The 288,358-nt window shown below is 42.9% G+C and overlaps 3 protein-coding genes and 1 non-coding gene across 4 annotated transcripts; 2 read left to right on the top strand and 2 right to left on the bottom strand.

Moving 5' to 3' along the window:
- Positions 1-131,645: 131,645 nt before the first annotated feature.
- Positions 131,646-208,959, bottom strand: Sh2d4b (SH2 domain containing 4B). The gene is made up of 9 exons (XM_051206854.1): positions 208,633-208,959; positions 199,931-199,933; positions 191,275-191,434; positions 189,728-189,875; positions 169,263-169,410; positions 157,311-157,527; positions 156,293-156,420; positions 136,452-136,672; positions 131,646-132,005 (listed from the first exon to the last, which is right to left on the bottom strand). Exons 1-9 carry the CDS (start codon positions 208,814-208,816, stop codon positions 131,913-131,915), a joined length of 1,302 nt encoding a protein of 433 aa, XP_051062811.1. The 5' UTR covers positions 208,817-208,959; the 3' UTR covers positions 131,646-131,912.
- LOC127238336 (U6 spliceosomal RNA) lies at positions 175,826-175,937 on the top strand. The gene has a single exon (XR_007835921.1). It is a non-coding gene; the product is annotated as a U6 spliceosomal RNA (small nuclear RNA).
- A 12,973-nt stretch (positions 208,960-221,932) lies between the features above and the next one.
- Tspan14 (tetraspanin 14) lies at positions 221,933-280,145 on the bottom strand. Its single transcript, XM_051206894.1, has 9 exons — positions 280,065-280,145; positions 249,594-249,691; positions 233,340-233,390; positions 231,458-231,604; positions 229,987-230,157; positions 228,103-228,228; positions 227,022-227,066; positions 224,813-224,932; positions 221,933-223,513 (listed from the first exon to the last, which is right to left on the bottom strand). Exons 2-9 carry the CDS (start codon positions 249,672-249,674, stop codon positions 223,442-223,444), a joined length of 813 nt encoding a protein of 270 aa, XP_051062851.1. The 5' UTR covers positions 249,675-249,691; positions 280,065-280,145; the 3' UTR covers positions 221,933-223,441.
- LOC127238293 (basic salivary proline-rich protein 4-like) lies at positions 279,608-280,375 on the top strand. Its single transcript, XM_051206840.1, has 2 exons — positions 279,608-279,753; positions 279,826-280,375. The coding sequence occupies exons 1-2, from the start codon at positions 279,608-279,610 to the stop codon at positions 280,373-280,375; spliced, it is 696 nt and encodes a 231-aa protein (XP_051062797.1).
- The last annotated feature ends 7,983 nt before the right edge of the window (positions 280,376-288,358 follow it).

Raw genomic sequence — 288,358 nt, 5'->3', positions numbered from 1 at the left:
AATCTGGATCATGCTCAGCTTTTGATAGGAGAGATGACTACTCTACAAATGAAATAGGCTGCTCACCCTTTGAATTATCCCTTAGCTTAGTTTTCAGAAATGGAATTATTGACCCAAAAGCAAGCACATTTTAAGGCTTTTGATTCAGACTTTCACGATAGATATGAAATCACTTAAAATAGTAATTTTATGCCAATTTTTTAAAATAGCTGTTACTATTATATCACTTTTGATGTGGAAATTTTTCAAGCAGTGCTTGGTTTCATATTGAGATAATAGTTTGATTTTTCATTTCTCTGGGGATATGATCAGTTATGAAGGAAGTACACCTACACTAGCTTTTAATTTGTTATTATTCATCTTTAAATGCAAAAATAAAACAATGTATTACTAAACTTTCTTTAATACAAAACATTGTGGCTGAGTTCTCTTGAGTCACCACTCCCTACCCAGGCTTACACAGCCTGAAACAATAGAACTACATTCTGTTTTTTTCTGACTTCCTTTTCTAGTGCACGTCAGGTAACAGTTATCTACATCCTTCCTTTCAGCCATAAAAAAGGCCTTCAAATTCTGGACATTTGTAGTTTACCAAGATTTTACCAAATGTCTGACTCTAAGAAGCCAAGAAGGATTTAGCTAGATTATTCCCCATATCATCTAGCTATCTCACCTCCAGATACACTCAATCAACAAAAGAAGCTCTCCAGACTAGCCTGGAGTGGTTTTCTGTGGCAATGCTTTTTCTCAAAAGGGCAGTCACAAGGGTGCCACTGTCACTCAGCTTGTTGGCTATAAGAGTAATAGCAAAATTTCATTAGAATTTCTGGCTCATGGTGGCTCCCTCTACAGTACTCCGGGGGCAGTGCAGGCTTTTCTACACTAGGAGAGAAGCTCCTTTAAAGGCTAACAATAAGTTTGTAATGCATGATATCATCTATAAAAGAAGCTTGTATTCTAACAGTAGAAACTATAGACTGCTGTCCACTTACTGAGGACTTGGCCAGCAGCAAAATATTGTATTCTTCTGTTCCACTCAGCCCTGTTTCTGTCCACTCCGCCATATGTTTCATCCCATTGTGCTTTAAATTCTCTGCAGTGTCTTTAGGATATCTTCAGGTATCCTCTGTGTGGGTATCATATGAATTAGTGCCCCCAATGGGCAAACAAGGAAGAGATAGGCACAAATGTTTGCTTAGGTGTACATTATAATCCAAAAGAGAATACATTCTGAGACAGAGATCATGAAAGGAAGTCCACGCCCAAGTCCAACGACAATCCAAAATCACAAACAAGTCCATGAGGCAGAATTCACAGGTAAACAGAAAGTGATGAGAATGGAGGTAGACTGAGCCAGAGATTCTGTTTACAGTAAATGCTGGAAGACCTGAGCTGTCTTAACAATGAACAGTAAGGAAGGACCCAAAATTTAACTGCATCTACTGTTTAGCAAACTCCAAAGATAATTCTGTAAATTTTAGTGAGGAATAAAGTTCATCACTGTCCTTTTTTACCTAGATACTGTAGCAAAATGTTGTAAACTATATCTAGTGAAGTCAACAGAAATTTGTCTCTTAGAATTCTAGGAGATGAAAGTGTAAGATGACTTGACATTACCAACAGATTCAGCATGGACCTCAGAGATGACTTCCCCCCCCCACCACACTGACAAAGCAGCTATGTGGAGTCCCTTTTATAACAACACCTATCAACTCCAAGATGTCCTACCATCAGCACCTTCCAAGTTAAGATTTCTATGTATGAATTTGGGAGAAACACAGGTGTACAGTCAATAGTGACCATTCAAAAACAAAACTCAAAACTTTGTTGCAAGGCTTTTTAAAATAAAAATCCCTTTACCTTTTCTGGGCCCTCATGCAAACTCCAGGTTTTCTTGTCCCTATGTATTTTTAAAAGGTTAGAAAGATAAGTGTCACCTTTTAATTTGCTCAACAAGTTAAGTATGTACATCAGAGTCAGTTATTAGTTGTGACAGGCATATAATTGTCCTGTGTAACAATGTGAAGCACAGGTACTCCTAAGACTTGAGTTTCTTTTAGAACTAAATATAATCATCAATATCCCACAGGCTCAGTGAAGGCCTGTGATGAGACAGTGCCCATTCTAACTGGATGTTTGTCTTAAAGGCTGTTCCACAAGAGGTGATAAAAGGAAAGAGACAGTAAGCAGTCCACCATGTGTTTCAGACTTGCCTTGCTGGGTGAGGGCATTGTGTGGCTCCCCACCATCCTGCTGACCTTGCCCTGGGTCAGACTTGATCCTCACCATGATAGATGATGGAGGTGATCTCTGAAACTCCCTCTTACTAAGGAGCTGCTCAGGAAGGAAGAATCACTCATTCCTGAGAGTATGACCAGGGACATCCATTCTCCAGTGTATACCCATGCCAGTGTATACCCATGCCAGTGTATACCCATGCCAGTGTATACCCATGCCAGTGAACATATGGACAGCGCTAATTTAGTGGGTTATCAAAAAAAATAAAAGATACAGGCATAAAGTTGGAAGGGAGACATGTTGGAAAGTAACAAAGAGTATGGGAAGGATGATGGGGTAGATATGATCATCTTTCCTTATATACATGTACAAAATTCTCAAAAATAAAGAAAAATTATTTTTTAAGAAATTCAAAACAGGTGAAACTGTGATGTGTCAAAGCCATCATAAATGATCCATATTCTCTCTCTCTCTCCCTCTCCCCTCTCTCACAAAATATTATGAAATGACATAAACTTTGATAATAGTTTTTTTTTTTTTTAGACTAAGGTGGCATCCGTGCCATGGGCTCTTCTGTAAACAAAGCAAACCCCACCTTGATGACAAAGCTGAGTCTTTGTCAGAAACTGCAAGCTAATCATTTCAATAAAACTTTGCCCACTTCAACCAATCAATTTTTTTCTTCCTTGCTTCTCAGTGTATCTTGATGGGAGATGCCATTCTGTAAATGTTTCTCATACTGGTTAATGAATAAAGCACTGTTGGCCAATAGGAAAGCAAGATAGGAGGGACTAGGAGACAAGGAGGAAGAGGAAGTAGTAAGGAGGGGTCAAGATAGAGAGTCTGGAGAAAGCAGAATGCCGGCCAGCTCCCCAGTAAGAGAAGACCACGTGAAAATACATAGATCAACAGAAATGGGTTAATACTTAAGACAGAGCTAGCTGATAAGAAACTAGTACCAGGCCAATAGCATTATATCAAATACAGAGTCTCAGTGTGTTAATTGGGGCTGGCGCGGCAGCGGGACAAGACTGGCGGCGGGAGGAAAAACCTACTCCTTACAGTATCATTTTGATTTATTTGTTTGTTTATTTTTTGTTTTGATTTTGTTTTTAGAGACAGGATTTATCTGTGGCTTTGGAAGGTGCCTTAGAACTAGCTCTTGCCTTTGCCTACTGAGTTCTGGAATTAAAGGCATGTGCTACCACTGCCCAGCTCATTTTCTTTATTAATTTTCATTTTACATTCCAACCAATTCTCCTTCCCACCCCTCTCCCTCCTTGTTCCCCCCCAGCCCTCCCCAATCTACTCCTTCTCATGGGCAAGGGCTCCCATGAGAAGTCAACAAAGTCTGACACTATAGGTCAGGGTAGGGCTAAGCCCCACTCCCATGCATTAAAGCTGAGCATGGTATTCCACCATAGCAAATGGGCTAAAACAAGCTAGTCTACCATTTTTGTATCATGGTCCTACTTCCAAGACACCCCTCAGTCCAAGCTTCACAACTGTCTCCCACATATGGAGGGCCTAGTTCAGTATCCACCATAGCTCTGGAGACTCCAAAGCTGTCAGTCTAGAGTTCATGAGTTTCCCCAAGCTTGGTTCAGTTATCTCTCATGATCTTGGCCTCCCTTGCTCATACATCCCCTCTCCCCTCTCTTCGACTGGATTCCTGGAGTTCAATCTGGTTCTTGGTTGTGGATATCTGTGTCTGGTTCCATCAATTCCTGGATAAAGGCTCTATGATCATAGTTGGGGTATTCACAAGTCTGATTACAGGGGTAGACCAGCTCAGATAGCCTCTCCACTATTGCTAGGAGTCTTAGCTGTGGTCATCCTTGTGGTAATTCTTAGGAATTACCCTAGCACAAGGTTTCTCCCTAAAATGGCTCACTATGTTAAAGGACAAGATTTCCTGAGTAAATTGGGGGCATGGGGGAAGGGGGATGGAGGTGGGAGGAAGAGGAGGATAGAAAGGGAGGTGGGGAGAATATGAGGGATCATGAAGGTTGAATTGGGGGAAGAACAGAGGAGAGCAAGGAAAGAGATAACTTAATAAAAGGAGCCCTTATGGGATTAACAAGAAATCTGGCAATAGGGAAATCTCCAGGGACACGCAAGGATGACCCCAGCTAAGAATATAGGCAATAGTGGAGAGGCTACATTAAATGCCCTTCCCTAATAATGAGACTGATGACTACCTTAAATACCATCCTAGAGCCTTCACCCAGTAACTGATGGAAGCAGAAGCAGAGATTTGCAGTTAAGCACTGAGCCTAACTCCTAGAATCCACTTGTAGAAAGGGAGGAGTAGTGAGCAAAGGGATCAAGACCATGCTGGGAAAACCCACAGAAATGGCTGACCTAAGAAAGTGGGAGCTCACAGACCCCAGTCTGACAGGATAAGACTGAAACAGATTCCCCAAACATGGGTGTCAGTTGGGGAGGCCTGGGTAGTCTCTGGGATTTCTGGCAGTGAAACAAGTATTTGTCCCTAGTGCATGAATAGGCTTTGGGAGCCCATTCTCTATGAAGGGATACTCTCTCAGCCTAGATACATATGGGAGGGCCTTGGTCCTGCTGCAAATGATATCAGACTTTGATGTTCTCCCATGGAAGGCCTCACCCTCCCTGAAGAGTGAATGTAGGGTAGGATTGAGGGGTTGGTGGGGAGAATGGGAGATGAGAGGAAGAGGAAGCTGAGATTGGTATGTAAAATAACATTGTTTTTAATTTAAATAAAAATTCATTTTAAAAAACGATATCTCTTTCATTGCTCTTCCTCAGTGTATCTTCTAAAAGTTTTTAGAGAGAATGAGAGGTCATTGAGAGCTTGCAGTGTAACTCATGAATTAACATGCATGTTGCATGCATATGTGAAATTTCACAATGGAACCCATTATTCTGTATATTAATGTGCACTAATAAAAATGAGTTTTTAATAAAACACATGTTATAAACATGACAATAATAGACTGAAAGAAGAGCATACACAAACTGTAAATTTGTTCAAGTAATTGTGCAATCTAGTATTCTAATTTTATGATGAGGACCCTGATTTCTTTATTTGACTCCACATAACTGCTGGTCTCAAACCTAAGATTCTGTTAGTGAGAGATATTTACTTCCATCTGGTCCTCAATGTCATTTCCAGGTCAAGCTTCAAAGTTATATATTACACGCCATGTTCTGAAAAGCAGGAAGTTAAGTTGTTTTAGCACATACCTAGCAAGAATTCTTGGTCCAGGAGTCAATCTAAGAATAGGGCTTGGTTTCTTAAAAAAATAAATAAATAAAAATAAATAAATAATAATAATAATAATAATAATAATAATAATTAGGTAGAAAAGATAAAAGATTGTTCTATTTGTGAAACTTTCTCTGCAACAGATTAGTGGGGAGTTATTAGAAGAAAGAAATTGGTCCTACTGGGTGTATTGTCTCAAACTTAAACCCTTTCATCTCATGAGCTAAGACTTCTGTTGTAGAAGGAAAGAAGGTCAGAGTATGTCTTAACTAGGAGTTTTTATTGCTGTGAAAGACACCATAACCACCACAACTTCGATGAAGTAAAACATTTTATTGGGATGGCTTGCTTACAGTTTCAGAAGTTCAATCCATCATCAACTTGGCAGGGAGCATGTTAGCATGCAGGTGTATGTGGTGCTGGAATAGAAGCTGATAGTCCTACATACTGAAGGCCAACAGTAAGTCCACTGATACACTGGGCAGTATCCTGAGCATAGGAAACTTAAAGCCCACCCCCACAGTGACACCCTTCCTCCTATAAGCCCATACATGCTCCAACAAAGCCGTACATCCTAATAGTGACACTCCCTATGAGATTATGGAGGCCAATTACATTCAACTGCCACAGGGTACTAGAAAAGACAAAATGAGGGAAAGATTTGCACAGAGAACATTCTGAAGCTATATCCCACATGCACTGTGAAGAATCGAGAAGAAACATCCTGACCAAATGACACAATTAGATACAGGGCATTTCTCTAATCTGAATTTCCAGAAATATACCAGGTATTGCTTAAACCAGGGACACAACTTATAAAATCCCTCTAAGACACCTTTCCCTTAATGCAGGAGTTAATTATTATTGTGAATGATATAAGACAATGGTAAAAAGTCAATCTTTCTGCACAGAAATGCCTAACTCTCTCAAAACAGTTAGGCTCAAAGACTATTCAATCTTGCAAGAATGGCCTTGATTCCTTTTTCACAAAAAATTAAAATGTAATATTTTTATTTCTGATCCCATGTTTCAGTTATATAGATTTACACATGTGAATTTCACTAACACACTTTTATTATAATTTTATAAGATTTCATATATTCTACACCTTTTACATTTCTATACAATTCTTCAGTCATGTTTGTCAGTCTTCTCTCAGAATAATTGTAAGAAGGACAAAAGAAATAAAGGAGAAGGAAGAAGCAGGAGGAGGGGTAAGGAAAGAAGAAGGAAGGAATTAAGAGGAAGAACAAGAGGAGAATAAAGATGTGAATGGAGGAAAAGAGGAAATACAGGAGAAGAAGCAATAAAGTGGAGAAGGTGGAGAAGGGAAAGAAAGAAAAAGGAAAGGGGAGAGAAGGAGGAGGAGAAAGGGGAAAAGGAGGGTGAAGGAAAGGGGACAAAAGGGAAGAGGAGAAGGATGAAGAAGAGAAGGAAAGGGGGGAGAAAGATCCAGGAGAGAAGAGAAAGGGGGAGGAGATTGTGGTGGTGGTGGTGGTGATGGTGGTAGTCACAGTGTTGAGGATCTTGATAAGTTAGGTATTGTATCCATTGTTCAATTTGGGAATAATAGTCATATATCATGACTATACCTCCATGTGTCTCCATTTGTGTATATCTTCAGTTGTCCTCAGGCATATATTAAGATTCGTGTGTATATGTACTCTACTTCTTTTGATAAACATGTTTCTAAATATTTCAGTAAATTTTGTGTTGTGGTGAATGGAATTGTACTCCTCATTTCATTTTCAGACAGCAACAAAGCATCTTATAGAAGATCTTTCGGGGGGATAGTGGAATAAGAAGATAAAGTTCTTACCCCATTCAAGATAAAGATAAAGCTACTGAATGTGCTAAACTGTCAAAAAAATATTGTGAGTTTAAATATATGTTAAAATTCAGAGTAACCTTAAAGATATTTACAATAAAGTACATAATTTCCAAATTATCATCATCAACAAAAAAAGACAGTGACAAAGACCTGTTAAGAAAATATAGGGCAAAGAAAAACGAAATAAGAAAAAAAACAAAAAACAAAACAAACAAACAAAAAAAAAAAAAACCCAGGAGTAGATGTTTTGTTTTCCCTTAAGATTCCCTTAAGGTCTGGAATATCACAAGGATTTACACTCTTACAACTCATACTCAACATTCAGATGGCAGTTCTGGCCGGAAAAAGAAATCAAAGGTATACATACTGACTGGAGCAAAAGAAATGAAAAGATCAAAATCAAGTCATTTGCAGGAAAAATGATGGAAGTGAAGATCATTGTGTTATGTGAAATAAGGTGGACTCGGGGTGGGGGGAAGAGAAACAGAAATTTTCTCTCATAGTAAAATCTAAATTTAAATGTGGTGTGTAGGAGAAAGAGAGGGGGTAGGAGAGGAAAACATGTGCGACTATGAAGAGAGAGAGAGGGCGAGAGAGAGAGAACATAAAGGAGGGAGCCAATATTGGTTTGAAGAGAAAACTAAACATAAAGAAAGGTCTAGAGACCTACAAGACTGCTGCCAACTAACAATTTGAGCATCCGTGGAAAGGCTACTATAAATGCCCTTCCCGGATAGTGAGATCAACAACTAACGTATCCATGGAGCCCTCATCTAATACCTGTTGGAAACAGAAGCAAACACCCATAACTAAACACTGAGTCGAACTAGAATCCAGATGCAGATGGACAGGACAAGACCAGGTTGCAGAAACACATAGAGACAGCTGACCTGAATGAGGAGGAGCTAACGGGCCCCCAGACTTATACCTGGGAATCCAGCATGTGACTGACTCAGACCTCCCTGAATATGGGTCTCAGCCAGAAGGACTGAGCAGTCTAAGGGACTTCAGACAGTGGAGCCAGGATGTATCCCTGGGATACAAAAGGACCTTGCAAATTCATCCCCCATGGAGGTATACTGCCTTAACCTAGAGACAGGAGAGAAGTTCTAGTCCCTACTTCAAATGACCTGGCAGATCTACATGACCCCACATGGATGGCATTGCCCTACATGTGGAATGGGGGTGGGGGAATGGGAGGGGAGGGTGGTCAGAGGGCATATGAGGGGGCAGAGAGGGTAAAAGGGAGGGAGGGAAGAAGGGAGGGAGGGGGAACTGGGATCGACATGTAAAATAATAAATTAAATAAAAAAATAAAATAAATGTGGTGTGTGTGTGTGTGTTTGTGTGTGTGTGTGTGTGTGTGTGTGTGTGTGTGTAACTAGAAAAGGTCCTAGGAAAGTTGAAAAGGTGATTTTAATAAAAGGGTAAGTATAACAAAAGAAAGGGTGACAGAATGCTGGTGACATGTAAACAAAAGGGGGAACTATTGGGAGTAGGGAACTAACCAAACCAAGAGAGGAACAAGATAAAGTATGATGATTTATGTGTATGACATACCAGAATGAAACCTATTGTTTCACATAATGAAACTTTAAAAAGTATTTTTAATTCTTTTTGAAAGAACGAAGTATAATAAAATTGACGTCAGAAAAATACAATGTGAAAGCAAAGAATCAAATGGAAAAGTAATGACTCAAGGCTAGTGAGAAGGCTCAGCAGTTAGAACCTCAGACTGCTTTTGTAGATGACCTGAATGCAAACACCCAAATCAGGACTTGCTGTGAGGGACCTATTGTCCTCTTCTGGTCTCTGTAATGTACTCACGCTCTCATACCTTCATACAGACATGTACACATATAATTAAAAATAAAGATGAATCAATTACTTCTCAAAAGAAAAGTAGCAATCCATATAGTAAAGGTTTAAAGTGGAAAAAAGAAGGTATGGTTATATTTTCCTTCAAAGTACAGCTCTAATATAAACAAATCAAAATTTGTTAGGAAAACAAGGAAGAAGAAAAGTCCATTAGAAAAATGACTAGATTTTTAATTGAAAAGACTAGTAAAAATTGGGATGAATTCATTGATCTTTATCAAAAAATAATGATTTCTTTAGAACAATAAAGACAAGATTTTTCTTTTAAGATACTACAAGTTCTAAGAGTTTTAAGGGCAAACTCCAAGTTACAAACATCTGAGTCATTCAATGTCACTTGGCTCTTCCAGAACACAGGAACACACCAGGGGGGAATAAAACACTCTTTAACTCACCCTCTGAGGACAGAGTAACTCAATGTTCCTGAATTAAAATTGAAACAGGACAAAGAGAAGAAGGAGAGATGTTCAAACATGGAAAGTATGACTGTTCAAAGTGAAATGCCAGCAAATACAAGTTGGGAGCACATGAAGATGGTTAATTCCAGATAAGGAACTAAAGGAGTGACTATAAATATATGTAAAGAATTTTTAAATCCTCCTGAACACAGTGGCTAAATGAAATGAAGAAGCCAATGCAAGATGTAAATGAAGATTTCCATAAAGAGAAATCCAGAAGGAAAATTAAGTGAGGGACTGAGGGATGACTCAGCTGGTAAGAGGAACAAAGTTTGGTTCCAGTACCAGAAAACTCACAACCACTTGTAATTCCAACTCTAAGAGATTTGACATCCTCTCCTGGCCTCCATAGCTATCTAAATATAAATCACATACATGTGCACACAGAGATACTCACCCACACATAATTCAAAATGAAAATAAATCTTCACCAGTAGTTCCTCAGTTAGGGATAGGACTTTATGTCCATCTGCACATACATGCTAAGATTTTCTCTGACTTGGTCTTCTCCATGTCTTTTGCATGCTGATATAGCCATTGTGTGTTCTTTTGTTTTCTTTTTTGTTTTGTTTTGTTGGTTTTTAGATATAGGGTTTCTCTCTATTGTTTTGGAGCCTGTCCTGAAACTCACTCTGTAGACCAGGATAGACTCGAACTCCTGCCTCTGCCTCCCAAGTGCTGGGATTAAAGGTGTGCACCACCAACGCCTGGATTCCATTATGTGTTCTTATATGTAACCACCCTCTTGTCCAGAACCACTGATTGGTTGTAGCCTTGAAAAGGGGATTTGGTGTTCTTTAATGGTGTGGCCCCAGGTAAGGTGACCATACCCCATTGATGGCTATTAGACTGGGTGGGTATATAATAGAGAATGAAGTCACAAATTTTATTAAGTGTAACATCGGAGGTGAATCTTGGAGGAGTTGGGATAATTATGATAAACATAAAATATATGAACAGCCAGTGTGTGAATTATATGTCAATAAAGAATATTTTTAAGTGCAGCAACCCAACATCAGGAAACACACTCTTAAGGCTGCCCCAAATATTCCTATAAGGGATAATAAGCACACTGACCAGCAGTCTCAGTGTAGCATGAAAACAGAAGCTCTTCACATAGTCCACAGACTTGTAAAGCTCAGCTTTGAGATTTGAATAGATTTCCATGTCTCATCCCTCCTGAGGTATCTTCAAGGATCACCAGCTTTTGGCTGGGTTTGCAATGACAAGAGGCAGTTTCTCACTGACAGCACCACCCAGACATCAGACTCTCCTTCTGTGTATCTATCATATGGGTTTTTGCTCTGATGAGTTCTACAGTTTGTTATGCAGATGAAATGAGATCATGAAAATGGCTTGGAAAGATGAAATACTAAAAAGTGAGGCAGTCCCTTATCATTCTTCCCTCAAAAAGATTTAGCAAGCAGCGACCCACCCAGGATCTCTTCCTACTAAATGGAAAGAACAAACCCCTAATATTTTCAGCCTAATACCAACTGTGCTTTGCCATAATTGAACTTTGAAGGTGATAAACCAGTACATTATTGAATATTTCTGTCAACCCTTCAAAGTATAAATAAATAAATAAATAAATAAATAAATAAATAAATAAGCCAAAGCCTTTACCAAATGACTGAATGTTTTCCAAGTAACATATCTCACAGATACAGGACAGGAAGTAATTTGAAATACCAAATTCTATCTTCCAAAAAGCTATATTACTAATGCAAAGAAACAGAACTTTTCAAGTTTAAAAAAAATAATCTTGGTGACACTGTGAGCTTACTTAGCATTTCTTTTCAAGGGAAAAGTATTTTTTTCTGCTGGCAATGGATTTTACGTGGCAATGCCTTAAGCAGAGAAGCTAAGTCCAAAACAAAAGGGGAAAATACCAAGATAATCATGCTTGATCAGTTGCAATTGCTTTAAGAAGGGAGTTTAAAAGGAGGGCTTGCGATCTCACCTTCAGGGTCACTCCTCACATCCCGAAGGATCTGGCTATCTATACTACTCTATAAGTTCCTAATACAAGAGGGAACCAAGCTCTCCAATGATGAATGGAATATTAAAATCCGTTACTAAGATTCTCCAAGTGATTTTACTACTTCCAGTCCTCATATAAGAGATGCACTTTAGTTTTTCCACTCATAAATTACAGAGTGGAAGGTAGTACTCAGCATCCTCTGTATTGATTTCTGCCCTACAAGCATCTTGAGTTCTGAGTCCTACCCACCTATCAAGAGAAAACCAGTACTAACTTGGCTTTTACCATACTAAGCCCCATTTCCTGTCCCTCTAGCCTTCCTTTGACATCCTATCTGAAGAAGGTGGTAGCTGTGCAAAGAATATGTCACTTGTTCTAACCAACAGCAGACCACTGCCCTGCCTTTCCCTCTTTCTTAGAACCCTTACACTTGCCAATCTCTACTGTTCCCTTGAGAGACAGTCATAAACACCTCCTGTTATTTAAGTACATCTCTCTCAAGCCCTGAGAGACATTGCTGGACATGCAATCAGAAAAGATGAGGCCTCTGCCTTGTAGTTTCCAAGAAAAGACAGAATCACGAATAGTTGCTAACTAACAGACACAGCAGTTTAATAAATTTCCCCAACTCTGCTAAATCCCCACTCACTCACCTTTCTTCATTATTCTGCCTTCAAAATGCCCACCCATTTCCACACATTAGAATCAGCTCCTTCCCTGTTGCTCATTGTTAAGAGAATAAGAACAATTTGTTCCACTTTTAACTAATGCCAGGCTTCATTTATCATTGCCAACACACACACACACACACACACACACACACAAGTAGTCGAATCCAGTCAGCTTTCCTTTTTGTTTTTCAGATTTTACCCATCACTACCTCTTCCCTTCCTCACTTTTCCCCCACTCCAAGCTGATTTTAAAGCTTTTCACGAGTTGTATGAACTTATTTCACATTTCTCTCTGCTTTAAAATTGTCTCCTAAGTGATCTACTCTGGGCCTCCTTCCCAGACACAGATTTCATCATATCTATCCTTTCTTCAGAAACATCTGTAGTGCTGACAAGCTAATTATCATTCAGCACTTTGCACAGGCTAGTCTAAACCCAATGACATTTATATCTGTGAGCTAACATGCCACAGAATGCAGAGTCAGGAAGATTCTAGCCTTCAACACATTGTTCCATGTTTTCTCAGAATGATAACTTGCACTGATCAAAAAGAGAACACACTGTGGCTAGTCACAGAGAAGTCCATCTCTGCCACAGCCACTGACTGAAACTGTACCCAGATATAGGAGCCATTGTCCCCCAGATCCATACACAAACTCAATAGCTCTCACTTCTCATAGGCTATAATGCCCACAGTTCTTTCTAGGCTGTAAGATCAAGTAATGATTCTGACAATGAGCATGGGTCAAGAGTCTTCTCTGGATCAAGCTTCTTGCTAGGTGTTAATGTGCACCTTCTCATTGAATCCTTAAAGCACATCCATGAGGGAATGAGAAGAGCTAAGATTTAGGAATAATTATAATAAACAAGAAGTTTTGCAGCCAGCTGCTTTCTGGGCACTGTTTGGGACATGTTACTATCATTATGGAAGAACCAGACAGAGCTATTCTTTTCTGATAACACCCACTATCAAGTGGTGGAGGTGACAGGGCACTTTGATGTAGACAACAGGTGCTACCCATCCAGACAAGCTTGGGACCTCCTTGGGATTAAGCAATAAAAAAATATCTTTCCTTAAAGAGAAAATAATTCTTTAGTAAGCTAAAGAAGACTAACCCAATCCAAAAGACGAGAATAAATGGCCCACCTGACAACATGCAAGGGAACTGGAGAAATAATTGTTGCCTTAATAACCTGTGTGTTTGTAAAGCCCTAATTACCTAGAGTAATTGTTACTGACTCATTTTTTTGTCTCAATGAATGTAACTTTCCAACTCACTACTGTTTCCAGTTTTCTCTTCTCTGCCCAATTAAAAGCCTGCCCGCCTACTCCCCTAAGATACCTACCTCTTTCATCAGTTGTCTTCAAATTTTACCAAAATCAACTTTAAATTTTTTCATCAACATAAACAAGGACCAGAATTGGAGTCAGAGTCCCTCTAGCAGCAGTAAGTACTATTGTTCCCATTTAACAACAGGAAACACTAAGGCTTAGCATGTACCTACCTACATCTTTCCTAAGAAATATTCCCCACAAGGGGTGAAACTTGGACATGAACCTGGGCCCCAGGCTTGAGTGCTCAACTACACATGACATGTTGACAAGCATCCAAAAATTGCTTTGTTTTTTTAATTAATTTATTTTATTTATGTGCATATTGGCCTGAATGTATGTATGCATACCACGCATGTTTTTGGCACCAAATGTAGGTCTAAAAAAATGTCTGAGTTCCCCCAGGAACTGGAGTTATGGATGGTTGTGGATAAATATGTGAATGCTGGAAACCAAAGCCAGGTCCTCTGCAAAAGCAACAAGTGCTTTTAATCTAAGAGGGATCTGCCCAACCCAGAATCATTTGTTTTTGAGGCATGATCTCATTATATAGCCCAGACTAGCCTCACACTAGTAATCTCATCAATGACCTCAAAAAAGAAAAGAAAGAAATTGAGAAATTCTGAAGACAAGCTTCCTATTTTAAAAAGAAAGGATGGAAGACAGCGTACAGAGTACATGGTACAAGTACTCCATCCTTCCTGTTATCTGTGGTCACATCTAGACCTATGATAACCTTGTGGGGGTAGGGGTGGCATAGCTGTCCCTACTTCTTTCTGAGCAGATCATGAGATTAGCCAGGACAGAGGCTAGTGATTCAAGATCCAGTGGCATGTTGATTCTATGACCTATACCCAGTGACATGTTCATTTACTACATTATATTGCCCCAGAACTTATCTCACCTAAAGGAGTCCAGCACCCTCCATAGATAATCCATATCTATTATACAGCTTTACCATACCCTGCCCCTTGAAGAAGTGACCTACCCAGAATCATCACCATCCACCCAGAGGCAAAAGTTCATCCCACATTTTGATTTGTGTCTATTAGTCAGCAACTTAGATTTCCACTATTAAAGCATAATTAATGAGTCAATTATGAAGTAATTTAGTACTATTAGACTTCAGCCTACTTAAATAATCCAGAAAATGGTGCCTGTGCTTGCATATCATTATATTCTGAAGCTTAAGGTAATTTACAAAATGAAGACATGAGCACCTGTGATTTGACGTTCTTAAAACAATCATAATGCTTATATCTTTGGGCTAACCAGTTCTAATTTCAAAGTAGCTGGACCTATTGTATTATGATTTCTTCAAGGATTGTCTGACAGAGTATGTTACTACAGGGCTAAAGTATTGACTTAGGAGGTATATTCCACAGGACCAGAAAAGGAAATGCCAATAGCCCTCCTTCAATAACCCCTACTCCTTGTTCTTTTTGTCAAAACCTCCATGGGAAGAACAAACTGTCCTGTATTAATCATTATCTGTCCTTTTAAAATATTTAGTTTTGCTAGCTAAGAACTTTATAAAATTCTTCTTTCTACATATAGACCTATATACTGTAAAGCCCAGAACTATAACTGACCCAACCTCCAAAACCTTTGATTGATGAGCTTGGTATACTTAACATCTTTTTAAGTAAGACTTAAAGAATTAATGCAATACAGCAATATTTGAGGCCAGGATCTCTAGCTTTGAATTCTGGGTAAGGTACTGACAAGCTAATCATGGTAACTGTCCTCAACCCTTAGAATCAGCCTGGCCTGCCTCCCCAAAGCATAACAATCACATCTAGGGCAAAAGGTTTATGTGGGCTTCTGTTTGGAGAAGAGTGACCACTTGACATTTATGATTTTAGGGAAATATCTATTGATTTGGGTTGGCATGTATATATAATGAGTGCTCTAACAATCCAATCAAGTAAGCACCATTTTTAGAAGATGGACTTGGCAGAGGTATTCTTTAGACAATGGGCATGTCACAAAATCTCAGCTTGGAGGCCAAGTAAAATTCAAAGAAATATGGGCAGTGACCTCCTTAAAGGGTATGGTGACCTATAGTTTTGGTAATAGGTCTCTCCCAACTAGGAGAAGAGGGGCAGTCTGGCATGACTAAAAAAGAATGGGTTGGGTCCCACTTCATTGTCCCAAGTCCAGTGTCTAGCAGGTTGTCCAGGAAAAGAGTGCAGTCTGTCCAGTTGCCTTTTGAATGACCATCCATCAAGACATCACTGGTCTGAGTGGCTCTGCCAGGACCAAATTAACTGTTCCTGTATCTTCAACCTACCTTTAATGTAATCCTTGGCTCCTGGGGACTCAGTGAAACAGAGTCCTGACCTTGTATGTTGTCACCCAGATGAAGAATGAAGCACGCTTCTTTCCCCTTCCAATTTGTGCATTCATTTCTATAACGTCCTTGGTGTTTGTAATAAGTACACAGGTCCTTTTTTAGCCTCTGTTTTTCTGGAAGTTCTGGATTTTCCTCTGAGATCTCTTTTATCAGTGTATATATATGCATTGCCACTGCAGCTCTGGTCAAACTTTTATTCAGCTTTCCTTTCATGGAGCCAGTCATACTTTTTATCAACCTTTTAAGCAATCTCCAATAACTGAGATGTATTCATACCCTCAAACCCTCCTAACTTCTGAAATGTCTAATATCTGGAGCAGACTACATAACTAAAGTAATGTTGGTTGCTCATTGGTTTTCTGGTGTGTTTGTCTTTATGGAAGCACCCAGTGAGTATCATAGAGGTGCTGCAGGAGGACAGCAGGCAATTCTTAGGGCTCTTGTATTACCACACGTGCCTTGGATGAATTGGTAGGTGTTTTAGCAACTGCCTCCAATCTTCCTCAGAGGGCCTGAGGAAGAGGGGCTCCAGTGAGCGGGCACAGGTCTTAAGCCACAGGAATGGGTCTTAAACCAGAGAAAGCTGTCAGTCAATATAGGAAATTAGTTGGGATGGCCAGAGTCTCCTGGGTTTACCACATTCCAGAAGGCCTGGACCATCTGGGGGTTCAAATAGCCATCGCTGGGACACCCGGCTTAAAGAGAGAGCCAGTCTATTTCACATACTACCCAGAGTTTCCAGGAGCGAAATGGACAACATATCCATTCTCCTGTACAAAACCATACTTGAAGTATTTTATCACACACTTCAGTGCTATCTTTGGACTTCTCACTCACCCTCCCATTTTAAATCAGTTTTCCCAACCAACAGAAGTGGCAGAAACACAGAGAGAGACGCCCAGAGAGAAAAACAGTAAAGTTCTTTTGATTTCTCATATGGATCCTAGACTTAGAGCCACACCCAGCCTTTCCTAACTGTCCTATTCAGAAAATGCCATAAACAGACTCACCTCTGGAGAGAACAAATCCAGGAGACTTTCTATAATTTCCATTTAAGCTAGAGGTGGTAGGGTCTTCTGGGGTGGCGGGAGCAGAAGTGGGAGAAGGTCCTGGGACCCTAGAATGTCTTAAGGTGCAAATCACCTAAGAACTGTTCCTTTTCCATTGGGTCACCCCAAAGGGGATCCGAGTTGTCTGGTGCCCTGGCATGTGTCTGGATCTCACTGGAGCCTCCAGAAATGTTGTGAGATAAACCTATCAGAGAATACCACATGAACATGCTTAAAGCCAAAAAGAAAATCTCTATTTCTAGCAGGTCGCTGCACAGCGAACTCATCCAAGTCATAAAGCCCAGATCCTTTCTCTCACATGCAGAAAATCATCTCCTGGTTGTCAGACTTCAATTAGCAATAAGCAGAACCACAGAAGCCCAAAGGTTAGTGTACAGTTGGTACACTAGGGACTTTTTACTCAAAGACTCTCCAGGAACCATTGACTTAGACTTTGTTCTGATTTTGACTGTAGCCTAGATCTTCCCTTCTGTTTTGGCAGGAGTTATTGCCTACATGCTAGGTTCCAAGTCATGAATGGGGCCTCTAACATGGTGTCGGTTATGCTATGCTTAGTACAGGCCCTCTTACCACCTTAACTTACAAACATTAAATAATGGTTTATTTTGTGATACCAAATAAATATTCAGATATACCTGAATATTGGTATGAAGTGGATGAGTGAGTCTCATCCAATGATCTGTGGGTCTTGAAATAAAACTGACGTCTTAGAAGAAGAAGGATTCCTACAAAAAGATTTACCTTGAGACAGGAAATTCAGTAGCAACTTCTTCCTAAGTCTCCTATCTGTGAGTTATAGTCTTTCACTTCATAATTAAATTATCTGAACCAACCCACACTCATATCTGAGCAGTCATGATATTCATAATCCCATGATTGGGGTTCCTTCCTTTGAAAATTCTCTTTTCAAGACCCCTTGAGGTTTCTTTTCTTCTCAGTACAGCATCAAAGATACCCATCCTCATTCTGTAATTCCTGTCAGCCCAGGACAAGGTCCTATTTTATAGATTCCACTCCATCCCCAGGGAACTTCATCTACAAACACACTTACTACCACCCACATATTGTCGACTCCAACTCAGACTTCTCTGAGGTCCAGATTCATGTAGCCAGGTGCTCTTCAGAAAGCTCTACCTATATACTCAGATACTGTGGTCTTGCCATGTCAGGGAAGAGACCTTGTCCTATAGGCACAAGGGGGGGGGAGGCATTTACAAAAGGATGCTCAAGGCTGGTGCTTAGTTAATTTTCTTTTTTATTCAATCGGGGACTCATCTATCACATCCCTCCCCACAATGCTCAGGAATCACTGGTAAAGAAGGGACAGAAAAGTTGTAAGAAGCAGAGGTTGTGAATATCTACAGTAAACTAAAATTTGCTGGACATAACAGGTATGTTATACACCTAAATATTTAATATGCCCATACTACCAAACAAGATCTACAGATTTGGTATAATTTATATCAAAATTCCAATAACATTATTGACAGGGACACAGGGATAAAAATGTGAAATTCTTTTTTTTTTATTTCAGGTTTTGGTGTTTTATTATATGCTTTATACATATGTTAATGGCAGTTAATAGCATAACCTCTTATTTTCCTTTGATAATTGTTTTACTTAAATTTGAAACAAGCTTGTTTTACTTGTCAATCCCAGTTCCTTCACCCTCCCTTCTACACCTGCACCCCCCATAAGCCTATCCCATCCCATTTCTGCTCCCCAAGGAGGGTGATGCCCTCCGTGGGGAGTCTTCAAAATCTGTCATATCATCTGGGCAGGGCTTAGGCCCTACAATATGTGTCTAGGCTGAGGGAGTATCCCTCTGTATGGGATGGGCTCCCAAAGTCCATTTGTATACTAGAGATAAATACTGATCCACTACCAGAGGCCACATAGACTGCCTTGTCCTCCTAACTAACACCCACATTCAAAGGGTTTGGTCAGTCCTATGCTGGTTTCCCAGTTATCAGACTGGAGTCCACGAGCTCCCCTTGTTCAGGTCAGCTGTTTTCTGTGGGTTTCTTTAACCTGGTCTTGAGCACTTTGCTCATCAGGAGTTCAGCACAGTGTTTAGCAGTGGGTTTCTTCTTCTGCTTCCATCAGCTATTAGATGAAGGATCTAGGAAGGCATAAAATTTAGTCATTGATTTCAATATCAGGGGAGGGCATTTAATGTCGCTTCTCCACTATTGCTAGGATTGTTAGTTGGAATCATCCTTGTACACCTTTGGACATTTCCTAGTGCCATATTTCTCTTAAAACCTATAATGGCTCCCTCTATTATGGTATCTTTTCTTGCTCTCCTCTATTCTTTCCCTGACTCAGTCATCCTATTCCCTCGTGCCCACCTCTCCTCTCCTCTTTCTCCTAACTCTCTTTCCTCTTCCCCCATGCTCCAAATTTGCTTGGGAGATCTTGTCCCTTTCCCCTTCTGTGAGGGACCATGTATAATTCTCTTAGGGTTGTCCTTGTTTCCTAGATTTTCTGGTGGTGCGGATTGCAGGGTGGTAATCCATTGTTCTATGTCTAAAATGCATATATGAGTGAGTACATACCATGATTGTCTTTTTATGACTGGATTACCTCACTCAAGCGGATTTCTTCTAGTTCCATCCATTTGCCTGCAAATTTCAAGATTCCATTGTTGTTGCACCCCCCCAATCCCTGCTGAGTAGTACTTCATTGTGTAAATGTACCACATTTTCTACATCCATTCTTCAGTGAGGGTCATTTAGGTTGCTTCCAGGTTCTGGCTAGTACAAATAATGCTGCTATGAACATAGTTGAACGTATGTCCTTGTATGAATGTGCATCTTCTGGTTATATGCCTAAGAATGGAATTACTGGATCTTGATGAATACTGATTCCCATTTTCCTAAGTTACTGCCATACTGATTTCCAAAGAGGCTGTATGAGTTTGCACTCCCACCAGCAGTGGAGGAGTGTTCCCCTCTCTCTACATCCTCTCCAGCATAAACTCTTTCATGATTTTGATTTTAGTCATTCTGACAGGAGTAATATGGTATCTCAGAGTTGTTTTGATTTGCATTTCCCTGATGGCTAAAGATGTTGAGCCCATTCTTAAGTGTCTTTCAACCAATTTGGATTCTTCTATTAAGAATTCTCTATTTAGCTCTGTACCCCACTTTTAAATAGGATTATTTGGTGACTAGTTTCTCGAGTTCTTTGTATATTTTGGAAATCAGCTCTGTCAGATGTGGAGTTGATGAATATCTTTTCCCATTTTGTGGGCTGTCATTTTGTCTTATTGACTGTGTTCTTTGCCTTACAGAAGCTTTTTAATTTCAGGAGGTCCCATTATTAATTGTTGATCTCAGTGTCTGTGTTACTGGTGTTTTATTCAGAAAGTGGTCTCCTGTTTACCTTTATCTGTTACTTGACCCTTTTCCTTTGCTGCTCTTAATATCCTTTCTTTATTCTGTATGTTTGGTGTTTTGATTATTATGTGGCAATGGGGACTTTTTTTGTGGTCCACTCTATTTGGCATTCTGTAAGCTTCTTTCCACTGGCATGGCTTTCTTCATGTTGGAAAAGTTTTCTTCTATGATTATTTTTAATATGTTTTCTGTACCTTTGAGTTGGGATTCTTCACCTTCTTCTATACCTATTATTCTTAGGTTTGCCCTTTTTACTGTGTCCCATATTTCCTGGATATTTTTTTTCCGTGATTTGCTAGATTAGGTTCATGAATCATTCCGCCTAGTGTATCTTCAATGCCTGAAATTCTCTCTTCCACCTCTTGTATTCTGTTGGTTATGCTTGCATCTCTAGTTCCTGGTCGTTTGCCCAGTTTTTCTATTTCCAGCATTCCCTCAGACATTTTTTTAATTATCTCTATCTCTATTTCAGCTTTCAAGCCTTGTACTGTTTGAATTGTTTCCTTGCAATTTTTGGTTTGTCTTTTCCTCCATTTCTTGAATTTTTTGTTCGTTTGTTGTTGTTGTTTTGTTTTGTTTTGTTTTGTTTGGGGGGTTCCATTTCCTTAAGAGGCTTTCTCATTACCTCTTTGAGGGTCTCTATCATCATCATAAAGTTGTTTTTAGGGTCATTCTCTTCTGCTTCATCTGTGTTGGGATATTCAGGTCTTGCTGGTATGGAGTCCCTAGACTCTGGTGGTGCCATACTTTCCATTGTTGACTGTGTTCTAATACTGTAGTCTACCCATCCCTTCTTCCAGTATGTACTGGTGGGGTCTCCCCTCTCCTGTTAGGTGTAGGACCAAGGTTCTCTTCTGGTGGGTACAAGCAGGTCCAACACTCCAATGGCTTTTGTCTTGCAGTAGGCGGTGGCAGGACTCCTCCTACTGGCGGAGGTGGGACCAAGATGCTGCCAGACTCCTCTGGATGGGCAGGTCTTCCAAGGTGGACTCCCCCTCACTCAGTCCCCAATCCTCAGGAGGCTCCAAGCAGGGCACTGGAAGCCAGGCCAAAATCTGAAATTCTTATGCAAGCATAAAATACTCAAAACAAAGGAATTCTGAGAACAATGGTATTCTAGGGATTGCTAAAAATAACTTTAAATTATACTGCCTAGACCCAGTAAAAGCAGACATGCAGACAAATGCAGTAGAATACAATAGAAAACCAAAAATAAATCCAAGTAACTACAGTCATATAATTTTTAATGTGTGTGTGTGTGTGTGTGTGTGTGTGTGTGTGAAAAACATAACATTGGAGAAAACCAAGTTCTTTTTCAGGTGATTCTGGAACACTGAATAACATAAGGTTGTGTGTGTGTGTGTGTGTGTATGTAATTATCTCTCACTATATACAACAATCAGTTCAAAAGTTAATTGGTCCTTAAGGTCACATCTCAATCTATAAAACCACTAGAGGAAAACATACAAGAAATGTTGATGATGTAGGCATAAGCAATGACTTTTTCAATAGCTGCCACAGATATTCTGTCCAGCAAAGGAAGCAATAGAATGGGAGAATTTCTTTGCTAACTACTTATCTGGTAAAGCATTAATGTTCAGAATACATAAGAAACTCAAAATATTAAACAGAAAAACAAGTATTCAAAATATCAAATGGGCAATATAGATTCAGTTAAATTGTGCAAATAGCTGATATTACATGACAGATGTTTAACATCTTTTGCAAATTAAAACCACATTGAGTTTCCATCCCACCTGACAGAATGGCTATTCTCAAAAAACACATAATAAACATTGATGAGAATTTTGGAATTAAGGAAATCTTATACACTGCTGTTAGGGAATCATAAGTGTTATAGAATTAAGTATGGACAATCTTCAAAAATATAAAGGGAAATACAAATAACCCAGTGACACTTCTCCTGGATATGTGGTTAAAAGAATCTGAAGATACCATAGAGATAATTGCACACTCATGTTTATTGCTGCACTAGAAACAATAACCAAGACATGGTACCTGCCTAGATATCCATCAATACAAGAATGGATAAAGAAAAAGTATCATGACCACACAATGACATTTTATTCACTCATGAAGAAGAATGAAATCACCTCATCAGCAGGGAAATGGAATTAGATAAGACATCAACATCCAAGCAGGAGGATTTCTATGAGTTCAAGGTCAGCCTGGTCTATAGAGCAAGTTCCAGGACAGACAGGAGTACACAGAGAAACCCTGCCTCTGAGAAAAAAAACAAAAGCATATAAGTTAGACTCACAACAACAAAACTGTGTGTTCTCTCATCTGTGGAATCTGGAGTGAAGTTATAAGAAATAGAATGGAAACTGTTAGAGAAGAGTATGGAAACTGTGGTTAAGTTGGTAGGAAATAAGGAAATGGATATTAGTGAGGCCTGCTATCTATGTGCAATATGAAAATGTCACAATGACATTTAATAAACATATTTTCTAAGTATTTTGAGTGGTTCATACCCATACTAAATTTGAAAACCCATTGATTTAAAACATTGGCCATCTTTCCAAGCTTGTACAGTTTATGTTTACCATGATATATTACTCAAATAATAAGAAGAACAGAGAAGTACTACCCAAATAAATAGTATTGATATCCACCAATGAATTAAATACTAAGAATATTTAGATTCAGGGAAATGTATAGTACCATTATTAGCCAAATACAAGATACAATGAAGGTAGTAGTCATTAATTCACTTATTAGTAAATGTTTGTTAACCTCACATCAATGCCAGGTACTACTATAACCTTTTCTCTCACAAGCATGGGAATGGTAATCAGATAAGGGCCAGAGGATCTCCAGACCAGCTAGAGGCCAGGTACTCCATTGCAGAACTCTCTTGTGTGCTCAGACATGCTCAAGATACTGAACAGAGCCCAGAAAGGGGACTTTAGACCTAGCCCAGATTGTAGATTCATCATCTTCTCAGATCGGTGAATACCATTTATATTTAACTCTGTTACAGTGGTTCAGAAACAACCAAGTATCAATAATATAAACTGACAGGCAATTCTGGGCAAATAAAATGTTTATTATCCCTCAACATTTTCTCTACTCTTATGATACATAAAGTGACAAAAATCTATAAGGCACAGACACAGTCTGGGTTAATGGAGATTTTTCACAGAGGGCAGCTTTATCAAGCCTCTAAGCAATAAGAGAGTAAGACAACCTGAGTGGAGCCCATACTTACAGATGACTTTCAGAGGAAAAGAAACAATGAATTCTTAGAAAGGAGATTTTTTTTCTGAGATAGGGGTGTTCTCCCTTGTATCATAGTCAGAGGGAGAGAGAGAGAGAAAGAGCTCAAAAAAAAGCATGGTCCAGAAGACATTAGTACAAATACAGGAAGAAGAAGGGCAAACAAAGGGCACAGGACAGATAACTGTGACAAGGTTAGAGGGGAGAAGGTAGCAGAGTTCTAGCTAGACACATCACAGTGACACCTGAACTTACTACCCTACTCCAGCCCCTTCACTCTTCTAGAAGGGGCAGTTAATCCTACAAGGTTTTCCATAGCACTGTGGAGTTGAAAGGTCTCTTAGCCACACTGAAAATATTCACCATCTACTTTGCAAACAATTTCCATTCATAAAATCATGTCAAGGAGTGCCCGTGGCCAGGGAAAAATAAGATCACTTTGCTCATAACGGTTAGGAAAATATAATCAGAAGTAATATTGTTTCATAAATTGACCAGCTGATTTGGATTATATGGACTCGAATGAGCCAAAAGAATCTTGAAAAAGAAAAAGTCAAAGCATTCACACTTCTTAGCTTCAAAACTGCCTACAATTCTTCACTGATAAAGACTGTCTCTGAGGGAAAGGATGGGGAGGGGAGGGAGAAGGAAGGGAAAGAGGAGAGGAGAGGGGAAGAAAGTAAGATTTGCAATAATCCCCCACATTTAATGGCAAATGACTTTTTATGGGGATGGGGACATGACAATTCAGCATTGAAATAGTACATGACACTTTTTTTAAATGTACAGCACCTGATTATTCACATGCAAATGAGTTAAATGAGCCCCTACCTCATACAATAAACTCAAAATGGGTTATAACCCAGTCATAGTAGCTGAAACTATAAAAATTTTAGAAAACAGGAAATCTTTGCAATCTTGCATTAGGCAGCAGTTCCTCAGCTACTATGCAAAATAATAATAATAATAATAATAATAAAGAAATCAATAAAGCTAAATAAGATACCATTATTTTTTTCTGCAGAGTAGTATTCCATTTTGTAGATGTGCTACATCTTCTCTATCCATTCTTCAGTTGAGGGGCATGTCTTTGTTGCGTGGATGTGAATCCTTTGGGTATATGCCTAAGAGGGGGATTGCCGGGTCCTGTGGTAGACTGATTCCCATTTTCCTGAGGAACCACCATACTGATCTCCAAAATGGCTTGTATGAGTTTGCACTCCCACCAGCAGATGTGGCACATCTACACAATGGAATACTATTAAGCAGAAAAAAATAATGATATCTTGAAATTCACAGGCAAGTGGATGGCACTTGAAGAAACCATCCTGAATGAGGTAACAAGTCCCCGAGAGCACAGGGGAAGTGAGGGGAGCAGCGAATGGAGAGAGACGTAGGAGAAAAACGAGGGGGAGGAAAGGAAAACACGTGAGACCGGAAAGATTGAGCCCAGTTAGGAATAGAAGACAGGAGAGAGAGAGAGAGAGAGAGAGAGAGAGAGAGAGAGAGAGAGAGAGAGAGAGAGAATATTAAAGAGGGAGCCAATATTGGTTTGAAGATAAAATTGAACACAAAGAAAGGTCTAGAGAACTACAAGACTGCTGCCAACTAACAATTTGAGCTTCCGTGGAAAGGCTACCATAAATGCCCTTCCTGGAGAGTGAGATCAACAATTAACTTCTCCATGGAGCCCTCAACTAATGCCTGTTGGAAACAGGAGCAAACACCCATACATAAACACTGAGTCGAAGTAGAACCCAGATGCAGATGGAGAGGACAAGACCAGGTGGCAGAAACACATAGAGACAGCTGACCTGAACAAGGAGGAGCTAACGGGCCCCCAGACTGATACCTGGGAAGCCAGCATGGGACTGACTCAGGCTCCCCTGAATATGGGTCTTGGCCAGAAGGACTGAGCAGTCTAAGAGACCTCAGACAGTGGAGCCAGGATGTATCCCTGGTGCACAAAAGGACTTTGCAAACACATCCCCCATGGAGGGATAACTGCCTTAACCTAGAGACAGGAGAGAAGCCCTAGTCCCTACTTCACATGACCTGTCATATCTACATGACCCCAACTGGATGGCACTCCCCTACATATGGAATTGGGGTGGGGGAATGGGAGGGGAGGGTGGTTAGGGTGCATGTGAGAGGGCAGAGAAGTTAAAAGGGACAGAGGAAGGGAGGGGAGAAGAGAGGGAGGGAATGAAGGAGGGAGGGAGGAAGAGGGAACTGGGATCGACATGTAAAATAATAAATTAAATTTAAAAAATGCTTTGACTCCAAAATTTAAGTTCAAGGAAAAGTTACTGGGGAAAAGGTTTTCTATTTTTTGTTTCCACAGAAAAGGAAAAGCCATGGATTCCTTCCAGACTAATGTAGTTTGATCAAGCCAGACAGCCTGAAACAGAGTACCAGGTGATTCTACATTCAAAACAGCTGGACAAAGCAGCCTTACAGACTACAGCCAGGATATCTGCATCTTCTTAGAATCCCCCATTAGAGCCCCTTCCCAGCAGGAAGTAGTTGGAAAGAACAATGCCCAAATTCCCAAATATTGTCTATAAATGTTTGTTTTCATTTAAATGGATTTGGTTATATAAAATAAATAAATAAATAATAAAGCTAAATAAGAAAAATCAGACCAAGGCTATATCAAAATTAAAGTATGAATAATATAGATCTCTAACCTCCCTGGTAACTGCTTGGAGCATCCTACAGCACAGCCCTAGAAAAGGAGGCCATGTTGAAAATATGGACTCCAAACCCACATGATGCTCATGCTGACAGACCACTGTAAGTGGGACCTCCAGTCTAGTCATTTTAACAGGCCCAGGAGCCAGAATGATTAGAAAATACATAAATATTTTCATATGACAAAATGAGGAGGCATTTCCTATATATATAAAGGAAAATATATTTTAATACATTTGTTAAAACCAAATATTTATTGGTAACATAATGTATTTTGGCTCCATGAAATGTTTAATCTTCTACAGATAAAAAGTCATTATGCCCAATCTTTAAAATGTTTTTAAAAACTAAAAGCAACTGTTTGCAATGTTTGTGAAAGAACGATGTCTTTAGATATTTTAATGCCATTTACAATTCACCAAATAGTAAAGCATAAATGAGAAATTGACATAAATGATCCACAAAAGAAAATAAATTCACAAATTTAAAATGTCAATACTGGAATGGAACTATAGTGATAAAATTCCATGTGTGCCTACCAGGTTGGTGAACATACACAATGAATACCATACTGGCAAGGGGCCATTGGAAGAGAACTTTCTGGTTCTATCTGTGGCAGTTGAAGTCACTACATGGCGGTGTATCCCAGAATTCAGGAGACTGAAACAGGATAATTGTGAGTGAGTTCAAGAATAGCCTGTGATTCGTTGCACTAGTGTGTGTTTGTGTGTGTGTGTGTGTGTGTGTGTGTGTGTATGCATCTTCTAATGCACAGACACACACACACAATACCCTAGTATGAGTCTCATTTTTGTTAGTTCTTATTGGACTATGTTGTTATAACATAAGCTAAATATGATAAGCAAATTTTAATGATATACTTATTTATCACCCACAGTATGTTGTGGCCATGGAGTGGCTGAGGCATTGATTCATACCTTTTAATTCTGGGTGGGTACATATTACTAACAGGGCTATGCTGCTGTGTGACAGTGGAAAAATGCTAGAAACAGCAATGACTCTTAGTGGTTCTTCCCACACACTCCTCTTCATATGGCATTGGCCTACAAAGTCATGGGGCCAACAAAGATTGGTGAGACATACTTAGCCTGGTCCCTATGCCAACTAGGGATCGAAGCCTGAGTACTGTCATGTAGCATCCATTTAGTCCCATTCCCCAACCCAAAGAATCAGTGGCCCTGTCATATAGTATACACCCCACTCTGCTACCTCTGCTGTATATTGTGGGTCACATATTAGCCACTGTGATAGCAAACCCTTTCTTTTGCCCTGAGTAGCTGAAGTTTCTTACTTGAGACCTCACACACATAGCACTATTACTAAACCTCGGATCTGAAGGATGATACCATCAGTGCCTCTCCCTCCCTCCCTCCCTCTCCCTCTCCCTTTCTCTCTCTCTTTCTCTTTCTCTCTCTCTTTCTCTCTCTCCCTCTTTCTCCCTCTCTCTCTCTTTCAGACTTCCTCTCCCTCACCAAAATCTAACAGCAGGCAACCCAAAGCAAGACCAAGCCACCTGATCTCTGTAAGAGAACCATTAGAATTGATTGAATCCCATGACTTCTGACACTAAGATTTTAGTACTTTCTGGTTCTGCTAACAGCATCCACAGAAAGTCAGTGAGAACAATGAAATGAAAGAAGATAATAAAAATAACCACCAGTGTCTCTTAGTTTTGAAAGCAAAGTACATGTGGGAAATGACCTAATTATAACCTAATTTGCCTGTCATTATCTTATAGAATGGATGAGACAGGCTTCTGTCTCCCTCTAACAAATTCAATAAATATGTTTTGTACATCTATCTTTAAGTCAGTACTGTAATTCAGAAAAACAAATGCCATTATTGTTTCCCATGGTCACTATTGCTAACAATTGAATATATTGTCCTTACTTAAAAGATCTTACCATGACTGATCTGCACTGCGAAGAGAAGATTTCAAGCTATATTGTCTGTATTGTCTTATTAGGTGCCCACCATCACTTGCTTTATTTCCTAAATTGACTTCTTTGAATCATGAAGTATCCATGAGCCCCAATCATACTGTGATCAATATAACTGCATTTCTACCTATAAATGCATTGGTGGAGCTACCAATATGAGAAAGACTGCTGGAGTGAAACATTTTGCAAAGCAGGATTATTCACTGATTTATTCCATTTTATTTTCGCTATGTCTGAGCTTGGACAGAATCTTTACTGAGTGACAACACACTGATCTATTTTTGTTCTTCCTTCTGCTGTGTTATTGAGACAGAGGAAGTAAACATGAGCAGTCCAAATAGGAAACTTTATTTCATTTGTTCTCACCCTGTCTTCAATAGTCCTTTTTCAAAAAAGACGAGGCTTCCTTTTTTTAATAAAATAGTTAATTCATTCCAAATCTCAAACAAACACTAATTTAGGATTCAATTTTTGTGAGTATCCATCCAAATACCTGTCGCCGTGGACCTTCCAACAAACACAGCTGTCTGATGGAACAATGAAGGTCACACCAGCTGGAAGAGCAACAGGGGACAGAGGTGGAGGATATTGAAGCCAGATGGGTTTTCTAGAAAAGAATTTGATAGAAGGGTTGCAAGCTCGTGCCCTGATCTCAAGTTCCACACAAAATGTGAGCATCTGGCTCTGATGAGCTAGGACCAGCTGGTCCAGCTTGAGAAAGATGGTAAGCCTTCATCGATCCAATGAGAATGGCTGTGTACAAAAAGGCTGAAGGTAGTAATCACTGGGGAAGATGTGAGGGAAAGGGAAGACTTGTACAATGATTGTAGGAATGTAAATTAATACAACCACACGAAAAATAGCATAGTGTTTCTTCAAAAGATACAGAATAGAGCTACCATGAGTTGTGCTACCTGTATGCCTTGGAAGGAAATGAGGTCAGCACACCAAAGAAATGGCAGCACTATTAACAGTAGCCAGGAAATGCAAACAAGCCAAGTGTCCAACAACTAAAGAATATATAATAAACTATGATATGATACATAGACACCATGGGATATTACTCAGCCATAAAACAGAATGAAATACTATCATGGGGAATAATACAGGTGAAAGTAGAGATGACTGTGTTAAATAAAATAAGCCACACACAAAAATAAGTGCTTTGTGATCTCACCCTGCAATGGAACTTTTAAGAATTGCTCTTGAGAAGAAGTTGAGAGTAAAAAGGGTATTTATCAGAAGCAAAGGATACACAGAGAAGAAAGGATGGGTGTCCCATTAGGTTTTCTATCGATGCAGTCAAACAACATGACTAATGCAATTTGGGAAGGAAAAGGTTTGTTTGGCCTGGCTTCTACTTCTATATCACAGTTTACTCTCAAAGAAAGACAGGACCAAAACTCAAGCACAACAGGAACTGTGATGCAGGAGATAATGCAGAGACCATGGGGGGGGGGGGCATTGCTTACTGGCTTGCTCCTTATGGCTTACTCAGCCTGCTTTCTTGTAGAACCTAGGACCACTAACCCAGATGTGGTACCACCCACAATGGACTGAGCCCTCCCCAACTAATCACTACTTATGAAAATGACTTACAGTCTTACCTACAGTCCGATCTTATGGAGACATTTTCTTAACCTATGCTCCCTCCTCTCAGAAGACTTTAGCTTATGCCATCTTGTCATAAAGCTATCCAGCACAGTGGGAAACAGTTGATCAGTGGGTACTATAATATAATTGGTCAGACTGACTATGGCTGGTGTGCACAGTAGGGTGATTTTAGACCACCATGGTATCTTGCACCATTGCAAAATCTAAAATTAAAAAAAAAAACTCTGAAAATATTTGTCATATTAAATTAAGCTGAGAAGTACTCATAACCTATGAGTCAGAGGTAGTAATGTCCTTAGTTCAAGGCCAGTGTAGGCTACCCAGTGAGTTCTTCACTATAATGTAAAATATAGTCTCAGAAAACCAAAAACCAAGCAAACAAATGCAAGGGCTGATTAAAGAAAAAGAAATAAATATAAATGTCTGAGAAATAAGTGTATCTGACCTATTTAAAATATTACACATATCTATATGCAAAAAGGCACTGCACATTACCCCCATTAATACAAACAATGTTGATTTTATACCAGTGAAAAAAGTTTAATTTTAAGAGCTTTCAGAACTCATATAAACCAGTTATCAAACTGTAGTTTGATGTTAGCCATGGTGGGAGTATTTATCCTGCACATTGGTAGCCAAGGCATTTGTTTTCAGAGTCATTTGCTAATGCTAACCAACACCACTGTGCTGGGGTGGGGGGGGTTGCTACTCTTGAGTTGAAAACCTGGGGAAGTGAGAGGTCCATATCTCTCCCCAAGATATCCACACTAAAGATATCCACATCAAAGACCCACAATAAACAGGAGAAAATATCATCCTGTCACCAGACATTCATCATTTCATCCGTTTGGGCCTTCTCACCATATGATCAATGCTCAAAGCCGCCAATAGAGAGTCAGAACCAAGACACCATCAGAGGCCAAAGCCTCACCTATTTCTACTGTGCCCACTGTTCACAGTGAGAAGGAGAGTTGGAAAAGACCCTGAGGAATGCAGGACTATAAGAAAATGCTGAAGATTTCCTCATGGTATTGCAGGACATGACAGGAAAGGAAGATGTTTAAATAAATAAATAAATAAATAAATAAATAAATAAATAAGTCCTCCAAGCAGTGTTTCCACTCTTTTTGAAATGACATAATACATGAAGAAACATACTTATACACACAAATACACACTTGCAAACCCATATATACATACACATATAAACATATACACACATACATATATACATGCACACATATACACATATATGCATACACACACACACACACACACACACACACACACACACACACACACACTCAAGGAAATAAGACCAAGTCTGTCTCTACCTGCCACTACTCAGAGTCAACTTCACAAACAGATACCCATTATCTGAGGCTGCATACCCAAGCCCTAGCAAGAAAAGTTCTGGGAAGGAGGAGAAGCTGCTTATGTATGACCAGCTCCTCTGTATATTATCATACCAGCACCAAGATGAGATGGAACTCTTGAATATAGATTTCATTTGGCCAGATGGAGGTAGCATAGACACAAACCAGACTTATGGGGAAAGATAAGTGCATAAATGGGAGGGGATTCCCGACTCAATAAGATCCCAGAGGGAAAGAAAACTTCAAAGTACATAAGAATCGCAACTTATGGTGTGAGCTTGATTGAATCTGGAACTAAGACACACCTGGGTGGGTCTGTGAGGGTACTTTCAAAATGGATTAGCTGAAAGAGAAGACGTTCCCTAAAGTAGATGGAACTTTGTGCTGGTGGCTGAGATACAGAGTTTCTGGGGGACAGCAATGCTACTGGCTTGTCCACCTTTGCTTCTGGCTGGTAAGTGCTACCCCTTCCATGCTACCAAACCCATCTTCTTCAGCCTTCCAGCATGGAGAGGGAACCAGCAGCTTTCCAGAAACTGCCCCTGCCCAGGCTTCCAGCACCAGACTGGGACTGCTATGGCATGCAGATTCCTAAATTAAGGAGTCACTGATTCCTCATCCTCTCCAGTGTGGAAGCAGCCATTGTTGCACTACCCAGCTTGTGCTGCATTAACCAATCCTATCTATTCCCTTTGGTAATAAAACTTGTCTATTTCATCAATTCTATTCTCCTGGAGACCCCTAATACAACTTTGAAGAGTAACCTGGAAAAAGCAACAGTAAAAAACAGATATGGTGGAGCATGCCTGTAATCTCAGCACTGAAAAGGCTAAAGCAAGAGGATAAACAGTTCAAGGCCAGCCTGAACTGCACATAAAGAACCCTTCAAAAAATAAAAAACAAGCAAAAAAATCATCAATATGTAACTGTTGTAATTCTAGGCCATTGATACCCTATCATAGAAGGATGGGACTCCCCCTCTTGCTGAGGATTTATACCAAAGTAAAAGGTGGATGAAGAAAGAAGACATTTTCTTTATGGCGTAGCCCATGTCTCTGTAAACAATCTACTGAGTCACACAAAATGAAAGAGGTGTGAGATTAGAAGGAGGGCTAATTGAGATAAGCAAGTGTATTCATGGAGTAGGAAAAGGCAAGAGAAGGTAATTGGGGATGGGGTAAATATGACCAAAATATATTGTCCGCATGCCTGAAAGTGTCATGATAAAATTCATTATTGTGTATAATCAATATATGCTAACAAAAACATTTTTAAATCAACAATACAAATCTTGTAATGAAAGAGTTATGATAACAAGGGAATCCTTTTTTTTTTTTTCAAAAAAACAGTAAGATCATGAAACAAAGTGGAACAGGTACCAGAGATGACCAGTAACAGAGCCCATGCAAAGGACCATCTACTCTTGGCTTGAAGCTTCCCAGAAGGCTCAGTGTCTCCACAGGCCACAGTGTGATAGAACTGACTCCTGAAAGTACTAGGTTTCCCAATGTGTATCCTTGTGTTACTCGGTATTATGAAGAACAGGTCTGAATCCATCAATGTATGTCCTTCCAAAACTCCAGTGAAGTTCTGTCTGGTTTCTCATAGGCATTGGAACTTGGAAATCCCCAGTCTTCTCCCTACAACACAGATGTTCCAAACAGGAACAGAAATTGTTATGGTAGTTCCCCACCCCTGAGAAAAGACCAGAGACTCCATCCAATTATAATTCAAAGATTTATTGATTACTGCTAGAAGGACAACAGACTCTGAGCCAAACATGAGATTGGCATGAAAAGTGGGGAAAGGGAAGGATTTTTTTTTAAAGATGAAAAATCACAAGATATTTCTTTGAGCACAAGGAAACCAAGAGCTGTTTTTCTCTGCCAAGATAAGGTAGTCAAGGTGACCTGAAGGTCTGTATAAGCACATTACAAAAGACAAAAAGCAGTTAGTCCTAACATAGCAAGAAGATAGTCACAGGTCTGTATTTCTAGGTGGGGGATCACTGCATCAAGATTACTGGTAACTTATCTTACAGGGTCTTGAGTCAAAGACAAATAGCTCGTGAATACCAAGATGGATGCCTAGAATAAAATTGAGCTGTGTGTGTGTGTGTGTGTGTGTGTGTGTGTGTGTGTGTGTGTGTGTGTGTGTTTTGTTTTTCTCAGACATCACAAAATGAGCATGACTTAGTCTGTGCTTAGGATTTGTGATATGACAAGTCTCCTAAAGCCAATCTTGACAATGTGATCATAAGTAAGTTTTGTGCTAAGGGTGTAACCTAGAAAATAATAAGCTACAAACCAAGGTCACAACTTGTATTTGATGTTTGGCAGAGCCCCATGTCTCCATCTTGAGGCATTATTAGGAGTATTGGATCTTTAGGAGATGGGCATAGGGGAAGAAGTTATATCATTGATGGTACATTCTTGAAATCTCAACATCAGATCCTATTCTTCCTCCTTTTTGCCTCCAGGCTGCCATGAGGCAAGAAGTTTCCTCCTATGTGGGCTCTTGTCATGATGTCCTACCATATCACAGACCTTAAAGAAAAGAGACCCATCAACCATGGATGAAAACCTTGGAAACCACGAGCTAATAGAAACTTATTAACCTGAGTTCCTCGGGTATTTTTGCTGTAGCAATGGAGATCTAATGAGAATAGCTGAGATTATCTGTAAGGCAATTTCAGGCAGTCTCTGCCTCAATGTGATTCCATAGAAACTGTACCTCAAAGACCTTCCTTCCCCAAGGCAAGGAAACTGGGTAGTCATGCTCCAGGCATATATTAGCATCAATTTCAGATATTTTTCACTCTGTGTGTCTAAAGGAGGGTAGCCACCATAACCCAAAGGCAGGACTGAAAAATATATTTTAAAAAAGCCACATTGAAGCAAAAAGCACCCAGGAGCCTACAGACAGAAGCACAGAAGGGGCAGAGTCATCTCAAGACACATAAGCACTCAGATGACACCTGCCATATTTAATCCTGCTGTCAGTAGCTTTAAAAGTGTGTGGTAAATGATCCTAAGTTTCCAAAAGGTGAAATGGATTGAAAATATCATTTGGGATCTATCTATTTCTTTCACAAGTGTAACATGTAAAGAATATGCCAAAAGGCTTGAGAATAAATGAGAATTGCAGTTGGCAATAAATTGCCCAGATCTAAGTGAGACTCAGAACTTAAACTTGGTTCACATTTTCACCAAAAAAAAGTGATCCCCACAAGTCATATCACTCAATTTATGAAGTATTTGAAAATATGAAATATTCATTACAGAAGTTATTGGCAATTCTTAATGTCATAAGGATGTATAATACATATTAACTTTGCAAAAAGATATCCAGCACTGTTCTTGCAATTAGAAAGTCTGACAGAATAACTCCAGCACATGTGTTTCTTCCTCTGAATAAATTATTAATGATGGTTCAATTTAGTGGCAAATGAACCAAGGATATAAAAAAAATAATGATGTCAACAATAACAGAAACAACAGAAAGCTTACAAATTCATGGAAACTGAAAAACTCACTACTAAAATAAAAATAGGTCAAGATAGAAATTAAAGTCTTTCCAGACTTAAATGAAAATAAATACACAGCATAGCCAGTCTTATGGAGCACAATAAAGGCAGTACCAAGAGGCAAGTTCATAGTACTAAGAACTTACATTAAGAAAAACTGAGAGATTTCAAACTAGAAACTTAAAAGCACAGATGAAATGTCTGGAACAAAAAGAAGAAATCATTCCAAAAGGAGGAGATGACAAGAAATAATTATTTTACAGCTAATATCCACTTTGAGTTAGTACATACCATGTTTATATTTCTCAATCTAGGTTACCTCACTGAGAATTTTTTTTCTTCTAGTTCTACCTATTTGCCTGAAAATTTCCTGCTGTCAATGTTAACAGCTGAGTAGTACCCCATTGTGTAAATGTACATTTTCTTTATCCATTCCTCAGTTGAGGAACATCTAGGTTGTTCCCAGATTCTGGCTATTACAAATAAAGCTGCTATAATGAACATAGTTGAGCAACTGTCCTTGTGAGATGATTGAATATCCTTTGAGTATATGCCCAAGAGTGGTACAGCTGTAGATTGATTCCCAGTTTTCTGAGAAAATGGCACACTTCCAAAGTGACTGTAAAAGTTTGCGCTCCCACTATCGATTGAGGAGTGCTCCCCTTACTCCACATCCTTTGCAAGCATGAGCTGTTGCTTGTGTTTTTTATCTTAGTCATTCTGACAGGTGTGAGATGGAATCTCAGAGTCATTTTGAATTGCATTTCCCTGATGGCTAAGGATGTTGAAAAATTCCAACTTATTGAGATTCTTCTGTTGAGAACCTCTGTTTAGATCTGTACCTGAGTTTTAATTGGATTATTTGGTCTTTTGGTGTTTAGTTTCTTGAGTTCTTTATATAGTTGGGAAATCAGCCCTCTGTAGGCTGCCTCTTTGTCCTATTGAGTGTGTCTTTTGCCTTACAAAAGCTTTTCTGTTTCATAAGGTCATATTTAATATCTGTTGATCTTCCTGCCTATGCTATAGGGGTTCTGTTCAGGAAGTTGTCTCCTGTTCAAGATTATTTCCCATTTTCTCTTCTATCAAATGCAGTGTATCTGGATTTATGTTGAGGTCAAGGTTTTATGGGGGGGGGGGAATGCCAAATCTCTGTAAGAAGAAAATATAGAAGAGATTTCATGAGTGGACTGGGAATGGGAACAAGTGATCAGTTGAGGGCCGTGTTTAAGGGGAGAGTACTGAAAGAGACTACTAGAAAGAAAGGGCATTTGGGGGGTCAGGCAAAAAACCTGGAGGAAGAGAATTGCCCAGGAATCTACAAAGATGACCCCAATTAAGACTAGCAATAGTGGATAATTAGACTGAACTGAACATCTCCTATGACCAGATTGGTACCTAGCCCAATTGTCATTAGAGAAGCATCATCCAACACTTGCCACAGCCAAACATTAGGTACAGTTCAGGAAATACTGCAGAAGAAGAGAAAGGATTGTAGAAGCCAGAGGTGTCAAGAGCAAACACCAGAAGAAAACTCACAGAATCAAATAACCTGGGCTCATAGGGGCTCAAAGAGACTGAACCTGTTGGGCCTAAAGAGGCCTTGGTGAAAGGCCCAGTGAAACCTCCTGAGTCTGGCTAGTGACTATGACTCAGCAAGGCCTGATGTAAGACTGCCCCCTGCCTAGCTAACAACTAGCTTGGTGGAATATTATTGGCCCTTCCTCCCCACCTAAGAGTCCCACCCTTTACCCCAACCCTATATAAGTCCCTGCTTGATACAATGAAAGGAGATCCTGCTTCCACAGTCTCCCAGCTCAGTGTGTTTCTCCCAGTTAACTAGAAGGAGGGAAGTCAGAGTCATCGACACCTACCATCCTGCTCAGCCCCAGGAGGAGACTAGCTGGACTGGCCCTTCCCCAGCCCTACCTGCTGGAGGATCCACATGAACAACAGAACAGCCATTGTTCTGAAAGTGTTTATCAGCTGTAGGAATTTCCTAGTGGATTTTACAGGGTCATACTATCATATCATCTGCAAATAAAGACATTCTGATTTCTTTCTTTCTATTTTGTATCCCCTTGATCTCTTTCAGCTGCTTTATTGTTCTAGCTAAGACTTCAGGTACTATATTGAGTAGATATGGAGAGAGTAAACTACCTTATCTTATTTCTGATTTTAGCAGAATTGCTTTGATTGTCTTTCCACTTAATTTGATGTTGGCTATATCTTGCTATAAACTGCTGGACCTTGCCAAGTCAGGGTAAGACAGCCATTCTACCTCCCTGCTGTTGTTGTGGCCTGTCAAGTTCTCTTGGCCTTAGCCAAAACTGGGTGTACCAACGTTGCTGTGAGACCTTGGGTGACTGTCCAGGTGGCTTGCTGTTTCTGTCCTTGCTGCACCTTTTGGAAGTTGTTCATCCGCACTTCCTGTCTACTCTAGTATCGTTAATTTCCTTCTCAGGTCTTGATGAGGTTGAAGATTAAACTATCACAACTATTATTCTCTCTTCCTAGTTAGATATATTAGGTACTAGACTTACGTTTTCCAGCTTAGGACAACTCTATTGTAAACTCCATTATGCCTTCACCCTAGGACTAGATATGTAGGTCATTTTGTTCTCGATTTTCCTTTTCTTAGAGCACACTTGTTATTCACTGTTTTGTATATAGTTTTGTATTAAGCCTAAATCTTTTCTTTAGACTAAAAGGGGAATTGTAGTGAGATAGTCCTTCTGTGGCACTGACCACGCCCATTGGGGGTGGAGCCATTGGCAGAAGTGAACTGGCAAAGGAGGTCGGAGAGGGCTGGGAAAGACTCTCTCTTGCTGGCGTGACTCGGACAGGAGAGCATCAGGTTGAATTTCCTGGTGTTCATCTGTCTAGGTTGTAAGTTATTTCTCCCTGAATAAACATCTATTCAGCCTATTTGTTTATCCTGATCCTTATTTAACTGTGATAGGAACCCATACTCAACACTGCTTGGATGACCAAGAGCCTGAGACTAGATAGCCAAGGGACCGAGAGGAAAACCAAAGATGACTTTTCTCAAGGAAAAAAAAAAGTAGCAATAAAGTATCTTCTAATGACTTTCTGCTATACTCACAGATCATTGCCTTGCTCAGCCATCATCAGAGAAGCTTCCTCCTGCCGGAGATGGAAACAAATAGAGGGACCCACAGACTGACATTATGAAGGTAGAGAAATCTTGCAACATACAAAAGTAAATGGAATGCCTCCATCAAATTCCTCCCCTCAGATCTCAGGAGACCCTGTAGAACAGGAAACAGAAAGAATGTAAGAGCCAGAAGAGATGGAAGACACCCAATAAGCAAGGTCCTCTAAGTCAACATGACTATAATACCAGCAAACCAGAGGCTGAGAAAGGACTGCAATTTTGTGATCAGCCTGAACTTATTTCTTTTTCTAAGAAACCCCTTTTGTAGTGTATGGTATTAATCTGCACCAGAGTCCATATGCTGTCTTCCTATTTCTCTTTGTAGTTATTACCAGCCATTTGTGAGAATTGTCTTGTTCCATTCTAATAGAAACTGAAAAAAATGATCAAAATCTACCATGCTTTGCTATCAGTTAAAATGTTCCAGCACAGAGAGGCTTTTCCTATCAACCCATTGTACAAAGTACAAAATCCTATAAAAAAAAAACATGAGAAATGGTTCTAATTTCCCTTCCTTTTCTGGATTTGACCTCTCTGAGTGGACTGTGACTCAGGATATAAAAGACAAATAAACACCCCCCTAAGCATGCCAAAAAAAGCATCATAATAAGATTGCTCCCTAACATCCTCCAGGAGTCATTTTGCCATTACCCACATTATTATTGATTTGAACTTCTGTGGTATGGTGCCACACCTTTCCTCTGAAAGGGATGGTGCCATTTGGTGGGGGGTGGAGGGTGAGACCGACTACTCCCCTTTCTACTGTATACCAAGACAGACCTATTCCAACCAGGAAACAAAGCCTTTGCTGAGGAGCTTAGTTATCTCTTATTGTCTCCTAACCCATTTCATGTAGAGTCCCACATGACTACATACAATCGTAAGGAGAAACTGGTCACTGTATGCTGATTTTGAGCATGACTGAGAGAGGGTGTGTAAGACAAATGGAGCTAAATTAAAGCTCTGTCAGCCTGATTTGAATTTTCAGGGACACCTGCATTCCCAGACTTCCATCTCTGCCAATCGGCAAAGTCAATGACAGTAGCCAGCTATGCAAATCCCTCCTGTCCATGCTGTGATCTCCTTTATCGCTTCCCACTTTGTGGGCCTTTGTGAAGAACTAGCTGATTCTATCTCTGGTGAACAAAAATTCAAAATGAGCATAAAATAGTTTGTTATATTAGATAGCAAAGAAATGACTAAGTATCACTAGAGATACATCCATGGGCTTCAGAGACATCTTGGGTAAACTCCCACTAACCAAAGAAGTTACCCATAAGACAGTCATTGAAATGGATCAGAGAACATCAAATAGGGCCGGCGTCTGCTAATGCCTTCTCTCTTTCATGGATAATGCCATCCACCTGTTTCCTCACATGGCAGAAGGATACAAGAAAGCTCACTAGAGCCTCTATGCTGGGGGGGCACTAATCCTATTCATAATGGCAGGGCCTAGTGATGTTTTTTTTTTCCAAAGGCTTTACCTCTTTGTTATTGTGATGTATCCTGGGATCCAACATATGATCTTGCTATGAACATCATCATTCAGACCATAGAAAAACCACGCACAACCCTGAACGCTTTCATATAAGTTCTCTGAACAGCAAGCTTTCATTTGGCTCAATCACAGCTGTGACTCCTTACCAAAGACAGCAAAGCCCAGTTAACATTCCCCACTAACCGGTCTACACAGAGGATGCTAGATACCATGACGGGCATGATTCTCGGTAAAAGCATTAGTGGGCCTTAACTTTCTCTTTGGCCCTGGATTAGACTCTGCCCAACATATATTGTATGTTAACTATGCTTGAACTGGCCACCACCTGCTCAGCTAACACTGGGCATCTGCCAAAAGAATCCTAAGTACTTGGAGAATGCACAACTTCATTGCCTTGGATGCAGGTTTCAAGGCCCAGGTTCCTCTGGCCAGTGGGCATGCTTAATCCAGCCCAGACATCCAAGTTTCTCCGACTTACAGATCACACACCAACCCAACCATCTGACTCATATCCACCTTAATTCCTCAGCAGAAACTTCTAATAACTTTAACTTCTTTTTAATCAGGTCAAATAAAAATGTTTTTAATTAACTGTCTTAGCTTTTCTTTCTCATACCCAGCTGATTTTTGCAATCTGGCAGCTCCAATCTGTCAGCTATAAGTAGACTGCTTCTGTATTCATTGCTCTTTTCCCAAATCCCAGACACCCATGAGGTTGTCCTCAATGCTACAGAAACAAAACACAAAGAGAAGTATTGGTCCAGGCATGTAGACGATACATCCTCAGAGTGTTTCCATAGAGTCTGATAAGACTGATTTCCCAGTAATGCACCCAGAGAGAGATGAAGACCATACCATAGGGACCCAGGAAAGATTCCATTGAGAAGAGGGCTTTGTGTATTAAAGGGGGAATTGACCAAATGGCGGAGGAATTTTGCAAAAGATAGAAATGACAAAGAGCCACAGAAGTCTTCCAAATGTTTACAAAAGCAAGAACATCTATGTCTTTGGGATTAATAGAACAAATGAAGATTAACAGATTTTCTTAGAAGTCTGGAAATCTCTCTACCAGCCTGAGTAATATGCAAGTTAATAAACTGTCACTGATTTCCCAAATCTAATCATCATGGAGGTAAGACAGTCTCTACTAAGGGAAGCTTTAGAGGCAGAGGAGTGACAGATCTGTGTCTTCATGGATGTCTTGCTGAGAAGGAACTCCTCAGAGTAACCAAGAGATAAGGCAGAGGGGTAAACAGGTATGCTGAAGATAACCCAACTCTAATGCCCCTGAGGTGATAAAGGTGATTGGACATAAAACAGGAGTTCTCCAGGCAAGACATAGGCTAAGTATCTTCCACAGACTCCCTAGAAAACTGTGGAAACCACTGAATCCATCCTCAAGGCTACCTATCTAAACCAAAGTGGTGATGCTTCTCTAGAACCCAGATGACTGGGGAGAACCTCAGGCTAATTTAGATGTGGAGGAGAAAGGGGGTAGAGAAAATAAGGGGCCATAGGAGGAAAATACAGCCTTTATTCATGCCTGACTTGTTCTTTTCAATGGTCTGGCTGGACTCAGCTTCTCTCAGACTCACATATCATTTTATAAACATTCACCCCTATGCATGGAAAGGTTTCCTCTGAATATGCACCAAAAGTGTCATAAATGCAAGGACAGCTTCTGCTGCTCTACAGACCCCATAGATCCTAAAGTATGGCACCCAGTACCCAGCATGCAGAATGCAGCCCACAGCACACAGCACACACTACACAGCACACAGCACACAGCGCACAGCACACAACACATAGACACAGCACACAGCTCAGTGGGAATCTGGTGAGTGCCTGCTATTTAAAATATAGACCCATTAATTATAATTAGAATAGAATAGAATAGAATAGAATAGAATAGAATAGAATAGAATAGAATAGAATAGAATAGAAATTTTCAGAAATGTGACCTGTGTGAAGATAGCTCTCTTAGGAGACTGCTGTGGTCACTTCTCGTGCTGACATCTGCAGGGGAAAGAATGTCCCACACAGTTCATTGATTAATGTAATTGAGTCCCTGATAAAGTGAGTGAGTCATTGAAAAAAATACACATTCTGCTTCCAAAATCTCTTGGAAAAAAGTGGCTGATCACAGATGTAGATTCTCCTTCCCACACCATCGCTGCCCTGGAGCAGACAGCCTGTGATTGGGACTAAAGATCCCTAGCTATTTAATTAAATTGACAGAGTCAGTTACTTTTTCTTAATCAATGTTGTGATTATGTCAGTTACAAAAGCCTGCAATCCCTCTTCCAACATGGCAGGGTAAGGGAAAACACAGCGTGGCCAATGCATATGAAAGGACTTCTGTGACATATGTCCCCAGGTGGGACAGGAGATGAAAATTCCAATCTCCTTCTGCCGTGAACTTCATCTGGGGTCTGGAGTAAATCTTCACTAAAGTGCACATATTGATTAAGCGCTTGCAGGGAGTGAAGCACTCTGCTTGCCACGAGCAGAAGATGATAACAGTAAAAGTGTCTGACATATCTTATGCTTATCAGGTTAGAAAATACTTTCTCTTCCTTACTCGTTCTATCCTCATCACTTTTCAAAAAAAACAGACATGCCTACTGCACTGCCAAAAAAACACAGAGATTTTAATGGGCTAGTGACAGGTCATTGTTACCTAAAACTATGGAATTTTAGGGGGATATTGTGACTCCAAATTCATTACACTTTGCAAAACATGATGTTCCCTCAACTTTCCAATCTTACTTACGCAGGACACCATACATGAAAGCCAGAACTTTTTTTTCTGGTTAAACAACATCTTGGCAGCAGCACAGAGCTGAAGCTCACAGAAAGCCATGAGCTCATAAGGGAAACAACCCAGAGCTTCAGTACAGCATATTTCTAAGATAAGTTGTTTGGTGGACAAGGCATATGAAATGCACATTTAATGTACAGTGTTTTCAGTTGTGAAGTTTTCAAATGATAGTAGACATACTAGGATGGGTGTGGAAAGGAACTGCTATATATTACTGCCATTATAATGTGGTTGGCGAAGGGAGAAAAGAGTGTTTGGGCCAGAAAACCTGGTTAGGTTTCTGGGAAATTGACTGGCTTCCAAATGTAGACCCACCATGGAGCACATTTAAGATCCAGAGTTGAACAGCAGGGCCCCAATGTGGACATAGAAAACATCCCCTGCCCTGAAGATAAGCCTAAAGTCCTCCAGGCTTGAGAACATCTTACAATCAAGCAAAGGGATGCTGTGCTGTGATTATCCTTGCCTTGTAGAGGAAACCCCAAGGCAAGATCATAATACAGAGCATCAATAGCTGCCCAGGTACAGCCACATGGACTCCAGTTATGCATCTATCCCCTGAACTTTAAGCTACATGTTGCAGTTTCCTTCCAAAGGGGGCCTCAGGGAGTCAGTGATGCATCTATTTAAGGGCATGCACTCCATCTCCCTGCTGACCCTTAGGACTCTGTGGCTCTTTCTTCTTCCCAACACTGTGTAATAGGGAAAGCAATTGCTCCAGAGTAAGGGCACTTGGATGCAACTCCTCTGTGGGCATACATTATTTGACACTCATCTGACTGACAGTTGGGGTCTACTTGTCTTCTCTTATTGAATGAAGTGAGGGAGGATGGGTGGATGGGGTGTAGATATGGAAGTGGGGGAGAGGTTAGGAGGAGAGGAGGGGTGGGAAACTGTGGGTAGGATGTAAAACAAATAAAGAAATTGGAAAGCAGGAATGAAGTGAGACTGATTCAATCAGCAAAGTGGAAAGGAGGAGGTGTTACAGACGTTAAACTCCTGACCCAACTATACCCACCGGGAGAGGAGGGTAGAGAGAGACAGACTCCACCTGCAACCACTGGAAGAAGCAATGGGAAAAAGGCAATTCAAGAAAACACCCAACAATGGAAAGACCAGTATGACACCATCAGAATCTAAGAACTCTACACAAAATAGACCTGAACACACTAAAGCAGATGAAGCAGAAGAGAATGACTTAAAAAAAAAAACTTCATAATAATGATAGACACCTTCAAAGATAATATGAGAAAATCCCTTAAACATGTTATAAAGTTTACTTCCAATATGGCAAGACTAGCTCTTGCTGCTCTTGTCTGGACTGTTTGACTTTATGCTGTATAAACTGGACATGCAGGACCCACAGAAAAGCGACTGCTGATTCAAGATGGACATTGCTACAGAGTTCTTGCTTCATGGAAGAATCTGCCAGACAGTCTGCAGGACACAGAGAAAAGTGACTGACAAACTTCCAATACAAGAAGACAGTTTAAAGTTTCCTGCTTTGCTGAAGTCTTCCAGACATACTATGGCCTATGGGTTGAAGATGGAAGATTATAGAAGAACTTCGGGTGACTAGGCAGTGAGTTGTCTCTGTCATTTCTAGAGTTTATATACTATCCTTCTGTGGTCTTTGATGGAATTGAAGACAGATAGTTATGGTTATAGTTTTCCTTAGTTGGGATTAAAGATAAGTTACATAGACTTTAGACACACAAAGATAGGATAGATGGTGGAATTTTTTTTTTTTTTTTTTTGTATATGTGGATCTAGCCAGGGCCTGGCATTCTCGAGCTGAGGCCTCTAGTTGAGCCTGGTATCATTTTTTTTATTATTATTTTGTTTAATTTTATATAACAAAGTCCAATTAAATGAAAACAAACATTTATAAACAATATTTGGGAATTTGGACATCGTTCATTCCAAACTACTTCCTGCTGGTAAGGGGCGCTGTCAAGGGGGATTCGAAGAATATTCAGATATCCTGGCTGTAGTCTGTAGGGCTGTTTTGTCCAGCTGTTTTGAATGTAGGATCAGCTTGTACTCTGTTTCAGGCGGTCTGGCTTGATCAAACCACATTAGTCTGGAAGGAATCCACATCTTTTCATTTTCTGTGGAAACAAAAATAGAAATCCTTTTCCCCAGTAACTTGTCCTTGAACTTAAATTTCGGAGTCAAAGCATTTTTTTTATTATTTAATTTATTATTTTACATGTCGATCCCAGTTCTGTCTCCTTTCTTTCCTTCTTCCCTCCCTCCCTCCCATTTACTCTCTCTGCCCTTTCACATGCACCCTAACCACCCTCCCATCTCATCCCCGCAACCCAATTCAATGTGTAGGGGAATGCCATCCAGTTGGGGTCATGTAGATCTGACAGGTCATGTGAAGTAGGGACTAGGGCTTCTCTCCTGTCTCTAGATTAAGGCAGTTATCCCTCCATGGGGGATATGTTCGCAAAGTCCTTTTGTGCACCAGGGATACATCCTGGCTCCACTGTCTGAGGTCTCTTAGACTGCTCAGTCCTTCTCGCTGAGACCCATATTCAGGGGGCCTGAGTCAGTCCCATGCTGGCTTCCCAGCTATCAGTCTAGTGGCCATTAGCTCCTCCTTGTTCAGGGGTTAGACTTCAAACCAAAATCAATCAAAAGAGATAAAGAAGGCCATTTCATATTCATCACAGGAGAAATCCATCAGCACAAAGTCTCAATTCTGAACAGCTATGCCCCAAATACAAAGGCACCCATATTTGTAAAAGAAATGCTACTAAAACTCAAAGCTCACATAAAACCTCACACACTCATAGTGGAAGGCTTCAACACCCCACTCTCATCATAAGACAGGACCACCAGGCAAAAACTTAACAAAGAAACAAAAGAACTAACAGAAGTTATGTCCCAATTGGGTTTAACAGACATCTATAGAACATTTCATCCAAACACAAAAGAAAAATATACCTTCTCAGCTCCACATGGAACCTACACACCTAGGAACACCTAATTTTTGACAAAACAGCTAAAATTAAACAATAGAAGGAGGAAAGCATCTTCAACAAATGGTGCTGGCACAATTGGATGAGGGTGTATAGACAACTGCAGATAGAACCATGTCTATCACCATGCAGAAAACTTAAGTTCAAATGGATCAAAGACCTCAACATAAATCCAGACACACTGAACCTCTTAGAAGAGAAAGTGGGAGGTACCCTCAAACAAATTGGTACAGGAGACCAGACCGCTTCCTGAACATAACGCCAGTAGCACAGCCACTGAGATCAACAATTAATAAATGGGAGTTCCTGAAACTGACAAGCTTCTGTAAGGCAAAGGACACAGTCAACAAGACAAAATGACAGCCTACTGACTGGGAAAAGATCTTCACCAACCCCACATTTGACAGTGGGCTGATCTCCAAAATATACAAAGAACTCAAGAAACTAGTCAACAAAACACCAGATAACCCTATTTAAAAATGGGGTACAGAATAGAAGAGTGAATTCTCAGTAGAGGAATCCAAAATAGCTGAAAGACACTTAAGAGACTGCTCAACATCCTTAGCCATCAGGGAAATGCAAATCAAAACAACTTTGAGATACCATCTTACTCCTGTCAGAACAGCTAAAATTAGAAACACCAATGACAGCTTATGCTGGAGAGGATGTGGGGGAAGGGGAACACATCTCTACTGCTTGTGGAGTGTAAACTTGTACAGCCATTTTGGAGAGCAGTATGGTGGCTCCCCTGAAAAATGGGAATCAAGTCTACCAGATGACCCAGCAATTCCACTCTTAGGCATATACTCAAATGATCCACATCCATACAACAAAGACATGTTCAACTATGTTTGTTGCAGCATTATTTGTAATATCAAGAACCTGGAAGCAACCTAGATGCCCCTCAACTGAAGAATGGATAAAGAAAATGTGGTACATTTACACAATGTAATACTACTAAGTGGAAAAAAAATGGAATCTTGAAGATCGCAGACAAATGAATGGAACTTGAAGAAACATCCTGAGTGAGGTAACCCAGTCACAAAAAGAAGAATATGATATGTACTCACTCATATATGGATTTTAGACATAGAGCAAAGGATCACTAGCCTAAAATTCACATTGCCAGAGAATACAAGGAGGAACCTAAGAGATTCATACAAGGTGCCTCACAGAAGGGGAAAGGAATAAGAGCTCCTGAGCATATTGGGAGTTGGGTAGGAGGCAGTGAATGGAGAAGGGGTTAGGAAAAAGAGAAGGGGAGGAGAGGTACATATGTGGGACCAATAAGACTGAGTCAGGGGACAAATAGATGAGAACAAAAAAAGAGATACCATAATAGAAGGAGCCAATACAGGTTTGAAGAGAAAACTGACTCTACAGAAATGTCCAGAGACCTATAAGGATGACCCAACTAACAATCTGGTAGAGAGGCTACCTTAAATGCCCTTCCCTGATAATGAGATTGATAACTAACTTATATGCCATCATAGAGCACTCAGCTCATAGCTGATGGAAACAGAAGCAGACACCCACAGCTACACACTGAGCCAAACTCCTGGAATCCAGCTGCAAAGAGAGAGGAGTGATAAGAAAAGGTGTCAAGACCAGAAAGCCAAAAACCTACACAGACAGAAGACCTGAACAAGGGGGAGTATCACGGTTAAATAAGGATCAGGATAAACAAATAGGCTGAATAGATGTTTATTCAGGGGGAAATAACTTACAACCTAGACAGATGAACACCAGGAAATTCCACACGATGCTCTCCTGTCCAAGTCCCAACAGCAAGAGAGCTTTTTACGGCTCTCTCTCTGACCTCCTTCCCATTTCCTCCTTGTCTCCTAGTCCCTCCTATCTTCCTTTCCTATTGGCCAACAGTGCTTTATTCATTAACCAGTATGAGAAACATATACAGAATGACATCTCCCATCATTTCCTCTTTTCTGTCTAAATAAAAAGAAGGGTTTTAACCTTAACATAGCAAAATATATAACATAACAGTTATCAAATAAGAATCACAGTTAACAATATTTAGTCCATTAACATTTAGCAAGATTAAAAAACTATTCTATCATCTATCCTATATTTGTGAGTCTAAAGTCCTATATGTAACTTATCTTTAAGCCTAACTAAGGAAAACTATAACCATAACTATCTGTCTTCAACTCCATCAAAGACCACAGAAGAATAGTATATAAACTCTAGAAATGACAGAGACATCTTGTCTTTGTCAGTCACCTGAAGTTCTTCTGTAATCTTCTATCTTCAGCCCATAGGTCATAGTTTGTCTAGCAGACTCTTCAGCAAAGCAGGAAACTTTAAACTGTCTTCTTGTATTGGAAGTTTGTCAGTCACTTTTCTCTGTGTCCTGCAGACTGTCTGGCAGATTCTTCCATGAAGCAAGAACTCTGTAGCAATGTCCATCTTGAATCACCAGTCGCTTTTCTGTGGGTCCTGCATGTCCAGTTTATACAGCATAAAGTCAAACAGTCCAGACAAGAGCAGTATCTTGTCCAAATGGCTAGTCTTGCTATATTGAAAGCAAACTTCATAACTCCTTTCTTCGATGTCCATCTTCCATCTTCCTTTCTGGTGCAGGTGGTATTGCCAAGAGCAATTATGTCTCACTGTAACAAAAACCCTAAGCCATTTTAAATGCCATATTCTGTAGGTCTTTGAAAGGTTTGAAGAATTCCTATTCATCTCAAATACATCTCTGTATATCTAGAAAACCTAACTAACTTAACTATAAGTTTTGACTATTATAGGTAACTATCTATAATCTGTACTAAATTATACATTACATTTCTAAATGAGCTATAAAAACACAATACCTAAATAAGAGGAGAAATATACATATCATAAAATTGACCTTAAATTGTATCAGTAAATGAAAATCCATTCCAAAACAAAGTATCCATTTCTATACCATAATGCCCTTTTTAACCTTTAAAAAGAATTGGCTGTGATCACTAACCATTTATAACCAACCCCATTTAAATGGAAACAGACATTTATAAACAATATTTGGAAATTTGGGCGTCGTTCTTTCCAAACTACTTCCTGCTGGTAAAGGGCGCTGTCATGGGGGAATCCTAAGAAGACACAGAAATCCTGCAAGGCTGCTTTGTCCAAGCTGTTTTGAATGTTTGATCACCAGCGACTCTGTTTCAGGGGGCCTGGCTTGATCAAACCACATTAGTCTGGAAGTAATCCACAGCTTTTTATTTTCTGTGGAAACAAAAATAGAAATCCTTTTTCCCCAGTAACTTGTCCTTAGACTTAAATTTTGGAGTCAAAGCATTTTTAAAATATATAAATTGAATTAATCCAGCAGCATTTGTTTTAACAGTTGTTGTTATTTCTTCAGCAGTCAAAAGATACAAAGACAATATATCACCATACAGTAACCAGATTCTCTCTGAGCTTTTCATCTTTATGTGGCTTTATTATTACTCTCTTTCTTCTATGTTTTCATTTTTTGAGACAGGGTTTCACTGTGTAACTTTTATCTGTCCTGGAATTCACTGTGCATACCAGGTTTACTTTGAAATCACAAGAGATTTGCTTGCCTCTGTCTCCTGAGTACTGGGATTAAAGTTGAGTGCCACCCCACCCAGCTCCTCACTGTATTTTTAAAACCATTTTATTTTTTTTTTCCATGTCTACGTATATTTTAAAACACAATGTAAACCTTTAGAGGTTTTTCTTAACATGAGTCTGTCTTTACTTTAAATGTTTATATTTTTTCTGGCCATGAGTCTTTTATCTGGTAAACAACAACATTGCTGAAATGAAAGTCATATTTGTTCCTGCTGTGGTTTACCAAAGATGGCGGCAGGTACATTTACCACCAGCACTGAAAGCTGTGGTCACTGCCCTGGTCAATGCTGCCATCCAGCAGGCATGCTGCTGGCTTGGAGAGATGGTCACTGCCATCGCCATCTCTCATACACACCAATAAATTGTTAGCAGTGCTTTTTTAAAGCCATGCGGTTCTTTGCCACTTATGCTGAGTCAGGAATCTTCCCTTAAAGGAGCCACGGAAATTTTTGCTTGTCTCACACAAAACAGAGTACAACCCAGAAAAATGCTGTTACCAAGAAACCTTGCTCATCTCTGTTCTTTTGTTTCTAACACCCTTTTTTAAGCTTTTGTTAATTTTTAAGTGAAAGTTCTTATTAGCCACGTGGGCGCCATTTGTAAGGAGTACGGTTTTTCCGCCCGCCGCCTGGTCTTGTCTTTTAGACTAAAGAAAAGATTTAGGCTTAATACAAAACTATATACAAAACAGTGAATAACAAGTGTGCTCTAAGAAAAGGAAAACTGAGAACAAAATGACCTACATGTCTAGTCCTAGGGTGAAGGCATAATGGAGTTTACAATAGAGTTGTCCTAAGCTGGAAAACGTAAGTCTAGTACCTAATATATCTAACTAGGAAGAGAGAATAATAGTTGTGATAGTTTAATCTTCAACCTCATCAAGACCTGAGAAGGAAAATAACGATACTAGAGTAGACAGGAAGTGCGGATGGACAACTTCCAAAAGGTGCAGCAAGGACAGAAACAGCAAGCCACCTGAACAGTCACCCTAGGTCTCACAGCAACGTTGGTACACCCAGTTTTGGCTAAGGCCAAGAGAACTTGACAGGCCACAACAACAGCAGGGAGGTAGAATGGCTGTCTTACCCTGACTTGGCAAGGTCCAGCAGTCTTCTATATTTAGTCTTGTCCAGCTGCGCTAGTCCCAATTAACACGCCAAGACTCTGTATTTGATATAATTCTGTTGGCCAGGTACTAGTTTCTTATCGGCTAGCTCTGTCTTAAGTATTAACCCATTTCTATGTATTTCCATGTGGTCTTACCAAGAGCGGAGGAATGGCGGATCTGTTCTCTCCAGACTCTCCATCTTGCTCCTTCCTCCTTGTCTCCTAGTCCCTCCTATCTTCCTTTCCTATTGGCCAACAGTGCTTTATTCATTAACCAGTATGAGAAACATATACAGAATGGCATCTCCCATCAGGGGAGCTCATGGCCCTCCCAGACTGATAGCTGGGAATCCAGCATTGAACTAACTCAGAACCCCTGAACATGGGTCTCAGTTAGAAGGCCTGGGCAGTCTAAGGAACCTCTGACAGTGTGACCAGGATGTATCCCTGGTGCACGAAAGGACTTTGGGAGTACATCCCCCATGGAAGTATACTCCCTTAGCCTAGAGGCATGAAAGAAGGCCTAGACCCTACTCCAAATGACTTGACACATCTTGATGATTCCTCCTGGAAGGCATCACCCTCCCTATGGAATAGGAAGGGTGGGATGGGAGAGGTGTCAGAGGGCATGGGAGGAAGGGAGGGAGAGGGAACTGGGATCGATTGTAAAACAGAAAAAAAATGTGTGTGTGTGTGTGTGTGTGTGTGTGTGTGTGTGTGTGTGTGTGTGTGTGTTTAAAGGTCTTATCCTCCATCTTGTAGAAGCTTATCTGGCACATATGCCTGGGACTCAGACCACAAAGGTTATTCCCTGAGACCACTCCCTCTCAGCCTTGTTGCAGGTAATAACCTGGTGGAATCAGAGGCAGCAATGGAAAAGTCGATTTCTTTTTCTTGTCTGAATTCCCTCTTCACTACTCAGAGCCTAATCTTGTAGGAAGAGACCACAAGTATTGGTCTTTTCTGAAGTTTGCCTACCTTCTAGAGTGACTCAGCAGTGGTCTGATGCCATATCCATTTTAATCATCCAATAGGAGTGCTTTAGGTTCTTCTTAAGTATCCCCTTTCAACACTAAATTGTGCATGAATCTCATAATCTAAGTTCAAATATGACAGGACTCTATGTACCCAGAATAGCATTGGAAAGGGGAAATAATTGTGTGAGTCTCCTTCTTTACCAGGGGACAGTTCATTCAAGGAGATCCCAAGGATCTCCTAACTGATGAGTAGTTCCTGTGCCCTCAGGTCTGGACCTGCAAGAGAAGAGGAAACAAGCCGTTCTCACTGTGTGTATTCATTATTTCCCTTGATACCATGACCAAATACCTAGCAAGAGGCTACCTATGGTGAATGTGATGGTTAACCTTCACTGCCAACATGACTAGATTTAGAATCACCATGGAAACACATTTATGAGTGTATCTAAGAGCATGCTTACAGAAAGGTTTAACTGAGGAAGGAAAATCAATCCTAAATATGGGTATCATTCTCTAACAGACTTGAGTCTAGGGCTGAATAAAAACAATGAAGTCAGAGAAGAAATAGCAGCATTCACCAATCTCTGCTTCCAGACTCCTTATTCAGTATGACCCACTGTCTAATAATCCTATCACCATGACTTCTCTACCATGATGCACAGTACTCTCAAAATGTGAGCCCAAGTTTACCCTTCTTTTCATCAGGTATTCATCACAGAAAAAAGAAAATAACATAGTGAGAAAGTTTACTTATGCTCATCTCTCAGGGGATGGGATCTCTCATGGAGAAGAAAGGGTGGCAGGAGAAGGCTTGCTGCTGTGTCAGCAGGAAGCTGTTCACATCTGGAAAGGTCAAGAACCAGAGAGAATGGTGCCAGCACTCATGTGGTTTTCTCCTTCTTCTTATCTGTTCGTCTGTGACCCAGCCTACAGGATGGGGCTGCCCATATTTCTAGTGTGTCTTCTTGAACATGGACTTTGGTGAAATATTAGGCAATGATAAAAAGGCTTCTGAGCATGAGACAACAAAAAACTAATTCAAAACCAAATGTGGAATAAATCCAAAATATTTGCCAGTATTTACCTTTGTTTCACAAGGTGACTTCACTGCAATGTTGGTTCTGAACACACGTGTGCACTTTGCACACAATGCAGTGCCAAAGAAGACTTGAATTTCATTTAAAAATGTAAAATTAATTTTGATATGGTATTTCTAAAGTCTCTGAAATGGCATTAGACATACTTCTACTAGTTTGTACTAAGTATTTATGTGAAACAGGATTTTCAGCATTGGAGTGTGTGTGTGTGTGTGTGTGTGTGTGTGTGTGTGTGTGTGTGTTTAACAATAGATTGGTATATTTTTGGGTGTGGTTGCTCAGTTGTAAGCATTAGAACAACAACACTCAAAGGGATTGATGAAGTCCTTCCTCTGAGGGGCTGATGGTCTAATATGTATCAATAATGAAAATTATTTTGGATATTCAGTGTTCTACCAACCACATAAAGCTGCTAGTTCTTTGAATATGAGATGTGTGACAAGATCTAAAGGACAAGATAGTATATTAGCCAGTATTCCATTATATGGACAAAACATATGATATCAACAACTTAAAAAGAGGTCAGACTTATTTTGGCTCAAGATTTCAGAGAGTTCCGATTTGAATCATTGGCTGCATTGCTGTGGGCCTGACACAGAGTTAAAACTCATTGTGGGGTGTCTGTGGCAGAACAGAGATGTCCGTATTATGAAAGCTTTGAAGAAGAGAGGGGTGAGAAAAGATATAGTCCTCAAAGACAGGCCTTATGTGTCATAGTTCTTCACCTAGACCCACCTCCAAAAGCTTTTGATGCCTCCAAATAATATCAGCACACAATAAATCTGTTGTTGGGTTGCTCTGTTGGGTAGGTAAGAGCCCTCATGATCTAAATACCTGTCAAGGATTAGAGCTCCCAACTGGGGTCCAAGTTCTCAACACTACCATGGAACATTCCAAATTCAAACTGTAGGAGAGAGACAGAAGCATGTGAAAAACTCTCCAGACAGAGGAAACTGTAAATCCCATGGGGCTGAGACAGGATGGTGCTCATGAGCAAGGGGAGCATGGGTTGAGCTAAGCATGAAGGTAAACTGCAACAGATACTGTAATTCATCACACTTTAGTAAGGCCTGTGGGCTTTATCCATGAGGATGATGAAAAGTTGTCAAAAATCTTAAGAAACCTAATCTCATTTTCAGAACAGCAGCTACAGTACAGAACAGAAAATAGAGAGATACAAGGTTAGGCAGAAACAGGAGCATTTGTTCAGGAGGCTGGATGCTGGTTCCAGGAAGTGGCTTAGATGAGAGTGGTATCCATGGAAATGGAGACACAAATGTAGCCTGTGGAATACAGAGTATCGTAAGCACACCCAAGAAAAAGTTAAAACTGGTGTACCTAATCTCTAATGAGAAGGAAACAGAAGCTTCTTTTTAGCATCTCCAGTAGAGGCTGTCCCGGGTCAGCAGGAGGTTATCTTCCTCCTGAGGCAGTGCTTCCAGGGGCCACCACTGATGTCACAAAAGCCTAGAGATAGCACAGGGCCAAAAACAAGGAACAAGGCAGTTCTCACCTTAGTGAAGAGATACAAGAACAGGGAAAAATATCCAGGAAAGACCAGGGGGAGGTAGGCATGCTCCATGATCAGAACCCCTAGCCCAGTCTTATATAGCTACTGTGGACATGGGGACTTTCAGCTTACTTGGCCATATGATGAGTTCCACTTGAAAATAGTTCCAGGCTTCCCAATAAAATGTCAAAGATGGCTTCCACACAGTGATCACCTGGAAAAGAGATGAGCAGCAGAAAGTGGCAAAAGGAAGCTCAGAGCCAAGAGTGATTCAGAGTCCCAGTTTCTGCACATTGCCATGGAAGAGGATTGACACTAGGTGACGAGGACTTGGGAACCAGCCACAAGAGCATGGTGATCACATCAGGAGAGTTCTCTATATGCACCCTATGAATAACTTGAAGCAACTACAAAGGAGAGACTCATCAATGGATTGAATTAATGAAATGACATCCTTTTCAGAGCTGTCTTAGTCCATTTGTCACCCAGCATGACCACTGTCAGCTACAGCTGTGTAGCATCTATAGCAACACATACCCAAAGTGGAGGGATTTTAGTGTAATATTAATTGTGTGTGCATTTTCCCAAAGGGACTGAAAGAAATGACTAATACACATAGGCAAGTATCTTAAAAACTAGTGAGGCAGATCAGTGGATTAGGGCACCTGACACCAAGTCTGATGGCTCTAGGACTCACATAACAAAAGGAGACAACCAACAACCACAAACTGTCCTCTAACCTCTACTTGCAGGTCCACACACATATGCATATATAATCAATCAATTAAATCAATAAAATTTAAAAGTTTTACAAAGAAGCACTATTCACAATAGGCTAAAGATAAGGTTGATAACCAATGATAGATTTATAAAATGAAATTATTTATATATATATATATATATATATATATCAAAAGGCTGGAGAGATGAAACTCTATGCTCTTGCAGAGAACCCAGTTTTTATTCCTAGCATTTAGCCATTTACAACTAACTATAACTCCAGTTCCAGGACCTCTAACACCCTCATCTTTATGAAAACCAGACATGTTCATGGTGAACATACACATATTCAAGCAAGTACTCATACACATAAAATAAAACAAATATTTTTTAATGGACTGCTATATTCATCAAGATATACTGAAATTCAAAATGCTAGGCTGGGAAGATGGCTTAGTTGGTAAAGCACATGGTCTTGAATTGACTCCCAAGAATAAACATACAAAATAAAAATAAAATAAGTGAAACTTCAATCATCCTTCAAGGTAGCCAGGGCCAAAGACTTACATGAAACATTGACTGGCTGATTGGTTAATGGATTTAAAGGAAGGACTTTAGTTGTAGCCCAACCTGGTTCTTAACTCACTATATATCCCAAATTAGCTTCAAATTGGTGATCTGTATTCCTTAGCCTTCCATGAAGTGGGATGGTAGACATGCTTGCTAACATCTTGTTTTACCACTTCTTCCTTCCTCTTCTGGCCAGTCCCTTTTCTAGACTGCAGCTCCTTGACAGGGGATCTTATTATCCTCTGTGGCTTCCAGAGCAATGTCCAAGAGATAACAAAGATAAAAGCTTGATAAGTGTTTGTTAACTGGAAGTCAACTCTAGTAATGAACCTACTAGATGCACATAAACCTGGAGGCCTCTTCCAGGCAGTCCTTGGTGGCTTCAGGCAAGCTCAACTTCTTTAAAATCGTAGAGAGAAACAGCAGAAAAAAAATTAATCTACTTCAGGGAACTGTGTCAACAATTGTGTTAGTCGGAGTTATCTAGAGGGACAGAACTGACAAGGATAGATGATATATAGAAGGTGAATGGATAGAGAGATGGTAGATAGATAGATAGATAGATAGATAGATAAAGACAGGAAAGGAGGAAGGGAGGAGAGGAAGAAAGGAAAGGAAGGAAGGAAGGAAGGAAGGAAGGAAGGAAGGAAGGAAGGAAGGAAGGAAGGAAGGAAGATTTATTACAATGGCTTTACTCTGTAGTCCAGCAACTCCAACAGTGGCTGCCTACTAATATGGAAAAGCTGTGCAGTTCACAAGACTAGAGGCTTCAGTTGGTATTCAGTATACACTGGAATCCCTAAGAAGTAGGCTCCAATACCAGTGAAGGAATGGATTGCCAGTGAGAGTAAGAGCAAGCAGGCAAAGACAGCAAGCTTCCTTCTGTCATGTCCTTGATATAGGCTGCCAGCAGAAGTGTCCAAGATTAAAGGTGTATCTTCTCACCCCAAATATCAGATTCAAAGTGTATCTTCCAAGTCATGTGAGTTAATTAAGAAAAACCCTTACAGATGTACTCAGTGTTTGGAATTTAGTTAATTATAGATGTATTCAAATTGACAACCAAGAATAGCCACCACAGCAGCAGAACCCAACTTTGAACTTGCTGCCATGCAGGATGGAGAATATAGCAAGCACGCTTATTCTGGTCAGAGACCCACCCGTTGCCAGCCACATGGCTCAGCTGCATGGTTTCATGACAGGATGCTTCAGTGACTCTACCTCTCAAACCAGTAAGCATCCTTCCAGAAAAGAGATTCACTGGAGAAGCTAGAGTATACGGTTCCTAGTACTAATAAGAAGATAAGAAAGTACAGGATTTGCTCCTAGCTATGTAGAAAGCATTTGAGCTCTCTGAGACACCATCTTCTTCATAAAGGAGGGGTCCTTTCCCTGTGTTTCTACAAACCTTTATATATGGAAGGCATACTATTTGCAGTTGATGCCTTATATATATATTTTTTAAGTTGTTTTTACAGGCATAATTACCTACCCATTCAGTACTTCTAAAATGCAGCCATATTTTTTTAAACTTCTGATAGATGCACTTGTGAACACAGTATAATTAGAGCAGAGACAAGGTGATTTCCCCACTATTTTGACAATTGTTGGGAATGATGAAGTACTTCCTATAACATTGAAAAGCAGAGTCTTACACCTCAAAATGAAGTGTTTTAATGGACTAAAATGGTAGTTGCCCCTTAGAGGCTGCTACACATAAAATTATTACTATTCCAATGATCGCACCATGATTCTAATGCATTCCACTTAACACTGCAGATTGTATTTGCTAAGTAGTTCTAGGTAAATTATTGCTTATCCATTTGGTGGTTCATATCCAGCACCCGAGCAAAAGTTAAGGACAAAATAAAAGCCCTTAGTCTAAATAGACTTCATTTCAAATACTCAAATCTAGTCTTTGGTCTGCCTGAACAGAATCCTCATGGTTTCATTCCTTTTGTCAAAAACCCCCTTGGATAATAATTCCTTAATTGCTTCTTGGATGAAAATATTCATCATGGGGTCTGCCTGAATATGACCAAAATTATAGTGTTTCTTGTCCCAGAAGGTTAATGACAAGGCCCTTCTCTTCTTTTCTTCTATTTCCTGACACATAGTTTAGCTGGGGCCATTCAGCTTTTCTTTTGAATTATGTTTAAGCTAATTGTCATTTCTCCTCAGAATATCTCAGTTCCTTAAGGAAGGAAATCATGTCTAATTTATCTCTGGATTTTCTATGTGCCCTATGTACAATGTTATGCTTGACCTGGCTTCAAACTATACAACTGATTTAAAGAAACCCAGACAATCCCCTCCTATCAATGGCATCACTGCTCCTGCCTAGAAAGTGTAGTGATTTGTCATGTGGTAGGTTGGTTCAATAGACTAGTTTGAAGATGAACACAGGGCTTAAAAGTTAACTGATCCTTAATGAATGGTGATTAAACTTCAGCCTTGTGATTGGTTTTGTGCTCTGCACTGGCAATTCAAAATAAAAAAAAGTGTAACTCACAGTTTGAGCTATAAAATTAAAAATTAACAAAACAAACTATTTGGGAGTATGACAGAAACAGGAACAGTATGCTTGTCCTCCTTTGGCCCTCTTAGTTTGACAAATACATAATAAAAATTAAAAAAGAAAAAGAAAAAAAAAACTCTTATGACCCTATCCAAATTGTAGGTGCTTAGGGCTTTCTTTTTGAGATGAAGAGGATCAATTTCCATAATTGAGAAGTCATGAACTTGTGAATGTGAGAGACAGAATTTCAGACAAAAATGCTTGTGAAGATCAAAGGTATACAGATCAAGTCTTAAGTTTATGTTGGAGAAACAAGAGAAAAAAAAATAGTTTTTCACACTATATACTGTAACTTCATTGAAACAAAGAGACACAGCTTGAAAAACTTCATTTAAAGAATTATCTAAATGGATGATAACAGGCTACAAGGCAGTTATAAAGCCATGCCTTCATGAGAGCCCTGAGGTAAGACAAGGCAGGAGAATAAGCACCTACTTTCATAACAGTTAAGAAAACAAAAGGTAACCAAAAGAGTTCTCTGTGTGTATGTGGGTCCATCCGTCTGTCTGCATGTGTATGCATGAAAATGTTTTTGGGAGTTAGAACTTAAAATTCAGCAAATATAGAAAGAACTCATTGAAAATTTAAATTGGTTATAAATTTGGGAAAATATTAACTTTGATTTCCTCCTTAACTCATATATTGAATAAATTTCTAAATGAATTACAGAGCTACATATTAAGATATTAAATTCCAATTATGTAAAAACAAGACTATAAAATTGGAATATCAAGTATGTAAATTTAGAGGTAATAGAAGAAATCACAAAGAATAGATCATCAGATTTAATTACATACAATTAAAGTTTTTTGCATAGCTAGAGAAACCAAAATAAAAAGGCAGATGAGACACGAAATGCTTCTGTAAATATATTTGTAGAAAAAACAAAGAAGTAATGATCTTATTCTGTGATTAACAATGGAGCATCAATTTGAGAAGGGAAACCAAATAGTAGATGAATAAGTAACATATTCTTAAAAGAATAAAAGGTATTATTACTATTATTCTATCATTCTACTTATTATTATTAAATAATATCAAACAATGATTACCACCTGGAATTATGGGAAGTGTTGAATACACTGTCTCTCTTGTAGACACTAGTTGGTAATGGACTTGGCTACAGGAGACAGACTTCCCTCTGGCATCCCAGGCTGCTGGGCCTCTAAGTAAACATAGAGACACAATTTTAAAAGGTAGTTTCTGGTTTTTCCTCACTGTGACAGGCAACAGGGGCAGAATTGGAGTTTAACTCTGGAAATTGTCTCTGACACACTAACAAACTTCTGCTAGCCTATCCACCCCTTCTCCGATCTGCAGGTGAGAAGGAGGAAGAATGTAGGATTGACTCTCTGAACACTAGCTCTCATGGAAGCATAGCTGCCTGGAGGAAACAGAAAATGAAGGGGTTTGGGTCTTCTGAGGCCCATGTAGGCTGTTTCCCCTCACAACCTGGTTATCTATGAGCTGCAGACAGCTGCCCACACACAACACTGTCCCTAAAGACCCAACAGCTACATGTTTTCACTTCTGTTGGTTCCCCAGTGTAGTTTGTGTATTGGTTAGACACAGCTTGTGAGACAGAATCAGAATATCCCTTACCTTTGTCTTAATGCCTCTTTACTTCTACTAATATAGTCATGACATTAGTATAATTTATCAATAGCATAAATAATGATATTATATTGGTAAATATAATAATGGCATAAATAAACAAAATACATATTGAACTATTGCCTCTTTATTGTCCTACCCTTTCTTCCTTTCTCTCCCTCCCTTCCTCCTTCCTTCCCTTCTATAGACTTTCTTCCCTGTCCCGCAAGTTCCTTCCAGGTCTTACCACTTAGACTCAACAAACACACATTCCTTGGCAAGGATTTCATTGATACATTGACAATGTGTTAACATGACAATTATGTGTACATAAATTACAGCCTGTTAGTTCAGCACTGTGTCATGTCTTAACACAATTACCTTCTATAGACATCATGGCAGACACCACACAGATGAGGAACTGAATCCAAACGATGGTGGATAGCTGACCAGAGAGCATAGTTCCAGAGACCAGTAGTAGTAGGAATAGCAGTAGAATTTCCTCTAGGCCTGAGCCCCAATCAGAACCACATTACCGAAAATTATTATTGTTTTTCCCTAGCTGAAATTGCCTAATGCCCTTTAAATTTGCTCAGTAGGATGAAGGTTTCTTTTTTTTTTTTTCCCCATCTATTCCAGGATAAATTCCTAGGACTTTCCTGATCATTTCTGGTTATTATAAAATCCTAAAGTCATTTGAAATCACAAAGCTAGGTCTTGATTTGGAAGTCAGAAGACTTCGAGCTGTATGCAGTCATCAGTATTTCCATCTTAATTTAAAAATAAGGTACCCAGCCTCTCTCTGCTTGGGCTTCTTGTTGGCACAGAGCATCCTTTTTTTGCACTCTATTTTCCTGCTTTCTGGCTCTAATTTTTATGTCAATTCCTTGTTTTTTTAATATGGAAGTTTCTGGGCATATACAAACAAAAAGACACTGATACCTTGACACTGACCACCTGCTCTGTTTCTCATCCTGCACATCTCTCTCATCCTGCTCATCATAGTGGCACCAATCCTGCCTGTACTTTGTGGTGTCTTGGGTGTGTTCTGCCCCCACCTGTTCCATGTGGCTGTGGGTGGGGGAATCTCAGGTGTCCTCTTCCTGGCCAGGTGTCTTCCACCTGCCTGGGCCCAGCAGTACCAGGCAGGCCTGTACAGACAGGCTATTTATACAGACTAATAAGCCCTACTGACATAGAAGCAGTCATTAAAAGTCTCTCAACCAAAAAAAAGCCCAGGAACATAAAGTTTTAGTGCAAAACTTTACCAGTCAAAGAAAAGCTCATACCAATACTCCTCAAATTAGTCCACAAAATAGAAACAGAAGGAATATTTCCCAATTCACCCTATGAGGGCACAATTAGCCTAATAGCAAAACCACATAAGGACCTAACAAAGAAAGATAATTACTGATAAATTTCCATTGTGAACATAGTTGTAAAAATTATCAATAAGGTGGGCATTGGTGGCACATGTCTTTAATCCCAGCATTTGGGAGACAGAGGCAGTCAGATCTCTATGAGTTCAAGGCCAGCCTGGTCTGCAGAGTGAGTTCAAGGACAGGCTCCAAAGTAATACAGAGGAACCCTGTCTCAAAAAACAAACAAAATATTCTTCAATAAAATTCTTGCAAACTAAATCCAAGTATACATTAAAAATATTATGCACCATGGGCAAGAAGGCTTCAACCCAGAGACATAGGGATAGTAAATCGATAAATATAATCCATTATATAAACAAACCAAAAGACAAAAACAACCAAGTTATCATCTCATTAAATGTTTTGGCAAAATCCAACATCCCTTCATGATAAAAATCCTGGAGAGATTAGAATATGGGACATGGCTCAACAAAATAAAGGCAGGTTACAACAAGATCATAACCAACATCAAATTAAATAGAAAGAAAATCAAAGCATTTCCACTAAAATCAGAAACATGACAAGGCTTTCCACTCTCTCAATACCTATTCAGTATAGTACCTGAAGTCTTAGCTAAAATAATAAGGCAACTGAAGGAGATCAAGGAAATAAAAAAGTGAAAGGAAGAAGTCAAAGTATCTTCACTTGCGGACGATATGATAGTATACATAAGTAACTGTAGTGAGATATCTACCCTGCCGGCACCTGTTATATTGACCCCACCTATTGGGGCATGGGTACATATGTGGATGTAACCTGTGGGAGGCTAGGTCTGCGGTCCGGAACTCCAGTTTTCTTCCTGGTTGGGTTGGCGAGGCATCTGTGCCATGCCTCCTCCCACCCTTCCCAACTAATTGTTGCTCACAGGCACTGATGTGCCTGTACACCGGTTTCCTGCATGGCACAGATGCCTCGCCCACTGTGTGAAACCTAATTCCCCAGGTTCTGTGAAAATCCCACTTCTGACACCAGAAATAACCCTAAAAATTCCACCAGGGAAATCCAACAGCTAATCAATGCTATGAGGAAATTAGCTAGGTACAAAGTTAACTCAAAAAATCATTAGCCCTCCTATATATAAATGATACACAAACTGAGAAAGAAATCAAGGAAACAACACCTTTCACTATAGCTTCAAAATAATATAAAATATCTTGGGGGTAACTCTAACCAAGCAAGTGAAAGACCTTCAAAAACGTGAAGTCACTGAAGAAAGAAATTGGTGAAGATATCAGAAGATGGAAATACTTCCCATGCACATGGATCAGTAGGATTAACATAGTAAAAATCACCATCCTATCAATGCAAACTACAGATTCAAAGCAATCCCCTTTAAAATGGCAATGCAATTCTTTTTATACCTTGAAAGGACAATTCTCAACTTCATATGGAAACACACACACACACACACACACACACACACACACACACACACACACACACAGGATAGCTAAAAACAATCCTAAACAATAGAAGAACTGCTGGAGGTCCCACTATCCTGACCTCAAGTTATACTACAAGGCTATAGTAATAAAAGCAGCATGATATTGGCATAAAATCGGAAATGTAATTTTACTGAAGAACCAGACATAAACCCACACACATATTGACACCCATTTTTAGTAAAGAAACCAGAATTACACATGGGAAAGTAAAACAGCATCTTCAACAAATGGTGCTGACCAAACAGGATGTCTTCATGTAAAAGAATGCAAATAGATCTATACCTATCACCCTGCACAAAACTCAACTTCAAATGGATGAGAGACCTCAACATAAAACCAGGTACACTTGAACCTTATAGCACAAATGGGAAATAGCCTTGAACATATTGGCACAGGAGAAGACTTTCTGAATATAACACCAATAGTACATCATGAAGATCAATAATTAATAGATGAGACCTCATGATACTGAAAAGCTTCTGTAAAGCAAAGGATACTATCTTTCATACAAAATAGCAGCCTATGAAACAAGAAAATATTTTCACCAACTCCACATACAATAGAGGACAAATATCCAAAATATATAAGAAGTCAAGAAAATTGATATACAAAAACAAATATCCAGATTAAATTATGGAATGCAAATCTAAACAGAATCTCAATATAGGAAACTCAAATGGCTGAAAGACCTGTTCAACATCCTTAACCATCAGGGAAATACAAATCAAAGCTATTTTGAGATTCCATCTTACAATAGTCAGAACAGCTAAGATCAGTAATACAAGTGACATCTCATGCTGGCAAGGATAAGGAGCAAGAGGAATACTCCTCCATTGCTGGTGGGAGTGAAAACTTGTATAAAAACTTTGGGTATCCACATGTCAATTTCTCAGTAAGATGGGAATCAATCTTCCTTAAGACCCAGCTATACCACTCCTGCATATACTCAAAAAAAACACTTCATCATACCATAGGGACAGTTGCTCAACGATGTTCATTGCTGCTCTATTCATAAAAGCAATAAATTGGAAACAACATAGATGTCTCCCAACAGAAAATCAGATAAAGAAAATGTACATTTTCACAATGGAGTATTACTCAGTTCTTTTTTTAAAATGACATCATGAAATCTGTAAGCAAATGGACGGGAAAAAAAATCATCCTGAATGAGGGAACTTGGACTTAGATAGATAAATATGGTATATATTGCTTATATCTATATATTACTATTGAATAAATGATAACCAAGCTACAGTTCATAAACCCAGAGAGGACAGGCATAGAAGAAGGGACTGGGGGATAGTAGGAGCACATGGTTCTCCCTGGAAGGGAAAATAGATTTTTATGGGTAGACTGGAGTAAGTGTGAGGGTCAGAAGTGACAAGAACCAAAGGATAAGGTGAGAAGATGGGGTTGAGGGACAAAATGAGGTGGAGGCAGCTAGAATAGAAGAGCATTTGGAAGAATTTTAGTGGCAGTATGGAATGCTAGTGCAGTAGAAACTTCCTATAATATATGAAGGTGATCCAAAAGAAGTCTCCAAAGTACCAGGACTAGGTTTCATCCAATTGAGTTTTAGATGAAGGGGTCCCATGAAATCCCTAGATAAGCCAGGCTGTTGTCAAGACAATGTGTTGCTCTCCACAAACTGTCAGCAAGATCCCATGGCTGAAGACAACACCACACAATTCATTGAACATGGAGAAGTCAAGCTGGAGCCTACAAAAAAATCTTCACCCCCCCATGTATTAGTGTCTATGACATGGGAAAGTACTCCACAGGCTACCAAAAGATAAAAGTAAACACCAACATCAATGCAACCACAAAACCTTTGACCTATAGTCTGTCCTGCTTGAAAGATATGCTAGGGAAATAGCAGTCCAAACATTATAGAAGTAACCAACCAATGTCCGATTTGACTTAAGATCCACTCCATGAGATGGGACACATACTTGACACTGCTTGGGTAATCAAGAACTAGAGGCTAGATAGCCCAGAGACCTAGGGCAAAACCAAATACTAGTGGTTCTAATAAACAAATAAACAAAATTTTAAAAGTAACAATAAAATGATTCCTCATTCAATTCTGCTATACTGATAGATTGGTGCCTTATTCATTCATCATCAAATACAGAGACCCACAGCAAGACATTATACAGAGAGAGACCTTGGGACACATAGCTCTAAATGGGATGTTTACATTGAATCCATCCCCTCAGACCTCAGGGAACCCCACAGATGAGGAGGCAAAAGGAGAGGGGAAGACAACAGGGATAAAACTAGGCAAAGCTCATATGAACTCACAAAAAGTGAAGCAGCACACACAGGTCTGCACAGGTCTATGTATATACCACAGCTTTCAGATTAGTAATTCTGTGGCACTCCTAAATATATAAATCATAGGTCTCTTATTCTTTTGCCTTTGGAGGGCTCTTTATTTTTCAGTTAACTTATCTTGCCCAACTTTGATATGATGATTTTCAATTTATCTCATTATTTTTCTTGTGTTGTGTTTTGTTGTTATCTCCTAGAAGCATGTTCTCTTCTAATGAGAGAAAGAAACAGAGTAAATCCATACGAGAGGATGTGGGGAGCTACTGGGAAGAGAAGATGAAGAGAAAACTGTATTCAGATAAAACAGAAAATAAAAAAATTAAAGAATCATATCTATATAAGGTACCAAGATATGTTGATACATATAACCATTGATTGCTACAATCATGCTCATTAACAGGACTTTATTTCCCACAGTTAATGTTTCAAAACAGAATCCAGTGCACACTGTACAGCCAGGAGACTCATTGGTGCAGTCAAAAACTACCCATGAGAGCACACAGTGCCTCCATATTCCGCCCTTGTATTTGAAGCCAATAGTGTAGCAAATAAGAGGGATTCATGAGAAATGACTTCTGGGTAATAACAAGCCTCTTCAAAGTTGACGTTTCCATCTGATGCAGAGTATCAGATGTACGAACTTGTCACTGGTCAGCAGCTAGCACAGGACAGGGCATGAGCAGCAGGCAGCTGCTACAGCCATTCAGCCCTGAATACAATCTGTCCAAAACATTCCTCTCTGACCTGGGCCTGAAGCAAGTAACCACCGAGGGAGCTGGGGCTATAGAACCAAGGTTCTTGAGGCCTCGCTAATGGGAGTTCCAAGAGCAGCCAGAATAGAAATCTAGTCAGCTCTAGCTCCCAGCCGATCACAATGCCAGTCTGGAGACAAATCTTGAACCCCCTCCAATGTTGTTCCACAAGCTTGTCTCATCTGCCCACAGTGCCATCTATCTCCCCATGAAAGCTGAGACCTTTGGAAACAGAACCATGAAGGTGTGCTGACAGGATCTGCATTGCATTCTCCAGCCCACTTAGAGATCATTGTCCAAGCATTGTCCTGGACGAAAGATGGAGAGAGGAGAATCCAGTTACTCTGATTTAGCTACTTTTCTGTTACTATGAAAGAACACCACCACCTAGAGCAAATTATGGAAGAAAAAATTTATTTTGGCTTACACTTCCATGATGGCAAGGAAGCATGGCAATAATCCACAGGCATAGACAAAGGCCCAGGAAGCTGAGAGCTCCACCTTCAAATGCAAGGACAAAGCAAGAGTGTCAGGAACTGGGCGACACTGCAAATATTCAAAGCTGGTCTCAGTAGCATACTTGCTCCAGCAAGGCTCTGCCTCCCCATGATTCCACAGCCTCCCCAAATAGTGCCATGAACTGTGAATCACTTGTTCAAATATCTAAGTCAGGACAGAGTTGGGTTTTTGGTTTTTTGTTTTTGTTTTTGTGTTTGTTTGTTTTGGGGGATTGTTTTTGTTTTTGTTTTTTTTCTTTAAACCACCACATTCTGCAACAGACCTTTAGACCCACAGAAGATTCTGCATATGAGCCTGGGAATTGCCTGTTCATGCCCAACATGGGTCAGACAAGTGATACAGAGTTCCCATATCTACAAATGTATCATCAGGCCTGGAACTAGACTGCTGCAGAAGCAACACACGCCTAATATGAACCTAATGTTCCAAAGATCCCTGAGACATAGGAAAGATAATTAACTTGCCCAGGGTCACACATCTTGAAAAACAGTATTTATAACTCCAATTTAGCACTCTTGAATATAGGGGTTCTGCATCCTCACCAACAGATAGAATACTCTGGAATGAGGTAATAATGCAGAGGTAAGTCTTGACTGTCCAGCCCTGTACACTTTCCCACTCCTCTGATCCTCCAGGCCATACAAGCCAGAAATGGAGAAAAGAAACCAGCCAGACACACAGTGACAAAAGCCACTAACTGCCCTAAGTCCTTTCCCCTTGCCTTCCTGTCCATCTCCTTGCCTAAGGTGTTCCACCAAGTCCCCTTCATGGTCCAGCATTAAGCCATAGCTACATCCTCCCTCCCCTGTGCGACCTACCTGAGGTCCCAAGTAGCCTCTGCTTCTTCTGACAGTCCTACACCTGGCCTGATGACCTTCCGAGTTAGATGCAGGGTAACAAAGATCAGAGGTCCTGGTGGCCTCTCAATACCCAATTATCCTTCCATTCTTGCCCTAGCTAGGTGGGCCTGGCTCTTTCTCACCTTGACCTATCTCTTCAAGTGCTCCAGTCCAGGGTAACTGGCATGGTTTCCTGCCTTACTTCCCTCAGAGCTGGCTTTTCTACCCTTCATTGTTGCCTAGCAGGTGCCTTCATATGGGAAGTTGTGGATATCCCTATGGCCTTGGCTGGTGCCTCCATCCAACAGCATGGGCCATCCACTCCCCCATAACCTTCTAGAAGTTCTTCTTTCCTCATTTAAATCTTATTCATCATTACTGGGACACACTGCACACAAGGCATTAGAGTTACATGGCCTAGTTGAGAAAATTACCTTGGGCTGAACTGATGGCAATAACAGGTTAGAGGTAATAACCATGCATCAGACGCTATCCCTAAGTGTTTTGTATATATTAACGTCACCCTCGTGGTAAATTCCATAAAATAAGAACTGTTAATATCCCCGCTTTAAAGACTACACTGAGGCACAGACAGTTTAGGGATCCTCCTGCCTGACTCAGACTGGCACACAAAGGGGTTAGTGTTAGAACAAGAAGAGCCTAACTCGTCCCAGCCACTTACTCAAATCAATTCAAGTCCTAGTGATAATTTTTAGTACACTATCTATAACTGTATCTCCTCTCCTGGGAATGGGAAGCCTTGGAGAGAAATGGCCCTTTATTAATTACTGTGGCTCCTTTCACCTTGTTCTGTCTAGTTCTGGAATCTCCCTTGCTCACTGGCCACTGATCAACACATCCAGGGCCTGAAGCTTACTTCATGTGCCTAGGCAAGACTTCCCAGGGAATGGCAAATAAAGATTTTCCTTCTCATTCTCCAGGAAAGACAAGGCCACATCAGGCTTATTCCCTCTGTGTGGTGTCAGGTGCCTAGGACCCACCCTGTGGGAAAGGCTGGCTCTCCAGATAACCAGCTGGATGGCGCCACCTGCTGGACGAACTGCAGGCTCCTCTCCGGCTGCTGCACCAGAGACAGGGCTCCTGGATCCTCCCTGCCTCTGCCCAAATAATAGAAAAGGCTAGGTCATCCTGTCTTGGATCACTCACTCGATAGATCAATAACAAAACTTCTGTGTGGTTTGCTTTTCTGAGTCTCAGGGTCACCAACCGTCCTCCCAGCTACCGTCCCAGTCACCCCTCCTTAGGGACACCTAATAGATGTTTTCTCATCTATGAGGACTCTGACAGGATGTATCCAATGCGGAAAAAGCATCTGGTTGGGGCAGCGAATGGTGAGTGTACACCTGCCTAAATAAGCCAGGTGCTTCGTCGGCGTCACACAGACGTCTTTCAAGTGGGAGCCATATGTCTACAAATTGTCTCGGTTCTCGAGTATTATCAGAACAAAACAGTTCCTCTGTGAACTGTGTACAGAAGGGCAGAACCTTTGGTGAGTGTTCTAGACAGTTCCTTTACTTTCCATCCTGCAGACTGGAGGCACTGATTCAATAGCAACATGAGTGCCCCGCAGAATGAGCACTGGACCTTGACTCTCAGAACACTAGTCCCCTCCATTCCATCTAAACACCGGACTCCTTCCCTTTTTCTTTTTGATCCATAGGCCCTCTTTTCCTCTTCACCTTTTCTTTCCTTTTCTTTTTTTTACTGAAAATAGATTCTTATCTCATACAATACACCCCAAGCACAGTTTCCCTTCTTTCCACTCCTCCTAGCTCTCCCTACCTCATGCTTTCCCCTCCCCCAAATCCACTGCCCCTCCCCCAAATCCACTGCCCCTCCCCAAATCCACTGCCCCTCCCCCAAATCCACTGCCCCTCCATTTCATCTTCAGAAAAGAGCACACCTCCCAGAGACAACAACCAAACAGGACAAAACCAGATACAAAACAAGGCAAAATGTCTTACATGGAGGCTGGGCAAGGCAACTCAATAAGAGGAATAGAGTCCTGAGAACAGAAAAAAGAGTCAGAGATACACCTGCTCACACTGTTGGTAGTGCCACAAAATTACCAAACTAACAGCCATTATCATATAGGCAGAAGGCCTGGTGCAGACCCATGAAGAATCCATGTTTGCCTCTCGCTTTTACAAGCCCATATGAGCCCTGCTTAGCGATTCAGTGGGTGGTGCTCTCCTGCTGTCTGCTAACCCCTCTGACTCCTACAATGTTTCCTTCCTTTCTTCTGCCAGATTCTCCCATCACTGTGGGGAGGGAACTGATGGAAACCTCCAATTAAAACTCTCTCCACATAACGTCTGGCTGTGGGAATCTGCACCTGTTCCCATCTGCTGCCGCAGGAAGCCTCTGTGATGGCAACTGGACAAGGCACTGATCTATGAATATAGCAGAATATCACTAATATCATTAGTAATCATTTCATTGATTTTTTTTATTTTTTTTTCCAGTTATGTTTGTTTCCACCCAAGGTCCATGAACTATCCAATCTCCGGTTCCTGATCATCCAGGCAGTGCAGAGCATGGACTCCCTCTCACAGTGTGGGCCTCAAGTTAAGTTTTTCATCTTTTCTATATTGAATTTTGTCCCTTCCAAACACATAATTAAATGCCTGAAGTCTGGATAGAACAGTATCTGAAGACAAGGCTTTTAAATGGGAATTTAAGTTAATATGACATTATTAGGGAGGACCTAATCAAATCTGATTAGTGTCAGAGAGAAAATTGGATAGATTTTAAAAGACACCAGAGAGGCCAGCAAGAGGGCTCAGTGGGTAATCAAGCTTGCTGCCAAGCCTGATGACCTGAGTTCAGTCCCTGGGATCCACATAGTAGAAGGAGAGAAATGATTGCTGCAAAGTGTCCTCTGACCTCCACAAGCATGCATACCTGCACACATGCATGCATACACACACACACACCAAGACACACACATACATACACAGAGACACACACAGAGACACACACAGAGAGACACACACAGACACACACACACATGCACACACACATTCGTACATACAAACACACACACACATGCACACACACATTCATACATACAAACACACACACACACACGGCCATGACCTCCACCACCACTTCTACCCTACAAAATAAATAAACAAATGAACAAATACTTTTTTATTATTATTATTTTAAGAGATACGGAAAGAAAGACCACAGACTTAGAAATCATCCCTTGGTCTTGGATGTATCAGCCTCCAAACTACAGCAACAATAAACTTTGGCTTTGGGCTGACCTTGTCTGTGCAACTTTGTTAGGCAATGTGTCCTCTTAATTCAATAGCCCCTTGGAGCTTGATGGTTCACCTTCAGGGCAGAGAAGATTTTCCCAAGTACAAACTCAACCACAAAGGTCAGGGCCAGCCTCAGCTAACACATGTGCTCTCTTGCCCTGTCTGGGGCACAGTGGAAGGAAACCCACACTGCACAGCCTAGCAGGGCCTGCCTGGAACTCTACATGACCTCTGCTTTTCCCCCACCCTCCTGGGAATGCCACCAATTCCCCCTATGGAGGAAAGGATTCATAAAACATAGGGTCCAGCTGCAGGGATCACCTCTCCCTGTGGCTCTCAGGAGAGGCTGCACTTTATGGCTGGGTGAGATGTTTACAACAGAGACCTTTGTTTCTCAAACTGCTCTGAGGCTGCTGGAGAGAATTTCCTCTAAAGCTGAGAAGTGCCCATCCATCTGTTTGATAGCAACTTCCCTGAAGGCTTGGAAAGCAGAGGCCTGGGAAACAGATGGGGTTCAGGGTTAAGAAAGAAAGCCACAGGAGGGGTGGGTGTTGGAACTGTCCCTGTATGTATAAATGACCATATATCTAAAATAAAATTTAGGGACAGTCCTAAATATGAAATACAAACACTCCAAAATCTGAGACTTTGGACATGAACAGCATATAAACAGAGCATGCTGCTCTGTGGTATGGTTACGAGGAAGGTTTTTACTTTGATTGTGAGAGAGAGTACAGCCAGGGGCATCTGGAACAGTCCAGAGCAGAGACAGGAAGCAGTAGACTGAACATGGCCAGCAGCCTGGGCTTGGCCATGAGAAGAGCAGGAGCAGAACAGAGAGAGGAGGAGGAGATAAAGAGAAGACCAAGAGAGTATATAGCCAAAATAGCGGTTATGAGGAGGAACGAGCTCCTGGGGAGCTAGAAGTGCAGGAGTTGCAGAAGTTTAGGGACAGGAGTATGGGAAGAAGTGAAAGGAGGAAGGTATTTGTGATGCTGAGGGAGCCCAGAGGTCAGCATGTACTTTGTTACACTAATATAGGCTCCACTGATAGCCTTTTGGCCCTTCTGCTAGTGATAAGGGAAACAGCTCCTTTGGTAGAGACAGCCAGGCATCATACTTTCCAGAGGAATGCTGGCTTTTGCCATCCACTGGAATTTGAGAAAACGGAGTTTCTTTTGGACCTGACAAATGGAATATCACACGTGGAAATGTTGACCTTTGACCTCACCTGACCTGTGTGATCAGCATTCTGGCACACTAAGAACAAAGGTGCAATGTATGGACAGAGTGTATATAAAACGAAGACAAATTTCATGTTTAAAATTGGGTCTCATCTCCAAGATGCCTCAGTAGTAGAATTCAAAACTTAAATCTGAAATGCACGGGTATCTATAAGAAGCTATAGTGAATCTGAATAGAAAAGTGAGGAGGCAAAGAAAAGGAGGGGAGACAGAGATATGGAAGCAAGACAGAAGGGAGAGAAGGGAGACAGAGGGGGTAGAGTAGGAGTGAAAAGAAACCAAGATGGGGGAAGTGGGCAGGGAAGAAGAAGAACTAATTGGTCCCAATATGCCAATTTTATTTGTGTAAAATTTTTTACACATACTTACAAAATGAATCACATTGATCACAGATCCAAAATCATTCTAATATTAAAACTAGTGCCATTTCAAAACTTACTCCGTTTAAATAAAGAGTGCAGCTGGGCTATGCGTTCTGAAAAGCCCTGGGGAACAGAAAGCCAAGGCTCATACTCAGAGAGTTTGGAATCAACGAGGCAGGACAGGTTTAATGCAAGAGCAGAGACTGTGGCCCAGGAGCAGGACTGGGAGCCAAGATCACACAGGCAGGTATGTACGAACTCAGGCCAGTCTATAAAACTGTAAATTCTCAAAGGGAACACAACTGCAACCCAACAATAGAGTCTCACTCAACAGCACTGAATCACCAGGTGCAGGCAACATCCCTTTGGCTCCCAAGGAGGAAGGTTGGCCTCAAAGCATTCATGGATTTGCATTCTAGAGCTCAAACCAAGACATCGCCAGCCAGGTGCCAGCCCACATAAAGACAGCCAATGTCAAAACTATCTGAGAATGAGAGCGGTGAGAAGAGAGATGTCAGGGACGGAGGTAGCAGTAGAGAGGGCAGAGCCAGCTAATTGCTTTGGGAATGCTAATAAAGGACTAGGCACCAAGGGAAAGGCCCTAGGCACATGTTGCCCTCATGGGCAGCCTCTTCAACTGCTCTTTGGTGGACTTGGGTAACATTGGCATGACTAGAAATGCAGAGAGAGAACCTTGTTCCTGACTATATAATGTGAATATCTCTATGATTCAGAGTAATAAGGGACCAGCCAGTGTTCGAATGCGCTGTAACACACAGGGAAGCATTCAGACTATCTTGCCATCATGCACTGCTCTGCTGGATAGCATCCTACGGCCTTCAGAGCATTTCATGTGCTGTCTGGCAGAAGTCTATACACACAAATACCACCAGCTTAGGAAATGCTGGTACTTGGGGAAAGCCAGAGTGAAGAGAGAAATGGGAGGGCAAACAGAGGCAGCCACACAACAGAAAATGCCCATAAGTAGAGTGACTTATGACCCATATAGGGATGCCCTAGTTCGTCTGGGCAGCCTCACAGAAAGGAGCAAAACCCAGGCCCTGCATGGTGATGAACATGCCTCTCATATATGTCATCCTATTTGTATCCCAGCCAGAATGCTGAGAACTAAGCTCCCCAGGAATTGAGCTGGTGCAAGCAACACAGATGAAAATTTAGCTCCCCACTTGGGAAGACCCACCTGTCAAGCTCTTGACAGGTCTGATGAGAGAAATTGACGGCAGGTACAGCACAAGCCATGCAAATGAACAGGCAGTGTGCACATTTTAATCCGGAGAAAATGAAAAGATGTTCAAGGAAGAAAATGTAATCATAGAACCTACTTGACCTGCAGTGAACAATATTTTTAATTAAATTGAAAGGACCTGGGTGGTTGAGGAGACTAACAGAAAGACACAGAAGAACTGAGTCTACCCCCCCCCCAACAAGAAGTCCACAGATAATTGCATCCAACTGAGAAGCTGAGAAACTGCTCTTGAATTCAGAGTGTAGGGATATAGCTGACAAACTAAGGGAAATGGATGTTAGGGGGTCACAGTGGGTGGGGTGGAAGGAGGGGACCACAGAGCCTGCCTTCAGCCTCTCAGTGACATACAGGAAGCCTGTAAACCTCCTACTGTAAGACTCAGTTTTCCTTTGTGAGTCATTGTGGGTTCAACCGAGTAACATCTTCTAACTGGCCCATTTTCAGCTGTCCTACCTACAAAGAAGCCTGAATTTCACCTGTTCCCTTAACGGGCCTAGACACAAGAAGGCACCTGGGAATTGGTATCATTGCTGCCTGAGCTACTGAACATGCTAAGCAAGCATCTCTTCACTGCAGAGACTGACAACCATCCCGATAGGCACTCACTGTTTCTTCTTGCTGCTGCTTGCAGGGCCTGCCACACCGTTTTCCCAATTCCACCCAATCATTTGCTAGAGCTAATTGGGTGGGCAGGGCCAAATGCACTGGGCTACTGACTTCCACAGCCAGCCTCTTTCCCACGGCATGGTCTTATTACCTAGCCCAGACTGAATTTGAATTCACAATCCACCCGCCTCTGTCTCTTGATTACTGGGATTAAAAGTGTGCATGCACCACTGCGTGCAGCCTTCCAAATGCATTTTAAAGGCATGGTCCTTGTAAATAATTGGTATTTATATTGCTGGGCTTTTTATATTTGGTTCTGGTTTGAAGGTATAGAATTAGCAGAATATTATATAGCACTTCTCTGGTTCACTCATTGATACACCCCACTAAAAAGACTGCTGTTCGAGTTCTTCTTTGTTACAATGGCAAGGTTTTTTTCTTCTGTTGTTTCCAAAATGCAAGCAACGCTTGACTCTCCTTCCACCTTCACCTACTGTAAAATGACAGCATACATTACAAATCTCACAGGCCACTGGATCGGCACAGGGGATGAGGTCCAGAAGCTGGGATATGGGATGGATGGTGACATAAGAAACTGTTCTGTCCAGAGAGCTCCCTGCGTTCCTGCAGCTCATCCAGCAGCACTCCTTCCTGTCGCCTCACGGGTTCATTAACATCCTCAGTACAGTGACTATCTGTTCTCTAAACGGCCAAAGGATTTTCTGATTCTTCTAGAAACTGGAGCCATAAAGATTCCAACCCCAGCCATGTTTATCCCATTCAGATACTGCAGAGCTCAGCCAACTAACTGATCTCACACATGCTCCTGAACTGAACTCCCCTGGAACAGATCCAGGGCCTGCCAAAGACTGAGCATGTGGACACTTCTCAGAGTCCTATCTTTTCAGTTCAGCTCAGCCCCGACCCCTGGCTCACCAGGTCAAGATCATACACTTGACACTTCCAACACCACATAGAGTATGGCATGCATGCTGGCCTAGACCCCAAGCCAATCTCTGGACTTACATCAGATGATCCAGTGCACTCTTTGGAAGTATTAGAACTCAAAATAGAAAATTCTAGAGGAAAATGTGATCTTCTGGGCTTCTAGCTTTGTCCATCTCTGATTTGATCAAGGGTATGATTGTCCCTGATAGTGACTAGGTAATGGAGGATTGTCTTACTAGCTGGGCCAAGGAAACCAATCCCAGGCATTCTCCCAGTCTAGACCATTCCATTCTGCCTCATTGCTCTCCTTGCAGGATCCTGGTATGTCTCAGCAGAACAACTGTTCTGTAGAAACTAATGGACTTCACCCATGATTTTACTCTCACAGTTAAAAGCCACAAAGTGCTCTTGAAACATTGGGCCCAGTCCACCTGTGCCTACTGGCCACCTCTCCACCATACCTCGGGTACAGGCAGGAGATAGAGTTAATAAAAGGCTACTCCAGAGGCAGAAGCATCTGTTGATATTTTTACGCTGAACTGACTTTGATAGAATGAGTTCTGGCATTTTCTAGACTTCGCCAGGGGAAGCAGGGCTTCACTAAACATCCTTGGCTCCTGAACATCCCATCCCCACACTCTCCCTGTTAAGAATGTAAAATTTTTATGAATATATTTTTGCCCTTGCTATGAGCCCTTGTTAAAATCAGAGGTTACTTGGGTGCCTCCTTAGTCCTTGTCCCTTGCATAATACATAAAGAAAAAACAAAAACAAACACCATGGCTCGATGACACAAGAGTAGAGCCCAAGGCCACAGTAGCAGCTAACAACAGAACTGGAGCCAGGATCTGCAAGACAGACTTCTTCTTCTGTCCTAACTCCATACTTAAATAAATAGCCATACTGCAAAACAATGATCAGCATCCTGATGGCCCCATGAAGAACTGCATATGATATAGAAGCAGAGAATATTAGGTGGCAGGCTTGAGTAATCAACATTACCTGTGATAAGGTCAAGGTTTTAGCTAAGTAAAGAGCACTGTGATAAAACCAATACAAAGTCAACATTCCCCAATGTGGAATCAAGACTCTGACTGTGTGCCCCAGAGTTTATATATTGGAAACACACATCACTGAAACAGTCTTAATGAATGCACCCTGAAGGGGGAATTGAGAAGACCCCTCACAAGTAGGTTAGCATCACTATTGTCAAAATGAGGTCCTTATTACAAGGAGTTTTCTCCTTCCTTCGTTTGCTCTGACTAGCAATGTGACATGTTCTACTATATACACATGTAAGAAGAAGGCCTTTTCCAACTGATAACATATTGAACTCCCTGGCCAGGAGAGCTGTGAACCAAATAAACTGTAATTATTAATTATCTAGTGTATAGATTTCTGTTACAACAGTCTAAAATGGACTAAGATGGGAGTCACTGACTAATTAATCTGATATCTATTGCACATGTGCAAAGATGCACACATTAAGCTTATCAAACTTTTTGCACCAAAGCAGGAGAGCTGAATTCACTTTACAATGAAAATTGACAAGCCAGAGCATAGGCAAAGAAAAGCAAAGCATAGCAGCAAACTCAAAATAAAATGAGAAATTGTGTTTAGAAGCCCAAGAGGAAATGTGCTTATAGAAAAGTAGACTAAACATATGTTACAGCTGAACGTGGCTAGCCAAAAATAGAACATGGGAAAAGGAACATAGTTCATTGTGAAGAGTAGAGCTGCCTTCAATAACAAGCGCGAAATGCGCATTTTAAACACCCAAACTCATTAAATTGGAAGGCTGCCTTGTTAAGCCACAAGCTCATCATTTGCCAGTCTCAAGGTGGAGGTAGGAGACAGCCACAGTCTTGTTGAGTGGAGTATAGATAGGATTGAACAAGATCAAGTATCTTCTACAATCTGGGTGACTCTAAACTCCCTTTGTTAATGTTCAGAGTGAAGGGAGAAGAGCAAAAGTAGGGAATGGCACGTGAACCAAGCTACCCTCTAGGGAGCCAGGGTCAGAGGAGGTGACAGTGTGCTGGCCAGACTGTGAGTCTGGAACCACCTTTGTGTGACCCTATGTTAATTATGAGTCCTCAGTGGCATGTTCCTGACTGGTTAATTTCAAGCATAACATACAAATATAGAAGGTGGGTTGTTTAGTTTTTCATGAGAACACGGGGCCACATGTAGCGGAGCACACCTATGATCCTTGCACACAGGATACTGAGGCAGGAGTATTGAGAGTTCTTGGCCAACCTGGACTACATAGTGAGACCTAACCTCCAAAGAAAACTAGAAGATTGGCATCCTGGTTCACCTTCTGGATTCTTTATAAAAGTATTCTTTTGGCTCATGACTGCAAACAGAGACAGGGAAGTTCATGCACATTGCCCAGATATCTTGATTTCTGGTGAAGACTTTGTACTATCACACACATGACAAAGGGGTAGAAAGAGTGTATCAAGGACAGACTCCCAACATAACAATCCATTCTCAGGATCATGAACTCATCCAGAATTCATTCTATTCATTCTATTACAGACTAACCCACCCCAGAGATTAGTATAGTGATACACTTGTGTAACCTTGGAAGTAGAGGCAGGAAGATCAAGAATTCAAGGCCAGCCTTGGCCATATTAAGAATTCTAGTTTATCCGAGCCTGCCTCAATGAGCCAAAAGCAAGCAAAAAGAGGAAGAAGCAACCCACTCCCACAATAATGGCATCGATATTAATTCATTCACATTGACACATAGATCCCCTTGACACAGCCAACTCTTATTGACCCCAGCCCTTCTCAGAACCATTACATTGGCAATGAAATTTAGCAGGAGTTTTTGGAGAGTACTAATCATATCCAAAGCCTAGAGAGCTGAATCTATCTCCCTTCCTTGCAGCTCTGCCTCTCCCTGAACATCCAATTTCACTCTTTCTCTGCTCTAGAGATGACTTCATTGAATTCTCCATGCTCTCAAGCTTATGATCCTGGCATTTATTCTGAAAGTCTGCTGTTTCTCTAATTTGCTTAAGTTCCAAAACTACCTAGAGTGCCTGTTAAAGATGGAGATTGCTGCAGCCTCCCCTAGATACAATGGTTTGGAATTTGGAATGCCAGAGATTTTTTTATTAGTGGTCTGTTTGAAAAGCTTTGCAGAGATGACTCCAGGTAACTAAAAGTTTTTGAGCAGGGAATGTCATAAACTCAGTCATGCTTCTGGGAGGTTATTTGCTGCCTCTGAGGAAGCCAGACCACCAGCAGCTAGACCTAAAGACTCCGTAGTGAGAGCCCAATGTGAGGCCCAAGGATGCATCTCTGATACTTGAGTGGAGAGATAAGAAGCAAAGGCACTTAGAGCAATGTCCCTCATGTCACCACATGACCAGAGTTGAGAGGCACAGCATAAATATCTGACATGGGGAATCATTGGGTTAGCCTCTCTATGGATTCAGAATTGGTGTTAAATGACTCTCAGCTTCAGATTCTGCTCAGCCAGTATTCAGATCAAAGCTCATCCTGCTTTGATGCCTTTGGCCAGGTGCTGTCACCTTGCAACATGCTGCCTGTGCTAACTATCTGTCCTGACCCTGTTCATTTCTTCCCAATCTCTCTTGGGCATGTTTGTGTCCACATACTCAAACATTAAGCTTTAGACTCTGTAACAAGTTGAGACTTTGCTTCATTTTTCCCTGATTTGTTCCAACCCACCTTGGATGCGCCTCAACGTGGACATCAGAAAAGTAAGTCTTGGAGCTATGGAGACAGCTCAGTAGAGAAAGTATTTGCTGTACGTTCAGGGTGATCTGAGTTCCATTTCCAGCACCCAAATAGAAAACTGAGCAGGGTGGTGCCCTCTTGTAATCCCAGTGCTGAGGAGGGAGGGCAAGAGAATCCCGGGAACTCGATAGTCAGACAGGCTAGCCTAATTGGCAAGTCCTAGGTCTGACTGACGCACAGAAGGTCCTCTCCTGCCCGAACTGGTGTGAACTGCTCTTTCCATCTGTCCACTGGATTTCCCGACAGTAGGGATGTTTCCAGTCTGCCCACGAGTCAGCCATACTTTTCCTGGAAGGAATCCACAAATGACCAGCACAAGCAGAAGGCACAGCTCCATGGCTTTCACTGACTCAGCTGTCTCTCCTCCCTGCTGCTGTATCCTGGGCCTTCTTGTACTGCCAAATGCATTCTTCCTTAACACCACATGTGTGCGGTGTGCTGCTCTTATGTACCACAAGGGTAGTGGATGAGCAATGGCTTGTTTCAAGCAGCACCTTATTAAATAAATAAATAAATAAATAAATAAATAAATAAATAAATAAATAAAAATCAAGGCAAATCTGAGACACAAGAAGAAAGGTTTTGGAAAGACAGTGTCCTCTTTAAAACTGAGTCCCATCCCCACCCCCACACACTCATGGATGCTCTGTATTGGTTTGAGGCTTCATCGCTCGAACCTTTGCCCACTCCAGAAACAGAGTCAGCCCGAAATCCTACATCCAATCAGCAACCAAGTGCTGCCAATTTTGTCTCATCTCAGACACGCCCCTTCCTGTGTCCTGAGCTTGTGGCAGCTGATTCCTGCTCTTGTCTTCTCTCACATGGTGATTGCAGTTGCTTCCTAACCAGTCTGCCTGGCTATGATTTCCTTTAACAGTCCACTCCTCCTTCCCTTTAGGAAACACAAAGTCTACTAACCCCTGACAACACAGAACTTCCTAGTTCCTGCCTGCTGCCTTCAGTCTATCCTAACCAGTACTACACACACTCAGACTGTGGGCATTATCTCTGGTTGACTGACACAGAGCTTCAGCATGGCACATGGATAGGCCATGCAAAGATAATGTCCATATTCCTCATAGAATCCATTCTCTTTCTATGTCTATCGGGTCCCTTCAATCATGCACTTCCAATCATGTACTCAGAAACACTCTACTCCAGTTGAACTCTTCCTAGAAAGCATGGGGTTTGAACACTTGCCCTGTGGCCCTTTCTCTTAATGATGCCACATTTTTTTTTCAGACTTACTCAACAGCTGGCCTCTCACAAAGCTGCTCAAGACAGAGGCTCTGCCTCCTTTCTAGAAGTGTAGTCCACTCTGTGAAGTGAGCAAAATTCAACTACACTTACTGATTACGGGAAACTTTTAAGAAAATTAACTTCATTAATTTCCCTTTTAGTTTTTAAAAATATTTTATGTTATTGTATAACATCCTACAGGTCTAGCAAGTTTTATATTTGCATTTAGAAATAATATATACATAAATATAACAATTAAAGAAAATGTCATAAATTTGAAAGCATAAATCTGAAAAATGGGAGGTTATATAGGACGGTTTGAAGGGAGGAAATGAGGGGAGGGGTAGGCTCAGCTACAACTAACAGTGACACAAAATGACAATGGCTCAAGCCAGGTAGGGGCCTATATTTGCCTTGTTTCAAGCTCTGGTCAGCAGGCTGAGCTAGCATCTACAAAACTGTGTCCCATCACTATCGCTAGAACAATCTCCAGCCCATCTCTGTTATAGCAATGAGGAAGTAGAGTTCTAAAAGAGGCAAGCATCCCTGAAGATACTATGCATCAAAACCACTTGATCCTGTCACCTGGAGTATAGTCACACTATGTATTAGTTACCTTCTTATTAATGTAATAAAACACTATGACCAAGGCAACTTACAAAAGAGTCTATTTGGATTCACGGCTTCAGGGAGTTAGAGACCAAGATGGCAGCTGTAACAGGAGGCTCAGAGTATACATCTCCAACTGCAAAAAGAAAAAAAAAAAGAAAGAGAAAACTCAAAATATATATGAGATTTTTAAACTCTTAAAGCCCACTCTAAGGGCATACTTACTCCAGCAAGATCATAGCTTCAAATCCCAAACAGTGCCACCAACAAGGGACCAAGCATGCAAATGTCTGAGACTCTGGGGAATATTCTCATTCAAACCACTTCCTATGGCTTACCCAACTGCAAAGTAAAACAGCAAATGGAGTGTTCATTCCAGGTAGCAAGGTCTGAGCAAATGATCTGCCTCTGACTTAATTGCTTAACATTAAGCACATTGCCAGTATTATAACAATGTTATTTCAAAGTTATGATATAATTAGTACACTCTTCCTATAAAACAAACTGTGGGGCTGGAGGGATGGTTCAACAATTAAGAGCACTCTCTGGACTCCAGTTCAGATCTGAGCACCCACATCAGGTGTCTCACAATCACCTGTAACTCTAGCTCCAGAGGATGCAGCACCCTCTTCTGTCCTAAACATGTTCCAGAATGGTCATGCACACACAGACAGACACACATGTCAATAAAATAAGTATAAAGGAGAAGGAGAAGAAGAAGAAAATGCATGCATGCATATTCGGGTGGTGTGCTCATTCAAAGGGACTCCAGCTGTACTACACAGCCTAGAAAGTATGAAAGGAAATGCCTACCAAACTCCTCATGCACTGGGGTCCAGTGTGGAGGAAACAAGTGAATTCCACACATGGCTGTGATAGTGGAAATCATGTACAGTGTATAGCACATATCCTAAGTGATGTAGAAGCACATTAAGTATGTATTCTCAATACAGCCAAACACAAGTATGCACACTATCACTACCCTTTCTTCACACTCCAGAAATAAAAGACAATGCTGTCAGACAGGAGAAGGAAACCACAAGATCACAACAGAACATAAGGGGGAAATGGTAAAAAGTAGAAAGAAATACAACAACTGGAAATCACTAAATACAGTGACAGAAATAAGTAAGTTCTAATTTAATGGCAATAAAAAAGAACCCAATCTACAATCTGCAATCTACAACCCCAAAGAAGCTAAAACTCTCTTCCAGAAACAGACAGAAGCAGATACAGAAATTCACAACTAACCATTGGGCCAAGCTCTTGGAATACAATTGAAGTGAGGAAGAAGCCATAATATGAACAAAGGAGTCAAGACCATGATGGGAAAACCCACAGAATCAGCTGACCCAAACTAGTGAGAGACCACCTACTCAGGTCTGACAAATGGAGAATTTGTATAAGACTGAACTAGATTTCCTTAATATAGGTGGCAATGGTACGGGCTAGGGCAATATATGAGGCCGCTGGCAGTGGCTCCAAAATCTAATTCTATTAATTCACAAACTGAATTAGTGATGCCCATTCTATATGGAGAGATACCTTGCCTAGACATGGGAGGAGAGGGGAGATTGGGGGGTTGCCTTGGTCTTGCCTCAAAAAGATGATGGTCCAGACTTAGTAGACTTCCTAGTGAAGACCTTATCCTCTCCAAGGACCAGATTGGGGGGGCAGCAGTGAGGGAAGTGGGGGAAGCAGGAGGAAGGGAGGGGGGCTGGAATATAAAAAATAAATTAATACTTTTTTAAAAGAAGCCAAATATGTTAAACTTACACTTAAGAATAAAATTCCCACATTATAGTAAACAAATGAATATCCAATAGGAGTTATCTGATACGTGAAAACTTGAAAACCAAAGAACAGAAAGAAAAATCTATTTAAAATATATCCAGGTGAATAAAAAGCAAAGAAAATCTAGAAGAACAATATTTGACAAAATGAAATCCAAAACACAAAGAGAAAGATAACATATTGATCAAAACAAATAGCACAGTATGAAAACATAATCATGAATATTTATGATATTACATCTTAATTTCAAAGTGTATAAAGCAATGACTGACTTCAGGAAAAATATTGAATTAACTATTGTACTTGAGTCCTGAATACTCTCTCATGTACTAAACAATAAATCATAGGATATCTAAGTGACTGAATTATTGAATAAGAAAGATTACATCAAGCAATTATATAATATATATTTTAGTTAAGTATTAAACATAAATCAAAAGATAGGCCACCCTCAAATTATCAATAAATTCTAAGCACTTGTGATCATACATGATATTAGAATTTAATAGCAAAAATTTAATTTTGAAATAAAATGAAGTGTGAAACAAGATTATACATTTTAATAACATTTGATTAACAAAACCAGAAATGAAATTTGTACTTAAAACTCAGTAAGAGTTAAAATACTTCATTTCAAATTTTCATGGAAGCAGTTAAAAACAGTTCAACTATCTGTAAACACATTAAAATGTAGTATTACACACAAGCATTCAATTCAGTTCAAGAAGCTGTAACAATACTTTCATCACAGAACCTAGTTGAAATCAAGAAATCAAGTTGAACTGACCTGTAAGCTTCTTCCCTACTGCTTAGCTTTTTGAATGGCATCCTACTACAAGATTCCACACAGTCCAGTGGAAACTTAAAATTCATTAATAGTATTCACCAGGGGTTGACCTTGCATACTACAATATCAACCTGCTAGGGAAAATGTGCTCACTGATACAATAGTGGCATGACAGTTGAGGAGACCACCAACCATTTTATTGTATGTTTGTATCTGAAGACCTCTCCACAATAGGGAATTTAAGCCTATACTATAAACTTGATCAAAATTCCATGGCTCAGGAGATCATGGACCCCAAGAATAATCTACTAGTGCTGTCTTGCTAAATGGACGTGCTGTCAATCTATCTTTAAATATTTGTGTTTGTACTCATAAATCAGTGTTTCTCTCAACTTTTTAAATTTAAATTTGAAACAAGCTTGTTTTACATGTCAATCCCAGTTCTCTCACCCTTCCCTCCATCCCATCCTCTTTCTGCTCCCCAAGGAGGGTGAGGCCTTCAATGGAGGATCTTCAAAGTCTGTCATATCATGTCTATGGCTATACCACCCTGAACACACCTGATCTTGTCTCTTAACTTTTCTTAAGGTGGCTTCTTTTTTATAGTGGGCAGTGGTTAATGTAGAGATTCATAACTGTCAAAGTGCTGAGTGATCAGCCCTAAATGAGGTATCTATTAAACTATATGTCTCCCAAGGCCCAAAAAACATCTCAGAAGTGGTGGCAGAGAAAATGTAAGAGCAAGAGGATTAGGAAGAGTAGTGTAAAATGCTGACTTCAGAACATGGTATGGCTGATTCATCTATAAACTCCCAGCAGCTGTGGTTACTTGCACAAGACACAGTCCATAATTTCAGTATGGAGTGGGAAGGTGCTCATAAGGACTCACCCCTAGCTGGGGAGGTACTGACAGTTGATGGTTGCTGGTGTCAGGAAGTCAGTTTTCCTTGAAGATAGGGCTACTGATAGGTTGCTGAGACTATAATAAATAGCCCTATACTCATTTACATATGGACAGCATGAGTTGGATTCAGTAAGTTTTGGTATATTTTTAAAGAAGAGAACATGAAGATGGTAGAGGGATACACTTGAAGAGTTCAAGGGGGATAGGGGGATCGCTTGGAGTAGTTATGATCAAGATATATTGCATACATGTGTGAAATTGTAAGACCATGAATTGGAAAATATTATAAACAAAAAAAGTTGTGAGAATTATAATAGCCAAAGAAAGAAAAAAATATTGTCAATAACAAAAATAAATGAAACCAAAAGAAGACAGAATGTAGTGTGGACATCAGCTACCACATAGATACTAAGTCATCAATCGTGTTAACTATATATCCATATATTAAGATGGGATAATAGGTGAAACCACTATGAACACTTCCTACCTGCAAAACACTTCTAACAGCAAGTTTAAGAACAGTTGTTGTCTGGAGTTCATTATTTTTTTGATGTATTAATTAATTAGTTTATTGATCGATCGATTGATATAGGTGAGAGATTTTGTTGTAGTTTTTCTCTTATCATCCAATTCTGCAATTCTCTGTATATGAACTTATTATACTACAATTCAATTCCAAACTTAGCACAAATTATTCAGATTGAGACAGTGGTTCAGCCCCACAAGACCATCCTAGCTTCTGATACTGTTCAAAAGCCTAGGCCACATAATCTGACAGGTGAGCAATAAAGTTCAGGGAGGGGATCCAGGAAGTGTATGCCTTTAATCCCAGCACTTGGGAGGCAGAGGCAGGTAAATCTCTATGAGTTTGAAGCCATCCTAGTCTACAAAGTGAGTTCCAGGACAGCCAAGGTTGTTACACAGAGAAACCCTGTCTAGGAAAAAAAAAAAAAAAAAAAAAAAAAAAAAAAAACAAGTTCGGGGAGGGGTGCCCAGTACCTCTTCCTTAGGCTCCATAACTTCTTGTAAAAATCAGAATAACCATGTATTCGATAATACCAGTTGTTTTAAAGGATACATCTTATTGGCATGAGAAAATGGATCTGTGAGTAAAGCACTTGTCATACAGATCTCTAGAATCCTATAAAGCCAAATATGTCAGATCAAATATGTAACCTCAGCATTCCTGTAGCCAGGTGAGAAGTGAAGACAGGAAAATCTCTGGAAACTCATGGACTAGCTAACCTAGCATAAGCTCTTGTGCCAGATAACTTAGAATGTGTAGGGAAAAGCAGCATGAGACTGTCTCACAGCTGGGGAGTCTGCATGGGACCAAAATAGGACTTCTGCATGTGGCTTACAGTTGAGTGGCTTGCTCTGTTTGTGGAGCCCCTGGCAGTGAACCAGGATCTGACCCTAGTTCATGAGCTGGCTAATGGTGGGATGCTTTGTTCAGACTTGATGTGCAGCTAGGAGGGGCTTGGTCCTGCCTCAACTTGTTGTACCAAGCTTGTTGACTCCTCATGGAAGGGCTTAGCCTTTCTGAGGAGTGGATGGGGGTGAAGAAGGCAGAGAGGCAAGATGGATTGGAGGAGGCAAGGAAGGGGGAACTGTGGTTGGTATGTAAAATGAGTAAAATTTTTAAATATTAAGTAAACAAATAGACTGTCTCAAATGAAATAGAAAGAAAGATCGAGACTTGAGTTTGCTCTGATCGCCACATGTGTGTTCTGGCATGTTTGTGCCTCTAGGCACACACACATATACACATATCACACACCTGCATATGTACACGCACATACACATACACAGAGACATTTTTTTAAAGAACACAACTGAGGAGCAACTGAATAGAAGAAATACATCGGTAAAAGAGAAGGGATGCAGAGCTCACACGCTTTCTCCAGATGCTTCCTCTACTCTCCCAGTTTCTCAATGTGTTTGCCAACCCGGAATCTCTCCCAACGCCACTGTCTAGGAGTTTGAGGAAACACTTAGCATGTCAGGCAAACCTGAATAAATCACTGGTCATTGTTTGTCACTGTATTAGCATCAAGAATATTTGAATGGGACTTATATTACATATTTCTTTCACCCAAATTATTTCTAGAATGCCAAGGCTTCTAAAAGCCTGTACCAGGATCCCAGATCAAAGATCAAATATGTATTTCCTGTTGTATTAATATCACAAAGTTAGGGCCAAGAAGAGGGCTCAATGGTTATAGGTGCCTGTCTTAAAAACCTTACCCGTTCGGGGACTGCTCCGAGCAACTCTGAACAAAGGAGACCTGCCTATTCACGCAGGACCACCTGTAATTTCCTCTTCCTCAAGCCATTTGGCTAGAGGTGAGTCTGGGCCCATTGGGGCGGTCTCTTCCCTACAACCACCCCCGCCCCCCGAACTCCCTGGGTTGGCCCCTGATCCCACTGCTCCTGTGTCCTGTCCCCATCGAGAGAGCACCATTGGAGCTCTGATACACCCCCACCCATCCCCACCGTGAGCCTGTGCCCCCATCCTGTGCCCTACCCTGCCCACTGTCCCACTGCTCTGGTTGAGCACTGGGACAGAGGGTGGAGCCAACAGTCCACACTACTTCGGGGACCTGTAATTTCCACCTGCTTGGTCTCTGACCCCCACCTCCAGTCGTCTGCTGGAGTCCCGGGTCCCTCCAAAATCTGCCTATCTCTGCGGGTCCACTCTGAGTTCCCACCAGCAAGATCCTTGACACCCAAAGCAGGGCCTCTGCTAAAGAAAGAGGCCTCAGGCAGAGAGTGCCAGTTCCCAGTGAGATCTGACTATCTGTGCAGAAACATCCCGAGTATCAGCCCAGCCATTGTCCTCTTCTGCCAGCCATTGGCTAGAGCCATTGGCTAGAGTCCACACTACATCGGGGGGACTTCTCAGAGTGAATCTGAACACAGGAAACCTGCCTATCCACACAGGACCACCAGTAATTCCCATCTGCTAGATCTGTGACCCCCACCTCCAGTCTTCTGCTGGAGTCCTGGGCCCCTACTAGAGACCCATTACCACTCTAAGTTTCTGCAGGCATCTTCTACTGTACCTTCATCCCTGACCCCATCCCTGGGTCCCTCTCTGGGGAGAGAACTCCTATAGAGCTGGGACCACCCAGAGCTACAGATATTCAATCTCTGACCCACATAAACCCACCGGGGAAGTACCATAGAGAGAGGGGGAGACCCCACCAACACTTACTAGAAGAAGCTATGGGAAGACTGCAATACAAGAAAACACCTAACAACAGAAAGACAAGCATAACATCACCAGAATCTAGAGAATCTATCCCAACTAGAACGGAACACAACAAAGCAGAGGAAGCAAAAGGGAACGACTTAAAAATTACCATCATAAAAATGGTAGAGGCCCTCAAAGAAGATGAGAGAAAAATTCCTTAAAGAAATGGAAGAAAAAACAAACAAAAAAGTGGAAGAAAGTACAGAAAGTCAGAAAGCCAAGAAAAGTAAAGAAAGTACAGAAAGCCAAGAAAAAACAATTAAGCAGGTGAAAGAAACGGTCCGAGACTTTAAAACTGAAATAGAGAAAATAAAGGCAACACAAACCGAAGGAATGCTAGAAACAGAAAAACTGGGCAAAAACCTAGAATAAATAGATTCATTGACAAAAGAAAATCATAAATCCAACAAATCCTTAACACAAAATATCCAGAAAATGTGGGACACCGTGAAAAGGCCAAACCTAAGAATAATAGGCATAGAGGAAGATGAGGAAGCCTGGCTCAAAGGTGCCAAAAACATACTCAAAAAATCATCAAGGAAAACTTTCCCAATTTGAAGAAGGACATGCCCATGAAAGTACAAGAAGCATACCGAACCCCTAATAGGATAGACCAAAGAAAAAAGATCCCTCGACATATAATAATCAAAACACATAGCATACAAAATAAAGAAAGAATATTAAGAGCAGCGAAGGAAAAGGACAGGTAACATAAAGGCAGACCTACCAAAATTACACCTGACTTCTCCATGGAAACCCTCAAGGCCAGAAGGTCCTGGATAGATGTTCTAAAAGTATTACGAGAACACGGATGCTAGCCTAGGCTACTATACCCAGCAAAACTCTCAATCACTATAGATGGAGAAAACAAGATATTTAGTGACAAAACAAGATTTTCCCAATACATATCTACAAATCCAGCCCTACAGAAAGTATTGGAAGGAAAACTCCAACCCAAGGAATGTTAACTATGCCCACGAAAATGTAGGAAACAGATAATCTAACTACACCAGAAACCAAAGGTAAAGCAGAACAAATATATTCACAATACCACTGCCAACAACAAACCTAAAACAAACAAGCATCAACAATGAATGGTCCTTACTCACCCTCAACAATAATGGTCTTACCTCACCTATAAAAAGACACAGGCTAACAGAATGGATACAAAGACAGAATCCATCCTTCTGCTGCATACAAGAAACACATCTAAGCTTCAAAGATAGACATTACCTCAGGGTAAAGGGTTGGGAAAAGAAAATCCAATCAAATGGAACCAAGAAGCAAGCAGGCTTGGCTATCCTAATATCTAACAAGTTAGACTTTAAACCAAAATTAATTAACAGAGATGAAGACAGTCATTTCCTATTCATCGCAGGAGAAATCCATCAACACAAAGTCTCAGTTCTGAACATCTATGCCCCTAATACAAAGGCACCCACATTTGTAAAAGAAACGCTACTAAAACGCAAAGCTCATATAAAACCTCACACATTATTGTGGGAGACTTCAATACACCACTCTCAAAGCTGGACAGGACCACAAATCAGAAACTCAACAAAGAAACAAAAGAATTAACAGAAGTTATGTCTCAACTGGGGTTAACAGACATCTATAGAACATTCCATCCAAAGACAAAAGAATATACCTTCTTCTCTGCTCCACATGGAACCTTCTCTAAAATCGACCACATACTAGGTGCCATAACAAACCTCAACAGATACAAGAGAATAGGAATAGTACCCTGTACCTTATCAGACCACCATGCTTTAAAATTGGAATTCAACAACAACACAAATAGCAGAAAACCTGCAAACTCATGGAAACTTAACAATGTGCAATTGCACCACACCTGGGTCAAAGAAGAAATAAAGAAATAAATTAAGGACTTTCTAATATTCAACAAGAATGAGGACACAACATACCCGAAATTTATGAGACACCTTGAAAGCAGTGCTACGAGGGAAGTTCATTGCACTAAGTGCCCATATGAAGAAAACAAAGGATAGTCACATAAGAGAATTAACAGCTCAACTGAAAGCCTTAGAACAGAGAGAAGATAACTCACCCCATACGAGTAGACACCAGAAAATAATCAACTTGAGGGCTAAAATCAAGAAAATAGAAACCAGGAAAACAATACCAAAAAAAAAATCAATGCAACAAAGAGTTGGTTTTTTGAGAAAATCAACAAGATACACAAACCTTTATCCAAATTAACAAAAAAGCACAGAGAGAACATGCAAATTAACAAAATCAGAAACGAAAAGGGGAACATAACAACAGACACAGAAGAAATCCAGAAAATTTTCAGGTCATACTTTGAAAATCTGTATTCCACAAAAATTGAAAATTCAAAGGAAATGGACAAATTTCTGGATAACTATCACTTACCAAAATTAAATCAAGAACAGACAAACAACTTAAATAGACCTATAACCCACAATGAAATAGAAGCAGTCATCGAAAGACTTCCAACCAAAAAAAAATCCAGGGCCAGATGGATTCAGCACAGAATTCTACCAGACATTCAAGGAAGAACTAATACCACTACTCCGCAAACTCTTCCACAAAATAGAAACAGAAGGTTCGTTGCCAAACTCTTTTTGTGAGGCCACAATAACCTTGGTACCCAAGCTTCACAAAGACACAACTAAGAAAGAAAACTACAGACCAATATCCCTGATGAACACCAATGCAAAAATACTCAATAAAATACTGGCAAACTGAATTCAAGAATACATCAGAGAAATCATCCACCATGACCAAGTAGGCTTCATCCCTGGATTGCAGGGATGGTTTAACATACGAAAATCTATCAACATGATCCATCATATAAACAAACTGAAAAAGAAAAACCATATGATTATCTCACTAGATGCTGAAAAAGCCTTTGACAAAATTCAACACACTTTCATGATAAAGGTCTTGGAGAGGTCAGGGATAACAGGAACATACCTAAACATAGTAAGAGCAATATACAGCAAACCAACTGCCAAAATCAAACTGAATGGAGAGCAACTTAAGGCAATTCCTCTAAAATCAGGAACAAGACAAGGCTGCCCTCTTTCTCCATATCTCTTCAATGTTGTACTGGAAGTTCTAGCTAAAGCTATAAGACAACAAAAGGAGATCAAGGGCATCCAAATTGGAAAGGAAGAAGTCAAACTGTCTCTATTTGCAGATGATATGATAGTTTACATAAGCAACCCAATAAACTCTACCAGGGAACTCCTACAGCTGATAAACACCTTCAGCAAACTAGCAGGATACAAGATAAACTCAAAAAAATCAGTAGCCCTACTTTTTTCAGATGACAAAGAGACAGAGAAAGAAATCAGAGAAACATCACCCTTTACAATAGCCACAAGCAACATAAACTATCTTGGTGTAATGCTTACCAAACAAGTAAAAGACCTATATAATAAGAACTTTGTGGCTCTAAAGAAAGAAATTAAAGAAGATACCAGAAAATGGAAAGATCTCCAATGCTCTTGGATAGGTAGGAAAACATAGTAAAAATGGCAACCTTTCCAAAATCAACCTACAGATTCAATGCAATCCCCATTAAAATCCCACCACAATTCTTCACTGATCTTGAAAGGATAATAATCAACTTTATATGGAAAAACAAAAGACCCAGGATAGCCAAAACAACCCTATACAATAAAAGAACTTCAGGAGGCATCACCATTCCTGACTTTAAGCTCTACTACAGAGCTATAGTTCTGAAAACAGCCTGGTATTGGCACAAAAATAGACAGGTAGACCAATAGAATCGAATTGAAAATCCTGATATTAACCCACACACCTATGAACACCTGATTTTTGACAAAAAAGCAAAAATTATACAATGGGGCAAGGACAATATCTTCAACAAATGGTGCTGGCACAATTGGATGAGGGATGATTGGAAGACTGCAGATAGACCCATGTCTGTCACCATGCACAAAACTCAAGTCCAAATGGATCAAAGACCTCAACATCAATCAAGCCACATTGAACCTCTTAGAAGAGAAAGTAGGAGGTACTCTTGAACAAATTGGTATAGGACACTGCTTCTTGAACATACTCCAGGGGCACAGACATTGAGAGAAACAATTAATAAATGGGACCTCTTCAAACTTAGAAGCTTCTGTAAAGCAAAGGACACAGTGGACAAGACAAAACGGCAGCCCACAGACTGGGAATCCTATATCCGACAAAGGGCTGATCTCCAAAATATACAAAGAACTCAAGAAATTAGTCAACAAAATAACAAATAAACCTGTTAAAAAATGGGGTACAGAACTGAAGAAAGAATTCTCAATAGAGGAAATCAAAAAGGCTGAAAGACACTTAAGAAAGTGCTCCACATCCTTAGCTATCAGGGTAATGCAAATCAAAACAACTTTGAGATACCATCTTACCCCTGCCAGAATGGCTAAAATTAGAAACACCAATGATGGCTCATGTTGGAGAGGATGTGGAGAAAGGGGAACACTCCCCCACTGCTGGTGGGAGTGCAAACTTGTACAGCTATTTTGGAGATTAGTATTGTGGTTCCTCAAGAAAATGGGGATTAGTTTACCACAGGACCCAGCAATCCCCCTCTTAGGCATATACCCAAAGGATCCACATCCATGCAACAAAGACATCTGTTCAGCTATGTTCATAGCAGCACTATTTGTAATAGCAAGAACCTGGAAGCAACCTAGATGCCCCTCAATTGAAGAATGGTTAATGAAGATGTGGCACATCTACACAATGGAATACTACTCTGCAGAAAAAAATAATGGTATCTTGAAATTCGCAGGCAAGTGGATGGCACTTGAAGAAACCATCCTCAATGAGGTAACAAGTCCCCCAGAGCACAGGGGAAGTGGGGGAGCAGCGAATGGAGAGAGAATTAGGAGAAAACGAGGGGGAGGAAAGGAAAACACGTGGGACCAGGAAGATTGAGCCTGGTTAGGAATAGAAGACAGGAGAGAGAGAAAGAGAGACAGAGAGAGAAAGAGAGAAGAGAGAGAACATAAAAGAGGGAGCCAGTATTGGTTTGAAGATAAAATTGAACACAAAGGTCTAGAGAAAGGTCTAGAGAACTACAAGACTGCCGCCAATCCAACTAACAATTTGAGCTTCCATGGAAAGGCTACCATAAATGCCCTTCCCAGAGAGAGAGATCAACAATTAACTTCTCCATGGAGCCCTGAACTAATGCCTGTTGGAAACAGGAGCAAAGACCTATACATAAACACTGAGTTGAACTAGAACCCAGATGCAGATGGAGAGGACAAGACCAGGCGGCAGAAACACATAGAGAGAGCTGACCTGAACAAGGAGGAGCTAATGGGCCACCAGACTGATAGTTGGGAAGCCAGCATGGGACTGACTCAGGCCCCCCTGAATATGGGTCTCAGCCAGAAGGACTGAGCAGTCTAAGGGACCTCAGACAGTGGAGCCAGGATGTATCCCTGGTGCATAAAAGGACCTTGCGAACACATCCCCCATGGAGAGATAACCGCCTTAACCTAGACACAGGAGAGAAGCCCTAGTCCCTACTTCACATGACCTGTCAGATCTACATGACCCCAACTGGATGGCATTCCCCTACATATGGAATTGGGGTGGGGGGATGGGAGGGGAGGGTGATTAGGGTGCATGTGAGAGGGCAAAGAGGTTAAAAGGGTCGGAGGAAGGGAGGGAGGGAAAGAGGGAGAGGGAACAGGGATCGACGTGTAAAATAATAAATTAAATTAAAAAAATATAAAAAAGGGGGACAAAGGAAAAAGTAAAACAAAAACAAAAACAAACAAAAAAAACTTACAACCCAAGTTCAAGCAACCCTTAAGCTTTAGATTTCAGCATTGGGCTAATAGAAATTCCTCCATTTGTCAGAGCATCTGATGGGGGTCAGTTTGAATCTAAATGGCTGGGATTGGATGCTATGCTCCCTTCCTATAGCCACAGATATTCTTAGTAGTCAGCCCTACATAAGTTCTTAACAAGAACTGGGCAATAGTCCCATGGGTCTTTGCCTAAGCTCCCCTTTTTATCCAGGCTGCCAGAACTGTCTAAACTGAGTAATATATTGTTGGGTTGGAGAGATGGCTCAGTGTTTAAGATCACTGGCTATTCTTCTAGAAGTCCTGAGTCCAGTTCCTAGAACCCAGACTATGAGGCAGCCCACCCCAACACCCCCCTCCTCATCTATGATCTACTAGAGCATGTGAAGAAGTCAAACCTGAATATCCAAAGCTACAGGAACTCCATGACACAAGGCATTAATAGGATATCCAAGATGATCAGCAGTGAGGGCCCTGTATTGAGGGTGTAGCAAAAGCCAGAGAGGCCTTGAACCAGACTCATTGCAATGAACTCTTACAAGTAAAAATGCATGGATTAAAAAGTATTCTGTGTGACTCGCTGGGGCACACTACAGCTTCCATTCATTTTGTTTTGTTTGTTCATTTGTTTGTTTCTTTTTTAGTTGTCTTGGGTTTTTGGGGGTTTTGCTTTTAAATGTTAGGGGTCTTGGGGGGATGCAAGGACAGAGCATGGAAACAAGGAAATGGGAAGATGAACGGGACTGGGATGCATGATATGAAATCCACAAAAGATCAATAAAACGTTAAGATTCAAAAATATATATTGCCTCGTTTTATAAGAAAGCACCAAAATAAAACAGAATAGAGAGCTTCTAAAAACCTTCCCCGTTCTAAGGGAAGTCCCCGAATTTCTCCATCAAAGCTGCACAGCCAGACTCTTAAAATCCCCATGTCCTTCCTCCTGCAGACACTTTATTTTCAGTTCTCTGCAGTTTTGCTAGAAGTGAATGAAACCCCCTCATGAGCCTCCAGCTTGATTTCCACCCAGGCCGCATATGAAGCAAATGCCTATGCTTGGAAACCTGGGGTGGGCTGTGGGGTAAATGCCAAGCAGCCACACATAGAAGCTACTTCAAAAGTAACAGATGTCATTTTCATCCACAGCCCCCTCACTCATCTGGCAAAGAGCAGGGAGAGGATTAGGAAGGAAGAGAGTTCCATACAGTCAGGCAAAATTAATTAGCTGCAATCTCACTGCTGAGCTGCCAGGTGAATTTCACAGCACAATCACTCCAAGCTCCAGCCTTTGTACAGCAGTAACATCATATACGCTTTCAATACCCCATTTTCCTCTACGCATGGGCAAGCAGAAGGTGCCATGCTTGGCTTAGAATCTTAGGATAATCATTTTTGTACAGGAGTGCACATTAAGAAACTCAATAGCTTCTGATCCTATTTTTCCTCCTCCAACACTCATCCTACTCACTCGGGGTGGGGTGGAGGGGGGCTGAAGTCCCCTCTCTGGGCCCACAGTCTGTGTACTGCTTGGTAGAGCCAGGCCCTTCGAAAAGCAGCAGAATGCCCAAAGGGGCATCTGATGTGCTACTAATTGATTTTTTTTCCCACTCTGGACATTTGGCTTAACTTTCTGGGTCTTTCTTTGTTTTCTCGTCTACAAAACAAGACTACAGAAGACACAGTCTGCAAACCTAACAGCAAATTGGTTCCAGACAATGTCTCATTAGCCAAAACTAATTAATTAGCATGAAGATGAACTCTCATAGTATTATGAGCTCTTACACTCTGTAACCGGTGTGTGCTTTGCAGGCTGAGCCTTGTCGAGTTCTACATAAATACTAGCAGCAACAGACACAGGTGGGTTGTCCATCTGTACTGCCCATTGCTGCTATTTGGAAAAGAACCATGTCATTCCTCATATCTGATGTTGGGTCTTCACCAAAACATCAATTTCTTTGCAGTGGATTTTGAAGATACCTATACAGTGCCATGATTGAGCTGTAAGGGTGATAAGGCACTTTTCAGATGAAACTAAACAGTTAAGAAAAAACAAAACTGTGACATTATGGTGTGATCCCAGTCATAAAAGGGAGTTAAGCAGTAACTCTGTCACCATGTTGAATGAAGCCTTAAATTCCTGGTTTCCTTGTCTCTAAAGGGGCAGGAAGATACCTACCTGTCTCACTGTGCTGTTGGGCTTTGCCTATCCCCGCACCTAGTGCATAATCATTACTCAACAGAACTCAATGGGGCCATAGCCAGGATACATACACCACAGTGCAGCTTATTGACTTTCTGATTTGAATTTCATTAAACTGAAAACATGGAAAGAGCTTTCTGGGTGGGAGAGGGATTGGGGATGTCAATGTTTTAATCATACCTGATGGCCCAGAAAGCACAAAGGAAAAAGAACCACATCCCCAACAGCAGCCTACCATACACAAGAATAACAGAATGAACTGGAAAAAGGACATACCTTTACAGCCATGGCTGACCAGCCCTGACATAAATCCATACCACCAGGAGTCTCAGACAACCCTGGATATTAAAAAGTCATCCCTGTGTCAAAAGAAATGATGTTTTCAATATCCCCATCATGGTTCTCAGTCTGCTACACAGAACAAATCTGTATCTCTGCCTTGATGTGGTACCTCTAGTCTCTGCTAAGGACTCCTTGTACCCTTCTAACTGTCCAGCTCCCAGAGATACAGTGTTGCCTAGAACTTATATGCAACACTGAAGTTGGTTAAATGTGGAGTGAATCTAGGTCAACCTGATCCAGTTGCATTACTATCTTAACACTCCATGCTCAGGGTTTGGGAGATGGTTCCACGCATAAAGCACTTATCACACAAGCATAAGGATTGGAGTCCAAATATCCAGCACTCATGTAAACACTGGGTGGGCAGGACAGCCTGCTTAGAATCATAGCACTCAGGAGGCAAACTCAGAGGTTCCACCAAAGATGCTGGCTAGCTGGACTAAGGAATTCAAGAAGCTACTGATTGAAGTGAAGACTTTGCCTCTGGAAAATAAAGTGGAGAGCAATCAAGAAGACACCAAATCAAGACCTGCTCTTCACATACACAGAGAACACATATTCACACATGAACCCTTGCACAGCTGCACATCCACTCACATGTGAACACACATGTGCATAGTATGCACACACATATATATAAATATACATATATACATACACACATACACATATACATATACCCACTCACAAACAAAAACTCAATGTCCCTTCTGTAATATGGAGAATTTAATTTAAAAAAAAAAAGATGCCCCATATAGTATTTTGCACAATGTGAGCACCAACCCTAATTTACATTAAATGTTCACTAACATTGGCAATTTGACAACATGCAGACTATAAAGGAGTGCATAATTCCTAATGCTGTCTGAGCAATGCAAACCTAAGTGTAGCACACATTGTGTTCTCCACTGGATGCTGAAAACTCTTTTTCCATGCAAGCTCTTATGTTAACATTCTAACAGCGTTAGCCAATCCCAAATCTGTATCATGATGACATAGGCACTAGACTCCTGAGATGTCTAGTTCCCTCCTTCCACACTGACTCATGATGTTCATGCCCTTTGCAGACAGGGATCTCTGCATACCTGTTCAAACGGCCTTTGTCCTAAGTTCTGCAAACCTTTACTCTCCCCTGCCTTTTGCTACCGTCCTCCATCAATGCTTTCCAGCTCCACTTTGGATATTTCTATTGATCCCCAAACTTCTCTAGCCAACATTTACATGGCATCCATGTGGCTGTTACTTAGTAATGAATTTAACTTTGTCCTGAAAGAAGCCTGGCTTTCTCTAGGCTTCCAGGGTAATACCACTAACATTTGGAAAGGCATGCAGACAGGAGCAGGCCTCCAACAGGAAAGTTTATACCTTCAAACAAGACATTCTTTGACAAGTCACCAAGTCCTCTATGGTTACCACTTAACTCTTTGAGCAGGTGGGAGGGCATACGAATCTCACCAATCAGCTCATGCCCATTGTCTCAATCAGGGGAGGAACTGCTTCCTCCAGAGGGTAGTGCTATAGTTTGAATATTAAACAGCCCCCAAAGACCTATAGATTAAAAGATGAGTTCCCAGCTTGGCACTGTTGGGAGGTTGTGGAACCTTTAAGGAGGGTTCTGATCACTGAGAATGTGTTCTTGAAGAGGATGGAAGAACTGAGTCTTCTCCCTTCTCTTTATATTGTGGCCATGAGATGTAAGACTTTACTGTACCATATACTCTCCACCATGATGTGCTGCTCCAACCTCCACACAGGGACCTAAAATCAATGGATCTAGTCATTCATTGTGAGCTGAAGAGAGGCTTTTCTCTATATAAATTGAATTCTCACAAGTATATCATTGCAATAAGGGAATACAAATAGCTTACAGTTCATGAAAACATCTAAGAACATAGTTGCATGGGCTTGGTCCCTACATAGTAAGTAGTAGGGTTAGCATTAAAGCAGTGCAGGCCTGTGGAATAAACTGATGCTATGAGAGTTCTGAGTTCTTCATCCCTCCATCTTAAAGGTCTCTGCACCCTAGGATGTGAACCTTTTCTTCCATAGGACAACAAAAAAGATCCTGACACCTCTGAAGACATGATCCCTGCAGACATATGTGGAGTTGCCAGCACTTTTGTGATTCCCTGCAGACATATGTAGAGTCGCCAACACTTTTGTGGAGCAGAGGGCAGTGCTTTTCAGACATGAACCATCTTCTCACCCCCAAAGAAGACAGATAGGAACCCAGCAGAACCTGCCTGCTCATTAGAAGCAACAGGAATTGAACCAAGTCAGGACAGTTGATGACAACAGCAATCTCAATGTCTCCTACCCAACTCTACCCTACCCCCACCTACTCGGAAATATCTCTCTCCTAGAGGACCCTCTGTACAGCTTGCAGATGGAAGGTCTGTACAATGGAGAGATAAAAGGCAGCTCAAGGTGTTCCCTGTAGGAATAAAGACAGCTGAAAAGGAATGAAAGAAAACCTTATCCTTTTCATTGCAGCATTTATTTCTTCTCTTATAAATCATTGTGTCTAAAAGGTCACTCTTTGAGGCTGATGGCTTGCTGAAGAATATGCCTCCTTTCTGGTCTTTACTTAGAGAGTCTGAGTGTCACAAGATGAAGAGGCTGATACGGCAGGTACTCATAAAATCTTAAATTGTGACCACATGAATAGGTAAAGGAAACCTTACCTGTGCCCTAAGATTCTATGCTTTTCATGAAACTGACACACTACCTACTGCACTAATGAGGAACTGATTCTAGTACTTGTAACGATTGAACTTGTGAGCTTGTCTGCTTTCATGTGTCCCTTACTAAGGCTGGCTTTTGAAAGGAACCAATAAAGCTGCTTTTTCAGAATGGTTCAGGAGGCAGTGGTCCTGACTCATCCTCCATTCAACTGTCTTCCCACCTGCCCATCCACCCACCCACCCACTTACTCATTACTCATCCACCCACCTACCCATCTACCCACCTATCAATCCAACATCTACCCACACACCCTCCCACTATTTATCTTCCCAACTCCACCATCTATCCACCCACACATGCATCCACTAGCCCATGTACCCACTGACCCACCCATCTATCCATTCACAGGCCTTCCAACAGCTCACTGTATACTATAAATAGAGAGTATGGCAGAAAACTCACAGACATAACACCTATCCTTACAGGGTGGGCATTCAAGACAGGTGTAAACAAAGCAATCAGCATAGCAAAATGGTTCTTTATAAATATGCAGCAGCTTCATTTAGAAACAAGCTTGATTTGTACCTCCCAAAAGACAAGCCAGGGTTTGTGACCCTGAAGAGTTGAGCTTTCTTTGTTGTGAAGTGAGTAAATACACTTTTGTTTTCAAAAGCCTAGATGAGTGGTCCCATGTTGGCCCAAGAGCACACTTACCTACTGCTTTCATTATGCACTAGGCTTTGAAGACCTGGATATGGCCAGGTGGGGAGCTTGGCATTCTGTCTTGATGCTAACTATCTGCTTGCTCTCGACAGGCAGCTGGGCTGTGAAACTTCTCTACACATAATGAAGAGAAATTGGGTTGGCAGTAGCTCTCAACCTTGGCTACAGATAGAATCACCTGGAACTTTTAAGTCTGGGTACCTAGGCTTTATCTTGCCCAATTAAATTAGAATCCCCCAGCTCAGAGCCAATCCCTTTGTTTCTTAAAGCTCCACAGGGGAATCTGATAGGAGCACAAGGCCAAGAATGAAGCTTCAGCTCCAACTAGTGAAGAAACTTTTACTCTAGTCCCTCCCACTCAGATAAAGAATAGGATATGGGCTGGATTTCATTTCCTAGTAGGTACCTGCCACATCTTGTATCCAGCCCGGCTGCCCAAGAAGAACAAGGCTATGGATGAGAAGAAATACTTAAAGGAAGGGGCCAGGTTGCAGGCAGAGGAAAAGGTGCTGTAACAGGCATCCCAGTGTCCTCTCAAGCAGGCCAAGGCATTGCCAACAGGCAGAGCCAAGGAGAGAAGATGCAGTCAGCAGATCATGGAGCACCGGACCTCAGGACTCTTATCTACCAAAAGGCTGGAAACAGACCCAGATTCTTCGAGTGCTGAGCCTCAGAGAAGAATGGCTATAAGGAAGAAAAACAAAGACCATAAATATCATGTAAGTAATTTTTCCCAGTCACTTAGAGCCAAAAGTATTAGCATTTGGAGGAAAACCCTTGATGCAGGAATATGAGCATGCTCCCAGCTCCAGCTAGAACACCTTTCTTCTCATAGGTGCCCTAAGCATCAGCCCTCTTCATTCCCAGCCACACTGGCTGCAATACAGAGAGCTGCATCAGTGCTGCCAAGAAGAGGGCACTTCTTCCTCAGGTGGAGGGAGGGCTAGGTGGGGACCTTGGGCATCCATTCTTCTCAGGCTTCTTTCAACTGCAAATCACAGGGGTAGTTGAATACCATAGGGCTCCTCCTCTTCTCTTTCTCTTGCCTGCTCTCCTTCCCACCCACCCTAAGCTCCATCTATTCCACACCCTCGTCCCTTTGTGAGCAATCTGACTTCATTACCTGACCCCTTTTCTTCTGCAGAGAACCTACATCTATGCCACTGAATTTCCTCCTGGGAAATGATGCCCAGACCCTAGTTTTTCTCCCAAAGACTATACCTTTATGGCTCTCCTTTGCTCACTGTTGGAACTACTGCCTGTATTCTACAGAAGTAAAAACCTGCAGGTATGTTCTCTTGGTTGGCAAAGCCAACAGGGAACAGCTGGCAGCTTTGGAAATGACTCCTTGGAATCTCAGTTCTGGATACAGACAAAGAAAGTCACAGCCCAGTGCTTCCTGGCTTTGACTATGCTTGTGATCATTTGGATGGACCCCTGGGGAAGAGGTTCATCACCCATTCCATGGAGGTTATGTTTTAATTAGCTTTTAGGAGGCAACTTAGTTGGAATTTAGTCCTCCCTACCCCTACCCCAGGAAATTCTAATGTGAGGTAAAAGTTTTCTCCTCCCCTCTGGTCCCCATTTCCTGCCCTCTCCTTTCTCCTCCCTTCTGTTTCCCTCTCCTTTCCTCCCTTCCTGTTCCCTTCTGGCAGCTTTCTGTCCCACTCGGTCAATCCACGCATCTCAGAAGAGATAAGTCATGATATAAAAAAGTCACACAGCTCATTAACCTCTCGGATCCCTGCTTATAGTCCTACAGGACATGCTTTACCATCTCCAGCACTACATCAGGGACACCTAAAGCCTCCAAAACCCAGCCACTAGAAGCCTTTTCCCTGTGCAGTTAATTATCTCCGTTGTTTGTTACCATGCTGGAAAGATGGCTAACACACTCCCCAAAGCAACTTTAACCACTTGGTTTGCAAACGTAAGCAAAGCTTTTGAACTATTTCTTGTAAATCCCTATTAGAGAGAAGCGGATCTTGAGCTCAATCAATCAGAAGCAGTCAACAGATGTATAATTATCTAACTGGAAATGTTCCAACGGACTAGATGAATAATCTGGCTGTGTAATGTAACCAATCAGCTACTTCCTATACTTCACATCCATGTTCACCCTACAGAGATGTTCCTTGGGCTTTCATTGTGCTGCTCCTGAACTCCTGTTGTAGCTGCCTTGTTCGTGAATTGTTTGCACAAATAAACTCCTCAAAATCCCATTGTCTCAGCTGACCTCATGCTTCATCTGACTTGATATGTCTTAATATGTGCAATAGTTAACCAGTTCCAAAGTCATGGGAAGGACAGGGCCATAAAACCACCAGCCCCAGCAAGAGGCCAAACCTAGCTAAGAACGGTTTCTCTGAGTGATTAAAACCTTCACTTCTTTTTTTTTCTGAAATCTGACTTATTTGCTTAGAAGTGAGAGGGAAGTTTACGGTTTACCTCTTCCCATTCCAAACCCACTTTGAGAATGTTCCAGGCTGTGGGATTTTGGTAGGGAAAAGTGGTAATGAGAACAAAGCAACAACACTGGTTGCTGTTTTGAAATACATCAGGAGAGGTGGACAAAACTGTGAGCTGTGACAGCAGCTTTCTGCTTAGCTCCCATCCCTCTCAGGAAAACCTCCTTGGGACTCTGCAAGCCCTGCTGAGCCTTTGCTAGTGCCCTGCACTTGCCCCTGCAGCTAAAAATCCCCGGGGAAGAAAAGCAGTCCTGATGTCAGACACAGCCAGAACAAAGGAGCAGAGAAGGGAACACTATCCAGTAACACAGTACACTCTGACTCTAGTGACAATCTATTGTGGCTGTGTAGGGCCACCAGTTCTGTCTCCCTGGGAACATGCTCCTGTGCAGCTGCCCCAGAACCTGATGAGGAGTGGAGAAAATAGGTTTGAAATACATGAAGTATTTCACCTGGGGGAAAGCCTTCAAATCATAAAACATATACAATTAATGGCAGGAACCAGAATTCTCACTAATGTTTAGTCGAAATGGGAGTTCTCTCAAGAACACACTCAATAATACAAACCATAAAGTTACAAACATGCCTTGGTTGTGCTTTGTTGGTGGGAGCAGGTTGAAATATGGTTTCATGTTTAAAAAGCAGTCGTGTGTAATGCTAGCAACAGTGAGAGCATATCTTAAATTCTACAATTTACAAATCCCAACTCTCAAAATAGGACATACAGAAATAGGGACCAAAATAAGAGAAGCAAGCTGACCTTTTTAATCCTTTGTGTGAAAAAATATCACTCAACAGCAATTATGCAGAGAGATCAGCAAAGTGTATGAAGTTCAAAAGAGAAATGCAGAAAGACGGAATCCAACCCAGCATGGTGACACATGCCTTCAGTCCAAGCACTTGGGAAGCAGAGGACAGCCAAAGCTACCTACACCCTGTGTCAACAAAAAAAAAAAAAAAGAAAGAAAGAAAGAAAGAAAAAAGGAAAAAAAGGAAGAAAGAAAGATGGCAATCCTCCCAGCAATGTGTTAGACAGTTAATTACTAAAAATGACTATGTATGCTACCCGAATTTGATGACGGGGAATTTTGAGGTGTTGTATTTTGTGCTTTATTTTCCTGTTTTATATACTCACTTTGTGTATCTTTGTATGAGTGTTTGTGTGTGTGGGCACATGTGTGAGGGTTGGCATCAGGTGTCTTTCTCAATTCCTCTCCATGTTATTTTTGAGGCGTGTTCTGTCCCTGACTTGGAGCTGTCTGACCAGGGAGCACCAGTGATCCACCTATCTCTACTTCCCCATTGCTAGAATTACAACATGTGCTGTTTCACAGTGTTTCTTTCTTTTTTGTTGTTGTTTTTTAAACATGGATACTGAACATCAAACTCAGTTCCTCATGCTGAACAGCAAGTCTTTGACTGACTGAGCCATCTCCATGTCCCCCATGTTCACTTTTTTTTAATTTTATAAAGTTAGAAGGAAAATGCAAGTTATAAACTAGATGAGTTTGGACGTGATCAGCATCTCTGCACAGTGTAACAAAGAGATTCTCTTAATTATAGCTTTTAGGAATATTCCAACTTAAAAGAACTTTTAGGTAGAGATTACATTCTTGATTCTGCAAAGCCAAGACAGGGAACCAAGGCCAAAGTTTCAATGGGATTAGTGGCAAAGTCAAAATCAGCAGCTAGGCTCCCTGATGCTTGTCTTCCTGAGCCTGGGTGCACAGTTGCAGCCCAGCAGTGCATTTCAGTTTTTTCCTGGGATTATTTACACTGCTTTCTTGGAAACACATACATTAACAAAAAGCCCCGTTTCCTCTGTGCCACGATGCTACAAAGCAAAATGCCCCCCATAGTGACTTTTTAATCCATGCATTGCACTCTCCTTGTTCCAGGCCTAAGTTTCTGGACTTCACTGCTATAAAGAGGTCTCTATAGAAGATGCTGGGAGAGATGCTACCAGTGCCGCCTGCTAGCCAAATAAAGCATCACGGATCTGGCAGTGCTTGAAGTCTGTGAGATAGATATATAGATATATATGTATAGATAGATAGATAGATAGATAGATAGATAGATAGATAGATAGATAGACATAGACATAGACATAAACATAGAGATATCATTCACAAAGATGGGAGAATTCCCCATCAGGGAAATGGATGTGTTCTCTGAGACTGTTCTGATCAAGCTCAGTAGCAATCAGGATTCAATCAAGACCCTGAACGAAAGAAATTGAGATAATGGAACTCAGACCAATCCCTTGAAATTCCATGTGTGCAAGCATCACCTGGAAACCTTGTTAAGATTCAGATTCCCATCAACTAGGTCTAAGGTACAATGTGGGACCCTGCATTTCTCCAAAGCTCCCAGATGATGCTGCCCATAAAGGAGAATATCATTAGTAGCAAAAATGTAGGTGAAGGCTGGAGAAATAGCTCAGAGGTTAAGACAAGCTGTTCTTCCAGAGGTCCTGAGTTCAATTTCCAAGCAACCACATGATGGCTCACAACTATTTACAATGAGATCTGGTGCCCTCTTCTGGCAGGCGGGTATACATTTATTCACTGTATACATAGTGAATAAATAAATCTAAAAAGAAAAACTCTAGGTGGAAGTTCACAGACTTGGGTATCAAATCCAAATGCTTAAGTGTCAATGTTTCTACATACTAGCTATGAGATTTCCTCAAGGATCTCAGACCTTTAACTGTATGTACTTAAAACAGGAATACCAACATGTACTTCACTATGCTCTTCTGTGTCGTGTAGAGGTGACATGTAAACATCTGAGTGGTGTCCTGAACATTGTAAGCAGGCAGGTAGCCCTTATCAACACACTGATTTCTACCCAGTAGATTCTTTCCTCAACAACTTGCTGCCCATGCATAGTGTAGGTAAAGGGCTCTAATTTACACAGGGATGTAAATCACAGCATCTGAAAGTTATGGATATCATGGTTTCGTTTATGAAACTCCTTACTGCCAAGGTTTGACCCACCTACATCTGTAAACCCAAAGCTTACAGTCAGTTCACTTAATCATGGTCTAAGTCAACCCTGATGAATGTGCGTCTTTTCTCGCATCTAAACTAGAAAGACACAAAAGAAATAAGATCGATGCCTCATGGCCACACTGGAAGTGAGCTGTATTTCACATGTGCTCTGAGCAGACACTAGAACGTGACCTGCAGGTAAAATGTCCTGTGACCACAAAGGGAGAAACACGGTGCTGTGCAGCTATACGGTCTATGTTCCCATACTAGAATCATCTCTCAGCAACCTAGTGGCCCCAGAAAACCTTTCAAGCTATTGCAGTCAGTTTCCTCACCTGTAATGTAACATGATGATTATATTATGTACATTTGCATAGAGTACTATGAAGGGGACTCCCAGACAGCAGGGGCTCTTTCCAGGCCCAGATCAGGAACAAACCACACCCAAACACCTGTTTTCACAGAGATCCTTTATTAAGTAGGGAAGAAAAGTTAAAATGGCTGCTTTCTGACTCGGGCAGTAAGCAGCAGCAAATGACCTTGCAGGTGTCTTTCTTGGAGTCAGACATGCACCACGAGGCCAGCAGGTGTCATTCTTAATAAGAGGAAAGGGGGACATCTGTGTTAGAATGGGCTAGACTGCAGTTGGAGATAATGGATGAGGAAGAAGGGGAAGGGGACGAAGGAAAGAGGGCAGGTATATTTGTCCCAGAAGGACAAATAACTGCCGCTGGATAGAGAGGAGACAGATGTGGCATACGGGCAAATGGTGATTTATAAAGGTAAAGAGGGAAACCCTTGTTAGAATGAGGTGTTTAATTTTAACTGGGCATGTTAATTAGGTAAACCAAATGGGGTTTCTGATAGCTGGACTTTGGTAGTCAGCCTTAGGAGGAGGAAGTGGCCAAATAAAGTAATAGACCTTAGTGGCTAGTTTTAGGAATGAAATCTAATGGTTTTTAGCAAGGTTGGGGGAGGGAGGCCTGCCAGAGCCACATGTTCAAGTGGGCTAGTGTCGCTTCATTCCAACCTTTTTGTTTTATTATACAGTGGCTGGGTGTTGGATGAGTGAGCTCATTCTCTCTGGCTGCTTCCTGCTGACATTGGGGCATAGTTGTCAAGGAAGGGAAGAACAGGCTATATCAATTGATGACCTGGTACTGTGGGACCATCTGAGGCTAGTGAAGTGTAGTCTATGAGGCTGGACCAGGATGTAGATTTTAAGGAAACAGCTGGGACTGTCCCTGGAGTTGTTGGAACAGTCTGTAGTCTGTTGGAAAAGATAAACCAAGGACAGAGGTAAGGTTAAGGAGTTCAGATTTTTTTTTTTTTTTTGTTGAATATATATTTGAAACTGTTAGGTTCATAGTCCTGGCAGTTGGGAAGAGGAGCCCCAATACCAGGGAAAGGGAGAGATACCAGGGAAATGGGGAGAGGACCAGGGAAAGGAGGAGAGAACACACCCTTAAGTGTAGGCAAGGAGCAGCACAACTTAGGCTGTTGGTTTGCAGGAGTAGTTATCTGGAGTTGTTTGAGAATTATTGAGAGAAGCCAGGATGATTTAGATTGGCTATATAAGGTTAATTTGGGAAGCATCTGCTCTCTGAAAGCAGGATCTGGCTGTATAGGGGAAAATACAATTTGAGAGACTTTTGTTGTATAAAACAGTGTGTTTCTTGGGTGTTCAAGTAGGTTATGAAATTGAAATATTTTGGGAACATGGATGATTGGAGAGGCTCTTAGAAAATGATGAGAGATGGTCTGTGACAGGTTTGGTGGTTGCTGTGGAAAGGCTGAGGGAACTTGGCTTTGGTTCCCAAAAAGGGGGACTTCAATGGTCAAAGGTACAAGTGGTCAGTTGTGGGGGTAGGACATTGGCAACTGGGTTATTGGTGGCAAGAGGAATTGTGGTTACCAGAGGGCTTTGAAAAGAGGTGAAAGGAAAACAATGAGACATTGAAGGAGGTATCAGTCAAGTTGAGGAGTTTGTTGGATGACCTTAACCCAAGTGAGGGCTTGGCTGGGAGAGTTTTCATGTGTCAGAGAGGATATAGCTTAGGTTTAGTTATGTCTTGTAATTGGGAGTATGAGATGTGTTTAGAGTGTTTGATGTCTGAGGACTTCTAGACAGTTAATGAATTTAGGGGAGTCAGTTGGCAGTGAATGTTGGCAATCATTTGGGCAGAGGAAAAGTAGAAGTGTGAATAAAAGATGATATTTGTGGGGAACTGGTGGTCTTGAGGGAACAGGAACTGGAGGGTGAGGATGAATATTGATAATGAAGGGATCAGTCCGATGTGGCTGCTTGACAGGAAGGAGTCGTCGCCCTATGAGAAGTGTCAGCAGAAGTAGCTAGAGGACCCTCTTGTGTATGAGAGGGATTTTAAGATGTGTTACATTTGTTTATGCTGTGGAACCTTTGTTTTAATGATGTAAAGATGTGGTGCATTCTTTCATATTGCATTTGTTTAACTCTGTGAAGCTGTGTTAATTTTCCTGTCTACAAAACCTGATTTGTCTAATAAAAATCTGAACAGCCAATAGCAAGGTAGGAGAACGGGGCTGTCAGGATGCAAGAATAAATAGGGAAAAAAGGGGATCAGGAAGCAAAGGAAGATCAAAGAATGAGAGAAGAAAAGGAGGAGGACATCAGGGAACAGCCACCCAGCTAAACAGTAAGCCATCAAGTAAAAAAAGGGTATATAGAAATAGAGAAAGATGAAATCCCAGAGGCAAAAGATAGATGGGATAATTTAAGTTAGGAAAAGCTGGCAAGAAACAGCCAAGCTAAGGATGGGCATTTATAAGTAAGAATAAGCATGTGTGTGTGTGTGTGTGTGTGTGTGTTTGTTTGTGTTTGTGCGCGTGTGTTATTTGGGAGCTGGATGGCAGACCCCACAAACAGCAAAGAGCCAAAAAGTAAAAGGTGACTTGGGGAGAGGAGAGGTAAAACGTGAGAGTTGGTAACTTCTGGAACTGAGGACATTGAGAAATGAGGCAGTGTTAGCTTCACTATCAAGGAAGAAAGGATTGTAAAGTCAGAGGTTATCTACATACGGAAGCAGGCAGGAGGAAAAGGCAGACAGCAGGACAGATCTGTAATGAATGTCTGGCCAAAAAGTATCCCCGGGGAAGGACAGCCCAGGTCAGTTGTTAGGATTGTTGAGTGTTGGCATCTGATAAAATAAAGGTGAAAAGACCTTGAGAATGTGGTCTAGACTAAAAAGTGAGTGGTGTTGCCTGGGATAGGATAGTGTAAGGGTTAGGGATGACAGGGTGAAGAGGGATAACAGCAGCATTAATGGAGTACAGGCCTGAGGAGGAAGAGGCAAATGTCCCAAAGCTGTGGTGAGTCCACCTGGTTAAACCCTGCCCGTTGGGGAAGGTGGGGGAGGGGGGCGGCTTCTGCCGCCTGGGGGCAAAACCCAGGTAAATCCCGCTTCTGACACCAGCTATTGCGGTAAATAAGGATCAGGATAAACAAATCGGCCGAATAGATGTTTATTCAGGGAGAAATAACTTACAACCTAGACAGATGAACACCAGGAAATTCAACCCGATCCTCTCCTGTCCGAGTCACGCCAGAAAAGGAGCGCCTTCCTGGCCCCCTCCGACCTCCTTCCTCAGGTCACCTCCGCCCATCGCTCCACCCCCCAATGGGCGGTCAGTGCTACAAAAAGATTATCTCACTACACAGGTCCTGTATCAAGTGAAAAGTTCCATTAGGCTTGTTTTTAATTATCAGTTAGGAAAAGGTGCAGCATAAAAATGGCGGGTTGGAGGCCCTAGCAGAGGCTGGTTAAGGGTAGGGAGTGTTGGGGTTTGCCTGTGTAGGCAGAAGAGCCATTGAGTCTAACAGGGAGGGGCTCATGATGAGCAGCAAGGGCAGGAAAGGTGGTGCTCCATACAATGTGATGACTAAAGGAGTGGACAGAGGATAGGAGGGGGTTGGGATTTGGGGGAGTAACAGAGAATACAAATGAAGACTGAGGAAGGGAAGAGAAGGGGCACACCAGTGTCCTGGGAGCTGTTGTCAGAGGAAAAGGCAAATTTCATGTCAGTTCTGGAGAGGACATCCTTTCCTATTTCCTAGTAAGGGAATAGGACATGAGGGGGTGAGGAGAAAGACACCTTGAAAGGAGCAAATAAGAGAGGAGTCTGGGGGCTTCTGGAACACTGGTTGTGTATTCTGATTATGGGTAAGAGTAAGTGGGACCCCCAATAGTAGCATAAAGACAAGAAAAGAAATCTGAAATGACTTTTCATATACCTTAAATTATTCTCTTATGACAACTTAAGCTTTTACAGCTCAGGCCTTACATAAACTTACGCCTTAAATTATTTTCTAAGACCCATAAATCATTTACTGAAACCTTCATGACTTACATAACTTTTATATTTTCAGATCTTAACACAAATTATCATAACTTTAGAACTATCTTAGACCTGCACACCTTGTATCATTCATTTCCCTTGACCTACATAACTTACTTGTCTGTTTTTTATAACCTTTAGAAACGTTAAACCTTTATTAGTGTGAACACATGAAATTGAGTGGTTGTTGTTGTTAAAGTTACAGTTTATCGTGAATGTCATCAGGATAAATCTGAATAGGAAGAATAACTTAAATGCTTTCTGTATCAATTAAAATGACAGAGACTTAGTGGCTACGTGGGCAGTCATCCTAGGTCCCTCCATGGTCGCTGGGGACAGAGGTCCCAGGGCAGCATCAGTCTTTGGCTACCAGGCTCAGAAGATCTAACAGACTTTCCTGTGGAGTAAGAACTTGGGGATGGGGGGACCAAATTACCCTGTCTGGGCAAAGTGGAGTAATCAATTCCCCACTGTCCTGCTTGTCCACAGTTTGGACAAGGTCTTGGCAGCAGTTGAGGTGAAGGGCAAATTCTCACCCAGTGGTTAGTGTTACCACCTTTAAAGCCAGATCCAGGTGGAGTCCTTCTGCACCCATCCAACTTCTTTAGAGGACATTCGGGGTGATGCCAGGAGCTCAAATACTGCTCTATTACAAAATTTTAATTAAACATTTAAAATGTCATATTTAGCAAATCTCTGGAAAGTTTAAGGACCATTATCTACTAAGTGTATCTGGACTAGACAAACTTTTAAAGGCTGAACTTTGAAAACATCAGATAGATCGAAGATAGATAGCTAGATAGATATAGGTAGATAGATAGAGATAGTTGATAGATGTGAGGTTAAGTGAAGCTTATTTCTGTAACTAATCATGACTATATGTATAGTTATGGACATATTAAGAAATATGATTATGAGGTAATAGATATTAACTTGTATGCTTTAATTATCTTTAACACTTTAGGCAGTTTCAGGACAAGAAAAGGTGAAGGTGGAAAATTGGCAGCAGCAAGGACGTTGGTGTAGGGAGGTGTTATCAATTGTAATAAATTGTACAGTTATAAATTGTACAGTAGTTCACTGGGTTATCAACAGTAAAAAAAAAACTGGCTTTAGTAAGGGAAGGGGAGCAATGTTGGACTGAAAGGAGGGGGGTTTGGAGTGAGGAGTGAGGGAGGGACTATTGGAATAGCACAGCTGGAACAAGGTGTGGAGGAGGCAGGGAGGATATGGGGGGTCACACTCACTCTATTCAGGCCTAGGGAACCTGCAGTTCTTCCAGGAGGAAGCTGAGGAACCAGAGGGGCATCACAGAGGCCAGAGGCCCTAAAGGAGTCACTGTGGCCCAGACTTGAGCCTAAGGAAGCTGCAGTTTCTGGAGGGAGGGAGTGGTCTATTGTTAAAGAGTGTTGGAGTAGCTGGTGTGCTATGCGTGGGCACCAGTGTGCTCATGTTGGCTGGAAAGATGGGAGACGAACTTCAACACCTGTGGGACTGTAGCAGCTGCTGAAATTCAAGCCTGAGGGGCATGACCTAGGAAACTGTGGACTTGGGCCAGGTTCTATAGCACCATGTGCTAGAACAATCAATCGGAGGGAGTAGGGGAGGCTGGTCTGCCTGGCCTACTGAATTCCAGGTGGATAGGGGAGTGGAAGGGTGGCAAACGAGGAAGATTGTTGGGAAGGCAACTGACAATGAGAAACTAGGGACTGGTTGCACGGGCAGTGCATCAGCTGGTGGGCACCACGTGCCTGGCAGTCAGTATTGCTGCAGTGCACAGAGGGTTAAATAGGACATGCAAGGGTGCAAAAGTTTACAGTAGAGTCTGGAAAAATTCAGAGTGCATAGGAGTCACAGAGAGAGCTTGGAACAGACAGAAGGGAAAGCAGAGGCATAACGGATTTCTTCCTCTTTCCCCATGTACTCACAAAAGTTGTAATGATCCTGAATGTTAGGATCCAGAGAGCTGTTAGGTGGCCACTTAGACTGGGTACTATAGTGAATGAGTTCAGGAGATTTGATGTCCAAGACTTTTAGCCATTTGAGATTCTAGAGGAGACATCCCGAAGTCCAGTCAGTCCAAATGGGAGAGGCCAGGTAGAATCCATCACCAATAGTAGATGATCAGTGAACCAAAGGTCAAAAAGCAAGGTGTCCCCTGTATCTTGAGTGGCCCTGAACAGACTCTCTAGGAGGGAGGGGGTTGTCACCCAAGCTCCATCACCAAGAGAATGACCTTAGTAGGTCCAGACTCCAGTGAGTCTGTAAATCTGGGGCCTGTCGACAGTATTTCACAGACAGTCCAGAAGAGACACCAGATCCAGCAGTACAGCCACCAAAAGTAAATGGGGAAGTTCCCTACCAAACCACACTGGATGGAATGTGCCTCACTAGTAAGTGAGTCCTCCTTAACCAGTGAAGGTCATGGTGGGGAACAGTCTCTCTAATCCCACAGGACAAAGCAGGGACATGGACACTCACTGGCCGTCACACAGAAACCTGGGGACTGTGCAGGACAGCAATGTTGGGGAACTTACCAATCAGCCTGTGTTGTATGAGGGAATCAGGCAGCAGGAGGACTAGAACATGTGAAAAAGGATTGGGGGGTTATTGACCAATCCTGGGTTACTGTACCAATGAAAGGGACTGTTTAGCACAGCAGCTCCTCTCCTGCCCACCTCAGATCAGGCGGAAATCACCCCAAACATCTGTTTTCACAGAAATCCTTTATTAAGCTGGGAAGAAAAGTTAAAGTGGCTGTTTTCTGATTCATGCAGAAAAACAACAGCATATGACCTTGCAGGTGTCATTCTTAAGAAGAGAAGAAGGGAAGGTCTGTGTCAGAATGGGCTAGGGTATGGTGGTGAAGGGAATAAGGGACATGAAGAAGTGGAAGGGGACAGGAAAGGGGCAGGGATATTTGTCCCAGAGGAACAAAAGACTGTCCCCATTTCAGTTTTAGCCTCCTTAAATTCACTGCTTGAGTCTCCCACCCCTACCCCCACCACTCCCTCTGAATGAGAACTCCAAGAGAACTCAGACCATCCAGAGTTACTGACATCAAAGTCCTGACCCACCTTCACCCACCGGGAGAGCAGAGTGCACAGAGAGAGAAGAGATCCCACCTGTACCCACTGGAAGAAGAGACTGGAGGACAGCAGTACAAGGACACATTCAACAATAGAAAGACCAATATGACACCAACAGATTCTAGGGACTCTACACCATCAAAACCTGAACACACCAACACAGATCTTTGAAGAGGAAGAGAATGACCTTAAAATAATTTCATGAAAATGATAGAAGCCCTCAAAGAGGATATGAGAAAACCCCTTGAAGAAATGCAAGAAAAACAAACAAAAAACTGGAAGATATAGAATAAAAGACAAACCAAAAATGTATGAAATGAACAAACCTCTTAAGGAAAGACAAAAAAAATGAAAGAAACAATTCTAACACTTCAATACCTAAAAACTGAAATAGAGACAATAAAGAAAACACAAACTGAGGAAATGTTGGAAATAGGAAATCTAGGTAAACGATCAGGAACTACAGATGCAACCATAACCAACGGAACACAAGAGATCAAAGAGAGAATCTCAGGTGCTAAACATAAACTAGAGGAAATAGATTTGTTGACCAAAGAAAATCTTAAATCCAAGAAATCCTTAACACAAAATATCCAAGAAATGTGGGATGCCATAAAATGAGCAAACCAAAGAATATTAGATATAGAAGAAGGTGAAGAGGTCCAGCTTAAAGATATAGAAAACATATTCAACAAAATCACTGAAGAAAACTTCCCAACCTGAAGAAGGACATGAAAGCATACCAAACACCAAATAGACTGGAACAAAACAAAAATGTTCCCTAGCAACATAATAATCAAAACACCAAATGTACATAACAACGAAAAAATATTAAGAGCAGCAAAGGAAAAAGGCCAAGTAACATATAAAGATAGACATACAAAATAACACCTGACTTCTCCAAGAAAACTCTGAAAGCCAGAAGGTTCTGAATAGATGTTCTATGAACACTAAGAGACCACGGATGCCAGCCCAGACTACTACACCCAACAAAATTCTCAATCACTATAGATGGAGAAAACAAGAAATTTCATGACAAAACCAGAATTATACAATACATATCCACAAATCCAGCCCTACGGAAAGCTCTGGAAGGAAAACTCTAACCCAAGGGAGGTAACTACACTCTCAAAAACATAGGCAATAGATAATCCCACTGTACCAAAAGCCAAAAGAAAAAGCAGGGTAAATAAACTCACAATACCAACAATAACAAATCCAAAATAGACAATAATTAACAATCAATGGTCCTTAATCTTCCTCAATATTAATGGTCTTTACTCGTCTATAAAAAAGACACAAACACAGATACCTATCCTTCTGCTGCATACAAGAAACACACCTCAGATTCAAAGACAGACACTACCTCAGAATAAAGGGTTGGGAAAAGGTTTTCCAATCAAATGGACCAAGAAACAATCCTAATATCTAGCAAATTACACCTCAAACTAAAACCAATCAAAAGATATGAAGAAGGTCATTTCATATTCATCACAGGAAAAATCCATCAGGACAAAGTCTCAATTCTGATCATCTATGCCCCAAATAAAAGGCACCCACATTCATAAAAGAAACATTACTAAAATTCAAATCACACATAAATCTTCACACTTATAATGGGAGATTTCAACACCCCACTCTCAACACTAGACAGGTCCACCAGACAGAAACTTATCAAAGAAACAAAGGAACTAACAGAAGTTATGACACAATTAGATTTAACAGACATTTATAGAACATTACATTCCAAACATAAAGAATATACCTTCTACTCAGCACCACATGGAACCTTCTCTAAAATCAACCACATACTTGGCAATATAGCAAACCTCAATAGGTACAAAAAAATGGAATAACCCCCTATTTCTTATCAAACCTCCAAGCTTTAAAGTTAGAATTCAACAACACAAATTGCAGAAACCATACAAACTCATAGAAACTGAACAATACGCAACTGTACCATTCCTGGGTCAAGGAAGAAATAAGGAAAAAAAATTAAAGACATCCTAGAATTCAATGAGAATGAAGACACAACATACCCAAACTCATGGGACACTTTGAAAGCAGTACTAAGAGAAAAGTTCATAGTCCTAAGTGCCCACATGAAGAAACTAGAGGATAATCACATTAGAGAATCAACAGCACAACTGAAAGCTCTGAAACAAAAACAAGCAAACTCATCCAAGGAATAAACTCTAGGAAATATTCAAATTGAGGGCTGAAATCAATAAGTAGAAACTAAGGAAACAATACAAAGAATCAATGTAACAAGGAGTTGGTTCTTTGAAAAAAAAAAATCAACAAGACAGACAAACCTTTATCCAAACTAACTAAAAGTCAGAGAGACAGATGCGAATTAACAAAATCAGAAATGAAAAGGGGGACATAACAATGGACACTGAGGAAATCCAGAGGATCTTCAGGTCATACTTTGAAAACCTGTACTTCTCAAAACTTGAAAATTTAAAGGAAATGGACAAATTTCCGGATAGATATGACTTACCAAAATTAAGTCAAGAGCAGATAAGCAATTTAAATAGACCTATAACACCTAATGAAAAAGAAACAGTAATTAAAAGTCTCCAAAACACAAAAAGCCCAGGGACAGATGGCTTCAGTGCAGAATTCTACCAAAAATTCAAAGAGCAGCTAATACTAATACTCCTCAAATGGTTCCACACAATAGAAGCAGACAGTTCATTGCCAAATTCTTTTTACAAGGCTACAATCACCTTGGTACCCAAGCCACACAAAGAAACAACTAAGAAAGAGAACCACAGACCAATCTCTCTCATGAACATTGATGCAAAAATACTCGATAAAATACTGGCAAATCAAATGCAAGAACACGTCAGCGAAATCATCCACCATGACCAAGTAGGCTTCATCTGAGGGATGCAAGGATGGTTCAACATATGAAAATCTAGCAATGTAATCCACCATATAAACAAACTGAAAAAGAAAAATCACATGATCATCTCACTAGATACTGAAAAAGCCTTTGACAAAATACAACACCCTTTTGTGATAAAGGTCTTGGAGAGATCAGGGATAACAGGAACATACCTAAACATAATAAAAGCAATACACAGCAAACCAGCTGCCAAAATCAAACTAAATGGAGAGAAACTCAATGTGATTTCTCTAAAATCAGGAACAAGGCAAGGCTGCCATATATATATATATATATATATATATATATATATATATATATATACACACAAATATATATATATATATATATATATATATCTTCAATATTGTACTTGAAGTACTAGCTAGAGCAACAAGACAACAAAAGGAGATCAAGATGATACAAATTGGAAAGGAAAAAGTCAAACATTCACTATTTGCAGATGATATGATAGTTTACATAAATGGCCCGAAAAACTCTACCAAGGAACTCCTACAGCTGATAAACACCTTCATCAAAGTGGCAGGATACAAGATTAACTTTAAAAAAAGCAGTAGCCCTACTATATACAGATGATAAAGGAGCTGAGAAAGAAATCAGAGAAACATCACCCTTTACAATAGCCACAAACAACATAAGATATCTTGAGGTGATGCTAAACAAACAAGTGAAATATCTATATAATAAGAACTTTCTGTCTTTAAAGAAGGAAATTAAAGAAGATACCAGAAAATGGAAAGATCTCCCATGCTCTTGGATAGGTAGGATCAACATAGTAAAAATGGCAATCTTGCCAAAAGCAATCTACAGAATCAATGCAATCCCCATCAAAATCCCAGCACAATTCTTCACAGACCTTGAAAGGACAATACTTAACTTTATATGGAAAAACAAAAGACCCAGGATAGTCAAAACAACCCTGTACAATAAAGGAACTTCTGGAGGTATCACCATCCCTGACTTCAAGTTCTACTATAGAATTATAGTCCTGAAAACAGCTTGGTATTGGCACAAAAATAGACAGGTAAACCAATGAAATCAAATTTAAAAATCCTGCTATTATTAACCCACATACCTACAAACACTTGATTTTTGACAAAGCAGTAAAAATACATTGGAAAAAAAAAGAAAGAATCTTCAACAAATCGTTCTGGTATAACTGGATGCAGGCCTGTAGAAGACTACAAGATCCATATCTATCGACATGCACAAAACTTAAGTCCAAATGGATCAAAGACTTCAACATAAATCCAGCAACACTGAACCTCTTAGAAGAGAAAGTGGAAGGTACCCAAGAATGAATTGGTACAGGAGAATGCTTCCTGAACATAACACCAGTAGCAGACACTGAGATCAATAATTAATAAATGGGACCTCCTGAAAGTAAGAAGCTTCTGTAAGGCAAAGGACACAGTCAACAAGACAAAAAGATTTTCACCAACCCTACATCTGACAGAGGGCTGATCTCCAAAGTATACAAAGAAATCAAGAAACTAGTCAACAAAACACCAAACAACACTACTAAAAAGTGGGGTACAGAACTAAATAGAGAATTCTCAATAAAGGAATCCAAAATGGCGGAAAGACACTTAATAAAGTGCTCAACATCCTTAACCATCAGGGAAATGCAAATCAAAACAACTCTGAGATACCATCTTACTCCTCTCATAATCTCTAAAATCAAAAACATCAATGACAGCTTATGCTGGAGAGGAAGTAGAAAAAGGGGAACACTCCTCCACTGCTGGTGGGAGTGCAAACTTGTACAGCCACTTTAGAAATCAGTATGGGGGTTCCTCAGGAAAATGGGAATCAGTCTACTACAAGATCCAACAATTCGGAGAAAGTATGTCACTGGATGCAGGCTTTGAGGTTTCAAAAGCCACATGCCATTCCCTCTTTGTTCTCTTTCATTTGTGCTTGTAGTTCAAGATATGAGCTCTCAGCTGGCTGTTCCAGTAGCCATGCCTTCAGTCTCTTCTCTATCATCATGGACTCTCACACTCTGGAATTTTAAGACCAAATAAACTATTTAATCTATTAAAAAAAATCCAGCAATTCCACTCTTAGGCATATACCCAAATGGTGCTCATTCATAAAACAAAGACATCTGTTCAACTAAGTTCATTGCATTATTTGTAATAGCCAGAACCTGGAAGCAACCTAGATGCTCCTCAACTGAAGAATGGATGGAGAAAATGTGGTAATTGTGTAAATGTAGCTGATGGAAGCAGAAGCAGACACCCACAGCTAAGCACTGAGCCAAACTCCTAGAACCATTTGTTGAGAGGGAGGGGGGATGAGCATAACAGTCATGACTGTGCTGGAGAAACTTACAGAAACAGCTGGCCTGACCTAGTGAGAGCACACGGACCCCAGTCATAAAGCTGGGGAACCAGCATTGGACTGAAACAAGAGCTATGGATGTGGGCGCCTATGGGATCTAACAGTGGAACCAGTATTTATCCCTAGTATACAAATGGACTTTGGGAATCCATTTCCTATGGAGGGATACTATTTCAGCCCAGATACCTGGAAGAGGTCCTAGGCCCTCCCCCAAATTATGTGACAGACTTTGATGATTCCCCCATGCAAGGCCTCACTATCCTTGGGGAGTGAGTGAGGGGAGTTGGTGGAGGGCATGGGAGGATGGGAATGAGAAGGAATGAGGGGATTGATATGTAAAATAAGATTGTTTCTAAATTAAAAAAGAAAAGAATGCAGATTCCTGATTCCCAACCTCCAGGGAAGAGAAAAGAAACCTTGGTGTCTAGAATTCACATGAAATACCCAAAGGACACAGGCAATTATTGGCCATAGCAGCTCCCTTCTCTTTAGCAGCTAGCAAGCAGAAGGCAGGACTGAACAAGCTTGTATGCCCCTGACAGATGAACTTTCCCAGAAGAGCTCTGAAGGACTCACCCCAGCAACCAGGTGATTGTTAATCCTATGCTTTTGAGAAAGAGCAAAGCTGAGGAAAATTCCCTCTCCTGTGTTAGAGTGAAGAAGCAGCTTGCCACCACGGACACTCTCATAAGCACACACATGGAGGTACGACCCTCCCATCCATAGAGAGACAGAGAGAAACGGAGACACAGATGCAGAGGAGCACATTCACACACACACACACACACACACACACACACACACACACACACACACGCACGCACATACACGGGGGGGGGGGGCACATGCTGACACAGAGATGCAGAGGAACACATTGACACAGAGAGAGAGAAAGAGGGAGAGAGAGAGAGGCACACACTGACACAGAGAGAGAGAGAGAGAAACAGAGACAGAGATGCAGAGGGACACGTTCACATACACAGAGAGAGACTGACACAGAGAGAGAGAACAGAGACAGAGAGAGACAGAGACAGAGATGCAGATGAGCACATTCACACACACACAGAGGGGGGGCACACACTGACACACAGAGAGAGAAACAGAGACAGCGATGCAGAGGGACACATTTACATACACAGAGAGAGACTGACACACACAGAGAGAGAACAGAGACAAAGAGACAGAGATGCAGAGAAACACTGACACACAGAGACACAGAGATTCCCACTGACAAACACACACACAGACACAAGCACACACTGACACATACAGAGAGAGACAGAGACAGAGAGACAGAGACACACACTGACACATACCCACATAGATTATTCGTAGCCCCTGGTACCTTTCCCCTTTCAGAATTCTAAACACAAATCACCCTTTGGGGTTGTTTTCACAGAGGAACTTGAGAATGAGTGTCAGTTATTTGCCTTTTGGAAAATAAAAACTCTACCATGCTTTTACCATAAAAAATTCAACCACATCCCCAAATGGAAATAACTCCCCGGTACTTAATCAGCCAGTCCACAGTAACAAATGCAATTCAGATATAAAACCAAAGGCTGCAGTCCAAGCTTAAGTGAACAAATTGGAAGACACAGATTAAACCAGCACAGTTCACCCTTGCTCCCTGAAGCCCTTCGACTAGAGAGGACCCCTCCAAACGGGAAGGAAAAGGGAATTGGAGAGAATAAGATAATTATGCCTGACAAGCAACCCTTAAAGGAGTCCCATCCACGGACCCCTGCAGATAGAAACCAGAGCCAAGCACAGCATACCGGCCCCAGCTGGGGTCCAAAAGTCCACAACCAGATTTGCCATGGCCCACAAGGTCACCAGACTCAGAAAAACAGGGGGAAAGGGAGCTTCTTAGGAAACGGAGTCACGCAGTGCCTTAGAGCCCTTGATACGTGAGCAGAGAGAATACAGGAAGCAGGAGGCACGTTTCCTACATAGGAACTGGGAATGCTTCGAAGCTGAGACCAGACCCTCCACCAGTGTGGCGTGACTCCTTAGCTGAGACCCCAGACTTACGATGGAGGCAAGGGCAAATGCCAAAGGTGTTGAAAATGAAGAAGCACCTCTTGAGACAACAGTACCTAGCCATCCCCATCATACACCGGGGATCGTAACAAACCCCCAAATCCAGAGCGGAAGGAAGAGAGGATTCTAAATTGGTTTTGACTTGAAGTACCCGAGTTTTATTCTCAGCAGGATGAAAACTGCTATAAATTAAACCAATTGTAGAAAGCAGAGTTGTTTTTACGGCACTGCTTCTGCGTGATGAAGATTAAATACCATCACCCCCACAGAAACGTGCCATCTTGTCCTATGCACCCATGCCAGGAGGCACAGAACCAGAATGTAATTTCCTTAAAGTTAGTTACTAAATGCCTGAGGGAAGCAACCTATGGAATGAAGGGCTTATTTGGACTCACAGTTGGAGGGTGCATCCCACCACAGAGGGGAAGGCATAATGGCAGGGGTGTGCGGCTCCTGACCATACTGCGTTCAAGTTAGGACTCAGAGAGAGACAGGAATCAATGCTGATGCTCAGGTCACTTTCTCCTTTTACTCTTGTTATTCCTGGGGGTGGGAGGAGGAAAGGACAGCCAAGGGATGGTGTGTGCTCGCTCTCTCCTCAGTTAAACCTTTAAACTCCCACGGACACACCCAAAGGAGGTGTGTTCCCATGGCGATTCTAAATCCAATCAAAGTGATGATGAAGATTAACCATCATCCTATGCTCACAGGGGAGTTCTGTGCCCAGTCAATGACATCACCAGCATTTGTGCCATAAAAACACTGCTGCTGGTGTGTTTAAGGATGCCTGAGTTATTCTAATCTAATAGAAGCACAGCTGGAATTATGCCAAATCTTCCTGTTCCTGTCTGGCAGGTAACTCTCAAGTGGCTAACTAGACAGACATAAGCAGGTCGATCCTTTGCCACTCTAGATGGTTTTCTCCCCCTTCCCTTTTGACCTTCAGGCTTGTCAAACGCATCCCAAAGTCACAACCACTGTTAAAAGTTACCTCTCCCTTCTTATAACAGGAATTACCCTGTTAATTTTATCTGCTGTGCAGATCAGTGAGGAAATGACAGCCGCCATTTTGAATGACGCCTAGTTCTACAGAAACCATACAACAACTGAATGGAGCTGTCTAGTTAAGGGACAGGGTGGTGGGGGGAGGGGCTGTCCAAAGTGCACATGTTCCTCTAGCAGCAGAGCCCCAATTATCAGCCCTGGACCCAAAGAACAGATTAGGATAAAGAACTTCAAGGGAGGCCATGAAGCAAGAATCCACAGGATACTGTCTCCAACTGTAACCTTTTCTTGTAAGGGTCCAAGAATCGCTAAAGGAAGACCCCAGACTCAAATAGTATGTAAAGACCAAAAGTGCTTATTCCAGCCTTCGGGGTCAACCATTTATGCAAAATGGCGGGACTGAAAGGAGCACACAGGCCTCTTTTAAGCTCAGTTAGGGGAATGTCAGGAAGAGTTAGCTCATCTCAAACACAATTGGCTAAGCAGGCAGCACTTATGTTAGTACATTTTTGATAGGCTGAGGTTTTAGTTTCTTATCTTTGGACATAAATTGTTTCAGGAGGTTACAGGAACTGTCCTGTCTTGGTCACTTCCTTACTGTGAGGCTGATTCAAGCCTTATTTATATTCTCTCTCTCTCTCTCTCTCTCTCTCTCTCTCTCTCTCTCTCTCTCTCTCTCTCTCCCTCTCTCTCTCTCTCTCTCTCTCTGTCTCATTCCTGCTGTCAGGGATGTTGTTTCATTAATAGCTCATTGTTTAAGAAACTGAAACTTATTTGCTCTTAAAAAAAAACTGAAATCTAGATCTTATGGCAAAATGGGAGAAATTTAGTCCTCTCGTTCTGATGAATACTGTCTCTTGTTGTTGCAGGTTGCTAGGGAACTCTGAAACATGGAGACTCTAGTCCATGGGAGAATGGAGAGGTTGAGAATGTGTGGAGTCAACCCTTCGTTAAAAACTATCCCCAAAATGAGAACAACTGGGTTTTGGGAAATTTGTTAAAAGCAGCACATCCAAAGAAAATGGCAGAGCACCTGCTGTGGCTTCAATGATTGCTGCTATGTTGTCTTTCTCATCCAGGTGGAAAGGGAGGTCTACACTGTGGTGAGGGCACTAAAGCACCACAGCAAAGTTTGAAAGCCTGAGCCTGGTTACTGAGATATGTCTTCTGGCTTTAAAGAAAAGCAGAGAAGTACATGAAAGATATATAGGACTAGACAGCCAGAAAGGATGCCTTGGGAGCTGGAAGGAAAGCACGTTCCAAATATATGGAAGGACTTACAGAATAGTGATAGAGTGCACTTCCACAAAACCCTCAAAAAGGGCAGGCTTAAGAGAATTTCTGGATTTAGAAACATATAGCAATGTTTGGAAAGTCAAACATCCAAAGAGGATATCTAGGAAGGAGCTGAGTAGCCTTCCCCAGGAACTTATCTACAAAACCCCTCCTTCTTGGGGATATTTACCTGTGTTCTTCATAATGAGTATGTGGATCCGTTTCTGAGTTTTGTTAGGTGTCCTAGAAAACTAATCAAACATGATGAGGAGCTGTAAGAATACTGATATATATCCAGTCAGAAACATGGCTGTAGCTGGTGACTGGCATTTGAAAGGAGGGACCATCTTGTGGGGTCTCAGCCAGTGGGATATAACTCTAAATACAGATAGATGATAGAATTCCATCAAAGATTAGCAATGGGAAGTGGTGAGTCCATATATGTTTAGTACCCTAGTTGTCTTCCTGAAAGGTTGCTGTCTTGGCTCCTGTTCTGTTACTGTGAAGAGAAATCATGACCAAGGCAACTTATAGAAGAAATTACATATCTGGAGGCTTCTTTCCAGTTTCAGAGGGTTAGTCAATGACCAATATGGTGAGGAGCCTAGAGGCAGACAAGTAAACAGGCAAGCAAGGTGCTAGAGTAGTAGTTAAGAGCTTATACCCTGATCCAAAGGCAACAGACATAGAGAGAATGACAGAGACAGAGAAAGTGTGTGTGTGTGTGTGTGTGTGTGTGTGTGTGTGTGTGTGTGTGTGTGTGTGTGTAAGAAAGAGAGGGAGGGAGAGAACATGCCTAGCACAGGCTTTGAAACCTCAAAGCCCTTTTCCGTTGATACATCTGTGGTGATCAAGGGTAGAGCTAGTCACTTGTTAACCATAGAGGTCTGGAAATCTGTAGAGACAGACAGGAAGTGAGGTGGCTGAGCAAAGAGAGGAATATAGGTGGGAGGAGACAGAAGCTCAGTCTCTTTTCAGTATGAGGATTTCGTAGAGATAAGAACTCTAGTGGCTGGCTGTTCTGCTTTTCTGATCTTTCAGCTTTTACTCCCTAATATCTGACTTTAGGTTTTTATTATTAAGACCAATTAGAATTCATACTGCACATGCCTTCTCCAACAAGACTACAGTTCCTAATTCTTCCCAAATAGTTCCAACTGGGACCAAGCATTCAAACACATGCACCTATTGGGGCCATTATTGTTCAAATCACCACAGTTGCCTTAAACTGGTATTGTCCCCTAAAACCACCCCTATCTTCAAAAGTAGCCCATTGTAAGTATGTCTCTCCTCCCATCTTGTCTTTCTGACCTAGGAGAGTGAGGCTGGAACCTTCTAAGCAAGGACACTACCTTCTCTACTATGGCTCCATAAACTCCGCCTTTGGAAATGAGCACTCTTCAATTGACTCCCTTATTGTTTTAATTTTGTGGTACTGGATAGTGAACCCAGGCCTTCACATGAACCAGGAAAACACTCTACTACAAACCCAGGTCTTTATCTGTTTTTTGGAAACAGTACCTTGCCAAGTTGATCAGGCTACATTTGCTCTTCCTGTGTTGCCAGACTGAGCTTGACCAGGCAATCTTCCTATCTTAACCCTGAAATAGATGGGCTTACAGGCCGAGACAACCAAGTCCAGCTCAAGTCTCTCTTTTTACTTACTTGTTTATTTTTATGTACTTGCTTGCTAGCTTCCTCTTCCTTCCTACAAGGCCCCTAACAAATGTTAACACTTCAGCACCTGGGTCTGCTTCGCCCCAGCCATTCCCAGGTGTCTCTAGAAGACAAACCACATATTCAGCCGGACAGAAAGACTCCACCTGAAGAAGTAACAAAGATTCGGCAAAAAATGCTGATGAGTCTCAATACATCTCTTTTTCTCCACTTTGAGTAATCATTGTTCTTTTGGGTGTAATTGGTTAAAGTGGTGTTCAGGGACTTGTAAAGTTGTTGGGAGAGATGGTGTCTCCTTTAAAGCAATAATTGAATTACCTAATGGGGGACATAAATCTTTCCTGTGAATACTGATGCTTTGTCTATAAGGGTGAGGTGTGCTACAGTTCAGGCCTGAGCCTTATTATTCTTACATGTGTGTCAGGTGAATGATGTTCATAGCAATTTTCCTCCCTCTGTATATACTATGTAATAAAAGTAATGGTGTTCCTAAGAGGGTTTTTACATGTCTGTCTCAATAGAGTCTGTAGCTGTTCTTTAAAGTTAAGAGAGGGTCTAATGCAGCCATCACTTTTCTGGTGACCAGCACACTCTGGGACTCCTTGCCTCTTAAATTGCTAAATTGTTAATAGAAAGTAGTATTTTGTTGGGAAGATTCAGGAAGGGCTCTGATTCAGAAAATATTATGCTACTCTGGGCTACCAGCTTCCAGCTGGTTTGGGGAATTTAGTTATTTATTAGAATACTATTGTTCTTACTCTTATGAATTATTTGATACTTCTGTTTGTTGTGCTTGACATAAGTGCCTTGCTTACCATAAACCCTCAGAAAATGAAAACAGACAAAGGAGTTTAATTATCCCAAAGAATTAGTGTAGTTCTGTGCAAATGCCACCAGCCAGTAGAAATAAGGATTTGAAAACAATGCACCTATGTAATCACCATGGAAATGCAAATCAAAATCATGACCAGTGAGATATGATTATAATGGTTACTCTCCCCAAAGTGAAAAATCAGAGATGTTGAAAGGGTGTAGAGTAGGAGGAACCCTTACAGTTGGTGGAAAAATACCTCCCCATCTTTTCCCTCTTATAGTACTGGGGATTGTACTTGGGATGCAGCAAGCTAGGAAATCCCTATACAGTATGCAGCCTCCATAATCCTTAGCGTTACAAAACAGAGCAGATGTTCTTCTAACATTTCAGGATTTCAATGTAAGCAATGATTTGTCAGTATCAATAGCTTAGGTAACAAAAGCAAAGCTATATAAGCAGGATTATGTCAAACTGAGAAGCTTCTTGGGCAAACAGAGCCACCAGGATGATGAAGAGACAACAATCAGAATGAAAAATGAAAATAGCAATCAAGTCACCAATGGGGTAAATATCTAGAATAGAAAAAGCACACAGCAACAAAAAAAAGTAAATAATCTGATTTGTTGAATGAACAAATGATCTGAGCCAGTGTTTCTCAAAAGAAAATACTTGAGTGGCTTCCAAATATATGAAAAATGGTAAGTGTGGTAGTTTGATTGAGATGTCCTCCACAATCTCAGGCATCTAAATACTCCAGGTTCCTAACACTGTTTGGAGATGCTTAGGAAGTGTGGCCTTGCTGGAGGATGTATGTCACTGGAGATAGGTTTTGAGAACTTAAAGACCATTTGCAGGTCTCTCTACTCTATTTTCTGTTTGTGGTTCAAAATGTGAAGTACCAGTTGTTCCTGCCACCATGCCTGATGCTTATGGTAATGCTTCCCTGCCATGTTAGTGATGGACTCTCATGAACCCTCTGGAACCATAAGCTGAGTAAATCCTTCCCCTCTATAAACTGCCTTGGTCAGGATGTTTTATTACAGCAAAGAAAAGTTAACTAATACAGTCACTGGGAAACTGTAAACCAAGACACTGAGCCTTAGTATCTAACATAGACGGCTTCACAAAGTCATCTCTATGTCCCATCAGCTCAAGACTACCGGGAGCATTTATATATGGTGGGAGATGTCCTTCTTTATGCTGTAAATATACATTTTTTCTTATTTGGTTGGTGAATAAATGCTGATTGGCCAGTAGCAGGCAGGAAGTATAGGCAGGGTTACCAGACTAGGAGAATGCTGGAAAGAGAAAGGCAGAGAAAGGACTGTGGGAGAGATGCTATGTGTAGCTGCTGAGGAAGAAAAAGGCTGGGGCTTCACCAGAAAGGCACGGCCATGTGGAAACACATGGATTAATAGAAATGAGTTAATAATTAAGAGAGAGCTAACCAAATAAGAAGCCTGAGCCATCAGCCAAACAGTTTGTAATTAATATAAGCCTCTGTGTGTTTATTTGGGACTAGGGGGCTATAGGACCAGGCAGAACAGAAAAGTCCATCTTCAAATATATAGCTCAAGTCAAGCTGACTTACCCTGAAGCAAGAAGGGTCACTTAACAGAGGTGTCATGAGGCTACTGAGAGAGAAAACTTGGGAAAGTACACTCCCTGAGACTGGGGAGCTGAAGTTAAAATGTGCTCAGTGTAAAATAGCCAGAATCTGTGTACTGTGGATGTGTTAGAATAATCATGTCGAGACAAAAATCCCAGCCCTGAGAAGGGCAAGTGAACAAAAAGCCCCACCTCTATCCAAGAAGCTACTCCAAACTGGTATGGACTGGCAAAGGGAAATCAGTTTTCTCCTATAAAGTGTCACTGCATATCAACCAGACTGTAGGGTAGGTCCATGCCCAGGAAAAGACTGCATGTTTGTTGTTGCATGTTCTTGTTTTGTTTTGTCTTATTGATTTGTGTGTGTGTGTGTGTGTTTAAATATTTATTTTTTGTGTTTTTGTTTTTCTAGAGAGAGAAAAGGGAAGGACAAAAAAATATGAAGTTGGGTGAATAGAGGGGTAGGGAAGCTATAGGAAAAGCTGGGAAAGGGGAGATAATATGATCCAAATACATTGTATGAGAAAAAACTTAAAGAATTATTATGACAAGTGTCAAAAGATCCATACCCATGTTCAAATTAGCATTATACACAGTAACCCAATTATGTAAGCAGCCCAAATGACCATCAACAGACTAATGGGTGAATAAAATAAGCTGTATGCATCAGATGGGTTATTGTATAGCTAAAGCAGACATTCTGATACATCTACAACATGAATGAACCTTGAAGGTGTGATACTAAGTGAAATCACTTAGGAGAATACAAACACTGCATGATTCCACTTATAATCACAAGTAAAGATTGTAAAGACAAGAAGTAGACTGGAAGGTGCCAAGGGCTGGGGGAGGTGAGAGGGAGGGTCATTGTTTAATATGTACAGATTTTCAATTTTGCAAAGTGAATACAATTCTAGGACATACAGTATCAACACACAATGTGAATGCACTTAATGCCACTAAAATAGTTTAAATGACAAGACCTGGGATGTGACTCAGTGAGAGAAATTGCTTCCTTGCAAGGATAAGGATCTGAGTATAAATCCCTAGCATCTACCTAAAAAGTCAAGCATGTGTTTGTAACCCCAACATTGGGGGCTGGAGACAGGTGAACCCTGAGAGTTCAATGGCCAGCCAACCTAGTCAAATGGTAAGTTTCTGGTTCAATGATGGACCTTAAATCAAGACAATAAAACAGGCAGCCATAGAGAAAGATACCCAATGTTCTGCTCTGACCTCTACATACACATGGGGGATGCCGTAAGTGGTAAATACTAAACACATTTTGCCTCAATTATTTAGAAAGCCATGTGGTGCTACTGTTGACTAGTCTGAAGTACTGTGGGAAACATGGGTGTGAATGAGCTGGTTAGCATGGGCTCTGGTTCCTACTGCGTGCTACAGCTTCACAGGCCTTACTTTTGGGATATGATTCCTGTTTCAAACTCAGTTTCCCCATCTCAACTTGTTAACAATGCTGCTTTTGACTCTCATCTCATCTGTTTGCTTGCTTGTTTGTCCCACTGGTATGAAGCCGTAACTTTAGGATTCTATCCCAGAGCAGCAAGCATTACCAACCTGAGGGTTTCTTTCATACATGTCCTCTAATGCTTAAAATAGGTCTCTGAAATCTGTTGTCTTTAGTCCATTAAAAAAAATATAATTCTACACTGACTGTTCCAGATATCCTAAAATACACAGACCCACATGACGCTTCCTGATTCTCCAGAACCTCACAGATTAGAGGACAAAACATACAAAGCAGTTACCTGTGTCCTAAAGGATCATATAACTAAGTAAAGTGTCTATACAAATATGACACTGTTTACTTACATTTGATTAGAATCCCTAGACAACAAGAAAAATAATCCCTTTTGTGAATACTAGAAATGAACTATAATCCAAAATTAAGATGGAAAGATTATTATAAAATTTAATGCATTTACTTAGGTTTCTCTGAAGCATATACTGTGGTGTAAGAATCTTTCCTAAGCTCTGTGGTTTGGAAGAGTCTCCCAGCGGCCTGTGTATTAAAGACTTGGCCCCTAGTCTGTAGTAGCACTAAAGGAAGGAGTTAAATCCTTTAAGAGATGGAGCCTAGTGGAAGGAAGTTAGGTAATTTCAGGTTTGCCTTTTGGGAAGGGGGCAGGTAACTGGTATCCTAGCCACTCTTGTCTTTCTCCTTGTTTCCTGGCTGCCATGAATTAAACCTCCTCTGTCACATTCTCCCTGCCATTCTGTACTGTGCCACTCAGGCCCAAAGCAACGGGTCTACGTGACCATGATCTGAAGGCAGGATCCAAAACACTTTCTTCCTCTTACATTGTCTCTCTGGGCTATTCTAGCACAGTTATGGAAAGTTGACTTAAACACTAAGAGTGGCTCTCAATGAAGCAGAGAAAGCAAGCAAAATGATTCATAACATATGCACCATAATTTAAAGCAAGTGTCAGCAAACTTTTTCTTAAAAGGGCCAGATAACAAACATCTTAGCCTTGTACTTCATAAGCAGCCAAAAATACTATATAAACAGGTGAGCGTGCCTATATGACAATAAATCTTTATACATGAACATTGAAATTTGAGTTTAATGTAATTTTCACAGGCCATAAAATATTCTTCATTTTAATTCTTTCCAACTATTTAAGCATACAAAAGCCACCCTTATCTCACATCCTGAGGAAACCCCTGCAAAAGGTCAAGTCTGGTTTGCAGTTGTAATTATCTACCTCTTGCTTTATATTTTTTATTTTATTTTTGGAGACAGAGTCTCATATAGTCTAGGTTGGCCTTGCATCTTCTATATTACTGAGGCTGGCCTTGAACTTCTAATCCTCCCAATGGGTGAGATTATAGGTGTACACTGCCATGTTTGATTTAAATGGTACTGAGAATTACGACTAGGACTTTATGCATGCTCAACAAGCATTCTATAAACTGAGCTGCATGCTTAGGCCCCAATTCATCCCTTAGATGACTGATTTCTCAAAGTTCAGTGCTCAGTCCACCAACCATGCAGCACCTGTAAGAAACACGCAAGGAAGAATCAGTGTGGTACCAACCACATGTTCTACTTTGATAAGCACTGATGTAAAGTCTACAGACACCCAGAGGCCAGACAGTGATCAACCTATGTACTGTCTCTGGACAGAGAAGTGACCTGAGGAAATCTGAACCTCTCTGTGCCTCAGTTTCCCCCCCACACACACATTATCTCCCTCATGCACACTCACTCAAGCATACATACATCACTGAAAACAAGAATTGTTGTTATCATACCCATCTTCTGAAGCCAGCAATATATTTACCAAAATAGTAGAGAAAATAGAAAAACTCACCCAAGAGCACATGTGAGTCTTGAAATAAAGGAAAGGTTCAAGTGGAAAGAGGAGTACAAAGTACCCCAGGGCCCAGGTTATCACCACCACATATCTTCTGAAGACCTACACTCTCCCTCGCCCCTAGCACATGAACCCTTAAATATCCCCTAAGAATACCTGTCACACAGGAATCTCCAAGAATCTGTACCCCAATTTGCCCTTTAATTCCATGAAATTTATCTTCCATTAAGATGCATATTGTTTTTTACAGCTTCTATTTCTAGTTATAGATTGTAAATTTTCCTTCTGCTGAGTCTTGGAGCTGACTGTTTTTCATTATATTTGTAAGGCACGGAGGAAAAAGAAGGGAGGCCATTCCTTTATTTGAGAATTCTGACATTTATTAGCATAATAAAACTCTCAAGATGAAATTGCAGTTTTCCAGACAGTAATTTCATTTGCAGGACAACTTACAAGGAATTTATTTGAAAGCCAGGTAAAACCTAAAATATATGAGACGTGCAGAAAGTGCAGACCCCAAATAAAATGAAATAAATGTGTTAGGGATGGAAAATTCAGCTCTTATCTCTCACATATTAATTAGCAGTCGACAGGAACCACAGCCAAGATGTCAGGTTTTCAACCCATCCTGGACTCCTTTCAAAGCTGCTGTTGGAACTTTCTTCCAGTGTGTGGGAAATCATCTTGAGGAATCCCTTGACACAGCACTGCCTGGCAGAAACCTGCCACTGTGTGGTTGTGAGCAGCAAGATCTTTCATTTGGACAGAGATGCCCTATTTGTCCCTTAATTGATCAGCCAGAAGAAACTAATGATGACCTCACAAAAAATCCTCCTCTCAGTTATACAGAGGTTTAGTGAGATTTGGTGACCTGCATAACTTAACATGTTGGTACATAGCAAAATCAGAACAAAAGTGGGTCTTCTGCATGCTGGTAGAAATAACATAATTTGGAAAGAACTTGGCTATGGTTTGAGAGTACCATAGAGTTCAGAAAGCCGAGTCCCTCCACCATCACTTCATTTCTTTCATTCATGCACAGGTGCAGGCTGACTGGCGGGAAACTGTGAAACTAATTCATAAAATCGTTATTACTTAACATATTGGGGCCAATTGTGCTGTCATACATGCCATCCCAGCACTAAGGAGGCTAACTCAGGAAGATCATGAATTCAGGACCAGACCTGAGATACATAATAACTTCCAAGCCACTTGAGCTACCTGGTAATACACTAACTCAAGATACAAACAGTAAAAATACATGTGTTGGATGGTAGATACTTAGCTTGGGTTCCCAGAAGGCAAAGACTAAGCACAATAGCTACTTGGCTCAGGGATGCTATCCCAGAAGAATATTCCCGAGAGTTAAGAGGCAGAGAATGAGTGACAACAGGGATGTAGGTGTACCTGGCTACTCCATCATGCATGATTGCCTTCTAAGAGACCACATCAAAAGCTGGCTTTCAGAACAGTCCCTTTAGGAGGATGAAGGAAGAAGACGTGATTGACCAAAATGAGCATTATCTCAAGGCTCACTGAAGCAATGGGGGGGGGGTGTAAATAAATGGTAACCTTTGTTTGTTTGTTTGTTTGTTTTACTAAAAGGGAGAGGTAGTAAAAGAGAGAAAGACCCAAGCACAGTGGTAACACTTATAGTCCCAGAACATGGGAGGTGGAGACAGGAAGATCAGAAGTTCAACACAGTGAGTTTAGGGTCATGGTGCATTATATAAGATCCTATCACAAAAAATGGAGTGGGTGAAAAGACAACTAGAGTAATTAGACTGAGACATTCTGAATCCACTGACGAAGAAGCCTAGAAAATTTGGATCAATATCTCTTAAAGAGCTTTGTGATGTTATGTACTAAAAATATTTTCTTATACAAAATTTCAGGCTCAATCTCATCAAGCCAAATAAATATGAAATAGAGCAAATACAAAAATAACAGTAGAAAACAATGAGTCCAGAACGTGGGATATTTTGCAGAACTGCCCAATTTATACACTAAATCAAGAGCTGAGTAAAGGAATAAGGATGTTATCTGAGACTTAAAAGAATACCAGATACTACATGTAAATCTTGTTCAGATTCTAAGAGAAGAAACTATAAAAGATGCCTTCTAGCCCTAGCCTTTACTGAAGTATTAGTAGTTGATAATCGCTTGGGCAGAAATGTCATTCTTCTTTGAAGATGTGGCACTAGTAAGAATTCCATGGTGTGATGAAAGGCCACACCCATGCACATGTGGGCAGTACTAATGGGATTTAGTGAGTTTTTTTATTAATACATGACATTGGGAGCATACTGTGATAAATGGGGGAAGAAGGGACAGTAAATATTGTCATTTTTTAATTGTATAGATGTATGAAATTCTCAATAATAAAGAAAAACTGTTTAAAAGATAAATTGATAAATGCCCCCTTAAATCCATGAGTGACAAGTTGTCATTGGCATAGGTACACTTGAGACTGAAGAACACAGTGAATGAACAAAAGCAAAGTCAGTCGCAAGGGACTGGCTGCAATGATAGCCATGGGTGTGGGTGATGGCCAAGGATGACAGAAACAGAGGAGCCAAGAGATAAAGTGGAGAATAAGAGATACTTGACACAACTCTCAAGGCAGGTAGATGATTCCTTGGTGTCTTCCCAGCCTTTTGCTGCAATCCACACCCACTGCTGCAAGGATCATGGTATCAGCAAGTTTTAGAGTGTGGATTGGAGCCTAAGTCTTCCAGATTTCAGAACCTGCAATCCTGCTGTCACACCTGCTGTCTCATTGTGTGTGGCCAGAAGGGAACAACATAATTTAATTATGCTCAAATTAGATACCATCCTCGAGTTACTGATTTATTGGAATCTTGCTCTCATTAATATGAAGAACATGTTCAGACTAAGAAGACAGAAGAATTAAAGTGAAAACAGAGCTAAGCCTTTAAGTGAGAGCATCCTAGATAGCAAATGTCTCATCAAGTATCTAAAACCCATCCTTGGACTTATAATCCATCCCAGATCTTATGCATATTTGCATGACACTATTACCTCAATATTGCAAAACAGAAGGCAAGATATGAGATGATGTAGAAGTGGTTAAACAAGGAAGAATGCATAGTCAGTCTCCTGTTCTGAAAGCAGGGCTTAGAAACCTTAAGTAATTTCCATGACGGTATCAGCAAGATCATGAACACTAGGAAAGACACAATATCTGTGTCTACCATGTAGGTTAGTCACAAGCAAGCTTGTGATCTCTGTGACTTTATGACATAGCTTAGAAAATAATTTGCTAGAAACCATTGCACATTGGTGTTGGGAGTTTTTTCACAAGGGCATTTATTCAACAAACACTTATTGGGTATTGACTCTATATTAAATAGAAGGTTCGGCACTGGAATTGCTTTGGGATACTAAAACATGATCCATTCACTCTAGGAGTTCGGCTAGACAGTCAGGCCTCCAGGAACATTTGTTATTTAGGGTTTATGTCTTGAGCTCTGGGATGGGACCAGTTAAACAAATGTAGTCACATTTTGTAGTTCACATTCTGGAAACTCACTGGTACCATTGTTCATCTGATGGACGGTGGATCTTCTAGAAGACCATGAGGCTTTGAGTTGGGATATGCTTAAATTCAATTCAAAATCAGGATATTCAAAGGAGTCCATAGAGGAGGAAAAACATCATTCAAACAACAGGTGATAGTCTGGTGGGCTATCCCTCTGTCCACAGGGTTCCTGAAGCAACTCTCCCCCTGAAACAGTGATTATTTCCTCCTAAAGGGAAAAAGAAGAAAGGAAATCCAATTATGATCAAGAGGAGATATAAATACTCGTGGGGAATCAGGTAGAGAACTGGAGACAGAAAGACTAAGGCCATGCATCTACCTCCCCTCAACCTTCCAGAAATGAAAGGAGTAATCTTCTAAGAAGAAATGTATCAGTTCTGTATAAGAAAATAGGAAGAAAGGCCACCAACAAGTAAAGTTGTAAAATAATAGTGAAAAACAAATGATTGTCTGAGAAGTGCAAGCTGTGAACAGATTGGGGACATAACTCCAATAATGTTTGCCCATGTTTTTGGTGAAACTGAGGAGCCCCAAAGTACAGACATTCCCGTATTGTTGGCCCCAAGCCTACAGCAGAAGACACTGGATTTGGGAAGCAGAAATTGTCTACTCACTGATAAATTTGAGATTGAAAGTTGGAAGGCTGTCTCATTCTTGAGGTATTTAAGGACCACTTCAACTATAACAGAAAAATACCAAACTCAAAGTTCAACTGATTTCTAAGAAATCAGTTTATAAAGGAAACAGAAGGAAGCTTTAAGAGATCTACATTATGTTTCTCAACGGGCTAAGTCACCCATGAAACAAGAGTGGGTTGTTATAAGAAAAAATGAGCATGCAATTGAAAAGCATGGCTGTTTAAATTAAAAATATTTTCAGCAGATTAGATGTAACTAGAGAGAAATTTGGTAGATACAGAAATTGTAATATCAAGGAAAAGATACCTAAAAATAGAAAATGGACTGTGAATAAGAAAAGACAATTTACAAGTGACTAGCTGGAAGTAGCCATTAAGTATATGAAAAGACACCTCAGCATCAGTGGCCAAAGAGAGAAATGTAAGCTAGATAATAGTGAGCTATAGTGTCTGCCTGTCTGATGCAAGAAACAGCCTCATATAGTTCTAGCAGGAACATGAATTGGTGCCATGTTTTTGGATGGCAATCTGGCAGGTCTTCTGTAATTAAAATGTGCATACTTTTCAGAAATTTCATTTCAAGGAATTGATCCTGAAAAATGCTGCACATGTATCCATAGTGACAAAGTGACAGATACATAGTACAGAAGTCTCTGAAACACTACTCATGACCATGAAACTGGAAGGTGGAGAGATGGGCACAAGAGGAGAATGAGTAATTAATCTGTACTCTACACCCATACCAGGGAGTCCACGGAGAATTAACAAGTTCTCCTACATATACTAATCTGTGGGAAAATCTGCCAGACAGAGTTTTGAGACAAGTTCATATGAGTCACAGGCTAGCCTTAAGCTCACTATGTAGGTGAAGATGACTTTGAACATTTTATCCTCCTTTCTCTGACTCTTGAGTGCTGAGATCACAGTCTCACATATACACTATTCACCCCATCTATGTGGTGCTGGGGATCAATGTGGTGCTAGGCAAGTAATTTAATATCTGACCTTCATTTCAATAACAGACAGCACTTATTGATGATGTTATATTTTTCATCATGTTACACAGTGACACCTCATTGAAGAGGAAACTGTGCCACAAAAGCCTGAGTAGTAACCCAAAGCCATGTATAATACAAAAATTGAGATTTGAACTTGACATTCTGGTGCCAGGAACCATGTCTTTAAACACTACCTTCTACAATTTATTGAGTATGGGGTTGAAGGTTAAATTGTTGAGTTATATGCTGTAAAACTCACAAAACTACAAGGCAGGTGTGGTAGTATAGCACTCATGCGGCAGAAGCAGATGGATCTCTGTGAGTTTGAGGCCACCCTGGTCTACAAAGTGAGTTCTAGGACAGGTAGGGCTGTTACACAGAGAAACCCTGTTTCAAAACAAACCACAAAACTATGCATTTTCTTATTGCATAAGTTTTGCTATTACTTCCCAGAAAATAACACATGACACACTAGTTCATTCATTCAGAAGATGGAATTGGGGGCTGGAAGTAAATGAGGCTGATGTATTAATGTAATCACAAACTAACAGTAATTAAAATTTAATTTATCAAAACTGACCACCAGACCTCCATGTGGGCATAGATTATATCTTTGTGTAGGGCTAGAAGTAAAAATGTTGACCTTCAGAATGTAAATTCAGAATGAATAAAGCCCTTCCAAGACATCTGGTCTGGTCTTACTGTGCAGAAGCTGCCCTGAGAGCTGGGCACTGACACTTTGATTGAATCACTGGTGGAGATGGGGAGCCATAGCTAGTGAAGTAGCTTATTTTGAGTAGGAAAAAAATCCACAAGGGCTCAGTGGAAAGCACAAGCTGGAGAGAAAGACAGCCAGAGGTTTAACTCTTGACTGCAGCTGGTACCAGCATGAGAACTTAGCCAAGTGCCTTGGCCATTCCAGTCTTGGTTTCCTGGACTGTGAGGAGGGCTAAGGTGCCTCTATAACAGGGGACACAGTGATTATGAGGGCATGTATGTTTGACCCAGAACAATACTACCAGAATCCACACATTCCCTTCCTCCTACTTCTGGCAGTTATAAGGCCCTTCACAACACAAGTAAAAATTCACCCTGACTAAGTCTAGTTCTACAGTAGTACTCTGAGCCCAAGTAACAAAATGAATAGCTCTCTCTCTCCCCCCCCCTGGGGTGTGTGTGTATGTGTATGTGTGTGTGTGTGTGTGTGTGTGTGTGTGTGTGTGTGTTTGGTATATAGTATTGTTGTTGTCGCTGCTGCTGCAGTTGGTTGAGGGTTTTGTTGTTATAACCTAAGCTGCCCTTGAACTTGTGATTCTCCTGCCTCAGCATCAACAGTGCTGAGATTACAGGTGTTTCTAAACACACCTAGCTAGGCAGATAATTTTTTTATGTCTTTTATCATAAGGCCAGGTGAGGAGGTATCTCTCAAGGCCTGGGTCTTTTGTGGATGGATAGAATTTTTAAAAAGCAATATACAATCCAAGAAATGCTATTATAGAAAAATCTCAGTGAAAGCAATTCTGTGATGCCTTCTACATCTGTGAAACTCAAGTAGCTGTTAGATGTAAAATTCTCATAACTTTATCCCAGAATCCCTCAAACCTTCCCTTCTTGTTGATAAGGTACAACTGTTCTTGCAGTTATGACAGCTGCAAACAACTGCATTAACCCAAAAGCTGCTTCCCACTATGATAAATATGAGACATTCACAAGACAGCATCTTTCCCGATGTGGGTCAGTGATAGGAAAAATGACAGAGTCCTGGACTCAGGATCTCCATACTCAGTGGGTGGTCACAGGGTACAGTTATGGATACAGTCTTGTTTAAAGATCACAACACCTCAAATAAGCACTATGTGTGTGTACTCATATGCTTGACTCTATGCTTCGAATGTACTCTCCAAAAGCATGTGTTCCACACATAACTACAATGTCTGGGATAGGACCCAGAATCATGTCAAAGGGCTCTGCCTCCACAAATAGATCAAAATGATTATTCCTTGTTATGAGTTTTCCCTTATACGTGTGTGTGTGTGTGTGTGTGTGTGTGTGTGTGTCAGAGAGAGAGAGATGCATGTGTCTGCATGTGCATGTGAGTGTCATCTTGCCTGTGCACTAGGAGAGTATGGAGGCCAAAGGTCACTCTCCAACTTAATTTTGAGACAGAACCTCTCCTCTGAGCCTGGAACTTGCCATTTTGGCTACACTGGCTGGTTGATGATCCCTCAGGATCTGCCATGTCACTCTCACTCTAGAACTGGGGTGCAGATATATGGGTATTGGGGATCTAAGCTCAGGTCTCCTGTTCACAGAGCAAGCACGCTACCCACTGAGCATAACCATAGTTCCATATTTGAACCCCTCTTGTAGTTGCCCATTTTCTTGCTCTCACTCCTCTTTCGATCTTCCACAGTCTGCCAGGAGATGATGCAGCAAGAAAACCTCCTTAATTGTCATCCTCCTTGAGGGACAGTCCCTCCACCTTGGACTTCTCAGATTCCAAAACTAAAAATTACAAATTAAATTTTTCAATATGTTTTGCTCTATTGTAATGGCAACAAAAACAGAGGACATGGAAGCTCGGTAAGACTAAGTAACCTGGACAAGATCACCCATGTCCCAAGTGGAAAGGCAAATTCAGACAAGAAAAGTGGTGACTCTGTTGTGGAGAGAAGTTGCTGCTATAGCCACATGGATGCTTGCTGCACTCTATCTAGCTTCAAAGCTGCCAGAATTCTGGGTAGCAACTGTTCCGAGAAGTGAGACAGCAGACACTCAAAGGAGAGAGGCCTGGAAGCAGGCTTAATGATGCACAGGAGGCCAAAGCATGAGGCGTGAGGCAGAGGGGAGACAATGAACCCCATAACCTGCCCTGGACAACCTCTAGTCTCTTCTACCTGAATGTGCCATAGGCCTAAGACCCTTACACGTGTAGCCTGCACCTGCTGTGCTTACTCCATTCTCTCTTCAGTCAGATTCTGGCAATCCCATACCCTAATAACACTTCAAAGAGGTATACCTTGTGGAAATCAATGAGATCCGTGAGGGTGGCATGGCGATTGGGGTCCACTCCCAGAAAACTGTAGAAGTCCCCAGAGGCATCCACAAGGAAGTGCTTGAAGCCTCTCTGCAGGCGATAGGACAGGGTATAACCCCAGATCTTCTCACTGACCCGGACCAGAAATGCTCCCTCTGTCATATTCTCCAAAAGGTCTTCTGCATTCTCTCTGCTAATAATTCCTAATGTAAAAATAAAATGAAAAAGAAAGGAAAAATTAAAAGGCCTTTATAGGTTCTATACCTCTTTCTACTACACTGCCCAGTCATCCCCAACCCCTTTCTCTCTGGCTCAGTTCACAGGTCAGCCATGCTGCCTGGGATATGGGAAGAAAGGACCTTAGGAGGGTTACTGGTCTCTGCCTGCTGCTGCAGAAGTATACTGACCCAGAGCAATCAGCCATGAGCCTGATGACAGCACTCCTACATGGAGCAGAGTGGTGCATGCTTTCTTCCAAATTAAAACACACTAATTTTGATTAATTAGATAAGCAAGGAATTACTAATGAATGGGAATTATAGCATCTATTGATTACAAATACTAGAGAGCCTTAAAGCCCAGAGTTAATGACTAACCAGAATGATGGAGGACCATGCCACAATGACCTGGTACAGTAGATGAAACCTGAATAGTGTTTTCCCTTGAGGCAGGAGGGCCCAACCTTGTGACATTGAAGCACAACTTTGTCATCAAAAGAATATTACCCTAAAATAATACACAATAATAACACTTTGAACACATTTACAATTTTCTTTACAGCTATCCTGAGGCACATGCAGCTCCTGAGCATGAAGGAAGCTTCCTCCCAAATGCCCAAATGCCTATGCACACTGAGCACAAGATTCCTTAGTGGAACAAATAATGAAAATCCATTTCCCACAAGACCTTTCTAAGCTGCTTCAACTATGTCATGTGGTACCATCACAGTGTGAAGGTCAGGTCTGCCCTTGAAATTACTTATGCATTGGCAGCAACCCCTAGCAATGTTTTCCTAAAGATGCCTTCATCCAAGTGACTGAGAGAAGCCAAGTATTGGCTGGATCAAACTCTGAAGACTATGGAGGGAGGAAGAGAAGAGGGATTCAGAAAAGGTAGATTCATTCTTCAGTACCTCCTCACACTAAAGCATCTTCTGACAAATCCTTAACTTCTCCAATGCTCTTTGATATTCATATGATTATAACCCAGATCTATCCCATAGCTACATTACGGCTTTCAAATCCAATTTAAAAGTTCCAGATGTTTTTGTTCGGTTGGTGGTTTTTAACCTGGTAATAACTGTGGCTTTGGTGGATCCTATTTTCTGCTGTTTTGGAAGAACAATGAATTGTAACACATCCCCCTCTACACACCTACTTGCAAGGGTCACATCCTTTATGTTCCTTGTGCCTGAGGTAAGGAACACATGTGTCCACATTGCCAAATAACCCTTTAAAGACAGTCAACATGCTTGAGGGCTACTGCTCATATCATCACCTAGGACTCAGAACAAATGGCAACCGGGCTGGCTAGCTATCCCCAACCAGGCAAGGTTAAGTGGATAGATAGCCCAGGAGATAGAGGGAGGCCTCCTAACCATAGTCACCTAAAGAAAGTACACCATCCCATGCCAGAACTGTACTATAGAGTGATCTCAGATAAGAAGCACAGAATTGGTTTGTGATAATTAGTTTTAATTGTCAACTTGACACAACATAAAATTACCTGACAGATGATTTATATCAGACTGGCTTCCACGCATGTCTGTGCAAGACCATCATGAATGCCTTAAATGATATTTGAATATGTAGTTGGCATTGTCTTTTGGCCACCAATGAGCTCCCAAATAAAGACATAGAAACTTCTTATTAAGTATGAATGCTCAGACTTAGCTTAGGCTTGTCCCACTAGCTCTTTGAGTTTAATTTAACCTGTTTCTATTCATAAACATTTTGTCTTGGGAATTTTTACCTTTCATTCTGTATGTTCAACCTTCCTGTTTCCTCTGTGTCTAGCTGGCTGGCTCCTGGCATCTCTTTTTCTTTCTTCCTTTTCCTTCTGTTGTTGAGCCTGAATTTCTCCTCCTACTTACTCTTCCCACCCAGAAGTCCCAACCATGCCTCTTCCCTCATTATTGGCTGTTTAGCATTTTATTAGGCCAATCAGGTGCCTTATGCAAGCAAGGTAAAACAGCAACATATCTTTATATAATTAAACAAATGCAACATACGTTTACATATGCAACACATCTTTAAATAGCTAAATATTTGAAACACATATTTGCATAATTAAACAAATATTCTGCAACAGGAAGACCCAGCCGCAAAGCGGGCAGCACTATTGCCCAGCTTGAGGTCCTGTACTATATAAAAACATGGAAACCTAACTTAGCACTAAACATAAACACTTTCACTTATTTCCTGCTCTTGACTTTATATCTGATGACCACCTGCTTCAAGTTCCTGGTCCTGGTTTACCCACAGTGATAGACTGTAACCTGGCACTGTAAACAAAATAACCCTTTATCCCCTAAATTGCTTCTAGTCCACACATTCTGTTACAGCAATAGAAATGATACTAAAAGAAGATTGTGCACCAGTTAGAGGCTTCCTACCCTAGGATCTACATTATTGCTACATTTGTAAGCCATAACATTGGTATCTAGCTCTCTCATCCTGAATCTCCTACACAAATGCTTCCATTCTCAGGCATGAAAGCTAAAGGTTATATGTAATTAGGAACCATGAGAAACTAACGTCAGAGCCAGCATTGCACAATTGCTGACACTATTACCCCCATCATATCTAGTCTTTATAACACCTGGTTATCAAGAGACTGTAACAGAGAATCCAGAGGTTCAGGACTTCCCATGGACACAGAGATGCTAAGGGTAGAGTCCAGACTTAGACTTGAGTCCTCAGAGCTCCAAGTGCAGTCTTTTTTGCTCTGTACCATTTTATTTCATAAAGGACAGAAAATGCTTTGAAAGATACAATTAAAGGGAGATTAAGGTAAGCTGAGTGGAGGCAATGGAGAGGGAGAAGAAGTGGAGTGTGAGAGCTTGGTAGATTGTGCATAAATAGCAAAGAGAATAATAGTAAGGTGTTAAGAAGAGAAAATGGGATGATAGAGTAAAGAGGTCTACCATGGGTAAATTTAATGTAAAGGAAGTAGACAGTGTCTCAGGAGGTTCAGAGACATGGAAGACACAACAGAAGACCTCACAACTATATAGTCTAATCCCAGAAGAGAGGCAAGAAGAGGAGAAGGAAGGGAATAGGGATAGTACTTAAAACTGAGTGGTTGAGAATTATCAAATACGTATGGTAAAGTTATACAAAGATATTTAATATCACTTTTATCAACCAGAGAGAAAGGGCAGATTACCAAGAAAGACAGTTATGGTAACTTCTAGTTGCAGTAATAGAAGCCATAGGAAATTAAAACAACATACTTAGGGTACTAAGAGCAAAACAACTATATTTAATGAGACAATAATTTGAGATAATAATTTGAGATGAGCACAATAAAGTCATCCTCAGAAAAGTAAACTTGAGGGAGTTTGTTAGTAAAGGATATAGTTTAGGGAAAAAGAAAATGTGTACTGGGAAGGAAATGTGAGGATCAGGAAGGACTGGTGGGTCAGTCTACACGCAAAAAACAACCCAATCTTACAGCAAGATGAGAACAGAATGAGTATGCTGTTACCAAGATCAATTATAATGCACAATGGAAATGTGCCAGCTATACACAAAGGAATTTTACTCAGCTGCAAAGAAACATGAAGTGATAGAATTTTTCAGGAAAATTGTCACCTAGAAAATATCATTCTGAGTGAAAATAACCCAATCTCAAAAAGACAAATGTAAGTGTTTGTCCCACTCAAATGTGGCTCCTAACATCAAATCTTTAGATTTGTGTGTTTAATTTGAAGTGTCAATGGAATCCAGGAAGCTAGAAAGGGGCTATTGTCAGGAATGAGGAAGAAAGATCTTAAGGGAGGAGGTATCCTATTTTGGTTTCTGTTTCTGTAAGGAACACTGTAACCAAAAACCTTGAGAAGGAAGGTGTCTATTTTGGCTTACAGTTTCAGCTCATCACTGAGGGAAGCCAGGGCTGGAACTCAAGGCAGGAACCTGGAAGCATAAAGTGACCAAGGAATCACAAATCAGTGCTACTCACTGACTTAGTTCCAGTGATTTTCTCAGCCTGTTTTCTTATACCACTAAGAACCACCTAACCATTGGTGACATGCCCCTAGTGAGCTGGACCTGTTCTACAAACTTGCTGGCAGGCCAATCTGATGAAAGCATTTTCTCAATTGAGATTCCTCTTCCCAGATAACTTTAGCTTGTGTCAAGTTGGAAAAATAAAATAAAAACAAAAACAACTAATCAGGACAAGGAGATAGTAGAATGCAAATGATATCAAGGGGAAAACTGAAATAATGGGGAGGGAAGTTTAGGTGGGTAGAAAGATGGTAGGGTAGGAAGGCAAAGGAGGAAATGGCAGATGGGTAGCACTAAGGATATTTGAAAAGGACATAAGAAAACCTATTTTGTATTTCTTACCCCCCCACACACACACACCTCATACCTACACATATATACATTAGTTTAATTGCAATTACCCTACACAAAGAATAATGCTCCTCCAAGAAGCCACACATTGCCACATAGAAAGCCCAATCAAGACTATCCAGGAAGGTCCCAACATAATACAGGCTGTGGCCACTGCTCTTGATTGCCTACCAGAAGTTGATCACAAGACCCTATTGGTGAAGATGCCAGACACTTAGATAACACAACATGGAGAAATCAAGTTGGTGCTAACCATGACGCTTCCTTCCTGTTAGCTAGCTTTCACAGTAACAGGAGGTGCTATGTGGGCTGCTGTGGGGAGAAAGTTGTCATCAGCTCTACCCATCTGTAAATCTGTAAACTGCAATCATGACTAGTGTGACCAGATATGCCCACCGTGCAATAGTGGCACAAATGTTATGAGAGCAACCACTCTTTCCCTTTGGAGTTAACCCCACAGGAGGAATCAAAGGTCTGGCATGATAACTGTCCAAGAACTCATGGTTGAGAAGTTTTCAGGCCCCAGAGAAAAACTATTATTATTCTGCCAAATGAACACCATATCAAACTGACATCTAAATTTGTATCTTCATAACTATACATTAGTGTAGCTTTGAGATCACACTGAAGAAGCTTATTTGCCCAATGGATGGTAATAATTGCAAAACTCACAAATATTCAAAGTACAAGAGCAAAAAAAGTGTCAGTGGAATATTCAGCCACAAATGGAACATCTTTACCACATTCACCCACAGTTTAGGGACTGTCTTGGAAGAGGGGACAGAGAGAGTGTAAGAGCAAGAAGTTGGGAAGAGAAAAACAGAGTCTTCAGGACATGACAGGACCGCTGCATTCAAGAACACACCTGTGGCTGCCTACAAAGATCAAGTTTGTCAGTATTCTAGCATGGAGTGGGGAGAAGGGTTTGTGGGCCCCTAGCCATAACTGATGCTACTGACAGCTGCTAGCTTCTGAAGGGGGAATCAGTTTTCTTTAAGGGTGTGGCCCCTAATAGGTTGATCATACCACAGTCTATGGCCACACACCCAGGAGTAGGTGGACAGCATAAACTGACTTGGTTAGTTGTATGTGGGGGTGGGGACAGCAAGTTGGGGGAGTAAGAATATGGGAGGTAGATCTGGAAGGAGTTAGAGTGAATAGGAGTAAGATATATTGTCTTGGTGCTGCACTGTTGCTGTGAAGAGACACAGCATAAGAAAAAGCATTTAATTGAGGGCTTGCTTAGTTTCAAAAGTTTATTTCATTATCATCATGGCAGGAAGCATGATTGCACACAGGCAGACATGGTACTAGAGAAGTAGCTGAGAGGTTTATATCCAGATCCACACATAGCCGAAAGAGATCTACTCTGGGCCTGGTGTGTACTTTTGAAACCTCAAACCCATCCCCAGTGATACACATCCTCCAACAAACCACACCTCCTAATCCTTTTCAAAAAATGCCACTCCTTGATGACTAAACATTCAAATATATGAGACTATGGGGGTGATTCTTAGAGATGATTATGATCAAAATATATTGTCAGAGATTCTGAAAGAATTGATAAAAAATATCATATTTTAAAAGAGATGAATTATGAGGAAAGGGGTCAAGAACTGGCTGGAGAAACCCACAGAAACAGCTGATGTGAACAAGGAACCCCTGAACATGGGTCTCAGTTAGAAGGCCTGGGTAGTCTAAGGAACCTCTGACAGTGGAACCAAGATGTATCCCTGGTGCACAAAAGGACTTTGGGAGCACATTCCCCATGGAGGGATACTCTCTTAGCCTAGAAACACGAGGGAGGGCCTAGGCCGTACCCCAAATGACTTGACAGATTTTGATGATCCCTCCTGGAAGGGTTCACTCTCCCTGGAGAGTGGATGGGGGGGGTCGGTAGGGGACATGGAAGGATGGGCGGGAGAGGGAACTGGGATCAATATGTAAAATAATAAAAAATATTAATAAAAAATAAGAGATCAATTATAACAGCAAACATTTTAGTAGTAGGAAGCAGAATATCTCAGTTTTAAAGTCCTATTTGTTATATTAAGTTATATACTAACTTTACTATTTGAGGGCACATATGATTAATCACCTAAATCAACCAATAAGGAACAGATAGTAATAGCACACAACCCCCAAATAATAGAAGCAGAAAATGAATGAGAGAAAGAATTTAGTGAAGCATGAAAGGCAAGATCAATTGGAGAGTAAACACATCATGACTCCTTTTACATCACAGAACTAAATAAAGTCTTAGAGATTAATAGATAAGCAACAAATGAAGGGGGAAAAAAACAATATCTAAAGCATTTGGGACCAAGATCCCACCTGGTATAAGAGTAGGTTCTGACCCACAGAAACAGCTGACCTGAACAAGGACCCCCAGCTCATGGACCCCCAGACTGATAGTTAGGAAACCAGCATTGGACCTGCTCAGACACCCTGAACATGGGTCTAAGTTAGAAGGCCTGGGCAGTCTAAGGGACCTCTGACAGTGGAAACAGGATGTATCCCTGGTGCACAAAAGGACTTTGGGAGCCCATTTCCCATGGAAGGATACTCCCTTAGCCTAGAGACATGAGGGAGGGAGGGCCTAGACCCTACTCCAAATGACTTGACAGATTTTGATGATCCCTCCTGGAAGGACTCACCCTCCCTGTGGAGTGGGTGGGGAAAAGGATGGGGGGGGAAGAGGGAACTGGGATCGATATGTTAAGAATAAAAAACAACAAAGAGTAGGTTCTGTGCCAGCGCCACACACATGGGCTCCTCAAGACTGTTGTTGTGGCCACTCAACATTTTCTTTATGCCCTCAATGCCCTCAGTGGGCACCTCAACTTGAACTTGTACTTTCTAAGCTTCAATATGGTAAGGAAATAAATTTCTGCTCCTTATTAGTTACCCAGTCTCTGATAGCTTGCTATAACCATCCAAACAAACTATAGCAACTTGCAATTGCAGGAGAAGGTAGGAACAAGACACTAATACAAGGCTTTTATGGTATCAGAACCTACAGAAGAGGACAGGAATGGAGGAAGCAAGGTAAGAAGGAAGGAAGGGAGGGAGGGAGGGAGGGAGGGGAGAGGGAGGGAGGGAGGGAGGGAAAGAGATAGATGAATCAGAGGATAGTCCACAAGAATTAAATAGAAAGCAAGGAGCTGACTAAATGAAACTACATGTCTAAATGTGAATGCAGGAAGCCAAGGTGGGACTACCAAGGGCCACCATCAACCAATAAGAATGGAACCAAAACTCAGCAAGATACAAAGGTAAAGAGGGGAAGTAGGTCCACACCTACCAGAGGGAAGGGGCAGAGCCTAGCTGTGGTGGTTTGAATAAGACTGTCCCCCATAGGTTCATAGATTTGAATGCAAGGGCACAGCAAGATACCCAGACATAGACCAGGACTTAACAACCAACCTGAGCCTACTTATATTTTAGACTGATGTTATGGGGATTTTCTGTGAGTTATGGAATGTTTTCCAGAATCACTGGCCTCTTTCTCTTGAATGCCCCAAGGACCTCCCAGTTTTGACCACCAAAAATGTCCCCTAGAGATACAATCACCTCCTGAGAACCCACACCATGGGCACAGGTAAGGGATCTCTATAAGCATGTTAATAACTGAAAAACAAAAACAAAAACAAAAAACCTCTTAGACCATACCACTGTGGTACACCATATAATTTACAACAAATGTAAATTATGGTGTCAACAGTAGTTTATATTAAAATTGCCATATTTTCACAAATCGAAGACCTATGAAAGCAATGAATTTCTGTTTTTTTCTTCCACTCTACCCTCATGTCTAGGAATGTGTCTGGAATGTGGGCTATCAATTAGTAGCACAGGATAAATGACTAGCTGGAACTGCAATCCCATGACTGGCATTTATGAGACATTGTCATTGTGACAACCACTGTGCCAAGAGATCAATCAGCATTAGTTGGCTGAAGCCTCACAATAATTTTTGAGGCAGATACTTTTATCCCCATCCCCCATTCTGCAAAGTAGAAAAAGAGGCAGAAAGAGACTGAGTGACTTACCAAGGTCTCACAGTTACTGAGTGGCAGAAGAGGGACAGGGGAACAGTCTGTCTGTCTATTCTCCCCAGGTATAGCCCTGAGGCTCCTTCCCATGCAGGAAATTGGAGGATCCTGTGAGCAAGATGTGGATTAGCACAGCCAGTTCCTACCCCATGCAGACTCAACCAGGAAGTGCATTGAGTCCTCTCAGTAGGCTGTGGTCCAAATGAGTCAGGACCCTGTCTCTAGGCAGAGACTGACAGGAAGGCTAACCACCTTGAAGACTCAATGCCTGAGGGTATGATGTGGAGAGGAGACAGCATGTTTGTTTGTTATCTTTCTAATACAGACAGGGACTGGGAAGTTAAGCTCAGTAACACCTTCCTGTGTATCGGAGGAAGGTGATTCCTGCATCCACATCCTTTATATAACATGCCTCCATATTTACACATAACTGTGAACTCCTTCTCTATTGGGTGCTTTAAGTCATCCCTAGGTGGCTCATACTATCTAATGCAATGAGATATTAGACAACAATGACAAGAAAAATAAGTCTGTACATGTTTTATATAGATGAAATCTGTGTAGATCTAACTACATTTTCCATCCTCCGTTGGCTGAGTCCATGGAAACAGAACCCACAGACATGGAGGGCATAAAGGACATGTAAGTAAACACCAGGGGCTCAATGAAGGCTGTGACCACAATGGGAAGTGGAGTGCTACTGCCACCGAGTGGAACACAAACCCAGCTGATCCTGTCCTCATTTACACATTTCAAATGTCAGAGCTACAGTAGTAAACTAAAGCAAACAGCCTCTATACCTACCTGGACCCTTAATGGGAATGAAGAAGGAGGGGTTCACCTGAAACTCCCTGCATGTGTGCCAAGCTCAAAGCAGCCCAACAACTACAGTGCCCTCCGCTGGGCAGCATCAGAAAATGATACAGACACTCAGAGAAGACACACCCTTCTTGAGAGTTGCCTCTCTACCCAGGGTTCCTGGCTGCTGTAGAATGACAGTGCAGAAAGCAGTGTGCTGAGTTAGTAAACAAGCCTGGCTAAATCCTAACTCCACCATCCCACCAGCAACTCCTTCCTGTCCCGAGGTGAGTATTTGCAGTCAGCAACCCAGTGAAGGAGGCCAGCAGCATCCAGCTTCCTACATTGTTGCATCTTAGGTACAGACCTTAAGGGGACACACCCTGACAGTTGCTAACTCTTGCCCCACACCCCACCTGGATGCTCTCAAACACCATGAGCAAAGTATTTATTATCAAAATATTTGCTCCGCAAATGGAGGGCACATCATAGTCCCCAAAGTTGCCAGCTCTGATATATCCGTAAATCTGCCAGTTAACATAGCCTCAACCCTGACCCAGGTCTCTCCTCCTCAACCCCGATCCCATCCTTGGAAATCATTAGTGGGGAACTGGAGCCACCGGAGTAACCAAATTGAGCCCTTTTTATTTCTGTCAGTGCTTCACTCTGAGAAAGAAAGACACGCCACGAAGGCCAGCCGGCTGCCCTGGTTCCCTTTTTATGAGTCTCAATTTATCTGACGTGCATATTTCTTAAAGCTTTCTGGGAAGCTTTGCCTCGCTGGCTGACAACTCCCCCATTACCGCTTAGCTATTTCTCATTCATTTTTGTGACTTTCCTTTCTTATTGCCACACTTTGCAGACAATATCATTAAGGAGGCTGGAGTTATTAAGCTCTTCATTCTCAAAGGTTTCTCAAAGCATCTGAAAGCCACAGATTGTGATTAATGTGTTCAAATGCCTTTATATATATATATACCTCCCAATGAAATTGAACCATGGCTAACTGCTGAGACAAGGGTTTCAGCAGACAGGCTTCCTGGCTCCAGGTATATTTATGCACAAGAGGGATTATCGTCCACAACTGTCCACAGCCATCATGCCAGGTTCTAATCACTGAAGCCACTTGTGAAGGTCAGTATTCTGTGTCTGCAAGAAGCACCTTACACAACACAGAAAAGAACAAGGTTTGCTTATGGTGGAGCAGACCAACTTCAGGCCTCCGGGGAGGAGCTGGCTGACAGTGTTAAGAATGGTATGGGGTGGAGGAACATGTTCATCTCCTGAGGAGGAATGCAAAGGATGATGGGTCCCACCCATAATCCCATTTAAAGTCGCACCCCCAGTAGCCTCTTAAGGTTCACCCACCTCCTAAGCACACCACCACATGGACCTTGGAGACAAAGCACATCCAGTTTTTGTACAGGACACAGAGTGACAGACACCACCTAGCAGAATGATTTCTGAAGCTGGCTACCAATGTTGTATAGCACTTACCTGGACTGTATATACCCGTTTATGGCATGTCATAACTGTCACTCTCTTAACCCACCTAACTGCTTGAGCAGTGCAGAGACCGGGCAGTTTTCCTCTCCAGAGACCTCACCTGCTCAGTCCTGCCTACCATCTTCTGGCAAAGAAACTTGGACCTTCCTTTGCTTCCTGACTATATAATTTCGACAGTGTGGACTCTGTCTACCCCTACTTTGGACAGTCTCAAGATAGCACAGTCAGGCAGCTCATTTACATGTGACTGGTTTCTGTGTGATCATATAACCCAATTGGAGCCAACAAAGCAGCCAATTGGGAACAATAATGGGGCTGTTGACAGAAAGCACACCCTCTGGGCTGCTGCTTTTGACCTTGGGAGAAAGTAGTCATGGTACTTTAAGCAATGGCTGCTTCAGAATGGAAGGAATGGTGAGGACCTCAGAGGTGGAGAGGGACCAATGGCTGAAATATACACACGCCTTAGAACAGGTTAAGCCTGAAACTGGACCCAGCTGTGCGTGAGTCATGTGAACTGAATTTCTTTTGGGATATATTGCTGTGCATTTTTCTAAACCTATGAGTGAACATAAGTTCCATGAGGATGGGGAGAGGCTTTTGTTTATTACTTAGGTGTATCATGAGTAACCAAGTCATTATTTATTTTTGCTCTAAGACAGACTTGTTTGGCACAGAATTTGAGAGACTAAAAGCCCCAGATTTCATCAACTGCACTTCTGGGGAATGCCCTTGGTTGGGAAACAACATGTTAGAAGAACAGAAATAAAATTTGTACATGCAAAAGAGATCTCATGACAAGGCAGGAAATCAGAAGAGGGAGACAGTCTTGCTACATTCTACAATAAAGCACTCTATGGGAACCAGCTGGGGCCCCAGAGTACCACACAGGTCCCTCCTGAGGACTGTGCACCCAACCTCCCCATTTCTGGGCTCTTTGCCCCAATCAATACTGACACAGTAGAAATGTCAGCACTGTGCTGTGCAGACTCTACTATACTTTGTCAGAACCCTGGCCAAAGCCCTGGCCTTTATCACCACATATTGCTGTAAGCCTGCTATTTCTTAATTTACTGTTTGATGATGAAATCCAGCCCCAACTCCCCCTTGTCCAAATCCTGCCATATCCCCACTATCTTTCCCTCCCAACTTCAGTGTTTTGTTTAGTGTTAGGTTTTTGTTTGTTTGTTTGTTTTAATACAGGTAGTCTGCTTCCCAGTGTCACTGTTCAGGTAACCCAACAACCCCAAACACTAGTAAGTGCCTGTTTTACTGTGTTTATTGCTGACTGCACAATTCAGGAGTTCTCTGAAGGAAAAAAAAAATGACACCAACCTCCAAAGAAGTCACCTGTCCCAGGCAGAAGCGAAGCAGGACAACTAAGGCAGCCCCACAGCGCAGTACAAGTGAGTGTCCCTAAAGACTCTGTCATCTCTTCTACCTCAAAGTGTCCAGGACCTGTAAGGAACTGATCTTCATCACTGGCTCTTGAGGTGATCTCAGAGTCTGTTTCCTCACTGGTGAGCCGGTGACATGGCTGAATGGCAGGCAGCATGAGGAGAAGCTCCTGGGATCCTCCAGGGCCACTCACTCTCAGGGTTGCCTGAGGCAAGCGACTCCATCTACATACATGCAATAGCATGGCCAGTGCATGATGATGATACAAACATGGGCTAAGTAAGTAAACACATGTGGAGCCACTGCTCCATGTCCAAAGTCGTCAGCATTGTTACCTACTCCATACAGTTGTGTGAAGAGTAAATGAAATATTGGATAGCCAGTGTGTACTTGATAGAGGGCCAAAACAAAGTAAATGTTCAGAAAGCAATTGAAACATAAAAAGCCATCATTTTCCCACTGGTACAGCTAGACACAGCCCCAAAGATATAGCCCCGTGAATGCTTGAGACAAGGAGTCACGTGTGTGCTGACCTTGGAAGCCACTGAGCTGAGTAACGCCTCTGTGCCTTTCAAGTACACAGCCCCATGTCGTATGCAGGGCTTGGGAGCAGAGCCAGCACTAGAATTATAGACAGCTAAAAGGAAAGTCAAAACCTCAGGGACACCGGTGCAATCTGCTTTCCTTAAGCAAAAGTAATATTGTTCTTTGCAATCCCTTTTGGGGCTATCTAGCCAATGCGCACTTGCAGGAAAAGAATGAAAACAATTCTTTTATTTCTTAGTGGAAATACCTTAAGCAAAGATGTTAGAAGGAGCTGAGATCACAGCTCAGTGGAAGAATGTTTGCCCAGCCTGTGCAAGACCTCACATTCAATCTCCACCACTACAAAAACAAAGAAATGGGTCAAGTGGCCTGCTCTTTTCACCTCTAAAAAGTCTTTGTATTTGAGACAAGAACTCACGGAAGATTTTTCTTTTCAAATTCTGCTGAAGAGTGGGAGCTCTTTAACTTGACATACTTGCCAGCCCTCCAAATGCCCTGTGTTACACCTGTGGCTTTTAGAAATGACTTCAAAATGATCATCATAATAAAAGAAAAAAATTGATTTGTGAATTTTTATTTTATTTTATTTTGAGAGGGAAGGCTAAATTAGTATCGTCTTCCTTCAGAGTGTGCCCTAGAAGTCGGAAGCCATTGGCACTTCAAATTCCAAGGCCACCATGTTGATTATCTAACAAGCAATAGCATTAATTTGCAGGACTTCATGCTTGTAACCCTCAGAACAAGATCAGATGTCATTATTGTCTCCAGCCCCATTGATGCTTCACATAAATTTTTAGGGCTTGAGCTTGCTAAGCAGAACCTAGCCATCAGGTTCCCTCTGCACCCCACAGCTCCTACCAGTTACAGGGCCCTCCTGGCTGGCATACCCCATCCCCACCCCTAAGCCTCCCTAGCCTGGGTACTGGGCAGCCCTTCTCTGTATAATCCAGCCATTTTGGTTACCTGGCCTTTTCATCTACTCTTCTGGACCTCCAGGCTGCTGAACCTGGTTCCCTGCTCTCCCCCCCCCTTCTCCTCCCTCTCTTACATGGTCCAACTCAGTCTGGTCATGTCCACTCTGGACTCTCCTAGGTGTCTCGGACTCTGACTACGCTCTCACACATATATATAATACACCTTCTCCTGCACCAAACCTAGGAGCAGTCATGCCCTCGCTTTTTAATTGCTTTTGTTCATTCACCTATGGTACAAAAACCCAGGACCACTCATGTTTCCTTTCCTTTTCATTTCTTCTCACTCAGAGCCCACAGACCTCAGCAGCTCTTCCTGCTCTATACCTGAACAGAAATATTCCCCCAAAGCCTCACTCCAGGTTGTTTCCCACTGATCTTGGAAGCTAAATGCAAGCACCTTATGGGCTCACTCTCTCCATCTGGTCTCAGAAACTCTAAGCCCAGAGAGTAATCTCAAAGAACAAACTGGGCATTCCCAGATAGCTACTCAAGCTGTGTTATGGGATCCACGTCAGCTCTGCTCTACAAGGTCATGAATCGGGGAAAAGAAAGGCAGGTTGTACCAAAAGTAAACCTCAGTAAGTGTCCATAAATCCAAAGATGACTTTTTCTTCCTTCCTTTCTTCCTTCCTTCCTTCCTTTCTTCCTTTCTTAATATCAATACCCATCCCTGGATAGCAGAAAATTCTAGGAGGAATGAAATACTCAGAAATGAATAGATAAAAGCTTGTGACTTCCTGTGTTTACTGTTGGATCAGTTCCTCCAGCTTTCTGGGCCTCATGGTGATCACCTGTAGAGGGATGTCCATGTCGGATGCAAGAAACCATTGACAATGGTGTGAGATGGTGTCTATCAAATGACACAGTATAAGTGAAACAGGAGAGACTACAGGGAAGTGGCACATCAGAAGGGGGGGCAAAGGACAGCCACCCTAACTTCTAGGCTCCCTGGCAATGGCACTGTCTACAAAGATGGGAACACCAGCTCCAAACTTTGTGTTTGTCAGAATAAACACCATGCCAGTAACATACTACCTGAGTGAAGTCACCCCACTTACATTAAGGTGAGTCCACACTTGGGACACACTCCCAGCATCTGAGCAGAATTCAATAGGACTTATTTATCAATGTTGTGCCCGACATCAACCACATAGCCCCTTTCTGTGCCAAGGCCTAGGGGCAGTAGCAGGGCCACTGTGCATCACTGCCAAGACACCAAACCATGGAACATATTTTAAGTCTTCTCTAGAAGTAAAGCTAAGAAAGAGAAATGTGTTCCAAATGAGCCAGTGTTCAGAGAGAGAACACTCAATAATGTCAGACACACACTGAAGTCTAAAAATAGCTTTTTCCCAGAGCCAAGCTTATGTGCTGGCACTTCTCAGGAAAAACTTCAAGTCTCTCATCATTCTTGGGACATGGCAATGAACAAAGGAGAAAGGGATTGCTTTTCTACTACTCTTTTTAACAGAAGACTGATTAACCTCCCAGGGGGAAGACAATCTCCATTCCACTTGTCCTCCCATCTGTTCCCTAGACTCATTTCTCTACACCATATTTCCTTGGAGAGATGGAGTCTTTTCTGGGAGTTGATACCACACTCTAAGACACACTAGTGCTGGCACTCGAATGTAGCAGTATTCATTCTTAACCTGCAGAAAAATCCAGCTGAACTGACTAGGAATGTTTCACCCAGGATGAGAAAAGAATTATGCCTCAACTGTGATTCATTTCATCAAATTCTTCTTAACTCACCATGTCCATACCCTTTGACATATGACTTTGAAGTTTTTACAAGAAAGAAGAACAAGGTGACAAATTGTGGCCAGCAGTATGAAGCAGAACCAACCCTAGATGCTAAGAAACACAGATGCTGCCCATCATTCTCTTCCACCTACACCATTGCTATGACAAGAGCCTATCTAAGTGGACCCAAGGTACCAAGATGAGAGCAACAGGAAGTAGGACCTCCCCCACTGAGATCCAGCCACCAAAGCCACGAGCAGAATCCCTGCCAAGGGGATTAGAAAATTGGTACAGGCTACCTGTGGGATGATAAGTTCTCTGTCTCAGTAGGAATTGGTACAGAAGGAGTCCCACATAACCATCAAGAAATCCCCATATTGGGAAGGAAGTTGGGACCTTCTAGTTATTCTTAACTTCAGCATTTTAAAGATGAACGAAGTTGCATACACACACACACACACACACATACACACAAGTCAGAGCTATATTAAAGTAACCACTGGTAGCTATCATCATCAATTCATAAAAGATAGGACATTTTAACACTAAAACTGAAAAGGAATATAATCCTAGAATATAAATATAGCACAGTCATTTCTAAGAAAAGGCAACTGGCCATCCTCCTTATATGAGCCGTTTTCTTCCATTCTGTCACAGATCAATGAAAACTTGGTCACTAAATAGTTCTTTTCCGTGTGTTAACAATTTCCCTACATGCTTTATAGTAGAAACTGTCAGCAGAACATGAAGTCAATTACATAAATTTTAAGACTTAAATCCAGGTTCTGTTTATTCTGTGACAATATAAAATCCTTTTCTCCATTGAGACAGAAAGTAAAACTAAAAATAAATTTCTTTTCCCCTAGCTGGATGTCTGAAAGCAACATGGGCGACCAGTAGCTTCATAGGAGTCAGTGCTGAGCATATGCAAGCAGTGTTTCTATCATTATGTAAAGGACACAGGCTTCATTAAGTTGAACAAAGTAACCTTTCTTGAATGGATTATTCAAAACAGTCTACCCAATGAAAGAGACTATGCCAGTCTTTGTACGTAAAAATAAAAATGGAAAGACTCTAAGACCTTCCCAAAAAAAAAAAAAAAAAAAAAAAAAAAAAGGTAATGTAATTTTGATCACCTGAACTACTTACTTTCTCTACTGGCTACCAAGAGCACCTGTGAACAAACAGCACAGTCACCAAACCCTAGCTTCATGGGACATTTGAGGTGACTCCACATCAGCCTGAGATACCATAAGCTACTTCCTTGGTGGATATATATGTCCACCAATGTCTTCAGACCATACAATATGAGAGAAGGCAGGGAGTTTCTGTACATGGTCAGGTCACTCATGAGTGTTGACTGTGCTTTCTCTGGGCCATGAAAAGCCACTCGATGATTCTGTTGAATATGAGGAGGCCTATGAGAACAAAGGTTCCACAAAGTGGAAAGTAGTTATAGAACCTACTTACATTCAAAACTCCCAAGCACACTACAGACACCAGAAACCAGGCTGCTTGTGGCCAATGACACTTAAGCAATCATAGCAGGTGTCTGTTTCATCCAGAAACTTCGGGACTATTGTATAGCTCACTATTTCTTTCCTTTCCATCTGATATGAAGCCATCAGACTTTCCAATAGAAATACAACTTCAATCTGAGGCCTACAATCTGAGATCTACAATTACCTCCTAACAAGCATTAGACAGAAGTATAAAATAACCCTTAGTTGGTAGTAGCTGCTACGTTTTTGGGTGCCTGTGTTATGTATGTACTTTGACCCACACAGTGGGGATGTCACATGGTCTTCTGGAAGTCGACAAAAATGTCAACAGTAGAAGATGGCAAACTTTCCTTGGCAGTGTTTCTGCACTAGGCAGAGGTCACAGGTGAAATCACAGGTGCCTAAGACATGGATCCTGCCCCTGTTGAACATATCAACAGTTAGAAAAACATGCATCCCTCTCATGTGCAGATCTGTGTTGTCAGATTATTACTAGGTTCTGTGGTAGGTGGAATCTTAGAGCTACAAAGGCCCAGCCATAAGTACTGTGGGCTATTATTTAGGACTGGAAAGCCTGGGATAACATCTTAACTCTGAGACATTGTGCCCACAATTGGCCACTCCTCCACAGACGCCTACTGTGGCAGGCACTGGGGAAAAGAGGCCAGACCCTTAGCTTTCCAAACTTACTAATGACATAAGGGAGCTACTTAAGGATGATGGAAGACAATTTGACAGAGCTTGAATAAAATAGCATTTGGAAAAAAAAAAAAAAAAAAAACAGGAAAGGCCTCTCAGAGGAGCATATGAAAATAAGACTGTATCTGTCAAGGAAAGAGCTGGGGAGGGACAGGAAATGTAGGCAGCAGCATCACAAGGACAATGGGCCTGAGCTGGAGAGGAGGGTGGCTTATATAAGAACAGAAGAAAAGTCAGAGATCTGAGGAAGATGGGCACAGATGGCTGACTTAAGGTTGGTGTAGGAAACTATTTGTCACCTGGGCCTTGTGGTTCAGAACAAGGTTTAGAGAATCTTGTTTTGTTTGGTTTTTGTTTTTTGAATGTATAAAGGGAAGTAGGGGATAACACAGAAGAGAAATGATGGGATCTGACTGCATTTAAAGAATCCCAGAATGCTTTGTAAAGGATGAACCACAAAGAGGGCAGACTGTGAGGTCACACCCAAGGCATGGACTGAAAGTGCCATCACCTTCCTGATCTTCATAGATCCTGTCAATACTGCATCTCAGCTGCCTGCTGCCTGCCTACAATTCAGAGTGCACATGCTCTTTGGGTAAAGGCGCATATCGGTTTGCTCAATTAGTACATTTTCCTGCTAAGCATTTCTGGTGCCTTTCCCAGAGCTAGAGTCATGTCCAGTACATGCTTGCAAAGGCCTTCCTCTGCCAGCTGCAAATCAACTGTCAAGACACCAGAGCTCTACATACACAAGACAGCAGCCTCATCCCTCCAAATGGATAGAATTGAGAGTACATCAAAGCTGGTCTAGAATAGGAGTGCAGTTCATCATCAAGACACACACAGGAAATACAAACCAGGACTCTTCAATCCATCAGAAGACTTGTCAGTTGAAAAGTAGGCAGATAAGGGTAATAACTGTAGCAGAGGTAGTTAGTTCTGACCAGAGATGGTCAAAGCTCTCCTAACCTGAGCTAAGTGCTGGTTAGGGAAGGAAGGCTTGGGGAGCAAGACCAAGTTGCTGATACTTGATGGTCTGGGCTAGACTGCTGGAATGTAAGAGTTCACATAAACACAGAGGAGATTCTCCTAGACCATCCAGGCCTCAGCGGAACTGCTGACTGGCCAGAGGAACATCAGTGAGCTCAGACAAGATCATCGGAACCAAGCTAGAACTGCCCGCCAACTCAGATACACACATGAAGAGATAATAAAGGTCTACTTGCTTTAACATACAGTGCCTTGAAGGGGCTTGTTATGCAGTGATAGCTAACTGATACTGAAGGAACTCAAAGTCAGTAGCTATTGCTACTTCTCTTTAGCTAGTCTCTGGTGGAGCCACAGCCCTGTTTGTTTTCCTACTTGAAGCCATTGCATATTCAGATCACTAGACTGAGGCTATGGCCCTTGAAATTATTCTTGGAGTTAACTTTACACAACATCTACTATCTTCTGAAAACTCCTTCCTGTCTTTGAGCCTTGGTTCCTTATCTCTAATGTAGGAACTGGAGGCTTTCTAAAGAGCCTCCTCAACTCATGCATTTGAGTGACTCTGAATTCTTCAATCATCAATCTGTCATCTAACCAAAACGGATTTCTTTTTCAGAGCCAGCAGCCTATTGTGCTATGGCTACGGCTAAGAACAGAGTTGCATAATTAAGCACAAATAAGATGCTGGCCCTGCTCACCAGTAGCCTGGGACCTCAGGGGCTCACTGACTTATGAGTACAAGGACAGAGCCTTGTGTGTGACTTGACAACCAAGGAGGCTAAGTAGTGACAGCAGTGAGTGGAACTCTCAAGTTCACAACTTCCCAGAAGACAGAGGGGATGCACGTCCAGTAACCCAGTGACCTGGACTTTAGGACCCTTGTCAAAAGTGTTGAGAGAAGAATTGTGGCAGCATGGGCCTCCAAAGTCCTCTACACCCCTGATTACAGCCATGCTTCAAGACTTCCTCCATCCGAAGAAGAGTTGGACATGTGAACAGTGCCTGCCATGGGACCTAGAAATGTACTACCATGAAACCAAGGAGCAATGGACTTGGTGTTCCTCTCAAAGCCAGCTCGACGTGGCAGCTGTTCCTCTTTGAACCACCGCACGATAACCTCTCTGGAGAGTGGACGCAGGGGACGCTCCCAAGTCCTGCTGGGAAGAAAGAGTAAGGGAGGGGATGAATCAAAGAAGGAGAAGAGAAAAAAGAAAAGGGATAGGGATGGAAAGGGGAGGAAGTTGAGTGGGAAAAGATGGCTCAGCAGGTAAAGGCACTTGCTGCCAAGTCATACCATGTGAGTTTGACCTCAGGGACCCACAGGCAGAGGATTGTCTCTCATGGGTTGTTCTCTGAACATTCCCTAGAGATAAGGGAGCCACAAGTACTTGATTCCCCAGCTTCCCTCTTCAGGGAGAAAGCTGTGCTGCAAGGATGGCTGAGGGGCCCTGAGATTGGAGGCTAAATCTCAGGGTCAGCCCAGACAGACAGATAAAGCGTGGAGAGGCTCCAGGTGACCTTGTGTCTTTGGCTTTGCCAAACATAGGTTGTCACTAAAGTGTCCTTGGCAAACAGTCCCTCTAGGGACACAAATGTGTGCAAGGACCTCTCAATTTACCCACACTAGCCTGCAACCCTGATTTTCAAACTAGGTGTAAACCAGCTCCATCCACAGTTAGAAAAGGCTATAGCTCCCAGATACTGGGCTATATTTATCCCATCTTAGTTCTTTTATTGCAAGGTTTGGGCCAAGACCAAGGAATCTAAAACTGTGGGAATATTTGGGGTATTTGCATATGCAGATTTTGAGGGGAAGAAGATGTCAAGGATTACAAGAATCCTTAACCTCTGAAAGGCTAACCCCCAGAACTGCAAAGTTGTTTGGAAGTTTCAGAGCCCACCCTAATTCTGCATTCTGCCCCCATTACATAGATTGGAATACTGAGACCCAGGAAGGGCAAATGACCAACCAATAAGAGACAGAGCCTGGACCAGAATCCATGGAGTTTGGATGGGCCTCTTGGGTCCACGGGCCATCTTAACACACCTGTCAGGTTCTGTAAGGGGTGATGGTGGACTCATGCATGGAAGTTGATGGCAGAGTTTTGCCTCCTGCTCATGATTCTGGCCAAGTTCTTGAAACATGGTGCTCAGGCCAGCAACTGTGCCCTTCTGGATGGCTCGAAGTGAGTGGCGCCTGTACTCATCCCGGGCTCGCTGGGCACGACGGCTCCTCTCTTCATCAGCAGCCTTGGATCTACGCACTGGAAAAGAGAATAGCATGGTTGGCCTTGACCCACAGTCCAAGCTACACACTTGGAAAATATAGACAGCTCTGTATACAACTTATTTGGAATTCCATGATTTCTTGAGAGCACCACCCACAACACCATAGACTACAATAGGCTGGCTCATAAAGGAATGGCAATGCCCAGCCCCCAAGATTGTGGGGGTACAGGAGTTTTTTTATAACTGACACTTCATGGGCTAGAAAAGTGCAAGGCACTATCCTCTCTCCAGCTTTCTGCTTTCTATGTCCCTCAATGGGGCTCTGACACAACCAAGCAGCCTTGAGAAAGCCACCCTGTGTGAGCATGTGCATGGGTGTGTGCATGAGTGCACACATATGTCTGTTTGTATGTGTGTCTGTGTATGACTGTGTATGTTTCTGTGTATCTTTGCATGTGTGTTTATGTGCATGTCCATGTGTATCTATGTATGTGTGTGTCTTTCTGTGTGTGTCTGTGCATGTCTGTGTGTATATATGTATGTCTGTGCATATATTATATCTGTTTCTGTGTGTGTCTGCGTGTGTGTGTCTACATGTCTGTGTGTCTGCATATGACTATGTGTACTTCTGTGTATCTCTGCATGTGTATGCATATACATGTCCATGTGTATCTATGTATGTGTGTATGTGCATGTCTTTCTGTGTGTGTCTGTGTGTATTTATGTCTGTGCACATATGTGGCTGTTTATGTGTGTGTGTTTGTGTATGTGCATTTTCATGTGTGTGTCTGTGTATTATGTGTTTGTGTATGTGTGTGTGTGTGTGTGTGTGTGTGTGTGTGCACGCGCGCGCATGTCTGTAGCTCCCAAAACTCATAAGAAGTTTGGAGTTAAGAAAATGAATACTAGCTCTCTGCTCCCCTCTGTTTCAGAGATAGCATCTTCTTGTGCAGTGTCAGGATGGTAAAAATCAGAGTGAACAGATATGGCCATATTGGGGTCCTGGTCACCAGATCTGTCTTCATGTCTGGCAAAGTGGATATTGTTGCCAACAATGACCCCTTCATGGTTTACATGTTCTAATATGACTTTACTCATGGCAAGTTCAATGGCACAGTCAAGGCTGAGAATGGGAAGCTTGTCATCAACAGAAAGGCTATCACCTTCTTTCAAGAGTGAGATCCTGCCAACATCAAATGTGGTGATGCTGGTGCCAAGAATGTTGCAGAGTGTACTGGTGTTTTCACCACCATGGAGAGGATAGGGCCCAATTGAAGGGTGTGGCCGAAAGGGTCATCATCTCTGCCCCTTCTGCTGATGCCCCCACATTTGTGAGGGTGTGAACCATGAGAAGTATGACAACTCCCTCAATATTGTCAGCAATGCTTCCACACCAACAACTGCTTAGCCACCTTGACTGATGTCGTCCATGACAACTTTGGCATTGTGGAAGGACTCATGACCATAGTCAATGCTATGAGTGCCACTGGAAGACTGTGAATGACCCCTCTGGGAAGCTGTGGTGTGATGATCATGGGGCTGCCAAGAATATCCTCCCTGCATCCACTGGTGCTGCCAAGGCTGTGGGCAAGGTTATCCCAGAGCTGAAGAGGAAGCACACAGGCATGGTCTTCCATGTTCCTACCCCCAATGTGTAGGTTTTGAATCTGACATGCCTCCTGGAGAAAAATGCCAAGTATGATGACATCAAGAAAGTGGTGACGCATGTATCCCAGGGCTCACTGAAGGGCATCCTGGGATACAGTGATGACCAGCTTGTCTCCTGTGACTTGACTTTAACAGTGATGCCCACTCTTCCACCTCTGATGATGGGGCAGCCATTGCTCTCAATAACAACTTTGTAAAACTCATTTCATGGTATGACAATGAATACAGCTATGGGAGCAGGGCGGTGGACCTCCTGACCCAAATGGCCTCCAAGGAGTAAGAAGCCCTGGACCTCCCACCCCAGCAAGGACATGAGAGAAAAAGAGAGGCCCAGCTGCTGCCAAGGAGTCCCTGTCCCAACTCAGCCCCAACACTGTTCATCTCCCTCAGTTTCCATTCCAGACCCTCAGCATAACAGGAGGGGTAGGGAGCCCTTACTCTCTCGAGCACCATCAATAAAGTTCACTGCACCCATATTAAAAGAAATGAAAATGAAGATTGAATAAAGCCTACTGGAGGCAAGGGCTTCTGCCAGAACTGATCATCCTGGAGTCTGACTGTTCCTTGCCAGACCTCTATCTGCCTCTAAAATCCAAGCATCCTCACTAGTGTGATCTGGAATCTGGCCCTGGACTTGAAATTGTGAAAGATGAATGATTAAACTGGCTTTGGCAGACCATCTCACCCTCCAGGAAAGAAAATCTTACTCCGTCCATTCAACATGCATCACAGGCTACTACAGCTTTCTAGAAAGTGCACTTTGTCAGTATTTGGAGGACACAGGTAAGTTGTTCAAGTCTGCAAATACTGTTTTGCCATCACAGGTAAGGAGGAGCCTTTTGGAGAACATGGCATCTTTCAGACCCAAGCACATAGTCTATGACTAAAGAAGCACTTACAGAGTGATGCCATGCAGAGAACATCTGAACTCTGCAGGGGCAAGTTCTTTGGCCTTCTCATTACTAATCTCCAGTGTTTAGAACAGGGTTAGCAAACAGGATATCTTTCTAGGTGATTAGGGATTCCAGTATCCTGGGGCAATAACTCATGGGTAATGTACTTGTAAGATGTGAGTTCCATCCTCAACACCCTGCAAAAAGTTGCTATGGCAGCATGTGCTTGAAATTCAGCTCTGGGGACACAGAGACAGAAGGATCCCTGAAGCTCACTGTCCAGCCAGACTAGCTCATTCTGTGAGGCCTGGGTTCAAGGAGAGGCCTATTTTTAAAAAACGAAGTAGGAAAGTAGAAGTCATTCAAAGCCTACCTCTGGCCTCAGCACACACATGCACACACACACACACACACACACACACACACACATACACACACACGGTCATGTATACTCACACATACACATATAAAAACATTGATGATTTTAAAAAGCATTTTGTGATTTGGCTGTGTTTGACTCTGGGCTGGATAGAGAGAAGACATGGAAGCAGACCTTCCTTCCAATCACTCTGACCAAGAAGAAGAGGAGGAAGAAGAATAAGGACAACAAGAATCAGAAGAAGAAATGAATTACTGTGAGAGTTCAGAGCCTACTGTATTTATAATGTACAGGGACCAGGGCTGTCAAAGGAGAATCAGCCCAGGACTGTTGTGCAGAGGAAGTTGTCTGTTCCCACCAAAACTCAAGTTGAAATGTGTGGGCCTTTGAGAGAGACTATAGTCACCTTTGTAGGGCTGCGTTAATTTTCTCAGGGATGGATGAGTTCTTGGGAAACAAATGGCTCAAACAGATCATCCCCCTTTGTCCCCTCTCTGCCTCCTCTTGCTTTCAGGCAGAGAATTAATCTGCTTTCCTTGTGAATTACAGTGGAAGAGAACGAACAAAACGGTATGGAAAGATCAAGTACTTTCTAGAGAAATGGGAGAGGAGCTCATTCCAGGAAACAACTGTGGGCTTCAGTGACCTGGAGACTCATCTGAATGCCTCAGGGGGCAAGAATTGTGTGAAGCCTGCTTGCACTGTGTTCAGTCAGGATGGGGAAACCCAGGACCAACTTCACAATCATTATTCAGTGAAGTACCTCTGCCATACACCAAGTAACTTTGTAGAGTTTACAGCCCCTAAGAGACAGGCACTAGACACAGACAGACAGACAGACATAGGTTTTGCTCCTGAACCCCTGTCCAGTGTGGAACAATATTATTCCTTTGTTCTCTTTCCCTGAACAGTGCCACCCTTAGTCTGAGGACTGCCACACTGCTGGGCTATTCTACAGTCATATCCCTGATGACACACAGGGCTCCCACTCAATTATCTAACACTGAGGAAACACAGAAGTGTCTCTTTCCCCTCTTGGCATAATCTTTAAGTGGTCACACAGCTCCAACAGTTCAAAGAGGCAAGATTGAAGGGGTTTCACCACTTCACATAATATGTTGGCCAGGTATGGTGATACACTCTGATACTTCTAGGGCGCTAGAGGCTGAGCCAAGAGGATTGCAAGCTTCAGAACAGCCTGAATATATAATGAGATCCTGTTTCAAAATGAAGAATCAATGAATGAATGAGTGAGTGAGTGAGTGAGTGAATGGCATAGTCATACAAGTGTATTTACTTGTGCCACTTTGAAGTGTTGTGCAGAGCTACCACTTAATACTATGCAAGCCACACACCGTACAACACCAGGACACCAGTTGTAGTGTTTGGCCCGCAGATAGCTTACAGTCTGGTAATGGAAAATGCAGCCCTAAAAACAGTAGAGCTGCCATGGGGTGTGCATTGGTCACCAGGGCCCCAAGAGGAGGGACATTACATCCAGCATGGATATTCTCTGGAAGAGGGGAGAGGTCTAAGCTGATGCCTGGTGGATTCAAGGGACTCAACAGACAGCAGCCAATGGAAAGGCATTCTTAGCAGAGTAGGTTCAGAGGCCAGAGGGGGTAAGCATCTCTCCTGGAACAGTGCAGCAAAACTGTAAGTCATAAGTACCAGAAAAAGCTACTTAGAAGACCATACCTCCTGGCTTATGTGTTCTAATGATGCCCTGAATGATAACTGGAAGCCACTAGAGGGCAGAGTTCTGTCTGCTCTCTAAAGAGATTGCTTAAACTATACAGTGCTGGGAGTTCATTTACAAGAATGAGAATAAAGATGCAGAAAACAGGCATTCACTGAGCAAGGACAATGAATGGCTGAAGCAACAGCATATAAGTTCAGAGAAATAAAATGGGCAGAATCTGTACAATTATGGTGGCTTAGTAGTAGTATTACTTTATTTATGGGGCGGTGGGAGTAGAGCATGTGTAGACCTCAGAGGACTTGTGGGAGGAAGTTCTCTCTTTTCATCTTGTGAACCTCAGGACTTGAACTCAGATCACCAGCCTTGACAGCAATTGCCTGTACCCCTGAGCCTATCACAAGTTCCTTCAGTTACTGTTTAAATTTTACATTAATTGATTGGTTGACTTATTTTGTGTGTATGCATATGAAATATATGTGCACGTGGGTATGGATGTGTGTGTGGATGTGTATATATGTATTTATGTATAGACATGTTAACCTTCTGCCCTCTGTGATTTGGGGGTGGGGGGGGGGCTGAGAGAAGATCTTTCTAGGTTGTCCTGCCTGGCTTGGAACTGGCAATATAGATCAAGCAGGCCTCAAATTTATAAACATCTGCCCCTGCCCCTGTCAAATGCTAGGATTAAAGGTGTGTATTACAAACCTGCCATCTCTCTGTGAATTTAAGCAGAGAATTAATTGTCTATATTTTTTTCCTGCCTAGAAAATGAGGAATTCATGTGGTTACTTTGAGATCTCAATGAGGGAGCCAATGGGAGGGGTTTGCCCAAGTCCAAGCACAGAGTTGTGCATTAAATGAGCCCAGGATTCTTACTATGTAGACTGTGTATTCTGGGGACTGAATACACCATTTGAAAGAGCCCATCCTGTGGTGGGGGTAGGAAGGGGAATGACTGGTGGGGAGGAGGGTGGTATCTAGATAGAATCAGGAGCTCTCTCCAGGGAATTGAAAAAATGGGCATGTGGAAAGAGCAGGTGTCTTCACCTCTGGAAAGTGTTTATCAAGGGTATCCATTTTCAAAGATGTCCTGTGACTCAGTCTGCTGGAGCCTGCTGGAGCCAGGTCACCTGCATAAATCAATGCCTTTAGCAATAAATATTATGAAGGCTGAAGGGTGAGCATCCAAGTCTGGGAAAGCAAGTGAGATCCACCCACAGTTCAGTTGTTCTGATACAAGGGGCTTTCTCAGACCCTACCCAACAACTACCCCTCTTCTAACACAGCCTCGTACCTGCCATCAGAGATCCCTGTGGTGACCAACGCAATGGCTGGATCTTTTTATGATCCAAGCTCTCAGGCTATGTGGATAGAGCAAAGTCTGCCTTGGGAAAGCTAAATAAGACCCAGGGATTGGTAGGCAACTTGACAGGAGAGGGAACCCGAATAGAGCCTAAATTGGATGTTCAAAGTTTAGATGAGCACTATTTCAGAGTTTTAATACTGAAAAAGGCACCCAGAGTTGGGATGGTCCCTGGTTTATGATGGTCTGATTTATGATGTTTTTACAAAAGTAATAAAAAATTTAATCAAAACTCTACTTCAAATTTTGATTTTCAATCTCTTCCCAGGCTAGCTATATGTATATATATATATATATATATATATATATATATATATATATATATATATGCATTCATGTGTCTGTTGTGCATATGTGTGTGCTTGAGTGCGAACCTGTGCAGTGTATGGTGTGCTGATGCTGGTGAGTGACAGTGAACCATAGCTCCCACCCAGTGGACTGTGTTGACGAACAAGAATGTTCTGTAGTTTACAGTTAGGCTTAGGATCATGGTTTCTGGAACATAACTTCCTTATAAGTCGATTTTCAACTGTGGCTATATCCAAGGAATAACAATGTATCAGTAAGTTTTCTTGTTGCTGAGACCAACTACATGTTAAGAGGCTACTTAATGGAGTTTGAGGATACAGTTCATCATAGTGGGAAAAGATGGTGTTGGAGCCTGAGGCAGCTGCTCTTACTGCATCCTGCAGTCAGCAAACAGAGAAAAGGCTGGTGCCCTGCCGGCTTTTTCATTTCTCTGTTACTCAGTCGGGTACCGCCCATTCACCATCCTCCTCAGTTAATCTTCTCTGGAAACACCTAACACATTTGTTAATCCAATCAAGCTTTCCCACTGGAATCAACCATCACACTTAGATGGGCCGATGCAGAGGACATCAAACGCTCTTCCCGCCCTTAACTTCTGGTCCACATCCTTCTCAGTCAAGCTCCATTCTCCACAGCTCCTCCTGGCTCACCTTGTCCCAAACCTCTAGCACTTCAGAACTGCCAACATTCAACTGAGAACTCAGACCCACTTCCTTGTAAGAGGGAAGGAGATGGAACCAAGGTCACTGGGCCCTGTGCCAGGCTTTGGGAACACTTTTCTCAGGCAGTTCCCTTGGCAACCAGGCAAGGAGTGAGGCAGTGGCATGTAGAAGGTTGATTTGGAGCCACAACCCAAATCACACAGTCAGAGGATCCAGAGTGACCACAACTCCTACTCAAAATGGACAAGCCTCATTACATTTTAACCTCACAGCAACAATACTAAATGTCTGGTTTCTATAAAGAATATCACTTGCTGGATCCTCTCTAAGTATCTGACCATCTAAATAGTCCCCAGCTCCATGCCCCTACAAGCTCAGAGTTGAAAAATCATTAACGAACTGCCCTGTCTGACCTCTCCAGAGGGTTTCAGAAGCCAGACCCCTAAGATTTGAGCTGAGTAACTAACTCTCCACTCCAGTGATACTGAGAGCCATCTTTCCCTTTTGTCTCAGTTGGAGGATTTAATTTGACTCTTTTATCAAAACTGCTGTTTCTGATAGATTAATGGCCCACTGCATCTTTCAGATTAAGTTAATTGAGTGCAGAATGGATTTGCTAGATTTGAATGACATGCTCTAAGTTCAGCTCATCATTCTTTAAGAAAATAGGAAATGAGAGCCTCCAAACAGAGAGCCTGAATTATCATGTATTTCCAGGTCTCAGAGCTGTTTCCATTGCCACATGGCACACTGAGCTTTAATCAGGCTGTTCTCAGAGGATGAGATTTCCAGCCAGGGGTGGTGAATGCCTTTAATCCCAGCACTTGGGAGGCAGAGGCAGGCAAATCTGTGTGAGCTCGAGACCACTCTGGTCTACAGAGAGAGAGAGTGCCAAGACAGGTTCCAAAGCTACACAGAGGAACCCTGCCTCAAAAAAACAAACAAGCAAAAATTTCCAGTCTCCACCCCATGTAAAACAGCAGCCAAGGAGCTCTGCAGAAGTGCTCTAGCCTTAGGTCCTCTCTCTTCATGCAGCAGGAACAACCCCACAGAACTTGCGTGATGTCACTCTGATAAGTGGTCAGGGTATCCAGTCAATGTTCACCGCAGTAACATCAGCAGCTTCATGTAAGTGTTGCCGTTTCTCCTTCTTCCACTTATCTCTCCCTCCATTCTGAATTTAAAATTATTTAGCTTCCTCTTTAGCCTATATTTCCAGCCTCATTTTTTCATCATGGTACATTATGAACCCTAGGATGTGGCTACAGTGACTTGTGCATGCATTGTCAGCGTTAGTCGTAACTACAAATATGTCACAGAAGCCAAGTGTCTCAGGGCTCAATTGTGTGTGTGTGTGTGTGTGTGTGAGAGAGAGAGAGAGAGAGAGAGAGAGAGAGAGAGAGAGATGGGATGAATGTAAAGGCTGTCAAGAGCCAAGGTGAGTTAATTACCTCTGAGGATGAGGCTAAAGGGACAGCTAAGAGGTTAACAGCATGCACTGGTCTTCCAGAGGACTGGAATTTGGTTCCCAGCACACAGCACCTGTAACTTCAGATGAAGGGCATCCAACAACTGCTGCAGACACACACGTGTGTTCCCACACACATGCACACACCCTGTCTCAAAAAAATGAGTAAGAGGAATAGAGGAAGACACCCACTGTCAGACATCAACATTACCTTCCACATGTTCACATGCATACACTTACACAATGTGCATGTGCACCTAAACACATATGTATAAACACCCATATGTGAAGGAACATCAGCACACTGGGGCATGTGGCTCTGGCAGGCCTTGCCCTTCTCCCCCATTCCTTCTGCCTTGCTGAAAACCATTAGATTACATTCCTAAAGCTAGCCAGCAATTATTACTCTTATTTAGCCTCCTGAGGCTGACTACCAAAGTCCAGCTATCAAAATACTGAAATCCCCCAATCAGAAGTCCCTTTGGCTCACCTCATTAACACACCCAGTTAAAATCAAACACTTCATCCTAATATGAAGTTTTGAGCCAATAAATGTAGTGAGAGGTCAGCATGTAAGATCAATATACAAGAGTCCAGTGCACAATCTAGATGCAGCCCATTTATACTTCAGGAAAAAAATTTATAAAAACAGGGCATAACTATGATTGTTACTATTAAAGGAAATTAAATAAGATTTAAATGAAATGCTGTCTTATATTCAAGAATTAGAAAATTATTTTGTTTTTGAAATCTTGAAGATTTAACCCACAGCCTCACTCTTGCTAGGCATGTGCTTTCCCACTGAGCTACATCCCTACTGCTCAGGGGTTTTGCATGATTTATTTTTATTATTTTAATTATGTGTATGTATGTGCCTGTATGTTTATATTACCACCTGACACAGATGCTAGAAACAAAAGTGAAGTCCTATGGAAAAACAGTAAATGTTCTTAACCACTGAGCCATCTTTTCAGCCCCCCCCCCCACCTCGTTGGCTCGTTTGTTTGATGGTTTGTTTTATGTTTTTCTGTTTTTTGAAAGAGGGGTTCAGTATACAAGCTGAACAAGTCTTTGAACTTGCTATATAAGCCAGTCGGGCCTTGAACTTACACTGGGATTTCAGGCACTATCCCATTATGTCTGACACAAAGTATTGTGAAGATGGCAATACTCCCCATATTGACATACAATGCAATCTCTATCAAAATCCCAGCTGCTATCATTTCAGAACTAGACCAGCTGATCCTAACGTACAGAAATAAAAGGGTCTCAGAATAAACCAAAATAATCCCAAGAAAGGAAAACAGTGACGGAGGTCTTACACTACCCAGTTTCAAAGCTGACTGCAAGTCTCCTATCACCAACAGTGCTACTGGCATGAGAACAGACAAATAAGTCAGCGGAACAGAGCTGAGAGCTCTGGGGAGAGTGGGGAGCAGACATTGCTTGAGTAAATATTTCTACAAGGGTGCCAAGAGCTTTGAAAAAATAGCCCTTCCAACAAATGGTACTCTGACAATTGAGTCAATCAGGAATGTCACTTCACACAAAAACTAACTCAGAACATAGCAGAGGCTTAAACATAAGAGCTAAACCTGTAAATCTCTTAGAAGAGAGATGAGTGTAAGTTGCCTTGTCCTGGAAGCAAACAACTGATTTCTTAGATGTTACAAAAATCACAGGGCATTTCAAAGGACACCACCAAGAAAGTGTCCCATTGTCATTGTGCCTTTGCACATGCTGGCCTCCATCTAAAGTGCTCTCTTTGGGGATGGTAAAACGGCTCTACGGTTACGAGTGCTAGCCGCTCTTGAAGAGGACCAGAGCTCAGTTCCCAGCACTGGGACACTCACAGCCACCTACAATTCCAGTTTCAGGGGACCGGACACCCTTTCTGATCGCCATAGGTACCCACATGTACATGCACACACACACACACACACACACACACACACACACACACACACACACACACACACACACACATACACACAAATAAAAAATACTCAGAGTTTTCTTTGCCACAATAATTCCTAAGCCAATGCCAGGGCTCACTTCATTCTACTCCCTTGGAGCCCATCAGGACAGCCAAACCCATGCTCCAAAAGTACCTGCCACACCTCTCCCCCAAAGTCCTGAGTCCATGTATCTATCTGTTCTGACTGGAAGTGCCACTAACATAAGGCCTCTAAGTATCAATATCTGAAGTCTCCAGAGCACAGCTCGTAGTTTGAATGTGAATACCTCCCTGGGCTCATAGGTTTGACTGACTAGTCTGCAGTTAGTGGAACTGCTTAGGAAGGATTGGGGCATGTCTTGGTTACAGTGAAGACACTATGTCCAGAGAAACTCTTACAAAGGAAAACATTTCATCGGGGCTGGCTTACAGTTTATTGTCATGGCAGGAAGCATGGTGGCATGCAGGCAGACATGATGCTGGAGAGGTAGTTGAGAGTTCTACACCTGGATCCACAGGCAACAGGAAGAGACAGTGAGCCACAAGTCTGGCTTGAGCATCTGAGACCTCAAAGCCAGTTCCCAGTAACTTCCTCAGACAATGCCACAACTTCCAACAAGGCCATACCTCCCAATAGTGCCACTCAAAAGGACCTATGGAGTCCATTTTTTTTTTCAAACCACCACAGCCAGCAAGTATGGGCTTGTTGGAGTAGGTGTGTCACTGGAGGTGTGCTTTGAGATTTCAAAATCCATACCAGTCCCAGTCTCTCTCTTTCTCTCTCTCCCTGACTAAGTCTGTCTTTCTGACTCAGTCTCCCTTTGTGTATCTGTTTGTTGTCTGTCTTTATCTCTCTCTAACTCTCTCTCTCTCTCTCTCTCTGTGTGCGTGTGTGTGTGTGTGTGTGTGTGTGTGTGTGTGTGTGTATGTGTGTGTGTGTATACCCCCACACACACTTCTGCCTGCTTCATGCAGGTCAGGATTTAAAGCTCTCAGCCACTACTCTATCACCATACCTGCTTGCTTCCTGTCATCATAGTCATAGACTAACCCTCTAAAACTATAAGAAGGTCTCCAATTAAATGTTTTCTCTTCATACATCAGAACAGTAAGTCAAACAACAGCATAGAGTCAGGCAATTATTGGCAACTGAGAAAATGTAATGTTTCATTCTTTAATGGAAGACATCTCCAGGGCAGGTGCGCAAGCTCCTTGAGAGTGCAGCCCTTACTCCAGCAGGGCCGCGCACACGGGGAAAGCCTTGGGTGGTGGGGAAGGAGGCTGAAATGATGGCAAAGCACATGCAAAGTGGGGGGAGCTGGGAGGGGAAGCCAGGCAGCCTTGGGGCCCAGGACACAGCTCAACTCACACTGCTCTTCCCACTCGCGTTCCTCTTTCTCACTGACTTGGCAGTACAGCTGGGCCTGCTTCAGGGTCCAATAGAGTTCCTTGGCTCTCTGTTCCTCCTGGAGACGAATCTGTTCTTCTCCTCGCCTCCTCTCTTCTTCCTCTTTCCTCTGGAAAATTATTGAGACACAGCGGCATTTGAATAGGGTACTGCCTGTGGGATTCTGCAGGTAGTAAGTCTGGGCTGTCTGGAGTGACCAGCAGCTACCACTCTCCTCTTGGTCCTCACAATATTGAAATGTGATAGTCACACTTGGTTAAGAATCAAATGGATTGGTATATTGCAGCAAACTTTATTTGCTGTTCTGCAGTACTGGGGATTGAACCTAGATCCTCATCCATGCTAAACAAGTTCTCACCACTGTGACATCCCAGGCCAGCACTGTGACTCCCCAGCCCAGCAATGTCTAAACTCTTAAGCCTTCTACAAAGATAAGGGGACTGGGCCATACTCAGACTTGCTTCTACTGGAAGTCAAGAAGGAGTGTGGATACAGAGAGCAGTGTCTGATCTTTCTATATCCTGTCCATCTGGACATAGCAGAATGTCTTGACCAGCCTGGATACAGTATTGACAACACCATAGGTCTACTAGTCTTAAATCTCTTGTTTTTTGCAAGTCCCACAAGTTCCAAAAAGGCTGTATATGTATGTGTGTTTTCCTACCCATGTTTACATGAAAATAGCATTTATGCACTCAGAACTTACACAGGTGGATAATGAAAAATAGTTCACCAAACCTCTTCCCCAACCCCAGGGCACCATTGAGCCTTGTATTTTATACAGATGCTGGGAATTGAACTTAGGTCCTCATGCTTATGTGGCAACTACGTCACTGCCTGAGTCAGCCATCTCCCTGCCCCCTAATATTTTTCATTCTTGACTTACGAATCCCAAAACTTAAATTCTGCCTTAGATTTTTGTTACATAAGTTTTTAGACACAGGAATATAGCAAGCCAGAGAGGTTGCTACTTTCATCAACTATAAAGAATGTTTTTAAACCTTTTGAAATACTTGCAGCTTACACACGCTGTATAACACAACTTTTCTTTGTACTAAGAACAGTTTTATTTTATCTTCTCATAATGATATGTTTTATGATTAATGGCATCTTAAATTCTGGAAAACATGGCAGGGAATGAGCTTTTCTTTCAAGTATCATTGCCATAGCTGTTTTTTTTCTGGGCTTAATAGTTGCTTTATTCTGCTTCCAGCAGAATACTGAATTTTCCCAAACTCCTATCAAGTATAGTAAACTTTGAGCTCAACCATGTATGAGTTCTTATAAATACAGTATTGCCCTCTTTTTCAGAGGGACAGCCTTCCCCTGGGAGCCATTTTTCATTCTTCTATGTGCTATGCTGCCCACTTCCTAGACACCTTTCCATCCACACTTCAGGACCCGTCTCTGAACCTGGAACCTTCTCAGAGATAGAGCCCTGTTTCACTGGTAGCTATTTTCCTTCTACAGCCACTTATCTCAGAATACACAGAGCCTCTTTCTGAGTGTTTGCCTGAAGATATTGCTAAGCCAGCCTCACACTCAACTACTAATTTAGCTGATCACAGAACCTGATTAATTAAAAGCATTGCTACCTTGTCTTCCAGCATTACTGCCACCTTTTCAACTGCTGAATAGCGTATTTGTTTCCTCCCTGGAAATCTGCAATCTCATTACCATGGGTATTCTTTTCTTTTCAATTTTTTTCAATTCTTTTTCTTTTTTAATTGAAAATAGATTCTTCTCTTATACAATATATCCCAATCACAGTTTCCCTTCCCTCCACTTCCCCTCCATTTCCCTTCAGAAAGGAGCAGAACATGGCACACTGAATCAACAAAGCATGGCTCATAAGGGTCACAGAGACTAAAGTGGCAAGCATGGGGTATGCATGGGTCTGTACCAGGCCCCCTGTGTATATGATATGGCTGTTAGCTTAATGTTTCTGTGAAACTCCTAACAGTGAGAGCAGGGAGCAGATGTATCTCTGTATCTCTGAGCATCTTTTCCTATTATTATTATTATTATTATTATTATTATTATTATTATTATTTTAGACACAGTTTCTCTGTGTAACAGTCCTGGCTGTCCTTGAACTCACTTTTGTAGATCAGACTGGCCTCAGTGATGCCTTGTTTTGTTGCATCAGGTTTGTTTGTTGATTCTAAAGCATTTTCAATGATGTGCCCTGCTGAGAGGGCTTTCTTCAGGGGAGAGTCGCACGCCTGTCCAGTACAATACTGCTTCTTTGCCTGGATGAGTTCCCTCAATTCTCTTTTTATAGGACTCCTCTTTGTCGAGTGCTGGTCAGCTTGATTCTGTCTCCTAAAGACTCCATCTTTCCTCTCTTCTTTTCCACATTTTGTCTTTCCTTGTTTCTACTTCCTGGTTGAAGTCACTCCTACCTTCATCTTCCAACTGTTTCACCAGTTGTGAGCTGTTTTCTTTCTGTGTGCCATGTGTGATTTTTAAACCCTCATTCTTATTTGCTAACATCTCTTTCATGTGGGTGCATCCTGTATTTGTTTCAGAAATGTGGCAGTCTTGTCTTGCCTTTTACTCTGACTGGGATCTATTTCTTTTGTGTTTTGTTGCATTTATTTGATTTGGTGCCTGCCACTCCTAGAAAAAGAAGGTTGCTATTGGATGTGCCCTTCCTGTCTGTTCACAGTGAAGAGGTAAGTCAGGCTTGAATGGGAAGCTAAGCATGTAGCCAGCTTCACTGAGAGACAAGCTTCACTCTGTGGCCACTGCATGAGGAACCATCTTTGAAGAACCATCAGTTGGAAGGCTTTGGAGCTCCTTTCTGTAAGATTATCTGAGGTCTTGTTTTTCTTGTGTGGTTTCTGAGCAGGAGTCAGCAGTGAGCAGGCAAATTTGTCCTTAAATCCTCCTTAAATTTCCCGAGCCAGGCCTTGTGCTTTATGCAAAGTCATGATTTGAAATGCCTCATTTGTCGATTTCTTTCTCCTTCTCTTTCCCCAGCAGGACTGAGAAGGGCAACCTTGTTTTCCAAGGCCAGACAAGGTCCTGCATGAGCTCTGGTCCCTGTTTATTCATTCCACATGCTTTCTGTCCCTCTTCCCAGTATATGAGTATGCACATAGTAGTCAGCATCCCCAACTATGTAGAATAGCAGCTTTCAGGCTATGCTAGCCTTGAAATATTGCATTTTATAAAGCAACAGTGTTGGTTGTTTTTTAATCTTTGCTATTTGTTTTTTTTTTGGGGGGGGCACCACCCAGCTCCTAAATAAATCACATGGATACTTTATTCTTACATATGAATGCTCAGCCTTTGCTTGCCTTGGCTGGCCCTGATGTCCTCCTCTCCTCCTTCTTTTCTGACTCCCTTGATCTTCTCTTCCTAGATTTCTCCTCCTATTTATTCTCTCTGCCTGCCAGCCCTACCTATTCTTTCTCCTCCTGGCTATTGGCCATTCAGCTCTTTATTAAGCCCATCAGGTGTTTTAGACAGGCAAAGAATCACAGCTTCATAGCTTCACAGAGTTAAACAAATACAACATAAAAGAATGCAACACATCTTTGCATCATTAAGCAAATGTGACACTGCACAAACTAATGCAATGCATCTTAAAAATAACATTCCACAACATGAAAGTTTCTTATTACATCTTTAAAATTGACTTTGTGTGCATGCTTGTATGTGTGTGTGGGTGGGGGACATGCATGACATGGCACGTAGGGAAAGATCAGAGAACAGTTTGTGGAAGTTGGTTCTCTCCCTCCACAAGGTGGATCCCAGGAATGGTATTCAAATCATCAGACTTAGTAGGAAGGACTTTTACTTTCTAAGCACTCTCACCATTCCCAAAGGAACATTTCTGAGCTCAGTTACTATACCATATGGCTTAGTGGTAAGATGACACTATAACTTGTTTATTCAAGTAAACAACCACCATTATGAGGCACAAACTGATAACTAATGTATTTGTACCAATAAACTATTATGCATGTGAATATAAAGAATCATACTGGAAATACCATTCATGAGTTTATCAATCATACCAGATGTAAGCCTCTCACCTAAGACTATAGAAAGGTGCACACAAGACCAAGATGTAGAAGACATACTGACCCACCACCCAGTCATTTGCCACAAGTTTCATCCTGAAAAATTGCTACAGCAAAAGACTTTGCCTTGTTCCACAGGCTCCACCTTAAGCAGTTTCTTTGCCTATGTCATGTATCCAATTGTAAAACAGCATTCAAAACTGCCTGCTACCTGACATCTGACAACTCTGTGCTTTGAAAAGCTCTACAGCTGTGGTTTATAAAACTACTTATATGGTTCTCTACTGAAACTTTTCTTTTCATCTAGATAGCCTCTTTGCCTCCACTGAAACCTGTATGCCTCTTTGACCTGTTCAAAGCCATTCTTAGTACATACTTACTACTCTATCATGTGAAATGCAATGTGTGATTTCAGAGTTAATAATAATAATTAAGATTAAAACAAAAAAACACTGGTTGCTATTGGCCATGTCGACCAAGTGAAATTAGTATATACTCCTTCTAGCAGAAATGAATATATTCTACAGTGACATTTGTGTTCCTCCCCTTTGGATAAGACTAATGGAACAATGGTCCCCAAGAAACTGGAATTTTCAGGTTTCTCACACTAGAAGGAAAAGGCTGGAGTCTGATATCAGACACTGAGGAACTTGTCTGCCTTTATACAGTTCTGACAGCCTGTTAACCCACCTTGCTAGAAAAACTGGAATAAAGACAATAATGATGAATCAATGAGACTACACCTTATCAAGGAATGTTTAGCTACACATACCTTTGACCCTCTAGTAATTCTAAGAGTTCTGAGAATGGAGTGGAGACCATTCCACTGCACCACTTTATTTACTCCTCTTCCCAATGTGGCCACATCAGACAAATCTCCTGTCTCTACATACCATTATCATTTCTCTGTTTAATAAGCCTATTGAGGATGAGTGGCCAAGCTTAACTTGGTAGAGCTGCCAGACCTCAAGCTCTGATCTTAGTAATTCTGGTAATAGTAGTACTTGGTGAATTAAAGTGAACAGAATTGATATAGTCTGTGATATAGTCTATTCAATATTGTCTAGTATTGTGGAAGGATACAAACATGTTCACTGTGTTTCTGACATAGCTTATTTGTGAAAATGAGGTTGACCAGATGTTCCAGTAACTCCAGGATTCATTTTCAGGGAGTCAGATTAGTCTACAGTACAATGTCTGAGACCTGGTTCCAAAAAGGTAGTCTGATAGCAGACATATTCTTGTGGCCAATATAGTATTTTTTTTTCCACTAGTTTACAAGAGATTCGGTAGCTGGGACAGAGCTAACACACTGGTGTTAAGTGGCTATAACTGTTAATAGAGACAAATGCACTGCAGAACAATTATTCACCTTCCCTGTACACCCTGGAGCACCCCTCTATCTTCCCACTGCCCCAGGTTCAGACCTTGACTTAATATATCTTTCTTTCCTACACAACTCTCTCCATTCTGCCTGATAGCTCAGGTCTTTCCCTATTTACCTCCCACTTCCTTCTGGACAAAAGAAGAGATATATTCAGTAACATGAATGTGAAATAAGTGAAATGGAGGTAAACAAATCCAGCTGCTCCACAAAAAGAACTTGCAGCCAACCTCATGTCCTCAGCACCACTTCTTGCAGTATCTGGTTCCTCCAAACCCTGGCCCTCTGAGGTTCTAGACTGAGCCATCTCACTGCCTGCCCCCTTCCTATACCCCCCACTGAGTTCCTGAACAAAACCCCTGTCTCTGTTTTGATATTTTCTCATATCACCTTTCCTCTCTCAGTTTTTGTGGTGTATAGTTTTTTTTTTCCCCTAGCTTTAGGTACTATATTAATGACTAAAAAAAAGGAAAAGGTACTATAACTATAAATTCTAAATCCTAAATTTTTAAATGACACTTTGGGGCTGGAAAAAGAGAGCACGGGGTTTAAGGGCAAAGCTCAAGTATTCATACTAACTGAGGAGACATCTACATACAGATAGAGGGAAACTAGTGGTGTGACAGCAGATTAAGAGGGTCTCAGGCCACTCTACATTTACAACTCAAAAGAAAGAGTTGGAATCAGAAAAGAAGACTAATAAAGAGAAGCAAGGTTAAGATAACCTAGAAGGAAGGATGCCTGTGAACAACTAGGAAGAAGGAGCATTTAAGGCAGAGAGTAGTGAGCTAAAATGAAGCCTACTGAGACATTGCAAAAATAAGAAAGGTACCAGAGACAGCTGGCTGTGATAGCTGGAAGTATCTAGAGAACATGGCAGGAGCAGCCCTTATGGAACAGAGGGACTGTTTTATCTAGGCACTACAGGGAGGAAGTAGAGATGACTACAGACAGCCCATCAGGACACCCAAGATGAGAGAAACATGGGGTTACAGTAGACACAGAATAGCTTCTCAGCATTTTGGCTAACATCTCTCAAAATGGACATGGTGGCTTTGACACGGGAAATCCTAAGGCAGTTCCTGACTGATAGAAAACTGTAAGCTGTGCTCGCTTCAGTAGCACATATACTAAAAAAAAATTGGAGTAGTACCGAGAATATCAGCATGGCCCATACACAAGGATGCCACGAAAATTCATGAAGCATTCCATATTTTGGGCTGGAAAGATGGCTCAGTGGTTAAGAGCACTGGCTGCTCTTCCAGAGCTCCTGAGTTCAATTCCCAGCAACCATAAGGTGGCTCAGAGCCATCTGTAATGAGGTCTGGTGCCCTCTTCTGGCCTGCAGGCATATGTGCAGTCAAAACCTAAATAAGTAATAAATAAACATGGCCCTTCATATTTACCTAATGCATTTCCTTTTCCTCCCCACTGGGCTCCCTAATCTCTGACAATGGTCACTGTGTCACTCAGTCCACAAGACACCAACCAAAGCATCCTGCCACAGACACTTTAGATTCTTTATCATAGGGATCTTCAAGGCAGACAGTTGACTGCTGGCAGATCCAAGAGCCTCAGATTCAAACTGTATTAACTTGCTGTTATAATGGATCATTGCCTATATGGCTTAAACAAGAAAGTGTTTGCTCACGGTTCTAGAGGTGGCAAGGCCTAACACACATTAGCATGGTTGGTTCCTTCTGAAGGTTCTCCTTGGCCTGCAGGTGGCCTCCTTCCTACTGCTTCACACCGTGTCCGAGTTCTTCTTAGAAGGGCACCAGTCTTACTGTATTCAGGCCTAACCAACACTAAAGATTGCATGTTAGCTAAAATTACCTCTGTAAGAACCTTGTGTTCAAATACAGTTATGTTCTGAAGTACTGGAAGTCTCAGACTTCATTATAGATGAAGCGGGCAGGGGCAATTGAGCCCATAGTGAGAAAACTGCACTTGAGAGAACGGCCAAAGGGTCAGGACTGGTGTGTGGATTTTCCCGCATCAAATTACAATGTGAAGTTCCTACACCACCCGGCTGTGGGTGACAGGAGGCAGAACGTTAAATAACACTGTCATTGCTCAGCTATTTCTCCTCTTGAGAGTGGGACACTACCAGGGAGCCAGTGGTCTACAACAACCTCCCCTCTCAAAGGAAAATGACTGGCCATTCACGGTGACAAAGGCAAACCTCTTCACAAAGATAGAGACAACAAAAGAAAACAGTTTGCAGCTACAAATCCACAGAATTGCATCTTTCTCCTTGAGGACTCACTAAAATGGCTTAACTCTCACAACTAAAATTACCTAAACATCCTCATTATGGAAACCATGGGAACTATTGAGTCAGCCTGAGATCTCTGAAGAAAAGTCCATCTTAATAAGTTAAGCAGCCAAAGTGCAACCCAACCAAGAGGCAGCTATACAAATATTCACATCCCTCCCAGACGGGACTCTGTTGGCTGCCCAAGACCCCCTGAAATGATTCCATCCCCCTTCTCCTGATAATCCATCAGCAATAGCTTACTGCTGAGGCTTGGTTCTACTTAACCCCAGTAGAAAAAGTTACAGAGACAAATGTTTTTTTCTGGAAGAAGTCGACATTTTTGCTGTATTTTGTTCCTACAGTGCCACTGTGCCCTGTGAGATGCCACATTCCAGAACCACAGGACTGGAGCCATGTTATTCATTCCCCCCTCTTCAAGCCACATGGATTAGTGAATAGTAAAGAGAAAAGGGCTTATGATGTCCCATGAGATGGAGAAGGCAAACAGGGTCATGTTGGTGTATTCCTGACAGCCTTGTGAAGTTTTTGAAGTGTTTTTGAAGTGTTTATTTCTTTTTTTTTTTTTTTTTTTTTTTTTTATCTCTATGGGTGTGTTGCCTTCTTGTATACCTTTGCATCAGAGCCCGAGGAAGCCAGGAGAGAATATTGAATTCCCTGAAACTGAAGTTACAGATGGTTGACTGTTAGCTACTATGTGGCTGCTAGAAATCAAACTCCAGTCTTCTGGAAGAGAAGCCAATGTTCTTTTCTTTCTTCCTTTTTCCTTTTCTTTCTTCCCCCCCCCCCCCAAGGGGGTAGGGTTCAAGACAGAGTTTCTCTGTGTGCATCTCTGGCTGTCCTGGAACTTGTTCTATAGACCACACTGGCCTCAAACTCAGAGATTCACCTGCCTTTGCCACCCAAGTACTAGGATTAAAGGCATGCACCAACACTGCCCAGCAGAGCCAGTGTTCTTACTCACTCAACCATGTCTCCAGCCCTGAGCGTACAATTTTCAAGAGGTAAGAAAGTGAGAAATGGAAAGTTTGACCACCATTTATGATCTTACTGGGACCAAGACATTGATGTTTGGCGGGAATGTCATCCAGTCTCTAAAATGAACTCTAATCTAATAGTAAAGAGCAGGGGCAGTAAAAACAGGGACCTGGGAGTCAAGAAGGAACATGATGGGAGCAGAGAGAGAGCATGATTCTCAGTGCGCCTTATTCTGTGATCTTGAGCAAAAGCATCTAGAAGTGGCCTTACAATTGAGAAGGGAGTAGCAGGGTACAGATAGTATCTGGCCCCAGCATCTCCTTTTTTTCTACAGAAGCACTCTTGTATGCATGTATATTGCGTTCTAATGTTGTCAAACCCAAGATAATGGATTGGTTTGAGGTCTATTTTATTTGGGCTTTTTTTTTAATGTGCTTTTCCCCCCTCATTTTTATTTTATGTGTGTATTTGCCTGCATGTATATTTGCCTGCTGTGTGTATCACATGTATAGCAACATCCACAGACTGTTGTTAGCATCCACGTGGAGACATAGATGCTGAAAATCAAATCTAGGGTCTCCGAAAGAGCAGTCAGTGCTCTTAAACTTAACCCTTTCTCCAGCCCACAAGAGAATGGTTTTCTACTGTATGTTTTGTTTTGTTTATTTCATTATTTGTTTGTTGCCAGATACTATGGTTTGAAAGCAGAGCTATGAGCATGCTGGGCAGCTGAAGGCAGAGATACTTTTAAAAACAGATTACCAATTTGCACTATGTTCCATGTGGGCCTTCCATTGCAAGCTCATAGGAAGATCCTGTAATTTACTTCCATTTTCTAAAGTAATTTGTCAGCATTACCTTTTCAACACCCTGGAAAATTAGAAGAAACTGCCCACACCCTCAAGGCATACCATCCCAAGCAAGGCTCATCCCCTCCCTCAACCATCCCCTCCTCAAATTCTTTCCTCTCTAACCTCTATCCACCCCAGTTCTCTCTTCTACAGAATTAAGTCCTCTACATGGCTGGCCCAAGCATGTTCATTCCCCTCCAAGTCCACACCTGCATCCTGCTTCCATGTAGGAAGGATGACACCATCTACCCATCCTCCAGCCTGTGACAAACAAGCCTTTGGTTCTTTTCCTTCCAATCCCACCATACCCTGCTAGTTAAGCCATCACCAATGCTTCTCTGTGTCCAACCTTTCTTTTCTGCCTACAGTCAGAGTCCATCTCAACTTCACATCTTAACCACTGCAAAAATCTCCAAACTGACCTCTTTTCCTGAAGCTATAACTGGAATCATATTGTCTCCATCATCCTAAAATTAACCCAGTGTGGTTTTGCCCACACTTTGTTTTTTTACACTTTCACAACTGCAATTTTATTTGTTGAAGAGCAGAGTACAGAGACATTTCAATTCGTAACACATGCACCCCATCTCTGAAGAGTCATACACTGTGTTCACGTACCCCCAAGAGCCACATGTTGTTTCTCTCTGAACTTATTCCAGTGATGTTCTGGCCTCACATGTGTCGGGTTTTCCGTAGTAACACTCAAATGCTCACAACCCTCAGCACCACTGACTCATGATTTTCTGACACACACAGTACATACTCAGAATGTCCACCTTTCACAGACATTATCACAGCTGGTAGGAAAATGGGCAGCCATGACCAACAGAGACAGTTCTGACAAGACCAGGACCGAGGAGTGGTTTTTTTGGAGATAGTTCTACTAGAAACATGAGACCAGATACAACTCAAAATATTGCAGACACAAATTTACCACTTAGTATGCTTTATGCTGTAGAATATAAAACTAGCCCCCTCTACCAAGAGTTATGGTGACCCCCGAGACGTCACAGCCTCTCCTGATTCAGCATTTTGTTTTCTGGTTGTACCAAAAGATAAACAACCAGCAAATGATTTAACCTCTTAAAAAAATCATTTACACTTAAAAAATGGGATGAGGTGAGATTTCCTCTCACCTTTTAAAAATATTTCTAGAGCTACTAAAAAACTCACATTTACAAAATAGTTGATAAAAATATTCCTCTGGATTGTACAAGAAGGGAGGCAGTGACCACTAACAGACATGATGAATGGTTGGTCGGACTTGGCTTCTTTCTCTTCTGCTTCAGAGGCTAGACTCTGGTTCTCTGTTTCTACGTTCTCTGCAGGCAGATCTGGTGGCCACTTCTGCATGTTTGCCCTTTGCTCCCCTCTTCCCTTTTGTTTGCACCTTTTTGTCTGATGATTCATCCTTCCCAAAGCCTTTTTTGGCCTCGAGTCCACCTTGGCAGGGGCGTTGCCCACACTCTTAAAAGTAGCATTCAAAGACTCCACAGCCTATGCTTCTGGACTTATGTCTGATTTCACACATCATGGACCTTTTATCTCTTTCACCCACAGATTTTTCTTCCTTTCACTTACCTCCTCTGCTCTCTACTCTTGCTCATACCAGACTACTGAAGGTACTGTTGTGCCCTAGCGTAGTCCTCTGGGTGTGGTTAGGGAAAAAGTTACTCACAGTCTCTTCCTTATTGTAAGGTTTTTTGAGAGAAAGGAGTTTATCCTTGCTTCCTGACTTCCCCAAATCCAACCCATACTTGAGTTCCCAGAAAAAGAAAACAAAATATTAAATAAAATTTATTGCATTCCTACATTATTAATGTTGGAATCATGACATCAAAAGGTGCAATAAAAGTAATCAAGTCGTTGTCTAACTTGATACATGAATCCATGGTTTGAGTTCTCTGCTGCTGCAAATAAACTACAGGAAAACAAAAACTGCTTAATACAACAACTTAACCATTCACTTGGGTTTATGTAGGTTAATAATTCAGGCAAGGCTGGGCTAGATGGCTCTTCTGTACCACACAGAATCAGCTGAAGTCAGACACTTGGCTGAGCTCATTCCCTGGGGTTGGCTGGTGGAATCAGGAGGGATTCAACTGTTCCGAAAAGGAGCTTGCATAGAATACACCCAAATACCTTGTGCATATAAGAAAGCTGCCCAAAGATGTTCACTTTTCATTACATCCTAACCCAAACTGAAAATACCCCTGAATCAACAAGGAGAAACCAGGAAATACTAAAACACAATCTGCTTATATCTGCTTATTCGAAGTTATAAATCCATTAATATGAATAGATTTTTAAGCAATTTAACACTAAATTAAACAATTTATATAATTACAAAATCTGTAAAAACAAATAAATAAAACAAAGCTATAGCGATGGCCCAAGGGCTAAAGGGGTGGAATTTGTTTGGTATTTTTTTGTTTGTTTGAGACTGGGTCTCTCTACAGAGCCCTGGCTACCCTGGAACTCACTACATAGACCAGGCTGGCCTCAAACATACAGAGATCCACCTGTTTCTGCCTCCCGAGTGCTGGAATTAAAGGTGTATGCCATTATTCCCAGCTGGTTAAAGGGTTTACTGTAGTGAGATATTCACTTTGTCCACACCTGTGGCACAGACCACGCCCATTGGGGTGGGGACAGAGGCAGCTGTTACCTGGGAGAACAAAGTCTTAAGAGGGGGCTCCAGGAGCTCTCTTGCTTGCAGCATGGGGACAGGGGGACAGGAGAACATCTGGAGGCATCCTTGGACCAGAAACCTACTGGTGTCCATCTGTCTATGTTGTAAGTTATTTCTCCCTGAATAAACATTTATTCGGCCTATTTGTTTCTTCTGATCCTTATTAAACCTCAATAGTTTACTGTTTTTGCAGAGGACCTGGATTCAGTTCTAACAGCCATGTGGTGGTTCACTGTCACCTGTAAATCCAGTTACAGGGGATCAGACGCTCTTGACTTCTGCAGGCACCTATACACACATAGTGCATGTAACTCGTGCAATGTACACGTACACAAATAAATACATCTTTTTTTAATAAAAGGAAAAATTATAGGCATATGGGATCTTAGTAGTTTTATAAATATTGGTATGCTTTAGATACAAAGCAAAAATGGAAAATATTGTTTGTTGCATTTCTCAGTTAAATTTGTTTGTATATGTAAATGCTATGTTTAAGAAAATACTTGGCTTTTATACAGCAATATTCTCAGTGCTCATGAAAAAGACTAAGGTGGAAGGGTTATGAGTCTAAGGCCAGCTGGGCTACACAGTGTACTTCAAGTTAGCCTATACTACATAGTGGGACTAACTATGTCACAGAATAAATAATCAGTTAAATCAACTATTTGAAAACAAGGGTTTATTTATTTATTTATTTATTTTACATTTCCATCCCAGGTTCCTCTCCTTCCCTCCCTTCCATGCCCTGCATCCACCCTCCCACCCTCCCACCCCCACTCCACAGGTAGGGTGATGACCCCTTCCAGAAGGGGTCAACAAAATCTGTCAAGTCATTTGGGGTAGGGACTAGGCCCTCCCTCCTGTCTCTAGGTTAAGGGAGTATCCCTCCATGGGGAATGTGCTCCCAGGCTCTGCCTTAAATTGCACCTATCCTACAGTCTCATATTTCTGAGGGTTCCGAAAGTGAAGCAACGCTAAATCAAGGAGACTACCTCTATTAAAGTTCAAGCATGCATATTTAACAACTTGAATTTTAAGACAAAAACACAGACATCAAAACTAGAAACTTCTTTGGAAATAACACCAGACAGCCAGTGGTATGTGGAAGAGTCTAGAGTAGTAAACTGAACATGGGCAGCAGAATGGACTTGGCCATGAGAGGGGTTGGAGAAAGGAGAGGACCAAGAGAGAGGGGCAAGAGAGAGAGAAGCAAGAGAGCACAAAGTCGAAATGGCAGTGTTGTATAGGAATGAGAAACCAAGGGAAGAGAAGGCCAGGAGAAGTTTAGAGTGGGGTGGGCATGTGGGGGAGGGGGGAACAGGGTGAGAAAAGCCAGCAGTACCCAGTGATCCTGGAGCTAGCAGACATGGCATGCTAAAAGTCACCACAGTTAGCCATTTATCCCACATCTCTGTTGGATCTGACTGCACATGTCTCATAGTTTTACTCACAACTGCAATAGGTATAAAAACAACTGCTGTGGTTCTGAAGGTGTCCTTACTCAGAGGAGATTCATGAAGAAGGTCTTAGAGTGTTATCAGGCCATCAGGAAAACTCTAAATTCCATCTGATCCAATGAAGTCTTCTTGGAACATAGCCACAGGCATATTGCACACAGTGACTATTGTACTACAATGCCAACTGAATAGTGGGACATAGATGGCACTGTTCCTATAGCCTAAAATTACTACATGTTCAGAAAGTACTTAGCTTCTACTTGGGTTAGAGTGTCACTATCTATGCCACCTTCTTAAGTTGTTCAGCAAAACAATGACAAAAGGATACACAAATGTACATATAAATATGTATATCTATACATATGTGTGTCTACCTATATACATGTGTGTTTTTATAGGTGTACACATAGGTATATAGACATGTACAAGTAAATGCATACCTAAGTGTATATATCCATACGAATGTATATGTGCATGAAAAAGCAAAATTTGTCAAATATTATTAATTAGTAAATGCAAGTGAAAACATATAAATGTTCATTTTTTCTCCCACTTTTCTATATGTTGAAAAACTACTTAGAGAAATCCTACTTCATTTAAAAGCTGTCCTAAAAAATTATAATTCATAGCAAACTTAACAGTAACTGCAATAGATTTAAAAACAGTGCTTGAACCCATGTGGTAGCAAACATTTGTGATTCCAGTACTTGGGAGGCAGATATATTAAGATTGTCCTATGTGTAAGACAGCCTGGACTGCATCATGAGACTCTGTATCAGAAGAAAGGGTGTGTGTACGTGTGTGTGTGTGTGTGTGTGTGTGTGTGTGTATACATAAACACTGAGGTAACCTCATTCAAAACAGCAATAAATACTCAGCCTGTGGTTTAAGTAAAGAAAAACTGTGGAATACTCAAGTTTTTGACCAGGGTTCAATTTATAGAAGTTACTGAGACTGTTTAAAACTAAGAATCCATTACTTTTACAAGTGTGCAATAGAAAGTTAACAATGGCACAAAGACAAAAGTGGCTTTGGGTCACAAGGAAACAGCACATACCCAAAAAATACTCCAAGACTGAATATTTTTTTAAATGTCCATTTTCCACAATCACAGCTACAGTATGATGTAATCCCAGTTAAAATCACCATGAAGCATTATTTGAGCAGAAGAACAGTAAGAAAATAGTAGAAAACTTCTGCTGGTAGAAAAAAAATAGGTGATGTTATTAGCCGAAAACATTTTGAAAATAAACATTTTGATGGGGTTCTTACCTAAATAGATGCTAAAAATGATTTTAAAGCTATGGTCATTAAACAATTAGTCTGGTTCAGCAATAATAAATCATAATGGAAAACTGAAGAGATCTGGGGCCAAGTAAAGAATAACTCCAAAAGGAACTTCGGGTGACATTACCATCCCTGACTTCAAGCTCTACTATAAAACTATATCCTAAAAACAGTGTGGTACTGGCACAAAATTAGACAGGTAGACCAATGGAATCAAATAGAAAATCCTGATATTAACCCACACACCTACGAACACCTGATTTTTGATAAAACAGCTAAAAGTATACAATAGAAGGAGGAAAGCATCTTCAACAAATGGTGCTGGCACAACTGGATGATGGTGTGTATAAGATTGCAGATAGAACCATGTCTATCGCCATGATAAAACTTAGGTCCAAATGAATCAAAGACCTCAACATAAATTCAGCCACACTGAACTTCTTAGAAGAAAAGTGGGAGGTAACCTTGAACAAATTGGTACAGGAGACCACTTCCTGAACATAACACCAGTAGCACAGACACTGAGATCGACAATTAATAAATGGGATCTCCTGAAACTGACAAGCTTCTGTAAGGCAAAGGACACAGTTGACAAGACAAAACAGCAGCCCACAGATAGAAAAGATCTTCACCAACCCTACATCTGACAGAGGGCTGATCTCCAAAATATTCAAAGAACTCAAGAAACGTCACCAAAACACCAAATAACCCTACTAAAAATGGGGTACAGAACTGAATAGAGAATTCTTAATAGAGGAATCCAAAATGACTGAAAGACACTTAAGAAAGTGCTCAACATCCTTAGCCATCAGGGAAATGCAAATCAAAACAACTCTGATATACCATCTTACTACTGTCAGAATGGCTAAAATTAGAAACACCAATGACAACTTATGCTGGAGAGGATGTGGAGAAAGGGGAACACTCCTCCACTGCTGGTGGGAGTGCAAACTTGTACAGCCATTTTGGAGATCAGCATGGCAGTTCCTCAGGAAAATGGAAATCAGTCTACCACAGGACCTGGCAATTCCACTCTTAGGCATATACCCAAATGATCCACATCCATTCGGCAAAGACATCTATTCAACTATGTTCATAGAAGCATTATTTGTAATAGCAAGAACCTGGAAGCAACCTAGATGCCCCTCAACTGAAGAACGGATAAAGAAGATGTGGTACATTTACACAATGTGTACTCAGCGGAAAGAACAATGGAATCTTGAAATTCGCAGACAAATGAATGGAACTTGAAGAAACCATCCTGAGTGAGGTAACCAAGTCACAAAAAGGGGAATATGGCATGTACTCACTCATATATGTACTTTAGACAAAAAGCAAAGGATCACCAGCCTATAATTCACACCGCCAGAGAACCTAGGATACAAGGAGGAACCTAAGAGATTCATACAAGATCCCTCACAAAAGGGGATAGGGACAAGATCTCCTGAGCATAATGGGAGCAGGGGGGGCATAGTAAGTGGAAAGGAAGATAAGAGAAAGAGAAGGAGAGGAGAGAACATGTGGGACCAGGAAGATTGAGTCAAGGGACAAACAGAAGAGAGCAAAAAAAGAGATACCATAATAGAGGGAGCCATTATAGGTTTGAAGAGAAAACTGACTCTAGATAAATGTCCAGAGACCTACAGGGATGACCCCAACTAACAATCTGAGCAAAAGTGGAGAGGCTACCTTAAATGCCTTTCCCTGATAATGAGATCGATAACTAACTTATATGCCATCCTAAAACCTTCAGCATCAGATGTTAGAAACAGAAGCAGACACCCACAGCTAAACACTGAGCCAAACTCCTGCAATCCAGTTGCAGAGAGCAAGAAGTGATAAGCAAAGGGGTCAAGACCAGGCTACAGAAACCCACAGAGACAGTTGACCTAAACAAGGAGGAGCTCGTGGACCCCCAGACTGATAGCTGGGAATCCAACACTGGACCGACTCAAACCCCCTAAACATGGGTCTCAGTTAGAAGTCCTGGGCAGTCTAAGGAACCTCTGACAGTGGAACCAGGATGTGTCCCTGGTGCATGAAAGGACTTTGGGAGCACATTCCCCTTGGAGGGATACTCCCTTAGCCTAGAGACAGTAGGGAGGGCCTAGGTCCTACCCCAAATGACTTGACATATTTTGATGATTCCTCCTGGAAAGCCTCACCCTCCCTGTGGAGTGGGTGGGGAATGGGATAGGGGGGAGGTCAGGGGGCATGAGAGGAAGGGAGGGAGAGGGAACTGGGATCGATACGTAAGACTATTAAAATATATTTAAATAAAAAAATTTTAAAAGAGTAAATTCCAGACAAGATAGCAAACAAAGAGAAAGTGATTTAACCACTGCTGTAATACCAGAGTATCTGGGAAAAAAATATAGTCAGAGCACAATAGTATACACTCTCCCAGATGGAAGAAAATTAAACATGGAGAAACAAGCACATGAAAAGTATAAAAACCAATGTAGGTAAGCTTTCTGAGCCTAAAACAAATGATAAAGAAAAGATTGATGAGCTTGCCTCATGAATGTCATCGGCTTCTATACATCTGAAAATGCGATAAGCATAACTATGAAAAGCAATGACTGTTGAAGAATGTATTTCAACATCCCCACCAAGTAACTGCTAAGGAGGAAGGAACAAGTTTTAAAATGGACAGATTCTGTAAAGACACTGACAAGCAAACTCAAAGCTAGCTCCTTCTAAAGCTCCACATGGAGGTACTAGACCAAGCTCCAACTTAGCTTCTACCTCATAAGACCATGGCACTAGGAGGAATTCAGATCACTGAAGTGTATGCCTGAGAAAGCTCAACAATACCAGAAGAATGTGTGATGTGGTCTAGCCTGTGCCTGATGAGGCTATCTGTTCTTACAGCATTCCCTGCAAGGAACTTAAAGTTGTGATAGCATCTCCTTCAACTCAGAAGCATGTGTATGTATGCTTTGAGAGCTATTCTTTGGCCCTGTAATCACATCACAAGCATAAAGGACTCCTTCCTCAGTTTCAGAGGGAGGATAGATGCCCCACTTCACCAATGGCTTGGTTCAGGGAACAGAGCATCTAATTGGAACCTGACCTGCTTCTAGCATCTTTACTCCTCTGACTCTGCAGGGAGCAGGCTCTCCCCTGCCCTGTCTTTTAGTGCTCATTCCCACCAATCACTGCAAACAATGATGGACTGCATCTCTCTCCCCCAGTGTCAGCAGTAGAAAAATCTTTTTTGCTTTGTGTTTTGTTTTTGGCAAATGTTGGATATGAAACCCAGGGCCTTGTACATACTATATCCTCAGACCCAAACTCTGTTTTCATGCCTTAACTAATGTCCAGCTCTGTTTGATTTCAACAATACAACTGACAAAACAGTACAATGTAGAAACTGAATGTGACTTTTGTTTGTTTTCTGCTTATCTGCATTTTTGTGTGTGTTTTCTAATAAATAAATGTATTGCACCTATAATGAAAAAAAATGTTTCCAAGTGATTTAAGCTTCCTTCCAGTTGTAGTTTCCTTTCTGTTGCCACGATAAATTACCCTGACAACAGCAACTCAGGGGGAAAGGGGTGATTTCTGCTCATAACTGTAGGCTGCAGCTCATCTCGGCAGAGAGTCAAGGCAATGGGAACTCAAGCAGCTGGTCACACGCAGGGAGAATGGATGCCTGTGTGCTTAGACTCAACTGGCCTTCTCTTTTCTAACACAGTACAGGGTCCAAGACAGAGCATAGTGTTTCCTTTTTCAGGTTAAATCTTCACATATCAATTAATGTAAGCAAGATAACCCCCCACAGACAGGCCCATGAGCCAAAGAATTTAGGCAGTTCTTTTCCCAGGTGATTCTAGATTGCGTCAAGCTGACAATTAAAACCAAACACCACACTACCAGAGAACAGGGACACTCATCTAACAATTCCAAAGCCCTCTAGATCTAGTTAGAAACACCACATGACCAAACATTCCTGGTTAGTAACATCACATGACCAGACATTCCTAATTAGTAACACCAAGTGACCAGACATTCCTAGGTGAAAAATGTACTTACGTCCTCTCCCTAAATCTTCATAAAAATAAAATGCTTTTCAGGCATGCTGGCACAAATTTTTAATCTTAGGATTCAGAGTGACCTACTGAGACCCTGACAAAACAAACAAATCCAAAGTTTTTGTTTTGTTTTATTTTGTTTTGTTACCAAAAACAAGTCAATAGCTCAGAGAAATTTAGCAAGTGTACTGGCTGGATTTGTGTGTCAATGTCACACATGCTAGAGTCATCACAGAGGACGGAACCTAGAAGACAAGCTATGTGTACTGCAGATGGCCGAGCCAGAGAAGTGACTCAGGCCCCTTGGGGGAGTCCAGAAGATGGTGACTGGATCCCAGATGGTTGGAATTTGGTTTTTCTTTGATTGTGACTGTGCCTTGAATTTTCCCTCTTGAAGTAAGAAAGTATTGGAGCTCATGGTTGAGAGACTGAATTTGAAAAGGCTTTGGATTTTAAAAGAGATTGGCAGTTTTAAAGGGACTGAAATTTTAATGTGTTTGAATTTGTAAAGGCTGTGGAACTTTTAAGGTTATTTATGTTTTTAATGTGAGCTCTTGGGGATGAATAAGAAAAGAAGGGATATGATGTGTTTGTGTGATTTGTTTGTTTGTGTGTCCAGTTGACAAGGGGTCAGTTGTACTGGCTGATTTTGTGTTTCAACCTGACACAAGCTAGAGTCATCAGAAAGTAAGGAGTCTCAGTGGAGGAAAAGCTCCCATGAGATCCAGCTGTAAGGTATTTTCTCAGTTAGTGATCAGTGGGAAAGGGCCCAACCCATGGTGTGCCATCCGTAGGCTGGTAGGCCTGGATTCTGGAAGAAAGCAGTCTGAGCAAGCCATGACAAGCAATCCAGGAAGCAGCCCCCCTCCATGACCTCTTCATCAGCTCCTGCCTCCGGATTCCTGCCCTGTTTGAGTTCTTGTCCTGACTTCCTTTGATGATGAACTACAATGAGGAATGTAAGTTGAATAAACCCCTTCTTCCCCAACCTCTTTTTGGTCATGATGTTTTGTTGCAGCAATAGAAACCCTAACTAAGACAGCAGGTGTCTCAGGGTCACAAAACAGTCAGTAGTAGAGCTGGAAGTGAATTCCAGATGATCTGGTCAGTAGCCCAGTTCCTGGGGTCTCATTTCACAACAAACTCAGCTTGGGATGATGAAGGCCAATAGTCTGTTCCTAACTCTGTACACAATCACTATTATGTGTGGCCTTGGCAATTTGTTTCCCCTGTCTGGCCCTCACTTCCCTCATCTATACAACAAGAAGGAGATGGGTCTAAAGTGTGTCAACTTCCTTCCTGCTCAGGCACACCAGATTTCTGTCTCATAACACACCCAGGACCAACCAATGGCCAAGAGCAGATTCAAACAGACCATGTCCACACCAAACATGGAGGCTAGACTAGGTGCCCCATGCACCGCCCCACCTTGAATTCCTCATGTATGCGTTCCTCCAAGACTTTGGCAGCCTTTCGGTCCTCCATCTCCACTTTCCACCTCTCAGCCAGAATCCGGGCTTTCTCATTGGCCAAGGCATCCCGGAACTTCTTGGTGATCTCTGCTTCCTTCTGTCTCCTTCCAAGAGAACAGCAGCAGTGGTGAGCTTGAGTGATAAACTAGAAGATCATTTCACTATGCAACTTTAGGTAAAAGCAATAAGCAGCCTCCCCTTGGTACACAGAACAGCAAACACAAAGATTAATATAACTCACAATGGCAAAGAAAGGGAGAGATGACACTCATATAGGAAAGGAAGGGTAAACCAGCAGGATCATTCTGGAAGCTAAGAAACAAGACATGAAAATCCCATTTCTCACTCAAGTAGCCTAAGGTATATACATACAGTAGATGTCCAGCAGAAATGTTTTATGAAAAGACATGATAAGTAATTCAAATGTCTATCAATGACATAAATAAATTGCATTATAGAACAAACACTACATGAGAATATTTAACAGCCTTGGGATTTGAACTGATGGCATCTATCAAGGTATAAATAATGTTTTGTTTTTTTTTTGTCTCTTAAATACTCTTCATAGCTTGGGTGGTGGGTGTTCTTTAATTCATTATAGTCTTCAGTCTGTTTTACATTTTTACAATTTCACAACTAAAACACCATCATTCATACTTGATGGTGGTGGATGCTAATGATACTGCCACATGGATTTCCAAGTTGACAAGAAAAAAAAATGTTAAAAGTTGTTGAAAAGAGTTTGACTCCAATCTTTCCTGAGGGTTCAGGTGTCCTTCTACTGTGAAGACATACATAATATTCAGAGGAACAACAGACAGCCACGGTGAAGCAGTACTGCAAGACCATCCCCATGAGAATTTCCCAGAATTGTTGGGGCTGTGGAAATAGTTCAATTGGTAAAATACTTGCCATGTGGACACAGGAAATGAATTCAGATCCCTAGAGTGCTCATCTAAATCTGGATGTAATAGGGCATGCTTATAATCCCAGCACTGAGGCAACAGAAACAGGAGAATCTCTAAAACTCACCTGCTAGCCAGTCTATCTGCATCCATTAGCTACAGGTTCCATGAGAGACCCTGCCTCAAAAACTAATATGACAGAAGACATCTGACATAGCCCTCTGGCTTTACACCCACAAGCACATACAAACATAGGCACACGAGCACATGAACATGTAACACACACACACACACACACACAGCATGCTGTCCATACCGTCCAGGTAAATCCAAACTTCGGGCATGCAGGAAGTTGGGTTTTTCAGACTTATCACAAATAGGATAAAACTGAGGTTCCAGATTAGCTAGTTGGTGGGTCTAACACTGGAACCCACAAAGTTTATTGACAAGAGACACTGAAGCCTTGGTCATTTGATCTTTACAGAGCTCAACACAGCCAGACATTGACCAGCACCCCATTTTTCTATCCATAACTTATATCCACCCTGAGCTCCAGGCTCAGGTCCCACCCAGTACCCTCCCAGCCAGCACCTCTCACCAGAGCTCCTCAGCTTCTCTTTGTGCTTGCAGCCGTGCTCTCTCTGCAATCAACTCCTCAGAGATCTCTTCATAGGGCTTGTCACCAGGGCCTTCACCCATGACCCACACCCAGACCTCGCCATCTGCTCCCAGCAGCCACTGGATATGCTTGTTGCTTGCTGCCCCAAAGTGGAAGGAGGAACAGAGAGAAAAGAAGAAACATCTGGTTTAAAGAGCAAGCTAAGTTGCTGCATAGCACATGGTCTATAGCTATCACACAACTCAACAGAGAAACAATGGCTTGGGTGAAGATTCAACACATTCTCTTATACCATCCCCTCCAGGGAGCATTGTAATAGCCAAGTCAACACCCGAGGCTAGCTAGCATCAGAGACTAACTCTTATGAGGTCCACATCAGCAATAATATCCCACATTGAGGTGGTCAGGTGTTGGTTAGTCTTCTTTGCCCTCTCTCTTTCCTATCCACTAACTAGAAAGAAGGAATCAGAAAAGGGAGAGTTGAAAGACTAAGCAGCCTGGAGCCCAGCATCCCTGTGATATACATCATGCTGTAATTTGAGCAAGAAATGAACCTTTGCTAGATACAGCCACTGAGAGCCCTTAGTTTGCCAGGAACAGCAGGCTCCTCTGATGACTGTGACTAGATCAGTGATGTTCCTCTGTGACAGGGTTGCCACAGCAATAGAAACCCTGCATCTGGCTTTAGCATCTGGGTGGTGAGTGATAGCTAGCAGGCCAAACATCTGGAGACCCATGCATGCGGGAATAAAACATATGGTAAAAATGGCATGGACTCATTAGAGCTTAAAAGGCAAACCCTGTGTTTTCTGAATTGGGAAGTTGAAAATGAAGCATTAGCAATGTGTATTGGATGCATCTGGCATGGTGTTAAGAGGGGAAAAAAACTAAAATTCAAGGAGGAATCAAGTGTGTGCAGTGAGAAGTCAAAAGAATGGAGAGAATACAGAAATTTGGGATTGTAAAAAAAAAAAAAAAAACCTGGTTCCATGGGGGTGAATGTCTGTGATCCTAGTACTCTGTAGGTTGAGTCAGGAGGATCATGAGCAATATGATGAGATTCTCTCTCTCTTTCTCTCTCTCTCTCTCTCTCTCTCTCTCTCTCTCTCTCTCTCTCTCTCTCACACACACACACACACACACACACACACACACACACAAGGTGAAATTTTGAAGAGTTTTGCATGACAGAGCTCAATGGTCTCTGTGAATGAGATGCCCCAGGACACAAAGCACACTGGCTGTGAACATGCGTCATCTGCACTCCACTACAGCAGATGCCACTGAATAAAACCCCAGCCCCCAGGACCTGTGTTTCCCAGAAGTTACCCCAGTCTCTGACTGAGCATGTCAGGCTCATGAATGAGATGTCTGACTCCCTGCCAAAATGTTCTTGCATTACACTGCTCTGTATAGTAAGGCCCCAACCTCCCTCTCTCTTTTACTCAAGGTCAAGTCAGAAAATTGTAAATATTTATTTTAAATAGTGATAAACTCATTACATAACAGCAAAAAAATTGTTTCATGAAAAAAAACTATGTGTTGAAAAACTAAAGGTGTTAACATGTATACATACACATATATTTGTAGATATCCAAAAGAAATGAAGTCATTATGTCAGAGATGTCTGCACACTCATGTTCATGTGGCACTATGCACAACTGACATCCAGTTAACACATAAAAACAATAAAACATTAAGAAATAAATAATGGAAATGTGATACAATATTTTGCTGGAATACTATTTAGCCCTAGAAAGTAGGAACTTATATAACTTTCAACCATATAGGTGAATGTGGTGATATATTATGGATCCAGGATACAATTAATGTTGAAGCTAATGACCATAATGATAAATCGAAAGGAGAGGTGATTTCAAGAGGTTTGAAGAGAAATCAAAATGTCAAATGTTTTAATTGTGTCAGACAAAGTCACTTAAATAGGGATTATAAACAGGGCATTTCTAGAAACAATGATTTTTATAAACATAATCCAGACAGAATGTCCTCCCTTCTGGATTATGCAGAAGATGTGAGAAAGGCAGGCATTGGACTAAAGAATGTAGGTCAACAAAAGACATTCAAGGTAATATTTTGCCATCAGAAAATACCTTGATGGGCTCTTGAAGTCCCCATGTCAAATCCTGATCAATCATTTCCTGTAGCCCTGGAGGAAACTCTTTCCCAGGGCAATTAAAGAACCTAATGCCTGTTGTAAGAAAACATACTGCTCTGAATGATAGAACAGCTATAGAAGATAAAACAAAAATTTCAGGAGAAACCATACATCAAAATTGATAAAGATTAGATTAGGAACCTCCCTAAAGTTAGAGTTGGGGAAGGGTTTAGTTTTTATTTTTTCAGGAAAATAAAAATAACCATCTGAAGAATGTAAAGACTTTTGGACAAATAAGAATCCACAGAAGAAGGGAGAACTACCCAGAAAAAAATTACCAAGAAAAGGAAGAATCTGACCTGATGTGATCTCTGAAGTCTCCAAATAGATAATGGGATCCCAGAAAGATAATTCCATCAAGACTATGATAACACCACTAAGCTGAAAAAGACCAACTAAAAGATCAGCTTTGGACTACAACTGCTCAGAACAATTTTGAGGTGGCCAGCTGAGATGATCCCATCTCACAGGCACTGCTCAGAACAATTCTGAGAAGGCTGAGATGATCCAGCCTCACAGACTACTCTAGCCAAAACTTGAGACAAGCCCTGCACTTTCCCATTATGTGCAGACTGGACAACAAATGATACAGCTTGAAAATTAACCCAATTTTTCTTTTCAGGATCCTCTAAAGATTGCCCCCAGACAGCAGGAAACAAATTTTAAGAACATGATGCTGATATTACCGTGAGCTGGGGTGGGCGGTTTTTGGTCTTTCATTGGGTTATGGACATTTTTCATTATTTAGAAGGATTGATTACAAGTTGTTATTGGTAATGGTCATGGAAAAGCTAAACAAAGAATATTAGATTCAAGGTTCTTGTTTTGAAAAGAAAAAAGAGGGGAATACAGATATGATAGGATAAAAAGTATAGATTATTTAATCTGCTCTGAAAAGAAAACGGAGAGGCTATAGTTATGATAAGATAAAAAGGCAGATTGTTGAATCTACTTCTAAAAAGAAACTACTAGTTTCAAATATTTTACATTGGATTGGACTTCTGTATATTGTATACAAATATTGTATATTAATATAAATTTGAGATTAATTTTGTTAAAGCATAATGTACATACATTTCTAATATTGTTCATGGTATTATATCTATACAGATCATTTATCAATGTAATACAAATTTCTAGTCCTTGAAAGTTATTATTAGGATAAAAAGGAAATGAAGGTTAGTAATTAGTCACCTATTACCATCAAACTTGTAGTCACATTAGGTATGTTTACAAGGTCAAACAGAGATATATTTTAGAAAAACAGGTTGTCTTCAAAAACTTTAGAGATCTATATAATATGGTATTTAATGTTTTAATGAAATAGCTTCTTTTTTATGACAATTATAACAGGCATCAAAGAAACTCTACATGGAGTTTAATTTCTTTGTGGAAAAAGTAGCCACTGGGCAAGAAAGTGCCCTTGCCTCAACTACTAACAATATGCTGTCCAAATTAAACAAACAGTACCCAAAAGAAAGTGGTTGCAAAATCTTGCCAAGACAAGGCTGCTCAGCCCTTCAAAAATCCTGCTTCACAGAAAGGTCTGTCAGATATGCTAGGATATCTGGATGACCCAATGTTGCAGAAGAATCTTGATGACTGTCCAGGCAGCCAGATGTTTCTGACATTTCACATGTTTTTTTGGAAGTCAATTGCTTGCACTTCCTGCTTACTTAGTTATATTATTTCCTTCTTGGGTATCTAAGGGAGTTGAAGACTAGATAGCATATAGTTTTCCTTGTTTGCCAGACACAAAGATTGAGAAGCATTAAAAGATAATTTGATAGTGCAAATTAGAATAGAAAGTATATTAGGTACAGACATTGAACACACCAAGACACCAAGATAAGCTAGATAATGGAGTATTTTCTCTGAATTTGTCAAATGCAAATGGACTGGATATTGCTGATGTACTTTTATGTATGTATGTATGTATGTATGTATGTATGTATGTATGTATATTAGTTATTGTATACAGTTTCTTATGTTAGTTGTAGTCTTGCTTTCTGTATTAGACAAAAAAGAAGAATTGTGGCAATAAATTGTTTATGATTTAGTAAAGCTTGCCTAAGGGTTCAGAATACAAAGTCAGCCACAAGCCATAGAAGCCAGGACCCAGGAGACAGAAGTAGATAGATCTCTTGAGTTCAAGGCTACCAAGGACTAGACAAAAGTTAATCCGTCTGAAAAGAGAAACAGCTCACACAAAGGAGATCCCAGCACTTGGGATCACACAGCTTTAATCCTAGAACTAGGGAGATGGAGACAGGAGTGATATGGCTGGGCAGAGAAAGGAAAATAGGGTTGGAGGAGATGGAAACTCAGGGCATTTGCCTCTGAGGTTTTGTGGAAAGCATTTGTCTCTGGGGATTTGTGGAGACAGGATTACCCATTTTGGCCTGAAGGTAAGAACTAGTGGCTGGCTTTTTTGCTTCTCTGATCTTCAGCTTGAACCCCCATATCTGACTCTTGGATTTATATTATTCATGAATTTTGGGGGCACTGTGTTAAAGTGCCAGACACAAAACCACAAAGATCATATGAACTCATACATATGCAGGGTATAAAATGGTTATCAGAGAATGGGGAAAGGGACTGTAGAGATGGCGGGATAAATGCACCTGTCTCTAGTTGCATATATGGGCAGCACTAACTGGACTTAACAGGTTATTTTAAAAAACAAATATGAAGTTAGGAGGGGTGTGTTTGGGAGATAGGAGGGGTAGAAAATAGGGATAGAAGAAAATATTTCATTGTATATATGAATGAAATCTCAAAAATAACAAATTTTACCTTATCTTCAAAAATGGTAAAAACTTTATGTATACCAAAGACTTGTTTTAAAATACATTTCTTTATGACTTATTATTTAAAAATTGGGACATGTTTTACATTTTTGCAAATCTATTGACTATCCAGCCTAATTGAAAGGAAAAGGGAGTCTTGTATCTTCTAACATCACCTTTTTTTTATAATAATTTTGGTTGCTGTATATTTTAAAGATGACCCACATTCACTTGGAAAACAGAAGAGTATAAAAGACATCACAGATTTCTCACAGGTAGTTTTAAATACTGGACTAAGAGTCAAATAAGTAATGGATACTCTGCTTGTTTTTTTGTTTGTTTGTTTGTTTAGAGATAGGGTCTTGCTATGCAGCCTAGGCTTGCCCTGAACTCATTTATAGCCCCCTCAGCCTCCCCACTGCTGTATTATAGGCATGAGCCACCAGCTAGTAGTAGATTCTTAAAGGTTAGTTACAACATGGACTCTAAACCATATCAATAATGCCATTGAGCTTTTTACATTAAAAGCCATTGATTGTGGTGACATAAGGATGTTACCATTATGGGAAATTGGGTGGGAATGCTATAGGAATTTTCCAAACTCTTAAAATTCTTCTGAAATAAGCCTCAGTTACTTCAAAATAAAGATTATATTTGTGTGTGTGTGTGTGTGTGTGTGTGTGTGTGTGTGTGTGTGTGTGATGAACAAGGCACTGGATCCCCTGGAACTGGAGTTACAGGTGATTGAGATCGACCTGACGTGGGTGCTGGGAATTGAACCCTGGTCCTCAGAAAGAGCAGTACTGAGCCATCTCTTCAGCCCCAGTCTTTGTTTGTTGTTTTTGTTTTTGGAGACAAGAGCTCTCTATACAGGTAGCCATGGCTGTACGTACCTCACTGTACTGACCAAGCTAATCTCAAACTCACAGAGATCTGCCTATATCTATAGGGATAGAAGCTTTTGTATGTGTCCATGATTCTGGCTACTCAGCATGCAGAGATAGAAGAATCAGTACCTGAGGGCAGTCTGGCTATACAGCAAGGCCTTGTCTCAAGACACATTTTTTATATTTAAGAATAAAACCACACTGGTTCATATTGTACTTTGAACACTTTGAACTCATGCATGATGACTTTGCTACTCCACTCACTGGATCAACCCATCAAACAGAACTTTCAAGTATGGGTTTTATCTTACAGTTACAGAAAAGATGCACTTGTAAATGCAATCATGATCTTAGGAGAAAAAGCACTACATACTGGATAGTTTATAAGCTCCTTGTGACAGACATTTTCCAAAAATTCTTGCCTTTTGCTTGGGAGCAGGAGTTTTATCATTGGTGTAAATTTTGTCAGTTCCTTTTCTTGAAGTAACAGATTCTCTTTATTCATTTTTAAATACTTACCTATGAAAAATACATCATTGCCCGGCAATCCTCTCTTAAATAAAAATGGTGGGGCAATCCTCTCTTAAATAAAAATGGTGAACCATGAAAGAGACTAGTTTATCAAATTACTGAAACAAGCACACAACTTTTTTCTCAACACTCCTGCATACTGCAGCAGCAATGCTTTACCGTGGCCCTCTCATTTGTCACACGATACAATGTTTACTGTTTCCTTGTGGAGTGAAGCCATCAGTCACTTGTATGGAATGGTGAAAAATACATTGACCACTACCACTATGGTGCTAGAAGATTTCCTCACTGTATTAGTTGGCTTTCCATCACCATGACAAATATCTGAGCTAGTCAACCAGTAAAGAAAAAAGGTCTATTTTAAACCCCTTTAAAGGACTTGCAAAGGGTCTTGCAGTTTGGGGAATTTCAGAACATGATCAAGCAGACCTAGTGAGGGCTATCACACTATGGTGAAATCACACATTAAAGCAGATGGGTCAATCATAGCCAACAGAGGAAGAGAACATGTCCCCAATGACCAGGCAGCTTTTTAGCAGGACCAACAGGCTCAGCACCTCCCAATAGCACCAAACTGAGGGCTGAGCCTTCAATATGCGGGGCTCTGAGAGACATTCCAGATACTAACTGTGGCACCTACTGTCGATTTTATAGCCTTAGTACAAGTATGGATAAAAGGAGCATAATTTTAACGTTATAAACTGACAACTCTAGGAGGCTCTCACAATGTCCCAGGGATCCAGGAACCACACTTTGAGGATCAATCCATAATATGATAACTTTCTTATGCTGATGGGGGAGGGCTAATACTTGGAATGCCTAAAGAATTCCTGTAAATGGCCGATAAACATATCAAAAATATTTAACTTCACCACCCAGTTAAGAATAAGGTATGCAAACAGCAACAGACTGTCATTTTGCTCCTATGCCACTGGAAAAGTATGGAAAGGTGTAACAGTGCCAAGGGTGGAAAGAATATGGAACATCAAAATTTCTTAAAATTATCTCAAAGGAGGAGGCACAAACAGAGGCATTTTGACAATAATTAGCAATATTTAATATAAAGTTGAATGCTCCCCATTATGACTAGAAAGTAAGGCTTCCCATAAGTGATCTGATAGCTGCCTTTCATGTGTGTTTAGAGAGACCTGAACAAGATGGTTCCTGGAGATGTTGCTCAAAATGAAAAAAAAAAATTGAAAGTGACATAAATAATTGAGGAACTGATAGTATATTTATGATACCATAGTGTATGGTAAGAAAAAGAGGTTAAACAACATAATTGCACCTTTAAAGAAAAAAATGAAGAGGCACAAAATTAAGCTCAGGTTACTATAGTTTGATAGAATTGTGACATTAATATAGAGATTATGAGCATGCTGTTTGTGGACACAAAGCACATATTAAAATAAGGAATAGACATAAGCATGACACATACTGAATTTAAATAACTTTTGACTATAGTGTGAGAATCAAAGAAAAATATTATAGACTCTAGAATGCCATCAAAATGTCTCTGATATACATCAGAATGGTCTAAGGAAAAAGTACAAGCATAGACTTTGTACAAAACTGTCTGGGAGAGGGTTCAAGGGAGGGGCATGGGAGAGAGGAAGGGAGGGAGGACAGAGGGGGAACCAGGATTGATATGTAAAATATGAGAAAATAATAAATGGATATACATAGATGTGTGTGTGTGTGTGTGTGTGTGTGTGTGTGTGTGTGTGTGTCACCCTGCATGATGCTATAACCACAAATGCTGCCCTTGTGGCTTGCAACACTGATTCTGTTTCTAACAGTAGGGCAGATCAACATTGGCTACCGGTGAGAAAGTTGGGGGACAGAACCGGAAAAGAAGCAAGGGAACTGGTAATTACTGTAACCATTTTTAGAAACTCAAGAAAACAAACCTGATTGTGAACTGGTCAAGCAAACCAATAAAACGGTGTGAATAAAAATGGCTGGGGCTACTTGTTCGAAACAGGTAGTCACAGTTTCTCTGTTGGACCAACTTCACACATCCACACTAGGTCATCGGACCCATCTGGAGACATGCTTCCAGCAGAATTTAAACCCCACAGTCTATGTAAAGATCTGTTTCCACATGGAAACCCCCTAAGAAGCATGGCTAATTCTTAGGTGAGAAAAAACTAGAAAGCAGCAGTGTTCACAAAGAGAGACTGAGAAGCAATGATGCTTACTTCAGCAGAGCTGGAGCTGAAACCTGTGATCAGATTACAAAGTGATATAACCAGCTAGTTGCCTTTCTCAGGAACTGTCCCTGCTGACCTCCAGGCTGGAGCAGGAAACAGGAAGTGACATGCATAAGAGTTTCTGACACAAGAAAGAAAAACTAAATCCCAGCAGCTCAGTCCAGAATCCCCCACTGGGGCTCTGGACCAATCAGAGAAGGCATCTACCTCCACGAAGGGAACCCAACTCAAGTACTCTGCAAGGACAGTGTACTCCGAGGTAACTCTCCAGACCCATGCTTTCCTTTTCCTTTTGTCTGGGATTCCAGGCCATGGAATGATGCTACCCACGTTCAGCGTGGGTAGACCCAGCTGAAAAGAAACAATGAGACCAGCCTCACAGAAATACCCAGAGCTTTGGCTCTTAAATGAATATAAATCCTGTCAGGTTGACTTTAAGATTAACCATCACAACCAGTGAGCTTGAGTGCCTCTTTACATCTTCATTGTGACTTAAAATGTCTTCAGTGGACTGTGGACAAGTGGGGGTGGGAAGATGAATGATCAGGTGTTGGGGAGAATGGAGAGGAACAGTCTACCAAACACCAGGGTACAGCATTTCGGGGTCAAGTGAATCTCCCAGGAATCTACAAGGATGACGCCAGCCAAGACTTCTAGAAAAGAGGATAAGTGGACTAAACTGGTCATCTCCTTTTCCCAGGCAAGACTATTAGTGGAGGGAGTGGGACACCAGCCCAGCCACATAACCTTCTACCTACAGTCTGTCCTGCCTATGGGATGTGCTGGGTGACCTAGAGATTGAGGGAGTAGCTAACCAATGACTAGTCTAGCCAACACCCATGCCAGGAGAGTCATCCCACCACTAACACTCCATGGAGCACCAGGACCCAAAGACTGGATGACCCCCAAGCCCTAGGATAGAACCAAACACAACTGGGGGAAAAATATAATGTGAATGTAATGAGGCCTAATGATATTCTGCTATACTCATAGATTGGTGCCTAGTCCATTTGTCATCAGAGGGGCATCATCCAGCAGCGGATGGAAACAGATGCAGATGCAGAGACCCACAGCCAAACATTAGGCGGAGCTCTGGAAATCCTGCAGAAGAGGTCAAGTAAGGATGGTAGGAGCCAGAGGTGTCAAAGTCACCCCAAGAAAATCCACGGAATCAACTAACCTGGGCTCACAGGGGCTCACAGAGATTGAAGCAACAACAAGGGGTATGAGGGGGAGACTGGGAAGAGAGGAGAAAGGGAAAACTGTGGCCAGGATGTAAAGAAAGAAAAGAGTAGCCCTCTTGTAAACCGCTTGTTCAGACATTTTCCATTTTTTCTCTCAGTTGTCTTTTCCTAATTGATTTGGAAAACTTGTTTATATTTGCTGAATACTAACATTTGTCTGTTTTATATGTTGTGAATCTTTTCCTCTCATCTGTCTCCTATTTTGTTCTTTAAAAGTTTTTCCTATTTGTGTGTGCACATGCTTGCGTATATGTATGATATGTGTGTGAGAGCAGGTTTGTGTGTGCCACAGCATGAAGACAGTAGAAGAGAGAAGACAACTTCTGGGAGTTGATTATCTCCTACTGTGCTCTGAGGCAGGTATCCCTTCTTCCTGCTATGTTGTATACTCCGGGCCAGCTGGCCATGAACTTCTGGACAAATCTCCTATCTTGGCTTCCCATCTGGAGGTAGAAGTAACAGACTACACATGCAAGCCACTGCACATCATCAGGTCTGCTCATGAACTTTTACTCACTGAATCATCTTGATGGCCTTTGTCTTTTCCAAAAATATTTATTAAGAAGATTGTTTTTACCTAATGATGTTTTTCTTTATTTTCCTTGCTCTATATTTTAGATATCTCTATTTTGCATTTTCTTTTATTCCTCTAATAATTTTCTTACACATTTGGGTTTTTGTTTTTGTTTTTTTTTTATGCTGGCTTTTAATTTTCCTTAAGTCTTTTTTAGGGACTGGAGAGGTACTTCAGCAATTAAGATCACTGGCTGGACCTGGGTTCAGTTCCCACAAGGCAGCTTACAGTCCCAGAAGATTTGATGACTCTTCTGACCTCCAAGGGTTCTGCTCCGACATAGTACTGCAGAGACACACATTGAGGCAAACACTTACATACATAAAATAAAAATAAGTAACATCTCAAAAATATTAAATAGATAAATAAAAATCACAAAAAATACTGTTAGAAAATGCTGTGTGAAATAAGTAACATCTCAAAAATAAATAAAAATCACACCCCCCAAAAAAACCTATTAGGAAATGCTGTGTGTTGAGGCAGGAAGAACAGAAACTTGAATCCTAGTAGATAGGTCAGTGCTCAGATCCACTTTGTCTCCTAGTTTCCCAGTACATGTGGCTATGCCTGCCTGAAATTTCACTTACCCAACTAAAATAGACCACATTCCCCACTTCATCAATTCAAAGACACACACTTTAACATTTCTGCAATCAGGATGTGTCTTACAATCAACAGTGTGTCATGACTTAATTCACAAATACATACAGGTGCAGCTTCCAGGTCACTAAGAGGGTGAGGCTTGGAAGGATTGTTAACAGGGGCCAGACTTGTCTTCATTTGGGAGAGTTCTTCCCAAAGAATGAAAGTGCTCTTGCTTTCCCTGCCTCCCTGGTCTCTTTTACTTTTTATCTTCCTACAAGTTCTCAGCTGCCACACCCTATAGATTCAGAATGTCTGGAGATAGTAGTTTGTTGGTGTTGGTGTTTGGTTTTGTTGTTTTTCAAGACAGGGTTTCTCTGTGTAATAGCTCTGTCTGTCCTAAAACTCTCTTTGTAGACTAGGCTGGCCTTTAATTCACTGAGATCCTACTGCCTCTGCCTCCTGAATGCTGGGATCAAAGGTGTGCATTACCACACCTGGCTTGGAGCTGGTATTTAAGGGTCCCATATAAAGTTACTCTTTCTCCATAACTTCAAAAGATGTGCCTTCATCCCTGGGGTCACTCCCACCTGTGAGATACCTAGAGCTATCACAACAGTCCCTACAGATGACTCCATACTCTCTCACAACAGACTCTGCTCTTGTCCCTCTCACTATCCACCTAGTAATGTTGCAGCTTCTAAAAGGCTGGCCTGGAGATATGGAGCTGTGAATCCTGGTGATCTTTAACAGATGGGGCTGCCTCAGTAGATCTGGGGAAAGCAAAACAGAAACAGGAATAAGGCAGATGAGAAGAACCAGAGACCATCAGCTGGTACCATGTGTAGGCACCAAGAACTATACATGGTGGTCCATAAACTACTTAAAACTACTTATGGGGGAAGATAAGCTTAGTAACTCCATTTCTCAGTACAGAGGAAGGACTGAGCTGTGGGAGAGAAGTGATTGTGTCCAGTAAGGTTGAGACTGTATCACTTAGATGCTTGATCACTGGCTCCTGTTCCACCATCCTGGCTTTGGTTTCAGGATTGAATAGGAGCATAAAGTTAATCTCTACCAAAGTCAAGTCCATGAGCCTGATGGTCCATTAACTCATGGAAGGTTCACTAGATGACATAAAACAGATGGGTACAACAGATAAGACTGCTATGAGATCATCTCTTGGTGCCACAGACTATCAGTCAAACACATAGACACATGCCAAGCTTCATCCTGCCTTTCAGAGATCATTAACTTTGCTTCATTTCTCTGACCAAGTAGGGATCCTGTGTCCAGACACAATCACAACCAATATCATTCCAGACCATGGGCTATGCCTCCCATTGTCAGCAGATCATAGCAGCTCTTAGTGGATTATCTCTCATGCCTATCATAAAACTATGTCTTCATTTCACCCATAAGAATGTTTATCAACATCCCAAAATGAATGAAGTCTTCTGGAATTGTTGAATTTCTTCCCACTTATCCTTCATATTGAAAATAAATGGCAAATCACAGTAGGAGAGGTGGCTTGAGAGACACATAAAAAGACTCCATCCTCCAACCTGCACTATCCTCTACCATTCAGACTTAGAATAACAGAGGGACCAAGCAGGTGCTACTCCCATACCACTACACCAGGAAAACAGAGAGAGGAATGTGACCTGCCTCTTACATTATGTGCCTACAAGGTGGCTGAAGGTTTCCAAATGGAGACACTTTTACAATCCCCCATTACTGAAAACAAAAAGAAACAAACAAAAAACCTCTGTTACTCCCAGTGTAAGGTGAATTTCCAAGGTTATACCACTAGGTGATAAAATCCAAGTGACCTGGTCCATCCACCAGGCTATACACATTCTTAAAACAGCATCAATAGCTGGGCATGGTGGTACACACCTTTAATTCCAGCTTTTGAGAAGCAGAGACAGGTAGATCTCTGTGAGTTTGAGGCCAGCCTGGTGTACAAAGTGAGTTCCAGGATAGCCAGTGCTGTTACACAGAGAAACTCCATCCCTAACCCTCCCTGCTTAAAAAAAAAAAAAAAAAAAAAAAAAAAAAAAAACTAGCATGGGTAGAGGAACCGAGACTACTACTCCTGGCATTGAATACTTTAAGAACTAAATCTAGCCCCAAGTGTTCCCAACTTGAAGTATAAGTTTTGGTGTCACCAAAGGGAATGAAGTAGCCAGGGGAACATGCACAGATCCTATAATGTTGGACTGATTGAAGGAAATCTTGTGGGAGCATAGTTATGACACACTATCCCAAAGTCTCAGTGTGACCACATGACTTTCCATTGGACAAGAAATGGTCAGAAGGGTAAACAGCCAATGTGACAGTAAATGAGCAGATTTCTAAGCTGGGTACCTCCATCTACTGCAACTAGGTCAGGAGACTGACAGTAGATGAGCAGATTTCCAAGCTGGGTATCTCCATCTACTGCAACTAGGTCAGGAGATGGCTCCAAAGGGGGGGGGGGGGAGTGAAAACAGAAGTATCTCATAATGATAGAAACAATGTGTCACCATCCCTGATCCCAATGTCTTGTCCTTTCTCCTTATCATGGAGCTCTAAGTTGTCATTCTAGCTTGCTTCTGTTGTCCCAAATATATGCCACAGAGTTGAGAAAGTCACCAAGGTTTGTGAACTAGAATGACCCTAGGTTTACTCACAGCCTCATCAGACATAACTAGACAGAGGCCAGGACATTTTGCTCTGACTTGAATGTAAGTGCCATCAGAGTGTGATCTGAGCTCACAAGTGGTCAGGCCTAATACTATCAGCTGGAAATTTTTTTACCAGTAAAAGGGGGGGGCAGAGTGGGGAACAATGGCCAGAAGGAGCATGACACCATCTCAGGATGAGCATGGCTGAGCTGGGTTGCAGAGCAATCCCAAGAGGCCAGCATACAGCTCATCAAGAGCACAGAAGCGGTGTCCTTCAGAACAAATTAGAGGAGAAGGCAAGTACGCAGAGAAAGACAATGTCAGAGGCTCCTAACTTGAGACACCACACAGGTGCCTTGCATGACACCTAGCTCCTGACATTTAATGTCAACTGTGTACCCTATGATCCTTTTACTTGACGTTTGAAAGGCTAAAGCTATACCATTCATCAGTGTCAGTCCTTGGGATAAGTGAATGTACATGTAAGTGGCTAGACAAGAGAACGAGTGACATGTTATTCATTTAATTGGACTTCCAAGATCAGAAGGAACTTGTATAGGAAACGACCAGTTATGACACTCTAGGTCAAAGTCATGGGATGTGTATTTGACTCCATTTCTCAGCAGCTGGGTGCTCTTGGCTATACTGCATCTATTTGTTGAGGCTCAGCACTCTCATCTGAAATAGGTTCATGGGGAGCCAGCCTTCAGGTATGTGCCTAAACAAAGCTGACATGGTGTAGAGTCTTCAAGACCCCTCATCATGATCCCAGGACAGGAATCAAGCACTATGCACTCTCAACCCTTCAGCAAACCAGGATTTTTGGTTCCTGAGGCACAGCCAGTCCCTCATCTAGAATTGCCCAGGGTCAGGTCCAAGCAGTTCCCAGGGGCAGCACAGAAGCACAGTCTGACATCAGGATGAGATTTCAGTCTAGGATGCACACAATCCTCAGCAGACTCCCCCTCTTTTCTATTCTTTATAAATCACAAATTTAATTACCCAGAAAAGAGTCTTCTGCACCAGAAACCCAAATGAGTTTAATGTATAATTTATATACAGAAATGTAGATGTCAGTATATGATAAATCTTCACATAAATATTTTTGCAGTTAAATTTTTAGGCATCTGTCATCTTCCCAAAGGAGCTACCAGATGGATTTGTGGTCTTAGGACTCAGGCTGAGTGGGGCTGGGAAGGTTTGGCTTGTAGACTTCCTCATCCGGTATCCAGTTGCCAGAGCAACAAGCATGGACTCAGCACCAGCCCTCTACAGTCATGTCAGAGCTCTGTTACAACCACCCTTCAGGGTTGGGGGAGTTGGGGGTGTTCCTGCTGTTTCTTGTTCAAAACAGGCAATCAACAGTGTCCCAGTTCTATGTCAGGCCCAATGGAGGAAAACACAGTGAAATATAGCTCCAAGTTTCAGCACTTTGGAATCTACTTGGAAAGCCAGACAAGTGAATGATGAATAACAATGCCAGGGTGACAAATGCCATTGGGGTTGGTCTGAGTGCCAGGAAGCTACAGAGAAGCAAGTCCTCCCTACACCAAAGGCATACCTCAAGACTCCAGGAGTAGGGAAGGTGCTGATATATAAAACAAGAAGTCATCGCCAACAGTAAGAAAAATATACGCACAGACCAGTGTGAGAGTGGACATGATTAGGTAGGGCCACCATGCCTATGGCATGTATTGGGACAGACCAAGAGTGAGCCTGGATTGGAAAGTAGAAGCTAGGTCGCCAACATGCCTCTATGAGCAGCCCTGGAACAGGACTTGGCCTGGATTGAACACTTTGAAGAGATCATAGCTACACTTTACTTGATGAATAGATGGAGGCCAAGTGAAGGTCACAGGAACAAAAAAGAATGCAAGTGTATTTGTGTTGCAAAGTATAGAGTTATAGAAATGTGTTATGATAAAAATAGCCTTTACATTATAAAAGACTAGAACTTTTGCAGGACCTCATAGCCAGAGTTAATAATATACCGTGAGGTATTATTAAGACTTAAGGTTGCTATCCTACTGTGTACTCAGCCTGTTTATTTAATCTGCCTTTAAGAAGACAGTGCAGCAACCAATGTAATTGCCTTGATTTTTCATGTTATCAAGTTTTTCTATCTAAACTAATGCATAGCTATAATCTAAATCCAACTTGCTTTTCTGGACTGCGCCAAGTTTTAGCCTTTAAGACTTTGAATAATATGACCACAGGGCACATAGTTGACTCGAGTATCAGCATAGGGAATAGTATTGACTCAAGTGCCAGGAGCCAAGTGTCATGCAAAGCAGCTTCCATGCCACTCACTCAAGAGTAATTCAAGAGTGTTTTCATATGTGTGTTATAATAATTACTTGCCAAAAAAGGGGAAATATAGGTTACAAACAATCTTATAAAATGAATATCCACCATAAATGTTCAAGGAAACACACAAATATTGCTTGATAAACACTGATGTTTACAGTACTCTTTGTTATCTGGGCACTTGGGGTCAATGGCTTAGTCTCTCATAAAACTTTGTTAAAGATTTCCTTCCCCCAAGTGATACTTCCTGTAGAGTTCAATAAAAGAGAGAGCAGCCCCTTTGTTAGAGACAGCAACAGACAGCCTTCGAGCAGGCACATAATCAGACTCACACAACATAGAAAAGACAATGGAAGACATAGTGTGACTGAAGAAGCTCATCAAACCTGGGCTTGATCAAATGACACCAAGGAAAAATGTGTTATTGATCTCTTTCCTTAATGCATGCAACACCAAGACACTATTGATGGCTGTGAATTTACTATTAATGCATTCAAACACCATAAAGTGCAATATACACAAATCTACTCTGCAAGGCATGATCTTGTATCCTGTGCAATAGCCTATCTGATACAAGCTAGAGGTCACAAGCAGGTCATTCAGCATCAGTCCATGGCTTTGGCTGACAAATGACTTTGAATATAAATTACCTGAAAGACAGGCAGAGCCCTTGCTTCTTGCCTGAAGAAGCTATTGCCATTTAGAGATGATGAATCATTGCACAATTCCTTAGAATTTCCTTAGAATCCTTCTGCCAGATGTGCTGTGAGAACCCAAACACAACTCACAGCATCCTTTCATATGAAGACATGCATGGAGATGCATGTCGCAGAGGACAGGCCTGAGCTGAGAACCAGGGTCTACATGGTAGGGAGGAAGGAACTACATAATATCGTCAATGCACTGACTAGAACTGATAGAGGGGGGAAGAATATGCCCTTGGCTTGGGTGTATACCTTAGTGGTAGAATGCCTGTTGGCTTGCACTAAGCCTTAGATTCAGATCCCAGAATCAGAAAAAGAATGATAGAAAAGACTATGTTCTCTATTATCTACCACACAATTGCCAACTATCTGAACACAGTTTCAGTGGTGTCTTCTCAGAACTTGGGCCTTATACAACAAGACAATGCAAGTCCCCATTTCCCCAGCCCATCTGGGTCCTACATTATCCCGGCCATCTACAAATCTACAAATGTAGTTGGAAGATAGAAGCCCAAGCTAGTGCAACCAACCAGAGCCCCCAGCACAAGAGTTTCAAATCCCCCAGTCTTTTATAACACTGGTGCCCATATGAAAGGAGCACTCAGTCTTGACTCATTAACTTTTTCACCTCCAGAAGGACTGGAGACTCCAAGCCACATACCTCGCTTGACCTTCGCAGGCCTGAGGCCTTCTGCCTGGGCCAGAGTGTCCCATGCCTCCCGCTCCCTCCAACGCCGAAGCTGCTCCTCTCTCATCTTGTAGAACAGGATGTGCTTTTGCACATCACTGAGCTCAGCCAGAAGCTCAGGGTCGATGTACATGTCGTGCAGAATCTGCTGCAGCATGATGCTGTAAGGGACACACACTCAAGTGCAGCCAGTCAAGACTGCAAGGCCAGGCAGATCTCCAGCCCAGGCCAGTGCCTGGAGCCAATCTTCTTCCCTGGGTCCTCACTTTGGGGCCACTCCAGGTGTCCTTTCCTTGTATAGCATCTTGGTTCTATCTCAGCTGCCAGCCAGTGGCAGCAATAACCAAGGAGCTGTGAGAATCAGAGGCGGGTTGCTCAATGATCATTGCATTTCTGCAGTGCCTTGCATCATGGCTTCACCTGGAGCTCTGGGACAATAAGGGTCCAATCCTCTGTTCAGACCCAACCCTGCCTGGGTCTGTAGGTGTCGAGTGATCTGTTAGTGGAAGGTAACAATGACACCAGCTGTATCAGTGACACTGGCCTGGCCAGCTGAGAACTGATCCCTCCCCTGAAGATAAGAGGGGGTGGGGAAGAAGTAGCTTTGTCTACTAACTCCATGCTTTTGAGCCAATGTCACAGAGACGAATGGAACATTCAGATGCTTCTGGGACCCCCGACTCCACACTGGCTGCATCTGCTTCACCAAGGACAGCCTTCCTCGGGTCAGGGCACCAGGAAGACTGAGGTATTTAAAGGGCCTTGTGGAAGAAGAAGAAGAAAAAATAAATCTTCCCTCCTATCTGTTTTGGACTCAAGGAAAACAAAATGCATTCATTCAGTAGAGGCAATGTAGGGGTTGTTATCACAAAGTTCAAGGCCATGAAGCTGACATCACTTCTGTTTCCCCCTAGAGCAAACCCTTAAGCTTTGCTAGTGCTGACAGATGGCCTCTCCAGGGGGCCACTTGGGGGTTGTTGTTGTTGATGTCTTTGTTGTCACAACCTTATTACACAAAGTAAAACTGCCTTTGTGCCTTAACACAAGCATCTGTTTGGCTCAGAGGATAGTAGGAGCTGCTGTTGCTGAGACCAGAGTCTCCCATCTAAACTTGTCTGCCAGCTACCCTCAGGTGCCCTTTACAGGAACAGCATGGGAAGGTAGAGGAGGCCTATAGCTATCCAGACAGTAAGTTGCTGCACCAGCACTCCAACTAGGTTTCAAATGTGACATCATCTTGGTCGTTCAAAGCTGCAACCCTATCAGAGGGAAATGGGCAGATAGAGTTTTGGCAATGGGAGCCGGTTGGATTGGTGGCATCTGTGTCTCCCCTTCCCTGAGGAATGAAGGTGGATCCAGCAACCAAGACTGATGGATGGGATGAGTGGGTGTGAATCAGTCTCCCTCTGCAAGATCAAAGTGAAGGTAAGTAGGGCAAAGCAGACTCTCACTAGCTAAGCCCACAGGGTCAAAAAGGCACCCTCCTCTCGGGTCAGTCCCTTTGTTCCAATGTGACTCAGAGCTCAAAGCCTCCACATAAAACCTCCTCCTGGGACAAAATGTGGCCTTGCCCAGGATCCTTCCTACCCTTCCTTCCTCACCACAAACCTTACCAGCTAACCCCACTAGAGCCCGTGCTTGGAAGCCACCTTGTTTTCCCCAGTCAATCCCTGCCTCTGATGTATTTTTCTTTATGTATTTTTCTTTCTCACCCTGTGTGCTGGTTAGTGTTTCTGAACTTGACCCAAGCTGGAGTCACATCGGGAGAGGAAACCTCAATTGAGAAATGGCCTCCATGAGACAGGGCCATGGGTATGTATGTAGGTGCATTTTCTTGAGTGATGAGTGCTGACTGCTGTGGGAGGGCCCAGCCCACTGTGCCATTCATAGGTAGGTGGGCCCGATATGTATAAGAAAGCAAGCCAAAGGGAGAAAGTAAGCCACCAAGCAGCCTTCCTGACAGATCTCTGCTTCAGTCCCTTTCTTGGCTTCCCTAGGTGATAGAGTGTAAGTTGGTTTTGGTGTTTTATCACAGCAGTCTAAGGCTGTGGACAGCAGTCTAGGACACCAAAGGCGAAAGGACACAAACGCATCCCGCCTTTCTGTGTGTCCCCAGATAACTGTCTGGGGATAGAGGGCAGAGTCCTCTGTTAAGAGCAACGGAGTGGGCCACCTGTCTAAGACCGAGGGTTTCAGTTCTTTGAAAGCGGTTGCGACCCTAGGGATTAAAGACCTGGAGGAATGGCTTGGGATAGAGCTACAGAGGCTTTCTCTGCGGGGGGTGGGGAGTAGAGGTGCTTCCTGGCAACCCTTGGTCAGTGGGGCAGGAGGCCAAATGACACCAAATCCAGGGACTTGACCCAGCCATAGGATCAGGTTTCTGGAACACTCAGGGGTCAGTTCCACCACACTGGGCAGCACCTGCGCCCGCATTCGCCCGTCCCTGTCCAGCAGGTTGGGTCCGGCCTGGGGCGCCCCCTGCCGGCTGCACCAGACCACAATCCAGGTTTGAACCCCATGGTAAGGGCTCAGGAGCATCTTCAGACAGGTTGCATTTTTTCTTTTTCAGTGGTCCAAGTGGTGTGTTTCCTGTTACACGCTGACACGGTTCCTTGTGGAGCAAGTCTGTTGTGCAAGTTTCTGGAAACCACCTGGATGCCACTCAGCTGAGGAGCATTATTCCTGTCACAAAGAACTATGACATCAATTGTCCGGAGGAGGGTGAACACCCAGGGCAGATAACTGAAAAGGCAAACAAAACAAAGCAAAAAAAAAAAAAAAAAAAAAAAAACACACAAAAACAAAAACAAAACAAGAAACACGTGGTATACTGTCCAAAGTGTGGTTCGTTTTAAAATGTGTTTGAAGCCCTAGGAAGTGGACAATATGGAAGATTGCACACTTAACTGTTTAGCCCAACTACTTGGTTTCTTCTTAGAGAGTAGGGGTTATTGTTATGATTAATGTGATCTTATGTAACTCGCATGATTGAAACCAAATGTATTTCAAAATTCCTAAAATGTGCTCCACAAACGCCACCCCTAGAAATTAGCCCCCTTGAGGCTCACTGCTAGAAAGAGCCATGATAGCAAAGCCAGACCTCTGTACCCTGGGGAAACAGAGGGGTCCAAGTCATTCTATGGTTTATTCTTTGAATAAGAACAGGTCATACCTGGGTGATCTTTCAAACATGAGATCATACTTTGCAATCAATCACCTTGTGCCCCATGCATGTATGCTGATTGCGGTCTTTGTCTATAAAAAGAGCCTGAACCCTTTGGGAGGTGTGCAGCTTTCCCCGAGATTGCTGTCACCCGAGTGCACTCGTTCAATAAACACCTCTTGCTTGTTGCATCTCCTGGTTTTGGTGTTTGTGTCTTGGGGCTCTCCCATAGGCCCATCAGGACCCCAGAATTAGGGGCCAACAGGGAAAAGCTCTGAGAGTTTCTGAGAGGAAATGGCAAAAAGGAATTGGGAAAAAAAAATCTGCAGGGGGATACCCCTCCACAACCCATTAGACTGGATTTGTTTGTTTTTAAAGATATGGTTTCACTGTTGTTCTGGCTGTCCTGGAACTCATTTTCTAATCCAGGCTGGCCTCAAACTCACAGAGATCTGCCTGCCTCTGCCTCCCAAGTGCTAGGAGTAAAGGTGTGGGCCACCAATGCCCAGCATTAGGCTGGATCGTACATGTCTCATGTATCTCACACTGGCCTAGAATTAGCTATGCCTTAGAGTAAGACTTTGAATACCTGATCCTGCTTCTACCTTCCCAAGGGTGGGGGTTCCTAGAATGTGCCACCACACCTAGCTTTATGCAACTAGTGCTGGGGGTTGAAATCAGGGCTTAAGCACAGTCCCAGCCCAACTTTCAAAATTTAAATCAGAGCGTGTTATTTCTCTGAGCAAAACTCAAGTTACTGAAACCCTAAACTCAAAAGTCCTACCAGGGCCATCAAGATCCCAGAATCTGCACTGATGACCTCTCTCACCAGTCTTGGGGTCACTAGCTTTAGCCTGTGGCCTGGGCCAATCACTACCTGACTGCTCAGGTAACACACCAGACCCCCCCTCCTCCCCAGGGCCTCAACATGGGCTTAACCTATGTTGAGTGCTGCTCACACAATCCCAGTCTTAGTTCATACCCCTTTTTGCAGTTCTTGAACATGAAACCCAGGGCTTTGCACTGTATGGGTTATGCTATGGAACTACCTTCTCAGATCAGCTCAAGTTCACTCCCCTATGCTTGGGATTCTATCCACTCATCTCCTCCAGTCTGTTTTTCCTTTGTAAATGACTTTAAGTATTGATTTGTTACTATGTGTTTTGTCTGTCTCCCTGGTAGATAATGAGTGACCAAGGGTGGGAGCTTTCATCTGCTTCATGTGTAGAAAGAACTCTGCTGAGTAGTACTAGTTACACATCTACAGAAAGGAGTAGGATGGGGTAGGCAGACAGCCCTGCTGTGACTTCTAACAGGCAGGAAACTCTGGGTTTGACCCTCAGCACCTTATACACCAGGAGTAGTGCTGCACAGCTGTGATCCTAGGACTTGGGCAGCAAAGGGAGGAGGCTGGGGAGTTCAGTTTCAGCTATTAGCAGACTTGACACCAGCCTGAACTACTTGAGACCCTGTCTCAAAACAAGGTGGAGAAAAAGATAATGAGGGAAGATCTTTCTATGTAAAACTGACCAGAGCCTGAACAAATGCTGTGTAGTTTAGTTGCTGGACACTTGGACCCAGCAATCATGGGCAGATGGACTTCAGGAGATGGATGAACGGCCCTATCATAAGCTACTTGCCCTGGCTTCCCAATCATCCCTGACCATGTGGTCCCCAGTAGGTAGTGATGGCCAGAGGACTCCAGCCTTCTAGCTGCAGCCAAGAAGTCTGTGACAGTGACTACTACTGAAAGATTAGTGATAGGAGCCATCCCCTTAGATACCGCCCACCTGCCCTGGCACACTCTCACTTAAGGCAAAGGGATCTCAGTTGTACAGGCCAAGAGCTCCGTGAAAGTTAACAGTAATTCATCTCATTACCACCAATAACGTTAACAATAAGGTACTAAGCCAGGCAACAACTGGGCATGTTACTCTAATCCCAGCACTCAGGAGGCTGAAGTGGAGAACCAAAAGCTTCAGACCAGCTGAGGTTACAAAAAAGACCTTGTCTCCAGCAGGAAAACCATTAGTGTCCCTGTATGTATGTGCAGTAAATACTTAAAATATCCTATGTGAAAAGCAGATCCCCTGCCAAGCATAGGAACCAGGCATTCAACACAAGAAAAGGGTAACAAATTTAACCTATGGGGATGAGGAAGCAAAGAAACATAGACATCTTTGATGAGAGGATATGCTTTAAGGTGGCCTGGAAATATAAAACATTCACTATCAGCAAGATCCAGCATCTGCCCAGGGAGATGTAATAATCATTTAAGTGTTCGTCTTGTAAGCATGAGGACCTGAGTTCGATACCCCACAATCCACACTATAAAAAAAAAAAAAAAAAAAAGGAGGTATGGTGTAATTCCAGTTCTGGGGAGACAGAGACAAGCAGATCCCTGAGGCTTACTTGTAAAGTTCCAAGCCAGTGGAATACTATATCTCAAAAACAAGGTATGTGGCTGGGCGGTGGTGGCACATGCTTTTAATCCCAGCACCAGCAGGCAGATACAGGTGGATCTCTGTGAGATGCAGCCTGATCTACAGAGTGCCAGGAGAGGCTCCAAAACTACACAGAGAAAACCTATCTCGAAAAACAAACAAACAATGTGTGTGTGTGTGTGTGTGTGTGTGTGTGTGTGTTGTGGGTGGAGAAGGTGACAGCTCAGTGGGTGAAGGCATTTTTCGCCAGCTCTGACAATCTGAGTTCAATCCCAGGACCCACATGGTAGGAGAGAGCCAACTCCCAAAAGTTGTCCTTCAACAGCCACACACATATTGTAGTGTGCACCCACAAAGACACTCATGAGAGAGAGACGAGAGAGAGAGAGAGAGAGAGAGAGAGAGAGAGAGAGAAACTTGCAGCCAGCTGCACAGCCTACATGGCTTCCAGACAGTCCTTTTCCATGCCTGTTCCCTCATCTGTGTACAGGTAAGCAGTCACTTATGTTCTTCTTAACTGGTTCCAGGGAGTGTGGGTAATTCAGGCACACACAGTGACTGCTAGAGTTTGGTTCCTCTTGATATGCTGAATCAAAACAATCAGGCATGGGCTGAGTTTACCAATTCTCTATGCTGAGCAAGCCCCACGTAGTCCCTTCAAAGTCTTGTGTTCTAGAATGGCATGTGTTTCCAGTCCGGGCTCATCTATGAACATTAGGAAAAGTTGGCTGTTTGGTTTTTTGCTAGTTGCTAACTGTAGCTGATGGCCTTCAGCCTTTCTTGCAGGGCAAAGTTCTGTGTTCACTAGGGAGAGTCTGGCCCACTTCAGAGACAGACATGCCAACAGATCACCTGGGCAACATCAAGACCCTCACTATTTCCCACTCTTCTTCCTTACATTGGAAACCTGCAAACCATCTCTTTGTTTAACCAGGAGTTAGCCCTGGGCAACCAATATGTCCTGACCCCTGTTCTCCACTATGGCTGCATATTGGAGATCCAATTATCTTGTCATGAGTGATGCAGATAAGGACAGGAAATGACACAAGCAGGAACTTGGGCCTTTCCTCCTGCTGTTTCCCACAAAAAGAAAAAACAAAAAAATCCTCCCTGGCCCCTGAATTTAGTTATACACTTACTTGTTAGATGTAGGTTCTATTGCAGTAAAGCCCTCTTCCTTGCCTCACTGGGGTTAGCCAGAGATTGTTCTAGAAGGGGGCACATCACCTGCTCATAGTGATCCTTTATGCCTGCACACAGCTCCTGGGACAGGAAGTCCTGGGTCCTTGATGCAGAGGCATTAGTGAGTTGGCTGTCAGTTTTCTGCCTGATGTCTGACAGACATGATACCACTGGCCTGCATCCACACTCCATAAATCACTCATGGAGCCCTAATCCTGCTCATCAAAAAGCACCAGTACATCCCATTTTCCCTCAGCTGAGCTCTTTAGCAGCCCTATTAGGAAGTCTGCAGCCCTAAGGAGCCAGCAGGCTATACCAGAGACAGCCTTTCCTAGGGCTCTTCCTAGCCTCTAATACTCACAGCCTCAATCAAGCCCCACCAGACACAGGTCACCCTGGCCAGAAGTGACATGCTCTGCCCTGCCCTCAGAGTGGCTGGGAATTCCAGTCATCCTAACCCTCCAAGCCAGGCTAGGAAAAGACAGTCTATATCCTACTAGACACAACAACCAGGAAAGGGATACTAGTGTCCTCAACCTATCTGTGATTACTGTTTTCCTTTTAAAAATGATCTCAGACTGGGTGGTGGTAGCACATGCCTTTAATCTCAGCACTCAGGAGGCAGAGACAGGCAGATCTCTGTGAATTCGAGGCCAGCCTGATCTACAGAGCAGGTTCCAGGACAGGCCCCAAAGCTATAGAGAAACTCTGTCTTGAAAAACAAAACAAAAAAGATCTCATGTTTATTATTTGAGGAAGCAGAGGTGAATGGTGGACCCAGGCTCCTATAGCTACAGTCAAGCTGTACCTCTCACAGTGATATCTGTCCCAACCTGGACACAGCCCACATCCCTGACCATCATGTGAGGAAGCCACTCATGGCCTCCAGGCTGGATTAGAAGCTACACCAGATAGACAAGTCCCAACAGCTTGAGCTTCAAGTTCCCCACAAAGGGACTTAGGGAATGAACTTCTTCATTTCCTTGAACCACAGAAGTTGAGCACAGACCACCTGCATCTAATGCTTGCCTCTGTCTGGCCCTTCCTTTTGTGCACACAGCCAGGCTTCTGCCACCCCTGAAGGAGACTGAGATCTAAATGATGAGGTGAGCCAAGCTCCTTTCTTGCCCACACTCTGTTCCTAACCAACAACAGCAGATGTAGTAGGTGAAGCTACAAAACAGAAGGAGACTAGGTCCTTGAGAGGCAGCGGAACACAGCATTCACAGCCCATCCTTGAGGAGCCACCAGGATGAAAACAGCAGGGAATAAACCTTTTCAAATTCACTCAAGTTTTGGAGGTATGTATTTAGTGGCTAATCTTCTGACTCAAATCATGTATGACAGCTTGCAAACTTCTACTTCAGTCACCTGAGTCCTGAGGGCCATCAAAGTGTCTGACTCCATAAACCTGGCAGACCACTGAATCTGTACTTTTACAAGTTGTAGGTGATACTGAAGTGACCACACTGTGAGAACCATTGTCTTAACTCCCAGTCTCAAAATTACAACACTTACCCCCTCTTTGTCAAGGACATAGCATTCACTTTCTGACCTTTATTTACTATGTGCTGTGTCAACACCTATCCTGTGTGCTGCTGCCCTCTGATCACCAATTGTGTCCCTTGAGTGTCAGCAATAGGGAGGAAGAACAGTTCTTGGAGAGGAAATCCTGGCTGTAAAGCCAGTTATGACACTTGGAAGCTCCATGACATCTACAAGTCCCGTAATCTAAATCTGCTTCCTCTTATGCAAAGTGGAGAAAGTCCTGTCAGTGCCCTCTTCCACCTACTCCCTCCAAACTCAAGAGCAATCATGGAAGAAGGGAGTCAGAAAGACTGAAAGCCAGAGGTCAGGAAGGACTGGAGTAGGAAACAGTATCGTGTAAACCTGACTGGACCACTGTGCTCAGGAAACCCCAGCAGCTGTGGTTGCCATTACACAACCTCCACAAGATCAAGCCAGTCAACAGGCCAGCATGGCTGGAGGGGCTCATAGCACCTCCCCTTACTGAAGTGCTCTTGTCAGTTAAGGGCTTCTTCCCTCCACTCCAGTCAGCTTTCTCTGAGGGTTCCCCCTGCTAAGTTGCCCATCTCCATTACAGCAGCCCCATACTTGTGAGAGTATGAGCAGCACAAATTGAACTTGGGTTTAAAAGAAGTGGGGAACAGATCTAGGAAGAGTTAGGAGGAATGGGGTAATGCAATCAAAATGTATTGTGTGAAATTATTAAAGAATAAAAATGTATTTTAAACTGTGTCTTTGTTGGTTATAAGAATTAAGTTGCAGGGGAAGGGATTCACCAGCCAGTGGCTAGGAACCCCCACATCCCAGATTCTTAGAACATTCACTGCAGGTTCTGTTCTATCAAAGTCTTCATGTGTCCACAGCTGCCAGGAATTTTTGTCATCTACAGAGAAAGGAAGTAAACACACCCCAAAATGCAGTTACATTCAAAAGGTGATTACAGCATGGGTAGTGCAAAGAACCCTGAAGAATCATCGGGAAGACGGAAGGAGGGCCAGGCGAAAGGATGTTCAAGTGTCCTTCCTGATGGGCGTCGGAATTAAGCATTAGCATCTCTGGGGGTAATTTCCACACCAGGTGGCTTGACAACTATGGGAGAACCACTTCTTTCTCAGAGCCATTGTGCTATAAACCTCACTCCTGGATTTGGCCACTGCTGGATGGATAGGATGGGGCTGAGTGTGAGGGTAGGGTTTGGGGTTGGGGAAGATGAGTACAGCAGTTCAGGATGCAGCAGCTGAAGTGTCTGCAGGCATCCAGGCACTAAGTGTCACTATGGCCATCCACATACACAGGTCCACCAGCACTGGAACAACTTTCATGGTGGTTGGTCCTTACCTGGGATGGCTGGTGGACACTAGTCACCAGGATTCACTTTTCACATCAATCTACAGCTCCTTTGGACAATCTGCATGGGTCCTATTGGAACATAATCTCTGCCACATGGCTAGTTTGAAAGTTATTTCGAATAAGCAAAACATTCTGGCTGTCACCAATGAAAACCTGTCATTGAGGACACTCCTGGACAGCTAAGTCTCTAGACTTTCATTGTCTTTGAGGTATTTTACCACAATGCTGTAGAGTTCCTGCAGACTTATTCTTGTAGACAGATGTGCATATAAGACATCCCAATGAGATTCAGTAGATTCCTTTCTATTGAAAAACTGTTTGGGTACTGCTTTACTCCATAATAACTGATGCTGTTGTGGTTTCTCCTTTGAATTGGTTGTTAACCTTTTCACCTCCATCAATTAATGAACTAAAATTTAAAAAAAAAAAAATCTTCACATGTGCTTATCTGTATTTATGAATCCTTTAAAAAATACTGCCCTTAGCATGGGAAGGACCATTGCCTTAACATGAAGGTCCCTCTAAGAGGCCACTCCAACCTTTCCACATGGCCCACAGCTGTGCTGATTTTATGTAACAAAACCAATGAAAAAGGAGATAATATCACAATGATTCGTGTTGCTGAGAGGTGATGCCTGTTTAGGACAAAGGAAAGAGATCTATAAACAAACAAACTCAGGCTTCTTTGCAAGAGCAAGAGGACAAAGTGGCTGGGCATGGAGATTAGGAGGGTGCAGACCCAGCACTGAAGCTGAGGTAGAGTGACCCGTGAGAAGACTTCACACTCCCACTGCTTCTAGAAAGCAGAATCACAACTGGTCCATTTGACCTGACATTTTTCCTCAAGTGACAGAGATGCAACTGCTTCATTTTGGCTTACCTCAGAACTCAAGCTATATGACAGTCACCAGGGGTAGCTCTGCTGGTGGAAATGCTAAACAGTTCACCTACCTCATTTCATTTAACCCTTGAAACACAAGAGAAGGAGCTACCATTCTCATTTTACAAAGATATGAATGTGGCAGCTGGACAGCTGGACACATTCGTCCACATACTAGCAGTAAGTAGTCATCTGGCCTGGTACAGCCAGCCCCTAGAATCCACTAACATGGACACACCTTCCTGAAGAACTAACTTACAAACACTTCTTTTTAAATCCCATTATTTGAACAACAAGTACTATAGTCCCCCCCCCACCCTTTTTGCATGATGTGTGATTAGCTAGGTACAACATGGACACAGTCCTGTGTGTGACTGTGGATGTGGCTATAGCACATCACATATATGGAGGCCAGAGGACAACCCCCTGGTGTTGGCCCTTGACTTCCCTGGAGATGGGCTCTCTGTTATTCTTCTACTAAACAGACCAGACTAGCTGATTCACAAGCTTCCTGGGATTTTCCTGTCTGTACCACAAATGTCCAGGTAGGGGGTGGTAATGGGATAACAGACATGCATGCTAAAGCAGGTCCTCAGGCATTAAAAAAAAAAAAAAACCTCTACTCACATCACAGCACCACCACCACCCCTCAGGCAATTCTGCAATGTTTTGTTTGTTTGTTTGTTTTAATAAACACCTTAAGAACAAATCATACCCACAGGATGAAGAGGGGAAGTGAGTGGCATTCCCATCACTCACACCCCAAGCTACAGAGTTATTTCCTAACATATGGTTGAAGCTGCATGAGCAGTCACGGGGAGAGGAGGACCTCCCTCCCTGACTGCTTCACCATGATGCCTCGTGGCAGAGGCTAGAAGTTGTCTCATGTTGAGGGGGTCCCTGCCTTTGCTTCTAACAATGGGGACACTGTGGCAGACAGAGAAAGGAAACTGGATCCTGCTGACATCACTGAGCCTCTTGGATCACACCAACCCTGAAACTCACTCCATCTCTGGACTTTCCAGTTTCAGGAGCCAAAACCCTCCGCTCATTGTTCAGGTTGCTTTGAGAGGGTTTTCTGTTACCTGGGACTATAAACATAACCCCCTCAAGGGCAACATCCACTCACTTGTGGCATTTCATACAGCAGATGGCTTGGCCAATTAAATGTGCACCATGGATGCATTTAGATGGAAATCCACACACTTTTCTGGAAGGATCCTTAAGAGAGGTTGTCTTTGGGCAACAGAAAACATACATTTCACTTTACACTCTATTTATACAGCTTTTGTTTATATTTTAAAGAAATGAAATGTAAAAGTTTGAGATGACAAAAATGATGGTCTAAGGTGATAATTTAGTTTGGTAGTCATTAAGCTATGTTTTTGAAGCTCCTGCTGGGATATGAAGTACAGAATACAGAAGAAAGCCAAGTGAAGGAATATTTGTCTTCAAGCTTTGCAGGGAGTGCTTATATCCTGTCACTCCAAATAAAACATCCCCACCACTGGTAAGGATCCCCAAACCCCAGAACAGCAACTGCATGAGGGCATTCTTAACTCTCCCACAGGTACACCTTAGCCCCAGAAGAAGTTTTTTTTTTTTTTTGTTGTTGTTGTTGTTTTGTTTTGTTTGTTTCTTTTAACATTTATTTTATATGTATGAATAGTTTGTCTGCTTGTATGAATGTGCACTACATCTGTGCCTGGTGTCCACAGATATCAGAAGAGGGTATTAGATCCCCCTGGAACTGGAGTCACGGGTGACTGTGAGTTACAATGTGGATACTGGTAACCAAACCTGGGTCCTCTAGAAGACCAACAAATGCTCTCAATTCCTAAGTCATGTCTCCTGTCCCTAGTCCCAGTTTTATAATGCTTATTTGATATTTTCCAGGAGATACTTGGAGACAGCAAAACTAACTGACCAAATAAACAACCTTTGTATATATATGGCTTCAAGGATGAAGGACAGTTCCTGCACTCTATATAAGCTCAGCAAAAAGGATGGACAGCATCCTTCTGGATATAATCAACACAAGCATCTCAACTAAGATCATGATGGGAATTGGAGTATTCCCAGTTCAAGGCTGACAATGTGGCATCCACAGTTGTCAAGGACACAGAGAAATGCAATGCTGGAACAATGGTCGACCCATGGGAATACACATTCTCTACCTCTCACTTGTCAGAGTGGAGACATGTCAACAAGTTCTTCCACCTCTGAGGCTGTGGGCCAGGAAGCCATCAAGTGGCTTCCTACACAGACACTGAGGCTTCCTCCCTCTGCTAAGGAACCCTCTAAGGAAAGCAGCCCACATGCTGCCAGTAGCCTCCAAAGTGTGTCTCTCAGAGAAGGAAGTGTCTGATCCTGCACCACCCAGCTCGGAAAACCCTCCAAAAACTCATGCAGCAGTGTCCCAACTGTCAGGAACCATGCTCTCTGAGTACTTTTGCCTGGATGGGCAGAATTACTAGGGCTAGATCATGATAGCGAGAGTCATGCTTCCTTGAGTCATGGGAAGTTCATACTGATAGCTGAGGATGGCAATGCAGTTTCAACTGCAGGATGCATGTGAAGGATACATGCAAGCTGTCAGGATGTGCCTCAACCAGTCACAACTGATGCCTCATTGGCTCAATTTATCACCAAAATGCTTAAAGTGTGTGGTTTTTTTTTAATAGTGATTCCAAACAAACAAACAAAAAAATGACCCAAACAACAGCATTAATATAAAGATATATTCCATAAAAGAGTTTGGCAGGTCAAAGAGAAGCATCACACTTCCTAAAAACACAAGCATTCTTCTTCCTCTAGTCTATAGAGAATTATTTAAAAAACTATAACATCATCATCATCATGAACACACCCACCAGTATCACCTGTATACACCACACTAGAATGTACACCTCGGCAAGTAACTGAAGGTAGGCACTCAACCCCTGAACAGTGAGGACAGATACCAGCTAAAGAGAAGCATTAGAGAGGAGCCTCGCCCAAGGAGGACAGACACCCAGTGTGCCTCAGGAGTATCCAGTACTTAAGACACACATCATTTTCAAGAGCAGCCACAGAACAGCACAGACTGTGAACACATGGCAGAAGAGCAGTGTGTGGGTGGAGATGTCACCACGAGTACTAGAATAAGACGTGCCGAGCTTCCACACAGAGCCTGGTGTCCGGGGCTTGCAAGGGCCTGGCTGCAGAGTGTCACCCTCCAGGGACAGCACACTTTGGGTCACTAGCTGTACGTGGTCATGAGAGGAAGCCGATTTCCAGCTAGCAAACAAGAACTTGGGCTCCCTGGAGGGCAGTAGGGAGAAAGGGTCAATCAGAATTCAAGTTCTGGTGGCAGTTTCAGTAGCACCGAGACCAGAAGACAGTGAAGCCAAGCAGGGGAGTGTGGAGGGAATGTGGATTAGAAGGAGAAGCTGTCGCAGCTGGTTCTTGAGACACTCAGGGAACTGAAGAGGACAGCTTGGTCCCAGACACTGGGTAAGGCTGCTGAGAAAAGGATGCTGGAGAGAGAGGCAATAAAGACATGGCGAAGGAAGGAACGTTCTTACCCTATAAATAAACTATTTACATACTTTAAGAACAGGAGAGCTGGCTCTCAGCAGGGCTTAATGCTATGGAAACACAGGCTGTTCTACCCTGGGAGAGCAGTGTGGGCTTGGAAGGCAGTGGCAAGGTGCTTCCCTGGGACTGGTTATGGCTGGCTCAGGCTTACTTCACTTGGACATGGCTGGGGATCCTGCAACCCAGTGGCATGTTTGCACCACCATGAACCCTGCTGGCACTCGGGAACCCACTGGACCACTTATCCCTCCTCATGCTTCTTGATCCAATGGAGGCAGAAGTTGTCCTCAACCTGCTGGTCCAACACAAATGCCCCACCCACAGACGATGAGATCTGAGCATGGACCTAATCCTTACTGAGTGAGCAGGGGCCTGCAGACACTTATGGGCTCCAAGAGGGCCATCAAGCCCTCCTTGCAGCCATGGGAGCCATCTGTCCTCAGAGTTACTACTCCACATGAAGGCATTCTGTCTCGGGGCAAACCCCTTCAGAGATGCCATGTCAAGTACGGGCAGATGAGAAGGGGCCTTCATCTTCAGCACCAGCAAGAAGAAACAGAGAGGTCACATCACACTGATGCCGAAGACTGGGGTCTGGCTGTGGGTGGCTTCACCTCCATCCATGTGTGGCTCAGCTCCACTTGCTGCCTCTGCTTCTCAGAAGTGGTGACCAGCCTTCACTGCCTCGATGTCTGAGATCAGGGTCCTTGCCAGGAAGATGCCGAAGATCTGAAACCAAAGCCAAAGATCAGCGGCTCAAAACAGGGCAGGGAGAAGAGCTGGTGCAGACTGCCTACTGGCCTCCCAAGGGTAAAGAGAGGGCAGAGCTTTAGCAAAGCCTAACCCAGCCCACGGAAATGAGCCCAGAGTAGGCTGCTGCATCCCTCAAGCATGGAAGAGGTTAGAGCAGGAGCCACAGAGCATTCCCTGCTTCCAGGGAATGAACACGCCACACATTACAGGCGGGACCCACAGATTTGAGCTCTAGGTCAAACTGAAAAATAACATCAACCTTTCAGAACCAGCCACCCTGCTGGTGTGATTCCTGGGAGAATAGTCACGCAGCCATGACCCTGATGTCTGCAGACATATCCTGACCTTAGCAAGCAGGAATGTCACGAGGGAGGGGTGAGGCTTTTCTACTGAAACTTGGAGGTGTGCTTGGCTCCTCCCCCTTTTAAGTTCTACATTTCATAACTGAAGCCAATCTCTCTGAAGTCTTCTTTTTCTATCCTTTTCCACAGGCTTCTCTCTAGTCTTATTCTGTAGTCACCTGACACATGACAGAGTAAAGAATAAAGAAATGTTGTGTGGCTGTAGCCAGGTCCACCCCAGCCACCTCTTCAAGGTGTCCGACACGTTTCCCATGTAAACAGCCTCCAGTGTTCCAGAAGCTACTCAAAGGCTGCCAGTGCCTCTTACTCAGGGGCCTTAGTAAAACCAAGTTTTCCCAACAGAACTACCCCATTCACCCCTGGGCCACCAATACTGTTCACATGAAAAATTTGTTTCAAATGAATAGTACAGCTTTAAACCACAAAGGGCTGTGAGCTACAAGAACCTATGTGGTGAGGGAAAGACTCCAGAAGCCCAGCCAGGGGACAGGGACAAGAAGTTCCAGGATGATTGTCCCAGCTAATAGAAGAGTTACCTTCCATGCTATAGTACCTAATGCCTCCTTAAATCCTATTTCAATCTACCAGAAGGGAAACATCCCAAGCAGGCGACAGTTACAGGCCATGCATTCCAATTTTTCTGACCACTACACAGGCGATGCTGTATGAAGCCTACTGGGCCCTTCAGAGAGGATCACAGCTATCCTGTCTGTTTGCCCTAAAGGTCTTCCTTCCTTCAGGTAGCAGGCTTTGGGGGGCAGAAGAACCACAATCCATCCTGGATCCACCCTCCAACATACATGTAGGTGCCACCATACTATACATTATTCATGCACATGCACATGCACCTAGGCCAGACTCCTTCACAGCATATCATGTGTTAAGGGCCCTGTGCTTGAATTCTGGGGCATACCTGCAGCAATGAGATGGCAATGAAGACACCAGCCACAATGTAGATGTTCCTGGGGAGCCAGCCTTCCAGAGCCTGGATGCACCCTTTGGTAAAGATGAACTCATCCCACTTGCTCTTCAACTGCATGGAAAAGCACAGTGGCCTCAGCCTGAGCACACACAGTCCTGCCCTACCCCCCAGACAGCCTGGCTCTGTATGGGGCCGGGCAAAGCATGACATATGGATGATGGGCTCAGGGGGCTAAACGAAGACCACAGAGGAGCCCTGCATGAGAAACATACTCCAGATTCAGGCCAGGCTATCCTATCACCTACCTAACTAAATGACTGTTAGTTCTTCTCTGAGAAGAGCCAAACATGAGTTTGCTCTGTATCTCCACACCTGGAGACATACATGCAAGGGCACTACAGTCAGAAACATGGACCTGGGGTCAAGTCCTGGCTCAGCCTTGAATTTTAGCTACTATGTCTTGACACCTAGTTAGGAAATACATGTCTTTCAAGGTACGGGGGAAGAAAGGGGATCCCAAGCTTTCTCCGTCAAAAAAAGTTGGCAGAAGAAAGGACAGTGGCTCTTTAGGTTGAGTCTCCCACTGGTAAGCTTGGCTCTGGGGGACAGAGTCAGTGGGGGACCCTGTAATAGCACACACCCCACTCAATACCTCATAAGTGGCAATCAGCCCCAGTTTCTTCCCTACCAACTCCCTCCATGTCAACATGGATGCAACATGAATTCATGTCAGGGGCATTATGGCATACACCATGCTCTTACTGCCCCTGTCTCCCCCAACCTCAGATTGCTGACTATTTGAAGACAGGTCTTTACAGATGTTTGAGGCCATCAGGATGAGGTCTAATCAATTGACAGCTGTCCATACAAGAGACTAGGAGACAGGTGTACACAGAAACAGACTGTATGAAGAGGGGAGAAGATGTCCCAGCCCAGGATACAGGCCTGGGACAGATCTTTCCCAAGCAGCCTCAGAAGTCAACTCAGCTGACAGTTTGATCTTGAATTTCTAGGCTCTGGAATTGTGAGAAGGTAAATGCCTGTCTGTCATTTGAGCCTCCCTATCTTTACATTTTGTTTTGATTACCCCACATGGCGATGAGATTCTTAATGGGAAAGCATGCCTCCTTCTGGCTTTGTCTGTCTGGGATGCTAAAGACCAAGCATCATAGTGGCCTAAAGTGTCAGAAATTTCTTCCTCGACACTGTAGAGGCTTAAGCCTAACACCAAGGCACTGGCTGAGTGAGTATCTGGTGCTGCATTCCAGTTAAACAATGTCTTCCCAATGAATTCTCACATACTAAAAGAGACAAAAGGCTCTTGGGATTTTTTTCTTTAAAGATTTATTTATGTGGGTAAGTATTCTGGCAGCATTTACGTCTTTTCATCCTGTGTATACAGTGTCTGCAGAGGCAGAAGGCAGTACCCATCCTCCGGAACCGGAGTTACAAATGGTTGTGAGTCACTGCATGGGTCCTCTGCAAGAGCAACAGTGCTCTTTACCTCTAAGCCACTCTGCAGGCTCTATTGGGCCTCTTAACAAGGTCAGTCATCTCACTCATGAGGGCTCTGCCTTCACTGGGGACTAGGTTTCAGCTTGTGAATTCAACAAATAGCCTGTTCCTGTGAAGCTAGAGTCAATGGAAGATTTCCAAGACCCAGAAGGGGGTTTCTATATTCCCTGACACCTGTCTTTCACAATAGCAGCCATCCATATTACCAAAACTCACCAGAGGACAGCCTGAAGTTAGAGATGAGTATGCCCTTCTGGCTACCTTATCATACCCAAGCCTTCATTCGCTGTGGTCTGAAAGAAGCGCTGGATTTCTGAGCCCCACCCTAGTCCAGGCATCTCCCTCTTGCTCCTGCCTCCATGTGGAGTCACACACCACAAGCTTTATCCTATACAATAGATAACTCTCACATAGCTTCTGTTCCCAATTCCATACTATACTAATACAATGATAGGTTTAGTGACATAAGAGCTTTAACTTTCTCTCTCTCCCTCTCTCTCTCCCTCTCTCTCTGTGTGTGTGTGTGTGTGGTACACGTGTGCGTGCTCACTTCAGACTTAGATGTGACCTTCTAACTGAATCTTCCTGTCTCCAACTTGCACTTTTGCTAAAACAGGAGGCTAGACCACAAGACTAAACCCAAGACACAGTTCACTGTGTTGAAGCTTTGTGTTGGTTTTCTTACCTGAATCCTGACATCATAGCCACACTGTGTGTTCACAACTTTTTGCTGTAAGAAAAGCAGAAAACTTAAGTCATTCTAGTCCTGTCAAAAAACCTGGTGGTACTAGAAAAATCACTACCCAACAACAGGAAACACCTGTGAAAATCCCATCACAGCTCACACCCTGCAGTCAGCTCCCCTTCCCGGCCAGCACAGGGGTCAGCAAGCTGTGTTTGTGATAGTTTAGCAACTTATAGACACAGGCCACAGAACCAGGACCCACTCTGCCTCATCAACAAGAGCACAGACCTGAACAGCACATAAACAATCAGAAACTAGGGACACTGGTATCTGAATTTCACACACATTCTTATACAACACAAAATATTACATTTTCTTTCTTGTACTGTGTTTGAGGTCCCCAGGGTACTGCTACTGGGAGGTGGTAAAGTCTTTAGGAGACGGATACCTCAGACACTACTGCACAGTATCAGCAAATGGCCTCTCCCACACCCAGGATCCTACCCTGGTAATAACAGAGTAGAGGCTTGCTTCTCAGAGGCCATGGCTAGGCATCACAGGGTCGTACAAAATCTTACGTAGGCCCCATCAATACTCAAGCAGAACATGGTCTTTCTTCACAGGTGACCAAAAATGCTCAATTTCCAGAACCCCAAGGACTTAGGCCTCAAACTAGGAATGAAAGCAAGTAAAGAAGCTGCTAGAAAATAATCTTGCAGCTGCTGTCCCCCACATGGAATGTGTAACACTACAATCCCCACGAGCTTCTGGGCACCGAGTAAACTCTGCAGATAAAGTACAAAAGGGTATAGGCCAGAGCATATCATCCTCACAATAACACCAAGGACACCACTTGAGGAAGGATGAGCTTGCCTCCTCTTCACCCAACACAGAGCCAAGGTGCAACACTAACATGCTCTCCAAAATGTGCACACAGGATCCCAGAGTCACAAGGACCAGAGGCAGCAATGGAAGAAGCAGAGGGAATGTACAACACTCCATCCATGTGTTGGAAAGCAGCAGCCTGGAAGGCTCTGCAAGTGGCAGGGGCTGCTGGGATGCAGAAGGGACACACACTCACCGCAGGATCTGGCACGCAGCAAGAGAAGGGTACTCCACATTTCTCTCGGCTGTAGCTGGCACCGCTGCAGTTGAAGTAGACATTGAGGTCCCAGTCTTCAGGGCCATAGGCCCCACAGCACTGATTCTGAAATCACAAAAGCCAGGAACTACATGAGGAAGGTCAGGGACACTCACCAAACACAGGTGTCTTAGGATGGCAGAGAGAAGCACGTTCCCACCTACCAGACAGAAAGACACCAAGGCCCACAGAGATGCTGAGTAACACCAACAAATGGTAACCCTTTAAGAAGAAACAGCAAGTCGAGCGTTGGTGGCTCCCGCCTTTAATCCCAGCACTCAGGAGGCAGAGGCAAAATGATCTCTGTGAGTTCGAGGACAGCCTGGTTTACAGAGAGAGTTACAGGACAGGCTCCAAAGCAATACAGAAAAACCCTGTCTCAAAAACAAAAACAAAACAAACAAACAAACAAAAAGAAGAAGAACTAGCTGTGCCATCTCCTCTATCTAGCTCTTTGATGTACCCCTCTCCTAATCTAGAGAACACTGCATAACAGATTAACAGTTCCCCCCCATAAATGGCCATGCTGGCCCTGGTTACCCTTGTTTGTCCTTTTTATGTAAAATAGCTGCTGAATAGCAACAGCAACTTATTAAACTTCAGCCTTGACCAGGATCCTCTACTCTCCACTCCACATTGACAAGAAGCTCTCATCAGCTTACAAAGGTGTGGTGGCTACAACACACTTAGAACACACTGTGATGGGAGCAGCTCACTTGCACCAGATCTCCTTCTTCCTGCTGGCAGGCCAACAGGAGGTAGTGTGACAGCAGTAGCCAAAACAAAGGCCAACAGCAATTTCTGTGTCCTTCACATCCAACTTTTCTAGTGAAAACCCATCTTCCCCATCCATACTCCTCCACTATGCAGGAAGCTTTGATGACTTAATGACCATCTAATGCTTCATCCCAAGCCTAGAACATACTTGATCCCTCTTTATTTTTAGAAGAAAAGGAGCTGGGAATGGCAGAGTACAAACATTCCTCTAATTTTAATATCCAGGAGATTGAAGTTTGTAAGCTTGAAGGTAGCTTGGGCTACCCAGCAAAATCCTATCTCAAAAGAGACAGAGGTAGGCAGCAGGAAGACTACATCCCTTAGGAAAGAGTAAAGTGCTAGAAACTAGCAGACCACACCATATGAATACAAAAGAAAGAAATGGAACAGAGAAAGCAACAAGGCCATTCAAAGGGAGCTAGAACACAGAAGCCCCTCTGGTCATATAAATGGGTTTTGCTAGACCCCTTTGCAACAGGGTAAACAAGTTTTGCTTATTAACAGTGGGCCAGTTATTTTCAGTGCTTTCTGGTTTCTCTTTGGAATCAAGCGCTCCATAGACAAGACATTTCGGAAGCCGAGCTTCTGGGAGAAGCAGGATCACACAGGTCACTGGTGGCAGGCAGTGAATGGGTTCATCCCAGGGGCTGGAGCAGCCAGTGATCCAAGCTTCCAGGTACAGCTGCAGGGAGGGGGAAGGGGCAGGAAGGCTAAGGGACACAGCCAGAGCCTGCTTACTCAACCCCCTGGGGAAAGTGAGAGGTCACATCCCTTCAACTGAAAAGGCTTCCTCCAGGCAGTTTGCCCTTCTCAAACAGGAAGAAAAAAGGTCCCAGAGAGGAAGGGGACAGGAATAGCTCCTGTGGTGAGTCACAAGTCTAGGGGGGAGGAGCTCTACCCTCTATATCCACAAGGCCCAAGATGGCTGAGAGGACTATGGCTGGGCTGGCCTCCCTGACATGCTGTGCAGGGCACCCCAGAATGACTGGAGGTGGGAAAGGGCATGCTCTAGTAGCTGGAGGCCTGTGAGGTAGGTACAGAGCTTACAGCTTTCTGGAGAGAGTCGATGAGGTTCTGTAAATCAATGTCATCCCGATAGGATCTGATGTTGCTCTCGAAGAATTCCCGAAACCGGTCCCTCACCCAGTCCTGGAACAGAAAGGCCAGCACAGCCACGGCCAGTTCCAGGAAGAAGATGAGCACGATGGCCCCACAGAACTGCATGGGCACAAAGAGGTGGAATCAGCCATCAGCAGCCTGGCAACCCCACAGACCCCACTGCACCCAGAAGCATCGCCTGCTACACAGCACTTCACCTCTGGAAATGGGATTCACTGTTACTCATGCCTCATACAACACGGCTGGTAACCAAGATGAGGCAGCCCTCACTCCCCCCCCCCCTCCACTTGATGAAAAGAAGCCTTGTCAGTTGCTTCCATATGGAGCCCGCACCTGGCACTATCTGCTCCCACCCCTCCATACAACCATCCTAGACATCTCATCTTTCACTCCCACTTTAGGGATGAAAAAACTGAGACTCAGACACAGAGCCTGTCTGAGACAACATAACTTACACAGGATATGTGAGTACCCTACAGGGTTCACCACCACTCTGGATGGACCAGGGCTATCATTACCCACTCTGCAGGACCATGAGCCACATGCAGACCTTTCTAGAAACATGGCTGTCCAACTACAAGTAGGGGTGACATTCTGTTGGGACCCATGCAGCCACTGGGACACAGATGAAGCTCTGTCTGTGGCCTAAAGGGTCTGTGCCTCCCAGCCATAAAGGATACTAAGAAGCTTTGCCCCATCTAGGAAATGTCAGGGAGCCTTCCCGAGTAACCCAGAGAAGAACCATAAGCATGCACAAACACAGGCACACAGCCTGCTCATGAGGAAGTGAGATGCAAAACACAGTATTGGGGGGGGGGGGGGGCGCGCTAAGAAAATGGTGCTTTGCTTTTCAAACGAAGAGAGCTTGACCTAATAAACTCAACAAATAATAAATCATAAAGAAAATAAAAGTGTTTTCCTCACCAGGTGCTATTTAATTTTAACGGAATACATTTAAAAATAAAGTCATATCTAAATATAAAACTAAACACTCAGTTATTAATAATTCTGCCAGAAAATTAAGAACTCTACACTGTATACCCAACAGATTCACACCCAGGAGGGAAATGATTTCTTAATGCTACTGGCAACATCGTTTGATCTTAGCCAGGAAGGGCAAAGATGAACAGCAAACAATTCTTTTAGAACTTCTAAGGGGAGCTATAAAGTGAAGGAGGTGGGTAGAATCCCCACAATCAGCTGGCTCCTCCTATGAGGGGGCAGGGCAGGAAACCCCAATCTCCTAGGGTGAGGAGCTATCATCTGAAATCTTCCCTCCAGTGAGACAGCAGGTTCAAAGGGCTGCTCCCTGCTTCTACTGCCTGGGCCAGAAAACAGATGCTTTCTGCCTAGCCCACCACCTCCACTACCTCCCACCCTCAACTCCAGGACCACTCACAAACTTGAGCAAGCAGATGTTCTCCCGTAGGGCCCCCACACAGCCTGCGAAGCCCAGTGTGAACATCACCACGCCCACCATCAAGACCAGCACCACAGGGTCGATTCCATGCAACCGGGTCACCTTGGTGAGGTCGGACAGCACACCCTGGAAGAAGCAGAGAATAAAAGGTAGTAACATCCCTAGAATGGAGCAAGGCCCTGGGGCAAACTCTGTCTGCAGCTAAGGCAGGAGCCTGCTTCTCAAGGCTCCTGTCATCAAGAGCCAGCTAGGCCAAAGGCCATTTCTGCCCACTTCCTAGAGCCCCTGAGTCTAGTTAGCATTCTTGTCCACCTCAGCTCCCAGACCCTTTCCATGAAGTTCCTGGGCCCCACCGAGGATGGGGGCTCCAGATCCCTCCACGGCCTGTAGAATACCTTGGCCAGGTCTCACAGGAGCAGAGTCCTATGGCCTATGGTCAAACTGGCTAAAAGCAACTAAAATGTTCATTTTGAGGAAACACGCCTAGCAGGGGTAGATGAAGGACAGAGTTTTACCCATAGAACTATCTATGATGGAGGAGTCCTAGAAGCACCATTTAAAGAGAACCACCGGCTGTACTTGCAATTAATGTGTGGAAGTAGGCTAGGGGCAAATAAAAATAGATTTATTGTTTTTATTTAAATACATACAGTCAGAGAATAGTGAGATGGCTCAACAGGTAAGCGTACTTGCTGTCTTGTCTGGCAACCTGAGTTAAATCTCTAGGACCCACATGGTAGAAGGAGAGCATGGAACCTACTCTTGTAGGTTGTTGGCGGTTTTTTTTTTTGTTTGTTTGTTTGTTTGACTTCTACTCATGCATGCATATATATATATATATATATACACATGAGTATACATATATACAGTTAAAGAATGCAGTTAAAAATTTAAAAACATATATGTATTTATGTAACATTTAAAAATTATTGTAACTAGTGGCAACTACACTTGACAGATGGATTCAGTGATATTCAAAGAGGGGTGGGGGCTGCCGAAACAGGGAGCTGTGGAGCCAGCTCCAACATCAGGGCTCATCCAGATCAAGCCTGCTGCAGTCTCAAAAACAGCCACATGGTGGCGCTGGTAGGCCCTGGTTGCTGCCTCCAGGTCACTGGGCCAGAGACATTGCACTGCACCTTTTGCCATAAGAGGTTCACAGTCTTCCTTGAAGGGTGGCCAGGCTGAAGAGCAGACCTTGTTCTGCTCCTAAGACCATCACATGAAAGCTCATAGACCAAAGTGCTCTGTTTCCTTTTTCTGGAAAATACAGCAGAAGGTTCACCACAGGAACAGGCGGTGCTTCAGCTTCCGGTCCCCCTTGCTCCTCCATCCTGCAATAATTACAGCTCTCCCACCTAAGCTACTAACACTAACCTAGGGTAAGAGCAGCACCGTGACTGACTCTATTTTGCCTGTAGCTCTGATCTCCTGGCTTCTCCTTTCTCACAGATCAGCAAGCAACACACAGATTCTTAAAGACACACCTCCTCCCCTAGGAAGCCAGGGGCAGATAACCAGGCTCTACTCCCATTTTCCTGTGGGCCAGGACAAGAAACATGTTGGGGAGCAAACATGACCTGCTTATTTGTTCCCAAAAATAAGAGAAAGGGTCCAGGCCTGCCTTGGACACAGCTGCCAAGCCCTGCGGTTACTCTTCCAGTATTGGCCCAACTGTCTATGACCTCCGGGAACAGCGTCAACCTTTAGAGGCACGTTCTTTCTGAGGGTTAAACTGCTGCAAACCTTTCGTTGCACAATTAGTGCCCATTGAACAGGACGGGGGGGGGGGGGGGCAACTCAAGTACAATGGCTCTGGGACTTGGCCTGGGACCTGGGGCCTGGCAGTGGTTCCACCTACCTTTTCGCTCCATGCCCACAGCCCGACTCCAAGGAAGACAACTCCAGCCAACTGAGCAGGGGTAGAGGGAGGAAGAGAGGAGAAAAGAGGTCAGAAACCAGCACTAGGAACAAAGTCTACATTCTAGTTGGGTGCGCTTGTCTCCTATCCAGGGTGGCATTTGATTCCTGCAGATGACAGGGGCTCTCGATATCACGAAAGCGGCACAGAGACAGCAGATAACCAGCACCTATTTCCCCAGAATGGCTGGTGGATGGTCTCTACCCCAGATGGCCACACGACCAGAGAGCCACGGTAAAGATCCCGAGGTCAGTCCTAGAGGGGCAGCCTCTGTGCTGACAAGAGGCTGTTCTTTCCTTCCTTCCTATCCACCTTTGCCCTCAACTCACGTCAGTGTGCAACACACTGTACTCATGAGGACTGTCGGGGTTATTTATCTGAGGACTCTAGCCCAGCTGAGATCTGTATGGATCAGGCCAGCTCTGAGGTAAGTGAGGCAAGGCTATAGGAGAAAAGCACAACCCAAGACCACCTGTCCTCCTTTCTCAGCCCCATAGCTCAGGATTCAGATACCCAACACAGACAAGCAACTATGCAAGTCACTGGCCAGAGCTATACATCATAACTACACACAGCAGGAAACACGAGTGGGCTCTTAGTTGATGAACTAAGGGAAGCCACATTAAGCACAAGAGAGTCACTGTACATCTACCTCCCTCCTAAAGGTGCTCACTGACCCAAATGCACCACATGATCCTAACCCAGAGCAGGTTTTTTTCCATATAAAAGTAAATACCCCATGCTCTGCAAACGGAGCTGCCTGTTCTGTTTTTGTTTTTTTTTTTTTTTTTTTTTTTTTTTTTTTTTTTCTCCCTCTATTCGCCGCTTCTTAGCATGCTGGCATTTCCATGCCATTTATCTGAATCTCACAGTAAGTAACAGTGCTAGGATCCTCTGTGACTCAACTTTTCAAATGGCATTCTCCGGCTTTAAGTGGTCTCTGCCTTTTTTTTTTTTCCCATCCAACACCAGACCCATGTGGCTGGACCAGGAAGGAAAGGCTCTATGATACACACACACACACACACACACACACAGAGAGAGAGAGAGAGAGAGAGAGAGAGAGAGAGAAAAGGCCAAGACCAAAAGGCATGGCCGAGGGAAGGGCTCCTCCCATGCCTTGGTTCATCTGTTCACTGCTTCTTCTCAAAAGCAGACACTGGGTGAGCATGCTGAACCTTGAAGACTAGTTCACTGAGCCATCCCGCACCATAGTGGCTTTAAGGTCTTTGCTTTCCTGAATGCTACGTCCCCTTTCTCCCACCAGTTTCATAATGGCACGGGAAGCAAACCAGCAGGGCACCATACCACTCCTTAAGGTAACCAGTGACTGACATCTTTTTCAGCAAACTGGAGGCCTTTTTCTCATCTGACCTCATCAGAAGTAAGGTATTCCTCCTTCAATTAGGTTCAGTTCAGAGACACCAAGCACTCACAGCTTGGGGCTATCTTCCCCCCTTGCCCACTTGTCCTTTCCTTACTGACCCCACTAAATGATGGTAACCTTAACAGTCAAAGACCCTTAGAACCCCCCCATGGGGGGTGGGAGGGTGACCCAGGATTCACACAGCTTTAAATACTGCCTTCACCCAAGACCACCAGCCTCACAGCTCTCCCTAGTCTCACACCTACCATCCTGTTCTTCCACAGCTCCTTTTCCCTCACTAACTACCACCATCTGTCCACTAGCCATTTAGGAAAAAACCTACAAGAGGAGAGAGGCCTCACATTCACCACACTAGGATCCTCTGCTTGTTTTAACCTTCTAAACTTAAGGGTGTGCATGACCAGTTTTCTTCCTGATTCCATAATCCACCTCTTCCCAGGCCTCCAAAAAACCGAGCCATCATTTAAAAATCCACTGTCAATTGGTATCCAAAGGACTGGCCTTAATGACCCATGTGCATACCAAAATTTTCAGATCCTCAAAGTCGCTTGAGGAACCTACACATAACCCTCCCTCGGGTCTAGACTACTTACAACCCTAAACAGAACAGAACGTAAGCACTGTGAAAATAGCTTCTATTGCATTCTTTAAGCAACTATGAGAAGACAGACTTCTGGTAAACAGTTTTATAGTGTGTTCCATCCTGGTGAATTCAGATACATAACTGTCAGTCACTCCCCATGACTATGACCAGGTCACTCTGCCCCTCGCAACTCTCCAGTCACTTCCCCTCACACCTGGGGTGAAATTAAGATTCTACCACAGCCTACCATTGCCTGGCCTCCTCCTTCACATCAGCTAGATCTTCTCCAGAGATGTCCACCATTGCCATCCTATGTGAAGTTATTCCCTTGCAGCCCTGATCCTAACCCAAATGGGCAGTGCCTACCTTCCAGCCACTGTCTAAGGACAAAGGTATTTGTTCATGGCTATAACCCATCCATGCAGAGAGAAGAATGGTGCAGATTGGGCCCATGTCAGAACCCCACCAAGGCTTCAAGACCAGAAGGTCCCGAGTCTGGGGTTCTTCACACTATATTTCTATGCATACTTCTTCTGGGTCTCACTTTCTCCTGAGGGCCAGGCAAGAGCCTACCTGGCTTGTCAGGCTCATGACCAATCAAACCACATATACAGAACTGGTATCTGACACTACGGCTATCCCATCTAAGAATCCAAGAGCGGGCCTGCCTAGCCACTGGTAACAGTCCACCCACCCTTGGTGCAATGTGACAGGTGAAAGGGGGTTGTCCTGGAATAGTCATTCAGTAGCCCTAAGAACCCCCTTCCCTCCCCATAGTACCCCATTACTTTTCCCCATATCAAATCAGCCTTAACTCTACATATACTTAGATGATACCAAACCCATACTGAGGTGTTTTTGTTTGTTTGTTTGTTTGAGACATGGTCTCTCTATATATAATTCTGGTTGTCCTGGAACTTACTATGTAGACCAGGCTAGCCTTGAAGTAAGTGATAGAGGTCCTCTTACCTCTACCTCCAGAGTGCTGGGATTAAAAGTGTGCACCACCACACCCAGCCTTGAGGTGCTTTTTAACTTTTTTCCCTGGAGTAACTCAACAGATAGAAAGATGTTGGCTCTGCCAAAGCATGTATAAAAAGCTGTAAAGATGTGGGCGGGTTCAAATTTATGTCATACACATGTGCAGTTGTGTACACACGAACACACACACACACACACACACACACACACAGACACACACCCTCCTCTCAACACATATTGGAGATTCTATTCTGTTCTATTCTAGCCATGCAACAATGTTTTCTTTCACAATGACTAAGAAGGACTCCTCCTCCCAATGTCTTAAAGGAAGAACAGAAGTTAACTCAACTCAGAAAGACAGGAACTTAACAGCCACATGTCAGATCATGGGTTCAATTAATATTGCCCAAGGCAGCAACTCCAGACACCAATTATGGTCAAGGAGCCTGTGAAAGGACTAGACAAGGGAAGTGACCTGCCTCTGAACACATATAACAGCTCTAGGAGTAAGTGGCATACTTGTCACTTCCTCCCTAGAATTCCCACACACTTACAGAACAAACGTAGAACCATTTGTCTGAGGTCCCACTTCTAGCTGATGGCAGACTTAAGAACCCCACCTGGGCATCTCTACCCCTGACTACATATTACCTCACTACCCACAGGAAGAAGAATGAGCAGCATTCTGAGCCATGTGCCCCCAAGGAGTAGCCACAGTAGACAGACCCAGCAATAAATAAAGGGTTCCACAGAGAATGTCTGAGGCTGTACAACCCTCAAGCAACATGACTTACACAGCCAGGTGTTAGAAGGTGCATTCTAGGAGTCTATGTCCTAAGCAGAGCAGAAGGATCTCTCTAAGAGCCTCTGTAAAGATTCACAAGCAATTACAGGAGTGAAGAGGTTCCAGTACGACAATGGGTTAAGAACCTCACAGCACAATTCAAGGAATTCCAGGGCCTGGGTTAGTAAATGAAAATCTCTGGGCTGTTTTCCCTAGGGTGAACTAAACAGAAAGATCCCAGACACACACATACACACCAAACAACAACACAACACAACAAGCCCGTCTGCATTAGTCACGGTTCTGTAGAGGGAATAGAACTGATAGAATGAACAAGTGGATATATATATATATATGAATGAAATGTATTAGAGTATCTTATAGGTTATGGCCCAGCTAGTTTAACAATGGCTGTCTGCTAACGGGTCCAAGAATACAGAACTGCTCAATATACAACCCTGGATGTTTCAGCTGATTTTCAGTATACGCTGGAATCCCAAAGCAGTGGGCTCTAATACCAGGTGAAGGATGGACCTCCCAGCAAGAACAAGCAGGCAAAGAGCTCCCTTCTTCCATGTAATTTATATAGGCTGCCAGCACAAGGTGTGGCCCAGATTAAACATCGATCTTCCCACCTCAAAAGATCTAGATCAAAAGTGTCTTCCCACTTCAAATGATTTCATTAAAAAAAAAAAAAAAAAAAAAAAAAAAAAAATCCCTGACAAGTCACCCAGATGATTGGGTTTTAGTTAGTTCCAGATGTAGTCAAGATGACAGCCATCACACCCTCCATAAACAAGAACAAGATGCCCTACTGGAGCAGCCTTCGCTGGCACAGTTTCCCTTATTCTGGAAGCAGCAAGCATCCCTCACCATAAGAGTAAGCCTGCTGTACTTACACAAGCAAAATCAACTTGCATTAAAAGTGTGAACATCTAAGCCCTGCTAGATGGGAGGAGGAAAAAGTTCAAGCAGGTCAAGAGCAGCCACCCAGGATTCAACGGCCTTGGCCCCTTGCACAATTGCTCTAAGTACATGTGTAAGTGCTTAGGCAACTCTTGTGGGCTCCAGACATCTTGTCTTTCTATCATAGTAAGGCAACACTTTCAGGATCTGCTCTGGTTCTTAGTCAATCTACTCACAAACTCAGGCTGATGCTCAGAACCAGGTACCTGGGTCTCCTTATAGATATCTCAGAGATGAGCAAGCACAATACTGTTCAGAAATGACTGAATATATACAACACAGGTCAGAAGCCCATGGTCCAGGGCTCATTCTGCAACAGTCCAGCAAGTGGATCTCCTTCTCAACAGAGATGGCCCTACCAACAGGTAAGACTGAAAGGACCAGTCAAAGACTCTAATGAAATTTACTTACACCTTGGAGCCATGTTCTGATGGGTTCAGAGAGAGTCAAGGCCTGAAGGGAGATCCCTCATACACCCACACCTGCTGCATTGAAGACACTGTGTGTCCCCAGTGATCATTAATCTTAATCTCCAACTTGCATAATATAGAATCAACTAGAGGACATATTTCTGGATGTTCCCAAAGAAGTTTAACTGAGGGGGTTAAGACCAACCATCATTCCAAAGACTGGGGTCCTAGGCTGAAAAAAGAAAAAAGGAGGAGAGCACCAACATTCATCTCTCTGCTTCCTGATTGTGACCACGTCTCTAAAGCTCCCTCCACCATGATAAACTGTACCCTCAAACCATGAGCCAGCATAAAAGTCCCTTCTTCAGGTGCTTTTGTAGGGTGTTTTGCCCCAGCATGAAGAAAGTAGCTATCACAATCTCGTTCCTGGCAGCTCCCAAACAGACTAATGTCCTAGGAAGAGGTCCCCTTTCCAAAGGTTCCACTTCCGCTTCTGAAGAAAACAAGAGATGAAGAGTTCAGGAAAACAAGCCAGGAAGGCTGTGGACAGAAGGCAGGGTAGAGAACAAGGGCCAGAAGAAATCATACTGTCACCCCAAGCCTTTGAGCAGCCATCCATCCCCGGGGCTCCATCTGACAATCAAACGCCTCTAATGGCTGTGCTTTGTCACCTAAGTCCTAACACATAGGGCAAAACCATAGCCTAAGCACATCCCAGAACAGGAAATCCCTAGATGAATTCACAGAGTACCAGAGACACTTGCAACTCCTTCAAATGCCTATAATTCAGCTAAACCTGAGGTCAGACTGGCCTCCAGGAGGCACAGACCCTAAACCAGTGGTTCTCAACCTTCCTAATGCTTCAATCCTTTAATATAGCTCCTCATGTTGGATTGACCCCCCAACCATAAAATTATTTTTATTGCTACATCATTAGCTCTAATTTTGCTGTTATGAATCCTAATGTTAACAGCTATGCTGTCAGATGGTCTTAAGTGACCCCTATGAGAAGGTCATTTGACCCTCAGGTTGAGACTGCCCTAAACCCAACTTAATCTTGAAAGTATACCCAGTGGGCTGAGCCCTGAGTCACAGTATATCCAATGGGGTCGTACAGCCCTGCCCACTAGGAATGGTGACACGGAGCTCTAAACAGAGCAAGTAATGTCTTTCCAAACAATCCCATATTAAAAGTCTTAGCTGAAGGCTGGCCAAACAGCTCAGAGGGTAAAGACATGCAAACCTGACGACTTGATCTGATCCCCAGATCCCATAATGGAAGGAGAAAACAGACTCTATAATGTTGCCCTCTGATCTCCATATGCACACCATCACACACACACACACACACACACACACACACACACACACACACCTAATAAAAAACAAAATAAACACACATTTTTAAAGTCTGAAAAGAACTACCTCTCAAGGGAAGTTTGAAAGGTCATTGTACCAAGTGGGAGGCTGAGCCCAGCTTCCTCAGCTTCCTCATTACAGGGGAAATGGGCCCAAGGCAGGAGGCACCATGCCTGGAGTCACAGAGTCATCACACACCAGCCTTTCCTCCCTCCGGATGGGTGGCTGTTATGAACGAGAAGCAGATGTACCCTCTGCAGCACTGCAGGGACCCAACAAGGGGCCCAGACAAGGGGCAAAGACTGCTCTGGGGATAGCTTCCACTGTGACACTGCTAACTCAAGCCCCACCCAGAAAGTCATCCATGTAGGCTCTGGGCAGCACCCCAGCAGTCTCTGCCTTCACTGCCCCAGATTGCACGAGGAGAAATCCAGGTTCCTCTACTGAGGCAAAACAGTAAACAGATCTGTGTGTTCCATGAGCTCTACTGCAACTCTTCCACTGGCCATGAACACTGCGAGAAGCCAGGGATGCTAGACAAATGGATGGATGTGGCTTCGTTCCAGAGAAAATTATGTGCAAAACAAGCAGAACCAGGTCTGACCTGCAGGCCACAGGCAGCCTAGCCCAGCGCTAAACTATTACATTAAAACCATATGGACTTACGGGTGAAGACAGAATTTCCTTTAGTTCAGCCCCATAAACTCTGGGTATCTCTAACTCTGCTATGTTTTTGTATTATTTTAGCAGATTTTAACAGCTCACAACAGTAAATAACCCAATGACACATGCCTATAATAAAACATTTTATAACACTAAGCTGTTATGAAAGAATATGCTCACAAAACTGGTACCGGGATATAAACTAAGAAAAAAGAGGACCTGTAACAAGGTGGCAGAAATAAAAACATAAGGGACAAAGGAATAACAGCAAGGGACAGGATTAGCAAAGACTTGACGATAGATACCATATGATGAGGAGCAAAAGACACATATAAAAAGACTGTTGTGAGGAGTTGTGCACAAATCTATTCCAAGAGCTCAGGAGGCAGAGACAGGCAGATCTATCTACACAGAGTTCCAGGACAGCCACAGATACATAATGAAACCCTGTACCTCCCTCTGTACAGAACACAGTTCACATTGAGGGAAAAAAATGCATAGAGAACACTTTAAGACACAGGTAAGGCAAGAATTTTCTGTATAGAACCCTAATGGCACAAAAAACAGGCCTAAGAAATCACCTTTGCCATCTACATTAAGGGAGGGAGGGAGGGAGGGAGGGAGGGAGGGAGGGAGGGAGGGAGGGAGGGAGGGAAGAACTCAAAGTACCAATCAATCAATAGGACCAATGAACTGAATAAACAGAGTCTCGACATGTAGCCCAGGCTTGCCTAAAATTCACCATGAAGATCATGCTGTCCTCAAACTCAAGAAGCCTCTACTTCCTTAGTTTTGTATTTAAAGGTGTGCATTAATACACCTGCCTTTTTCCCCCTAGTAAATATGTGTGAGTTGTTTTTGTTCTTGTTGTTTTGGCCTTAGGTGTTTGTTTGCTTTGTTTGAGTGCTCAGCATCACAAGACATCATGGAAATGCAAATTAAAACTACTTTGAGATTTCATGTCACCCAGTTAGCATGGTTTGTATAAAGAAAGCCAAGTGCTGGCTGATAAGGGTATGAGGCAAGAGGGGCCTTACACAATGTTCGTGGTTGTATAAACTGCTCAGCCACGATGAAAATCATTGTGGAGGCTTCACAAACAATCCCATATGGATTGAAGCCAGGAAACTAGAGGGGTCCGGTGAGGTGGAATAAAAGCGCTTCAAGGAAGGGGTGTGGGATGACTATAGAACACATGCTATGAACTGGAAACGGGAATGCTGGGAGTAAAAGGGTAAGGCAGGGACAGGAAGGAAGAGAGGTGAAGGCAAGGGCTAAACCAACACTAGGACTGTAGGAAAGGGCCATGAAGAGGTCAGACGCCACCATGGTTATTTTCCTTATTCTCCACCTCCTTTACTGAGCCAGGGTCTGCTTAATGCGGGGCTCACAGACTCAACTAGCCTTGCCAGCCACCTTGACCCAGACATCTGCCTCCTGAGTGCCTGCCCAGTTTTCATGTGGGTTCTGGGGATCTGAAGCCCATTCCTCACTTTCACAACGAAGTGATTTATCCCCTCAGTCCTCTCCCAGCTGCTCAACAGAAATTTTAGAAGGGATTTCTGAAGAAAGAAAACAAAAAACACAGCAAACGACCTCTGACAGAGCTGCCATGCAAGTGATTTGATTGCACAAGAGATGTGGGCAGGTGGGCGGGCAGACAGGCAGGCGCGCGCATGCGTGCACGCGTACACACACACACACACACACACACACACACACACACACACACACACACACACGGACTGGCAAGCACCTGTCATGACCACATGCCAGCACTAGCCACCATGCACAAGAGACGGCCTTTCTCCATAACTTCCCCAGTGGTCTCAGCTTTACCCATGGCTGAGGCATGCAGAGGTGAATACTCTTAGCCACACCTTAGTTCCAGGGGAATCCCTGACAGGGCAGTCCTTGCCCTCTGCCTTGGCAAGACTGCATCAGAGAACAGACACACTCCTACTTATGCCAGAGATAAGGAGACTCACTTCCTGTGTATTGAAGCAGGCTTTCTGGAAAAGTGATTTTAACTGGGTAAGTGTGTCAGCCAGGTCAAATCAATGTACACACCTTCTGACCCACTTAATCTCACTCCTGGGAATCTATTCCAGCAATATAACTTCCCTCCCTTTCCGACAGGGAAGAATCTATACTACATAAATCCGCACTTGTCTCTACAACCTCATCTAGAACAGTGGAAAGCTGAAGCAGCCTAGATGTCTCACAGGAGAGTTCCTACAGAAACACAACCAGAAACACTGTGTGACAACCCAAATGTTGTAAGCCAGTGAGTGACACTGGTGTGGGAAGGTAGCCCCCAGATTTTGTGGATATTGACCATGAGGACCTATAGACACCTATAGACATGTGTGACTGCTGCATGGAAGAGGAATGCAAGTTATACTGGGATGCCTTGTTTAGTCTTCTGGAATTCATGCAATTGCAAATGTTCGTTCAATAATTCTATTTTAAATTTATTTTTATTTTATGTGCATCGGTGACTTGCATAAGTCTATGCGAGGGTAGCACATCCCCTGGAACTATAGTTAACAGGCAAGTGTGAGTTGCCATGTGGGTGACTGGAATTGAAATAGGATCCTCTGGAAGAACAGACAGTGCCCTTAACCACTAAGCCATCTTTCCAGCCCCTCAATTGAAAGAAGTAGAAACAAAACTACATTGTATCATTCTTAAAACCTTAGACTCTTCTTTTTCACATGCATCATTTAAAAGATGGAAGCAACGGAGTTTAGGCTAGAATCCTTGCCTAGCATGCATGACTGCCTGGGCTCAAACCCCGGCTACATAAAACAGACTTGACAGTAGTCCTGAAATGCAAAGTCATCCACAGCTACATGAGACCTTATCTTAGTGGGGGAAAGAGTGGGGAGAGAAAACACACACTATAGAAGCTGAGAAACAAGCTGCCGTCAGGCCAGGGTCTCACACAACATGGCCAGTACTCACTGGAGAAAGGGCCATTCTCCATGAATTAGAGGATGGGTTGGGGCTTTTTGCTATCTCTCTGGAGTGGCAGCCATCAGTCCTAGTATGCGAGAGCAGACTGGGGCTCACTTGTTAAAACTATCAGTAACCTCCCCTTTGTTGAGATTCTTGACTCAGATTATTTGTTATGTTCACACTACACATAGGAGGCACCCTTTACTTGGAAGGAGAAGACTTAGATGTTCATGGCTGCTGCCCCACTGTCTCATTCAGAAGCAAGGCTGCCAATTTATGACCAGATATTAACTCACAAAATTGACAAGCCAGAAAGCCATGGCTCAAACTTAAAGTCACTAAGATTGTCAACTGTAGAGTGCTAATTTTTTCAAGCTTTTTTTTTTTTTTTTTTTAAACTAAAGACAAGCAGAAGATTCTCCTTGTGGTATAGCACAGGCATGATGTCTGTGTTTAGCAGGAATAGAGACTTCATCTTTAATCTATTTCTAAAACAGATCCAGGCCAAAGGCTTTATCTGAACTTGTAGAGATTACAGTCAATGCTTATGGGGAAAGCCACCCAGAGTTGCAGATAATACCCCTGGAAACCATTCAGGAAGCAAACCCAGGACAGTGCACATTCTTTACAGAACTGCGCTGTGTGAGCAAAGACAGGGCGGTCTGCAGATCCTCCAGTCTTCTCCTCCTGTTTCTCTTCCTCTGCTTGCTAAAATGAGATATTTCTTTGTAAACTGTTATGAAACACACATGACAGAATTTATTTTAACCACATTTAAGTACATAGCTCAGTGACTTTAAGTACATCTCAACAGGAGCAGCCATTACCACCACCCATCCATAGATTTTTATATTACAAAATGGAAACCTTAAACAATAGTTTCCCGCTATGGCTTGATGTGTCCCCCAAGATCCATGTGCTAGAGACTTTATCCCTGTTTCAAGAGTATTGAGAAGTGGAGCTTTTCAGAGGACAGTAGGTCGTGAGGATGAATGAATTAACTCATTACTGCTGGAGTAGGCTTGGCATAAAACTGAGTTTGAAGGATGCAGACAAACATAGTAGCAAAGCACTTACCCAGCACACACATGGCCTCATGCTCATCCCCAGCACTGCAGGGGGGGTCCTGAATTTGCCCCCCTTTATACTCTTTAAGTCTTTCACCCATGTGATCCTTCCACCATGTAGGACTTCCCGGGTCTTGAACTTCTCAGCCTCTAGAACAGTGGTTTTCAACCCTCCTGGTGCTGTGACTGGCACTTTAATACAACACATGTTGTAGCAATCCCCACCCGAAAGATTATTTTTGTTGCTATTTGATAACTATAATTTTGCTACTGTTATGAACTGTAAATGTAAATACCTCTGTTTTCCAATGGTCTTAGGTAACCCCTGTAAAAGGACTGTTCAGCCCCCAAAGGGGATCACAACCCACAGGCTGAGAACTTCTTCTCTAAAATCATGCACCAAATAAACTTCTGTTGGTTATAAATGACCCAGCTGGAGGTCATCTGTAATGCCAGCACAAATGGACTATAACCCACCCATTTTAACCTGCTCATCTCCTGGCAATCAAATTCCTCTTTCTTTGTCTGTTCGTTCTACTCTATTTACTCTGAGCCACACGGTATCTACCCTGTAGGTAGAATCAAATTGTTATTTGTGTATCTGGTTTATTCTACTTAATATAATGTTCTAAAGGTTCATCCACACTGTACCTTGTGACCCAGAATGATTAAGGCTCTCTTGACATGCATATGCTACATTCCCTAATCCACTGATAATCAGTGGCCACAGGTTGTTTCTACCTTTTGGCTGTGGTGAATAAGGTTAAGTATATTGGAGTACAAACATCCAACAGTCTGCTTTCAATTCTCCTGAGTATATATCATGACATGGGTTGCTGGAGCACATGGTAATTTCATTGTTAATCTGAAGGAACATCAATTTGCCATCATGGCTCATCATTTGTTTCCATGACAACAATGTCCAAGGTCACAGATTTCTTTACATCCACATCAACATTTATTTTTGCTTTAAAAAAAGAAAGAAAGAAAGAAAGAAAAAAAGAAAGAAAAGGCATCATACCTTAGTGGGTATGAGGTAGCATCATACTGTGGTTCTGATTTGCATTTCCTTCAGTTGAATTGAAACTCTGACCTAGAAACATGTCTAGCACAACTCAAAAATGACTGGCAGAAGTAGGGCATAAAAAAGTGCTGGTGTTCTCAGAGCGGTAGGCTAGCCAAAAGCTACTTTCTACATCATCCCCGGGGAGAGGACATCATGGAGCCCCAATTCTCCTCTACCTCCAGTCAGCAGCATCCACATCCTACCAAGTGGATGACGGTTTCTGGGAATCCCAGCCTCAAAGTCAGAAAAAAACTGACAAAAATTGTTGGAGTGATACAAGGATGTGTCCAGTAAAGAAAATTACTGTGGGAACAATGCTCAGTTACAACTAGTCTGTCCCCACACCTCACAGAAACACCAGGCTGCCATCTGTACACTCAAGCTGGCCTACTGAGCAGCCCTTCCCCACCAAATAAAACAAACATGAACACTATATGTGGGAAATGACCCAGGCTTTGATTCAAAGTAGTCTAAGAGAGAGTAGGGATAAAAATGAAATAAAACCAGCTGTGAACAGTTCATTTATGAAGCTGGATGATGGAAACATGAGGCTTGTTACATTTTTCTGTTTTCTCCATCTAAAAACAGAAAACTGGAAGCCATATGCACTTCACCAGCCATTTTCTACTTTTTCTGAAGCCTTGTAAGGGAGAACACCAGGCTTTTCAAGGGCACTAGGTTCGGGAAGGAGGCCAGACTGTATCCAGGTGCCCAGAGTAGACTGGCTTAGTCTCCTCACTGAACTGTGAGCATCCCTGGTCTCTGTGGATTTCAATGCTGGGGCCTCCCTCCACATTGCTGTATGCTGCTCAGGTAAAGTGAATTCCTGCAGGAACACGGGGTGGTGCCCAACTGAGGGCCAGGCCTCCCAATTCCACTGCCATCTATGTGGGCGTTTTCTACCTGTTTCTGTTTGTTCTCTCCTGTTCTGCCCCAGTGCTCCATACCAAAAATGATTAACTCTCAACCACATATACTAACTGCCAAGTCTGCAAAGAATCCTTAAAATATTACTACATACTTCAATCCAGAAGGCTTGCCACAATCCTGGATTCACTGAATGCCACTGTTTTTTAGTTTGGTGCTGCCAGTGTGTAAGCAAATGAGTAGCATTCCCTGAATCTGTTATAAAGAGCCTCTGAAGGACAGAGGTGACCAGGGGCTTGGCCATGACAATGAAGGTATTGTGCCACCTGCAGCAATTAGGATGAGGCAAAGGTCAAGTAGAAGTCAGGCAGGCAAGGTGAGGGCCCTTTATGGAAAAGTAGAGAAGGAGCACAGGGCCTCCACACAGAGTGAGCTGCAGGCCTCAGAAGCCCTGCAATACAAGGCAAGAGTGGAGCACAGGTCTCTGACTATGAACTACAGACTGCTGATCACCACTGCATGATTGTGAAGGGACTGTGAGGCTCTAGGCCACGCCTCACCTCGTTTGTTTCCTGGCCATGAAGAGAGCGATTTGCTGCCACACACTCTACATCACTGCCATGTGACACCCCACCAGAGACTAAAAGCAACAGTCCAGCTGATCATGGAACCTCTTAAAGTGTGTGCCAAAACTACACCTCTCTCTTTAAGTTAACCATCTCGGGTATTTTGTCACAGTGGCAAAAGTAAACATACACACTGAGATCCAGTGATGCCCTACATCAGGAACTAAGATGGGGCTGTTGATGAAAGACAGTCTGAGCACAGAAACATCTGAGGTAGAAGACCATGCCACTGAATTCAACTCTGTTTCTTTAGGACTGAAAACTACTCCTAAGTACACAGAGATGAATTGCCTGGACACGACGCCATAAGGCTGAAGTTGAAAAGGTAGAACTGGAGGGTGGAGCTTTGGTAGTGGAGCATGCATGGGCCCCAGGTTTCTATCTCCAGTACTAAGGCAAAGAAAGGGAGCAGAAGGGGCAGAAAGGAGAGAGGGGAGGGGAGGGAGAGGGAAGGAAGAGTCTTTGTAAACCCCCCCAGTTCTCCTGCTCACTGATAGTAAACACCACATCTACAACAGAAGCAAAAGAAAGTACCACTACCACCAGCTCTACCCCTCTCTCCACTTGACCAGTGACCAGAGAGGCAGTGTCTGCTTGCCCAGTCCTGTTGGCAAAACACACAGGATGTTGCTCCCCAAATCCCTGACCAGCTACAGCAACCATCCAGTTTTGCTTCTTTTTGAGGCCAGAGTACTTGAAAGAACTGTCTGTCATCATTTCACTTCCTCACTTCCCATTGGTAACTAGCCCATCCCCTCCCATCTCCAACCAGCCATAACCAAGGCCATCCCACTGCAATACAGCTCCCTGTTCTTTCCTACAGAGAAGCTTCTATAACACAAAACCTTCTTTTTACCTCAGGCTTATCCTCCACCTCGCCTCAGCATCTCAGGAAATATTCAAGACTCTCCTCAGCCAGTAAACACACTTATTTTGATGCTCTCTCCCCACCGACACCATCCTAAGATACATCTTGAGGATGTTACTCAAACTTTCATAAGGCCAGTCAGAGGAAGCCTCACTCTTCACACACACACACACACACACACACACACACACACACACACACACACAAAATTTCATCTCAGAACACAGCTCAACTGTCTTCTCCAACACTCTGCAGTCATTCTACAGTCAGATTGTACCACCCAACACATACACAAAACGTCCCAAAAGCTAAAGAAATAGAAAGCCAGGTATGGTAGTATATGATCATAATCCCAGCTAATCAGAAGGCTGAGGCAAGTGGATTGTAAATTCAAATTCATCCCTGTCAACTGTCTTAATCAGGGTTTCTACTGCTGTGATAAAACACCATGACCGAAAGTAACTTGGGGAAGAAAAGATTGACTTTACCTTGCAGATTACAATCTATCATTGAGGGAATTAAGGGCAGAAACTCAAGCATGGCAAGAACCTTGAGGTAGGAACTGAAGCAGGGACCACAGCGGATCGCTGCTTATTAGCTTACTGCTCATGCTTGCCCAGCCTGCTTTCTTACAGTACCCAGAACCACCAGCTAAGGATGGAACCACCCATAATGGGCTGAATCACTATAGATTTGCCACCTACAGGCAAATCTTATAGAGGCATTTTTCTCAATTGAGAGTTGTTCTTCCCAAATAACTCTAGCTTGTGCCAAACATTAAACTAGCCAGGACAGCAATTAAGACTATCTGAAAATAAAACTTAAAGGGGGCTAAGGTTGTAGCTAAGTGGTATAATGCTTGCCTAACATGTAAGGGCCTGGGCTCAAATGCTAGCACGGCAAAAGAAGAAAAGATGTAAGTAACATTTCAACACCAATTGAGACCTGTACAACCTAGGCTTCTGAATACCTGTTCTCACCTTACTCTTTCAGTTCCAGACTCATGGCTGCCTATTGTCCTCTGCCATGGTAAGCTCACTTCTGCTCTGGAGAGGCAGCCGGGTAGCCCAGGTCTTTCCTCTTCAAACCCCACTGGGCTGCCTCTTCATTAATACTTGGGTTTCAGTCCACTAGCTCACTTTCTGCACTCTCAGCTCAGCATACTTTGAGAAACACAAGAAGGAGCCATCATGACTACCCTCTGATGCTCAGTAAGCTAATACCATTCTTAAGTAAGCCACTTTATGGCCCTTATTGGCTATTCCCTCCCAGGATATAGTAGACAGCCTGGCTCACAAAGTACCTGGCTGTCCATGTTTGCCAAGGCATTGCTGGGATAGGAAGACAGGACTATCACTCCAAGGCTGTGTTCAAAGACTTCCTGAATCCTCAAGACTGGGTTGCAGCCCTTAGTCTGGCTTTCAGCCACCTTGGTCCACCCATGACAATACCTGGCCTGTTCTATGAGGACAGGGACCATGGAACCTGCCCACCACCTCTTCCCAAGGCCTCACTGGAGTCCAGTCATTAGGAGTATACAAAGAATCATGACATGGTGATGAAGATTCTGATCACAAAGGGACCATGGCCAAGCCCCTGAACTTACCCAAAAGACGATGTTGTAGCTGAAGAGCAGGTACTTGTACCAGCAGCTGACCTCTGCGTTCGAATATCTATAATAGTGCATCTTCTGAGAAGTAGGACCTGCAGGAACAGTGGCTGATGAGGCACAGTCAGCTTCAAACCTGCTCCCCAACACAGAAAGGCCAACGCTCCCACTCAACTTCCAGAAATCTCCACTGTCCCCTCATGTCCATTTGTTCATCAAAACACAAGTGAATAACAGTGACAACTAGAGGCTACACAACAATCAGGTTAAATCAGCTTCCATAAGGAAAGAAAAAAAAATGGAGACATTTGAAAAGAGGGACCATTTTTAAGTATCTTCAAAGTACCAGAAACTCTGCTTGGAACCTTGTCCACCATTTACCTCATCCTCTTCTCAGCTGTGTATGATCATTCCACTCCATGACAAGGGCACTGCAGTTCAGAAAGGTTATGTAACTTTCCCAAGACAAGGGGGAATACGCCAGAGGTTAGACACAGTAGTTCACACTTGTAATCCCAGCTTTTGGGAGACTGATGTAGGAGGGCTACTGTGAGTTCCAGGGCAACTTAGGTTACACAGTGAGACCTTACCTCCAAAAATAAATCCATAAACAAGAGGGTTTGGACAGAGCCCAGAATCTGACCCATATACAGCAGATCCCACTGTCATTCTTTTATCCACCACAGCCAATGAGGAAATGAAGACTCAATCACAGGAAGCCACAGTGGGAAGAAAGTTGAAAGATGGTCAGGCTTATACAGGATCCAACCATGGGGCCAACACAGAAAGACAATTAAGGCTCCATGGTCATTTGTCTATTGTCTGAGACAAGCTTGCAGACTTAGCCTGCAGAGAAGTGAGAAGGCCCTATCTGGGCAGTGAGACCCCTGAGTGAGACCAGCCAGCATTCACCCTCCTTTCTACCTTCTACCCCTATCCAACATGACCACAGTTTTGGCCTCCTGGCCAAGTACAATACATCTGGACTATACTGTCTCTGTGGGGACACTCTTGGAGCTGTGAACAGTTGTTTCTTATCTGTCTACTCAAAATACTTACAGAGCCAGGCCACCAGTGTTACTTCCATTTGGATGAATGGTGGGATAGGGTGGAGTACTCAAGCAGAAAGAAGGGGGTAAAATCTAAGGCTCCAGGCAGTAAGGAGGTCACACACACACACACACACACACACACACCCCACCCCCACTTGTACATGCAGACAAGCACACTTTCATGGGTAGAAGTGAGGAGATAACCCCTCTACCAAGACACCTCAACCAACTCTGTAGGCTTCCAGAGGAGAGGCTATTTGCAAAATCAGTTCTAATGAGATGACCACAAGTGTAGTCGCTGGCTTGCAATGTTTAAAAAAAAAAAAAAAATGGTGCAAAGAAAGGGATGAACCCACATTCCTCAGCCACACTTCAAAGTACGCAATCCATGTGTACCATCTAGACCTCACCATTCAATAACTCACCCTATCTGCTCCAGCTCCCAGGAGAGATATGCAAGACAGCAGGAGTGGTCCCCTCAGCCATCCAGAACCTGACATCTACCCCACTGTCACCCAACTACCAGAAGACTTCCATGAAACTGCCCTCTAAAAACGAGTAGGAACACACTACCATGGGAACTCAAGGGCTCAAGACATCAGACACAGCTACAGGCATGAGTACCACAGAACCACAAAGGCAATAACAGGGAGAAGCTCCAACTCTTTCAGAAACAGGCACAGGTGCCATTCTTCACAGCATGGCCTGATCCAATCAAGCCCCTGCTCCACTGAGGCCTAAGGGGGTCCTCAACTGAAATAGGCAACAATGTATGATGAGGGCTTCCCCTAACACCATCAGAGTGCACCCCACTTTATACAGACTCTAGCCTCCCCACTATTCTGTGGAAGTTTGGCTGGGCTCTAAAAATGTGTTAACATGTTTTTTGGGTGCCTAGCCCATGAGGCCAGATGCATACCTGGTAGCCCAGCTATTACACACCAGAGGACTACTGTCTGGATGCAGCACCTTGGCAGGCTGTAATGGGCCTTGCAGACACCTAACCAGAGAGGACATTCCCCAAAGCACAAAGCACTTGAGGACATTTGTGGGAAGGGAAAGATAATTAGAGAGAGCTGAATTGTTCTCTGTAGGAGGAAGAAATTAAACCTAGAACCCATTAAAACCAACCCATTTTAACTACTGGAATGTGCTGTTAGGACAGCAAAATGTCCCTAGAGCTGCGAACTCTGGCCCTCTCAGAGACAAGACCATCCTATCTTCAGACACCAAATGTACCCGTTCTTCTGGGGTTCATGGAGAAGCCAGGAGAAATAGGCCACACAAGCACCCAGATGCTTACAACTCCTAGACGGTACTCCATAGCCACTGGTTAACCCAGTGAGGATATGAACCCTCCTCTTCCTCCTCCTCCTCACCAGCAAACACTGTCTGCTCTGCCTGGCAAAGCTGATTCAGCCTGTGCCCCAGCTCCAGGTCTTTATGATTACCCTGTGGTGGCAAAAAGACCATCACATTACAAATCCTGGGTTTCCTTCAGTCAATATGGAGAACACAGACACACACAGAAGACCACCCCACAGGGAAATAGCACTCTGGAGTGTTGTAGGTTCTCCCTATTCAGGGTACCCCCCCCCCCCGCCAGTCTTCTCTCCCTATCCGGTTCACCCTCCTCCACCCCTCAAGCCCCACAGCCAAACAGGAAGCAACTCTGTCTGCACAAACCAGACACTGGGGTTCAAGCCCTCATCAAAGAACCGCAATAGCATGACCTAATTAAAACCCCACACATGTAGTGACTTCCTAACACTTGGTACCTCACTCGCAGCAGGTCCACTCAGCAGTGGCCACACACTCCCTAACTGTCCAGGGCACAAGGAATCACACTCATACAGCATGTCTTGCCTCCCACTTACAAACTAAGAACATGCAGGAGCATCATGTCATTTCCTTTGAAATGACAACTCAGGCCCTGGAGTGGGGCTGCCCTCCTGATGGTACTTATTTCCCCGTCCCCTACTCCCAGGATGGGAAACTGTTTCAAGGGAAATAAAATAAAAAATAAAAAATAAATAAAATCCAGTCTTTTTCCATTCTACTTCTTGGTCCTCTGTTGTGAGTCTCAGCAAGGGAAAAATGGTGGTGGCCTTGAGCTCTCCTTCAGGGGCCTTTTCTCTCCTGCTAGCCAGGCATATTTTACAGCTTACACTGTAGATATATTTACAGCTTACACTGAAGAATAACAGGAACACTTTTTTTTCCAGCCCAGCCTAACCTGTCCTCTGCAACAGGGAATGGTGGTCTTCAGCAAAGCTAGGACCCAGCTCCTCAAAACTTCAGAGGCAGAAAAAGGACTGAGCACTCATGAACCAGATGCCCAGACTCATCCAACATCCACAGCTGGCAGGATACTAGACACCATCCCAAAGGGCTACAAAGTACCCATAGTCCAGAATCTCACCTCATGGACCTTAGCCAAGTGCCAATCCTGTTCAGTTGACACCAGTACTCTTTACTTTAACATGCACATGTGTGCAAGCACATGGGCGCACGCACGCGCATGCGCACACACACACACACACACACACACACACACACACACACACCAATCTTAGCTTCCTGGAAATTGATAAACTATTAGGACACCAACAGACCTAACAGAGAGCTACTTTGTATGCATCAAAAACAATGATCAAGACCTCACCTCTGAACTCCAAGAACTTACAGATGTAAAGTAAAGCATTTACATGGTAAACAGGAAAAGAAGAATTACTTTATAGGGTTAAGCATGCTGATTAACAACCTGAAGGGCAAAAATCGTGTAAACATTTAAAGGGCAGACTACAGAGCAAGTATACCACACTCTGGAGAAGAAGGTGTTCAGATCCATCCTCTTTAATCATCTCTTTTAGGGCAGGGTGGGGGAGTGCGCATGTAGGAAAGTGTAAGATTAAGGTCAAATTTCCACATGATTAAGTTACATTAGAATAATAAAAGACATAAATTACAAAAACTTTCTGAAGGTGCAGACCTGATAGAAGGTAAATGTTTGTAACAATGACTCATACCCAAGAAAACAAAAGGCTAGACCTTACAGTAAACAATGGTTATGGACAGTACACAGAAATGGAAGGCAGATGCAAAAATATGCTCTAGCACTGAAAATAAAACCCACAGATTATCCAGGGGCACTAGTTCACCCTTTCAAATTTAAGAGAATGCCACCACTACTAGTGGTGGCATTGTAGGCAGCAGATGGACATTACTACTCTCTGGAAAGCCAACAGTTACAGAAATTAAATCTGCTTATATCCTTAATCCAATAAACTCATGATTAAGAATTGCCTCATGAAAATAAGCCAGCAGAAGAAAGTGAAAATGTGAGCATGGTTTGCGATTATGAAACAATTTGTAGGTATGTGGGTAAAGGGCAAATGGAAAACCAGGGCATGGAAGAGGGTTACAGGGTGTGGGTCTGTAAGTGATTTTCCAAAAAGGTTTCCGCCTTCACACTTGCCATTATAGACTGATAGAGGCCACTGTGGGGGAGTGGAGAGATGAGCCCAGTCATCATAAACAGGGCTTCCTGATCTGACTATCATATTAAAGCTGCAGCAATCTTCCACCACTGACTTTTCCTTAATTAAAAAGATAGCACCTGCTCAACTATAAAGTATTTCCAATACAGAAGAATGGAAGAGAACTGACAACGAAACCGGTGGACCATGGCTTTTCAACTGGCATGGTTTGAACCTGGGATGTCTCCTGCGCTTTCGTTTTAAATGCCTTTTCCCTGAAGGATGACATCATTTGAGAAGGCTGTGGGGTCTTCAGGAGATGGGCCTAACTGGTAAGAGTAGGTCATTATGGATTGGTGTTTACAGTCCCACTTAGCTTCCTGGTCTGCACATGCTCCTACTGCCAAAAGTCCCATCACACCTTCCTTGATGTGAGGAACTTGGCCTCTCTGAACTAAGATCCAAATAAACCCAGAAGGTTAACTGAGTTACTTCTCTCAGGTATTTTGGTCACAAACATGAGAATAAATGCACCAACTGTTTGACTATGGGCTACTGTGACAACATTTCATTGACTAGAGACATAGATAGGGACAGCACTTGCCTAGCACACATGAAGCCCTAGGCACAATCTCTAGTACTGCTAGGAGGGTGAGAGGAAGGAAGGAAGGAAGAAGGGAGGGAGGGAGGGAGGGAGGGAGGGAGGGAGGGAGGGAGGGAGGGAGGGAGGGAAAGGGTGAATACAGTGTGTACACTTGCATATACACTTAAACCCTGCTCCTTGTCACATGCTGTGCATTACTTATACCCTGTCATTTTGAATGTTCAATTTTATCTACAAACCAAGTAGGAACCCACTGTCACAAAACACATGAATCAACAATCACGTTGAGAAAAACAGCAGACTCTAGCCTTGCCCCTGGGTCCAGGCCTTTCCCACTTTAGGGTGCATTAACTGAAAGCAGGAAACCATAATTGAGAAAATGCCTCAATAAGACCTGGCTGTATGGCATTTTCTTATTTAATTATTGATGGGGGAGGGCCTAGCCCATTTTGAGTAGTTTGATCCCTCAGCTGGTGGTCCTGGGTTCTATGAGAAAGCAAGCTGAGCAAACCATGGAGGAGCAAGCCAGTAAGCAGCACTCCTCCATGACCTCTGCATCAGCTCCTGCCTCTAGGTTGCTGTCCTAGTTTCCTTCATTGAACAGTTCCGTTGAAGATAAACAAAATACATCCTTTCCTCCCCAACTTGCTTTTTGGTCATGGTGTTTCATCACAGCAAGAGAAACCTTAAGACACTGACTCCCATCTTTTACATCTGAGTACCACCTGGAATGACTCTATATGCTTACATTACTATTACCCAGTTTCACTTTAGAGCATTACCTGTTCAGTCCCCACTCTAGACGATGATGATTTAACTTTATTCCCTACCAACCCCATCTTTTCCTAAGCCACTCCCTCATGTTTGTCCTATTCCATCTCTCCATTCTAATTATAGTGAAGCTGTAGAGTTGGCTGTGGTCATTTTCCAAGTTGATATTATGATGGCCATGTGAGCTAGCAGAAGGAGCCAAACAAACCGTGATTGTTTTTCTTTTCCGGGAATTTTTTCCCCTCTAGAATGATTATTTTGTTGACTCAGCATCTTATGAATTCATCAACAACCTCATATTCAAAAGACAACTGTCAAAATCTGCTCTCAGTAAGTTCTTATGAATCCGATTTTCAATTAAACCCTCAGAGCAGTTTTCCAAGGTACTAGACAGTTCTCTTTGGATCCTGCCCACAGAGGTCCTGTCTATACTTAGTGTTCTAAGACAGCCTGAAGTTTTTCGATAGGGTACAGGGTTACCTGTAAGTAGACGTCTAGACTGGAAATGAATTTCATATAGAAAGTGTCGTCATCCCTTCTCCATCTTCCGTTTTCTGGAGAAGTCTAAATCTATTTCATTCCAAATCTTTGTACTTCAGCCATTTCTCTCTGTAAACTAATGGGATCATCTAAACACATACTGAGACTTTGACACTGGTCTACCTTCATCCAGGGGTTTCCATGGGCAGAGAATCTTCCAACATGAAGAAAATTACTTACTTCTCTAGGAAGTGTTTCCCCCATGATGCTGCCACCCTCTGCAACTCCTTTTAGCAGATGTGGGATCCTGGGCTAAAACTTCAGTCACCTTACCTTCTCTGCCCTATTACCCACCATCTACCTCTGAGCTCCGTGTCTCAGAAGACCACTTTAACTTTACCTCCTACCGCTAATAATTCTATGGTATTTTTGCTCAGCTCTTGTTTTTTTTTTTTTTTTTTTTTTTTTTTTGTTTTTTTGTTTTGTTTTTACTAATTCTTGCATTCCAAATGTGCCTTTAAAAATACAATCTTGTTCTTATTTCACACTATTGCATTTATCTTAATCTAAACAGAATATCTGAACAGTTTTCCTCAAAATAATCTTATCTAAATAAACTATTTCTTTCAAGATTTTTTTAATTGGTTTTGCTGTCACTCATGGTAGGTACTTTCCATATGTCCAGTAATGTTTAATTAAGAACAAATAAAATATATCCTTGAGCAGGAAGATTTCTGTCCAAGATGATCTAGCTGAGCCATTTGCTAAATCCATGTTGCCAGTATTATTGGGTTTCTAAATGCTGGTCTGTTTAGGTTTTGTTTTTATTTAGTTAGGTTTCCCCAGCCAAGCCACCAGAAGAGTGTGGTCTCAACATTAACTCCTACGAAACCCTGAGTCTCCTAGGCCTGGGTCTTCCTACTATAGGATAATTTCCAGTATTCTACTAACATGGGAGAGAGAAATGGGAAGTACCACAGAGGAAAGGAAGGCGTCCAGGAGAAAGCATCAACTATGCTCATGTTTGCTGACCTCATCCCGCCCACCTATTCCTTCTTAAAGTATTGTCTGAGCATTCCATAAATGTGCCCTTCTCTTCTTCCGTGCCACAATAATCCAGTGCCATCAATTCTTACTCTTTAAACTGGATCTACTTATTCATAATTTACATTGTTTTGTTTCTATTACCCACTCATTGATGGCCAAACTGGTACATTGATTCCTTTTTAAATTTCTCTTAAAACAGTATTTTAATAGAAAGTAAAGTTGGGTGTGTCTGCTCAATTCATATGTTCACCCATTACATTCCACAGAAGTAGTTTTAGTTGCCACTTTTTATTTAGAGAGGTACAAACATCAGTAACCAATCTACTAACAAATGAAGAGCAAAAGAAACGCTGTAATTAAGGCTACTAATCAACTGGTCTTAAAATGGGAAGACTGCGTGGGTACAACACACAGTTGTCTCTGGACATCTGCAGGGTTGGCAAGGAAGCCAAAAACCAGACAGATCCCTTCAAAAGAGTGTAGAGCCAGCCAGATGGCTTAGTAGGTAAAGGTACCTGCCACTAAGCCTGATGACAGAGTTCTATATCTGGAATCCCCATAGTGGAAGGAGAGAACTGACTCAAGCACCCACACAGACAGACAGAGGTAAATAGATATACATACATATACATGTACAAACGTGTGCAATAAGTTAAATGTGGTTTTTAAAGAGGTATTCTTTACCATGTAGCTTATGCATATCTTCTCAAAGTTTAAATAATCTCTAGTTCACTTGCAATCCCTTATGTACTGTAAATACTCTATAAACTGTTGTTTGTTGTCTTGTTTAAGGAATGATGTCAAGAAAAAAAAATGTGTGTGGACAGACACACCTTTTTTCTTACATATTTTCAATGTTGGTTGGATCCATAGAGTCAGAACCCGTGGATATGCAGGGCTATCTGTAATTACATAGCCTTCGAAAGCAAAGCTCTTCCCCAGCTGAAGGCAAAAGCAGAATGCAGAGGCACCAAGCACAAGCAGCTCTGTTTCCTCTTGCTGGTTTGCCATAAGGGAGACACCTATGACCAGAGACAGTAGGAGTTTCATATGTGCACAACCCTAGCTGACAGTCAACAATGAGACAGGAAGTTCTGTCCCAAACAGCAAGAAGATTCTGCAGCAGATCTTTAAAGCAAATCTTGGGGTACAGAAACGATCACTGTCTCCTCCATTCATTTCCTGATATACTGTCTGTTCTTAACTGGTGGGACACAGAAGCCATCTAGAGCCTGTGGTTTGTTGTTCAGCTGTGCCACACCCAAAGGAGTCAAGTCCTAGCTCACCCAGCAAGAAGGCCACCCTCCTTCATGCATTCCTAGGGCCTCCACTCCTGGCAGCTGTCAAAAGCCTCCTCATTCTTACTTGCCGTCTTTGGACAATGTGTGGTTCAACACCAAGCACTGACACCATGGATCAGATAACAGTACCAGGAACTCAAGTTTGCCAGAAACACAGATCTCAGTCCCCCTCAAGTTAGTACGATTAATGATGAAAGGCTCTGATAGCAACAGCTCTTTCTGATACAGATTACAAATCACAGCAGAAGAAAGCAAGAGAGAGAGACTGGCAGGAAGCCGGTGGCCAAGAAGCAAGGAAGCCAGAAAACAGTGAACAAAGGGGAAGGCGTGGCTACAAGTGCTCTTGACCTACCTTGCAGAACCTGACTAACCCAAACCATACAGCACCAGCTGCCTTGTTAGTTTAGTGCAGGCTGTGCTCTGTTTTTCACCTCCTGTACGGTAGTTCCAAATCTCAAGAGTCTCTCTCTCTATTCCTGTCTTGCCACTCAAGCCTAATCCCTAAGCCTCAGGCAAAAAAGTATAGTACAGTCCACCTCGCCTAGGTCCCCTAAGGTATCTGAGTCAGTACACATCAAGGCTCTGAGACAGCTGTTCCTGAGCTGTTCTCTGACTCCCCTCCCTTCCTCCAGGGGACTGTAGTTCAGACCTTCATCCCTCACACTGAACTCCTGAAGGTCTCTTATAGCTACCTCCATCTACCCTCCCTCTCCCATTTACCCCTCAGTGACTTCACTACCACTCCCACGCTGTAACTGCCCCCCCCCCTTCACACACAGTTAATAATTCTTGACACTCTCTTCCCTCTCATTCTCCAGAGCAGGCCATTAACCAGGAATCTATCTTTTCATAAAGCCTCCATGGCTCCTAGCACTGACAACAAGCCCTTCCCAAAGAAGGGTAGCCCTATGTCGTAGTGCTAGGACCCTTCTGAGCCCCAAGTATCACTCTTGGCCCTGGATGTCCCCACTGAGAGGGCTTTAGAATTTACAGGTAAGTAGGAGCATGCATTTACAAGCTGAGGAACAGGTAGGCCCAGGAGAGCAGGCTAGGAAAAGGTGAATGCAAGTGGGTACAGAAGGGGCGAGAGCTCTAGTAGAAGAGGAACATGTAACAACATGCCAAAATAGCTGCCTCACTACCCACAGGAATCTCGCATAGCAACCACTTTATGCCTTAGCCTAAGGCTCTGCCATCCTACAAGCAAAAGAAGGGGCTTGGCTCTCTCTGACTCATCCTCAGAGTAGACATTGTCTATGGCCTCTGCTGACCCAGTCTCTAGCCACTGAACGCCCTATACCCAAGACCTAACAGCCACTTGCTAGGATCAAAAAGTGGGACTCTAGCCTGGGAAGCCTCTTCCTTTATTACAAGGACTACCCTAAGGAAGGGTTGTGGAAGGAGGAAAAGAAGGTCCCAAGTCTGTCAAGCTCTGGATACCATGGCCTGGGACTCTAACCACCAGCTCTGAACCCCACCAGGCTTTGCAATAGGCCTGGAGTTCTCTGTGTCTGGTTTCTTCCTGTAAATGCACTGAACATACCAAATTAAAAAGAGTTTCTACCAACAACCACCCACAATCCCAAACCCACTGTGTGTCAGGAACATCAACACCGGGTTTCCTGGCTAACTTAGAGAGAGTCCGCTTCTGTCTGCTTGGGTGCTGGCTGCTGCTGCACAGGGAGAGGCACTGAGGGAGGTGGATATAGGTCAGGGGAGGGGCACCACTGGGCATAAAATGGAGGTCACCTAATTGAACCATTTTCAGAGTTACTCTTTTTTATGATTTTTTTAAAAAAAAGCTACAGGAGCCATTGTTCAAAAAAAAGCTCTAACCCAGAAACCCAGCATGGTGGCAAGCAGAGTGGGTCACTTTTCCAGGCAGTTAGCTGGCTCCATGGGGTGCCCACTGGAAAATGATGAGCTCGGTCCAGCTGAACCCAAACACAGAACATGTTTCCAGAAGCTTCCTTCAAAAAGGGCTAGGATAGACCTGGAAAGGCACTTCCTTAAAAAAGATAAGCAAAAGCAAGAGAGAAAGATCTCCTTACAGAAAAATGCCAAAGGAAAACTGGAAGGAGTTGTGAAATCAGATTATCACCATTCAGTAACCGTGACTGGGATAAGCCATTCTGTCAAGATTCCTACATTTTCAAATGTAGGTCTCCAAGCACCTCCCCAGGGGCACTGACTAATTACACAGGGCAGCCTAGTAACTTAGCTGAGGAGAAACCAGCTGACAGCACATGGCTGCTCACATCACCAACAATGAGTCAAACTGAGTCAAAGGGACTTCGTGTGGTTCCCCAGCAGAGGCACCTGGACCTACACTGTTTCTGTAGGAAATGTTCCTGAGGACAGTGCATGACCTGTCATTAATTGTGAAGAAACGTCAACCAAACAAATTACAAGTGGTTCCAGAAAATAAGGGGCCTCCAGTCAAAACACTGTCTCTAGTCTTTTTCTCTTAAAAAAGGGGTGGGGGGAGCAGCAACAGACCAAACATTAAGGCAACAAGACTGCAGGCCAAGCAGAGGTTTTCAGAATGACTCACCCACACACAGTTTGCACAACTGTACTCAAAGCCTCACTCGGTGCAGCATCTGCAGGCCCAGGAGACGCAGGGCCCAGGCACCCACAACTGCCATTGCACATCTTCCTGGGTTACAAATTCATTTCACACACCACCTTCCCTCTGCCATCAAAGGCAAAGGCACCCACACACAGGACGATGGGCTGACACCATCATGGCGTTGTACAGCTGATAATTTTCTGAAAATGTTAAGTCCAGGCAAAACATCAACAAGATCTCTGGCAAGAGTACTAGAACCTCGGCCAGTTGCACACAATGCAGAGAACCTGAGCCAGCTCACAGTACCTGGGAGAGAGGACGGGTAAGAACTCAGGAGACATAGCCCAGGGCCTGTGCCAATTCAGAAAGTCTCCAGTGGGAGCCATATGACCAACAGATCCCAAACCAGCAGGGCTGAAGATATCCTACTTGGTACCACCTCACTGCACAGGCTAGCTCAGCAAGTGCCTCCTTTGTTGTGGGAGAGGATTGATGATTGCTTCTGCCTTGTCAGGGCACAATGCAAATAACTAGAATTCAGAGCTGGGCCTGATACTAGGACACAGAATGCTAGCTTCTAAATACAACCAAGTAAGCACTGGATGATGGAAAGCAGACCAGAACCAGCTCCACAGAGCAGCTGGTTGAGGTGGCAGGTAAGTGCACCAGTTCTACAGGCACACAGGTGAGGGAGAACAACAGTACTGCCTCATACATACATGGGGATGTACATCGACCAAGCTAGTAGCAGACAACCATCTCATCAAACCTCCAATGCATTTTATCAACAGAGTCCCTTGTGTACTCCCAGTTCTAGGCTAGGCACTGTGGACAGTATCAAGACACATGACCACCTTTGAAAAACCAACATTAGGGTGAGATCCGCTCTCAAACTCTACAGTTACTCCCAATGAAGAATGAGCCAACTCTGGAAAAGAAAACTTTGCTCTAATAACGAGGTCTCTGCTGGCCAGTAATGGAGCTCTGTAGTGCTGCAAGAACTTGACCTGCATGCCTAATGCAGGATATGAAATGTCCTCTTTTGTGTGGGCTGCTCCCACCCCCACCCGATTGTCTAACATAATGAAACTACAAGAGAGAATTTTGAATCTTATATATTTACTCCTTGTCTCCATTTTCTTAAAAGGCATAATGACTATGGTTCTGAGATGTATAAAACTTGGTATATCCGAAATTGCATGGTATGTTACAGTATACTATGTTTTGAGACAAACCTCACTATCCCCTCTCCAAGATGGTATTCTGGAGAACTCTTCCAATCTTTCCCTGCCTTTTGAATGAGTCACTTTTCCAACTCAGAGAAGAGCCTGATTCTGGGCCTTCCTCAAGCAAAGCAAAGATACTTAAGGGATGCAGGTAATAAGACTAAGGACAAAAACAAGTAATGAAAGCCTTTCAGTAGAATCTCTGAAAAGTGAAGTGTAGTGGGGAAAGCCAAATAAAGCTAAGTACTCAAGATTATCAAATAAGAAAAGGAACAAAGAGAAGCTCCTTAAAAAACTGGGAATCAAGCTGGGGGATGGTGGCATGTGCCTTTAGTCCCAGCACTCGGAAGGCAGAGACAGGCAGATAGATCTCTGTGAGTTTGAGGACAGCATGATCTACAGAGTGAGTTCCAAGTCAGGTTCCAAAGCTACAGAGAAACCCTGTCTTGAAAAGCCAAAAGCAAACAAACAAACCTGGGAATCAATGGTAGGAAACTGAGGACAGGGTTAGCAGATCAGCTCCTAAAACACAGCACAGAAGGGGTGGGAGGCAGCAGGCAGCAGTGCCCAGGTGGAAGGTATGAACTCCTTCCCACAGCTCAAAAGCTGAGTGCAGAGGCTGGCAAGTGGTATTTAGCCACCTCAAACATGTTCTTGAAAAAGAGACTCAAGCCAAGAAAGCAGACCAGTGCCTTCATGAGCAATCCTCCTTCAGCAAATGGAAATGAATACAGAGACCCACAGCCACACATTTATGCAGAGAGTAAAGGGACCTGGGAACACTCAGCCCTAAACAGAATGTTTCCATCAAATCCCTCCCCCTCAGGGATCAAGGAACCCCAAAGAAGAGGAGACAGAAAGAGTGTAAGAGTCAGAAGGGATGAAGGACATCAAGGAAAGAACACCTTCTAAATCACATGACTGGCCCACATTGAACTCACAGAGACAGGGGCGGCATTAACAGGGCCTGCATAGTTCTGCACCAATGGGATCCTAGAGCTGAAAGAAGTGGTCAAATGCCTCCATCCCTAATCCACAGGCTGTCTACAATGTATACCCACTTGAAAATGAAAATTTATTTCTTCCAAGGGAGTCTTACTAGGGAAACAAACTACCCTTAAGGGTGGCAGCATGCCCAGCAGTAGATGGCCAGCACAAAACAAACTTAATGACATCTTTGGAAATTCTGTGTCTCACAATGTCATGTCAGGAATTTTTTTTTCCCCCTTTAATTTTATCTTTTTAAAATTATTCCTTTGTCTCTTTACTCTATAGGTTCTTTTAACATATTTTATGGCTTTCAGCTTAGTGTTTCCATGGGATTCCTGGGTGTGTAAATGAGTGAGTCTCTGTTTCTTGTGTCTTCTCTTGGACTCTTCTTTGTTTTGTGCAATTCTGATGTTATTTTCTGTTTTACTGTATTTTGTTTTATTTCTATCCCTTTAAAAATAAACAGAAAATGTCAATTCGTGGTCTCTCTTCTGAGCTATTTGTTTGAACACCAATATATACCAAAGAACCTTTGAGTAGAATGCTTTGAGTTTCCCCAAAAATGCAAACCACACCTACAGACTAATTCTGCCTCTGTCCTCCAGCTGGTAAAAGTGAGGAGAAGACAGATGGGCTGGGGTAAGTGGTACCAGATGGCCCAGGGAGGCTCCAATTACCCATTCAGCTCCCTGCCCCAAAGATGACCTCACCAGCAGACTTAAGGGGACTCACTGGGTCTCAGCTCCACCTTCAGACACTGAGTACCCAGGACACCTGCCACACATTGCACAGCCCAGGAAAGGGGACATAAAGCTGGAGCTTCAGGCCTATTAAAAGTACACTTTACAGAAGGCCAGAGAGTAGATGGCAAAACCACAAAACACTAGCAAGGTGTGAAAGAACAGGGCAGGCATCAGGGTCAGTGCCTTTCAGACTTAAAAGTGCATTTCAGTGCCTGGGAATCCCTGTAAAGACAGGCTCTGATGAGCTGATCCAGGTAAACCTTCTCCCACAGGGTTCTGCATCTCAAAGGCTCCCAGGTGATGCTGCAGAAAAGTGAGCCTGAGCAACCTGAGCTGGAAAGCTATAAACACAGGTGCTTGGGGGGCAAATCAACATTTGGCGACACATGTCCTCACTGTGTATGAACTTGCAGGGATCCGACCTGCTTTCCTAGAGAAATGCTTCCATTGTGGAATCAATTAGTGTATTTTGATGAAGCCTGCTCGATGATCATGGGATTGTTCTTTGTTTTTGTGGCATTAGAGAAGCTAGAGGGACTCCTGAACAGTGGGTAAGCCCTATTCCACTGAGCCACACCCTGAGCCCTCTATTTCACAGCTGTGAAAGTACTTTAAGCAAATGAGCAAAGGCGGCCTCATCTGAGGCCTTTAGAGTTCGTCCAGGGTTTTATTTGAGGATATACAAGGTGCAGTGACAAAGTCTGTACCTGCCCTGTCCTTAAAGGAAGGAAACAGCAGGACAGCAGATAGGATAGGGAACAGGCAAGGCTGATTAGGCTTCAGGACCAAGGGGTGAGGTTGGGTGGTCAATGGCAGATAAAGGAACAGAATCCCATCCTGAAAAGATACCAAGGATAGAATAGTGTGCCTCTTTTTTTAAATGATAATTTATTTAAATTTGAAACAAGCTTGTTTTACATGTGAATCCCAGTTCCCTCACCGTCCCCTACTCCCCTACAACCTCTTCCCCTGCCAACCTCCAACCCATCCCCTTTCTGTTCCCCAAAGAGGATGAGGCCTTCCATAGGGAATCTTCAAAGTCTGTCAAATCATTTGGAACAGGGCCTAGGTCCCCTCCCCAGCCCCCATGTGTCTAGGCTGAGAGAGTATCCCTCTATGTGGAATGAGCTCCCAAAGTCCATTTGTATACTAGGGATAAATACTGATCCATTACCAGAGGCCGGGCCAGTGCTATGCTGGTTTCCCAGCTATCAGACTGGGGTCTATGAGCTCCCCCTTCTTCAGGTCAGTTGTTCGTGTGGGTTTCTATAGCTTGGTCTCTACCCCTTAGCTCATCTCTCCTCCTTCTGTGCAACTGGATTACCATAGTTAGACTCAGTGTTTAGCTGTGGGTGTCTCTTCTGCTTCCATCAGCTATTGGATGAAGGCTCTAGGATGGCATATAAGGTAGTCATCAATGTCATTATCAGGGAAGAGCATTTATGGTAGCCTCTCCACTATTGCTTAGATTGTTAGCTGGGGTTGTCTTCTCTGGACATTTCCCTAGTGCCAGATTTCTCTTTAAACCTATAATGGCCCCCTCTATTACAGCATCTCTCTTCTTGCTCTATTCTTTCCCTAACTCAATCTTCCAGCTCCCTCATGTACTCCTCTCTCCTCCTCTTTTTCCTAACTCCCTCTCTCCCCCCCCATGCTCCCACTTTGCTCACGAGATCTTATCCCTTTCCCTTTTTCCAGGGGACCATGTATGTCTCTCTTAGGGTCTTCTTTGTTTACTAGCTTTTCTGGTTGTGGATTGTAGGCTGGTAATCCTTTGCTTTATGTCTAAAATTCATATATGAGTGAGTACATACCATGTTTGTCTTTTTGTGACTGGGTTACCTCACTCAGGATGGTTTCTTCTAATTCCATACACTTGCCTGCGAACTGTAAGATTTTTTGTGGGTTTTTTTTTTTTTTTTTTCTGTTTTTTTTTCCTCTGAGTAGTACTTCATTGTGTAAATGTACCACATTTTCTCCATCCATTCTTCAGTTGAGGACCATCTAGATTGCTTCCAGCTTCTGGCTATCACAAATAATGCTGCTATGAACAAAGTTGAACAGATGCCCTTGTGTAAATGTGCAACTTTTGGGTATATAGGTCTTGTGATAGACTGATTCCCAGTTTCCTGAGGAACCGCCATATGAATTTCCAAAGTGGCTGTACAAGTTTGCACTTCCACGAGCAACGGAGGAGTGTATCCATTTCTCCACACCCTCTCCAGCATAAACTGTCTTTGGTGTTTTTGATTTTAGCCATTCTGAGAGGAGTAAGATGTTATCTCAATGTTGTTTTGATTTGCATTTCCCTGATGACTAAGGATGTTGAGCATTTTCTTAAGTACCTTTCAGCCATTTTAGATTCCTCTTTTGAGAATTCTCTATTTACTTCTGTACCCCACTTTGTAATTAAATTATTTGGTGTTTTGGTAACTGGCTTCTTGAGTTCTCTGTATTTTGGAATCAGCCCTCTGTCAGATGTGGGGTTGGTGAAGATCGTTTCCCATTCTGTGGGCTGCCATTTTATCTTGTTGACTGTATCCTTTGTCTTACAGATGCTTTTCAATTTCAGGAGATCCCATTTATTAATTGTTGATCTCAGTGTCTGTGCTACTGGTGTTAAGTTCAGGAAGCGGTCTTCCGTACTAATTTGTTCAAAGGTACCTCCCACTTTCTCTTCTAAGAGGTCCATTGTGGCTGGATTTATGTTGAAGTCTTTGATCCATTTGAACTTAATTTTTTTGTGCATGGCGATACATGTGGATCTATCTGCAGCCTTCAACAGGTCATCATCCAGTTATGCCAGCAACATTTGTTGAAGATGCTGTCATTTTTCCATTGTATAATTTTAGCTTCTCTGTCAAAAATCAGGTGTCCATAGGTGTGTGGGTTATTATCAGGATTTCCAACTCAATTCCATTAGTCTACTTGTCTATTTTTGCACCAACCCCAAGCTGTCTTCAGGACTACAGCTCTATAATAGAGCTTGAAGTCAGGGATGGTGATGCCTCTAGAAGTTCCTTTATTGTACAGGGTTGTTTTAGCTATCCTGGATCTTTTTGTTTTTCCATATAAAGTTGAAGATTGTTCTTTCAAGGTCTGTGAAGAATTGTGTTTGGGTTTTGGTGGGGATTGCATTGAATCTGTAGATTGCTTTTGGCAAGATTGCTATTTTTACTAATGTTGATCCTATCTATCCAAAAGCATGGAAGATCCTTCCATTTTCTGGTATCTTCTTTAATTTCTTTCTTTAAAGACTCAAAGTTCTTATTATATAGATCTTTCACTTGTTTGGTTAGCATTACCCCAAGATATTTTATGTTATTTGTGGCTATTGTAAAGGGTGATATTTCTCTGATTTCTTTCTCAGCCCCTTTACCAACTGTATATAGTAGGGCGACTGATTTTTTTTTTTTTTTTTTTTTTTTTTTTAGTTTCTCTTGTATCCTGCCACTTTGCTGAAGGTGTTTATCAGCCATAGGCGTCCCTTGATAGAATTTTTCAGGTCACTTATGTAAACTATCAAATCATCTGCAAATAGTGACAGTTTGACTTCTTCCTTTCCAATTTATATCCCCTTGATCTCCTTTTGTTGTCATATTGCTCTAGGTAGAACTTCAAATACAATATTAAAGAAATATGGAGTGGGAAGTCTTGTCTTATTCCTGATTCTAGAGGAATCACACTGAATTTTTCTCCATTTAGTTTCATGTTGGCTATTGGTTTGTTGTATATTGCTTTTATTATGTTTAGGTATGTTCTTGTCATACCTGATCTCTCCAAGATCTTTATCACGAACAGGTATTGGATTTTGTCAAAGGCCTTTTCAGGATCTAGTGAGATGATCATGTGGTTTTTCTTTTTCAGTTTGTTTATATGATGGATTATATTGATGGATTTTTGTATGTTAAAGCATCCCTGCATCCCTGGGATGAAGCCTACTTGGTCATGGTGGATGATTTCTTGGATTTGTTCTTGGATTCAATTTGCCAGTATTTTATTGAATATTTTTGCATCAGTGATCATGAGGGATATTGTTCTGTAGTTCTTTTTCTTAGTTGTATCTTTGTGTGCCTTGAGTATCAAGGTAACTGTGGCCTAGTAAAAAGAGTTTGGCAATGACCCTTCTGCTTCTATTATGAGGAACACTGAGGAGTATTGGTATTAGCTGTTCCTTGAATTTATGGTAGAATTCTAATATTGTGCCTCTATATATAAACAGAAACAAAATTTAAGCATACACAGACAGTAAGAAGCTAAGAAGTATGTGTGGGGGGGATATATTAAGCATATCTATACATTTTGTATTTTACTTTATGGTGTGACCTCACTTTGGGGAGAGGTACAACAAAACAAAGCAAAGCCAAACAAATAATAACCTTATTTCCTTCTCTCTAGATCCAACTTCAGAAGAGAGGGACTAACTACAGCAGTAAAGAGGAGGAATTTGGCATGACCAAGAAGAATCATATCGATGTCCACCCAAGACTTCACCAGGGAGCCACTGGCCCCTGTGCTCTAAAGAGCCCCCATGACGAGGTAGGGTAGTAGTGTGGGTTGGGGCTTAGGGCAGTGTAGCTCCAATGGGGAACCACGGTGGGCCACCAACCAGGAACAGGTAGGGGAGAAATGCCAAGGGGAGGAAACACTTGGTTCAACTTACATATCTGAGAATATTTTCTTCTACAAGATCTTAATAGAATAAGGGATGTTCAAGATAGTGGCCCACCCTTGGGGAGTTAAGACTCACAAAACTAAAAAGGTAATAGCTAGAACCTTGCCCAGGTTTGTCTGAGCAACCCCTTTCTTCCATTATCCAGTCAAAGGCCTATATCCAAGGAAGTACAATGGCAGTGGCCAGCAACTAACTGCCAGGCCTCTGCCTCCAATCCCTGTGCTTTTGTCCTGAGCATCAGCAACAATTTGGGTTCTACTGCTGTGATTAAACACCAGGACAAAAGCAACCTGGGGAGAAAGGGTTTGTTTATCTTACACTTCCACATCTTTGTCCACCATAGAGGGAAGTTGGGGTAGGAACTGAAGCAGAGGCTTACTCTTCCTTAGCAGCTTACCTTCATGGTTTGCTCAGGTTGCTTTCTCATACAACCTAGGACCAGCAGTTCAGGAACAGCCACAGAGGGCTGGGCCCTTCCATGTCAATCACAAGCCTAGAAAATGCCCCCACAGACTTGCCTGCAGACCAATTTGGTGGAGGCATTCTTCTCAAGTGCAACTCCCTCTTCCCAGATTGTGATTCAGACTTCCCTGACTTGTGTTACACTGACAAAAAACTAGCCAGCACAACTGAGCAACCTGGATTGTGACCCTTCTAGAGGTCATTTGGATGTATCTACCCCCAAAATGGGATCTATATTTTACACATGCAACAATGAATCCAACCCTTTCTGATCTGAGTATCTTGGAATGTTATATATTTATTGACATGAGGACAATCTAAGGTGCAGGCTTTGAGGGGAGGAGGGGAGACTGGCTGCCATAGTTGGAAAGACACCTGATTACAGTCAAGTCAGACAGCCAACTAAGCTATATCTGAAGATAGTGACTTCTGAAAGAATCAAAGAAAATGTTATGAAACACACACACACACACACACACACACACACACACACTAAACCCCTATATTTCAAAGGGTAATGGCTCTGACAGATCCTGCTGTGCTGTGGTTTAGACCGGAGACAGAAATGGCTGGGGCAGATCCACCCCTAGGGAGAAATGCCTGACCCTGCAGTGAGAGTAGTCATCCAAAAAAATGCTCCTTTTGACAACTGGGAAGGGGGAAAAGAGGCAAAGGGGCAGGGACTGCCTCCCTTCAGTTGGAGAAAAATCATCACAACCGTAACACCACAATAAACTATCCCTCCATTTCTATCCCAGCCACTGATAGCTAAGAGCTGTTCTGACAGAACTTCAAAGGCACCCTTACTATACTGTGAGGAGGGGGGACCTTCTTCTTAGGACCAGTTCCTACCCTCTCTCATGTGCATGCACACAAGGGCAAGCATGAGCGCCCACATATACACACAGAGCAATGGCCCAAACCTAATAAGCATTCCTGTCTACAAAGAGTCAAAGTGATCTGCTAAGAGGAATGACAGGGAATGTTTGGCTTCCCTGGGAGATGGAGGTACAGCTAGGGGGCTGTCAAGCCTTTGGCCCGACAGGTATACTTGAACCACGGAGGGTTCCACTGGTTTTGTGCTGGCCCTCAAGAGCTCAGAAATGGCTAAACAAAGAGCTATGGCTCAGCAGCAGGGGTGGTGGCTGCTAGGCTGCCAGAAAGCAGGCTTTTCTGCAGCTGAGAGCTCAAGGAGGGATGAGGGACACGATACAGGGTGAGCACAAAAGAAGGGGAAGCCTACAGGACTGACAGCAGCTGAGGCACGTGCCTGGCCCCCACCCAAGGGTGCAGCTGGGCATCGAGAGCTCTGTGGACATGTTTCCCAAGGTGGTGGGCAGGCGGCTGACAAGCCAGCCTGGGCATCCTGCTCCTTTCCCAGCTGTTTTGATGACTACCCAAGGAGTTACAAGCTGATCACATGACATGAAAGCAGAAAGGGATCTTAACACAGGTACCCACAAAAGGCACAGGGAGGGCTGGGCTGGGATCTGAGAACTGCAGGCCCAGTGACTCAGGGCCCTAAGCAAAAGACCTCCATTAAGCACAATGGGCTCCAGCAGCCATTAACAATAGCAGCCCTGGCCCCACCCTCCCCACCTCCTCCCATCACACACACACACACACACACACACACACACACACACACACACAGCCCCTCCAAATCCACTCGGGAGGCATCAGGAAACGAGGGCAGAGACCATGAATAGCTCCACTGTCACCCTAGGCCCCGCCTCCTCAGCCTCACAGGTCAGGCCTAGCTGCCACCAGGCCACAAAAGAAACCTCTGTGCTACAGAAGGCCAGACTCCCAACAACAGAGCCTCCAGCATTGATAGCTCTGGGCTCATGGGGACTGCATGTGACTATAGTGGTTAGGAGTCCTCTGTATGGGAGGTTGGTAGAGCCAGGGCAGGGACACAGGCCACAAAACCACCAGGCTGGGGCATACAAGTAGGGACCCCTAAAATCTCCCTGCTGTTTGTCACAGCTGCCTGCATGGGGGACAGCTATGGTAGGCTATTCCAGTGGGACAGTGGCTACAGTGACAAGGAAACTGAGAAAATTTTAGATAGCCTGTGCCCACTCCCACAATCCTCTCTCCCTTTCCACCCCTCCTCTCTACTCAGGAAGTACCTACTCAAAACAGAAAAAAACATCTACCATTTACCTGGGGGTCTTTTTATAAAGCCTTTTACAACAATGACAGCATGCCAGTCAGACCTACCTGCAGCACAGGCAGGATACCAGGACTCCCACAGCAGCAGAGGAGGCCTGATCCTCCTATCAGCCCCTGGACTTGTCTAAGACAGACCAGTTACAGCTTGTTTTCACAATACCCAGCACCTCTGCAGCTCAAACCAAGCCCACACTATGAGAAGCAATCTCTCTGAGCACCTCACCTCACTCAGCCTCCTTCCTCCTCAGACTCCACGACACACTTGTGGGTACACAGGCCTCTTGCTCACAACATAGCCAAGAGCTCTAAACATGCTCACAGAAAGAGCATGGTCTGAGCTGAGCCACAAGAAGAAAAAGAAGGAAAGCAGCACAGCCTCCTGCCAACTCAGCCCCCAACTGCAAAAAATAGAAGACTGCCCCCAGCATCAAGCCTGAGGAATGTCTCTTCCTCTTGGAATCAAAGCAGCCACGTTTCTTTCCTGACAATCCCCTCAATGCTTCAACCCCACACCAGGAACCTCAGACCCACTGGTATGTTCAAGGCAACTAGGCTTGTTGAAAGCAAACACAACCTCAACACCCATAGGGAGGGGGGGTGGAAGAGTGTGAATCGGGGTTCACTCTGCAGCAAGATGACCTGTTGTTATTAAAAAGGGCCAGAGTATGTGTGCTAAAATGAGACAGTCCCAGGTTAACTCCTAGAGACTCAGTAAATACAGAGCAATAGAAATTACATGCCACTGTGGGAATAAGCAAGGGGGCCGGGGTGTGCATGGGAGTTCGGCCACACTGGTCTAGGCTCTGAACCTCTGATGGTGGAGGCTTGGGCTTTGGAGCAGTGCAGCTGAAGAAGTCAGGAAGAAGTATGCATTTCTGCTGGACAGTGGTAGCACTGGCCTTTGATCCACAGAGGCAGGCCGATCTCTTAAGTTTGAGGCCAGCCTGGTCTACGAGTTCCAGGACAGGCTCTAAAGCTGCACATAGAGAAACCCTGTCTCAAAAAAACAAAACAAAACAACAACAACAACAAAAACCCAAAGTATAAATTTCTATTATTTCTTCTGTTTTTTTTTAATGATAAAAAAAGTTAAACTTAATATATTTGCCTAGAGGTATCAAACACATGTTACCATAGCTAGGTGTAATTACATAAACCTATAATCCCAATACTCAGGAGACTAAGGCAGGAAAATGAATTTGGAATCAGCCTGGGTTATATAGGAAGATCTTGTCTAAGAAAAAGGAAGGAAGGAGGGGAGAGAGGGAGGGAAAACTATTTCATGAATAGCTCTCTTTAGGCAGCATCTGGCATCTCCCTAGGACAAGATGTTGTGGGGGAGGGGAGGAAGACGACACTGAGGCGCCCAGGAGAAGGGAGTACCAGGCCTCTGAGCCCACTCTGCTCCCTGCTTACTTAACCCTAAACCCCAAATAAAAAGTTTTCCTATCGGATTTCGAGAGTGACAGAAAGGAAACTAAACTATTCCACACCAAGGGCCACCTGTAGGGCTCCACAGTCCAAGGTCTGTGTAAGTGTTTGTCTGTCCCAGGGAGGCTGAAACCCAGGCATCTAGCAGACACTTCTCCAGGGGCTTCCCCAGCCGTCAGCAAGGCTCCAAGTTTTAGCGTTATGAGCCCATCCCCATTTTAGTAGCTAAAGAAAGCTATTTCAACAGATTTCTAGGCCTGGCCCCACTCCAAGGACTAGCTAAAAACATTTTCTTCAAAATCTCAGCTTAAAACCCCAACTCCTTAGCCACTAAGCTACACATACCTTTCAAGAAAGGGAGGCTGAAGCATAGGGTTGAGAAGCATTCCTGTGTCTATTCTTGCTAAATGATTACATATATTGTCTAAAAGCCCCCTGTTAATGGGTGTGTCAATAAATACTCTGCACTCAAAAGCACTGATGTATTTCCTTCACATGATTTTTGCCCCTAAGGAATAATACAAAAACCATCCCAGTCTTTCTTGCAGCCCAGGGAATGACACAAAGGCCATTAGAGCAAGTGGGGGCCACAGCGTAGGGAGAAAGAACAGAACCACAGGGAGTGGTCCATGAGCACAACCCTTCCTGCACACAACTACAAACCCAGGGACAATACAGCTGGCAGCTTTGTAATGGCCTCAAGCTCACATCTGCCCAGGGCTCAGAGAATGGAGGCCAGGAATGGACGAGTATGCTTGGTTCCCCTTTCTCTAAGATGTTCTCCTGACTGAAGTGTTCAACAAATAACTCACAAAACCAGAAGCTCACATGGAATCACAAAGCTACTAGGACCACACTAGCAACATACCTAAGAGCTACAAAGAATTCCTGCTCCCTTGTAGGGGGCCCAGCACAGGTCAGGGCAATTCCTACCAGGAACCCCACAACCTTCTAGGTCCCCCATCCTGGGGAAGCTCTGAGTCTCCAGGGCATAACCCATTTCACCATACTGGTCTTCTCAGGGGAAAACTTCAGGACCCAGAGAGGGGTCTGTGCAGAACCTGCCATAGTACCTAGCCCATCCCTTTCCTATTCTTATGGCCACCATGAGCCCTGAGGCACGAACACTCTGCATTACCACAGACTCTTTTCTTGGCAACCCCCCCCCACAACTTATCCTGTTTACATCATTGCTTATATTTCACAGGAAACAACCGGGACAGCAAGAGACAATGACTGCAGGGAGGCAGAAGGGCTGCAAAGAACAGGCATGATTTCTACTCTTCCTCTGCAAGGACAGCTACTGGCTACTGGCTACGGGGAAGTGAGCAAGCACACCCCTCCACCCCTCCACCCCACTCACCCACCCTCCCACTCCCGGCCTGCTGCCAACAGGTCTTCCTGAGAGCAAGAAGGCAGCCTTGCCCCTATAAATCTGAGATGAGAACGGCCCAGGTGGAGACAGACCAGTAGGTCACCTGCACCAGGGACACAGGGATAACCAATGAAAGAGAGGTCAGACAGAAAACCTCTTGGAGAAGGAAAGAATAGCAGAGCAGGAAAAAAAATAAAAAAACAAACAAAAAAAAAAAAAACAAAAAACAAAACTGTTCAGACCCAGGGAATGGAAGGGACCACCAACAGCCCCTCTCAAGGCCCAGAGCAGAGCAAAGGAGAAAGTCCTAGGCTGGTAGGGGCTGCAGAGTTGTCACACTGTTTGTGCAGCACAGGCAGGAGCTCGGCTGCAGTTGTAAAGGATTTCAGAAAAGAGAATGGCTGTGCTATAGGGTAATAGACCCCCAAAAGCCCACAGTTTGGAGATGGGGGCTACAGACATGAGCAGAGGGGAAGGGGATTAAGACACAAGGAACCAGTACACACTGAAACAAAGAGACCAAGGTGGCCACCTTTTCTTCTGAAGCCTTACTGACAGTGTCAAAGGGAATGGTACTGAAGAGGAGGAACACCCATAGCAGGAAGGACCACTCCTGAGAAACGAACGTGGGTGGTCATGAGCCTAGGTCACTGTAAAAACTCACAGAACTGAATACAGGATACTAAACAGATTCAGTCCTTCACAAACTTTAGCCTAGTCCTCTGAGCCCTCTGTTCAATTGGCTCTTTCTGACCTTGGATTTGTGGAGGTCCAATCGAGTAAGAATCCTGCTAAATCAATTTATTCCCAACTTGTTATCAAACTCCTCATCCTTTATTCCCCACCCCCACCCCCGCACAATAGCTGGCTGCTTGGCTTGCCTTCAGGAAGAGTCCTGTCAGGTCCATTCAGCTAAAAAACATCTCCTACCCTCAAAAATTCTCTAGGATCCTGGCATAGTACTCCCTGGCTCTAAGTTCAAAACCCACTTTCCTAGGGTTTTGAAATTGAGCCTAGTCTCTCTCCTACTTAAAAACCCTGCTGCAGCAGTCTTGAATAGTCTACCTTAGCACTTCAACAAGTACCAGAATAATCTTTCTTCTTTAAGCACAGAGTTCCTCAGTCTTCTAGGACTCAGGGCTCCTTGCCCTCACCTAGAGTATCACTCACACTTTGGACTGGAGTTGGCCACCTCCTACAAGCCTCAGAAGACTGGGTCCACGTGGCTCTGGAGTACATGCTGGTCAAGAAACAGAAAAGCCATGGAGAAGAGCATTGAGGGCCAATCTGGGAAGCAAAGAAGTGGCCTGGACCTCACCAATACTGGGAGTGTACAGTTCTGATACTGAGAGTCCCACCACAGCCTGAACAGTGCAGCAGGTTTAGGGGAGCTAAAGCCAAGGCAGCTGTTTTCCTTATCCTGATACTTTAAAAGAGACCCTGCTGAGGATTCTCTGATTATACCGAACCCTTTCCCCTACCACACCAACCTCAGATACATACCAAGATTTATTTCAGGGGACACTTGTTCCCTTCTCCATGCTGTGAAGACCCTGTGTTGGATGTCAAAGCTATGACATCCTCAAAGCCCCTATTTTTGATGTTTCTTGGGCTCTGTAGCAAGATCACAGACCCAATAGCTGGGGCACACAGAGAAAACCTAGAGAGCAGGTTTATCAGCTTTTGACCAGGCTCTTCCCCAAATCTTCCCCACCACCCCAGCTCTGCAAGCTGACTGAGGACTTGAGGGCCTTGAGAACTCCATAAGCTTACCAGGATGCCAGCAGCCACTTTAAACATCTATTCTAATAGCCACATAGTAGACAAAACAAGAGAGTCCAAGGAGGGCTAGCTATCTAGCTGACAGATGTGGGCTCTGGCTGCTTAAAGAGAGAGGGAGAATAGATCCTAAGAAGTAAGGATGCCAACTCCAGCCTCTCCAAGCACACTTATACTCTGATTACCAGGCCTACTACTTACAAAGAGAAAACCCACAGCCCTGCCCAGCCCCACCCAGCCCCACCCAGCCCCACCCAATGCCCAAGGGTGGAGGAAGCAGAGTTCCCAGAATCAGCTGTTAGTAAGTTGCTTGCTGGGAACTGCCAGAAAGATAGCAGCTGTCCCAAAACAGTATCAGGCCCAACCCAGGGGCCTGAGACCATGTTTCTCAAACCTGAATATACTAGATTCTCACCAACAAAGTCAGACAGAGCAGATCTGATTCTGCTCCCTTCACAAATGAGAAAATGAGGAACTTCAGTCTAGGTTATATAGCTAGCAATTAGACATCAATCAAAAAACATCAATCAAAAGCCTCCTTATTGTCCATCTGCAAGCTGAACTGTGCTAAGCATCTTCATGCTAAGTGGGCAGATGCATCAACTGTTGCCCACAAGCCAGACCCTGAACTGAACCAATGCAAGCATTTGTTCTGTCTGAATCAAAACACACAAGGATGGAAGAAAGTGGCAAGGAGACCATGAAACCCAAAGTGACTCATAGTCAGAGGCAGCACTGCTACACACAGAAGAGGGCAAATCAAAACGCTGCCCATTTACCAGGTCAAAGACTCTGAAAACAATCAAGAATGGCCTATACTGGGCACTGGTGACCAGCTAAGAGGAGGAGCTGCTACAGGCAGCTCCCGCCATTCATTCCATAGGTGGGAAAACAGGGCCCTGAAAAAGTAGTACCCATGCCTAAGAATGGGGAACTAACCTTCACAAAGAATAACCTAAGTCTCCTCACCTCTACTCATGTCCACCAGCTGGTGGTTGTGAACACAGGTGACAGAACATAAAGGAAAAAAAATAGTGTGACTAGAGAAATGCATCTAATAGGTTTCTACCCTGTTCTTCAATGGAAGCATCCCTCCAGTCACCCTACCAAACCAGTGCTCTGTTCCACACTTGCTATCCTGAAGGCTTGGCCCCAGTCACAAGGGAAATTATTAGAGCATGGCAACTAAGGGCACCTCTACCTGCTCTGCTTCTAGGAAAAGTAAGTTCATATCCAGGCAAGGATGGGAAGTACAACATGCCCAACTACCCACTGGCCGCCAAGCAAGCCTGCTTTCCTGCCCACAAGCAGGATTATCTCTCTAAAGGCACTAACACCCCAGCAGCAGGAAACAGGGATTGTCACCTCCATTCAAAGACTCTGGGCTGGGACTTCCTGCTTTTGAATAAAAAAACGTACAAATCAGCCAATGAGCAAAAGGATACAGGAGGACTTCAAGTAACTTGCCTAAGGGTCAGAGGAAAGGTCTGTTTTTGAAGACCACCTCTCTATCCCTAAGGTTTGTTCTTGTTTATCAAACTTCTACCTTTTGGGCAACTCCATCTTTAAAAGGCGTTTTTTTTTTTGACTAACTCACAACAGTATTCTTGGTGGCACAGAGACACAGGATGAAACAAGGACCCAGAGCTTGAGAAGAAACAAGTGACAGGCAAGAGATGGTCTTCATGCTTTTCATTAAACCTTTCTGATTCTATCCCCCACCCCCACCCTGAGAGTGACTATGGCCATGTTACTCGGTGCAGCTCAATGAAATGCCATGTCACAATGCCACATCTGCCATAAATGGGCAGAAGCTTTAAGAGCCAAGATTAGTCAGGCTATGTCTAAGTGGCTAGGGATATGAATTGGTGGTCTTCAATAATGGCAACATAAAGCAGATATGGGATTATGTGATGTAAATGTGGAGTTAGCAAAAAAAAAAAAAAAAAAAAAAAAACAGAGAAGAAAAAAAAAGGACTTGCTTAAAACCACTCAAGTTAGAAGTCTGGTATTAACCACATCAAACCCCGATCTCTACAGAAGGCATTGACTCTCCAGCCATGCTTGTAATCCTCTGGCTAGGGCAGGCTACTGAGTCAAAGCAGCAGGGATTCAGGGGTGATGTGAGCTGAGGTCATGATAGGTAGGTGAGATCCTAGAAGCTGAGCCTTAGGGAACCTACACTGAAGGCCTTGGTAGTTCTGCCTTGGGCCAGGCTTTCTCACTATGTTTAAGCTACTCCAGGAGGAAGGCATCATCTAAATGAGAGAGGCTCCAATTCTCAGGCAGAATCACTCTGACCTTTCTGGGCCATACTTTTCTCATTTGTAAAGTCGGCAGTTAATATCTACCACATTGGGTTGTTTCAGGGATTAAACAATTAATAAGGCTGGGATGATAGTTCTCCATAAATACTAAGCCATGTAATAGCTGTATGCCTGATCATAAGTTCACTAGGTTTTAAACAAGCAAAGGGCTCCCAGGACTTGCATACTGGCATTTTTAGGTGTTGTAAAAATTAATTCTGTTTAACTTCCCTGCTAAAGTTAAACAAGGTCAAATCCCTAGGCACATGGTGGCCCAGGGTAAGGCCCCGGAAGTGGTTAAAAACCCAGGGCTTCCCTGCACTCTTGTCTCATTTCTATAACCTGCAGGGCAGGCTCCTCCCCACCCACACAAAGCATGAGTTTCATCTTCCATCACAAACATGGCAAGGAAGAAGCTCTCACCTGTCCTTGGAGTCCAGGGAGCACAGTCACCCTAGTAAGAGGATGAGGGGAAGGTCTTCACAGGGCAGCCAACCCTTCCCTTCCATGCCTTTTCTTCTTGGAAACAGTTGCAAACCTCTGGAGGACCAGTGGTTTAGACTGTTTGAATAAAGCAACTAAGCTGAAGCAACTAAGCTAAGCCTAGACCAAGCTCATATCAATAAACACCCACTGCAGGCCCACCATGAAAGGGTTACAGGTGTGAGTCCGCAGGATACCCCAGTCTCTGAAGCACATTAGGTTCAAAGAAGAGACCAATAAAAAAAATTTTTTTGACAAGATGTAGAATGTATAAAACGAGACAGAAGGACTATGAATTCAAGGCAAACCTGGCATACACAAGACCCTGACTCAAAAAAGAAAAAGAATAAATTCCCAGAGTAGGACACGGGCTTGGGGAGGGCTGAGGAAGGTGCCAGAGAGCAGAAGTCTGGGCTTCATTCTAAGGGTTCCTGGGCCCAGGAGTTTTGAAAGGAAGATGTCTCCTGCAACCTCTGAGCTGTTAGAATATGGGGCCCCAGATTTCCTTCTATAAATAAGGAAGCACTCAGCAGGCACCAACTTCTACTCCGAAGTCAAAGGGCTGTGTGGAAACTGTCCAGTAGTTGGAAGGCAACTGACCCACAACCACCACTCCTAGGGGCAACCTCCTAGAATGCTGGGAACACACCTGCTCCAGGCTCCAATCCAACGTCCTGCACACACTGCCCAACACATCTCGATGTCCGCAAACACCAGCGTCCTGATAACAGCCATTAAGTGTTCACCGTGGCTCTGCACCCAGGTCCAGGCAAGCACTGGCTGAGAACTCTGAGTTTTTTCAGAACACCGACCGCCTCTCACCGGAGAACGAGTTTCAGTCCTCTAGACAGCAGTTTCTGGATTTCAGAGGCCGAAGTCCCCATACGCACACTCTCCCCACCCTCTGCACTGCACACGTAACAGGGAAGGGAACGGGGGGGGGGGCTACAACCTGGGCCGAACCAAGGTACAGCCAAAACCAAAACATGGCCAAAGCTCGGCTAGGTCAGGAGTCGAGCTCTGCTCCCAAACACAGCCTCTAGCGACCGGCACCGAGATGCCGGGGTCACCACCTCCTCAAACTCCGGGCAGGACAGCGTGGGACCCGGAGGCTGGGAGCCCACTCGGGGTGGGTGGGGGCTGGGCGACCGTCCCCTCACTCGGGACCGGAGCTGAAGAAGGCGCCCTCCGCTGGGCTCACAGGTGAGAACCGGCAGAGTCCAGGCGGCAGCAGGGTGCAGCCACACCTTCCGGGACGCCCGCCCTGCCTCGCAGTGCACACAGCGCCCGAGTTCGGCTCCGCCGAGTCCTGGCCGCGGCCTCTAAAGCTCGCGGGCGGTCTCAGCAGACAAAGCCCGCGCCGCCCGCGGGGCCGCCCCCCGCCAGGGAAGGGAGTCCCGGGGCCGAGCGGGAACACAGGGAGCAGCCGCCGTCCCGAGAGGACGCTCACGAGGGCCGGCCCGAGACAATGAGGACAGGCCCGACGCTGCAGCGGGGCCGCGCGTCCTACTTACCCGGGCGCGGCAGCGGCGGCGGCGGCGGCGGCACGGCCCGGTCGGCCGAGGAAGTTAGACCAAGTTCGGCAGCGCAGAGCGGGAGGGCGCGACTCGGGCCGTCCGAGCGGCGGGGGCGGGGCGCGGAGGGGCGGGGCCGCGGCGGAGAAAAGAGGCGCAGCTTCCCTACGCCGCTCTGCCGCCCCACGCGTCTGGCCCACCAAGGCCCCGCCTCCGCTGCTTGCTCCGCCCCCCTGCAGGCACCGCCCCATCACTCGCTCCCGCCGCTCACCCCTCCCCCTCCGTCCCCACCCCACACCCTCCCACATTGATCTCCCCGCCCTCTCCACGCCCCGCCTGTGCCCCGCCCCGCAGATCGTCGAGCCCCGCCCTGAAAGCTGCCTGCCCTGGGTAATGAAGCGGACCGCTGGCCCGCCCCTTTGTCCGGCTCTGGGCGGTGCCCCAAGCGGGTTTTACCCGGCTCCGCCCTCTGTGGCTCCGGGGTGCTGGTTGAGCAGATGGCCCAGTTAATGCTGTGCAAACGTCCCTCCGGCCTTAGCCCCTGACTGTATGGGAGCTGAGCCGGGGAGAAATGCGAGTTGCAAGATGCGTTGCCTCAAGGGATACTCGGGGTCACTGAGAAGTAGAAGAAGATTAGGAAAACAGCTGGGTTTAAGATGGAAGGCGTTCCTGCCTTGCCTTGGAAGCCAGAGGTGGGGGTAGTCCTCTAGAAAGAGGTGGTAGAGATTTCTTTACAGCCGAGCCTTCTCGGTGCTAAAAATATCAAGCTTCCTTTGGATAGCCTGCTGAGATTTGTTCATCTCCTTTGTGCTGAGGAGATGGCTGGGCTTATCCTTGGAAGTGGAAGGCCACAAAGACAGGCAGGTAGATGTATGACGGTATCCACACCGCTGTGATGAAAGGGGCGACCTTGTGGCAGCCGCTGCCTGCCTATCTGTAGAGCAAAGCACAACCTTTGTTCCTTCTTGGTAAACTCAAATGGGTTTGGGAGAGCTGAGGAACAAGTCTGCTCCTCGTGAGCAACAAAAGTAGCATGAGCCTGGAGCCACGCTTCTACACACCCAGCCAACAGGTAAAGTTCATTGTAAAGAGAAAAATCTAGAAATGTAGACATTCTCCTTTCCACAGCTCGGAGTTATTACCAAGGGGGGGGGGGCAGCTGCCTCTAAAATACCCCAGACAGACAGCTCAAGGAACTCCCTGGCAAGAAAACCTGTCCACAATGTCACCTCTAGCTGACCAAAATGTATGATTAGGTGTCTGCTGTGAGAGCACCAGGCCTTGTGTGTATGCTGAGGACACTGCAGCTGAAACCTCTCCCTCCACACAGTCACTTTGAGTAGAAAAGACAAATCATTTCAAGTTGAAATCAATGCTGAGACAAAGATGAAGGCCTGGGTTAGAGAATAAGGGCATGGCCAGAGAAAGGTGAGAAGGTGATATTGAACTTGAAAGCAAAAGAATTCAGTTAGCTTTGGGGGAAAGTGGCTAGTAGCCCAGAAAGTACAGGTTGAGAGCAGTAGGTGCCAAGGCCTTGAAAAGGCCACACACTGGAGATGTCAAGGAGCCGATAGAAAATCAGATACCTATCATTGGAAGCCTGGGTATAAAGTTCTGGGGATGGAGAGACCAGGACACAAAGGGCCTATGGGCTATGTCAAAGGGTGGATCCTTTTGGTTAAACCAGTGAAGGGTTTATGGGAAAGACTAATATTCTGATTTGTTGCTGTGGGAAGAGTAAATGTAGTAGTTGTCAGGCAAAAATGAAAAGCAGGGACCCAATGCTTGGCCCTGATCTGAGCTAAGTATGAGGATAGTTTGAACTAAAGTGGTGGATGTGTTAAGATGAATAGTTGAGAGATATTGTTTCAGATTTAAGACTGCTAAGATGGATATAGGAGGAGGAAATGTAGAAATGAAAGGGGTAGTTTTCCAGTTTCTCCCAGTGAGTGCCTGATTGCTTTCAGGAGGATCATTAGCAATCTTGTTTTAACCATACTGACTCGAAGATGCCTGTTAGACACCCAGGGCTATGGTCTAGCTACCAAGAGCACAGAAAGGTCTGGGGTAAAGGTGCATTTGGAGGACCATTGGGACCATAGGAGCTGAGAAGAGAGCCTAAAGGGAAGAGAGGTAGATACAGAAGAGAATGGGAACGCAGGAAGTGACAGAGGTAGAAGAAAAGAGCAGTGAAAGACAGGCTGGGAGGCCAGATGAGAACAAAGGATGCTATATGCCTATGACCAAGACTGAGAAACCTATTTCCCCAAAGGAGTTAGCTGTGTTAGATGCTGCTTGGGGCTCAGGTAAGGTAAGATTAGCAGCATGAAGCATTGGTTAACATGCTGAGGGCACTATTCCTGGTATAGTGGGATGGAAGCCAGATGGCAATAGACCTGTTACACAAATAACCCAATAGGGAACAGAGAACCATGAGTGATCTAAGGACTTGGCACACTGGAGACTTTGGTGGAGATGGTTAGGTATCTCTTCCTTTGGCTTTCATAGCATAATCTCTGATTCTATCTGGCCATTTACATGGCTTCCCAGAATAAAGGCAAATGTTTCTACTATGCATGCTCATGTGATTCAGATCAGCCAATAAGAAGTGGAAGAATGTCAGGCAATGGTGGTGCCTTAATTGCAGCAGCACTGGGGAGGCAGAGGCAGGTGGATCTCTGTGAGTTCGAGACCAGCCTGGGCTACAAGAGATAGCTCCCAGACAGCCTCCAAAGGCACAGAGAAACCCTGTCTTGAAAAACAAAAACAAACAAACAAAAAAAGTAGAAGGGTCTATGTGCATACTCTACACTGGCTTTGAAGGAAAGCAACATGCCTTCCTTGACCAGCATTCTTTCCAGTAATGTTCTAATGAATTCCATGGCTCCAGTAGCCATGTGTGTTGACAATGTCGAATGTCAATGAAACAAATTAGAATAAATGGATTTCCAAGGTCTAGGTAGTCACCTATTCTGAGCTATCTACCTATTTACCATGTAGAGGAAAGGAAGAAAATTATATTGTTCAATTTACTCACCATATCCATTTACATGTATTTAGTTACCTATTTTGAGAAAACGCCTCTGTAGCCCTGACTGGCCTTAAACATGATATGTAGATCAGACTGGCCTCAAACTCAAGCTGTCTCCTCCCTCCCTGTGCTAGGGTTAAAGATACATGAAGCACACTATTTCTAACTTTAATTTGTGTTAGCCTATTGGAGTGGGGTTAGGCTATGGGGAAAAGTACAGCAGGTTAGTACAATGATAAAAGTGGCCGAGGAGGAGTGATGATTCTGACCTGCAGATGAACAGAGATGGGATATAGACACTCATGGAAGGGTATGAAGTTTCCTCCACCACTGTGAAGGAGAGGGTGGGAGGCAAGGAAGATGTTTCCAGTGAGGGGAGATGCTTATTCTCACCTGATGATTCCCTGGTTGTGTAAAAGGTTGTGTATGTAGGACAAGATGGAAAGAGAGAAATACCGACACTGTGAACCAAGAACTGGGTAACATTAGGTCCTAAAGACTGAGCAGTCTCTAGGGACATTTCTCTCTGGGCCAGTTGATCACAGTGCTGGAAGATGTAAAGAGGGTGGGAGGTGCACAAATTCAGCATGGCCCACCCCACCCTCAGTAGACCACACCTGCTAGTCTCAGGTACCTTATGAAAGTCTTATAGCTACATGTCATAGGTTCCCAGAGCACACAGGAAAATATCTATTTTATTTTGTTCATTAAAAAACAAAAGGAATTAAATGAAGGTTGCCCTGTGTGGTAAAAGGGTGTGTAGTAATCAGTGACTGACTTTGTGTCTCATAAAAGAGTTATATAGTGATTTACTTTGCAAGTTAGCTCTTCCAACTATAATTGCCTAGAATATGGCTGAATTATAGTGTAGACTTCAAGCTTGACATGGATTACAGGGATGAGAAACAGGATTGGAAAGAAGAAAGCAAAGAAGTTGAGAGTTCTCCTCTCTTGTCCTTGCTATAAATAAAACTTGGGGTAGAACTCACTCTTTGTCTTCCAGGATAGCCCTGTCCTGAGGCTGCTGTGGCTATCCTAGACCTATTTTACAGAAACTGTGTGTGCACAAGCAGAGATGGACTGGTGGTGCCTTGGATTAAAGAGGCATTTGGTGACCGGCTCTCCTAATTCATAACTTCCTAACCTTAAGCAAACTGTGTCACATCTCTGAGCCCTAGCGTTCTTCCCTATAAGATCAAGACCACAGAAATGTCTACCTCATAATCTCAATATACAAAGTTACCATGGCTGAAAATATAGTTCAATGGCAGAATACTTGCCTACCATGCATTAAACCCCGAGTGCAGTCCCCAACACTACCACAAAGTTTGCAGAGCTTTGAAAAACATTGGAAAAGCTATAAAGAAATCCTTTGCCTATAAATAATGTCTTATTAGGACCAAACTCTCAGCTCTATTCACAATACTGAGGACTTTTTGGTGGCAAACATGAGGACCCCACTTAAACTACTTTAGACAAATAAAACACATGGACATGCAGGCCATTGACAGTGTTGGAAGAGCTTCAAACCAGAATTACTTCAGAAATTCAAGGTGAATGATCTTGGGGCTGGTATAAATAAATCCAGGAGAGGATTATAATTCATCCAGCTCTGGTCACATGTCACTCTTGAACCAATCACTGTGAATTAGATGGGTTACCATATTTGAACAAAGCCTTGTCCTGTGTCCAAGCCAATGGTGCCTGGCACAGGGGCTGTGCCGTGAAAAGGAGTAGTGTATACAGGATACACATCATAATTCCTGATAGAGTCTGGTCTAACAGATATGCTGAGGTCCTGGACACTATCACATTTGTACTTTCAGAAGCTCTCTATGGCTGAAGCAAGAAGAATAGCTCACAAAGAAACAAAAGTGAATACAGATGGTTCTAAAGGAAAGATGAAGAGGAAGTGGAAAGAAGTGGGCAGATTCAGAATACCTTTAGGAGACTGAACCATTTGCATAGGAAAGTGAGTAATAAGATGGTGCCATATTCTTCTGCTTGGAGAGTGGCACTAGTTAGTAGGTGACTGTGTATTTCTCTCTCTCTCTCTCTCTCTCTCTCTCTCTCTCTCTCTCTCTCTCTGTCCCTCTCTCCCTCCCCCATGAAGTGTGTGTGTGTGTGTGTGTGTGTGTGTGTGTGTGTGTGTGTGTGTGTTAATATGTATGGTTGTGGTGAAAAGTGATGACTTAGACCTTTTCCATTTGAAGTGCTCCTTGAACAGAGGAAAGCAGCCCATTGCTCTATAGAGTTTAGAAGAGATACCTCAGCAGATGTATAAATTTTGGAGTTTTGTATCAGTTGGGGAATTATGCTCACTTCTTTCTATGTACCTGTGTCTTAAGGTTTTCATTAGTGCTGTGAAGAGACCCCAGCAACTCTTCTCTCTCTCTCTCTCTCTCTCTCTCTCTCTCTCTCTCTCTCTCTCTCTCTCTCTTCTCTCTCTCTCTCTCTCTCTCTCTCTTATCTCTGGCTGTCCTGGAACTTGCTCTGTAGACCAAGCTGGCCTTGAACTCACAGAGATCCTCCTGCCTCTGCCTCCCAAGTGCTGGGATTACAGGCATGCACCACCATTGCAAGTCTTATAAAGGAAGCATTTAATTGGGGTGTCTCTTGCTTACAGTTGCAGAGGTTCAGTCCATTATGATCATAAAGGGAAGCATGGATGTGTGCAGACACACATGGTGCTGGAGCTGACAGTCCTCACATCTTGGCTCAGAGGCAACAGAAGGTCACTGACTAACACACTAAGAGAAGCTTGAGGAAAAGACACATCAAAGCCCACCCCCACAGTGACACACTTCCTCCAACAAGGCCACACCTCCTAATAATCCACTCCCTTTGGGGGCCTTTTTTTTTCAAACCATCACATGTGTGTATATGTCTGTATATGTAGGTACATGTATGTATGTACATGTGTTATGTTGATGCCAGAGGAAAACCTTGTGTGTTGTTTTTTATTCAGATGCCACCACCTTGGTTTTGAAATTGGGCCTTCCATTTGACCTTTGGCTCTCTGATTAGGCAAGCCCCAGATATTAACTTGTCTCTGCCTCCCTAGCACTAGTATTATAAACCTTTGCCACCATGTCTAGCTGTCCCCCAGCCCCAGAACTATTCTTCCTTCTTGTAACAATGACTGAGCAACTAACTAAATTGTGTTTGCAGGTGGTCACTGCAGTTGTTAAAAGCAACTCTTTGATGATACAGTGTGCACTCAAAAGGTAAACAGAATGGAGCTGCTCAACATCTCTGCAATGTCACTCTGGTTACAGATCAACCCAGCTGGTCTGTTCTGGCCCTGGACAATGGACAGACTTCATCCTCAGAGTCAACTCCAGGACATAAACTGGTTACTCCAGCTCCAACTTCTCAGCTCAAAGGAGAAAAAGACGGGGCTGCTCCTATCTCTGGAAAGCAGGAATTCCCACAGGAAGCCCCAGACAACTACTTGTGTGTCATTGACCAAGAGTGGTTATGCGGCAAGACCCTGTCCCAAAACACAACATGACCATGAAAAAGAGAGAAGGATCAATGAGAAAATCTAGAGTACACAGAGAAATAAGAGAGGCTCAGTGAAGAAGGAAGAGCAGCTATGGAGGTAGGAAGGGAGCCAGAAGGATGATTTGTATGAAAGGCATAAGGAAATGAGGCTTTCGGAGAGGTGAGATTCACTCTAGAAATGCTAGTGAGACAGGCTGCAAAGGGCGTGGTGGCTAGAGTGGGTGACAGAGCTGTGTCAATGGAGTAGGCGACTGGGGTTTGTGAGAAGTCCCCAAAAGACCACTAGTCATGATGCAATCATTTTTTTTTAATGATATCACGTGCATGTGGGGTCCCACACACCTGTACAAAGTGGTGACAAGACCTTGAGAGAGACAAAAGCAGTGTGACCATTCTACTTAGGATTGGCTTATACAAATGGCAATCATAGTAGTACATTTCTTTCTTTCTTTTTTTTTTTTTTTTTTTTTTTTTAGTACATTTTAATTGGTTAGGGCTACCTGTAGTGGGCTGAGGCTGTAGTGTTTCCATTCTTGGACAAATCCTGGGCTTTGTCTTTATTTGTTTATCACCTGTGGAGTGGGAAGGGGTTTGGCCCAGGCTTAGTACTTATAGGGACTGAGGCCTAGTCCTTAAGTGAGTTACTAGGGCCTGTCATGATGTGTTTTGAAAAGTGAAGGGATTTGCCTACTTGAACATGTGGCTCTTGCCCTTCTCCCCCTGCCTTGATAAAAACTCTTAGATTACATTCCTAAAGCTAGCCACCAAGGTCTATTCCCTTATTTGGCTACTTCCTCCTGAGGGTGACTAGTAAAGTACAGCAATCAGAAGCCCCCTTTGATTAACATGCCCAATTAAAATTAAACATCTCATCCTAACACGGGGTTTCTCTTCCGCTTTACCTTTATAAACCACCATTTGCCTATGTGCCATGTCTGTCTGCTCTCTATCCAGAGTCAGTCTTTTGTCCCTCTGGGACAAATATCCCAGCCCCTTTCCCCTGTCCCCTTCCCCTTCACCATTGTCCCTTATCTCTTTCACCACCACACCCTAGCCCATTCTGACACAGTCCTTCCTTTTTTCTCTTCTTAAGAATGACACCTGCAAGGTCATTTGCTGCTTTTTTTTTTTTGCCTGAGTCAGAAAGCAGCCACTTTAACTTTTCTTCCCCCCTTAATAAAGGATCTGTGTGAAAACAGGTGTTTGGGTGTGGGTTGTGCCTGATCTGGGGGTCTGGAAGGGAGCCCCTGATATGTGGGAGTCTCCTTCAAAAAGAAGGTGATGAATATGTATAAATGTATAAATGATGAAGGGCAGGGGCAAAAGAGGAGAGTGGAGAATGTGAGGAAAGACACAGAGGATGCTTCTGGGAAAGGTGGGAAGGGAGAGGATTTTGAATAAGAGGGTAGCCACAGACTGGAAGGCAGCTGGGCTTTCCTGGAGCCTGGAAGAAGGGACAGGGGGTGAGGATGCAGATGTTAGGTTAGGTTCCTTGGAAGGCAGAGGAAGAGTGGTTATCCACTGAAGGCAGTCAACAAAATCCAAACATATCAGAGAAACTGAGGCAAGGAAGAGATACACTTCTGAGAACAGGCAGGCAAGAAGGTTGAGGGAAGGATTGTGAGCCTGGCTGAGATGGATACTTGGATCCACAGTGGCATCCATCCCAGGACATGTGGCCTGTTCCAGCAGCACTCAGCAGCTGGTGTCAGCAAACTGCAGAGAGCATGGACAGTAGAGGCTAACCAAGGTCTGG

The sequence above is a fragment of the Phodopus roborovskii genome, unplaced genomic scaffold (genome assembly GCF_943737965.1).
Source record: "Phodopus roborovskii unplaced genomic scaffold, PHOROB, whole genome shotgun sequence".
Lineage (NCBI taxonomy): Eukaryota > Metazoa > Chordata > Mammalia > Rodentia > Cricetidae > Phodopus > Phodopus roborovskii.
The sequence above is the reverse complement of the archived record's forward strand: the minus strand, read 5'-3'. Positions and strand labels throughout refer to the sequence as shown.

Excerpts from the sequence above, each read along its gene's own strand:
- Sh2d4b (XM_051206854.1), bottom strand. The coding sequence starts at position 208,816 with ATGCTGCAGCAGATTCTGCACGACATGTACATCGACCCTGAGCTTCTG. Across the intron at positions 156,421-157,310 it reads CCCCTTACAGAACCTGACAG|CAGGACTTGGGAGCGTCCCC; the intron begins GTGTGTTAAGAT and ends CTTTCTTCCCAG. Across the intron at positions 132,006-136,451 it reads ATCTCATTGATTTCCACAAG|GAGGAAATAATCACTGTTTC; the intron begins GTATACCTCTTT and ends TTTTCCCTTTAG.
- Tspan14 (XM_051206894.1), bottom strand. The coding sequence starts at position 249,674 with ATGCACTATTATAGATATTCGAACGCAGAGGTCAGCTGCTGGTACAAG. Across the intron at positions 230,158-231,457 it reads ACATCTGCTTGCTCAAGTTT|TTCTGTGGGGCCATCGTGCT; the intron begins GTGAGTGGTCCT and ends GTGCCCATGCAG. Across the intron at positions 228,229-229,986 it reads TCGACTCTCTCCAGAAAGCT|AATCAGTGCTGTGGGGCCTA; the intron begins GTAAGCTCTGTA and ends TTGTGATTTCAG.
- LOC127238293 (XM_051206840.1), top strand. The coding sequence starts at position 279,608 with ATGCCGGGGTCACCACCTCCTCAAACTCCGGGCAGGACAGCGTGGGAC. Across the intron at positions 279,754-279,825 it reads GCCCTCCGCTGGGCTCACAG|TGCACACAGCGCCCGAGTTC; the intron begins GTGAGAACCGGC and ends CCTGCCTCGCAG.